Raw genomic sequence first — 288,358 nt, forward strand, 5'->3', positions numbered from 1 at the left:
GTGGTCCTGCTTGTAGCCAATTATATGAAGACACATTTTAAACTTCCCCATGAGAACCTATTTACCCAAATTCATCACGATGTAAATGCAATGTATCTAATATTTAACCCTGGAAGAAAAAAATAAAATGCCTTAATAGGAGCAATAAATCAGTGAAATGTAAATAAAGTGTAGACTGACGTAGTAGTAGTGTGCCAAAGTTGACTTCTTAGTCATGATGTCGTTTCATGGCATTGTAGGATGTTGTCATTTGAGGAGACTGAATGAGGACTATATTGGAACTCTGTACTATCTTTACAACTTTTCAGTAAGTCTAAAATTATTCCAATATACAATGTTTATTAAAAATCCCAATACTTCAATAATATATTTCTATACCACTGTTGTGGAAATTGCAGTTATTCATGTTGATACACTTTCCTTGATTTTTATAATTTGTAGTATATATAACACTAATTCCAATTAAAATCAATTTGTCATGTTTTATCCAAAAAATTGTTTAAAAATAAGGGTTTATATTCTTGTCCTGCTAAATTGTGCCATTTTGGTGATAGAAATGTAGATGAGCTTGCTAGTTATAAGGAGCCATTTTTATACTTTCATTTGTTTAGCAGATAGTATTTTCTATTTAATGTATTTTAGAATATTTTGAATCCACAATACAGCAATCCATTACAAGGTAATAAAGGGGAAAATGTTCTACTGAAAACAGGCTATTCCATATCTCAGATTCTAGAATGAGGATAATCACTTTCGATACATCACAGCTACATAAAGTATCACAAAGATCATTTGACTCACATAATGAAAATAATTTATGGTAGTTTTTCGTTTTAGATCAAATATTGCTACCACAGAATGGTATATGTACCACTTCCACCCACCAAACAAATAAAAAATTAGCAATATTTGTCATAGATAATATGCTCTCTTTACCAGATGTTAAATAATTAAATTCATCATATGGATTCTGAATTGATTATAGCCATCATGCTTTAAACCCATTGACTGGCAGGAAATAGATAAAGAGTTAAATGTTCAGTGAATCTGCAGCCAGAACTCTTAAGGGACACATTAACTTTTACTGACTGTATTTCCAAATGTAAAGGATAGCTGCCTGATACTTACTTAAGATCAGGACCGGAAGACATCAGATATGAGCTGAAAGTTTAAGGAACTGGGACATTATTATGAGTATTTAAACTGCCATGCCAAAGAATGGTGATAGCATAGTGAGGTCACCAACAAAAGCAGAAAGAACTTTGGGATGGGAGGGCAAAGACTAAGCTGAGCACAGCTTGAGATCAGTCAGGGCCAGGTCAAAGCAGAGGAGATAAGAAAAACATACCTCTGTCCCCACTGTATAATAAAAACTGGGCCTATTAAATTATTATAATACAGGTCAAATATTCCTTATCTGAAGTGCTTGGACCCAGAAGTGTTTTTGATTTCAATGCTTTTCTTTTTATTTGATTTTGGAATATTTTCCTCTAAATAATGAGATACCTTGGAGGTAGAACACAAATCCAAACATGAAATTCATTTACATTTTAGATATACTTCATACACATAGTATGAAGGTAATTTTGTATAATATATTAGCAATGTAGTGTGTGAAATAAAGTTTGTGTACACTGAGCCACCAGAAAGGAACGTATCACTATCTCAGCCACCTATGTAGACGTCTGTGGTTGTTTGGCATCACTGTTATTCCTAACTCTGAATTTAGATACTACCGATAAGCAGTCATCTTCTCATACTTATTTACACATAAGTAGTTAACAGTAAAGAATATGTCGTACCTGCCAGGTGTGGGGGCTCATTCCTGTAATCCCATCACTTTGGGAGGCCAAGGTGGGCAGATCACCTGAGGTAAGGAGTTTAAGACCAGCCTGGCCAATGTGGTGAAACCCTGTCTCTATTAAAAATACAAATTTAGCTGAGCGTGGTGGTGGGCCCCTGCAATCCCAGCTACTCAGGAGGCTGAGGAAGGAGAATCACTTGAACCCGGGAGGTGTAGGTTGCAGTGAGCCGAGATGACACCATTGCACTCCAGCCTAGGTGACAAAGCAAGACCCCATCTCAAAAAAAAAAAAATACATAAATAAATAAAAAGAAAAAAGTCATAACATTAAAACAGCGAGAATAATGAGTTCAGGGTAACTTGGCAGCATAGTAGCATCACCGGAACACCAGGATCAGGTGCTAGACAAGAGCAACAACAAACAATGCAGGCTTCCGGTCTCCGCCTACAATGCTGTTATAATTAAAAGGCTGCTGTGTATGGTGTTTTTAATTTATTAATTAATTATTGATTGATTTAGGGGAGAAGAAAACTGGGAAGCAGTTGAGGGACCGAGAAGTGGGTCCTCTAGGGATGAGGAGGCGTTCTGCTGGATGGATTTTTGAAATGTTTTTTCCAGTCATCTGCCTCATTGGCAGTGTATTTTGTCTTAGGAGTCTCTCTTCAATTTTCTAATCAGACATGATTCCTTGTTCTGTTCCAAATACATTCTTCTGTAGTCCTTCAATACACCTATCGCATATCATGGTGTCGTCTACAGGCACTTTTTCTGCAGCGTTAATGCCATCGTCATCATCACTATTATCATACTCTCCTTGATTCAGAACTGTTTGTTAAAGAATTAACAACTGGAGCCTCATTATTGATGTTAACAACTTCTTCAATAGCTGCTTCTTTCAGCTTATAGATGAACTCTGAAGGTATGTTCTTGCATATGTAAGAAGATAAAGCATTTTTTTTTCCTCACTTGACATCCAGAATTCTTCAGAGTCACCACCTAGTTCACCATCTGCACTGAACACAGTTGCAGGCCAGAGGTTGTGCCAGGCATCCACAACTGTGTCTTCAGTCACTGTGTTCCAAGCATTGACAACAGCATATATAGCATCCTTCATGCTAAACTCCTTTGGGAACCTTCCACACTCACACCTCTGCTTACTGCTGCTAGCATGCTGTTCAAGAAAGTGTTTTAATATTTATGGATCTAAGGATACTCTGGTCACATGGCTGAATAATGAAGCCACATTTGGGGAACAGCACCTGGCATAAACATTATTTTTGATGAGCTATTCCGCTGAAGGATGAGCAGAACAGTTGTCAAGGAATAACAAAATCTGGAAATCTGGCAGTCTTCCAGTCCTGCTTCCCTGCAGTAAGCATGAGCCACTGGTATAAAGTGTTTGTAAAACCAATCCTAAAATATTTCTCTGGTGATCCATGCCTTTTTGTTAGCATAACACAGTAATGGACTGGTAAGAAATTTACTTCTTACAGTCAGCAAGGAGGCAAACTTTTGCCTGTCACAGCAAATTTATACACTTATGTGTGCCTGCTGCATTAGCACATTCCCACAGAGTTATTCTGTTTTTGACGTCCTTAATGCTTGTAGCATTTTCTCATCCGCAGTAGCCAGTGTTTGGGACACTAACACCAAAACAAGGATGTTTGATCTACATTATAGACTTGTCCTGGTGTCAGATTTTTTATCAGTGATGACATTGGCAAAGCTGTTAATGATTTTCTCCACTGCTTTGTGAAGAACAGATGCTTTATCACCACAAATCATTAAACATTTAATGCTATGTCATTTCTTAAATTTCAGCAACCATCCTGTTGAATATTCAGTTTCCTTTCATTTTCAGTTCATCGTGATAGATCTTTGCTTGTTTCATGATCAGCAAAGCACTAAGTGGTCTGTGTTCACTTCAATGCTAATGGATCAATTTTTTTTCAATAAATTATCAAAGTCTTCATTTTAACTTTTATGTAGTGTTTTGGTTTTTTTTTTTCTGTTTTTCTTTCACTTCTGTTCATCGGTTTGAACATAGAACTTCAACAGTTTATCCTTCTGTTTCTTCAGGTCCTGTACGGTGGCTGTTCTAACACCATACTCTTCTGTAACTTGTTTCACACACCCTGTTGTCCAGTTTCGCCAACAGTTTGACTCTCCGTGGTATAGATCAACATAAATGCTTCTCCCTTGTTATATCACTGCTCCCCACAGGGATATCTTCAGGCCTCTTTGATATTTTCCACAATATCATTACACTGCAGGGCAGAAAATAGGCAGAAATCCACAGTGAGTATTGTGGCAGGTCTTGGCTTCATGGGGCATCATGGGGAACCTGCCATCAACCATCCTGCCTGCATATGTGCCAGTATGTGTTGATTGATTGGATGAGGTGCATGAGGGACATAAACTGAGGGTTACAGCCAAGTGTTTATTTGACCAACTGAAAAGGGAATTTCCATTTGCTCTGACGGCAAAGACAAGTGGAAGGGGAGAGCAGGTTTGGGTCTGTCAAATAGGCAATTTGGAAATCAGAGGAGAGGTGTGGGCTGTAAGTTAAATGAGAGAGTAATAGTATGTAAAGCCATGAGTGTTAATCTGGGTACTCTAGCAACAGAGAAGAGTTAAAGATGATGCACTAGTACTTTTTATTTCAAAGGTGAGACCCCAGGGCGGCAAAAGGAAGAAAAAAAGTGAGGAGTGAGACAGGGAAGGGTGGGGAGCATTGCCATGAGAAAGCACACAGACAGTGTGTGCCCCATCCTGGGACTCCTGACAGAGAAGAGAGCTTGAGGAAGTACAGCCTCTTCTCTGTAAAGCTCATATGGTGGAGAAAGAACATGCAAAGAAAACTCCACAAGAACAGCCAGCCAGAGAAGAGCCAGGAGGAAGCGTTGTCCCATAAGAACGAAGGATACTGTGGCCAGGTCAAGTGCAATGGAGATAAAGAGAATGGGAGGAAAATAAGAAACAATGACAAAGAGCAGAAAGGAACAAAGAGCTTTTCAAAGAAACATTATCACTCTAAGGTAACCCACTGTTTTCCTTCTTAAACAACAACTTTATTTATCAGAAGCATAAATCTTGCTAATTTGCAGTTTATTCAAAGCAGTTTTTTTAAAATTATAAGTTGTTTTCTAAATATGTGAATGCTAATTTATCACAAACATGCAAGGACCATTCAAACAGTTGAAGTGCAGTCTATATAACAGTTATAGTCAAGTTTACCTGGGAATCTAAGAAGAAATTGGTTGTTCACAATTGGAATCACCTAACTTCCTAAACTCATAGAAATATTCAATTGTTAAAAGCATACACTGACACAGGAAAATGTATGAAAGACTTTACATGGTAACCATAAAACAATAGTACACAATTAAACTTGGCTTTGAAATATCAGTATATAAGATATCCAGATGTAAAAATAAGTATATAAGAAATTAAATCTTCATCTTCTAATAATCTCGGTTAAAATACAACTGGATTTCTTTTGTGTTTTTGAGCATATTCTGCATTTTAGAATTTAAAATTGATCAGAAATGGACAGTTCTTTTAGACCTGAACCTTCAAAAATCTTTTAGACATGGACCTTCAAAAATCACAGAAAGTTGTGAATTAGTGTGGAGGTGGGAAAGATTCCTAATTAATACATTCATGTCAGCTTGTGTATCTTTTTTCTTTTTGAAATCAACTGAAAGTAGATGCTAAATATAAATACTAATTGATATGCCTCTCTATTAGTTTCTTGAAGCTGCCATAGCAAAGTGCCACAAACTTTTTGGGTTAAAACAATAGAAATTTTTTCTTTCACAGTTCAAGAGCCCAAAAGAGCAAAATCAAGGTATTGGCAGAGCTGATTCCTTCTGGAAGTGCTGAGGGAAAATCTATTCCCTGCCCCGCTCCTAGCTTCAGTGGCTGCTGACGTACCTGGTGTTCCTTAGCTTGGGTCTGCCCTCCTGTCTCTGCCTCATTTTCCTATGGCCTTCCTCTCTGTGTCTCCTTTACTGGCTTCTCTAGGGACATTCGTCGCTGGGTTGAGGGTCCACTCTGCTCCAGGATGATCTCATCTCAAACCTTTAATTACCTCTGCAAAGACCCTTACTTTAAATGAGGTCACATTGTGTGGTTCCCGGTGGATTGGAATCTTGCAGGGGACATTATTCGACCCACTACAGCTCCCATCGATATACATTTCTTAGTTTGTGGTAAATGTTGGTAGCTTCTTTTGCTCCCTTAATAATTGCCTACACTTCTTTCCTAACCCTCCTTGACTAGTGTTATTTATACTTGGGGCTTATTAGGTGGATGGATTTAAAACAATAATATGCCTTTGTGACTCTTATGACCAGGAGAACCCTTAGCAAGTGTATAGTTAGTGAATAGCAATCCATTAGTATGTATAATGTTTTAATTAACACAGCATTTTATTATGAATTTCAGAAGCAATTATTTATTGTACTACTTCTCAATTTTGTTAACATAATATTTGATTTGTAGTAAAATAATAGATAAAACAGTGTGCTGTTTATTTTGAGTAATGTATGCAGAATGTGCTGAGTAAATTGAATTGCAATTAGTATGTCCAAGAGCACATTGTACACTTAAACATGAAAGTCTGAAATGGAAAAAGTGTGCACTTGAGTCTAGAATGAAAATCACTTAAAATCAAAATGTAACCTCATTTTAACATTAACAGTAAAATAATGCTAAATTTCATTCTGACCATTGATTATAAGTTTGCTTCTCTGGAATTAGGAACATTCCATCTTACTAAAAGTGTCTTCCACGTTGGAAAAAATTTACAGAATTTGCAGTTTCATAAGTTCACATCAGAAGCAAATGAATGTTTTCTATGTTAAGAAAAATGTCAATTCCTCTTTTTCAGATCAATGTCATAAAAGCTATTAAATACTAATATATCAGCACAATTCACAATAGCAAAGCTATGGAATCAACCTAAGTGTTCATAAATGGATGATTGGATAAAGAAAATGTATGACATACACACACTGAAATAGTATTCAGCTATAAAGAAGAATGAAATCATGTCTTTTGTAAAAGCAACATGGATGGAAATGGAGACAATTATCTTAATTGAAACAACTCAGAAACAGAAAGTCGAACGTCACATGATCTCACTTATAAGTGGGAGCTAAATAATGTGTACACTTGGACTAGAATGTGGAATGATCAACATTGGCGAATCAGAAGGTGGGAGGGTGGGGGAAGGTAAGGGATGATAAGTGGTGTAATAGATGCAATGTACATTATTAGGGTGATGGTAATGGTTATGCTAAAAGCCCTGACTTCAGCACTACACAATATATCACTGTAACAAAACTGTAATTATATCCATTAAGTTTACACAAATAAGAAAAATACTTGATGTTTCATGTTATTTACTTGGGGGAAATATAGTCTATGATACGTAAATATTCTGAAAGTTTCCATTGATACCCCTTGAAATGTTCAATTCATTCAAAACAATGTAAGCTCAGGTAATTTAATTGGAAGATTGCCCTGTAGGCTACTGAAAGTCCTCCTCTTAAGGGAAGTAGCTATAAGATATGCTTGATACATTTTTAAATATTTAAAATACATTAATTTCACTAATTCTTAGTTTCAGGCAAAATTTGCATTATAATCTTAATAATTAATGTCAATGTCCCATGTACCATATGGTATATTACTATAAAGGAGATTTATAAGTAATCTCTAAGAAGATTACTGAATGTAATTATCAATATTTATATAGTGGCATTTCGACAAAAGCTCAGAGAGTTGTAAAGTGGCTATCACGTTTAAAGATAAATAACATAACATAGATTTGACGCATATTATGATAAGACTTATTATTGTTTTTATAAGCCTATACTGTTTCCTTAGATACAGCATGAAGCTCGCAATTACCTCTTTAGCTATAATATGCTAAAGGATAACTATAATACTTCTGACAAAGTAAAACTTTTTATGAATAAACTCTCATATAAGTACAATTTTTTTTTTTTAGATCGAGTCTTGGGTTTTTTTTTTTTAGATTGACTCTGTTGTGTCACCCAGACTAAAGTGCAGTGACGTGATTTCAGCTCACCGCAACCTCAGCCTCCCGGATTCAAGCCATTCTCCTTCATCAGCCTCCCAGGTAGCTGGGACTACAGACGTATGCCACTACGCCTGGCTAATATTTGTGTATTTTTAGCAGAGTTGGGGTTTCACGATGCTGGTCAGGCTGCTCTCCCTAATAATGCTTCGTGTTTTGGCACTAAATATTGATAATAAATCTTCATGTTCACAGGAGTTCTTATTAAAGCAAACTAAAGGAAAGAAAAAGAAATAAAATAATTTTAGCTTAATTATATCTTATGACAATTATGCAATTTCATTTTTATTTATGTTACTATAAGGCCACCCATTTATTTATTCAAATCAATGCTTGAATATTAGCGTACAATTTGTAGTCTCTTACGTCAACTGGGACCTATTGTGTCTTTAAAAGAGTGAACATTTGACAGAAGTTCTTTGAATGGCGGTCCTTTCTTTCCCTCCTCTCCCACAGCTCAAATCTCTGGGTAGAGTTGAAACATCCTCCACTCTAGCTTCATCATTTAATTCTACGTTTGTCATGATTAAGTCACTTCACTTTTCCAGTCTTAACTTTCCTCATTGAAAATGCAGGGGAGACAGAGAAAAGTGCTTGACCTCTCCCTAGCAAAGACATGAAAACGAAAAAAAAAAAATAGGATGTGGTGAGAAATAATGAAAATGCATCTACAAAGAATATCTTATGCTTTTCAAAATAATGATCATAGCATATATCAGGTTATTTTAATTAATTCTTCCATTCGAGAGGCATGAATAAAATAGCAAACAAAGGTAAAGAAACATTTTGGTCTAAAAACCAATTGCTGAGAATTTTTATGTTGAACTTTTTCATTCCCATTTTGCAGGTGCAGGTTCAGAATAAGATGAATACATTTGCAGCAATTAAAGGCTTTGTTGAATAACTGAATCAGCCAACTCTTCACAAACCATCTTCTACCTATGCCTGCCAGAAATTTTCTCACTGCTTTAGAGGCTAACGACTAATATACAGCAGTCATGTGTTGCACCGCAAAGCCCTATAAACAGATTCAATGTGATTGTTCTTTAATGAAAAAGAAATATGGTCTCTATATGCTGCTTTCATTCTCTTGGGGTAAAAAGATTTGTTCTCAATTTAAAACCAAATGCTATCATCAATATCCCTTGGAAATTCCACTTAATTAAAATGCTCTAGTCATAAAACCTGCCAAATAAAAACTTGGTTAAGTTTTCCAATTAACAGCATTTAATTAGAATTCTATAATATGGAGGGGATCTGCTTGTGTAACTTATCCTCATCAAAGAGGCTGTAGTTTGGTCAAAATAAAGAGAACACTTAAAACACAATGGATATCAGTAGGATAAAATGTTCTTCTTCCAAACTAATTCCTCATCTGGTTGACATGACAAGAGAGAAAATCTCACACTCATTTAATCTGTATGTCCTGGATGCATTCTCATGGCTCCAGCCTGCTGCAGTCAAATGCCTGCATGGCTGCAGCCACATGGTTATGGCTCAGAACACAGGGCAGCTTGGTTTCTGCATCCTTTTCAAACCCATTACTAGCTCATTCCTGTGGCACCTACCTGAAAAAGGAAAAGTTAAAAGAAATCAAAAATAAAATATTTTCCATGTAAGTCACATAGTGTATGAATTGTACTTCCTTCAGTTCAAAGAGGCAAAAAAAGACTCTATGAGCAATTAAATAACAAAGTAACAGCACACTGTCTCGTGTTTAAAAAGACATAAAAAGCTTATGCTATTTGGAAAATTATATGATCAAGGTCTGTCATTGCTCTTCTCTTGAATGTCAGGGTAATCATTTTCATGTACGCTGGCAATTCTGATGCCGGAACATTGTCCCCAGGTGAAAGCACACTGCTTTCTGTGCAAATAACACCTGTGAGAAAACATGGAAATGGAATGGCCAAGACATTTCACATTTTTAACCATAAACTAGAATTTATATATTTGCAAACTTTTTATGTTCATAAAAATCTTGATTTTTCTTTAGAGTGAGAGCATTGCTATTTCTTGTTCAAACGAAAGATAATGGGAAGAATAGGATTATATAATGTAGATGTGAAGGCTTCAAGGTTGTGTTTGATCTCACCATGGACAATCAGGTTAATTGGGAATTTGACAGGAAAAGGAAGCAACCTCACGTCTGGACCTAGGTCAAAGGGAGGACAAGTACAAACTCCTACAGCATAAAAGGTTCACTCCTGTGACTTAATACAAGTTGCTACTTTGACTTTTGAAAATGACAACCATTCTTAGCTCACTGGTCATCCAATAACAAGCCAGGGTCCCTTGGCTGTAGTCACTTTACCCCAATTTAGATCCTTAAAGTTGGTGCTAACTTCTGTCATCCCTACTGCCCCAATGCAGGATAGTTTTGATCCACTATCTTGACTTAACTTAAATATTTACCTATTTGCCTACTTTTAATTTCCTTATATTATTTCTTCAATTGAATTCAATATATTTTAGATTTTTCTATTAAAGTAATACTAATTGCTATATTATAAAATCAGAGCAGAAGTTTATGCATTACTCCAGTCCAACTGGTGACCGTTATAAGTTGGCTTTTTTGGAAGCAGAAACTGAGCTCCAGTGTGATGTGGGAGATATTTATTGCGGATCAACGACTACCAGTGCCAGAGAGAAGATGGTAAACCAGATTGCTCAGAGACAAAAGGCAAAGCACAATGCGAGTTCAACAAGCCTTGGGGCCAGCTGGAGCATAGCCAGCCAGACAGAGTTGTCCTGTGCAGGCTTGAAATGGCCAAGCCTTTATAACCTGGCTTGATTATTTATTGGATGTGGGCTACACCAGGAGAGGCAGCTCCCTGCTGCTGAGGCAAAATCCTGAATGAGGTATTAGCTGGATATTGTCTGCTGACAGTATCCTCTTTTCTGATGGAACAGGAACTAATATATTTGACCGATCAATGGTAGAATGGCATGTAACTGCGCTGTCTTTACTTGCTCTAGCCATTGGGGTTAATATTTAGCAGGGTCCACAGCAGTGCACTGTCACCCTCCAGGATCCACCATTTCTCTACAGGGAGCAGATGGTCAATTAAACAGAAATATATTGGGGTCCTGAATCATTTAAGTCAGGTCAGTAGAGTTATTTTTCTGTAAAGATAAATAAAAGAGTACATATTTTAGGTTCTGGGAACCATATATGGTCTCCGTTATATATTCTTTGTTTGTTGGTTTTTACAGTTCTTTAAAAGTGTAAACATCATTCTTCGCTTATCAGCCACACAATGACAGACCACAGACTCATAGCCATAGTTAGTTTTCCCAGGATTTAGATCCTGAAAGTCAGCGCTGACTTCGGCATCCCTGTGTCCACAATGCAGTATTATTTTATTTGCTCTCTTGGCTGAGAGTGGAGGGGAGTTTCTCAGACTTCTGCTTGGATCATCCTCAATAAAAGCCATTTGTTATCTGGCTCCCACATGCTTCCATTCTAACTGGGGCCATGATTAAGCTTGGGGTCTTCAGATGGCAATGTTGACATGGGCCCCAGATCCAGCACGCCTCACAATACTTGTTATCAGTTTTTTTTCCAGTATTAGGGGTTGAATTTTGGTCCTCCACGAAATTAATCTGTCAAAGTCCTAACCCCAGCACCGTAGATTTTGACCTTATTTAGAAACAGGGTCATTGCCGATGTAAAAAGTTTAGGTGAGTTCATACTGGCGTAGGGTGGACTGTTAAGCCAATATGACTGTGTATTTATAAAAAGTGGAAACTTGGACACAGTTACACACACCAAGATAACACAATGCGAAGATGAAGGCAGAGATGAGGGTGATGCTTCTGTTACACAAACCAAGGAGTACTAAAGATTGCAATGGCCACCGTAAGCAGAAAAGGGCCCTACCACGGATTCTCCTTTGCCGTCCTCAAGAGGAACTGACCCAGACACCTTGATTTCGGGACTTCTGGCCACCAGAACTGTGAGACAATACATTTCTGTGGCTTATTTTTTTTTCTCACCCATGGATTGGGGTGACTTACATTTCTGTGGTTTAAATCCTCTAGTTTGTGGTTCTTTGTTACAGCAAACCTTTGCAAATTAACATGCTGAGTACACATTCACCCAAGGAAATGGCTATGACCCCTAGGCAAGGCCTGGGGACTCCTCACCAAGCACACTGACTGTGAGGTGTGGTTCCTTCCCTCTGGGAACATGGCCTCCCCTGCGGTCAGTGGGTTCCAGGTCAGAAAACTGACTCAGATCCAGAAATCAAGCAAAGGGTGTTAACACTTTTGGGTGACTGCCTTCAGAATTTTGATCATATCTCCTTGATTTCTCCTGACTGTACGAGATCAGCGGCCCCCCGCTGGCTGGCTTTCTACCCATGCTGTTTTCAGGGTTGCTGTACTCTATTATCTCCACAACTTTCAGTGGATCAGATTTTTTGGCTACTGCCCTCCCAACCCATTATGGTCATTGTGACATTCTAATCACCTGGCCTCTATTGTTTTAGCGTCCCCTTGTTCCCACTACTATCAGTTTGCCTAATTCTGTAAAGACATTTCTTACCATCTGCCTTGGTGTGAAGAAGAGAGCCACAACCAAACATTCAGAGATGCTGGTGCTCTTGCCAGCAGTTCATTCCATGTAATATAGTTATCCTGCAGGCTTTCTGGTGGATCATAACCATCTGCAGCTCTTCCGTATTCACACAGTGTCCGCCCCAGCATTTTAGCTTTTCCATCCCTTCTTCCAATATCTGGTAGGCAATTCTGATGCTTCAACTTTACTTAGTGTCACAGATGCAAGGTACAAAGAGGAGTGGAACTTCATCAGAACTGAAAAGAGGATAATTAATTAAGTCTACACGTATGACTGTATGCTGTCATTCCCAATCTTCATGCACAAAATTTTGCATGCATCGTGTCTATCTCCTTCCCATTGCCCAGACATGATGAAATTTAAGGTTTCATCCCTGGAGAAATTAAACTCTCTTCTGCAAAAGCAATCCACAGTCTGAAATTTGGTTATTTCTCAGAATATTTGCATTTATCTTGCTTCCAATAATTCTAGAACAAATTTGACAACAGACACGCCTTATAAACGTACCCAGATGTCCTACTCTCTTTTTCTCACCTTAATATTAGAAATATAAAACAAACTATGGGTAAACAAATATATGAGGAAGTTTTCAACTTGGAAGTACACACGGAGATACTTTAGCTAGATGAAGAAAAACTAAAATGTAACAGAGCATTCTCATCACATTTCATGTAATCTGGAATATTGAGAGCATTTTGAACACTTCTAGAAATTTAAAAATATGCAATTACACAGAATAAAGTCTAATAATATTTTAACCTTAACTCTAAAGTCCCTTAACTCTAAATTCTTTAAAAATGTTGTGAGAAAATATTTTTAATTTAAAATTTTATACCTCACCAGATGATCAATGAAATTAATATCCACTAAAGGATTTTCCAGACATGGAAGAACTCAGAAAATTTCTCCCCTTGCAAGCTTTTCCCAGGAAATTACATGATATTTGTTCCAGATAAAGAGCAAATTAAACCAAAAAATATTAAATCACATGTATCAATTAGGTCACTTTTAACTCTAAATTACTCTAAACCAAATACAAACTAGCATATGCAGTTCATTATAATCATCAATATCATCAAAATGGCATGGAAATTTTTCATGCATTTGTGTAGTTTTGTTTTTGTTTTTCGAGATGGACTTTTGTTCTGTTGTCCAGGCTGGAGTACAGAGGCATGATCTTGACTCCCCGCAACCTCCACCTCCCAAGTTCAAGTGACTCTCCTGCCTCAGCCTCCCAAGTAGCTGGCATTACAGGTGTCTGCCACCATGCCTGGCTAATTTTTGTATTTTTAGTAGAGATGGGGTTTCACTATGTTGGTCAGGCTGGTCTCAAACTCCTGACCTCAAATGATATGCCGGCCTCGGCCTCCCAAAGTGCTGAGATTATAGATGTGAGCCAGTGTGCCCGGTCTATTTGTACAGTGTTGGTGTTTAGGGGAAATTTGGTCTGAATTTGAAGCAATTCCATCTACAATTGATTCTTTCCATCTTTTGGCTCACTCTCTTCTCATTCACTTCTTGATTCGATTCTGTCTCTTTTAATCTTTCGACTACAAGTGAACGCAACAGACACAACACAACATCTTCTTAGCCCCATGTTCATGAAAGGCAAGAGCTTCTTTCCCAAATCAAAACAGTAGTCTAAAGTCTGACTTTTTATTTTCCTGTCCAAACCTAGTAACTTAGACAAAAAAAAGAAGGTGAATTAGCTAGAATAAATAATTTTAACTATCCAGATTCCTCTTCTTGTTAGGAGGTTTGGCACAGTTCCATAGAAATTACATTATGTTAAAGTGAGATAAAAGAGTTTGTTGGGGAAAAAAAAAAAAAAAAAAAAAACCAGCATGGATAGAGCTAGGGAGGAGAAAGAGGCTGGGAGAACAGCTAATGCCAAATGTGCAGTACACACAAGAAACAGGGAAGACGGGGTCCTTTTAAAAAACAAATAGGTGAATGAAAAGCTCAGGGCGTACAGCCCAGAGGACAGGTCGATCAGTCCAGAGCTGGGAAATAAAACATTCAGGAGAGAGATTATCAAAAGTAAAAGGTGTCCTTTAGAACACCTGCTACATCAAGCTACTTAAAAAACAATTTTATGAAAAGAGAATATTACAATGAGAAACACAATGTCAGTGTATTAGTCTGTTCTCATGCTGATAATAAAGGCATAGCCGAGACTGGGTAATTTATAAAGGAAAGAGGTTTAATGGAGTTATAGCTCCACATGGCTGGGGAGGTCTTACAATCATGGCAGAAGGCGAAGGGGAAGAAAGACGTGTCTTATATGGCAGCAGTCAAGATAATGTGTGCAGGGGAACTCCCCTTTATAAAATCATCAGATCTCATGAGACTTACTATCACCAGAACAGCTGGGGAAAGTCCCTCTGCCGTGATTCAATTACCTCCCACCAGGTGCCAACCAGGACCTGTTGGAATTATGGGAGCTACAATTCGAGATGAGATTTGGGTGGGGACACAGCCGAACCATACCAGTTAGAAACTCTAGTGAAAAGCAAAACTTTTAAGTGAAAGAAATGTAATCATGAGGTAGTATTTGACTTTTCAGTGAACACTATTTACACGATCATATTGTTTTAAATACTAAATATTCATTGCTTGTTTAACTGAATATACTCTCTATCTCACTGAAGGATGAAGCAGGGGAGGCGGTGTGTGGTGAGCAGTAGCTAAATTCTTGTCCTTCATAACAAGAAGCAAATAGGTAGTGTCAAAACTTGAGAAATCAATATACAGTAATCTGTTTAACTTTAAAGGTATGTAACTACCAAAAGAAAACCTAAAGGATGACAAATTCATTGACTCAAAGGGAAAGAAACATAGGGAAAAAGTAGACGGGGATATTTTAAAAGTCTTTCGAGATTAATTTATTTTTTTTTAATTTTATTTTTGAGACATGATCTTGTTCTGTCCACTAGACTACAGTGTAGTGATATGGTCATGGTTCACTGTGGTCTTGACCTCCTGGGCTCAGGTGATCCTCCCACCTCAGTCTCCCAAGTAGTTGGGAATACAGTCACATGCCACAACACCAGGCTTTTTTTTTTTTTTTTTGTAGAGACTGAGGTTTCACCATGTTCTCCAGGCTTGTCTTGAACTCCTGGGCTCAAGTGATCCTCCTGCCTGGGCCTCCCATAGTCCTGTGTTTCTCCTGAACACCCGTATGTGAAGGCCTCAGCCTGTTTGAGTCCTGACTGGCGGGTTCCACCTCCTTCACCTCCTTCTCCTCCACCTGCTGTGCCTCTTCAGACACCTGGTCCCTCTTCCAGCAAGTCTTTGCAACATGCAACCTTCAGCAGTGACTGTATTTATAACAATATTTTTACCATTGGAAATTCTTGAAATGGATGTTTTTTAAAAAGGGAAGGGGATAAGGCTGATGTGACCTCTGGTATTACTAGCTGCAATGAATGTACTGATGTTTTATTTCTCTAATGCATAACTCACTTTTTTATGGGTTTCATGGGTTAGTTCCTTAAGGCACCTGTGAGTCTGAAGTGTTTTTTTCATCACCAAAGGTTCTATTAATTGAATATTTGAAGAGATAAATATCACTTCTGAGTCTTGTATTTTATCATAATCTCAGTACTCTTCATTCATTTAACCATTAATTCATGCGTGCATCAATACAGTCATTTATTTATTTAATTAAACAAGTGATAAGATTGTGGAAAGGCAACGTGATCTAATATTTAAATATATTAATTCTACAGCAAGATCACTTTTGTCTGAATCTGCTTCTTGGTATATCAGTCACACCTCACTGTGCCCAAGTGTTTTCATCTGGAAAATTTGAATAAAACACACATGCCTCACAGGGTTATCACTTTTATATGTTAAGATACGTGAGTTGCTTAGAAGAGTTCATGGTTTCTAATAATTACTAAATGATTTTAATACAAACAAATAAATATATGTTATTCAAAAGAAAGGTACTGTTTTCATAAATGCTGTATGTAGTTATTCCTGTATCATTTAAAAGCACAGGAAATAAAAGAAAAATAGAAAAGTGTGACTGCACAAACTGAAAAGCTTCTGTGCAACAAAGGAAACAATCGACAGAGTGGAAAGGCAACCTGTGGATTGGGAGAAAATATTTGCAAACCAAAAATATCTGATAAGGGGCTAATATCTAAAATATATAATTTAGATATTAAATTTGTACAATGCAACAGCAGAAAAAACCTACAAATAACCCAATTAAAAATGGACAGCATGGGAAACACCTGCCCCCATGATTCAATTACCTCCCACAGGGTCCCTCCCACAATAAGTGGGAGTTCAAGATGAAAAGAAAACCATAACATTATTGTTGGAACACAGTTGAAATAGTATAAGATTCACATAATAATAGTTATGAAAGAGAAAGTAAAATCTCTTTCTAGTTTCTGTTTAAGATCAAGGCAGACTTTTCCTAGAAAAATTACAATCATGTCCAGAGCAAACATTGGCAGCAGTTAAAGCATTATCATCATCAATTTTAATATTGTTTGTGCTGAAATTCTAAGCAAAGAAATAAATACCTTAAAAAAATTGGGGTTGAATTAGCACCTACAAAGTGAGCAATTAATGACTACAGAGTAACTATCAATGCCTATTTCCACCTCTCTTTAGATATTGATACGGTTTGGGTGTGTCACCACCCATATCTCATCTTGAACTCCCACTTATTGTGGGAGGGACCCTGTGGGAGGTAATTGAATCATGGGGGCAGGTCTTTCCCATGCTGTTCTCATGATAGTGAGTAAGTCTCACGAGATCTGATGGTTTTATAAGGGGGAGTTTCCCTGTACAATCTCTCTTCTCTTTGCCTGCTGCCATCCATGTAAGACATGACTTGCTCCTCCTTGCCTTCCATTATGATTGTGAGACTTCCCCAGCCATGTGGAACTGTAAGTCCATTAAATCTGTTTCTTTTGTAAAGTGCCCAGTCTTGGGTATGTCTTTATCAGCAGCGTAAAAACAGAGTAATATAGATATACAACATCCACTCATACCTTTCATCCTATACATAGATTAAAATACATGTTTACAATAAATGCACTCATCCCACACAAAATACCCATGTTTTCACCCTTTTACTGCTCCAGTTTCAAGTTCGAGATCTCATGGCTGTGTATAGTTTGCTCCATCAAATTCCAAATTATTGGTTATACTTTGCTTTCCGTAAGGGAAACAAGACAAATTATCCATTCTCAACACACCCAGGATGCAACGGCAGGGAAGAATAGGGTAACTAAGTAGAAACTAACATTCATTAAGTGGGAAATGTGCAACACACATGGTAATGACTGGACGCTCACCTACATCAGCTCCTGTCCTAAACAAAGAGAGAAAAACTCCTGGCCAGAGAGGAAATGGATCTGATTTTTCAGCCACTCATCTTGATTCTTCTCCTCTGACTAGGGACTAATTTAGGTAGGAGCATGTGACTCAGTGATTGCCAAGGAAAGGTGAGGAGGAGCTCACCTCTGTGCTGAGAAGCTTATGTCAATACTTTTCCTCACTGATTCAAAACAGACTATGGGGAGAAAGAGAAACGTCTGACACTTTTTGGGGGTTGAAATGCCATGCCTACAACTGCTAAAGACATACATGAACAGATTTCTTTTTATATAAATTACATTTCACTTACTATCATCACAATTAATATGCTAATTGTAGAACACTTTGAAAGTACACATAGGCAAAAACAAGATTCATAACATAAATTAATCTGAGGATATATCTTCCCAAAAGTCAGGAGTTTTCAGATTAAAAGATGTTGAGGAATTGCATTCTGAAAAAAATTGAGAAAGGCTTTAAAGTCACCACAGGGAAAAGAAATAGGTACTAAGCTTCAGGAATCAGCATGAAATATTAGTAATAATTGAGATCTGGACTACAATGAAAAAGTCAAATTTCTACACAATTATAGTGTAGAATTATATATTTAGTCCAAATATTACTTGAAAGTTGAGTAGATACATTATTTTTAAAAAGTTATTGAAAATATACCCATCCCTTGCATGTTTAATCAGAAATCTGTTAGACACTTAATTCTGCAATTTAGAATAAAACCAACATATGAATTTATCTATAATTTAATGAAAACAAAAGTTTTTTATTTAAAGGGCACAGACCAGCACCTTTTGGGACAATTTATCAAGAATTGTATTCACCCACTTAGGATAGATTATTAAGCTATTCTGATCACTTAAAACATCTTCCTGTTTTACTTTGTTATCTTTAACTAACTGTACCCATATGTTTAAAGTGGGGTAGGTGTATCTACCAGTTATGGAATTTATAAATTTTTGAAAGTTACAGAAACATGTAATAAAATATCGTGATCCTTGAAAACTGGCATCCCCATAGACTCCCTTCTAAGAAAAGCATTTCCCTGTGTTCTCTACCCTAAGTCTCTCTTGGGATGTGTCATGATCCATTTGTTTTATGTCAAGATGAGTCTAAATGAGAAAAATAATTTGATGAGTTTGACTTCTATTGATTTCATGTTTTATTCTATTGATAAATTTAGTAAGCTTTGTTGTGTGTCAATGGGTATGTCTTAGCTTTCTTTATCAAATGGAGTTATCTACAACAAAGAACAGCTAAATCAGATTTCATGCTATCTATTTCTCTCTGATGTACTCTTAAGACTTATTTAAAAAGATGACCTGAGAGAGTTGCTAACAAATTCTTACCTCACAGAGTAATCAGGCAACTGGAAATTCTCTCTCCACCTAAGCATGGATGACAATAAATAAACTAACTGACTTCAGAAGCACAGTCAGACTTATGCTGAGTTATACTGAGGATCATAATTGTAAGAAGAATTGATAAATTTCATAAATTCAGATATCCCTAGAACGTATAGCATAGAAAGGCTAATTAAATAACTACTACAGAGGACAAGAGTTGAATGAGTTTTGGTGTTTCTATTAAGGAGATCCCCTTAGGGAAGCACAGTTTTGTATATAATTTGCATTACATAAATGGGAGTTTCACTATAATAAAACCAAAATGATGCAGAAGACATTTTCAAGATGATTCACATTAGTTTATCCAAATAAAACAAAATTCAGTATAAATCAAAGACGTTTTTATTGCTTAAGCAAAGTACAGGCTCATTATATTTTAACAATGATTTTAAAAACTATATTGCATCTTTTATTTGTTTTCTCCAAATTCTGCTTGTAGTGACTTTAATTTTGCATTTGGTATTCCAGAAGAGCAGATTTTCTGTTCATGCACTTCTATCCATGTATATGTAGTTATGAATCCTGAGTCGTATGCCTAAAAGAATATGAGTCAAAAGTATATATTAAGAATACATAATAAAAAATTCTTATTGCAGAGGGTAACAAGAACAATGCATTTTATCTTTAAAGTAATGTAAGCTGGGCATAGTGGTACACACCTGTAGTCTCAGCTATTAGGAAGGCAGAAGCGGTGAGCTATGATCACATCACTACACTCCAGCCTAGGTGAAAGAGTAAGAACATGTTTCTTTTTTTTTAAAGTAATACATAAGTTTCCTAAGTAAAGTTAAAACCTTTATTTCATAAACATGGATAGGACGGTACTTAGTAAATGCTAGACAAATAAGGTATTAAATTCCAACATATGATTATTTACTAGCTCTTTGTCTATCCACATCTATCATCTATCAGTTATTTATCTTCACATCTATATTTTCATTTATTTGATCCTTTTTCCTGTTTTACAGACCTAAATTATCAGAAAACTATACTTTTTTTAAAAAAAGTAATGTTTACTATTAGTATTCCTATTTAAGTTGGCCTTGGTTGTGCAAAACATATTCAGTGACTGTATAAGAAGTGTATTTTTGTACAGCACACGGACTCTACATGAGTTAACCCAACTGTATAAGTTCATTTTCACACTGCTATAAAGAATACCAGAGACTGGTTAATTTATAAAGAAAAGAGGTTTAATTGACTCAGTTCTGCATGGCTTGGGAGGCCTCAGGAAATGCATAATCATGGCGGAATGTGAAGGGGAAGCAAGGCACGCCTAATATACTAGCAGGAAGGAGACCTCAGGGTAAACTGCCATGCTTAAACCATCAGAACTTGTGAGAACTCCCTCACTATCACGAGAACAGCATCAAGGAAATGGATTCCATGAGCCAATCACCTCCCACCAGGATTCTTCCTCGACATGTGCATGGCGTTTACAATTTGAGCTGAGATTTGAGTGGGGACACAGAGCCAAACCATATCACCAACATTCTCTCATTTCCTTACAAATTTACTCTCTGTTTATTCAATACAGAATTGTATTGAAAAGACATAAAAAAAAATCCTTGATATATGAGCTTTGTTCTTCCCTGGATGACTCTGTCACTTGAAAAATAATTTAGGAGAAATAATAGCAAATAGATATAATAACAAAAGGTAAATATCTACTCACCAAGGTGAGTGTTATGACCAAAGATTTCCATAAATAATGTGTTGGGCATTAGTTTGACCATCACCCAGAATTCTTGAGTCTTCTCTAACATGTACTATAAACTTCTATAGCTGTAATATGTTACAAATATTTTCCCATTTTTAAAGTGGAGACAATTTTCAGATTGTATATAAGGTTTCAAGTGGAATTGCCATGCTGGCTATCTAAATTTTATGAGGAATGCCTCATTGAACTTTGAACATTGTTTTGTGGGGCAAAGGGAGAAAACTGTGTGTGAATATAATAAACTATGTGTTCAGTGTGAGAAAGTATGACTAGTTATATTTTCTTATTTCTGAACTCAACTTGATAGTAACAGAATTACTATTAATAGCAAAACCTAGATATAAAGGCAGTTACCAGACTGGGATACAGGGGTGGTGGGGACAAAATATAGGTATCAGTAAGATATTTTTGATGTTGGAGAACTTGCTTGTGACTCAGGATTGAATGTGGCAAGGACAAAGTACATAAGCACTAACAATAAACTACTATTAAACTACTGGAAGGTTTCTTTGAAACTTCAAGAAAATAATGGCTCTCAGTGAATCTCCTGGAGATGCTGGTTTTGAAGGCATATAGCACCCACAAGATCCATTCTCAGTTCTGCTAATAATCTTTATTTTTTCCCTAGACAGAAACAGAATTTCCCCAGTGAGGACATGCTGAGACTTGAACCTCGTAATTGGTTTAGAATCAATGAAGAGAGGTAAGGTCAGATCTTGAGGACAGCAAGTATATATTATCCTGTATCGCTTTTGCCTTGAGGAGGGGAATTACCGAGTTTGAGAGGAGAGGAGGCTGCTATTCTCTAGCAGGTGTAGATGAGACACTTGTGCTGATCCAAAGGGCTTAGGGGAACCTGAATGTTCAACATTCTCAAGCACAGCCACCCTGGAGTCTCCACCCCAGGTCTTAACGTCCTACTTCTTCCCTATCAGAGTCTGACTTTAATATAGAAACACCAGAGATAAGACATAAACCAGGGCACACTGTTCTATTTTCTATCCCAGTTTTCCACAGGCAAAAGCCTTAGCAATTGTGATGGGATGACATGCCAGGGGCCAGGGCACTGCTGTTCCAATAATCCCCGTTCATAGAATGCCTGCTGTTTACAGGCGGGGAGATGTCCACATCCAGCATCCAGGCAGGGAATCTCCATCCTGGGAACACTTTGGGTACCAATTACCTTTTCCAAGAAAAAAAAAAACAGAAAAACAATGACAAAAACCCCGGGATAAGAATGTAAGTATAGTTATTTCAGAGGTTCTTCCAGAGTATACTAGTAGAGTATCGGGAACTGAGACCAGGACAGGAAGACAGCCATGTAACTCTTTGTTATCAAGCACATCACTACTGCGCAAAACTAGTCCGTCACCCTGCTGGGAACTCTGGAGGCCTGCACTTCATGATGGCACTACGTGATGGGTAAGGGAGACAAAACCCCAGCAGTCATTGTTTGAAGGTTGTTGGCACTTCTCCCTGCGGTGAGGCTGAGCAAAGCGGGCGCCAGCAGCCAGAAGAAGCCCTTAGAAAATGTCTGCAGTTGCAAGTCATTGGAGATCGGGTCAATGGGCCTTGACATAGGCCCAGGAGGGTAATAATGCTGGACACAACACCAGAGTTCAGTGCATTTCATTTTGATTCCAAGGCTATACGAGCTTCTTGAAACAAATGTTATAGTTTTTTCTCTTTTTACAAAATTTTCTGGAACACCTTGCAGGCAAAGTGGATTATCACCTCCTTAGAGGTACAACGTGTCATAAACTTTAGATGTAATATCTTTTTAGATGTAATTTTTTTTTTTTTTTTTTGCCCAGAGACTAATTCATTTGTGTGTTCATCCATTCAGTCAGCCTGCAATCACTCATTTAGGTATTTATTTTGGTGGAGTGAGAGGTAGTGAGCAGAATCAGCAATTCCATTTATTTATGGTTATGGATATATCAATAAACTCTTTTTTTCTTCAGAAATGTTTGCACTCTATAGTTTTTCTAAAAATAATTTTATCCATTTCATCCTGGTTTTCACATTGGTTTACATGCAGGTGCTCATATTCTCTACTCTGTTTTTATCTCTATTTTCTCTGCATTTCATTCTTTGTGTTGTTGGTAGGACTTCTATTTTTTTATTGCTCCTGATCATCTGGATAGAAGTTTATCTGGCTAATTTTTTTTTCAAATAACTGGAATTTACTTTTAATAAATATTCTGTTAGTCTGATTAATTGATTTCTACTAATTTATGCATTTTTCCTTTTTCTTGAGTTGACTATGTTGTTTTATACCAAGTATTAGGCTGTTCTATTAAAAACTGAAAGTTTTCTTCTAAACATTACTTTATAACACGCCACAGATTTAGACATCTGTTGATCATAGATTTAGATATTTGTTATATATGTCATTAAACTACACATAGTAAACTTTCATAATTTCTTATTTGATCTAAGAACCATGTATTAAATAACTGTATTATTGTTGTAAGCATTGTTTAATTTTCAGACATGTGACATTAAGCTGTACTTCGGATATCAGTTTTTAATATTATATCTCATGGGACATATCTGTATGTTAACTCTTTGAACTTATATTTTTTGCCAATAATATATTTATTTTAAATAAATGTTTTATAGGAGTTTAAAATGTGTTTATTTTTGTTGACTTTAAATTCATACTTGTCTAAAATAAACTTTTATTCATAAGTTCTTAATATCTAATTTTAAAATGTTTTAATCAGTCAGTTTCTGAGAAGATTGTGTTAAAAATTTCCAACTACAATTATTACTTAACATAATGTTTGTTATTTTTCACTCTAAAAATAATTTGAGGCTAAACTTTAGCCGTGTATGTATTTGGGACAATTATATCAATTTGACTATTTTTTTTCCCTAATAGTGTACAACGAAATTTTTTTCTTATAGTTGTCTTGCTTTGATGCTATTTGCCTAGTATATAACTGTCATCCCAGTATACTTATTTGACTTGGAAATCTTTTCCCAGTCATATATTTTCAATAAACCTATAAATTGTGTTAAATATATCCTTTACACACATGTTCATGAATTTTATTTTAGTTAATATCTAATCAGAAATATTCTCTTCTCACTGAAACCTTTAACCCATACAGTTTTATGATTATTTCTATCATTTTTTCATGTTTTCTGCCACCATACTTTTATTATTTTTAATTTTATTTTGCTTTTGTGCTTCATTTATTATTATTATCATTATTATTACTGGCATATTCCATTGGACAGGTTGTTTTCTTTAGCCAACATGAACACGTAATATTCTGTTTTATTCTTATAGCAGTTACCTAACTTACATACAGCTATACTAACACTCTTTTTCAATATCTAGTGATATTGAATATCTACCATTTTTATCCAAGCAAGAAAAGAAATTTACAACACATCTCCCTATTTTCTTCCCATCTTACTCCTCATAATATATATCAGTTATTTAGACAATGAATTTTCACAAGACTTTACTCATCTTTACTTCGATATTGCAATATCCTCCTGAAGTCATCATTCTTCTTGCTATAATACATCATCTAAGTATTTTTAAAAATTGAGTATGTTAAAATATCTTTATTTTAAACTTTAAGCAATAGTTTACAGGCATATAAATAAATATTAGGTTAAAAAGTTTTTCTTGCCGGGCGCGGTGGCTCACGCCTGTAATCCCAGCACTTTGGGAGGCCGAGGCGGGCGGATCACAAGGTCAGGAGATCGAGACCACGGTGAAACCCCGTCTCTACTAAAAATACAAAAAATTAGCCGGGCGCGGTTGTGGGCGCCTGTAGTCCCAGCTACTCGGGAGGCTGAGGCAGGAGAATGGCGTGAACCCGGGAGGCGGAGCTTGCAGTGAGCCGAGATCGCGCCACTGCACTCCAGCCTGGGCGACAGAGCGAGACTCCGTCTCAAAAAAAAAAAAAAAAAAAAAAAAAAAAAAAAAAAAAGTTTTTCTTTAACACTTTGACAGTACAGTTCCATTCACTCCGTGCCCAATGTCATTTTTCCAAGACTGCTGTCAGTCTAATTCTTGCTCTTTCCTGAAATAATCTGTTTTTTGCTATTACCATCTTCTTTCTCTCCATAATCTTGAAGAATTTTTCTCTGTCTTCAATTTTATTAAATGTTATTATCGTGATTCTAGTTGTGTATTTTTTGTTCAAAATAGTCTATTTAGTCCTCTATACCTGTTTTTGTTTTGAGGTCTTATGATATTGTATAATTATATTATGAAATATCATTAAGTTGAAATATTCCTTTTCCTTTTTCGTTATTGCTTTACCCTTCTCACTCTGAGATGGCATTATTACAGAACTATCTCACAGAACGTCCCCACTTATAGCCCTTAGCCTTCTCCAGTTTCCTCCACCAACAACATGAATCTTCTGTATCCTACAGAGATTTTCACATTTTTTTGTATTGGTTATTGAGCTTGGCTTTGACACATATGAATCTTTCTTGACTTAGGTTTCTATAAGCATTGCTATATTAAACTATAAAAGACATACGCTTGGTGATGCAGATAGAGACATAAATATAAATATAGGTGTAGACATAGATATCGAAGTAGGTATAGGTACCTGCATAGCTCTAGGTACACTTATAGATATGGGTATTAGCCATCTCTAGGCTTGCATGGAACAGCTTCCATATGCTGCTGTTCACAATAACAAGCAGTACTGACAGTGTTAACAAAACATTGAAATATTTATTTATATATGCTGCCACTGTGCTCAGTGCTTTTGATGTCTTCCCATTTAAACTCTTAAATAGTCCTATGTGTTATTAGGACTGTCTTACAGAGGAGAGCGCATAGGCTGAGAAAGTTTAAGTAATTATTATACACCTTGTAATTGATAGACCTGGTATTCAAACAAAATGTTCTTGACTTCAATGCTTTTAACTTCTACACATCATGGTTTAACATTGTAAAAATCATATTAAGGAACTGTCGCTTTTCTAGGAGGTTATTATTATTCAGCTAGGATATTATATTCCCTTTCTACCCACCTGCTCTCTCTTTATACTGCATGTGTGTCTATAAATGTGTGTGATTCCAGTAAGTCTTTGCAATAACTTGATAATCTCTGCTCTCTCTCATTTTTACCTTCTGCATGCCATGGGATTTCTGATCCCTGTGCAGTTCCCTACAATGAATTTGCTTTATTTTTCCCTGATAATTGCCTTTTTTATATATTATTTTCTTTTTGTTTTGGGATCAACCCTCATAGGGCTTATTACATTTGGCAGTGGCCTCAAGGCACTCACGCTCTGGCTAGAAGTGAGTGACTGGTAACATGCAGAAAGAATGACGGCTTTCCCTTGAACTCAGGTGAAACAATCTAAGCAGTTCCCCCTCCCCCCCATACACACCCCAATAAGGTAGAAAGTCCTGGATGCTGTCCGTTATGCAGTTATCAAAAAAAGTGGCATTACAGAAATCGCTGCACTTCTTTTGGCCTCATTTTCTTCATTTAAAGAATGATAAGATACAGTAAGATCAAGGATTGCAACTGAAATACATACAGAGGCGGGGCAAGTAAGACCTAACAAATCACAACTATATCCTGTGTCCTATTTAGTAAAAACTGGTGTCTTAAGAATGCTGATAGAGATGCAAAACTTCATATTCATGCAAATGAAATGGAAAGTAGTGTGGATATTTCCTTTTTTTTTTTTTTTTTCTTCCTGAGACGAGTCTCACTCTGTTGCCCACGCTGCATTATCTCGGCTCACTGCAACCTCTACCTCCCAGGTTTAAGCGATTTGCCCGCCACAGCCTTCCAAGTAGCTGGGACTACAGGCATGCACCACCACACCCAGCTAATTTTTGTATTTTTAGTAGAGACAGGGTTTTACCATGTTAGCCAGGCTGGTCTTGAACTCCTGACCTCAGGTGATCCACCCACCTCGGCCTCCCAAAGTGCTGGGATTACAGACATGAGCCATTGTGCCTAGCCGGATATTTTCTACATAGTGTCGGGGAGTAGGTGAGGGTGTTGGAAATTGTGGTGAATTAGCGATTGCCTGTGGCTCACACCTGTAATCCCAGCACTTTGGGAAGCCGAGGCAGGTGGATCACCTGAGATCAGGAGTTCAAGACCAGCCTGACCATATGGTGAAACCCCATTTTTTCTAAAAATACAAAAAGTAGTCAGGTGTGGTGGTGCGTGCCAGCTACTTGGGAGGCTGAGGCAGGAGAATCACTGGAACCCGGGAGGTGGAGGTTGCAGTGAGCTGAGATCATGCTGCTGCACTCCAGCCTGGGTTGACAGAGCAAGACTCTGTCTCGAAAAAAAAAAAAAGAAAAAAGATATATATATATATATATATATATATATACCAAAAATTGACTGCACATATCAATTATAAAACTATTTTAGAGAATATTTTAAATAATAATTTACTAAAAAGTAAAAATATATTTTGCCTTAATTTTTGAAAATTATTGTAACTATAACTATTTGGCAAAAATTCTGCTGCTATATATATTACTACTTTCTGAAAATATATTATTTGTAAATTTATCTAATCTAAAACTGAGAACAAAATTATTTTATGTTTCATTTCTTGTCTTGCAAATGTAAATGGAAACATGGTAGGACATTTCCTTGTACCATATTAATTATAACAGAGAATGGACACTCAAAGGAAGAATAGGTAAATCAGGTAGTTAGTATTTTAAAAAAGGAAGATTTTCATTTAACATTTCCCTTTATGCACAAAAGCTTGGTACTCTCCTCAAAATGTATTTAAGTCAGATAAATCCTGGATGTTAAGTCCTACCTTAACATCCAGGTTACTTTCACCAAGCAAATCATGGCTTTTGTTAGTTTCCAAATCCACATAATAAAAAATCATAATAAGATTAAAGTATGTGCTAAACAGTGAAAGCTATTAAGTTCATGTGATGCTATTAACTTATATAATTATGAAAAAAGGCTGGGCGCTGTGGTTCACATCTGTAATCTCAGCACTTTGGGAGGCCAAGGGGGGCTGATCACCTGATGGCAGGAGTTTGAGACCAGCATGGCCAACATGGTAAAACCCTGTTTCTACTAAAAACATAAAAAAAATTAGGCAGGCGTGGAGGCACACACCTATAATCCCAGCTACTCTGGAGGCTGAGGCAGGCTTGAACCCAGGGGGCTGAGGCTGCAGTGAGCTGAGATCGTGCCACCTCATTCCAGCCTGAGCAACAGGGCGAGACTTCAAAACACACACACACACAGTATGTCTAACTCATAAGAGACTTTCACATATCTGATTTAGCACACTGAAATAACATTTTGTTTGTACTTATTAATGGTTATTTTGACATGGAATATGTAGATTTACCCTTTAGTTTAGCTTTCTGTTTTCCAAATATGCCGTCCTCCAGGAATGGAAACTTGTTTTTTTCCCTGAAATAGCAGTGAGTGGACTTTGTGGTACAATACTTATAGTACAAAGGTGGCTTCTGTACGGAGCCTTTACACTTTTAATCTTGGGGTATATCTTCATAAATGTTCCTGAAGTTTATATTGATTTATAGAGGATGATCTTATAATCAGTCAAGTGATTATAAAAATTATTTATATACACTGCAAAGTAAACGTCACTTCGAAGTAAATATCATACACTGCGAAGTAAATATCAATCAAAATGAAAATAATTTTTTTCTGAAATTTTGATACGGACTGATGGATCATGTATGTGAAAGTGCTATTAAATAACTGGTTAAGGAAGTGCTATGAAAGTTCTTTCCCACAAGAGGCTAATATTCTTGTGCTGTCTAAGAATACAACATATTTGTACTTCTAACAAAACCATATTTTATTTGTCCCTAGTGGTGATCATAAAATGTCCTGCTTGGTTTAAATGTAAGATTTCAGAGATTTTGACATGCCTTCTATTTCATGGAGACTTTCTTTTTTTCTTTCTTTTTTTTTTTTTTTTGAGACGGAGTCTTGCTCTGTGGCCCAGGCTGGAGTGCAGTGGCGCGATCTTGGTTTACTGTAAGCTCCGCCTCCCGGGTTCACGCCATTCTCCTGCCTCAGCCTCCCGAGTAACTGGGACTACAGGGGCCGCCACCACGCCCGGCAGATTTTTCGTATTTTTTTAGTAGAGACGGGGTTTCACCGTGTTAGCCAGGATGGTCTCGATCTCCTGACTTTGTGATCCACCCGCCTCGGCCTCCCCAAGTGCTGGGATTACAGGCGTGAGCCACCGCGCCCGGCCGGAGACTTTCTATGTGTTAGGATACACCTATAGATTGCTGAAGAGCTTCTTCAATATTGCTTAAAACCAGCTTCATGTAAGAGTATTTCAGATAATTTTCAAAAAACATTCCTATAATTACCAGCAAATTACTTGTTTTTGAGAAACTATATTATGACATATATTTTTAAATACAAAAACCTTTACACTTCATAATCATGTAGTTATGCAAAAATCAAAAAATATTATTATAATATGGATGTGTCAGTAGCACTACTATATTTGAGTTATTTTTTGTAGCATCACCTCTTTCACTGATAGACAACTTTTAAGATATGCTAGTACTGGAGCTTAATTAACAAAGGAGCCCTGGTAGACCTGTAGTTTTATTTTTTTCTATAGAGAAGTACACATATGTAGACAAATACTATGTGCATTTGAATTGGAATGGCATGTATCCTACACTAATTCTTTTTAGGATTTTGGAAGTCCTTCTAATCTTTCATTGTTAGGAAGGTGCAAGCTAAAAAATAAAACCAACTTACTAATGACACCTTCTTTGGGTTCAAGTGGCTTTAATTCTGCACCATCTTCTATAGTAGTCACTATTTCAATGTTAACCTTGGGGAACTGCGACAAAGCACCGTCTTCCAGGACGGCGCACTCAACTCACAAAAGCTATCAGTTTATATGCTCTCCCTTTCAAAATAACGACATCTTGTAATTTGACCATATGTGTGCACAACCTTTTCTTGGAGAAACTGAACTTTTCCCATATGTTGGTTTTTCTCAGAAAGAAAAATCTTATGGGTCCCTATTAGGGAGGTAGCATTACTCAGCAAGTGCGGATTCTGGAACTTAAAAATGAGAAGGCAGCTTGCCAAGTAAACAGGATGTGGTGGATGGCGAAGAGTGTGTATGGGTGTGTATGAAGAAAAATGAATGGAATCATCAATAACAGTGCTGCACCTGCAGCCTGGGAGGAGTAGGGTAGTGCAGCAAGGGCCGCAGCATCTGTTTTGGCCCAGTCTCTTGGTTGATTATCAGAGCACCTGAGCCGGCCAGGCCTCTTGCCTGTCCTAGGTCCAGAATGTGCACACTCACTCCCTCAGCACTGAGGTTTCAGCAAAATTTCATGCCTCAGCCCCAGGCATTGCCCAAGAAAGCACTGGACATTAAAAAGATCAGCGGGAAGCCAGAGGATCCCTTTTGGCCAGGAAAACAGCCTGGGTAACATGGCTAGACCCCCTCTCTAAAAAATATATAAAATAAAATAATTAGCCAGGCATGATGGCCTGGGCATGTAGTCCCAGTTACTTCAGAGGCTGAGGTGGGAAGCTCAGTTGAGCCCAGGAAGTTGAGGCTGCAGCAAGCTGTGATCCAGCCACTGCGCTCCAGCCTTTAATTCAAAAGAAAAAAAAGAAAGAAAATAGAGGCCACTTCAAATACACGCGTGGAGAAAAGGTTAGGACACTTTCACCTTCCCTATGATTTCCTTCTAATTTCCTGTCTCCTGATAAAAGGACTACCTGTCTAGCAAGGTAGCCACTTCCTTGGCAGGTTACAAAATCTGTGTCCTGGGAAACTGATATGGGCAAAGAGAGCAGAGGAGGGTAGGTGAATGAGTGCATTTATCGTAAAACCAAGTTTTTTTTTTTTTTGTCTGCCTTCAAACTGTGATTGAGAAATGCAGTAACTCTCTCTAAATAATTTTAAATGTTGCCACTTCGTAGAACTGCGTCATTTTCACGAATAACGCATATTTTGGATGTAAAGAAAGTACTATCCAACCATAAGGAAGATTCCAATATTCAACTGTCAACTCTTGTGACTGGTCCTTTTGCAAGACCCCCACCCTCTCCTCTACAGAGGTGCATTTTCCAGGCATTCTGTCATCTGCATATCCCTCTGTGAAGCGGCCTCACTGATCTTTGAACGCTTTTGCTTCCTTAAGGCTGGAGAATTTCTTCCTCAAGTCCAGGACCAACATTGCCCACCACCTCACCCCGCGCTGGCACGAGCACCTCACGTGGGTCACAGGACTGCCGCGGGACCTTCTGCTGTTTCCCCTAGATCCTTTTACAAGTAGGTGCGTGAGCGGATACTCCCCAATCTCCCTTTATCCGCTCACCTCTCGCCCTTTGCTCAAGCTTGCAGCTTCCCTCACAGGCCTCCAACTCTGCTGGACTTGGCGTATTCAGAGGCGCGCAGCCTCTGTCCTCTTCCCTCTCTCCCCCATTTCTTCTGTCCCCCCCACCTTCTCTCTTTTCTCCTCTCCCCACTCTCTTCTGTCCCCTCCTTCTCTCTCCTGTCTCTTTTCTCTCCCTGCTCTTTTCCCTTTCCTCTCTCTCCTTTCTTTCTCTCTCCCTTCTCCCTCTGTCCTCTCTTCCCCTTTCTCTATCTCTTACTCGGTCCATGTCTTCCCCCTTCTCTCACCTCTCTCTCTTCATGTCTCCATCTCGCTCCACTCCCGGGTTGACCCATGACCCACCTTTCATTAAACGGATGCACAACACACGCGCGCGCTTATATGCGCGCGCACACACAAACACACCAACCCCTCTGCTCACTTTACCCCACCCTGGAAATCGAGGAACCAGCAGCTCGGTGTGGTGGTAGGAGGCCTGGGGGCGCGTATGAATCTCTGAATCCCTTCCAGACTTGGGGGTCACCTCATCGTCCCTCATCCCAACTTACTGGCAAGAGACCTGCACCCGCTCACAGCCGCTGCGCTAGGCGTGGGCAGGACCGCGACGAGCACCCCACGTCCCGCGCGCACGTGGGCGCCCCAGCAGCAGGTGCCGGGAAGCCGAGGCCGGGCCAGAGCAGGGAGGCAGCGCCCCAGCCTCGAGCGCTCACCGGACTCTTCTCGTGGCCCTTTCTCCTTTTCTCGGCCTTTCGGGGCCACCCTAGTCTTCACAGCTCAGCGTCTGCTACTGACCCCCCGCCCCCCGGCGACCCCGCCATTGCCATTAGCTCTTCCTACCACGGCTTCTTCCCGCCACAGTCCTCAACCCGAGCCCCAGCCGCGGCGCGGGTGTGCGTGACCGGACGGGATGGCCTCCGTAGTCCCGGGGTCCGGCGAGCTCGGCTGTGGTCTGCGTGGGCCGCGTCCGCAGAGGCCGAGGAAGGAGGGCGGGACGGAGCCGGGAAAGGGAGGAGGTGCCGTTGCGGCGCCCAGGGAGGGACTCCCCGCACCCCCGCACGCTCCAGCCCTTCCCGGAGCTGCCTGGCGGTTGCAGTTATTTCGTATTCATTGATTCGCATTGTACAAGCCCGGGCTCTTCCGGTGCTGTTTCCTCGCAACTCTTGTCTCTCAGACTTCAACGCGCCGCGCGCGCCTGCAGGGGGAAGTGGCGCGAGGGAACGGGGGTCCGTGTGTGCCTTGGGGTGGTTTTAAACACCTCGAGGTGGGGGGGTTAATTGCAAGAAACACGCGTCTTTGCAGGAGCAATTTGGTGGGGGGCACTCGGCATCAGGCCCGGTGCTCAGCCGCGAAACTTTTACCGCCGCCTTTCCCTGGGGCGCGCCCCTGCCGTGTCTCCCAAGCTGAGCGCGGAGTCCGCGGCGAAACCTGCGTCCGGGGGAGAGAAGGAGGAGGGGGGCGCCCAGTTCCTTTACGCGGAGGGAAAACAAGGGGTGGGAGGCACAGAGCCCGCAAGGTCTAACCTTTAAAAAGTGAAACACCAAACCCCACAAGGGATTTTCACACGAAGGCCTCTCCAGCTTCCACGCCTTCCGTCCGGCACGAGGATCCGGCTCGGGATTTGCGGCTGCATCCTCTCTCTGCGCCCTGGCGGGCCGAGCCGCGGATCCCAGCCGGGTCCTCACCCCCTCCCCGCCCCTCCCCCAGATCCGCGCGGTTGGGATGTCCTTGCTGCCGCCGCCGCGGCCCCATTCCGCCGCGCACCAGCCCCGGGGCGCCGGCTGCGCGCAGCGTCGCTATCCCACCCAGACTCCGGGCTTCCAGGAGGGTCTCGGAGCCCCAAGCCATGACTAAGGCGCCCATTTGGTAACTCTGCCCTCTTCCGGCTCCTTCCTCCTCCCTCCCTTCCCCGCCCCCCCTCCCCGCCACCCCGCTCCCCTGCACCGCCCTCCAGCCCGCCTCCCAGACGCCCACCCGCCCGCTCCTCTTTCCGCAAGATCGCAGAGGTGGCGCGCAGCCCGGCGAGCAGATGACGGACCCCTTCCTCCTGCCTTCAATGCCTCAGCGGAAGATCCCCAAGGGCTGGAGCGAGGAGCGCTGCCGCTGGACATCCTCCCGGGGAGGCTGCTCCGACCTGCTGCGCGGCGCGTCTGAGACTGGGGACTGAGCCATCCCTGCCGCCGCCGCCGCCCGCTCCGTCGCTGCCGTCGGTCTGGACTGGCCCCCACCTCGCTGCGCCCGCTCCCCGGCACCGGCTCGGGGGCGTCCCGGGGCTCGCCCCGCGCTCGCCGCCTGCCTCGCGCCGCGTCCTCCCGACCCTGCGGCGGCGACGATGCCCGGGAGGAGGGTCCTGACGGCGGCGGCGCGGATGGTGGCGGCCGGCGCCCGGGTGTGATGCGAGCGTCACGGTGGGGATGCTGCTGGCTGCGCGGCGCTGAGGGCCAGCGAGAGCGAGAGCCCGCCCGGGGCGGAGGACGGACTCATCCGGATCTGGCTGCAGCGTGGGCTCCGAGCTCCCCCTTCCTTTTGGTCTCCCTCTCGGGCCCCCTTTATTTCGTTCTTGCTTTGCGTCTTTAACACCTCTCGACCCTGTCCTCCCCCCGCCACTGGAAGTCTTCCCGTCTCTAAATGGAATTAGTGGAGCCCGGAGCCTCTGGTGTAACGCACAGACATGATCCATGGGCGCAGCGTGCTTCACAGTGAGTACCCTGCCCGCCGCGCCCGTGCGCTCCCGGAGCCAGCCCTCCCGCCCCTTTCCAGCGGCCGAACGCGCAGGAAAAGCCTCTGCGCTGCGCTCCGGCGGACCCTGCAGTCCCGCGCGGGTTGGGGCCGACGTAAACTTTCTGTATTGCAGCATCGTGGAACCGGGCGTGGGGGCGGCGCGCGGTCAGCCGTCGCGCGATCCCACAACCTGCCGGGGAGAACGGGCTTTCGGTGCGCAGGAACCCCCCGGGGGTGGAGAATAGCGTGCAGTTCAGGGATGGACACGTGCGGCAGAGATTGGCCCAAGCGAGGGCGCAGGTGGAAAGCGGGAGAGCGCGGACGATACCTAGTGGGGTGAAAGGAGTCTTCCTCTTCCAGGGGCTCCCGGAGCTCGGAGGGCCCCTGTTCGCAGTCCGGGAGGTAGCAGAAGGCACACCTGAAGCCGGCGCTGGAGGGAAGGGCCAGGGTCAGCCTCCACCCCTTTCCGCCCGGAGACCGCTGATGTCGCTTTATGGGTGTGTGGTAACGCGGGCAGTGTAGGGGTGGGAAGGAATGAGAGGAAAATAGTACCACCAGTCATCGAGTAAAAGGCAGTATAAGAAAATGTGTGGTGGAAATTTATCATTACTAAGCAAAGATGAGAGTGTTGATCGCGAGCCACGCAGTTAAGAGAGGGCTTTGCTGATGAGTTAAACACAGTACATGGTCTGTAATGTGATTTCACCGAAACAGGAAGAGCGGAGTAAACAAATACATATCCTGATGCCGAAGGATGTGTCCCTGTGTGTTCTGGGTGTGAGCAGAAGCACGACAAATTAAATTGATTTTTTTCCCCTGTGGAAACACACAGTAACAGCAGCAGCCAGTGCCTTAATTTCAAATGCAAATGAACTGACTAGAGCATAAAGTAACACACAGTTTCTAATATTTTAAATATTAATATCAAGACCTAGATACCTTTCTTATAATAATGTTTAAGTATAAATGTATAAGCCTGTGATGAGCTTTAATTCAGGAAATATTTGTGAATTGTGCTCTCCCCCCAATTCATTTTAAGTGAAAATATGAAAACATATACCTTTTATGTCATTGGACAACAAAATGAATAAGAAAAATAAAATAGAAAAATCAAATTATGAAGACTAGCTTACTTACTATTTTGCTAGTGTTTCATCTTGTAAAAATGTTGATTAGATCAAGAATATGGAAGTAAAACAAGTTTAGATTATAACGGCATTGCAGATTCACTGTTAAGTTACAGATCAGAGTCTCTTTGACACTGGAAACCTGACTCAATATAATGCTTTTGAAAATCACCTTTCTCAAATTAATAATCAATTTCTATAGATTGATTTGGTATTAAATCAAGTTAAAGTTAGAAGAGATTAATTTCACAGCTTAGAAAGTGCTGAGGGATGGGGTTACTTGGAGGTTCAGAACATTTTTGTAGGCAACATTCTAGTAATGCTGCTTAATGCCCACAATCCACATTAATCTGTTTCTTGCTTGTTCCCCTCCCCCCCAGCCTGTAGGATTTGTCTAAGTATTTATTTTCTAAAATACAGCCACACTGCAGTGTGTCAGGAACAGTCATGGAGCTGTTCTCATCGTTTGCCTCTCCTTTTCCTCCTTTTTACCTTCTGGCCCCTCTCTTCCTTCAGAGATGCTAGCAGAGCCATTCCCTAAGGGCAGTTTAGATACAGTCTGACTCCTGAAGTCCCACTGTACTGTGTGTGACATGAATAAATTGTCATGTTGCCTTTAGAGTGAATGATGTATTTGCCTTAGGAGTTTGGGTCTCATCCATTCTTAACTTGCATTACTTCCTTAAGGGAGTCCCAAGGTTTCCTGATTTGTACATTTCAAATTGGTTTTTGCAAGTTCTGAATCAACTTCTAACAGTTAACAATGATACAGTTAATCAGCTTTGATATTTTGTCGTGAAATTATGTTAAGTTTTTATGGGATTTGATCATTTCAGTGTATTTTAACTCCAATTTTTCTTTTCTGTTTCAGTTGTAGCAAGTTTAATCATCCTCCATTTGTCTGGGGCAACCAAGAAAGGAACAGGTGTGTTTACTTAGAAAAATCTAGTGGAAGACCTCGAATTATTTTGTATTTTCCTATTATCCTTCTACTCTTAATATTCCAGAATATCTGAACCTGCTATAATGTGTATAATTGATTGGTTTGGCTAAGACAACATGTAAAAATTAATTTACTAATGGATATTATAAGAATGTCCTCTCTATTTTTAGTATAATAGAAAAATTGGATGATGGCTCTTTTAAAAACATTTTTTTTTAAAACAGAAAAGCAAACCACCTCAGAAACACAGAAGTCAGTGCAGTGTGGAACTTGGACAAAACATGCAGAGGGAGGTATCTTTACCTCTCCCAACTATCCCAGCAAGTATCCCCCTGACCGGGAATGCATCTACATCATAGAAGGTAAGGGGAGGCAGTGCCAGAGTTAAGAGAGCACTAAGCCAAAACCTGGCCATCTCTCTGCTTTGGATGAAGAATATGCGTATAGGCATTACAAAATTGATTTGGAGATCATGCGCAAAAATATCTCTGAGTGAATCAAATAACTGTAAAATCTGGAATCAGGCTAATTATTGAAATTCTTAGTAATGGGTTATGAACAAGCAAATTCGGTGCAATAAAAACAAATGAACAACTTAAGAGTTTATTTTGCAGTTGGCTTAATTGATTTAGAGTTCTAATGCCATAGAATAGATGCATAGTTGGCACAATATTAACTAATGTGTAAGTTTGAGAAACTAGTATTTTTTTTAGCTCAACAATTAGTAGAATAACCTGCATGTTACATTTTCTTTAATATTATAAAGTACAAAAATCATATTAATGTCAAAGATCAATCTATAATCACATTTTCTAAACACCGGTCTGAAAGATAGTTACCTTATTTATGTTAACAAGTAACATCTCATTTTAAAGTCAAGGTCGGGATTGTAAATTATGACACTTTCTTTCGTGACTTTTTTCCAACATGAAAGATAAAAGGTGTTGGAAAGAGACTCCTCTTTGAACATTTCCCATTTACACTAACCTTGTAAACATCTTTTTTTTTTTTTTTTTTTTTTGAGACGGAGCGAGAGTCTCCTGATTTCCAGCGATTCTCCTGCCTCAGCCTCCTGAGTAGCTGGGATTACAGGCATACGCCACCATGCCTGGCTAATTTTTGCATTTTTGGCAGAAAGGGTGTTTTACCATGTTGGCCAGGCTGATCTTGAACTCTTGACCTCAAGTGACCTACCCACCTTGGCCTCCCAAAGTGCTGGGATTACAGGTGTGAACCGTGGCTCCCTGCCAACACCTCTCTCTGAAGTACAGCTTTTAAAATGTAGAAGCATTTCATCTGGTGATGGAAGTTTTCAGTATTCCAACTGTTAGTACCTAATAGCCTAAAACTTGGAAGCACCCCCCTCCACACACACACACACACACACACACACACACACACACACACACGCACAGGCCAAACTGTCTTAATGTAAAGATATATGCTCTATTATAAATGGGGACACATTCATTTGATAGAGTTTTCAAAGGAGCAGACTTTCTGTTTACCTAATTTTAAGAATCTCTATTTAGAAATGATTATTTTTGTTGGTAATTATTGGGCCAAAGACCTTCCCCCACCCTTAGTACTTGAAGTTGAACTTTCAGGAAATAGAAACCACACTGTAAGAAAGTAAAACAATAAGCTCTGCTATTAAAAGGATAACACTGAAAACCTAAGGTCTGGCAGTGCAAATTCCTTTTACGACTGATAGAAAAGGTACTTGCTACTTGTCTCATAGGACCTAACAATATTCTCTGGGGACTATGTCCGTTTCCCTAAACAATCTGTAGGGGCCCCAGGATTAGCACAAAATAGTTACAACAGGGAAGCCAAAGAGAAGAAAACCGGGAAGAAGAGATGCTCACCTTGGTTTCTGAAGAAATTCCAGGGAAGGCATCATTCTCTATATAGAGTAGCGTGTGCGGAAATTCAGAGCTGTGATATGGTTGGGGACCTGCGTGGTGTATCCTAGGGCTTCAGTAGAATCTGAGGAAAATACAGCGGGAGGGTGAAGAGGGAGACAGTCTCAGACAAAGGGGTACCTGGAGTATTCCTTCTGTCCCCACTGGATAAAATCTTGGACATTGTGTTGGAGACAGTGAGGTAATTTAATACAGTGAAGTAATTTAAGTTGAGGAATAATGTGAGATTTTGATGAAGAAGTAACTGAAGGAAAAGAACATAAACTAAGAAACAATTGGAAAGTCCAAGTAAATCATAGTAAATGCTTATACTAAAGAAGTGGCATCAGTGATGGAGTACATGAAAGAACTGAGAGGTACTTAAGAAACTGGATCGGCCAGATGCGGTGGCTCAGGCCTGTAATCCCAGCACTTTCGGAGAACGACGAGGGCGGGTCACGAGGTCAGGTGACAGGAGACCATCCTGGCCAATATGGTGAAACCCCATCTCTACTAAAAATACCAAAAAAATTAGCCAGGCGTGGTGGCGGCGCCTGTAGTCCCAGCTACTCGGGAGGCTGAGGCAGGAGAATGGCGTGAGCCCGGGAGGCGGAGCTTGCAGTGAGCTGAGATCTGGCCACTGCACTCCAGCCTGGGCGACAGAGCGAGACTCCGTCTCAAAAACAAAAAAAGAAAGAAAAAAAACTGGATCATGAGTGGCTGGATCAAGGGATTACAGAATATGGTATCCTGGGACTGTTCTAATGTTTGTTGCTCGATGACTTGTTAGATAGACGGAATTGCCATCCCAGAAAAAAAATGTAGACGGAAAAAATTGGTTTAAAGGAAAAATAATATGTTTAGTTTGTGCTTGTGGAGATATTCCACAAAAAAATTGGGTACATGTAGCTCTAGCTCAGTGGAGAGATAGATGTGTGCTGAAAATGTATTTGTATATGTCAGAAATATAGATATTGTTGTTGAGGTTGTTAATATGAATAAAATTATCCAAGAGAGTATTTGGAGAACTATTTTTCAACTGCTTTTAAAAATGCAGCTTCCTGGGCCTTTCCCCAGGAATTCTGATTTAATTGACCTTAGATAGAGCCCCAGGCATCATTATATTGTAGTAACATTCCATTGGAATGCCCGTGGCAACCTGATGTCTTCATCTAAAATGAGAGAAAATAAGATGTAGAATACATTCTCCGGAAAATAACATGTAAGAGATGGACAGAGTATGGGAAAAAAGTAATAGAATGAGTAGGAGAAGCCAGAGAGTTAAGCAGGAGAGTCAGGTGCCCAATGCCACAGCAGCCAGAGCGGACAGGGTCTTGAGAAGCAGGGAGTAGTCAAAGTGCCGGTTGTCACTGCAAAGAAAAATAGGTGAAAAACAGAAATGCATGTGCTACGTGAAGCAGTTAAGAGTTTGTTAGTAACAGTGATGAGCACTCCCATTGGCATAGTGGAGACGGGTGTTTTTTTCTCTTTTAAAGGGGGCCAATTGCACATATTTAATTCTAAAATGAATATTCTGTAGAGAAAGGTAAATTTAAAACAGAAGAGAAAGAGGGATACATAATTAGTCAGATTTCTAGAGGTATGACCGATTGGGATGAAGAATACAGGTGAGGTCTCAGTCACGAACGAGAGGATTCCTTTATGAATGTCAGGTGGCCAAAAATTCCCTCAAAATGGAGGAAATATTCTGTAGATACGTGCACTCTCCAGGTGAAAGTACTCATAGTTCTCAGTGCGTCTGAAGATTCTCAGAGTGGTTGAGACCTCTCTTGAACTAACCTCAGTGTTAGATCAAACATAACTTACAGAAACGTTAAAAGGAAAGGCAGCTGTGAAAAAAATTCTTGAAGGTGAAGCAAATAGAAGTTGAGAGAGTTAGACTTAGATAGCTTCAAATCGTTTCTGTGTGCCATAATCAACTCATTTTTAAATCTATCACAGTAAGTACGTGGCAAACTTAGTTTTAAAAAGTGATTTCACTGCCTTCTAAAATTCAGCTATGTAGGTTTCATTTCCGGGTGTGTGTCATTAACTTCAACATGCTGGCCCAAAAGAAAATAAATTGTCCACATATAATGTTGCCTGCCAAAAGCATAATGGCAGAATGTTTCCTGAGGAACATTGAGAGGTTGACTCAGCCACAGAACTTACAAAATAACAAGAATGAAGGTATGGATAAGTGAATTCGTGTTAGATGGCCGTTATTTCTTAGTAGGGGAAATTGGTGAGTGCGTGTTGACAGATGACAGAGTTCTAAGTAAATTAGCTAAGGACTGTCTTCATTGCTCTATCTTTCCCTAGCCATACATTATTTAAATTAACCTACAATCTGAAGTAGTTTGTTTCATCATAAAACTTGTTATACTGATTTATTGTGAAATAAACTGGTAGATACATACTACAGGATGATAATGGATGCAAGTGCTATACTTAGTACTGATACGTAGATGGGTCTAACTTTCAGTATTTGCCTTTTTGTTTTAAGGCTAACACTTTAAGCATAAAACACGGTTAGTCATTTCTTTGGGTACTTTCAAATTTAAAAAAACAAAACAAAAAAACACGTCATTGAAACTCCCTCAAATCTGTCATTATCATGGTTACTCATTTGTTGACTTTTTTGATACATTTTAGTGATGGATAAAATATTTTTCTTGCAGGAGTTATACATGTCTCTTTTCAATGTGGGAGTCTGAAACTTTTTTAGAAATTAAAGATTATTCATAAAATAATTCATTTTAAAAATGAATTGTCCTTAAACTGTTGATCGTTAATTTTATACCTGGGGAGCATCAGAGTTACATTTTATTCTGTAGGTCTCCAATTTCCAACTTATATCATTGTCTCAATATTAGATAAATTTTTGAAAACCGTACATACCAGAGTTCACTTTTTAGGTCATCATGGATGATGTTCAGTGTATATTTAAGAAGCAGTGGGGTGTGGACAGCCACTATTTGGCATGGTTGCTGACTGTAGAGGGAGCAGGCCCCGCTGTGCTAAGTCTTAACTTTCAAGTATCTAGAGGGGCTTAGTGCCTGAAAAGGGCCAAGTAGCAGGGAAGCACTCAGAGGGCTTCAGGCAACAGCTGTGTACTAACCAGGATACATACATGCTGATGTTTCAGCAAACTTTATGGCCATTCTGGAGTATCCTGGCTGAATGTAAGTCTGAGATGCCAGAATTTTGGACTGTTTTGGACATATCAGGGGAAGAATGAAAGAACATTAGCAAAAACATTCATGTGGTGCTGTGTAGAGTTGCCAACCCTGTAAAGCTTTCCCCGACTCTTTAGAGAGCTGTAAAAACATTTATGAATCTACGCTTATTTATAATTCACTCAAAGATGTTTTTATGGGAAATTTTCGATGACAAGTACTATGCTAAGCGCTGAGAAAGAAGGTGAGTGAGATACGGTTCTTGTCTTTCAAGATCAGATTTAGAGAGGAGGCTTCTTTAAAGTAAGTCTTTCCTGTGGAAAGAGAAGATAATAGTGGGTATGTAGATATTCAAGAACGTAAGAAAATCCATGAAAGTGTGAAGGAGCATACTTTCCTGGAAGACAAGACGTGTTTGAAGTGGTCTGAGCTCAGGCTCTCTGTGAGGGGATAGGGTCCTGGAAGCAGGATATTCTTAACAGATTATGCTTGTCGAATGCATTGATCATGGTCCAGCTGCTGAGGTTTAAACCTGAGAGGGATGTGATCAGGTTTGTGTTGTAGAAAAATTACTCTTAATATCTTTGTACATGCACCTGGATCTGATCTGGACACATGACTGGGATTATTTGAATGATTATATTTAATGTAAGTCTATGCCAAACAATTTCTCAAGTGATTTGTGACCTTAAACCTGAGTATTCCCGGAAATACGAGAAAAGAGACAGAAAAGTGTCCCCTGACCTTCTAGCTCCGAGTTAACAGCCTTTCATAAAAATAGTGTGCTTTGTGAGTCCTGCACAAAACATCAAAATGGTCGTCTCGTATCGGAATATTTTATGCAACAACATCGGTTTTAAGGTTCACTCCTTAGACAATTTTTTGAAAATTGTATCCCGTAGAATAGTATCCTATGCTTTCTTTATATTTCCATGCATATCATCCATAAGGTTTGAGAGAAGATGTATAGATAACATCTGAAATAGAATCAGAAAATAGCAACCTGAAGATATAAGAAATGGCCTCCCAGAAACAATCTTTCTTCTTTACAGCTGCTCCAAGACAGTGCATTGAACTTTACTTTGATGAAAAGTACTCTATTGAACCATCTTGGGAGTGCAAATTTGATCATATTGAAGTTCGTGATGGACCTTTTGGCTTTTCTCCAATAATTGGACGTTTCTGTGGACAACAAAATCCACCTGTAATAAAATCCAGTGGAAGATTTCTATGGATTAAATTTTTTGCTGATGGAGAGCTGGAATCTATGGGATTTTCAGCTCGATACAATTTCACACCTGGTAAGTAAGTACTTTAAAAAAAACTGTTTCTTTTTCTTCCTCATTTTTCTGTCTTCATAGTACAAAATCTTTTGTAAGACAACATTATACTTTTTCAAAGAATGTTCCAGTTCTATTTAAAACCAAACCTACAGTGCTTTTTCTTTTCACTACATAAATTCTGAAAGAAAAAGATGTTTTCCTTAAAACAGCCTATACTAGAGGTAAAGAGTAGTGACTCAAGACTCTAAATGGGCATCAGCAACCCCAGCAAATGGATGGGCTTTGTTATGATGGAATGTGTAATTGGAGAGACAGTCTGTGATAAGGAAACTCATTATACATAGGAGCTCAATAAGCTTGAAAAGGCAATTGTCGTATTAGAAAATATATCCACCAAAATGATCTTTGGGGAACCTGAATCAGAAGTTCATTTGTTCTGAAGATTACCATGTTTCAGTTAAATCGATCATACTTTACCAAGTAGTCTACTCTCTTTTCAGAAAAGCAAATTCTTAAGAGTTTTGATGAAAGGAAAACTCAGACCTGTAGCAGCCGAATACTCATTTACAAGGTCTTGCAGAAATTGTGTGCAATTATCAAATTATGCAATCTATCTCAGTTTTCCTTTTAACTTGCTGGAATTAAAAAGGGGGCTGTGATATTGACTGGCTCACTTAAGAGTTATCATTCATTACAATAAAAATTGGTTATCACATTTTTTCACTGCAAGAGCACTACATGCATTAATTTAAATGGAAAAATGATTCAAACTACATAAAGCCCATTTTTTATTTAATGTTTTTTCATTTTGTATGTATTGTTTTATTTAAGTTAGGCAATAGGATAATTTGAAATATATGTAAAGTTTGTTGAAGTTTGTATTCCGTGTTAAAGAAGTAACACCTAAATAGGGCTTTGATACTCAGTTAAAAAACTAAAATTTTAAAAATTATTAATATAAGTTTAATGATGACTTTCATTATGACATTATGGTGTATGTTAAATCAAGTATTAACTGTGGTGTATATATCAGCTTTAAGCATTAGGAATGTTTTTAATAGTGTCACTAAAGGATTGTGGTTTTAATTATGCTTTGCTGATAATGGATTACTCACAGAAATCATGGGTATTTCATGTGTAAAATCGAACTAATCTGAAGTATTCCCAAAAGGTACAAATGTTAGCTTAATTTGTTTGTCACATTATTAATGCTAGAGTTGTAAATGGAAAGGTAGGTATTTTTTTCTTAACTGATCATTTTGAATATAACCTGTACCTAGAGACAGTGACACATGGCGTGGTATAGGTTTCGTAAGTTGTATTTTCATTTTGGATTTGGTGATCATGAAAATAATGTCTTGGATTTAAAACTGTGGTTTCATGAAGAATGTAGTGTCAACTGTTATGCTTTATCAACATAAGCGATGCTATCCATGTTTCTGGCTCTATTTGAGATGACATAAATGATGGCACTCAATCTGTTCTTCTAGGTTTTAAAGCCTTTTTGTTCCCTGTGCTTTGTTCTTTGCTTTTTGTTTCTTTAGAGCCACCATACTGCATTTACAGAATGAGATTTCATTGCTGTGAACAACTGAATCAGAATGGAGCTCTTGGAGATTTTTCCATGAAGTAGGACAGGTTAAGGATGGGCTGAGGCTTCTGTTTTTACTCAGATCAACTAGAGCAAAACTTCTGGGGAAACCTACATTTGGAATATGAAGGAAAGCTGGGACCATAAAAAGCAGACTTGGAAAGCTTACATGACAGCAAAAATTGACATTGTGTGACCCAAGGCCATTGCCTGAGTGACGTAACTAACCCTCTTCTAGAAAGAGGCAGTATTAAGGAAGCCAATTACTTATTGAAATAGGAAGCGGGAAGGGATTAGTAATAATTTAGATAGCATTTAGTGAATCTGAAGCCAGGCAGGCTGTAGTTGTCATTTTGGCTGAATTTTTATTGAGTGGTGTCATTCAACTGGTGACCTGGGGAAATTGAAGGCGGAAGAATTTCTCAAGTCAGCTTAATGATTTATGTTATAAAGCATTGCGAGAATTGCCAGGGCTCTGCAGTGGACTGACACTGGAGATGAAATTCCGCCTACCAAGTCATCTTAGATAGAGAGATGATGGTCTCCAGGACAGCTGTGAGGAGCACTGACTTTGAAATCAGATCTGACTTCAGTTCTGGCTTTTCTTTTCTTTGCATCATGTCAACTTTGAACATAGTCCTTTATATTCTCGCTCTCAATATTTTTAGCTATAAAATAAAAATAATACCAAGTAACTCATAGAATTGTTTGAAAGACAATTACCAAATGCATATTTATGAATTTTTTGAGTGTTTATAAGATCTCAACTATCGAAAGCTGTTGTTTTTATTAGTTTGATCATGTGCTCTTTAAAAACAAAGCATGCTTGGTATACGTTATTGGGAAAACAAGTGTCTCAGACTTAAAAACAATTCCCTGAAGTTTTTAGGTGGGTGCACAAAATTCCTGCCTATACTATGTCACTTTTTTCAGTTGATGAAATTTAGTGACTTTAGATGAGCCCAGACTTCCAAGTGGGGGTTGTAGTTATTTCTAATGTCAGTCATAGAAAATGTCAAGGCAGTAATAGCAGCAGAAAGGCCTGGTGGTCTCTATCACTTTAATGAATTTATCACAACCTGCAATCTAGATATAATCTCACAGTCTCAGAAACTTTATATAAACACATTGAGAGTGTACCCATCTCTTAGAAATGAATCACATTTGCCAAGCTAACAGGAATGAATATACATATATACATAATATTTATACATACATATGCATACTAAATACACATATACATTTTCATTAAGAATTCTGAGAATTACACAACCCATTTCTTCCTGCCAGCAAACACACCTGGGTGGGCAGGTTATAATCAAAACATTGCATAGTAGTATGGAATCCAGATATTGAAGTTTAGATGTATAGCATGCATATTTAATAAATATTGAACCAAATGTTTGATAATTCATCTTCCTAAACACAGATTGTTTCTTCCAGTGGTGGTTTAGCCTCCACACTGCCATGGGTTCCAGTGTCCAGTCTCCTGGTTCCATCTTGCCTGACTGGCAAACTAATTTGTGTAGGCTTTTATCTCCAATTCTTTTTCCATTTCCTTTTATCTGAGTCTATGACTTTCTTTTCTACTGAACTTAAAATAATAGCCTTTCAATCCGAAGCTCTTGCTGTTCATAGTAGCTGTGCTTCTAAATTCCCATTTGTACATGGGAACAGCCCAACTGGAGGTCTTGTATGGATATGGAGGATAGGGAGGCAGAGCAAGAAAGAATACCATAGAAATGGGCTTAAAGGAGGCCCTTCTCTTTCTCCTGGCACATTTTGATGAATCCTCACTTTTTGGTTTACTGACTGTTATTTTTAGAGACTGTGTCATTACCCAGGTCCACAGTGCAGCGATGAATCACCTAGGATTCTAGTCTAGCATGCATAAGAAGGATTGTGAGCTTGAGCAATAGTCAAGGAGAAATCAGCTGGTCAAATAATGGGGTCTGCAAAGGACAAGAGTGAGGCTTGTAGAAGGGCCAGGGGGCGCAGAGCCTTGCGAGCACCTCGTGGACGATGCCCTGAAGAGCTCTTCTTTCTGTGTGCTGAGCCTCTCCTCTGCAGTATGCTATCCCAGTTCAGAAAGAGAAGTAAGTGCAGAATCACCCAGAATGTTAAAAGTTACACCACGGAATATTTGATAACTCAGACAATTTAATAAAAAATAGAAGACATGTCAAAAGTGTTTATTGTAATAGAATTATATTGTTTTCTCACTTAAAAAGAGCCTTTAAACAAGTTTTAAATCAAGTTTGTTATATAAAATCAAATGACTAGAAAATATGCTGTGTAACAAGCAGTTTGAAACAGTAACAGTTACCTCAGATAAGGGGTAGCAGGAAGAGGGGAATGAGGAGGATTTTAGGGGCCAAGGTGGAGTAAAAATGGACTCAACGTTATTGATAATGCTTTAATTTTAAAAGAATAAGATATTTTGGTATTACTTGTATAAATAAATTATTTAACATCAGAAAAGAAAAAAATAGAAAAGACTTGGTAATTCTTAATGAATTTTTAGAAGGGGGAATACCATTTTCCATATTTCATATACTTTTTTACTGAAACTAAGAATGCCTTTTGAGCAGAATATAACACTTCCCTGGAGCCAGCTGCCTTCTTACCTAAATTTTCTTTGCACTTGAAAATATAAGGAAGAAAATGTAACCATATCTACTGTAGTCCTCCTTCCACTGGCATGACCCAGGCGCTGCCATTCAGATGCTCTGCTCCTGGAGAAGGTAGCCCTTCCAGTCTCTTTAATGACAGGTGTCTTTTGTTGGTCTTATAGTTTACCTCCTAGTGGGGAGATGTTCTGTCCTTGATAGACATAGCATGAGATGCTTATGGACTTTTCTTTTTTCGATGATAGTTTTCCTGTACTAGTTTTAAGGAACAGAGTTACACACATCCCACTGGAGAAACTGAAATTAAGGAATAGACCTCAAAGTACCAAATAGATGAGGGTTGAGTTGGGCATTGACATTGAAGTGAGTGTAGGTATTAAATGTATTGAAATTATTACGATACTTTGTACTTAAGTAGCACCTTTCATCTGGGGAGCTCAAAGTGTTCTAGGGACTTTCTGTGCAACTCCTAGCCACCTCTCAAGCTGCGGGCTTGATGGACTTCAAAGGCAAAGGGAGAAATACACTGCACTGCAGTAGTGTTTTAAAAGGATTTCTATGCATATTGAATGAAATATATTATTAAAATATTGTCATGGATTTAATGTTATTTGAAATGTTCGGTGCAGTGGTTTTCCTCTTTGGATCAGAAATGTGAATATATGTGTGTTAACCATTTGGAAAGTTTCTGAATTTTCTTAGCTAGATAATCAGAGTTCTGATAAGTGCTCTGGTAAGAAAGAAAAAAAAAATCTGTGTATTATTTATTCAACAACTAAAATTTCATTTGAATTTTGCACAAAAATATGAAAAAATAGAAAGTTTTAGAGGCTAAGATTAAAAGAAGACTTTTTATTTTTTGAGACATCTCGCTCTGTTGCTCAGGCTAGCATGCAGTGGTGTGATCTTGGCTCATTACAACCTCTGCCTCCGGGTTTAAGTGATTCTCTGTGCCTCAGTCTCCCGAGTAGCTGGGATTCAAGGCATGCGCCTCCACATCTGGCTGATTTTTGTATTTTTGGTGGAGATGGGATTTCACCATGTTGGCCAGACTAGTCTTGAACTCCTGGCCTCAAGTGATCCGCCCACCCTAGCCTCCCAAATGCTAGGATTACAGGCGTGAGCCACCAAACCCGGCTAAGAGAAGGACTTTGATTTTTTTTTTCCACATAAAAATAAAAGATTGAAAACATTTAGGTCAGTATGTATTGTCTTTTTAACTATGACTTGGTGCAAAAGTACTTGTGGATTTGCCATTACCTTTACCTTTAATGGCAAAACTGCAGTTACTTTTGCACCAACCTAAATGTTATATTTACACTGCTGACACAAAATATTCTCATTTCTGTCCTAGCAGAGGCTCTTAAATGGAAAAGGTAAGGAGCACAATCACATTTATTCTTGAGGCATGTTTTTCAAGAAATGAATTTAAAAACTTGAGAATCACAGCACTGAGAAAATTACCAATGTGTGGCAAGGTGCGGTGGCTGATGCTTGTAATCCAAGCACTTTGGGAGGCTGAGGCCTGTGGATCACCTTAGGTCAGGAGTTCGAGACCAACCTGGCCAACATGGTGAAACCCCGTCTCTACTAAAAATACAAAAAAAATTAGCTAGGTGTGGTGGCAGGCGCCTGTAATCCCAGCTACTGTGGAGACTGAGGTAGGAGAATCACTTGTGTCCAGGAGGTAGAGGTTGCAGTGAGCTGAGATCATGCCACTGCACTCCAGCCTGTGCAATAGAGCAAGACCCTGTCTCAAAAAAAAAAAAAAAAGAAAAAGAAAAAAAGAAAAGAAAAAGAAAATTATCAATATATTGATATTTTTGAATAATCAAGATATTCATGCGAAGGTGATTCCTTCATCTCTCAGTTTTTCAGACAGCCCATGACTTGGCTGATCTTATCTGTATAATAGTGGGCTCAGGAGGAGGGATGAGGAATGAAGAGAGAGACAGAAATCTTGTTTGGTCTAGGTGGGTGTTCAGGAGAAAAGCTGAGAGTGGGAGAGAGAATTTCCAGGATTAGCTCCCATCTGTGCAGAGAATATTGAAAGCAGTGGCAAAGGAAAAGGAAGATTTTTAAGAAGTTTCCCATAGAGAAAGAGTGTCTTCCGGCCTGCGCGGTGGCTCACGCCTATAATCCCGGCACTTTGGGAGGTTGAAGCGGGCAGATCGTTAGGTCAGGAGGTGGAGACCATCCTGGCTAACACAGTAAAACCCTGTCTCTACCAAACAAAAAATTAGCTGGTCGTGGTGGCATGTGCCTGTAGTCCCAACTATTCAGGAGGCTGAGGCAGGAGAATCGCTTGAACCTGGGAGGTGGAGGTTGCAGCGAGCCAAGATCGCACCACTGCACTCCAGCCGGGGCAACAGAGCGAGACCCCGTCTCAAAAACAAACAAACAAACAAACAAACAAAAGTGACTTCCTCATCCTGTTTCCTGGAGAGGTGGAGAAGAGTGCTTAGGTGTGTTTATATTTATTTGTTGGCTAATCATGGGACTATGTTTTAAATAGGGTACCTCTGAGATTGGAACACATGGGGTCCCAGATAGATTTCCGTTATTGATACATGTTTTCCTTAGATTAAAAAAGACCTTGTAGTTTATTTCCTTCGACCTTTCTACTTAGAAAGCAAGAAACCAGAGGGCTAGAGAAAATGTGTAGCCTGGATTCATGTACTCTGTAAATATTAACTTATTGCTTGTGTATCAGTTATATAAGCATGGTGCTGATACACCTTCTACAAAGTGTTGAGATTATAACTTTAATTAAATCACATATTGCAAGTAATTTTAGTACAGTTATATTAAGAAATTTAATTAAGGGATAATACTATGTCACCCGCGTTTCACCATTCATTAGTGTATGAATTTAAAATTCACCTTTTCCGTGTCGTTTGAAATGTTTTTCCACTCGCAATGTCCAAAGAAACAGTGGTTTTTCATCTCTCCTTCTACCTCTATTGTAAAATTCTGCCTTCTCAACCCATCTGAGCCTGAAGTACGTGATTCATTTCCTTTTCTTCTCAAATACCTATTATTACTGACATAGTCTTCTGTGTGTACCATGCTCTCATTAGTTGAAACTTGTGGCTCACATGGTAAATACTTAAGGGGAAAGCTTTAGTTTATTTCTCCTAGATCTCCCATGAATTTTCGTGCTCCCTAACACCCAGTTCTCTTTGGCTTTTTCCCGTGATGCCAGTTCCTTTCACTCACCTCCCATCCCATCCCTCTATTCAGGGCTGCTGATCCCAGGAGTACACAGGAAAGACACTTAGTTGAGGCAGAGAAATGAGCTCGTCCCATGGACATTCAGATTCCCCAGAGCAGGGCTCCGTCCAGAAGTGGGACTGTTGACCAATCTACAAAAAGTTGTTTGATGCACTGGTAGAGGCCTTGCTTGGGTCAGTCGTAAGATTACCTCTATGTCGAATCCCATCATCAAATAACCAGCACCCACACCCTTCACTAAATTTCCCTAAAGATAAATCATATCATTTGACAAGAGAAAAACTCAAGAAACCTGACAAAAACAAAACAAAGAAATAATTGATATACTCAGTCTCCAGTTTGAACTCTCATGTGACTCAATGTCTTTAGTTACTGGGCTTCTTGGTAAAATCTTCTGAAATCTCTAACATTTAACTCATTATTATGTATTCAAGAAACATCCTTTTCATTATTATGTATTCAAGAAACATGCTTTTCAAATTCCTAATGCCCTGTATATTTTTCCTAAGAAAACATTGAGAAGTCTATTCTCCTAAACACTTTCATAACATTTTGCAGACAATTTGAGGCATGTATTTATTTAATTATTTGAAAACTAAACCAAGGAATTATAAACAACCCATAGTGTTCTTTGTCTTAACCAAAATATTTTTCCTATTATATTTTATGGTTTGTATGCCATTACAACTACTTAAGTATAACTCATGTTAACATTCTTAACGTGAATGCACAGAAGACCTTGATTTCTACTAGGTGATATTAGCCACTTAACACTTATTTAACAACTGTTTGTGGATCCACTGTGCTAACACTGTAGAAATACAGTATCTACAAGACCCTAGCTTTCATACAACGAGTTCATAGTCTGTTAAAAACTAGAAGTCATATACAGTAGACAGATAATGTACCCTTCCCCCAAGATGTCTACGTCCTAATTTCTGGAATCTTTGAATACGTCAAGTTCTATGGCAAAGAGACGTGAAGGTGAAAAATTGTATCAATAATGCTAATAAGGTGACTTTAATAGAGGGAGATTATCTTGGATTATCTGGGAGGACCCAGGTCACTGGGTTCCACACTGAGAAAGAGACAAGGCTTTCTCAATGTGGAACGAGGAGGCAGTAGGGTCAGGATCGGGTGATGTGATGTAAGAAAGACTCCAGCTGCTACCGTGGGCTTTCAAGATGGATGAAGGGGCAGCAAGCCAAAGAATGTGGACAGCTTCTAGAACGGAAAAGGTTAGGCATGACTTTTCCCCTAGAGCCTCCATGAAAAGGAACACAGCCCTGCAAACGCCTTGATGTTTAGGCCAGTGAGACCCATTCAGATTTCTGACATCAGAACCTGAGATAAATTCCTGTTGTTTATTAAGGTTCTAAGTTGTGGTAATTGTTAAAGCAACAAATAAGAAACAAATACTGATTTTATTTCCTAAAAGTGAAGTGCTGCTGTAAAATAAATAAATAAAAACCTTCAAATTCAGAAATAGTTTTGGAATTGGGCAGTTGACAAAAGCTGGAAGAATTTTGAGAAGCATGTTAGAAAAATGTCTATATTACCTTAAAGTTACTGTTAGTAGAAATATGAATGCTACTGACTCTGGCACAAGGATACAGAAGGAAGTGAGAAGCATGGTAGAGAAAACATGCATGTCTTAAAGAATACCTAAATCTTCATAAACAGACTATTTGTGGAAGTATGAAGTTTATAGGTGCTGATGACGATAGCTCAACAGAAAATGAGATACGTGTTTGGAAACTGATGGAAAGGGTATATCTGTTATGATGAATCAGAAAGCTTAGTAGAATTATATCCTTGAGATATATGGATAACTAAAAAAGCAGAACATTTATGCAATTAACTTGGATATTTAACTTTAAGGAATTTATTGTCAATTACAATCTAAGCCCTCCTTGGATGAGATTGGAAAAGCCTGCCCTAGAGAAAAAACTGAGCTGGACAACTTTTTGCTGATCCCCTCGAAAGATCAAAAGATCAGAGAATTCAGTCTCACAAAAGGCTTTTTGAAATGATTAGGAGTGTGACTCATGAAGCTCTTCAGTCAGTCATTTCAGCAGAAGCCAAAAATAGGATGAGATTATCTAGAAAAAAAATTCTATGAAGAAAATCTTTGGCTAATGGAGTGAATCCGAGGACATACACAGGAGACACACATGGTTCTTGAGAATGTTACATCAGCATAAACATTGCCATCTTGACCTGAAGGAGACAGATAAAGATTGAAATGGAAAAAGGGTGTCAGAACTTTCAAATGCCTACAAGCAAGAAACATGCTGACGTAACTACTCAGCTGCAGGTGCGCTACTGTGTCAGTAGGCTGACTCAGAAGGCAGAACCTCAAGTCCACAGGGTGGAGAGTTAAGCCCCGAAGGCAGAGCTCAAATGGCAGAGTATAATCTCAGCCCTTGAAATCAACCGGAACTTGGCAACTGTATTTCAAAACTGCCTGGAACTGGTGAATTTCTTTCTTTTTTAAATTCTACTTTTTCTTATTTTGAGCAGGAATGTCTGTAGATGTTACTGTTTGCCTGCCCCACCATTGTGTTTTTGGATCAAGTAACGTGTTTCTTGAATTTTGTGGTTCAATGATGGAGAGAAATTGTGTCTCAGAGTGGATCACGCCCAGAGCCTCACTCATACCTGATTTTGATGATGTAGATGATGTGATGTGGGTCTTTTGAGCTGATGAAATTTGGGCTTTGAGTTGATGCTGTTGAGACTTTTGGGCAACATGGGTTAATTTATTTCATCTGTGGGGTTGATATGAATCTTGGTGGCCAGATTTAGGATTGGTAGGAAGAAAAACGGCCCATAATGGTGTCTGCATTTTAAGTCTGGAGCCTGTGAATATGTTATGTTACACGGCAAAAGGAAATTAATGTTGCCGTCAAGTTGACTTGATGATAGGGACATTATCCTGGCTTTTCTGGGAGGGCGTGGAATAATATAGGCAGCCTTCAATGTGGAACGAGGAATCAGGAGTGTCAGTGCCAGAACGCACAGTGTGAGAAAGACTCAAATGATCTCCGTTGGTTGGTTTTGAATATGGAAGGGCCCATTAGCCATGGAATGTGGCAAGTCTCTTGCTGCTGAAAAAGGCAATGGAAGCATTCTCCCCTAGGGCCTTAGTAAGGAACACAGGGAACACAGCTCTGCTAAAACTGTGATTTTATTTCAGTGAGATAGATTTCAGCCTTCTTATCTCCAGCACTATATGATAATAAATTTGTATGGTTTAAAGCCATTACATTTCCAGAGTTCATTACAGAAGCAAAATAAAAATAATTACAGCATGCAAGTAAAATTCTTAAACATATAGTAAAATTTGAGGAGTGATACAGAATGTAAATAAACAACGTAAGGTTTTACTGGTGGGATGGATGGAGAACATAATAATTTGGGTCTACCATTCTGAACTCTGAAATTACCTTGGTTCCAAATACACCAAATCCTGGATACACCGTTCTCCCCTCTGGACTTTCCTACACTTAAATTAAAAATCTGTATCTAGATAACTGTATGTGTATATCTTTTTATATAATTTGATTTTATATGAATGCCATTTGTATGCATAAATATGGCTACAACCCCAACAGAATAACTTGCAATCCTTCTCAAAGATGTGCATGGGACAGTGGCATTTTTGTTTGTGGCAATAATAGCTATTTGTAGAACCTGGCACTCTTTAAGGCTCTGCCTCTTCATGGCATATTTGCCTGATGCCTTTGCTTCAAAAGAGCTATGCTGTCTGTTCTCGCTTGCTCAGCTGGCTAGCGTCCCACCATGCCACAGCTCTGCTGACTAGCTGGAAATTCTGCTTCAGTGTGTCTTCATGGCATTTTCCCTCTCCAGCTACTTTCAGACGCCTCGCTTCCACTCTACTACCCCAAGAATCACAGAGTGATTACAATAAAGTATGACTGTTCACAATCAGCAGGGCATATGCCCACGAAAGAACTATAGCTGACTTTTTTAAAGCAGGAGGATATGTTAGTCATAAATATGTCACTTCTCTTCTATTTTCTATTCATCATACCCAAAATCAGAAGACTGTTCTATTCCCTGGGAAGTTTTCTTCAGAAATTTGCACTTCAAAGTCCCAAGAGTTTTCTGTAAGTAATTCAGAGAGAAATGCACTTTTACAGGGGTGATACAAAAATCAGTGCCACCTTAAAACATTCTCCGACCTCTGTTTTGCTTTCCCATGCAGTCTGAAAGGAATGCGTACTTCCTTTGGCAGATTTGGCGGGCAAACAAAGTAGAATTTGTGGAATGCTCAGTGGCTATCCTGATGAAATAGGAAGGCACAGATGAGGGTTGCCATGGCAATGATAAGTAAGATCTGAAACAGGATTTCCACGGGCATAAAATGAACTGGCCTTTCAGATATCTGCTGTTGTAAATAATAGGTTAACTGGTGGAAAAATTATTTCTAGCTTTTTTGCATGTGCACATGACTGTCTCCTAATAATTACCGTCAAGTAATATTTGCATCTCAATTTTAAATAAAAAAGATTATTAAAAATAATACAAATATGCTTATTTTCTGTTTAGAAGTGTTTTACCTTTGACATTATTTCAATTTTGTCCATTTTATTCTTTCTTTCACTTACGTAAGCAGGGGCTATGCATTTTTTTCTTTTTTTTTTGAGATGAAGTCTCATTCTGTTGCCCAGGCTGGAGTGCAGTGGCGTGATCTCGGCTCACTGCAACCTCCTCCTCCCTGGTTCAAACGATTCTCCTGCCTCAGCCTCCCCAGTAGCTGGGACTACAGGAGCACACCACCAAGCCCAGCTAATTTTTGTATTTTTTTTTAGTAGAGACGGGGTTTCGCCATATTAGCCAGGCTGGTCTTGAACTCCTGACCTTGTGATCCACCCAGCTTAGCCTCCCAAAGTGCTGGGATTACAGGTGTGAGCCACGGCGCCCAGCCGCATCTCTTTTATTGACAACTCCTAGGCTGTGGCTGTCCTATGGTCTCCTGCTTGCTCCTTTTCTTGGCTCTTAATCAACATTGTATCTTTTGACCCAATCAGCCCCAATCTCTCTATTTTTGGTTTGCTCTCACATTTTCTGGAAAAAAGTCAAGATACAATTTCGATCTGAACTATTTATGAGCCTTCAGCATAGGGGACAATGTAGTGATTATATGAATAAACGGGGTATTTAGTTTCCTGTTAAACATGCTGGCACTGACATTCATGTTCATTGTGCTAGACTTTTCAGTCTCTAGCTTGAATCGGAAATAGCTTTCTATTCTAACAACAATGTGTATATTCTCTTCTAGACTGCAGAGTAATACGCCATACGGGCCAACTCTTAATTTAAGATAAAAATGGTTATAAAAATGTGATTTGCTCTGTTATTTGCAGTATCCCACATTTAGTGTATGGTTTGGATGAAATATTCTTTTATACCTTGTTCTAGAACAGTTTCTCAATGGTTTTAAGTTATTTTCACTGTAACCTATACTTCCCTAGAAGGGAAAAATATTACTAATCCTTTGGGGCCATACTTCACTATACACACTTCACTAAAAAGAATTTATTTTGAGTTTTGCCATTAAAATATGTTACATGATGCTCTGTTGTTTTGAGACATATTGGCCAGATGCCAAATCATTGTTGTGGTCTATTTGTGTAGGTCTTCGGTTTTTCATATTTGTATAAACTTATATTTTTAGTTTCATATAATATTAAATGTCAGTATCATATACCATTTATTTTTCTGTATTGTATATGTTAAATATACAATAGTTTCATGAAACGTAGTTAAACAATGACTGCACTGTTAGGTTGTCTGAGGCGGAATTCTGGCTCAGTCACTTTCTGGCTATGACTTTGAGAAGCAGCAATTGACTTAATCTCTCAGAGCTCCAGATTTCTCGTGGGATCAGCACTTGACAGAGAGCATTATGGATTTTGCTACCTAACGATGCAGTCAGGCTACTGATATTACTTCACAGGTGGTCACATGAGATCACATTGAAGCCTCTGCTTCATCGTTTCATAGATTCATTCAACAACAAGTTGCTGACCCATAATTGGTCATTAAATTATTACCATACACGAAATGTTGAGATGTTAGAATGGTTGAGATGCAGCATCTGCCCTTGAGTTTACAGTGTGTTTATACACAGTTTGGTGAGCGCCATGGCGTGTGTGTAATGTGGGGTGCACCTGGAGGAGAAGCAGGCAACACTGGATGTCATATAAGACCTGCACTTCAGTGGTGCTTCCCACAGAGCCCTCACCGTGTCCTCAGGATGGATGAGGTGTGTGGCGTGCTCATGTAGCTGCAGCTCCAGCACACCCTTGTGAAATGTGCTGCAACCAAACATTCTTCCTCTGTGTGGACACCAAGCTTCCTGAAAACAAAAAACAAACAATTAAAACTCAACAACTTCAGTTTACATCTTTAAATTTCCAGTGCCGCATCAGTGTTTAGCCACAACTGATGCTTAATGAAATTTACCTGAATGACTACCTAAATGAGTCAATGAATAAATAAATGAATAAAATGAAATAAAACATGTAGAATGAGAGAGATGCCCGATACGAAAAAATCTGTTGATGCATATCTGGTAGTGAAGACCATTTGAAAAGTAGGTGTGTAACTTTGAAAAGAGAGGAGGTTAAGGTAAGACTGAAGTCTGATTCAGATTATGAGCAACTCTGGAAATCATGCCAGTGATTCAAACATAATTTTAGAAAGTGTGGGAAGTATATTAATGTTTTAAATTGAATAGTGATGTTTGAGGCCTCTATTGTAAGAGTGCGATTTATCAGCATGTGGATGATGAATTGAGTAGAGAGACAATAAAGGAACAGAGAAAATAAGACGATTATAATACAATTGAAAATGATGCAAGTAAGAAATTGTTAGAAGTAGTGTTAACAGTAGTGTCTGTGACAATGTCGTGAAAAAAGAAACTTGCTATCAATAAAATTTAGTGAGATTAAGTCTGTGTGTTGAGGAAGAGAAGTAGAAATGACTGTGGCTGCTGTTCTTAGTAATTTGGTGATTGGTTAATGTCATATATTTTGCAGGAAAAATAAAAGAATGAAAAATGTTCTGTTCACTTTTAAAGATGTTTCAAGAGACGGAACAATGAGATACCTTTGTGAGCATGTCAGATATTTAGAACTGAAACAGAGAACAGTGGCCAGGGAAGGTGGAGAGGGGAGCTTATTGGAGAACTAAGTACAAAATTCCAACTAATAAGATATCCACATATTAAAATAGAACATTGCAAAAATCACAAGCATTCTTATACACCAGTAACAGACAAACAGAGAGCCAAATCAGGGATGAACTTCCATTCACAATTGCTTCAAAGAGAATACAATACCTAGGAATCCAACTTACAAGGGATGTAAAGGACCTCTTCAAGGAGAACTACAAACCACTGCTCAGTGAAATAAAAGAGGACACAAACAAATGGAAGAACATACCATGCTCATGGATAGGAAGAATCAATATCGTGAAAATGGCCATACTGCCCAAGGTAATTTATAGATTCAATGCCATCCCCATCAAGCTACCAATGAGTTTCTTCACAGAATTGGAAAAAACTGCTTTAAAGTTCATATGGAACCAAAAAAGAGCCCGCATCTCCAAGACAATCCTAAGTCAAAAGAACAAAGCTGGAGGCATCACGCTACCTGACTTCAAACTATACTACAAGGCTACAGTAACCAAAACAGCATGGTACTGGTACCAAAACAGAGATATAGACCAATGGAACAGAACAGAGTCCTCAGAAATAATACCACACATCTACAGCCATCTGATCTTTGACAAACCTGAGAGAAACAAGAAATGGGGAAAGGATTCCCTATTTAATAAATGGTGCTGGGAAAATTGGCTAGCCATAAGTAGAAAGCTGAAACTGGATCCTTTCCTTACTCCTTATACGAAAATTAATTCAAGATGGATTAGAGACTTAAATGTTAGACCTAATACCATAAAAATCCTAGAGGAAAACCTAGGTAGTACCATTCAGGACATAGGCATGGGCAAAGACTTCATGTCTAAAACACCAAAAGCAACGGCAGCAAAAGCCAAAATTGACAAATGGGATCTCATTAAACTAAAGAGCTTCTGCACAGCAAAAGAAACTACCATCAGAGTGAACAGGCAACCTACAGAATGGGAGAAAATTTTTGCAATCTACTCATCTGACAAAGGGCTAATATCCAGAACCTACAAAGAACTCAAACAAATTTACAAGAAAAAAACAAACAACCCCATCAAAAAGTGGGCAAAGGATATGAACAGACATTTCTCAAAAGAAGACATCCATACAGCCAACAGACACATGAAAAAATGCTCATCATCACTGGCCATCAGAGAAATGCAAATCAAAACCACAATGAGATACCATCTCACACCAGTTAGAATGGCGATCATTAAAAAGTCAGGAAACAACAGGTGCTGGAGAGGATGTGGAGAAATAGGAACGCTTTTACACTGTTGGTGGGATTGTAAACTAGTTCAACCATTATGGAAAACAGTATGGTGATTCCTCAAGGATCTAGAACTAGATGTACCATATGACCCAGCCATCCCATTACTGGGTGGGTACCCAAAGGATTATAAATTATGCTGCTATAAAGACACATGCACACGTATGTTTATTGCAGCACTATTCACAATAGCAAAGACTTGGAATCAACCCAAATGTCCATCAGTGACAGATTGGATTAAGAAAATGTGGCACATATACACCATGGAATACTATGCAGCCATAAAAAAGGATGAGTTTGTGTCCTTTGTAGGGACATGGATGCAGCTGGAAACCATCATTCTTAGCAAACTATCACAAGAACAGAAAACCAAACACCGCATGTTCTCACTCATAGGTGGGAACTGAACAATGAGATCACTTGGACTCAGGAAGGGGAACATCACACACCGGGGCCTATCATGGGGAGGGGGGAGGGGGGAGGGGGGAGGGATTGCATTGGGAGTTATACCTGATGTAAATGACGAGTTGATGGGTGCAGCACACCAACATGGCACAAGTATACATATGTAACAAACCTGCACGTTATGCACATGTACCCTACAACTTAAAGTATAATAATAATAAATTAATTAAAAAAAAAGAAAAAATAATAAATAAAATAAAATAAAATAGAACATTATGTGAGTTCAAGCTAATACTCTTATCTAAGCAAATTAGAACACAATGTCATGTATTTTGGAATTTTACATTTTATTCAGTCCTAGCCTCTTATCTTACAAACAATATTTTGGAATTTTACGTTTTATTCAGTCCTAGCCTCTCATCTTACAAACAATCTTAGCAAGTTAGCAATTGGCATCAGTTTTTTTTGGGGGGATGGGTAGACTGACCCTAAAAGTACGTTTTATATTTTAACGTAAGGGAAGAGTTTTTCCTTTGTCCCATGCTTGCAACCTTCTCCTACAGAGGGACTTTTTTTTTTTTTTTCTCTAAATTATGGCAGTAACTACTTTCCCGAGGCTGGTTACCAAAAAAGGAGATTTCTTGGTCTGTGTTGGAAAGGCACAAGGGTACACATGAGCTACACTGCATTTGAAATGACCAAATCTTACAGTAATATTTGGATTAGTAGTTCATTTTTTTTCCTTTATAACTTTGTCATGCTTCCTTTTAGGAATGGCCTCATTTATTTCTACCTACTTTTGAAAATATCATAGTATCTGTATTATCAGGATGATTTCAGTTATCCTGCAAGATTTGTGGAAATATATTTGGTTCAGGTGTTAAAAAGGAGGGTGGTAGAGAAAAGAGTCACTTTTTTTCTATTCATTATTTCCTTGTCATTTAGACAATATTTGCTTTACTCCTTTATCTGTTGTTTGATTCTGTTAGGATTTACACTAATTGCAATTGCAAACCATAGCACTGTAAAGTTAGCAATATTAATGAGCATTGACTACAATTTAAATGATTGGCATAAGAACGGGTAAAATATTTTGGAAAGTATTTTTGATACATATATCCTACATATTTACAAAAATAACTTCTTTCTGATCAAAAATGTTTGGTTTTCTTTATTAGATTAAAACACCCTCTCCCAGATTTACCCATAAAATTGTCCAGCAGAATAATATGTGATAAATTAGGCACTCAAAATTAATTCAAATGAAATAATGGTATAATTAGGCAGTGATTTTTGCTTTCTAAAAATCCCATTATAAGAAATTCATCTTAATAAAAATAATGAATTATTGAGGTCTTATTATATGCCAAGTATTGTTCAGAGCACTTGGTATGCATTGTTTCGTTTTATTTTACAGCGTACCTATGAGGTATTATTGCCATCTTTATTTGGGATTAAAAGACTTAAAATGTTTAAATGATGGAGCCAGATTCATCTCTCTAGCAAAGCTGAGATTTGAACACAGAAGTGCATATTTTCACGCATTGAGCTATCCCATTGTCCACAAGTAAATGCCTATTGGCTTCAGGCTTAACTTCTCAAAGACACCGATTTGTTCAATCTTTGTGATTTTATTGGGGGGATTTCAGTTGTTCTCAGTGATTCTAAAATTTATCTTTGCTTTATGCTCTTAACATCTTTGATACAACATTAATAATTGTCCCTATATCATGATTTAAGTCAAAATTTCCCCCTGGATTTAAAAAACCTTAATTATGGTATTATTGACTTCATCATTGGTGGCATCATCATCATCATCATCATCATCACCATCACCATATTAGCCATCAAAAATAATAATATTAGCAATAACAGTGCTTATAAATTATATTCCACGAGTTTATTCGAAACTCATAACAATAATATTCTTTGTTGTCACATATATGTATACATATAATATATAATATTTATGGTAGGCAAATAATTCTCTCAATCCATATGTTGTCAACTAGTGGAAAAAAATGAATAACAGTGTCAAATACTGAGGTAATAAATGACTTCAGCCTTCTTTATTTTGAACATTTCCCCACACAGGCACTACTCTGCATTTTTGTGTACCTTAAAACAATTCATTTAAAAATAATATTAAACTGACAGAAAAGTTGCAAATATGGTGCAGATATCTTCCCTCCCTCTCGGGAAACTTCTGTATACATTTTACTTGTTTGTTTTACTAAGTGGAAAAATAGCATCATTCAGCTTTACCTAGTCATTAAATTTCAGAAAGAGCTAAATGTCTTTTTTCTTAGTCACATTTCCTTGACTATGAATTTCGAAGTGGCACAAGCTCCTGGTGTAGTTGTTGCTGGCAGGTGGCAGAGCATGTGACACAGTAAAACAAACACAGCAGATAAAGGAAAGCAGATTTGGAAAGTAAGATGGATTTTACCGGTGATTGGGCCATTTCAGGCATGCTCCATCAGTGAGAATAAGGTGACTTTTTTTTTTTTTTTGAGATAGAGTCTCACTCTGTTACCCAGGCTGGAGTGCAGTGGCACAATCTCAGCTCACTGCAACCTCCGCCTTCAGGGCTCAAGCAATTCTCTTGCCTCAGCCTCCTGAGTAGCTGGGACTACAGGTGCCCACCACTACACCCAACTGATTATTGCATTTTTAGTAGAGAGTGGGGGTTTCACCATATTGGCCAGGCTGGTCTCAAATTCCTGACCTCAGGTGATCCACCTGCCTCAGCTGGGGTTGCAGCGCTGGGGTTGCAGACATGAGCCGCCGCACCTGGCCAAAATGGCCTTTCTGAGCTTGATTTCTCATCTGCCAATTGCTTGTTATACTGCTTGATCGAGTTTCTCAAGGATTAAATAAGATTCTGTAAGTGTAACCTGTTCGAAAGGATCCCATGCAGCTTCTTCTCTCGCTGTGGACCTGTTGATAGACTGGTCTCAAAAGCCATTTCATCCTGCCATCTCAGAAAACACAAATATAATAGCAAAGTCATTGATCCAATGCAAATTTTGCTCAAGTTTCTCAAGAACCTGGGTTAGGTAATTATTTCAAATACCAAAAAACACATTTCCTATATATATATATTTTAAACACAGTCTGGCCAGCAGCCTGGCTTCAGCTTCCTCCTCTCCATTCCCCTGAAGACCAAAACAATAGCTGGAAGAAGAGCTATCACCAAAACAGAAACCTGGCAGTTAAATAAACACCTGTGGTTCTTCAGGCTTATACTGCTAATAGGGGCAAAGAAAGAACTCCCTCTTTTGAAAAGTACATAGTAGAGCGCCCAAGACTACATGGATTAGTGGCACTCTGCAAACGGTAGTTGACAGCCTTACTTTTAACTATTTGATCCTTGCCATTCCCCTGTTCTGCTTAGTGTGTACTAAGATTTTCTTTACTGTACTATTGTGATCATTTCTAATGTCAGTCACTCTACCTGAATCCCTAAAACAAATACTGACTGGTCTCACTAGGGAATTTACCCTACTTCACCTTACTTTAAACTTCAGCCACAATCTTTTATCTGAATGGTTGGTTAAGTCTAAGAATACAATTTCCAAGAAGTTCTTTTTTTTTTTTTTTTTAATCTCTGAATTTCCTGTTGGAGCAAATTCAAATTTCCTGTTGGGTTATATAATGCATATTTTGTGGAAAATTTCTCTAGGCTACTAACAGGCTTTTTAAGATCTTTATAAATCATCCTCAGTAATTGCTGTCCTGTCGCTCATATCGTTGGAAGGATGGTCCTTGAAATGTGAGATACCTGACTGGCAGTCAGCGATTTGTTTGTTGCAATGTTTGTTTGCCTTTAATTAGTGCTCTGATAATGTGGATGATGGCTTCTGATGTAGGTCACGTAACTGCCCGCATGTAGCAAATGGAAAGGAGGAATTGTGGTGAGCCCGTGGGAAGCTTCCATTTCTGCACTCTCTCACTTGTCTGCCAGGCTTTCCTTATCCTCAGTTCTCACCTCAGAATCTTATCTGGTGTCTCAATCATGCAGATATTATTCTGAGCTAGTGTCCTCACTGGAGAATGTCCCTGTCAACCAATCCTTACTGATGAGGAATTTTACATAATGAGGACTTTTATTCACTCCAGCTAGGGCAATCTGCATTTTAAATGAGGATTTGCAAAGAGTGAAAACTGTACTGGTTTCGAAGGAATTAAATGTGGAGGATATACTTCTAGACTATAAGACAAGCTACAGAGAGGCAGAAGCAACTGACCGACATCATCACAGTGTTCTTTAGCTCCTATAGTACATGCATTCATTCACTGGATCTTCATTGAGGACCTACTGTATATTAGGCACTGGAAGCAATGGATACAAAGTCTGCCCCTGTTCTCCAGGAGCAGCAGACAAACAGAAAATATAATTATGGTAAATACAAATGGCTGTGGTTAAATTTAAGACAAAAAACTTGTAACATGTCTTAAACATGCTTGAAAATTTGGATCACAGGACAAGTTTGCCTCTTCCCATTTTTCTGTTCCTTTCATGTAGATATTACTCTACACTCTATACCTTAGGGAGGGTGTCCGCACCTTTCATGTGACAAGAGTTAAAAGAAATAGGCATTTTACAGGCAAACGAAGAGTTTTACTGAAATATGAGAAAGTTATCTCACCTTCAAAACTCATGTACTGACAGGCCCTGGATCAAGAACTTGTTCATGTGACCTTAGGAGTCCTTTAGCCACTTAGACCTCTGTTTATCGAAGAGGTGCATAGAACTTTCTGTCATCCAAGAGTGTTGCAGCTTCAATATTTTAAGATTATAGAATCGTTCACTATTCCATTAAAACTGCTTTTAGGAACATTTATTCCTTGATTTTTCAAAACAAAATTGTATCGTTTTTCCTGTGTTCCTGTTTTGTAGATGAATCATTCAAATTTTGGAGTAGTTAAGTGGCTTATGCACATTGATACAACTAATATCCAAACCCACTCTTTACAACTTTGAATTGTGCGTTGCTTCTTTTTGCTCATACAGGGATTCAGATTCTTCATTTCATACTCAGTAGAATTTCTCCTTGATACCCAGTTCTTAACAACAGCCCTGGGATAAAAATAAGAATTGATCATTTATTTTAGTGACTTTCTTTTGACATTAAGCGACAGTTTAGATTTACTAAAGGTCATGTGCTTGTGAATGCTTAGTGGTACGGTAGGAAAATAATACAACAGGCAAAATCTTTTTAGATCATTTAGGCTTTATCTCTTTTAGCTTCTAAAACAATCCTGAAAGATGAATAATTATTATGGGTATAGCAGAATTTAATTTTCCCTGTTGCTTCAAAATTTTAATGAAAACTTTACAGTTGAGAGAAATAGGAAAAAATAAAAAATAAAAAACGACTTCCTAAAATTCTAAAGACCACTTTTGGATAAAATTTAAGTGAATGAGTTTGTGCTTCAAATTTTACTTTTAACTTTCCAGCAGCCTTTATTAAATGGAAAAACTGAAATTTACGAAGTCTTAGAGTCAAAGCATTTTTATCCTGGCTAGGGATTCTCTAAGAGAACCAGTAGCACCAAGATGCACTGGAACAATGCAGCAAGAGAGTTCATACCTTAGAGTTTAGAAGCATACAAAGAAAGGGAATGATGCCCACTTCTCACTAGAAAAGTTTCACAGGCTGGAGTCTGGGCAGAGGAGCTTGGGATGGCAGTAGAAGTGTGCAGGAAGCACTAAGTCAAGCCTGTACTACCACCTCTTGGTTTAACAGTAATGCGTAAGTTAAACCATCTTGAAAGAATCTGCCCATCCAGGTGGCGTATCAGGAAGATGAAACCTAAAGGTGTCACAAGACTTATCTTAAGATTATCAAAGAGAATTGGTCAGGAAGGAGTCCAAAGTGCTCACAAAACTATGTCCTCTGAGTGAGAACCGTTATGTAAATACCTGCCACTCACAATGTATTCATCTAAAGACTAGAGTTAACCACAAATATCACCAGCTAAAGGTACAAACTTCTTCTCCTTGGTCTTTAACCTCTTTCTTAGCCAGGGAGTTGCAGAAGATGAGAGGGGTGAGGGAAGCAGGAAGGAGGAGGACAAGCTTGTCTCCTTTATCTTTCCATAGGTCTCTCATGGAGATCTCTGTCATAGGGGATGGTGATGGGGGAGGGACAATGTTTGGTGTGGCTTTTGGCTCTTAGGCAGCTTTACTATCAGAAAGTGAGTCTTAAAAGGTTTTTGTTGGTGGTGGTGGTGGTTTGTTTTTTAGGAATTGAAAACCTATAGGATCCCCCCAAGCTCTCATTCAAGGACAAGGAAAAGGAAATTCTACATTACCCAAAGCCTATAGTTGTAAATAAAGTAATATTATTATTCTTTGAATACCGTAGAGATAAGTTCAGTAAATCATTTACATATAACTATACTCCTATGTTATAAATAAGAACATAGGAGCTTGGGAAAGCTAAGAAAGTTTGACCTCAAATCAGCCACTTTAAAAATTGCAGCCTAAAAATTTCAGTCTTGTGCAATCTGACTGTAAACCGTTGCTGTTAACTTCTGTGCCGTTCTTCCGATGAAAATCAAAACGATCAATTAGGTTTAGTCACAGTTATTGTCACAGTAAGGAAGAATAATACTTTGACTCAGTTTTTATTTTACTGACCAATGCAATGATTACTTATATCCAGACCACTTGGCATTCACTTATTTTTCTCACTGCATTTTCTATGGAAGTTCAATTCAGAATTCAGAGCTATGTACCAGGAATTCCCTAGATGTACCCTGCACATGTTTATGATGTCCAAACTTAAACTCATTGGCCCCAGGTCCCCAAATGAATGCCACATTCTGAAAAATACCCCAAGCACAAGTTTTTTTTCCTGTTTATTGAACAATAGCACAGTATTCTCTTGCGAACAACAGAATATTATTATTCTGTTGAACAATAATACATCTTGATTTATTGAACATTAGCACAATATTTACACAGAAATTCAAGTCCACATCATATGAAACATATTTGACTTTTCCTTCTATCTTCAGTCAATCATGGACTCCTGGGGGATCTGCATTCTAAAACTTCTCATGTGCTTTTCCTTTTCTCCATTCCTACAGGCATTACATTTGTTTTCGTACCCAGTATCTCATCTGGTCAAATTTAATAGCTATCTCCTTTCTTTCAAACATCTTTTGTATTGATGCAGCAGAGTTAGATCAGAGATACAGGAAACAAAAATCTGATTGTATTCATCCCTGGATTAAAATATCTCAGTAGCTTAGTATACCATTTCTTACCATGACAATCAAGGGCTTTAACACTCTGGTCCCTGTCTGTACAACCAGCCTTCCTTCAGTATCCTCCCTCTAAAACAAGTCCTCCATTCATGCAAAACGATTTGCAATATAAATATTCTGTGCTTTGGTTTATGTTTACCCTGCCTGGGATGTCTTTCTTAACTCATTCATTTATTTATACATTTATTAATCAGATAAATATTTTATACTTGTTCTATGTAAGGTTCTACTGTACTGGGTACTGGGAACACGATGAATATCTAGACCAAGAATATCTAGACCAATGTGGACCTCAGTCTTAAGGACCTTAGTTAGAAATGTTAAGTCACATATTTAAGTCATTAATTAAGGTTACAATAAGTGGGCTAAAGGAGAAGAAGAAAATGTGTAAAGAGAGCATGATAAGTGTACCTGGACTAATTGATGAGATAAGGGTAAGACTTACCTGAAAAAGAGACTTCAAGTCGAGGTTGATAGGTCGATGGAAGTCAACCATGCAGAAGAATGGTGGATCATGGGCTGGCAGAGGAAGGGGGAGCACCCTGGACAGTGGAAACAGCCTGTGCAAAAGCTCAGAGGTGAGAAGCAGCAGGGCACGTCTGGGCTGTAAAAGAAGGCGGTGTGTCTAGAGCATGCCCTGTGCTCAAATACAAGTACTGGAAAGTGGCCTACTTGAGAAATTCCTTCTTTTAGGAATTTTCCCTGAATACTGCTCCTTGAGTCCTTCCGTTCCTTTTACCCCTTCCCTCTTCCTCTGTCCAGGCCAAGAAGCTGCCCCGTCTCAGTGTTCTCACTGTAACAGGTATGCATGTTTCTGGTTGCCCTCTCACATCGAGTTGTAATTATCTCTTTACATATTTATTTGTTTTCCTCTCATGACCTTGTGGGATTTCTAAGGAAGTAACCATAAGTCATATGTGTTTTCCAAACATTAGTTATAATGTTGACATGTGGAAGAATACACATCAAGTGTTATTTTCTTCTCACCCATTTATTTCTCAAGTTACTGCAGTTTTTACATGCATGTCCCATTTCTTCCTCAAATTGAAGAATATCACTATTTTTGTAAGATTCTGCATTTATCTTTGGAGCAATGGTTCTGCCAATGGGTCCACCAAACAATGAGCTGTAGAAATGCCCATCATTCTTCCTTCTTATTTCACCTCTACATCCTTCAGAAAGGCTTTCTAATTCCTTGAATCTGTGTCTTAGCTTTCTACCTCAGCACTAATTCAGGCTTTCCTAATTTCATACCTGGGTTACTAGAATAGAATAAACAGGAGTTTTAACTTGGATTCCTACTTTGGATTTGTCCCTCCTGTATTACCCAAACAGCTATTAAAGTGGACTTCCTGCAGTTCACTTCCCTGATCATATACTGGTCTAATTAGACGACTTTAATTACCTCTTTGCCTCCAGAATAAAAGGCAAACTCCTTAGCAGGATCTACAGAGTGTTTCATGATCTCTCCTTCTCCATCATCCCATCTCTGGATGCCGTGGTGTCCAGAACGTTGATCTAACACCATCTTGAAGCACACATGCTGACCTCCGGGTGCACCATGAGTTGTGCCCTTGAAAATACTGTTTGCTCAATCTTTCTGGAGAAAGCTTGCCACATATTCCGACTTAGTAAATTCGAACTCCTACCTTGAAACTCAGATGAAGGTTTAATCTTCCCCAGGATTCCTTTCCTCACTATTCTTCTATGTGAGCGACTTCTTGTGTTATAATCTTTTTATATATTATATTATATCATTTTATATAATATTATATTAAATTATATTATTTTATGTATTAAAAGATTATAATTATATAATATTTTATATAATTGATTCTTGTATTATAGTCTTTTTATTGTAATAGTCTCCTCCCTCCACAAAATATTGTGAATTATTCAGCTGAGAAGTTTTGCTTTAGTTTCTTATCGCCACTGACTGGGAATTAACATATATTTAACACATTTTGCTCAAACAATCAAACAGTAAAAGCTGAAGATAGCGTATTATTATTCTCCCATTCCGTGAGAAAGCTGAAGATGACCGAAGAACTAAAAATACATTAATGAATCAACTAATTTTAAACATAAATTTCCTGTAGCTCCAACATGACTAGGATCTGAGTAATAGCATTGTGAAATAGATTACTGCATGATTTTCATTGCTTTTATATTATATATAGTAATTAATATTCAGAATAGTTGATTAATGTTTTTAAGTGTCACATAATTTAAAAATGAAATTTGTGTTTGGCCCCAGATATATTTTTTCTGTGTTCTTTTAAAATTTCAGTGAGATTTTCTTATACTCCCTTCATTAAATTTATTATCTAGTTTCTAAACCTTTTCCTATTTAATGTCTCTTTTCCTTTTTTCTAAAAAGTAACTGGTTAAACAATAGTTTTGTCATTTATGAAATTTTGTCTGTTAATCTTATTATTGTAGGGATAGTTAATATTATCATTTTAAGGATAGTTAAACCTTATTTTGCAATTAATATATATTTTACAGTACACTAATATGTATACATGTTGTATTTTATTAAAATATTAAAATGCTTTATAAATCAGAAGATTGTTAGAAGCTCTAAATACCAGAGTATTGATTTTTAACAGTCTGCCAAGACAATAATACAAGTAATACAACTAAGCCTTTCTTTAAATAATAAAACAAGTATCTGTAGTGAAAATATATCTGCCTCTTGAAGATTGGGTGTTAAAATGTTGTATTCACTTTGGACTTGCTAATTTTACCATAGGAGTGTTAAAGAGGTAGAAGTCGTAAGTGTGAAAATCCATATTTTTAAAAAAGAAATTGAATCGGTTAATGAGATATATAATAATGTTTTGAGTGGGGATGCTGCAACAGCTGTTTAGTGCAGGGACGTTTTGTGTCTTCAGTTGTACACAGTTGTTTTTAAATGAAGATTATTTTAGTAGGCCCCCAAAGAAGGCATTAATTTTTCAGCTTTTGAAAGTCAGCAGATACACGCATGGCAAAAATTCCATGCCGTCAGTGAGTCATATCCTCTTCTGGTTCTCACCCCATTCCTGAGAACCCGAGATGACAGGAGAGTCTGAGCAACGTGGCGGGCCTGTGCTTGGGGTCAGGGATCTCGTGAGAGTCAGGAAAGCACTGAGCATCAGAGAGTTGGTGAGAGACAGTAATGGAGTCAGAATTCGTTTATTAAACCAATTTTCCTTCAGAAGTATTAAGGTGCAAGCATGGTTCAAAATAGGGCAAATTAGAATGAAGAAGACAGAGCTTGTAATTTAGTGGCAAATGCAACCTTAAGGTAGAATAAAACATTTGGGGTCATGATGGAGAAAGTAGGATGACATCAGAGAATACAGCAAAAGAACTTAATGGTCTAGAGGTCAGAGAAAGTCTTCTTGAAATGTGAGCATTCAAGTACAGATCTAAAGTAGGAGGATTTAACCAGGTGAAGTGCTTAAATGTCAGAAATATCTATGACTCAAACAGCTTGGCAGTGAAAAACGGTAAATTCATATTTTGGGAAAGCTATTTTATATGGATGTATCAATATCAGATGCGTCAAAGTTTCCTCCAGTTCTACTGATGATTACAGAGAATTTAAATAACATACATACGTAGTTAAGTTGAGTTCACAAAAGTAATAGGTTAGAGCTGTATGGAGACTACAGTTCGTCTCCTGAATTTATGACCCATTTTTCAATTGAGTGTTGAGAATATGAAGAGCATTAGAGGAGACACTTACATAGCCTTCTAAAAATGTCATGAATTTTGGAAACAGAAGCCTGAATTATAGACTATATAAATTATGAGACAATTTTTATAAGGTGTATCTGTTCAGAAAACATGATTATGATTAATTTGTGTATAAATCTGTATGTTTATTACACTGCTCTACTATACATGTGAAAATATGCATATAAACCTCAACACTATAAAGTTTGGTACTAAAAGGTGCATTGTAATCAACCACATTTCAGCCTATCCATTAATAGCAGCCTGTATAAATGAGAGCAGCAGGCAGAATAAATTAGGTTAGTCTAGTCACACATCAATCCCTTGGATGACACTAAGAAGCCAGAAAATGTTGTGTAACAGGACTTAGATACATCAACTACCAGATGTTACCTAGAAGCTCAAGAGACAGAGTCCTAAGATCTGCTTATTGCAATATATGGGTTAACAAAATCTAAAGAGGACTACATGGCTACTTTTTAATTCTTTTGCAGTATTATTCAGAAGTGGTTCCTCCTGAGAGATAAATGTAGGTAAATAAAATCTGAAGTGTTTATATCACCTAGGGGGGAAAATACTTGATTTACATGAGTGTAATGCACATTTCTCTAATTTCAGACCTGCGATTTACTAACTGTTACAAGTAATAATGTTTTTCCCAAAATATTTTGAGTCATATTAAATTTTTTAAAGTGCTGTTGTGGAATTTTTAAATAAATTTTAGGGTGATTTTTTATTATACTTTTTAAGAATTACAAAGTATTTTGTGTGGCCTCAAATTTTAAGAATTAGGAAATTGGAAAATTAGCAGGAATTTTGAATATATCATCCAATTCATCTATCAATTATTCATTTGCTAATGCGCTAAGCAGTAGAGGTAACAAATAATTGAAAATCAGACTCTGTTTACATCCTACTTAGGGGGATAGGGAGTACCATGTGATTTTGTCATAATAAAGATAAGTACATCACTTTAAGGAAGTAAGGGCCTTTAACTCAAACTATGCTACAATATAGAATCACACTTTCAAGAGACAACACCAACGCTTATATTGAAGCACTTAGAAGAGTTATCTAGGAAGAAGGCATGAAAGGGAACTTCTAAACTCTATGACTGCAATACCTAAAGGCAAATATTGGTATTGCTTTTTCACCTGAAAAATTGCAAGGGATTTAGTTTGCGTGAAATAAAAGCTTTGCACAGAAGCATAATGAGGAATATGTTTGGAAAAGTTATACAAGATGTATGTGAGTGTTTTGTATGCTAATCTAATTGAGTTGAGTCTTGAAACAATGAAACCGCCAAAATATTTTACATATGAAAATTATCACATTTGAGACATAGAATTACCATTGGATCACAAGATAAAACGTATATTGGGAGAGAGTGGAATTGTTGATGAGTTGGGAAGCTATAAAAGATGTCCAGGTGAGTTAAAGTACTAGTGGTAGCATTGAATATGCACAGGGAGATACAGCTTCAGAATTATAGAGATGTTAAAATTTGTAACATATGCTGTCTGATTGTCTGAAGGAACAGACAGTGAGTTACATGACTACCTCTTTCATTTGAGTTACCTTTGAGATATGGAAGTGGAGTTAACCCAGTGTCTTTTATCTGACACACCAGACTGTAATTCTATGAAGAAATAGATCATTTTCATTCATTGCTGTGGCTTCAGTTGTTGAATAGGATTTTACATTGTAAGAGGATGTGGTCTGTGGAATCAGATGTGTTAGTCACTAGCGTGGAGGTGGTGGTAGAAATCATGGATGTGGATGGTATTGCTCAGCGAAGAAATATCGAGAAGGATGAAGACAGAACATCTGAGTAGGTTTGCTGGCAAGGGAATAGATGGGCTGTTGTTTGAGGAGCCAGAAATAAATACTGAAATGGCTGGCCAGCAGGGCATAGTGAAATATAAGGTAGTGGGGTTGGGGGGTCTTGAAAACCAAGAGGAAGAGACATATTTAAATCAAAGTCCTTTGTGATGTGTAGAATAGAGCACCTCATCAAGAAGATTTTGCAGGCAGAAGGCGTAATTGATAACCCTATCAAGTACAGTTTGTCCTGTAGTGGTAAATGAAAACTCAACATTCAGAGAAGAAAATAGGGGATAAAAACCGAACAACTGGAACCCATAAGTGTAGCATCATCTTTCGGAAACCTTTTCTGTGAAAGGAATCTTGTGATGGAAGGATTAAGAAAGAAGAGATGGTAAATTTGAGGGAAAATGCCGTCAAAGTGGGGGTGTTTAAAATTCATCTTTTGTTGCTTTATGCAAGACTCAGTTCTACTAGGAATCAGCCTTAAGACAGATTTTCATATGCTTCGTCTGTACCTGGAGAAATCCATCCCCTCCCCACCACATCCTACCTCCATACCAAAGGCTGCTCCTAAAAAATTCTGGCAGTCTTCTGTAATACATCTGTTCATTGAGGAATTGTACGCCAGCCCTCAGACCTTATGATCATTGTTATTTTTGTCATTTGTACGTGTTTTGTGGACTCCTTGTTTAGATGCCCTGGTCCCTTTCACCGCCCAGCAAAGGTGAGCTCACAAATTTTTTCTGAAAACACATGTGGCGCTAGTGATGTGTCTGAAGTTCTGGCCGCCCTGCCAACCCGTCTCTGGGGTTTGGACGCTGTCCAGGGTTCTGAGTGTGTGGCTGCAGCCTCAAGTGCTTTTGCCAATTTTGTTAGCACCATGCCCACTCCCGCAAGTCGGCACCAAGATAGCACTGCTGTTCCCGTCTCCTGGGAGGACTGCTTCCTTCCCTGTGCCGCCGCTTCCTCTATGCTGTGGACGGCTTATATGCATGATCCTATATGATGATAAAGCCATAGGTTTTTTTAGTACTTCCTTCGTATTTCAGCCACATGGGTAGGTGTGGGCGCCTGAATTGGGGCAATCACAGACACACACTATGATCCACTCCAGATCCCTTTATCTTGAACCTTTATTTGTATAATCAAGAGTCTGCGTCTCTTTTCATGAGTGAAGTTTATTATTTTCCCCCATGGAAACACTGCGAATATATTCAGAAGTGTGCCAACCTACTTGAGTCAGTTCTAGGGTAATGCAGTTTTGTCTGAAGCCAGAGCAAGACATTATTCACACCTATATGTGGTGTGTTGCCTTTAGAGATGCACTGATATGATAGAACAGGAAAGAAAGAGCAGCTCTGTCTCACACACCCAGCTTAGAGCACCAGTGTGAACGGTGTCCTCCCTCCATTTAAGAGGTGCCCCCAAAATATTATTTTGTTACTTAGAGTTTTTATTCTGTTCTTATTATTCCATATTCTTTCAGTTTATTTTTTTGGCAAAAGAGCAAGTAATTAGCTTGTATTCTAAAATTTAAACATGTATTTGGGGTAAACCAAGCATAGAACTATTTTAACAGCTACTGTAGAACCTAATGTGATATACATTTAAATATACATTTGAATTTCACAGTGTTCAGAAAATGCCAGGGGTGTCCAGGTAAAGTTGTTAAGATAGTAAAACTGCTATCATAGCAGTAATGACAATAATGATACATAATACCATAATAAGATTGAATAACTGATTGGAGTATATTAGATATTTTTGTCTGTTTATTCATCCTCAAAACAGTTGAGAATTAACTTCTTAAGTTTCTTTAAGAAAATAAAGATTGAGATTTTGGTTGGTCTATAGATCAGCTTGAGGAAAGTGCATTTTTAATGTTTTGAAACTTAAATTTCATGAACAAGGTAGATGGTATGATTATTCTCTTATTTAGATCTTATCTAGTGCCTTGCGCTACCATTTAATTCTAAGTCTTTAAAAATATCTTCTTCAATCCATTCTTTCTTTGTAATGATTGTGTTTTTCAATTTCTAAGTGAAATTACTTTTGTTTATAATTTATAATGTAAGTTATGTAGTAATAAGAGAATTGTGGCGTGTTCCTTTTTCCCATTTCATTTAGTCACTCGAATGAATGGTCTTTCTTGCATTTGAGACTGTTCAGGGATAATTTTCTTTCTTAAGATTTTCTTTTAGAACAGTTCTCCTGGAGATTAAATTCTCCAGTGTTTGCTTATTGTCTAAATATCTTCATTTCCCCTTCAACTGTAAGAAATAATTTTGCCGACTGACAATTCTAGGTTGACAAGTGTTTTCTCCCAGATCTTAGTAGACATTATTTGACTGTCTGTTGACTTTCGTTTTCACTGTTGAAATATATGCAGTCATCCTGTCATTTCCTTTAATTGACATGGCTTTTCTTTCTGTGGCTTTAAGATTTTATCTTCATCTTCTGTGTGTAGCAATTCCATTGCCATGTGTCTAGGTTTGGATTTCCTTTTGTTTATTTCTTTTGTGGAATATATTATACTTTCTAGAACAGTGACTTCAAATTTTTAATCACTTGTCGAAAATGTAACTAATATTTTTTTAAATATTGCCAATTTTCAATTATAGTTGGAAACATTTTATTGAAAGTTTCACTTTGAATTTCTTTGTTTCTGTAGTTTCTTATTGTATCACATTTTTGCAAATGTTTCTTTTTAAAACAGTGCACATATATCTACAGAAAGTATTCTGTGTTTGATGATTGCAAACTCCAAGACTTATTGTATGTTGTTTCTGCTAGCTCTTATGTGTGATGATGTTGCTTCTCTGTTTTGTGAGCTCCTGATTTGCTTTTTTGTTTTTTGTTTTTTTGTTGTTGTTGTTTTGAGACGCAGTCTTGCTCTGTTGCCCAGACTAGAGTGCAATGGTGCAATCTTGGCTCACTGAAACCTCTGCCTCCGAGTAAAAGTGATTATCCCGTCAGCCTCCCGAGTAGCTAAGATTACAGGCATGCGCCACCACAACTGGCTAATTTATGTATTTTTAGTAGAGACTGGGTTTCGCTGTGTTGGCCTGGCTGGTCTCGAACTCCTGAGCTCAGGTGATCCACCGACCTTGGCCTTCCAAAGTGTTGGGATTACAGGCCTGAGCCACCATGCCTGGCTGCATTTTTTATTTGTTGCTGTTATGTGGACTAATTTTGGAAAATTTTCTCCAAATATGGCTTGTTGTGTTTCTGCAAGTAGCAAAAGATAACATCTGACCAAAACCACTTCAACATACCTCACAAGTTTTGATGCAGAAAAGAGCCCCAAGCCCAGCTTCCCTTTGGAGTTCTTTTCCGAAGTTCAGAATTCTCACAAAAATGTTGCTATAGGAGTCATACGTCAGAGCAGCTGTCCCTTTCAACACGCCCAAACAAGGACAATTTCCTGCAATCTTTTTCCTTTTTTTCCTTTTTGATTTTCTTTTTCTCTCTCTCTCTCTTTCTTTCTTTCTCTTTCTTTCTTTCTTTCTTTCTTTTTTCTTTCTTTTTCTTTCTTTCTTTCTTTTTCTTTCTTTTTCTTTCTTTCTTTCTTTTTCTTTCTCTTTCTTTTCTTTCCTTTCTTTCTTTCTTTCTTTCTTTCTTTCTTTCTTTCTTTCTTTCTTTCTTTCTTTCTTTCTTTCTTTCTTTCTTTCTTTCTTTCTCCTTTCTCTCTCTTTCCCTCCCTCCCTCCCTCCTTCCCTCCCTCCCTCCCTTCCTTCCTTCCTTCCCTCTCTCTCTCTCTCTTTCTTTTTTTTTTTAGAGTCTCACTTTGGTTGCCCAGGCTGGAGTGCAGTGGCATGATTCCAGTTCACTGCAATCTCAACCTCTGAATCTCAGCTGATTCTCCCCACTCAGCCTTCCAAATAGCTGGGACTATAGGCGGACATCACCATGCCCAGCTAATTTTTTTGTATTTTCAGTAGAGAGGAGATTTTGCCATGTTGCCCTGGACAGTTTCTTGCAATCTTGTTTCTAAAATTTTCTCCTGCTTTGGGCCTGGCCCCATGCTATGGGTCCCAGATACTGTACTGCAGGTCCCTCCAACCCAGGCTACAACCCTGTGGAGGGGCTGCACGTATGGCCATGTGGTTGTTTGGGGCTAGAGGGTCATTCTGCAGCTGCTGAGTGCATGGAAGCCTGGACTGTCAAGAGACTACAGAAGGGGCAACGTGTGTCTTTTGCTTCTCAGATTCATAGTCACTCACGTTGCGAAAAGTCCTCATTGTTTTTAAGTAATTGTTTTACTGTGAATATATTAAACATGCAGAATAAATATAGGGAATAAACATATAATTTGGCAAACCCGCTACTGAGCCTTTAAAAATATTAGAAGGTTGGTATTAAACCAGGTAACTTACAAATTTGAAAAAAAAAAAAAGAAAAGAAAGAAAAAGAAAACATTGAATATGTCTGGACAGTTCTTTGGGGAGCCTTGGGCAGACCCAGGTTGCCCCGATTTCTCACTGTAGTTTTCAAGAATAACTGTAGAAGGCGGTGGGAGTGCAGCATCCTGAGATAAGGGAGACTAGCCAGAACAGCCGGGGCACTGTTCCAGCTCCCCCTAGAAATGGGTTGATCTTCAGTGCTTTAGCTCAGTGTGTTATGCTTCACCCACGATGGATGTACAAGCCCAGGCTCAGTGGCTTCCCAGGGTTCGTCAGCTGTAGCACAATAGGGCCCATTGCAAATAAGATTCTGTTCCTCTCAGGCAGTTTCTTGAGCCGTGGGGGAACACTCACCCCAGGCTTCTGTTGTCCCTTCAGACCTGTGTGTTCCTAATCAACTCTTTTCATGTAACTTGTTGTTTCTGAAACTGTCACCAGCACACAGTGAACCTGCCTCACGGAAACAGAAATACAGTCCATAGTTTCCAAGCCATCAGAGAATTAAAAGGAAATACAGAAATCTTTATCAATCAAATAGAAAGCAACAAAGGGAAAAAAGGAACTGTGAAAAAGAAAAGAGTGGTATAAGAAAAACACAGAAGATGAGGGTGAAAATAACTAACAAATATAAACAGACTAAATCTACCCATTTAAAAAACAGGAGAAAAGAATGACATTGAGGAAAAAATCCCAGCAAGATAGTGCTAATAAGAAACATTTGAAATTAAAACATGCAGACACACATGTAGGAAGGTTGAAACTTTTAAATATCAAAAGATAAGTGTTAAGTAAAAGAAAGCTACTTAAAAGCTAATACCAGACCAATTATAATTTAGGATAAAAATCACTAATAATAATGAAGGGAGTACCTGAGTCATGGTGATAAGAAAATGCTCGAATAAAATAACAAGCTGTAAGTTACCAAAAATGGACCCTTAAAATATATTAATTAAAAACATGTTTAAAACAGGAAACTAGCAAACCACAATAATTGGGGAACACTTTTCATTTCTCTAAGTTTACTCATTGTTTTACACTAATACAAGTTAGTTATATGAAAGACTGCAAAAGGATAATGAATATATTTGATCTAATAAATGTATTTACAGCTCTGTACTCAATAAAGGAAGTATATATGATATTTAAGAATACACGAATTATATAAGAAATTTCACCATATATGTCACAAAGAAAATTTCAACACTTACTAAAAAAACTAGTGTTTTAAATCACGTTATTTATGAAACAGAATAAATGAAAAGATTTTTTAACATTCTAAGTGATTGAAAACTCAAAATTTCACTTTTAAAGATCACATGGTTACAAGGAGAAAGCAAGATGAACATGACAAAATAGAGTTTTGTGCTAATTCAAGTATTAAAGATTTGTGTAACACAAATTAATGAAATAAAACAAAGAAACTAAAAAATAATAATAAAGGGAAAATATGGTATTTTGAAAAGAATTAACAAATAATGATCCAAAAATAAAGAAGGTAAAAATAAATGATATTAATGAAATTACAATATTTGAGTACAGTTAGATTAGAAAAGGTAAAGGGTTACCAACATTTTTTGCCACTATATTTGAAAAGTTTAAAAAGGCCAATGTTTAGGAACACAGAATTCTCAAAATCACTTCAGAAGAAGTAGAAAATCCGCATCGGCTATCATTTGACAAAGTAGAAATCAGTACTATTTCAGGTGATGCGGAGAGCCCCAGGTTAGGGCTCTGAGACGTGCCATTCTAGTCTTTGAGTTTTCGCTGATTGTTTTTCTTTACGAAGTCACTTCCTTGTCTTCCTCAGGACTAACTCTTGCTCGCCGTGTATTATAACATCATATCCTGAATTGCGACAGTTTATCTCCTCTGTTTAGGATTTGTCTTCTTTGTCTATTGTGGTTGACTTATGAGTCCATGGTTGTAGATTTCTTATGTTACTTTACCTTCTACAAGAATAGTTTATAACTTTTCTTGTTCTATAACTCTAAAACCAAGAGAAACTTTTATATTTAACCCCAAATCTCTTTATTTTTTTAATTTTTGTTATTTTTTGTTCATTTGAGACCGAGTCTCACTCTGTCGCCCAGTCTGGAGTGCAGTGCAGTGATCTCGGCTCACTACAGCCTCCACCTCCCAGGTTCAAGCAATTCTGGTGCCTTCGCCTTCTGAGTAGCTGGGACTACGGGCATGCACCACCATGAATGACTAATTTGTTTTTGTATTTTAAGTAGGGACAGGGTTTCGCCATGTTGGCCAGGCTGTTCTTGAACTCCTGACCTTAGGTGATCTGCCCGCCTCTGCCTCCCAAAGTGTTGGGATTACAGGTGTTAGCCACCACGCTGGGCCCCCAAATCTCTTTTATGGCAATTCAACTTGCTCTTCTAGTCTCAAGAAATGAAATAAATGTTTGAGAACTATTCTCATGTGATGATAGTCTCAACAGTTAATGAGTATTTCACAGAACACTTTCTGTTGTTCAAAAGGGACTTTTAATTCTACCGTACTGTGTATGCAGAGCCAGATAATTAGACATTCAATGTGGGATCATAATTCTAAGATAGAAACTCACAAATGTATTACAAGAAGAGACACACAATAATAGAATGCCATGGAAAGGAGACTAGAAATGAAGTTACTTGCAGCCAAATTCCAGCAAAAGATTTGAGTGTAGTAGTTCTTTAGTAATTATTCAATAAGTACCCACTAAATTTAGGTATTCTGAGAGCTGTATTTACTGACATCAAAACAAACCAACAAAAACCTTGCTTATTCTCAAAGTGTGTAACTAGTCTATTAGAAGTTGTGGATGAGTAAACGTTATTACGTTAGTACAAAATGCTGCAACATAGACATGCAGTTGTACAATAAGTCGAGTTCTTGTTCCCAACACTTTTCCACATAGCAGCCAGAGCAATGTTTGAAAAATGCAAGTCAGACCAAGTCACTTCTTTACAAGCCCCTCCAGTGGCTTTTAATTTTGTCCTGTTTGTCTAGGACATTGTGCATCGGGGCTGGCAAGCTTCTCCTCTGTTTAGGGGCAGAGAGTAGGTACTTGAGCTTCTGTGGCCACATGTCTCTGTGGCGACTACTGGACTCCATCTTTGTGGCAGGGAGGCAGAAGTGAGTGCCTGTGGATGTGTTCCAGAGAAACTCGATGGACACAAACGTGAATTTTATATTCGTTTCTCATGTCACCAAATATCCTTCTCTGACTATTTTTAAAAATCTATTGAAAAATATAAAGAATGTTTTTAACTCATTAGATGATGCAGAATCAGGGAGTGGGTGGAATTTTCTGACCCTGGCTCTGTACCACCTGCCCTCCTCCACACCTCCATCCTTTTAACTCCCGTCTTCTCACACTGCCTCGGCCACTCAGGGCTCCCTGATGTCCCTTTGTTGAGTGAGCCTTGAGGTCTTGAAACATTCTCTTCCCTCTACCTGGCAAGCTCTTCCCCTTGTTCTCAGGCTGGTTCTCCCTCTACCCTTAGGTCCCTCACTTGATCTCAGAGGCCTTCTCTGCCCTCTCTGCCTTCCCCTGCTCTGCTCATATAAGAGTTACCTCTTTCACACCTCACCTACCTACTACCTACCTACCACCCAGTGACTCCTTAATTCCAGTTAATTTTCCCAAAGCACTCGTTGCTTATCACTGCATGACATTTTTATACTGTCTCTCACTACCAGACTATTGATGCCATGAGGTTAGGAATTTTTTTGTTTTAAATATTGCATCCTCAGTATCTAGCATACTGTCTGGAATACAGAAAATAGTCAATAAATATTTATTAAGTAATAAAAGGATGGGAAGGACATGAAAGGAGTCAGAAGACTGTGAGATACGTGGGAGCCTTTTTGGATATGTGTACCTTGTAAAAGTAATGTAAGCTCTTAAGAAGTCAAGACATCCAGAGATGCTTGAAGGAAAACGTTAAATCTCCCAAACTCCTTGTACTCCCACTCATTTGAGACATTGTAACAATTTGGTAGGTAAATACGCACACTGTTCTTTGTGCTCAACAGATATAAGTACAATATAAATATACATACACACGTATATGCCTCTCCCCATACTCTCTCTTGTTTTTTGTTTTAGAGAATTTATTGCTATTGCTTCTGCTGTTCTTGTGGGGGAAATATGATTATAGGGACAAACTTAACAATTTATAAACGAGATTACAGAACAGTGTCTACCACAAGTGAAGGCTTCAGCTTTTATTCCTATGACAATCCACTTGTTTTTGAAAACAGCAGCACAATTGACATATGTTTTACAATTACAGCATGCACAAAAACGCAGAATACAAAAATGTTATTTTCTTTTATATCTAAAATACATTTCTTGACTCTGAGCTCACGGTTTTGCTTGGCAGTAGGAAAGTTAAACTTATGTAGCGAATTCTCTCCTTTTTCAAAATCAGATTTAAGCTTTGGTGAGTTGGATTCTTTGAAACTGCCCCTGCAAATGACTCCCGCTCCCTACTTCGCCTCCCCACGTCCTGCTGGGGGACGGGACGGTGGCTGTGTTCCTGACCTGTCCTCCTTGCTATCTGTTCTTGTCTGACCTGTGGCATGGTGCCGCCCAGTGCCCGCTCTCCCAGGCAGCACGTTGGACAGTCTGCAGCATCCTGGCTTGGGAGCCTGTGTAGAGTCAGTCTTCTCACCCAGGCCACCTGCCTACCTTGTTGGCAGCTGTTCCTCTGAGTCCATCCTTTCCCAGCCCCTCCAGCCTCTGAGACTTGAGCCCTAGTTAAGCACTCAGACAATTTCTGCCATTCTTTCTGTATGTGTGGGTCACACACAAATTCCCCTACAGCTGTGAGGAAAAGTCAGGGCTGATACAAGACCTTCATTCCTCATTGTTCGCAGAAGCCTCCATGACTATGTTGAGTCCCAGGCAACTGTGGCAACAGAGCTGTCTAGGAAAAAATGCCCCTCAACCATCACACCCCAGAAATGTCAGCTTCTCTGCTCCTCGGTGACCCCACTCCCACTTCCATAGGGCAGTTTTTGAAAATTAACAAAAAACCAAGTATGTAACCCAGTTGAGTGGTGAGGAAGACATGCCATGAATGCCCCAAACTTTACCTGTTATGATTCTTTTATGTTAAATACTAGAAACTGAGATTTTAATAGGTCAGATTATGGCCGTTGGGATAAGATTACCTGTATTCATACTCTAACTTTGCCACCTGCTTGCTGTGTGACCTTTACCAGTATTATCAGTCACCCCAATTTCTCACGTTCTTCCACTCTAAAAACTGAGATGATAGCCACCCTATGCATTGAGTGTTGTTTTGAGATTAATGAGATAATCAGTCAGTGTTACATTTCTGACAGACGGCATGGCGTACTTGCTAAGTAGTACATGATTCTTCTGGAGAGGATTCTTATTTATTTATTTATTTATTTATTTATTTATTGAGACTGAGTTTCACCCTTGTTACACGGGCTAGACTGCAATGGCGCAAGCGATCTCGGCTCACCACAACCTCCACCTCCTGGGTTCAAGAGATTCTCCTGCCTCAGCCTCTTGAGTAGTTGGATTACAGGCATGTGCCACCACGCCTGGTTAATTTTTTGTTGTTGTTGTTTTTTAGTAGAGAAGAGGTTTCTCCATGTTGGTCAGGCTGGTCTTGAACTCCCAACCTCAGGTGATCCGCCCGCCTCGGCCTCCCAATGTGCTGGGATTACAGGCCTGAGCCACTGCACCTGGCCCCGTTTTTTTTTTGTTTTTTTTTTGTTTTTTTGTTTTAATATGAGGAAGATAATGCTTAGAAGAAAAAAAACTGTTTCAGGAGACAGAAAACAGGGCTAAGGAGAGGACAGGATGTAATTTGTCAGCCAGGGGAGGCTGTTCCAAGATTACGAAGCTGAAAGAGCTGTTTCCCAGGCAAGAAATGGGCAGAAGAGGTACGTAGGAGTAGATCATGAAGGCCTTTGTGCCTTCTGTATATTCAGGGTTCTGATTAGGGGATTTTCTATCTGTCTATTTGTCTATTTATTCACCCGTCTATCTATCTATCTATCTATCTATCTATCTATCTATCTCCTATCATCAGTCTATCTATCTGTCTATCTGTCTCTGTCTATGTATCTATCTGTCTATCGATTTATTATGAGGAATTGGTTCACACAATTGCAGAAATTGAAAAGACCCAAGAGTTTCAGTTGACAAGCTGGAGGCCCAGAAGTGTAGCTCCACTCCAAAAATTCCCTACTCAAGACCCAAGAAGAGCCAGTTTTTCAGTTTGAGTCTGAAGGCATGACCAGACCCATATCCTTGCTCAGGCCAGGAGGGAGGAGGAGTCCTCGCTTAGTCATTTTGTTCTATCCAGGTCTTCAGTTGAATGGATGCTGCTCATCCCCATTAGAGAGGGCCACTTGATTCACTGGGCCCACTAACTCTCATGTTAATCTCATCCAGACACATCCAGAGTAATGTCTGGGTACAGGTCCAGCCACCCTCCGGCCAAGTGGCCCCGTCAAGGTGATACCTTTTACCGTCCTGTAAGTTTTCAAAGCTGGAGTAAAGTAGTCTGATGGCTGTTGAACGAACAGCTCCAATAGCAGGGGATTGAATGGGGTGGAGAAGGGACGAGTTAGTTGTGTAGTATAGTTATGTAAAAATAACAAAGGAGAATGCGCACGTGTATATTCCGTCATTGATTTTGCTTCCCAATCTGAATGGTTTCCAACAGGTGAATCTCTTTGCTCAATTGCTCTAAATCAGCGTACATTGTAATCATTGGAAACTTTAGAAACATGTGCTTATAAATTTTATCTGCTTACATTTATTGGTGGCCTTACCTAAAAGTAAAAATTATTTATCCTTCTCTCATTGTCTATATATAAATTAAGTGAACATTAAGGGACTATCCATATGTCCAAAGACCATTTAAAAAATTTTTAGAGTACCTTATGAATTTGAAATTTCTAGTTGTATAGCTTTCATACAAAATATATTCTTCATTTCTTTCTGGTACAAAAGCAAAATAGAAAGAATTCTATCCTTCTGGTGCCAGATGAGTGCCATTTACATGTTTGATTTTTCATTGCATGCATCTCTCACCAACAAAATAAATTTTGAAACACATTGCAAATTATTTAATAAAATGAGCTAACAGAAATCAGGTCTTAATATAATGTCCAAATGTAATAAATATCCTGAAATTAGAGTTTCTTTTCCGTTCCAAATATAAATTAACATTATTTTATGCATTTAAAAGGTATATATTTTTTCACTTTTGGTAAATTTTACTTAGAACTGTCTCTACATTTAGTGTTTCTTTTTGTGTTTAATATTATTTTTTGGTATTTTTCTCTCACTATGTGGAAATTTTAGAAACAGTTTCCAATAAGAAATTTCAGGAGAAGAATTAAATTACAATTATATTAAAAGTTTTTATGCTATTCAGTATTTCAAATCAAAGTTTTTAAAATCCAGATTTCTTTACATATTTTAGTGTTGGCATTATTATAATTAATCAGATGCTTGATGACTAGGGCAAAGCTTGGGAATGTTATGAAGCTATCTCATTTTGAAATAAATCCAGTATCAATATCAAATTTTTTTGAAATCATAGAATTATCTGATTATAAAACACTAATCAGTTCTCAGAATTTCAGCAATTACAGAGCTCTTTAGAAGCCCATCCTTTTTTGTAGCACAAGGAAAGGCAAATATATGTAAAGGTTTGTTATCTATATATATACTATTCCAATGAAATGTGGTAGTTTCCTGAATAATTAAGTAGGTGGCAGCACTCCCTTATCCAGAACATGATGCCACAAAACAGTCAGAGGTCGTGGGCTTCCACCTAAACTCAGGTGGAAAGAAGTTTGAGAGAGGGAGAGGGAAAGAGAAAAACAGTAAGACAGTAAGACAGACAGAAGGTGGGAAGGGAGGAGGGATAAAAGGGAAGAAGACATGGACTTAGATTCACCATGGCTTTGTAAGTTAATGTTAGATTAAAAATATAAATGAAAGGACAGCTCTATAGAGCTTCTTATGCAAAAACATTTTCATCTGAAATTTGTGGAAAATATAATTCATTATAAATATGTGTGTGTTTTAGGTGGAGAATACACACATACACCTAACTATATTTCCATTTTTATATAATTAGCTAATTTTTAATTTTTTGTGTTGTTAAAATTGGAATATTATACATATAATTGCAGTGACTATTGTGAGAGTTTTAAAAGAGCATATTGCTTGCTTCTGTAATTTAATAGATACATGAAAAATATTTATATGAAGTTATAATAAGCATCGTATTTTATGAGATATGTTTTTCCCCAAGAAAGATTACATTTCAAATATTTTTATTATGAAGCCAATCATAACATCTCAATAAGCAGTGGATTTTCTGGGATGAAAATATCTCATGCTTGACTTTAAAATCTGAAAAAATAAGGTTGCATACAATCTTATTTTCTAAAGAATAGTCGTGAAAATGGTAAAGGGAATATTTTGTTCTAAAAATGAAATCTCATGTGTTAATTTTGAGGAAGAAGCATATGCCAGGCTTCTACACCTTTCCCACTGTGCTAGTGTGACACGAGGTTAGAATACTCCGTAGTGAAATGTCCTCAGCTGCTCCCTGTGCCTTGTAGCATTTCTTAAATGTAGGAAAGCCTGTTGCCGTAGGCAGAATCTGTTGTCTGTGATACTGTCAATATTTTTCTTAATATTTTGAAATTGCAAGAGTAAAGCACACAAGAGAATTTGGAATATTTCCACTTGCAAATGTTATTACTTTAGGATTCTTCTGACAGTGAATAGACAGCATGGTCAGATTCATTTTATTTAGTAGACTTGCAATTTAAAATTATCGCTATGTGTGTAAGTATCCTTGTAGTTTTGTTTTTACTCATTGTATGCATTTTTGATTAATAGTAACTAACTACTGAAAGTCAAGCAGTGCAAAGGTAACAAAAGCGAATCTTATTTAACACCAAAAGAAAAAAAAAGATGGATGATTTCATGTGCAAGATTTTTGTCAGCCCGAGTTGCAGTCATCTCAAGGCCCACCTGGATGAGGATCCACTTTCCAGCTCATCCACATGGTTATAGCAGGTTCAGTGCTCGGTGGCCATTGATCAGAAGCAATATTTCCATTCTACAAGGATGTCTTCACTGGGTGGTTTACAGTGTATGAACCGACGTCTTTTAGAGCATGAGCATGTTGGGGTGGGAAGGAAAAAGGTCTGACGGACAGACAGAGACACACAGAGAAAGAACAAGACAGAAGTCACAATTTTTCCAAATCTTGGAAGTGACATCTAAACAGTTTTTTTTAGTTTCACTGGAAGTGAAGCACTATTTGTTAGAAACGAGTCACTAGGCCTAGCTCACGCTAAGAGGTGATTAGGCATTAGGTATTAATACTTGGAAGTGGGGAAACTAAGCGCTACCTTCCAGACTCCTTGCTATCGGGCGGTTTCTGTCTCCATATGTAGGTTTTTGAATATCAGCAATTGTTTGGTATTTGTACCGAATCTTTACTTTGTTGGTTTAAAAAAAAACATCTCTAACATTTAGTGCTTACATGGTGACAATGCATTATTATCACATCTCTGTTGGCTGACTAGTTGGTTCTTCTCCATTTGATGACAGCCTGAGCACTGGAATGGCTGTGGGGCCGATGCTCTGACTCCCGTGGTGGGCTGCTGTTCTTGGCCATAGCTGGAAAGTAAGCTGAGGCTGTGGCCTGGGAGACTTAATTCTTTTCCATCTGGCTTCTGCATGTGGTTGATGAAATTTTCTTCACAGTATGTTTGCTGGGCTATGAGAGGCAGCATATCAACAGTGAGTGTTTCAGAAAGTAGCAGCCAGTACTGCCATGTCTCGTGTCAGAGGCTCAGCGTGTTGCTCCATTCTGTTGGTGAAAGAAGTCACAGGGTAAACTCAGGTTCCAAGAGAAAGGAAATAAATTCTACCTCTTGATGGGAAACTGTCCTTCCTATAAAGGGAGAGGAGGAATTGCTGGAGAGCATCTTTGAATATAGACCTATTGGAGGGTGCCCCCTGGCTGTAATAATCCATATGCCTCCCACAAGCTGCATGTTCACCCCCTTCCAGGACTCTCACAGGTGTCTTCTCATCACGACATCAGCTTAGTCTTGTAGCCATCGTCCTTACTGGGTCCAAGTGTAAATGGACTCCTTGGCAGCAGCCAGTTGGTGCAGCTAGCCCTTCAATTGTGGTTTTCTGAATGCAGACTTGAGAACTAAAAAGGCAAGTTACGCACCCCCACCCAGCCTGCAATGGGAAGGTGATGGTGATGGGAAGTCACTCCGATCAGGAAGAGTTAAAATAGGCACACAGTGGGGTGGGGACCCACGGTGGTGATTCTAAAATCCATCCAGGCACGGTTGCCTTTCCCTCTGACGCTGGCAGCAGGAAATTCTCCTTGCTGCTGCCTGGAGAGGTTCTCCATTGCCATTGGCGCTTTGCCCTGAGTACTTGGCTCTGCTGTCTGATTCACCCTTCCTCCCTCTCCCCACTCCCAAATGGCCCCTGTTGCAGGTCAGGAGCTTTCCCAGCCTTCTTCCTGACTGTAGGAAGTGGAACACTAGGGGCTTCTTTTCATTTTGAATGATCTCTGTCCCTTTGAATAAAACCTGGCGTAACAGCCTTTGAAATTTTGTGGTTTTACCAAACAAAAACAAAGCAGTCCACTTCATCAGGCGTTTTCCAGCGTGCTTTGGGATAGCGTTAAGATTCTTCAAGCCTAGTTGAGAAGTTGCATGAGTGCTTCTTTTTTACACCTTTTTGCAGTTGTAACAAAGTATTTTACAGCTGTACCTTTGAATTGTTTGATTTGATCTTCCCCTTAAGGCCAACTCAACTCACTCTCAGCACTCTGAAATTCATCTTGGTCCCCAATTCCAGGCTGGAGAGATAGAGAATTGGAGAGAAACAGAGAGAGGTGAGGGGGGCGGGGGGAGGGAAGCACAGGAGACGGGGGAGAGAGGGAGAGAGAAGGGGACAGAGGGAGAGGGAGGGAAGGAGAGAGAGGGAGAGAGAGTAAGAGAAAGAGAGAGAGAGATTTGGAAAGTTTCTCTTAATTCTGATTGAAAATTCTTGTTAGGTTGATCTCTGTGTGTACCTTACCTCTATCTGTACCTATCTGCACCTAAGAGAAGACATTTGACACTTTGAACATTCTGTTTAGTAATCTCATTGGTAAACTGTATAAGTTTATTGTGGATATTTCCTATATTCTACCCAGGCAATAGTGTTGCCAGACTTTCTGCCACTAAGTAACACAGCTGCCTGTGTTATATCCAGTAGGATTTTCTTACCTGTTCTTCCAGCCACAATTGATAGTTTTCTCAGGAGTCTTTGAAACCCTACTGAGTCCCAAAGCTATGCCAAAATTCGTTCTGCATATGGTTACAATAACTTCCGCTACTATCAGCAGTGGCCAGGAGTTTTCATTGTTCCACATACACATGAAACTCGGTGTCGTCAATCTTATGTTCTTTTCTGTTTTGTTGGCTGCTTAATAGGATCACACATTGTTATTTTAATTGCATTTTGTTTATTGTTAATAAGATTAAATGACTTTTATTAAATTTTTTAGCGGCTCAAATTTCTTCTTGTGTGAAACACCTGGCCAGGACTTTTGCCTGTCTTATGTCGTGTTGTCTTTCTATTGTATACTGATTTATGGTAGGTCTGTATATATTCTAGATATTGGTGATTTGAAGGCTATAAGTGTTGATAAGCTCTTGCAGTGCGTGACTTACTTTTTTACACTCATTATGGTGTCATGTGGAGATTGAAAATTCTTAATTTTAATTTATTACTTTTATTTTTCATATTGTGACTTAATTCATCTTCCCTTATTGAAATCATAAAGTGATTCTTTTTTGTCTTCTAAATACTGTATTTGTTTACTTTTCAGATTTTGATTTTTAGTTTGTGGTGTGAAGCAGACATTGAGTTCCATTCTTTAAACATATGAATGCTTGGTTATATCAACATGAGTAATTAAAAATAGGTCACCGAGATAGATGCTGGCCAATATAGTAGGTTTTTTGCCTTTTAGCATAGGGATTTAAAACTATAAATATCCCTGTAAGTTCTGCTTTAGCAACATCAAACAAGTTGTTTCTGTAGTATTTTTATAATAATTGTTTTACTAGATAATAATACTTTTAAAGTTTTTTTTTTTTATAAACTCTGTCCCTATGGTGGTAGCTTTTTATTTCTCTTTGAATTCTGGAAATATTTCATTGATGCAATGATAACATTGTACCTATGTTATTAGGTATATATACATTTAAAATGATTATATGTCTCAGAGAGTTGAACCTTTTGGAGTTCAAAAATAACTCAATTTGTATGTAGTAATGCTTTTTTCCCTGAAGTTTTTCTTTATTCCTATAATTGCCATATCAGATCTCTTTGGATTTGAATTTGCATTATTCTTTTCCTAACACTTTAAGCAATTATGTTTCCCTAAATTACAGATGTTTCTTAGGAGCAACACATTATTAGATTTGTGTCCTAATCCAGTTTTCTGGTCTTTGTTATTTAATATTGTGTTTAGTTCATGTATCTGGGTTTAGATCAGTCCTACATTTTATGCTTTCTATTTGTTCTTCGTTTGTTTTATTTATTTTTTCTTTTTTAGCTTCTACTTTTCTTCTTCTTATGATTTCCTCATGCAGCTTGTCTGCCTTTATTTATTTCTCTAATTAAGTTACTTTTTTTTCCCTGTCCTATTAGTGGTTTACTCAAGAAACTACAACATATACATTCTCTTCTCAAAATCTGTGGTCATTATTCCCTTGGAAAACACAGAATCTTAAGATGTTATCTTTCATTACTAACTCATGATTTATCTGTTATTTTTACCTTACTCTTATTATTGGATTCAGTGAGTGCCCATCTGTTTACCCACACATTTCTTATTCTTTATTCCTTTTTGCATCTAAAATTGGGGACCTAATATCACTTACCTTCTGCTTGAACTGGAGACTTCAGACGTTCCCTTAGTGAAAACAGATTTTTGGCAGATAATTCTAGTTTTCACTTCAGCTTCATTCTTGGATGTTGAAGTCTGGATGAGCATTTTTTTTTTCAGATTGCTGAGTACATCATTCCAGTCTCCTGGATGCCACTGAAATCATGTATCAACCTAATTACAGCTCCTTTCATGAGTGTGTTATGCTTTTTCTCTGGATAGTGTAAAGATTTTTTTCTTTTTCACAGTTTTGAAAACTCTCAATAATTATCTCTTTAAATATTTCATGCCCTTCATTTTCTTCTCCCTTTCTAGAAACCTGACAAGATTAGTGTCTCACTGTGTCTTCTCTTTTAACTTCTCTTATATTTTCTCACTCTTCATCTCTGTGCAATGCACTAGAGATTTCTTCTGGTATCTTTGAGTGCATCCTTTATATTCTGTTATTAAATCTGTCTATTGAGTTTTTTATTTCAATTATTGTGATTTTCATTTCTACATTTATTTAGTTATTTTTCAAAAACACTGCGGTTTTTTGATAGTTTCCTGTTCCCTGCAGATATTTTCAGTCTGGTTTGTAATGTCTTAAAACATGATAAACATTGTTCCTTTATGGTCTGTGCATGGTAGTTCTATTATTTGGAATCTTTCGAGATTCACTTCTTCTCTTTGTTTTCACTGTTCGTCCCTCAGGTCTTATGCTCCTGTGATTAACTTTTTGCTGTAAGCAACTCATTTCTTTTGGAAAAATATTTGTGGGAATTGTTTGGGGCCTAGAATGAAGTTATATTTCTGCAGAAAGTAGTTGTATTTATTGCAGCCCATGCATATCCTTGTAATATGCATATCCTTGTCAGTTAAATGTATGGTTTAAGATATTTGAATAATCCAGGTCTTAGGTATTTGAACTGCAGTTCTCCTGTAATGACAAGTGTTGATTGAAACTTCTCATGCACATTGTCATGCCTCACTCTGCTCAACAGCAAGGCATAGTCCCTCTTATTATTTTCCACGGCCCCTTCAGGGGAGAAGGAGCTGGACAATCTCTCATTCATCTCACGTAAGTGGTGGTGGATCTCCTGGTTTCCGCTTCATGGAGAGTGGTTCTCTCATCAGGTTCCCAGCCTCGGTTAGACATCTGAGGTCCTAAAAACAATTATTACAAAAGTACTATATGATCAGTATCTTTTATTTTATTACTTTAAATCCTCAAAAATTGAATTGGTAGTTATACACATTTTACGTGTCATCGGGAATATGTTATGGTGATGAGAGGTAGTTTGTTCTGACAGGGCTGTTGACTCCAAGAGAAAATTTAGGAGATGGATCTTGAATTAATGTTAGGAAATGTATCTAGAATTTCAAGCTTTATGAGTTATTTATAGGAGAAACTGAATATTTCGGAGGAAGTTGGCAGCATCAGAGGTACATTCTAGAGAGACTGGATTGAAAAATGTTAAGACTGAAATTAGGAGGACTAGGTGAAACAAATGATTTGCTCTAAGCATTAATAAAAAAATATACTGGGAATTGAGAATTAAAAAGTAATAAAGGTGAAGACCTAAGAAAGGAATTGACATGATGTTGGTCATTTTGAGGTAGATGCACGGAACTGTTAAGAGTGAAGAAGAAACCAAAAAGTTACTAGAATCTAAAGCCTGGATCACTTAAAAGTAATTGATGACATTGGCCAAAATCATAGGGAAAAAGTGGAAGAAAGATGACAATGTACATTTTGGACTTGTTCGTCCTGAAGTGGTAAATAAATGTTTAGGCACAAATGTCGAGACAAACTAGCAGTGAAGCTGCTGCCTATTTTGGAGCTTTGTTAGGTGCAGGGTCACAGCTGTGAACAACTGTGCAGTCAGACAGACTGCGTTCCAGTACTGACTCTCCACTGACTAAATAATGCCTTTGAGTCACTTTATAATCTTCCATAAACTTCTGTTTCTCCTGCCTTCAATGAGAATAATTGTACTTATTTCATATAGTGTGGTGATTTTACCATTTAAACACCATACAGTGAATCTAGGGAAGTTTTACCCACAGTTGTTCCTCAATGAAGATGTTAGCATCACACTTACAATTGTGGTTTTAAGGCTGCGGTCACTGTGGGAACCCCAGATCTCTTAATGATATGTGTGCGCTCAGAGCTGCTTGCTTAATTCCCACACACTGTTGAACTAGGAGTCCTCTCCCTGGTACTGAAAGCATGGGTGTAAACGAGAGAGAGAGCCAAGAGAAAGGTCTCCAAGAATCAAAAGAAGGTTTCAGAACCCCAAATCCATGGATTCATTAATGAGTTACCTTTTTGATTTCTTTCTTTCAGACAGGGTCTCACTCTGTCACCCAGGCTGGATTAAGGTGGTGTGATCACAGCTTTCTGCAGCCTCAAACAGTTGGCCTCAAACCATCCTCCTGCCTCAGCTTCCCAAGTAGCTGGGACTACAGGTGCATGCCACCACACCTGGCTCATTTTACTTTGCTTTGTAGAGATGTGGGTCTCAATGTGTTGCTTAGGCTGGTCTCAAACTGCTGACTCAAGAGACCCTCCTTTTTGGGTCTCCCAGAGAGGTGGGATGACAAGCGTGAGCCACCCCATTTGGCCCTACTTTTTGAAATAGTCTGTAAAAATTTGTAATCATTTAATTTGTAGCAGTGTGACTAATTGAAATTACTGAGATCAATGAAAGGTAGTTGGTATTCCAAAACATCCAGAAGAAAGCTCAGTAAAGAAAGAGAACAGTGAGATTATTCGAGCCAGCAGCGCAGCTGATGGGAGTTCCTTTTGGAATATGGAAGCTGGAGTTTCTAAGTAGAGGGGAGGCTGTCTGTGGAAAATTGAACCGTAAAGACAATAAAGAGAATCGTTGGTAGAATGAGAATGAGGAAATGAGTCATGGGTTTCGCATTACAGAGCAGGTGGTGCCGTTAGGGTGAGTGGGCACAGAGTGAGACACTCAGATCTGGACGTCAGAAAAGTGAGTGCCAAAGACTGTAGGATGGACGGGAAAAGGCATGTAGATGGTGAGGACTGTGAAGCTTGAGGGTGAGGAAGGGCGTGACAAAGAACACTGTGGCGGATATGGAAAGGGAAGGAGGTAGTAGAGCTTTTACAAAGAATAATTGCAAGCTCTTAGTATCTTTCTGATGAAGGGAAAGTGTGAGGAAGTAGTCAAATTTATTTTGTTTTTGCAGTTTCCACCTTAGGTTAATGATAGATCAAAATGAAACGTCTAAAAGCAATAAAGCAGAAGGCATCCCATAAATCTTCCTCTCTAACTAAATAAGATAAACCCATTCTTTCCTTCTAACATAACAGAACCTAAAAAATATGATATTGATTTATGTTGCTGTAGATCATTACTCTGGGAAAGCCTCAGATTATTTTTCTCACCTCTTAATGAAATCACCTTCCATGCTCTTGTTCTTGAATGACAGAAAAATGAGCGAGGAACTACAGATTTAGCAGGTGTCTCATAAACAGCTGTGTCTTAAGCTGAATTCTAGGAGCAGGTGAACCATTTCACAGTGCTTTTATAATGCAGTGCCATTTTCAAAATTACAGATTTTCTAATGCCAGTGGAAAGAAGTGGTATAACACTGTTAAGAATTCTAAGACTTCCATTTTAGCGCTATTTACAGTTTTATTTGATATAGGCTATAAAAGGTCTCCATTCTTACAGTGCTTGAGAGATGATAGGTTTGCATGCCAAATGGATCCTGGCAGTTAGGTCCAGGAATAATCATTCTTCCCATTTCCCAAGACGGAGACCTCAGTTTCTAGAAATAATTTTTCTTTCAGAGGCACAGTGTGATTCCAGACTAGCCACCTGACATGATTACTTCCATTTTCAAGTGGAGCGCCCATTAAAATTACTGGTTTCAGGTGCCCATTCAAACCTAAATTACTGCAATAATTGGGAACACAAGTACAAAGGAGACAAATACAAGAAATAGAGATGGGAAGATTGTGATTTTTTGGTAATCATGTACTTACTCTGTATTTAAAATGGACCAAGATTACTTGATATTGTAGAATGCAACTAAACACTTTAAGCTCTCAGATAGTTGTACACTTCCTGGAGATGACCTCCTAAATTGCAAATGGTGACATTAGACACAATGTTTTTTTAAAAAAATGTTTCATACATATTTAGATTAGCTTGGTTTTACCATTATTTACACTGAAGGTATTATTTTCAAGCTATCCTTTATGTCTACGTAGCATATATTAAGGGAAAGTGGCTATCTTGGCATGTAGCAAGTATCTATCATCACTTTGATATTTGCAATATGCAGAAAAAAACCGTTAGGAAAATTTCTGAGGGTATTTTCCTACTGATCTCAGGCATTTGAAGATATACAGTTAACTTCTCTTTTGTCTCAACATTAAATGGTATCTAATAAAAACAAGTGCAGTGTGCAGAATGGCCAGTGAGACAACAACAGTATATGATTTGTAAATAAATTTTATAGAGCAGTAATCATATTAGAGATATTCTTTGAATTAAGATAATTTTTATTCATGCATCACAAGGAAGTTCAAAATATAAATTGTACGTGTATGGGATAATTTATATTTGCATAACATTTTATACTTTAGCAAATCCATATCCCCTCCATTAACTACTTGATACGTGCAACTACTGCTGCTTTGTACCAAGCCTGGTGGATATTTTTACCCCAGTCTTTTAGAAGCGAGGCAATTAATGCCTTAGAAGGTAGAATTCTGTCAATAAGTGTTAGTTACATTCAGGTTCAGCATATTAATTTTTTCTTATCAGTTGCTCTTTAAGAAATTAAGTGTTTGACATACTTTTTGATTATTTTCATTTGGGTTTTGAGTCTATTTTGTTTAACATAATATTACAAAAGCTTTTTATCATTTATTTATTGCTTGTCTGGCATGCTTTTTTTTTTTTGCCTTTTTAATTTCAACCTTTCTACGTCAGTATATACCTTATGTGTGGCTTTTATAAAAAGTGGGTGGCTGAGATTTCTGGATGTGACGAGCAGAGTGATGGCTAGAACTCTAAGAGTCTGATCTTGGTAAAGGGATGAGAATCATGACTTAAAAGGACACATTTGCTTTTACAGAATATGGTAACTTTACCTCTTTTCCAGACTGGCAGAAATTGATGCAGTTCAAACAGCTTCTCCCTGATTGACCAAGAGGTGCCTCATGCATGCATCCATGCCAGGCTCCTCACAAGGCACCAGTTGGCATTTTACATTTGCTCTCTTGGTCCCGTGATGGCTCCTCCACTTTCCATGTATCCCACTGCTGCCTGGCATAAAAAATCCAGCGTCCTTGCCAAGGGCACCAACAGAGAACACTGCTAAAGTTTCCAATAAGAGGCTGCTCCAACTCTATTTAGAAGGGTCTAATGTTCATCAAATTCACTGGAAGCACAAAAGGTCTTGTCTTGAAGCTCCATTAGCTTGACTCGTACAGTTTTATTGTGTCCTTAACATATTTATGTGGCTGTAACACACAAGACTTTGTCATGATGCTTAAACGTACATCTTTAAATAATTTTGAGAAAGCATAACTTTTCTTGTAAAATATCTTGCTTCTTGATTTTAATTGACACAATTTATTTAGTTTACAGTGGCATAACTGGGATGGAAGAGGACAACGTGAGATTAATGCCATCTCTTCACCACACACACACTCAAACTCACACACACACACACATCTGCAGTGCCACCACTGCTTCCAACCTGGGTGTATCAGAGACAGCATTTTCCTTCTCTGCAAACTGTGTCACGCTTGTAAGCCTGGGTCCCAAAGACTGCAGTTGGTTATTCCTAGACACTCAAGTAGCTCTTAGGAGAAGTTATGTCTTCTCACCTTTCTGGGCATAAAAGTTCAGCCCTAGTCCAGTATCATCTGCCTTGGCATCAGCTCCAGAACCTTCTGTAGCCTGCAGTTCCTCCCTCCTCCTGATTAATCGCCAGTGCTTTCTGTACTTATCAATAAGCTGGAATTGATATTGGGAAAACAGTGAATGTGCCGTAATTGAGAAAAGAGGATGATGATGATGGAGGTGTTTTATTTGCTAATAGCACTGGCACCACATTTCTGCCAACAAGAAATGCCCTATTAAACCAGTCTAGTGAAAAAGATGACTCAGGAGATGGGCTCATGTATTCTTTGTGTCACTTAGGATGAGCAAATAAGGACATTCTGAGAGTATTAAGGGGCAGGGATATTGCTAATAACCAATCAAGAGCTTCCCTGGTTGCCCTTGGACAGAAACAACAGCAACAACAACAACAATAAGAACAACAAAACGTATTCTATGACAGCTAATTCAAATGTGCAAACTCCAGTATTTGGACAATATAGGGGTGTGTGTGTGTGTGTATTTTGTTTTTGTCTTCATTGTTCTGTTTCTGTCATTTTTGATCTTCTGAAGATTTCTTCACTCTATCCCACACATCTTTTTTGATTATGTTTAGGAAATGCATATTTTCTCTGCAGAACAGTAGTATTGCCTTGTTACTATCTATCAAAAGTAAACATTGTAAAAGCCTACCTAATGTGAACACAAACAAAATCCAGCTTCTGTGTACTCGTGTTTTAAGAGTTATGTTTTCTCAATTTGCTTAAAAATGTGAATATAAGCACTATGAGGAAACTTCCTATTACAGCTAAATAAATAAAATAAGGGAACAAAAAAACTGTACAAGCCATGCACATATTAATAATATTTTAAAGGGCTCAAACATTTTCTTCCTGTAAATCTTGTAAGTTTTGATTTCTTAAATTTATATGAGTAAAATTTATGTTAAACTAGAAAAGAGTCAGGATATATATACTCTGTGCCCACATGAAAGCCATTATAATTGTAGACAAACTCAAAATGAGAAGCTATAATTGCCAACCCCATACTTAGAGAAAACAGTGTACCTTTAAAAGAAGTTTAAAACGTGGTGATATGAATTTTATACTAGAGCAATGCTGCTTCTAGACACGAGGGAATTAAATCAGAGTATTAAAATAATATGATTATGCAAGCTATTTTATACTGTGCTGTTAAGTTTTTTTTTTTTTTTTTTGCCATTGATTTTTAAAATGGCCCTTAAAGTTTGTTCAAATGATTTGAAAAACTACAAGCACTCTAGTTTTCATCCCTGAGTAAAAGACAAGGAGTCCAACACCTGTTGCAGACATGTGGAAGGATGGAAATAAGAATGTCGCCATTGAAGGGTGTGGTTAGTTTCAAATCAAACATTGTTTCAATCAAGATGTATACACAAACATGATGGAACTTTCAGAAGTGAGTAGGAGATGTGGATGTGCGGATTGATTATGGATCTCAGGTCTAAGGAATGGAAGTCAGTCATCTGGGAATTGAATGAGAACAGGAAAGAAGGAGTGGACAGTGGGAAGGAAGGTGAAGGAGGAGTTTGCAGTGTGTTATTAGCTAAGAAGGGACTTGAGCAGATTTACTGTCTGAAAGAATGTAGATAATAGAAGGTAGGTTAAAAATTGGAGGAAGATAATTGATGTGGTAACTACTATGAGTAGGAGTGATTTAAAAATCCAGAAGAGAGGTGGAAAATTAGATTTAGAAAAATTTTTCAGAACTGGAGGAAGATAATTGATGTGCCAACTACTATGAGTAGGAGTGATTAGAAAATCCATACGTTAGGTGGAGAATTAGATTTAGAGAGAGAAATTGTTCTGAGACAGATGGTAGCTAGGTAGTAATGACAGTAAATCTAGATGAGTTTATAGGTTGAGAGTGGGAAGTTTAATAACTTCCTAGCTCGTGGAGTCTTTGTTGATGGAAATGAGAAAAGTAAACATTGTCCCTGATTGTTTTCTCCTTTACTTCCCATGCCCAATCCATCAGTAAACCTAAAATAAAGTGATTGGTCATTGAATGTTAACTGTAGGGTTTGTAAATTTGATCAACTTGCTTGAACCCAAATATAATCATATGCTTAGAAGAACTAATCACAGAATAACTGGGCTTCAGGGTGAAAAGGACATCATAAGTAATGCCATCTGCCACCCCACCCACGACGAAACATACACGAATACTTGTTTCCTATGGCAGCATTTAGCACTTCTCATCATTAGCTTTCAACACATCGCTCTAATTTATTCCTCTGTAGGACAAATGAAAAAGATTTACTTACATGGATCTTGATCTTTGAAATTTACTTTTGAAACCTTTTAAACATATTTGTGTTTTTAACCATAGCTCCAACATCATACTCAAACATATTTTTCCCATGCAAAAAAATTGTATTTTACCTGTTTTATATATAAAATTGCTTTAGGTTACGTCACTCCCAATTCAAGAGAGAAGTCTTGAAGAACAGCCACATGGAGAGTCCAGACAGGCCCAGTAGACCAGACGACATTCTTAGCATTTACAAGTCTGGAATGAATTCAAATAGAAAATGACAGTATGGGAATCTGGAGGTCGACTGCCTAATTCTGATTTCAAGCCCTACCACTTACAGCTGTATTCTTAGGCTAGTTACTTAATGTATCTGTGTTGTCTGTTTTCCTCAGCTATGAAACAAGCATAGCACTGTTATGTACCTCATATAATGTTAAGGAAGAAAGGATTTACTATATTTAAAGTAATTAGAATAATATCTAGTACATGTTAATTACTGCAGTGGTATTTGCTATTTTCATGGATCTAACTAAATGAAAATAAATTAAGAATTAAAATGAGACAACAGAAAAAACTTAGTCATGTAGATATATCTCAAACTTGTATTCTTACTTTTCATTTGTGTAGACTATTTTAGAACTCTGGGTCTCATAAAAATTTGATTGACTTGTATTTTAGTTTGTATTATAGGAAAATTCTTGAAGATTATAGTGCAGTGCTTAAAAATATAAATTGATTCCAAAGTCAGCATTCTTTTTTGTAGCATAAGTACTAATTTCTATCAAAATACTGGATTTATTTTTCTACGGCCAATTAATAAATGGTTTGCAGTTAAAGATTGGCGCTGCATATTAGCTCATTAGATTTGAGGATAATTATGAAAAACACTGTAACACGACTTTAGTTTTTCCACATTTTATTTGTCATTTATTTGATAAAAGTGTAACAGTCAAGACAATTTAAAAATTCTGATGAGTTATTCAAAGCCAATGCAAATAATAGAGATTGTTAGGTAACTTAGAAAACTAGTATAGATTTTATTTGATACCACTTTCAGTGTGTACTTGTCAGTAAGAGGGAGAACGATAAGGATGAATGACACAATTCAAGATATCTGAGATTGTGGAAATTTGAGGAAAAGTATTGTTCTCTAAGACTATCCTGTTAGGTAGTTGAGCTGTGCATTGAAAATATCACAGTATCAAAGCTGATTTTATAATCAGAAGGTTTGTAAACATAGTTGTGTCACCTGGTCAGGAAATGACATATATTCATGACCTATTCTGGGAATACCACTGTATTCTGTGATATACTTGGCATACCTGAGTTGTAAAAACCTAAACAAACAACATTCTTATCTCAGTTAAGGAAAATAAAACTCAGAAATATGAAATGATTGGTTCAAAGTTCTAGAGTCAGCACTGAAGCTGTTTAGGTCTTAAATCAAAACAAGTTGCATTTTTCTAAAGTTGTCAATTCCCTATTTCTTTCATTTATAAAATGAAGAGGCCTCTGATATGATTCAGTTATAATCTAATCAGTTAACAGTGGTTTCCAGAAAGTTCATCTGCAATGTGGCTAGCAGTATGAAATGTCATTGGATTATGAAATAAATGCATTGTGCAAGCCTGAGCTATTAAATTGTAATTTAGAGTTCTACTGGAAAAAGGTACCCATGATACAAACATGAGATTGGTTGGGCCAGATGTTCTGCAGCTTTTTAGTCTCAAAACTCCTTTCCTCTCCTAAGAATTATTGAAGACCTCAAAGTGCTTGGCTTATTGGCTGTATCATTCAATATTTATTATATTAGCCATTTAAACTGAGAATATTTTAAATAGCTATTTATTAAGTAATGTACAAATTATGCCAATAAACCAATAAAGTGGTAAGATAAATAGCATATCATATTAAAATAAATATGAAGACATTAATGCATACTAAAATATTAATTGGAGGAATGGCATTAATTTATATTTTTTGCAAATCTAGTGTCAGGTTGACTATGCTGGATTATCACCCCTGCTTATGCATTAAAGCTGTTATGAGGTGTTGTTATGGTAGAAGTAGATGAAGAGAACCCAGTCTAACAGAGAGATGTAGTTGGAACAGGAAACAGTATCTTTTTTCTTTTTTCTTTTTTCTTTTTTTTTTTTTTTTTTTGAGATGGTGTTTCGCTCTGGTTGGCCAGGCTTGAGTGCAATGGCATGATCTCAGCTGACTGCAACCTCCGCCTCCTAGGTTCAAGCAGTTGTCCTGTCTCAGCCTCCCGAGTAGCTGGGATTACAGGTATATGCCCCCACACCTAATTTTGTATTTTTAGTAGAGATGAGGTGTCTCCAGTTCGTCAGGCTGGTCTTGAACTCCCAACCTCAGGTGATCTGCCTGCCTTGGCCTCCCAGAATGCTGGAATTAAAGACATGAGCCACTGCTCCCAGCCAGGAAAGAGTGTCTTAATAGGCTTTTCAGATACTGGTGATTATTCTTTTATACTGCACCAAAGCTCAAGTGATAGCTTCTTAAAGATTAGTTGCAACAGGGAATATGCAACTGTGTTAATGAATTTCTTTGTATTCTGTTATATTAACATCTATTAGTGTATTTTCCTCTTAAAAGGGCTCTGTTCCACATGGATGCTTGTTTAACTTTGTGCATTATTTATTTGGCAGTTATTGGATTACTATTATGCAGAACTGCTAAATGTTGACACAAACCAAAAATCACATTTGTTCACATCAACAACAATCTCATTTAAAAAATTCTCTCAGTGCTGGGAAGCTGTCAAGTGCACTGTGGCAAATTCATCTCCTTCCCTTGAAGCTTGAATTTTATCACTGGCAACAAATATTGTCAGTTGTTTTTCTTAAAATCAACAGACTCGTTTTGTTCATTTTCAACAAAATGTCTGCCCAACATCCAAATCTAAATAACTGTAATATGTTTTTCAAGCAAAAATGATGCTCCACGAAAAAAAAATGGGTAGCTCACACAATTTGAATAACTACAAGGTGCTTTTTCTTGAGAAAAACAGGAAACAGTTCAGGCTGCAGCAAAAATACCTTATCCATGCTTAATGATTCCTCTTACAGAATATTAAAACATTTACTCTAGACTTCAGAATTTAAAACCATTGTTTTTAGTGCTTCATCATGATGATTCTAAGTAAACTTCCTTTTTGTTTTCCTACTGTGCAGTTGCATGACAGTGAATTATGCAGTGAATACTAGCTGCTAAGATTTGGTACCACAGTCCTGATTCACTGCTAAGACACCAGCAGTTTTATCCACCACTGTTTTTGTGCCATCAATGCACATGTCAACCCAGATGTCCTACCATAAACCGCAGGATTTGAAAGTTATCCAAAAATTTGAATATTTCAGCACTACCTCCATTTGTTGTCAAGCATTCACATAAAAGATGATCCTTGATCATTGGCCCATGCTGACATTGGGCGAGTTCAAGCAAAATAAGGAAGCCCAGCCAAGTCTGTATATCCGTTATTTTCTAGACAGCAGTGAAGTTCTCCAGACAAGGCATTAACTCTGTCTTCTTGTCTAAGCTGAAACTTTAATCAGCACGTTACTGTATGTTGGGAAAGTGGCAGTGTCTTGGTTTCTTTTACTGACTTTTCATCCAGTAGTCATTCAGCAGTGGCAGGTGTAAATGGCTTTATTAGCCTCCTGTGAGCTTCTTGACCAAGGCCTCACAATAACTGCGAGACATGTCAATGAGTTCACTATGTTGAGTTTACATTTCAATGAGTTCACTATGTTGAGTTTGAAAAGTGATATTTGGCTTTTAAAGAACGAACGATGTCTATATTTAAAATACACTTTTTAAAATAATTCTTATTTGTCTCAATGCTTCCATCACATATTCAGAATAAAACCACTCAAAAATGCCTGTTTTTCTAAGTCCTAATAAAGTAAATTATTAACATCTATAAAGTGGATGAAAAGATAGATTTTCTCATATTTTCATTTTTATTTACAGGTTTGTTTGATTTTATTTGGAATAGAGTCTTCCCTTCCATAAGAAACCTGTTTGAAATGTCAGTTTCACCTTTTTTCATAATTTAGAAATAGATGGTGTGACCGTGATGGAGAGAGTGAGTCTTTTAATCTCCCCTTTCTAAGACAAATTTCCATCCTTCACCATAAGAAAAATATGGTATAACTATATTTTATTTAAGAGGAAATATAATTAAGCCATGTATTGTTATATCTCTAGATAAAGTTTATTTGTAAAAGGTTTCAAATTAGATAGATAAGTAAATAGATTTACAAAATAAAGCAGCAAACGTACTTAATTCTTGCTGTGCTTCCATGTAACCTTAATAAACATTTTGAAGTTTAAAAATAACATCATATTGGACAAAAATCAGGTTACTGGGATTGTATTAAGAACTGAAAATAACCAGTAAGTGTCCAGTAAAATCACTGAGAACAAACTAAGCTAATCTCTGAAAATGTGCGTTATTTACACCCTAATCTTAGAATATTTGAAAATACAAGCACATACTTCATTAGTCATAGTAGTGTTAACGCCATGTCATGTAATATCTGGAAAACTCTTCCATATATTTTTGAGAAAATGATACTGCAAAAAGACAAATAGAATTTTAGTATTATTATGAAAATAGTGACCTTTGGATCTCAATAACGGAACGCTCCTGAGCTCATAGAATAATAGTTGCAATAACATTTTAAAAACTTCAGTAATTTCACATAATTGAAGTATATTACTTACTGAGGAAACGTCAAATTGGAGTCCAGGAAAGTGCTGTCTGTGCTCCACATACTCACTTATAAAGTGAAGCTGATGGAGTTTCACATTTCCAGTGCATGGAAGAAAGGCAGACCCTGTAGGAATATTTTAAAGACGACTGTAAGCACCCAGCCTGTGGGTAAAGTTCACTTTTGTCTGCATTTATTGGCCGAGCTCACTTCCATGGCCACGTACAACTGCAAGGGAGGTTGGAAAACAGAGTCTAGATGTGAGCCTAGAAACAAAAAGGGAGAGGTTTGTTCAACATGAGGCTGCTTTCTAATAGAGTGTCTAATGTGATGTATTTACTGTGAGAACCTGCGGATTGGAAAAGTGTTAAGTGTAAAGTCTTGCAATTACATCAACATATAATAAAATCAAGTTGGGGTAAAGTAACTGTATTATTTATAGGAAGAGACGTGTTAAATTCAGTACTGAGTATGATCACCTAGTATGCCCAAGCACTGTTCTAGGTCCTGGATAGAGAGCGTCAAGAGATACAAAGTCCCTTATAGCACATTTTTAGCACCAGGGACCAGTTTTGTGGAAGACAGTTTTTCCATTTTCTGGGGTAGGGTATGGTTTCCAGATGATTCAAGTGCATTACATTTATTGTGCTCTTTTTCCATTATTATTACATAGTAATATATAATGAAATAATTATACAACTCACCATAATGTAGAATCATTGGGAGCCCTGAGCCTGTTTTCTGCAACTAGATGGTTCCATCTGGGGGTCATGGGACATAGTGGTATTAGAAGTGTGTTGCTTATGTCCAGTCTACTCCATGATCTTGTTTCAGTTGCTGTCACTGCAGAAAACCTTGCTTCACAAAGATAGGATGTAGGAAATGGGAGGAGGCTTTTCAGTGTGTTCTGTGACAATCTCAGGCTCTTCTGCCTTGACTTTAATCCAGAACGTATGGAGATTTGAAGTTGTCTCAAACACACTTTTAAGGCCACCGTCATTGGCAGTATCAGGCATTTGATCCTCTTCTAGCATGGCTAAAGTCCATTCACCTGGCTTATTTGCAAATGGGTCATGGATCTATTCCTTCCCAGTTCCGGGGACTTTTTTGGTTGGGAAATAACACTCAAGCTCTTCCGAAAGCAGAGATGGGTGCTCACGCACCAGCTGGGAGAAAGAAGGCCCTGACTCCGTGTCTCTCAGAATTTCTGCTGACGTTTGAAAGATGTCAGAAATTCCATTGTTCACTCGTCACCCCCATAATTCCAGTTTGGCTTGGAATGCAGTCACTTTATTTGCTGACTTGAACACAGTTGTTGTTCTCCCCTGAAGTGACAGATTGAGTTCGTTGAGCAGGTTGAATATGTCACACAAGTAAGCAAGTTTTGCAGCTCAATCTGTGTTACTGAAATGGGTTGCCAGGGATGACTATTTGTCTACAAGAAATCTCTGGAGTGGCTGTCTTAACTAAAAAACCTCTGGCCAGTGATCTACATTGGGAAAGCCATCTCACTTCTGTGTATAAGAGAAGACGTGTGCTCAGCGTCCGTCTCCTCAGAGCTGCACAAACATATGTGAGTTAAGGGCATGTACTTTGATGTGGTTGATAATTTTAATCACATTCTGAAAAATATAAGTACACGTGACATTTTTTGTCTAGCAAGCACAGCATTTCTGTGTGGATGACACAGTGCATAGACTCACATTCCCTACCTTTCACTGAGGTAGGGAAACCAGAAAACTGTCCCGTCATGGCAGCCACTCCATTCGTGTGTATCCGGACCCAAAATGACTAATTCAGTTTTCCTAATATATAATCATTCAAAGACTTGAATAGTTCTCCAGCTGTGATGTTTGGCAATAAAAGTGCACATAACATATCCTCATGCACATCCTCCTGCAAATATACCATACGGAAGCAGATACTGTTGCCTCGTTGTCAGTATTGGTAGACTTGTCATCCCAGATTGCGTATCACGGTGACTCATTAATCCTAACAATTGTGCATCAGTATCTTCTGCCATTTCATCAGTTCATCTAGTTATGGTGCTAGCTGAAAGGAGCCATCTTTTGAACTGCAGCCTCTCCTGAGTTCATGACAGATGTCCTCAGCAGCAGGCAGGATCAACTCTTCACCAATAATAAAGGGATTCTTAGCTTTAGCAATGAAGCGAGCCACTAAGAATGATGCTCTCAGTGCAGACACATTTGTTGAAGTGATAGTTTTCAACAATTGCTACTGTTCATTATGTTTACGTTTTTTTCTTTTAAAAAACTAATGAAGGGTGCTTGGTCACTATGTGGCAAAGCAGTTTTGAAGGTTTAATGGCTTCCTTGGATAACTGGTCGCCACACATTGTACAGAGAGGTCTTGGAGAATGTGAACCATCTGTTGCAGTGAACCTGTAATTTAAGTAGGACTCTTGGTATTCTCTTTAAGTGCAGCTTTCTTTTTGTTGGCAATCTTAGGGTCTTCTGCGGTCTAATCATTGGGTCTTTAACCCTTTTCAAAGAAGCTCTCTGATGACATTTATTTTTAACTCATTTTGGCTAGGCTTAGCTTGTGGGCTTACCAAAACTGTGACAGAGACAAGTGTGCAGTGTGGGAAAGAGGCATGGATGGAAGTATTAAATAAAATAATGTGTGTCATGTGTGTGCCACATGCAGACTAAAATAAGTGGCAGATTTTGACTTAAAGCCTGCCCCCAGATGCAGCTGTACAACTGAAGTACATCAACTCACTTGCTACTATAAAGCCTGCCACCAGATGCTGCTTGTTACTTGCCACTCAGTGATAGGGTTTTGATATGTGTCTGGAAGTGATTGAATTATTATGGTGCAGTCAAACTTCTTTGCTAATGAATTTGCTACTGTTAATTTGTTAATTTGCTAATGTTAATTTGTATTTCCGGCTGCTCCCAGTGCTACCGTCACCGCCCCAGATCATCAGGCATTAGATTCTCATAGGGAGCATGCACCCTAGATCCCTCGCACGCACAGTTCACAATAGGGTTGAAACTCCTATGAGAATCTAATGCTGCCGCTGACCTGTCAGGAGGAGGAGCTCAGGTGGTGACATGAGCAATGGGAAGCTGCTGTAAATACAGTTGATGCTTCCTTTGCTATCCTGCCTCTGCTCATCTCCTGCTGTGCGTACCGCAGCTGGATGGGGAACCCTTCCTTACAGAGCTTCTTGATTATGGAGCAGTGGAAGTAGACAGTTAGTAAAAAATTAAACAGACAAATAGTTAAATAATTGTAAATTGTAATAATGTGAGGGAAGCAAAATTAGGGACAGTGCTGTTTTAGAGAGGATTGTCAAGGAAGGCGTTTCTGAGAACATAATATTTGAGCCCAAAACCAAAGAATGAGAAAGATTCAATTCTCCAAAGCCAGGAGAAAGGTATTGCAGAGAGACAAAAGAACAAGTTCCTGATACAGAGGATAGGAACAGCCTGGGGTGTTTGAGAAACAGGTGAATGTGATCAGAAAGAAGAGAGTGGAACCAGCAGCATGGAGCCAGGGACCAAGGGCAAGAACTTACAGGGTGTTAAGATGCATTATAAAGATTGATGGTCTTACTCTAAGGAAAGTGGAAAATCAGGAGAGTTCCATGTGTAATAGTTTATTTGATTTACATGTGTAATAGTTTATTTAGGTTGCTAAGTAGAGAACAGACTTGAGGGATAGATCCAGAGTAGAAGACTAGTTACCAAGTCCAACTTTGTCGTGCATCTGCCTAATAATTCTTGTCCTCGCCCACAAACAACCTTGGCCAATCAGTCTTTATAATCTTAAGTTGAATTTAGGCTGTTTAAAAAAAAGAGTATTGTTTATTGGGTTGTTTTTGCAGGTCATATGGCCCATCTATTATTGTGATATTAATATAAATGGAATTGCAAAAACAGTTTTTTCTAAAGTTTTGTTTTTTAAACTATCAGTGCTATCACTGTTCATACAAAGACAAAAATAAATTTTCAGTTCCCAGAACTGGCATTTCTCTCAACATTGCCTGGAATGAGTTATAAAAATGACAAATGTTAGCCTTCAAACTAGAAAACAGAGTATCAACTACATTCCACAAAAATTGTAGAAACAGGCACGTAAGGCTGAAATATTCTAATCAAGGAGGAGATAATGAGTGTTAATTATGAATATAATTAAGCATTATTCTTAATAAGAAGGATACAATGAATAACAAAAAGTCTGGATAACAGGTCATCAAGGTTGATGGAAAAATAAGGAAGATACGGGGGACCTTATCAATACCAATGAAACTGCTTGATGGAAACAACCAATTTTAGCAGTGTTATGCAAAACATAGCTTTTATTGCACAGTAGGTGTTAAATACATATTTATTGAAATAATAGCTATATATCTGTTGAGTTAGATGAAGAAACAAATTTCTACCAGGAAGTGTCTTGGTCCAAATGATCTGTGATGTCCTTATTTTTTAAATGGAAATTGCTTACAGTTTCTTTTTTTCCTTTTTTTCTAAAAAGATTTTTTAAATCTGTTTTCAAAACAGCTTTGCAAAGGAATCTGTAACTTGTTTCAAAATTTATTAACACTTTCTAATAGTGTCTGTAATAAAATAAGTCTAAATAGCTCATGCGATCAGATTGTGTAGTATGGCCAATCCAGGCCTTTCAGTTTCAACAGATCAGTTCACATAACTGTTTGACAAAGCAAGAAACAACAACAAAAACAAAACGTTTAATAACGATAACTAAACTAACAATCAGCCTGTAGTTACAGGTTTTGCATGTCCAGGCACACAGACATACAAAGAAATGCACTTAAATACACACATGCATATTAGCACACATAGTCTTAATATCCAGAACTAACCTCTTACAGAAAGAATGCTGCTTTTTATATTGCAGTCCTGAATTGTTGTTGAGCAATGTCTCATCAAATATTTCTAACTCTGAAAGATTTAAACTTAGAGCTGATGCCATGGTAGTATAAGAACAAATACATTTCCCAATCATCTTTTAATTGTATGCCACGTTCCTTTAACATATAGTCATCGATGCCTTCACTCACTCATAAGTCAAAGAAACCTCAACTCAAAGTGACAAGGGCTACAAGGGCGTGTATTATTTCAAAAAGCGAAAAGCCCAATTTCAGGTAGTCAGGAAGAATAATAAGTTCAAGAGATCACCATGGTAGCTGTAATTAATAACAATATATCCTGTAATCTACTGTAAAATTGCTAGAATGTAGACTTTAAGTGTTCTCACTATGCAAGAAAATGATAGATACATGAGGTAAGACATGTGAATTATCTTTATTTAGCCATTCGACAATGTACACACATACCAGAACATCACATACCAAAATATCACATTGTACACCATAAATGTAAACAATTTTTACTTGTCAAATGGAAAAAAACAGTATAAATCTTGGAGAAATGCAACTCCAGAATAAGTTACTCTATAAATATATACAATGACTATGCACTTGTAATAATTAAAAATTTAACATTTTTTAAAAATAGGAATTTATGTGTATCAAATAAGGTAATACAGTGTCTCAGTGACATCATTAATGATTCATGGTTCTACACACTTTCATTGTGCTCATCATCACAATTAGCCTTTTCTTATATTAACACCTTCAACATTGAAAGTTGGCTAGTGCGTGATTCCACGACGTCCGATACAAGCATGACTGCAGTAAGAGCCAGAACAATGGTATACACCTTGTCTCTATTACGAGGAAGACTTTCTCAGAAGCTTTCTAAAAGGCTCGTCTTGATATTTCATTGACTGTATACCTGCCTCAAAATCAGTTCCAGAAATGAGAATGAGACCACCAGTTTGCCTTTTTACCGTTAGAAAACGTCTTAGACTCATGAAACAGCGGGCCTTCCCTGAAATACGTAAATAAGCAGAGGACAGGTGGCTGAGCCTGGGCTTGACTGCGAGGAAGATGAGGAGAGTGGGTGTCAAGTTGACAAACCAGAATACTGAGGAATGCTTTGAAAGTTAGCGTAGTATGAAATGTTGCAGAGAAAGATTTGACGAAAACAGGATTGTTCAGTCAGCCAAAGGAGAGGAGTTCTAGATTTTACATCTTAATTTGTGCTTCAGATATTCTAGTTAAAAACTGTGTTACTACACTTTACAGAATGTTTTGAATCAGCAAAGAGGATAGTATCTAGAACACAGGGAAATTGCCCCAAACCTTGAATTACTGATGGATACCTTTTACAAGAACATCTATTCTCCTGTTATGAAGGATAGATCATATAATTAATTTAATCATTCCACCTATGGAGTTATAGGTAATGAGTAAGATTTTTGTCTGATAATTAGAGGCAGGAGTGGCATTAGAAAAACAAATTTTAATTGTGTTTTTTGTATTGAGAAAAAAACCTTGTAGTAATACTAAATTAACATTTCAGTCCCAACATCATTATGCACTTTTTATTTAATCATTTACTCTCCCCTAATGTGTTTTTAAAGGCAGATTTCTGGATAATTTAATGATGTATAACTTAAAATCAATGTTAAGTAATAAATGTAGAATGGGACTAATTGTCTTTTTCTCAATTTTTAAGATCCTGACTTTAAGGACCTTGGAGCTTTGAAACCATTACCAGGTTGGTAAAATAGATATTTCATACTGTTCAGAAGACTTTGCTTTCTGCTATGAAATACACTTTTGGTTTATTATTCAAGATCCATTTTTGTGTGTTTGTTTGGCATTTTGTTATTTAGCGTGTGAGTTTGAGATGGGCGGTTCCGAAGGAATTGTGGAGTCTGTACAAATTATGAAGGAAGGCAAAGCTACTGCTAGCGAGGCTGTTGATTGCAAGTGGTACATCCGAGCGCCTCCACGGTCCAAGGTCAGTCTTAAGATGAAACCCACACTTGACAGCTGACGTGAGAAGTGTCTATAACGTGCATTGCTTTGAAACAACTGGACATGTCTAATACATTTCAGAGTGCAGTCATCATAGGTTATGATTTCATTTTGATTTTTGAGATGTAACTTGTCTTCTCTTGACCAATCTAAATTTGATGTCATAAATAGCAGTCTAGAGAGTGAGTTGAATAAATTATTTGATAACCTAGACAAGAGACTTTAAGGTAAGTCAGCCTCTGAAACGCAGATTGAAATGGTATGCAAGAACCATGGTTCTAACTATAATCACACTTATGCTCTTATTGTCAACATCTGCAGTTGGTTGATTTCGTAAACGAAAATTATATCTGTAGAGGTTTTTCTGGGGCCTACAAAATCATTAATATCTGGCATGTAAAATACAAGTGTGGCAAGGGCTGGCAGCAATGGTAACAGGGCCTGGGAGATCCTGTGCCCATTTGAAGGAGACAGGCATGACTTAGCTGCCTGTGAAGCTCCGTGTGGTGCTGTTATGAGAAAATGTGGGTCCAGCATTATCAAGCCCTGCATTGTTTCTCATAACTTGCCAGAAATCTAGGTTTTATGTTAATCACCCTGATTTTTGAGGGTTGGCAATACATTGCAAAAATTAAAAGTGTAACATGTATTAAGCTAAGTCTATTGTGGGTTAGATTTTGACTCAAACCCCAATTTTGGAAACATTTCCATGGAGCAACTATGTTGATTCTGTTTATGGAAACATTTTCCAAAATACAGAGGATGAATCATTTTGTGCCAGCAGGTGTCATAGGACTAAGGTGTTATTTGTTCATTCTCCTGCTTTTGTTTTTATTCCTCAGTTACAAAGTTGTAAGAAAAAATATTGACTTACTAGATTTGTAGTCATTTATTTATTGAGGCTGAAACTGTGTGTTATTTAATTAATTGATTTTGTGACTCAATAAATTCTCAAGCCCTCTGCTGGAGACATGAAAAAGCATGCCAGGCCCTGTTCTCAGGTGTTTCTGTTTAGTTCTTAGACAAATATGTAACAGAATAATCTAAGCAGTAAGGTTAGATCATTGGGGTATTTGTAAGGTATAACAGAGAGAGAAAAAAGACCCCTTACACCAGGTAGGGTAAGTCAGTGGTAGACTCGCACAGCTGTCAGTATCCTGGTGAATCTTCATGAGAAGTATTGTGTCCGGTAGAGTGAGAAGGCTGTCCAGGCAGAGGGAATAACATCTATAAAGTCATGGAATCATAAAAGAGAAGAGAGTATGCTTTTTCAGGATTTAATGTAATTGCACGTGACCAAATGAAAGCGTGGATAGGGAGGTGGTATGGATTTTTCAAGCTAAAGTGTTCTCCAGGCCTCTCTAAAGAACTCAGCCTTCATCCTGAGTGCTTCAGTGACATGGAAAAACAAAGCAGAAAAGTGATATGACCGGCTTTGCATGTTAGGAAAATTGGTTTTTCCTGCAACGAAGCACTGCAAGCGGAAGACCAAGTGGGAAGCTGTGGCGGTGATCCCAGTGTTGGAAATTAGGCCACGGTGGTCCAACGTGAGGGAAATGTTAGAGAGAGATAAGATAGAATTTGGTGACTGGATATTTAGGCTGAGGGGAAAAGAAGAGCCACTTTTTTTGTTTGTTTGCTTTTGTTTTTGTTTTGTTTTTGAGACGGAGTCTCATTCTGTCTCCCAGGCTGGAGTGCAGTGGTGCGATCTCGGCTCACTGCCACCTCTACCTCCCACCTCAAGCAATTCTCTTGCTTCAGGAATTACAGGCGTGCACCACCACACCTGGCTAATTTTTTTTTTTTATATGTTTATTAGAGACAGGGTTTCGCCATGTTGACCAGGCTGGTCTCGAACTCTTGATCTTAGGTGATGTGCCTGCCTTGGCCTCCCAAAGTGCTAGGAGTGAGTCACTGCACCCAGCGAAGAACCTCTTTTGAGGGCACTGGTATTTCTTCACTTGATTTTTTCTTGCATATGTCTCTAGGGTTCGCATATAAAATGGAAATGTGGCACCTTTCCCCCAACTTTCGTTTTTCTGCTTCGTTTTTCCGTATGTCACTGAAGCACTCAGGATGAAGGCTGAGTTCTTTAGAGAGGCCTGGAGAACACTTTAGCTTAAAGAATCGACACCACCTCCCTATCCACACTTTCATTTGGTCACGTGCAATTGCATTAAATCCTGAAAAAGCACACTCTCTTCTCTTTTATGATTCTACGACTTTATAGATGTTATTCCCTCTGCCTGGAGAGCCTTCTCACCTTGTCTACCAGACACAATATTTCTCATGAAGATTCACCAGGATACTGACAGCTGTGCGAGTCTACCATTGATTTACCCTGAATGTAAGGAGATTCAGAGATCATGCTCCAGCTTCCAGCTTTGATGCTTGCATTTCTCTTTGCCTCTGAACAAATCTTAGAGAAAGTTAATTGCATTGTGAAGAAAGACAGTTATTTTTCTTCTATTTTTTAAGTCCAAAGCTTTTGCTCACATAAAACCATAAAAACCCACTACCTATATTACCAGAGAGCTAGGTTGCAGCTTATTATGCTTTTTTCATAAGACGTGGATTGACGTGCAAGGGCTATTTGTTTTTCTTAAACTCTACGAATGGAAAATTTTTAAAGACTTTTTAAAAAACAGGATTATATGTGCCCCCAGCTTACTGTCATAACCAGGACGTTTGTCACTACGGTCTTAAGGAGAAGGTTTTCATGACAGTGTAAATGCACACCCTTTTTTTCCAGCTGGTAAATAGACTGTCTTTTGTACAATTCCAGAGCAACAATAACCGATGTACCTGTCTGTTACAGAATGTGGCATTCTGTGACCCAAAGGGAAAGCTGCCTGCAGAGCTGGACAAAGATGGCTCTATTGTAACAGGCTTTCTCTGTTAAATTAAAGGTTAGAGGATGGGAAGTGGCTTTGAATACTGTGGAGAAAAGCAAGGACTGGAGATTACTGCCTATGTGGACTTTCTATTTTTATAGAGTTCCTAGCAGCTTATGAGAATAGACTATCAAAGCGCAAGTTAAACTTGAAATGGCTTGTGGTGAATATTTGAATGACACCTGGTGACTGAACCATATTGCACAAGGAAAGTGCTGAATAGCTTACTTGACTGTATTAAAATGTATACACATTACGACTTTTCCAGCTTTTGACAAACAGAAAATATAATATCTGATGTCTCCTTTACTAAAGAATATTAATCTAGATGGTCCCGTTTAATTAGAATGTGATTAATCTAGATTTCTTAGAATTTGGAAAACCAGAGGCAGAAAGAACCTTGTTACTGACTACGTCATTTAAAAGATGAATAAACTGAGTCAGATAATGAAATTCAATGTGAGTTGACAAAGGAGTGTAGACATACGCCTCTCTGAGCAAATACTATGGCCTCCAATTCAGAATCTGGTCTGGAAAATAGCCACCAGAATGAAATGATGGGAGACCAAATCATGGTAACTATTAATTTCATGAAGCCTGGACCGTATTTATCTCCAGATACCCAATGCCAAGCACAATGTCTGTGATTCAGTTAAAACTCATGGAATAAATAAACTGATTATTTCTTTTTTTAAGAAAGGATATGGTACCAATCTTCAAACATTTGAAGGACTGTCACATGAAACAGGAATAAAACTTAATCTGCAGGAGTAAGACTTTTAAGTACCGCCATTTATTTGAAAGTTTGAAACTAAAGAAATAGCTTTTAATGTAACACAGAGAAGCCTTTTATTTTAATAACAGACATTGAATGAGATTTCACCAGAGGAATCCAAGCAGAGGCTGGCAGAGATTTTGAATAATAGTTAAAAGTCAAGTAATATTTTGGCACAGATAACATGAAAGTCATCTGAAAACCAAATTTAATGAATCTATGATAAGTGACTTGCCCAAATATTTGGCTAGTTAGCAACAGAGCTGGAGCAAGGTTAACATCTCCCAATTCCTGGCCTAGTTTGCTCTCACAAAACCACATTCTTTGAGGAAATGATCAGGTTTTTAAAAATTAATTTTATTTTTTTTTTTATTTATTTTTTTTTTTTGAGACGGAGTCTTACGCTGTTGCCCAGGCTGGAGTGCAGTGGCGCGATCTCGGCTCACTGCAAGCTCCGCCTCCCGGGTTCCCGCCATTCTCCTGCCTCAGCCTCCTGAGTAGCTGGGACTACAGGCGCCCGCCACCGCGCCCGGCTAATTTTTTGTATTTTTAGTAGAGACGGGGTTTCACTGTGGTCTCGATCTCCTGACCTTGTGATCCGCCCGCCTCGGCCTCCCAAAGTGCTGGGATTACAGGCTTGAGCCACCGCGCCCGGCAAAAATTAATTTTAAACTATTTTTAAAATTTATTTTTAATTGACAAATAATGCTTGTTTATATTTATGGGCTATGGTGTGATGTTTCCATCATGGAATGATTAAATCAAGCTAATTAACCAATCTGTCTTCATATTCTTATCATTTGCTAGGACAGGATAAGGGACAGAGTCAAAATATGTATAAAATACATAAATGAAGGTAATTTAATGTTTAATGTTTTGGATAATAAAACTCTAGCTTATACAGTTTACTCATTATTTCATATTTAAAGTTGACTCAGTTTGTTGTTAACTAATTCAAAAATATTTTCAGTCAAATTAAAATAAAATATATAAACACTTGACAAATACAGTAAGTATCTTACACTAAAATTGTGATAAAGGTGTTAAAGTTACTTATCTAATGAACATAAATTTCCAGCTCCAGTTCCTGGGATTGTGAATATGATAAATTTGCCTTTGTGATTAAGGTTACCAGTCAGGTGACTTTGGGTTAATCAAAAGGTTGATTATCCAGGTGAGCGTAATCTAACCACACGAGCCCTTTAAAAGTGGAGCAGATTCTTTGGATGTGAATGAAAGGGGAAGTAAGAGAATCAAGGGACTGAGAAATGTGTTCTAGGAGTGAGGGTGACCCCAGTAAGCATTCCTCAAAAAAATAGAGAACTTGGTCCCAGAACTGTGAGAAACTGGATTTTCACCCTCAACTGCCCTCGCCAAAGAACCCAGTACTTCTTACCTATAGAACTATTAATAGTAGATAGTAAATGGGTGTTATTTAAAGCTGCTAAAATTGTGGTGATTTGTTATGGAGCAATAGCATATTAATACAATAAACCAAGTGTAGTAACTGTAATTGATAAAAAGATAGGCATTAAGAGTTCTGAAGACTGAGCCTGCTTTTACCTCCAAAATGTGAGAATAAAATTTGGCAAACAAAGTAAAAATTTTAAATAGGAAGGTAAATACCACAAAAATTGTACAGTTCAAGTTTTTTAAAATAAAATGTCATTTTTATACTCTCATCTTTCGACAGCTACTCAGGTGGACTTTAAGTATTTTGGTACTTGTTCATATATGCCAGAAAATTATTTTTATTGTTATATCAGGAATTGTTGTGCTGTGCACGTATGTGTGTGTGTGCTTGTGTGTTAATATTTTATAAAGCATTAAGATGTTTTGGTTCCTTATCCAAAAATAAAGGGAGTACTGATGCCCTCCAATTGGAATATTCTGCATAAGTTTATAAACCTGACATGTCTGGGCAATAATAAAACAGAAAATGCAGAAATCCTGGGCTGCATGCTTTGTAGAATATGATTTTATTTATAAAAGTGTCTAGTAGTATTGAAACCATGTACGGCGTTTCTCAGACTGTGACATTTAATTTTTACTTATTATGGAGAAAACTGTTCTGGCAAGTCATAAATAATTGCCTCAAATAATGTCTATTTTCTGTATATCATTTTGATATGAGGGGAGGGACCTGGTTGAGCAGTTGGTATTAAATTCTGTTTGTGAATATATTACTTAGTAAATTGTTAGCGAGATTTATTTGCTTTGCATATAAAAAGGGGTTCTGCTTTCCATGTGACTTGAAAAACAGATATTACTAGAAATTATGTATATGTTGTGAAGTTTTCCGTGTCCTGGTCAATAAATTATCTTGTCAGCTCCAACTCTTTATGATTGATTTAAAAGAATGCATCAAAATGATTCACTGAGAAGAGATGATAATCTGTTTTACTAGTGTTATATATTACTCTGTTTATCATTTTCTCTTTTTTTTTCAGTAAGTGACTAACGTACTTTCTGTAGTTTGCTACATTAAATAATTCTTTCTGTTAGCATTATTATGGTACAAGATTTAAGCTAATGAGATAGTCATTCAAATCACAATATATAGAGAGATTTTATATGGCATATGCTAGTGTTAGCATGGGAAAGCGTGATCACTTCCTCTGGCTAATGGAATTTGGCTTTTGTACTGACAGCTCTGGACCCAGTAAAGTATATTCTCTTTTTCTATATGATAAAAAAATCGTTGCTGTCACTAGATCTTAGGTAAGCACTATTGAATGCTTCAGAAGTGATTACCTGGAATCTAGAGACTGCAATGATTCATTTACTCTAATTAGTGTTCTATTTAATAAGAAGGTCCTTTAAATATAGAAGATACTTAGGTAGCAGTGATTGCACTTCATGTACAAATGCAAGACCATCACCTCATATGGAAAATATAGAACTGTCAAATGAAAAAAATATAAGGCTCATATGCAAACTGACTTTCTGACTATAGCAATATTCTTATTAAAATATTTCTATTTTTAAAGAATTTAAAACAGCCATTTGAGGGACACATTTATTTTCTATACATTTTATTTATAACTTGATAGTCAACATCTTTTCTAGCTCATTAGGAAACGTGAATAGTTTTGATTTGCTTTCTTATTTGTTTTATTACTCATTTTATTTTAGCTTGTTTTCTTTAAAAATATAACTTTCTTTCTGGGCTCTAAGTCTGTGAGCATTTAAAAACATTACATAAGGCTGCACAGTGTGATGAGTGTCCAACTGTTAGGCAGATCTGACTTCAGTACCAGTCCGTTACTTAAGTGACATTACTGTGTCACTCTGAGAAAGTTACTTAATTTTTGTAAACTTCAGTTCTCTTCATCTTAATAACAAGTATCTATTGTTATTAAGTTATCTTAATAACAAGTTATCTATTATTGAGAGATTTGAAATGATGCATTAGCAGTGTCTTAAGCTATCGTCAATATAACACACAAACTTTCTTTTCCTAACAATGAAATAGTATTTTAAGGTGTGTTTCTACATGACATGCAGTGTTAGAAATTTTAAGTAATTGTTGAAACGCGTTGAGCCACTGAAACATTTCAACTTGAAAACATCAGGTGGTCTAATAGCTTTTTTGTGTTAGCCAAGCAATTATTTAAAGATTTTTCCTCCTGTGGGCTTAGTACTTGGTTTTTATAACTTTGTAAGGCTATTGGGAGAGACGCGTCATTTCGTATTACACTTCAAAGGAGTGGAAAGCACTCTTTATTTACCCTAATCTGTGTTCTCCTGCTTATGACAATGTTTACTTCCAATTATAATTGCATCTTTTTTAAGAGCTGATAAACTTGTTGAATTTATTGCATAGTATTTTAGAGTATAAGTACATACTTGAATTTTTGTTCCATTTAACCATTTTGTATAATACCTAGATTTTACTTTTTATTTTTACAGTGTTTTCAGTTTCTTTCCTTTTAGTCAGAACGGGGCAATGTGACCTGATGAAAAGAACCTTAAAACCAGAGTTGGAAATTTTAATCTTCTTTAAGGTTTCCACATTAATTCACTTATGGTCCTGAAGCAAGTTATTTTTTTTCTTCTTTGCTTCAGCTTTCTAATAAAGGTCATCTGGAAAAAAAAAAATCTTTTTTTAAGTCATGTTAACATTTAAAAAACAAACGAGTTAGTATAAACTTGGAAGTCTCACATTTTTAGATGCATATATACCTTCTTAAACTGGATATTTCTGAAATTCTTGAATAATTTTAGAAATGAAATATGTGTTGGGAGGAGAAATCACAGATGGACTGCATGAGTAATATCTGAGTTTTAGATAAAATAAAACAAAGGAATAACCTGGGCATACCGAAAAGAAGGCCTCATTGGGGCATGTGTCTCTTATAAGGCTGTGGCAATGGCCCGTAATTTAAATCAGCATCAAAGTATTTGGAAATTTTAGAATAACTTCCAACTTCAATGCGACAAATTGCTCATATATGAAAATCGTCCTGCCTTGCAAAGCATAATACAACTCAGGTGCTTTCCGCTGTTGTTCCGTTTGATTCATTTGTCCACATTTCTCTGATTTTGTTCTTTCTCATCAAATTGTGTCTGGATTTCCTCATTTAGAACTTCACATTCTATTTTCAGAGTCTTACAAGTCTGCGACATTCTGTCTTATCCTTTTATGTCATAATTTAGATCTATATTATACCTTGTTTTGAGAATGATTGCGTATCATTTCCACTGTATATAATAAAATAAGACTACACTATGTCATTATCATTATTTATAATACTTAAATGTCTGTCATATAGGCGCATAATAAATATGAATGCTGAACAAAGGAATTCAATAAAGAAAATGAAACTTCCAGTTAATCATTCAGAAACATTTCTGGAGTGTTTACTATGTGTAAAATATGTATTAATGCTTAGAATACAAAAATGTATACCACTGCTTCAGCTTTTCAGGAACACAAGTTTATTAGAAGGGACCTGTAACCTAGAACTATGGCTTTAAATATGTTCAAAATCACATAGAGGCTACAGAGGTTATGTCTGCTGTGACTGGGGAGTGGGAGCAGTGAAAACCTTTCCTTGGATGTGCAACCGTTGAACTAACTCTTGACAAATCAGGAAGAGGTTCCTAGACAGAAGATGGAGAATGACAACTTCATGTGAAGCTAATGTCATGTTCATAAAGGGTGTCTTTTTTGAGAATGGTTACAATGTTAGAGATAAGAAGGATGTAAATTTGCTAGTTGATGTTTTTAGACTTTTTAAAAATTATGCACAAGTTACAAATTTTAGCTAAAAGACTGTGATTATTAGATTTGTTTGTTAGAAATATAACTTTGGCTAGAGTAAACTAGTTTTATTAGAGTAAACTTTGGGGTTGTAAGGAGAATCTGCATCTTGCAACCATCCAGGCTGGTCAGGAGAGTGTTGAAATATTATAGAAGTGTGAATGGAAATGGAAAACAAGTAGTTTAAAGGGGAAATTGACAGGAACTGGTGCCCTGTTGAGTAAGAACATTGAGGACAAGAGCTACATTTTCACTAATTTAAATAAGTGGAATTATAAAATTTGGGCCGGACATACTGGATCTGGAAGAAATTGTCTTATGAGTTTCAGATTTTACAAAATAATAAAAAAATACGTAGAGAGTGATGAAAGAGATAGATGTTTGATCGAATGCCATGTCTTTAGTTTATATCCATGCTAAATTAAGAAAAATGCATTTAAGAGGAAATAGCATGTAGGCATTCATATTAAAATAAAATGTAAAACATTTAGGAGATACCTGTATGAAAGATGTGTCTATTAGGAAACCATTCTAGGTATCCCTTTCACAGTGCATGGGTCTTTTGGCTTTATATAATTTCCATTCTTTGACATTGTATCTTATTGTCATGGTTTAATTGACACACATTTTCAGCACTGGCCCTTATTCTTTTGTTCACCGTGATATCCACAATGCCTTGAATAGTGTCTGCAACAATCATAGGCGAAACTGTGGATGCCACTGAATCGATGGATGCATGAACAAATTATTTCTTTATAGACGTGTATTTGGTTGAATGAATTCCTTGTGATTTTGAATGCACATTAGTAAAGAGTCAAATAATGCCTGTTGATTGAAAAGCAGTACACCTAAGGCAGCGTAACGTTGTGAAAAGTGTTATGGACCAGGAAGTGAGGATGCTCACGTCTAATTTTCAGTTTATACCATCTGAGTCTGAGCTTCTTCATCTGAATATGACAATAAAATGGGCCACTTTATAGAGTTGTTGGAAGTATTACAAAATAACATATAAAGCAAGTTGCACAGTACATTTTACTCATAATTTTTATTTATGTAGCTTAGCTAAACAGCCTCTCTGTATATGCCATGAGTGGTCAGAGACTAGCTTGGCCTTTTTATAAAACATTATACTTCGCCTCAGAAATGAAGCAGTGTATTTATGTCAAATAACTTAATTAAACAAACCAGAGACTGTCTTTCAGTATCATTTCTGTTTTTCTTTGGTATTAATAAAAATCGCATATTTTTTGTACATTTTTGGAAGTAAAAGGAAGCCATGGAACTGAAACACGAATGTATCAGGAATACTTCAAATACATTTTGCTAATCAAAGTAAAACAGTGTGTAAGTATGCAAAACTAATAACTGATTTCCAGTAAGTTATGAGAAGACATAAAGTGAATTTGGGTAAATACACTCAGCTCTAGAAAATGGTGCATTTAAGTAAAGAAAGGATAATAGCATTTGAAAAAAGTATTAAACACAATTTGTTCTTATTGTACATCTTCCTTCTATTCACAAGGGAAAATAGTAAGATTGATTGCAATCAGGATTGTCTTGTGAGACTGAAAAAAAGAAATTCTGGTACTTACTGATGTACATTCATATTTTGATATGTGGAAATTATTTTATTTTTGTTTTATAGATTTACTTGCGCTTCTTGGACTATGAGATGCAGAATTCAAATGAATGCAAGAGGAATTTTGTGGCTGTATATGATGGAAGCAGTTCCGTGGAGGATTTGAAAGCTAAGTTCTGTAGCACTGTGGCTAATGATGTGATGCTACGCACGGGTCTTGGGGTGATCCGCATGTGGGCAGATGAGGGCAGCCGAAACAGCCGATTTCAGATGCTCTTCACATCCTTTCAAGAACGTAAGATTCTCTGCACTTGACTGTTTTTCCTTCATATATGCCATATGATGCCAGTTTTGTAAGCTGTTAACGGTGTTTTCTTCACACAGTTTGAGCACAGCAGGCTATTTTCTAATACGTCGTTTAAACCACTAACGTCCCCCTTTTTTCATTTTGATCCGTGACAGGAAAGAGTTACATATTACATTTTGCTTTCTTATTTCAACATAGGCATCATAGCCTTTCCTAAGACAGTTCACACTATTCAACTGGGAAATGATGAATTTCATTTGTCTTTGGTTTAGCTCTTAGGAAGCCTATGGAACTGATGCAGCAGCTTCTGATGAAGTTTGGGTTTAAATTTTTAAAAACCTGCATAAAAATATTTGGTAGGTTCTTTTTAGTAAGCTTCTCTTGCAGGCCCATTTATTTCAAATATATTTGTGACCTCAGAGTTCCAATTAAAGTAGGTAAGGAGAGAGAATTGCTTGGGTAGATAATAAACGGGAAAAGTTTCAGAAAATATTTAAAACAGCACAATGGGTGCTATCCAGAGTCAAGGGCAAATCAAATAAACTTTAGAAAGTTATGTTCTAATAAATAATGAGTCATACTAATAGATATATTCTGAATATTTGTCAGAAACCCTGAATATTTCATGTGTTACAAATTTATGGAAGTGAAAAAGAATTCTGAGAAATTTAGCTTTAAGAAATAAGTACCTGGTGACATTTAAGAAATAAGTACCTTCTTGAAAAGAAGAACGGACACTTTGAAAAGAACATTCATGTGGCCAACAAGCATATAAAAATGTTCAACATCACTAATTATTAGAGAAACCCAAGTCAAAACCACAGTGAGATACCATCTCACACCAGTCAGAATAGCTGTTATTTTATTTATTTATTATTGTTTTTTGAGATGGAGTTTTGCTCTTTTTGCTCAGGCTGGAGTGCAATGGTGCGATCTCGGCTCACAGCAACCTTCGCCTCCCGAAGCTATTCTCCTGCCTCAGCCTCCAGAGTAGCTGGGATTACAGGCATGCACCACCACGCACAGCTGATTTTGTATTATTGGTAGAGACGGGGTTTCTCCATGTTGGTCAAGCTGGTTTCAAACTCCTGACCTCAGGTGATCCGCCCGCCTCGACCTCCCAAAGTGCTGGGATTTGAGGCATGAGCCACTTTCCTGGCCTCAGAATAGCTGTTATAAAAGTCAAACAGTAACAGATGCTAGTGACGTTGTGGAAAAAAAGGGAACACTTATGCACCGCTGGTGGGAATGTAAACTAGTTCAGCCACTGTGGAAGGCAGTTTGGCAGTTTCTCAGAGAACTTAAAACAGATCCACCATTTGACCCAACAATCCCAATACTGAGTATAAATCGTTCTGTCATAAAGACACATGCATGTGTGTGTTCATCACGGAACTGTCCCCAGACTATTCCCGTGACAAAGGCATGGAATCAAATGAGATGCCTATCCATGTTAGACTGCATAAAGAAAATGTGGTAAGCTTCTCTTGCAGGCCCATTTATTTTTAATAGGTTTGTGACCTCAGAGTTCCAGTTAAAGTAGGTAAGGAGAGAGAGTTGCTTGGGTAGATAGTAAATGGGAAAAGTTTCAGAAAATATTTAAAACATAAAATATAAAAACGGATGATATCCAGAGTCAAGGGCAAATCACAGAAACTTTGTATTGTGGAATACTATGTAGCCATAAAAAAGAATGATACCATGTACTTTGCAACAACGTGGATGGAGCTGGAGGCCATTGTCCTTAGAAGTCTAATATAGTAACAGAAAAGCAAATACCACATGTTCTCACCTATAAGTGAGAGCTAAACATTGAGTCCATATGAACAGAAAGAAGGGAACAACAGACTCCAGAACCTACTTGAGGGTGGAAGTTGGGAAAAGGGTGGGGATCATAGTACCCCTATTGGGTACTATGCTTATTACGTGGGTGATGGAATAATTTGTACACCAAACTCCCCTGACACACATTTTACCTGTATAATAAACCTGCACATGTGCACCTGAATCTGAAACAAAAGTTGAAAAAAAGAACTGTAAATGAAAAGAAATAAGCACCTTGTATTTCACAACTATGTATTTTTGTATTATTAGAAAAGGCAATACAATATTTTTGAAATTTCAATGATTTCTCTTATTGTCAGAAGCGGAGCAGCCAATACTGTTTTAAATTCGTAAATGTTAAGTGTGTTAGACAGTTATTTTGTATAACGAATAAATAGTTTGGGCTTTAAATTCCCTTTTAATTACCCAGTTGGGGAATTTTAGGACACCAGAAATACTGAATGTCACTCAGTCTTTCAAGTCTTGACACCATCATGTAGTGTGTCAAACATCTCTCCCAGCTTTATGTCAGATTAAAACAGTATGCTGTGATGTATTTGGTTCAGTAGTTGATTAAAATGTTAGAGGTAGTGCATTTTTATCTCAGCAAAATATTTGAGGAAAATATTTTCATTTTATTGACAAGCATATGTAACTCAGGCTACAAGACAACACCTTTGGTGGCTCACTGCTGATTGATCTACCAAATTCAATGAATTATTCCTTCAGTGAGGGAATTTCAGGGTTCTATACTTATTCAGTATTCTTAGTCTTCAGGAATAACATACCAAGAACTCGTATTTAATTTAAATGATAAAAATATGAAAGGGCAAGCTAATATATTAAATGATACAGTCAAGATTTTCATAAATAACAAAAATCTGTAATTTTTATCCAAAGTATGCCATAAAATATAATAGAGATATATGATAAAAGCATTATATTTCAGAAATCAATAACATAGAGGAACCCTGATGCCCAGGACGCTCCTGTGGTCTTATTTCATTCAAACTTAATGTGAGTCAATACTTTGATTATGGCTGATAAAAATAATCCTATAAACGATATTAGCCTATATTAACATTAGTGGAGAAACAATGCAAAAAAAAAAAAGATTTTAGTATTTTGGGAAGCTGCACCAATCAAAATGCAAAAGGCACAGTCTGTTCTTTCCTGACTATTATTAGTGAGGAGAGTAATCACCTAGAAGAGGCTGACAAAGATGTAATTCCAAATAGGAAGAAACGTTTACTTTAGGATTTGTTATTGTTCAAAATGTGATAACTACCTCAGACCTATATCTCATGGGTCTCAAAAGTAAGATTTATGTTTGAAAGTTACAGAGAAACTTTTGAGTACAACTTAGGGGGAAAAATGTTTGTCGTGTGAGTCGTGATATTCAAAATTTGAAAGAATGCCTATGAAGGACATGAAATATGGTTAGATGGGTGATTGGATCTGAAAATGGATTATTATCTGGTATGAATGGTATAGGGGAGTCATCTATGTAGGAATAGCTTGAAAGACTGGCTAACATCAAAGATCCCTTTCAACTCTGAAAATAGATTAAGTTCTATGAGTCTTTAAAAATCTGCATAGATAAGAAATGGTGAACTGTATGTATGGTGCATATATTATTATAAATATGTCTATTTGAGATTATAAAAAATAGAGTTTCAATGCATGTGATTAAATTATGTCTGGAAGTCATTGAAGTGGGCTGACTTTTCAATGACTTGAAAAGACACAGGGTGTTCTTCCTACAGAGGCACCCATCCCAATATGTTCTTTCACAGTGGACAAATAATCACTCTCTTCAAATGATGAGTTTTACAACAGCATTCTCTGTGATCATCTCATAAATGTACAGTAAGTTTCCACTGAAACAGGTTTATCCTTTATGTCATGTTACCATCTGTGTTGGTCTGAATGGTTCTGTGGCACCCCTTCAAAACGTCGTATGTTCAAAATCCAGTTGCCAAGGTAAGGGTATAAGGAAGTGAGGCATTTGAGAGGTGATCAGCTCATAAGTACAGCTCTCGTCATAGGCATTAGTCCTCTAATAATAAGGAGGCCCAGAGAGCAGCCTTGCCCTTTCCACCATGTGAGGACATAGCTAGAAGGTTTCATCTGTGAACCAGGAGATGGATTGTAAACACAGCAAATCTGCCAGCACTTTGATCTTGGACTTCCAAGATCATCCAGAACCTTCCAACATCCAGAACAATGAGAAACAAAATCCTGTTTGCTATAAGCCACCTAATTTATTGTAGTTTGCTGTAGTAACCCAAACAGACTAAGATGTTGCCTGTGTATATTTGTCATGATGTTCTACTTTTTACTGCATTGACTAAAATTGTGCAGAATTCTATCATTATTTATACCTAAGATCAAAGTTATCCTGTGATGAAGTACATGGGTATAGAGTGTCTTTATTCATTGAAGTGAAAGTATTCCACGTAAGAGATGAAAACTTCAAAACAATAGAAAGTGGACTTCAATCAGTGCTACTACTTGTCAATGGGTGGGCAGGAATCATTCTAAGGGTACTTAAGAGGAAGCAAAGAGACTTTGTTTAGGGAGTTCAAGTTCCTCGATGGTATTGCTTTATTCAATATTAGTGGCTGAGAGAGAATTTTGACCTAACCTTTTTGTAGTGGCTGATGACTTTGGTTCTTGTAGATGGTGATAGTTATACAAACTATTCATATATTTTTCTATATGGCTAATATATACAATTACATTAATGTATGTTAGTGTATATATAATCTAATATATAATTATACTTTTAATATGTAACTATATATGCCTAACATGTAATTATACACATCCAATATATGCCTTATATATGTATATATAGTTACATGTATTATCTAACATTTACTCCATTCACACACCCATGCAGTAAAAGTTGGAGGTAGAAAATCAGTGATCTGCCTTCGTCTTATTCAGGTAATAAGAAAGTACCTGGATATTTTTCCTGGTGCCTACACATTTATAAAATAGTATCCCCAGTTCAGTGGTGAAGTGCTTAGAGCGTGCTGGTGCCTGAATGTTATGTCCCTTCAAAACTAAGAGGCTGGAATTTTTAATGTTGTTTACAAGCCATCTAGTCTATGGTATTTTGTTCTAGCAGGCAAGTGGGCATACACAGAAAATTTACACTGATATGTGGGCATGTTGCTGTAACAAATACCTCAAAATATGTGGCAATGGCTTTGGAACTGAGTAATGAGTAGAGGCTGGAGGAGTTTTGAGGTCCTTGCTAGAAAATATTTACGTTGCCATGAACAGACCATTAAGGCTGATCCTGGTCTGGGTTCAGTAGGAGAGGAGGAGAATCTTGTTAGAGAAGTCCTAAGTTATTCTGAACAGAATGTTTATAGAAATATAAATAGTAAGGGTCGTTTTGATGAGCTTTCAAATGGAAATGAGGAATATGTTTCTAGACAGTGGAGGAAAGGTCATCCTTATTACAAATTGGCAAAGAATTTGGCAGAATTGTGTTTGTGCTCTCATGTTTTGTGGAAGGTATTGCTTGTAAGGGATGAAATTGGGTATTTTGCTGAGAAAATGTCTAGGCAAAGTGTTAAAGAACGTTTGGCTCCTGACTGCCTGTCATAAAATCCAAGAAGAAAGAAAAGATTTAGAGATGGAATTACTAATCAAAATAGAAGCAGAAATTAAAGATTTGGAAATTCTCGGTCTATTCATATTGTAAAGAATGAGAAAACATGCTTACAAGGAAACCCCAAAGGTGTGGCCAAGCAGGCGTCTGATAAGATGAATGTGGATTGACCAACTCGGTGGAAATCAGGACCTATTGCTGAAGTCAGTGGAAGGTTGACACTGAAGGCATATCAGAGATCACTGCGCTTGGCCTCTCAGCTCAGCTCCAGAGGGCCGGTGTCTAGGGGAACAGAGTGAGTTGAAGGAGAAAAACCACTGTCCACCCCTACCTCGTATCTCAAATTATCTCAAACTTTTATCCCGGCGCTTTCTGGCAGCAGTCTTCCTCACTGCACCAAGTGGAGCGTGCACATTTTTATCAGCAAAGTTGTGGGGGCATGGCTGCCTTCACCTACATTTCAAAGGATACTTGGAACCCGGGCAAAGAATCTTTGCAATGGGACGCACTGCAGAGAGCCCTCACTAACAATGGCAAACCGAATCATGGGGTGGGGCCACCCCCGGTCAAGACCTTTAGAGACAAGGACATGTGACTTCAATCTATGAAGGCTGTGTCTGTTCCCAGAAAAGCAGTTGGGTAGACCTCTACCCCAGTGTGTTTAAAGGATAGAACACTAGGATAGAACACTAAGATAAAATTTTTTTTTTTTTAAGATGGAGTTTTGCTCTTGTTGCCCAGGCTGGAGTGCAGTGGTGCAATTTCAGCTCACTGCAACCTCCCCCTACCGGGTTCAAGCGATTCTCCTGCCTCAGCCTCCCAAGGAGCTGAGATTTCAGGCATGCACCACTACACTAGGCTAATTATTTTGTATTTAGTAGAGACTGGGTTTCACCATGTTGGTCAGCCTGGTTGCGAACTCCAGACCTCAAGTGATCCACATGCCTCGGCCTCCCAAAATGCTGGGATTACAGGCGTGAGCCACTGTGCCTGGCCAAGAAGATGATTCCTGAGTCTCAAGGTTATGGGCTTGCTGGGGACCTGCTACTTCTGTCTTATGTCTCCCTTTTGGACTGGGCATGACTGTCCTATGCCTGTCTCATCATGTATTTTGGAAGGTTCATAACACATTTTAATTCATAGATTTACAGCTTAAGAGTGATTTGCCTCAGAATGTATGCCTCACTCGTATCTGCTTTAGATGAGATTTTGGACTTAAGAGTTTTAAATTGACACTGAAACAAGACTTTTAGGGCTATTGGGATAAAATGAATATATTTTGCATGTGAGAAGGTCAGGGATTTTGGGGAAGAAGTTAGGGTTAGGGTTAGTCTGAAGGTGACTTCACCTCCAAATATATATGGTGAGATCTGCATCTACCCAAGGTGATGATATTGGGAGGTTCGACCTTTGTGAAGTGATTACATTATGGAGCAGAGCCCTCGTAAGTGAGATTAGTGCCTTTATAAAAGAGGCCTGAGAGAAAACCTTCACCTCTTCTGCCAGTGAGAGTCCAAGATAGTTTGTCCATGAGGAAGCAAACCCTCAGCAGACTCCACATCTGATGGTGCCTTAATCATGAACTTTCCAGTCTCCAGAACAGTGAGAAGTAAGTTTCTGTCGGTCATAAGCTGCTCCCTTTATGGCATTTTTAGAGCATGCTATGGTTTGGTTTCCTTGTCTCCACCAAAACTCCTGTTGAAATTTGATCCCCAGTGTGGTGATATTGAGAGGGGTAGCCTTGTGGGATGTATTTAGGTGATTGGGACATATACCTAACAGCTTGATGTTGTTCTGGTAACCAGTGAGTTCTCACTCGCAAAAGACTGAATCTGTCTTCTCAGGAATGGATTCGTTTCTACGAGTATGGGTTATGAGAGAGCCAGGACGTCCCTCAGGTTTTTCAGCTCTTGTTTGCACATGGCCACTTCCCCCTGGAAACTCTCCACTGTGCTGCAATACAGCATGAAATCCCTCACCCAAAGCCGGGGCCATGTCCTTGAACTTCTCAGCCTGTAGAACTCTGAGCTAAATACATCTTTTTTTTTTTTTTTTTTTAAATAAACTACCCCAGTATACTTTTATAGCAGCACAAATTGAAACAAGACAGAGCGTATTTGATAATATCCTAATATCTGTGAGAATTTCTTGTGTGGGGACCATAGGATATTTTTAGGGGTTAGAAGAGAATTTAGAGATCATCTATTTCAATTTTTCACATTTTCTGAATTCAAATAGAAAAAAAGGGTTCATTGAAGTTAATTGACTTTCCCCACACATCCTTAACCCCATGCTTAATGATTTGTTGACAGAACTGAGGCAAGAATTAAAGACCTGACTCCTAATCCCATGATTTTTCTTGTGAATATCTTTGCTACTTTGGAGACACTTCTGAGACAGAACTCGAATATTCTAAAGAGGATGATGATAATGATCATTAAAACATGTAACAGTTATTCTCATATGTCAGCATTGTTTCAAGTGATTACAGACTGAATTTTGATTCTTCTGTCCTATCCACTGCATTTTATGCCTACATACTCTGCTTTCACACTGTAACCATATAGCATGCCACGCTTACATGGCTTTCAAGTATTAGACAAAAGTGTACTATAACGAGGGGTTTCTATTCTGAAATATGCTCATTTGGGTACCATATGAATACATTTTTAGCCATCATAGTTTTACATTTGTATCTGAATAAATTATAGGAAAAGGAAATAATCAGTGTATCAAGGAGGTATGAAATTCTTACTAAAAAATTCATCAGACTTTTACCATGCAAGTGCACATTAGAAGCATTTTATAAAGCCTGTGTTAAATGCCAATATTTCTAACGAAATTAGTCTAACACCAGTAATGGGGAGAGCATAAGGGCACTGAAAAGGGTAAGTATTTACTTGCAACTAGGCTTGAGAAGCACCACCTCTGCAGCTTGCTCCCACAGGCATAATACTGCTGCATCGACTGACTTTGCTCACTCTTCACTTCTGCCTCTTACAGTTTTGTCAAAGATTTTGCTGCCCTGATTTATGGCGCCACAAGGCTGTTGTCTGCCCAGCTGAACTTTTCTTTTCTTTCTTTTTTTTTTTTTTTTTTTTGCTTCAGAAAAATCATATACAGACTTCATCCTCTAAAGCAATTTTGAAACCCAGGGACAAGACAAAAAAAAAAATCAATATTATCACCGAAAGAGAACTCTCTTCTTGACTAGGTGGTAGCCTTAGTAATAAGCTAAATGGCATTTCTCACTTGAATCACACAAAATGTGTAGTCTACAGTTTACCTGGTGAAGAAGAGCACATGCATGAGTAATCCAAAAAAGAAGACAAAACATTTAAGTATTATCTTTAGCATATATTCTTTAAGAAAGAGTATTTAACATTTAAATGTGTTTTGAGGTTAACAGTAAAAACAATTAATTAATCAGTAATTTAGTCTCATAGATGAAGAAGCCACAAATATCAAGAAACATATTTGCAGATTAAGAATTCATCCAATTTGAGATATGCCATACCTTGGATAATTCTTTCATTGATTATTGAAGGTGTGCTGTATTTTACTTTGTGATTTCTTATATTGTTACATTATATATATTCTTATATTTCTTACCTTCATATTTACATATAATATAATTTTATATATAATTGTTACATATCATATTTATATATTTATGTTAATATAGTATATACTTATGTAAATATATATTTATATATACATATAATATATACAATATATAATATATATTATATGTAATATATTATATATTATATAAATATATGTAATCTATGACTTTTCTTATATTATTTAAGATTTCTTATATTATTACAGCTTTACACCTTGGCATCTTTTTTGAAAATTCATTGACCCTAAAGAATACTGATTTTAAAGTAATTATTGTATTTAGAATAATTTTAATTTTGAATACACTTACAGATAGTTCATAACCAATTGTAAGACTGTATATTTGAATAACTGTCCAATAGGAAAAAATAGAGACCTTAGTGGAATATGTCCATTTAAATAAATCACATGCTAAGTTTTCTGAGCCAATCTTATTCTGTGTTTAGAATATGAATTTGCAGTAACTGGAATGGATGAATGAGTTAAAACTAGTTTTGACTTCTGAAGTTCTGCATTTAGCTGTTCTTCTGCTCTTCTTTACAACTTTTGCAGCGTAAAATATGCATCACTTAACATTTGATTGATGAACAGCATATTTCTGTTAAAAACAAACATATAAAGTAGAGGAGATGGAAAAACAAATTGTCTACATTATGGTTGCATGGAAATTGTTTACAATAATTTGCTAAAATGAGATAATGCATTTAGTTTTATGTTAACTTGTGACAAAAGACTATCAAGTCTAAGCTATAGATTTATTTAGAATAAAGAAATATACATACAGGAACATTTAAGTTCCAAGAACTGAGTTGAAATGTTCTGTGGAAGGCAGATTCTGAGATGAACCAAGACATTCTCACCTTGTATTAGTTTGTTCTTATGCTGCTATGAAGAAATACCCAAGACTGGGTAATTTATAAAGAAAAGAGGTTAAATTGACTCACAGCTCCACATGGCTGGGGAGGCCTCAGAAAACTGGGGAGGCCTCAGAAAACTTACAATCATGGTGGAAGGCACCTCTTCACAGGGCAGCAGGAGAGAGAATGCATGCCAGTAGAGTAAATGTGAGACGCCTATAAAACCATCAAATCTCCTGAGAACTCACTATCGCGAGAACAGTATAGGGGAAACTGACCCCATGATTCATTTACCTCCACCTGTTCCTGCCCTTGACACCTAGGGATTATTAGAATTCAGGGTGAAATTTGGGTAGGGACAGGGAATCATACAATATCACAACTCTTGGTGTAGAATGCTTATATAATCCCGTGCTCTTGAGACAGTCAGAATGTGTGAATAGCCTGGGATATTATTTGGTTATTGACTTACATTCTTTCTCTGTGAAAAGTTATTTTGCAGATATATATAAAGGCTATGAAAGCTTGATTGAGTTTGATTTAATCAAAAGAAAGGAGATTATCTTAGGTGGACCTGACCTAATCAGGTGAGCTGTCTAAAATTGAAGAACTTGAGAGAAAAATGCCCAAGCTTCCTTGGACAGGTGGTTAGTAGAAATCTGGATTTGGAGGACTACAGATGATGATGACTCAGATGCAAGTGAGGATGAATATGTTATTAAGAACTGGGAGAGGGGAAAATCCCTGTTTTGTAGTAGCAGAAAGCCTAGCACAATTATGTTCTGCAGGTATGTGGCAAGCAGAATTTCTAAGTTACAAATATAGGCTAAATATAGGCTATGTAGCTAAGTAGATTACTGAGCTAAATGTTAAAGGTGTAGGCTAATTTTCTCAGCAGAAATACTGTCAGCTTGGACAGAGAGAGACAGAGAGAGTACCCAGTAAAACAGTTGGAATGCCAAAATTCTAATAGCATGATCAATCTGATAAAACATATATATGTGTGTATGTGTGTACGTATGATATATATATGTGTGTATATATACGTATATGTGTAATATGTGTGTATGTGTGTATATATACGTGTATATATACATATATATATATATGCGCCACTTTCCATGAGAAACAAAGGCTGTCTCAGAGAACAGAACCAAAGGCAACAGAACAGTCAAGAAAAATTTGACTTTACCTTGATGGACTTCAGAATTATTATGGATTCAATACTCCTATTTGTTATCCATTCTTCCTTATTTGAACTAGAATCCTATGCCTCTCCCACCACTGTGTTGGGAATGTTGGAGCCAGACGGCTTGTTTTTAGTTTCATGAACCCATACACAGAGAGAAACCGTACCCCCAGGATCTGCACCAGGTTTAGATGATTTAAACAAGGAGACTCTGGACTTTGAACCAATGAGATTTAGATGAGATTTGAACTTTATGTCATGAGGTCATGGGGGTATATTCTTGGGATCCTTGTAATCACCGTCCCTAATCAGTTCACTTTGAGTTAATTAAAAAGGAAACTATCCTACTGGGTCTGACCTAACTAAGTAAATATCTAATGGTTAGGGATGAAAGAAGTCAGAGATTTTTAACTGTAGTGAACACTCCACCTGGCCATAAAGAAGCAGCCTGCCATATTACACAGAGAACTACGTGGCGGGGAATTTTGAGCAATCTTTAGAATCTGAGAATGTCCTCAGGTTGCCAGTCAGCAAGAAAGTGAGAACCTACTATTCCAGCGTACTGAAACATCCCAACAACCTGAACAAACTTGGAAGAGGCCTCCACATTTTTCATGAGAACCCAATCCAGACAGACTTCTTGATTTTAGCCTTCAGAGACCCTAAGGAAAGAACCCAATTGAGCCCTGCCTGGACTTCTGACATACAGAACTATGAGATCATAAAAAGGTATTGTTTTAAGCTGGTGGGCAAATTTGTGATAATTTGTGACTCAGCAATAGAAAATAATACATAGTATTCCTATTGCGATGATGTGGGCTTTTTTTAATGTAATGGATGATCCAAATATCAATTTTAACATATTACTTAAAAACATTTGTAATAGATTGCTGTTTATTAATATAGTGCTAGTCCTAGTTTTGATAGTTCAGGAGATGTGGCAAGATATACTGTAATTGTAGGAAACAATCACTCCAGCATCAGATTGACACTAAAAGTTGAGGTTCCACTAGCCTAATCATTAATAACTTTTCTTTTTGATACATTTTTATATTCCTGCTTTCATTCTTTTATTCCTTCACTAAACTTTCCAGGCATGGATGGTTCAAAGATGAATATGATGGTTGCTTCTCTGAAGGCACCGCACTTCCACACTAACTCAGATTCAACTCAAGTGTGTGACTCACTTCAGATGTTCATTTATATCTGGTATTCTGTGCCACACTCCCACCACATACTCCCTCATTTATTTTAGTAAATTACCCACGGAAGGTTGTACTCTAAGAAGCCTAATTCTCTTTGTGTGTAGTTTTTCTCTGCAGCGTTTGTTTATGCTAGCTGGATATTTGCTCTACTGACACAGTGATTGATTTTATTTCACTGTTCAGTTTTATTATCTTTTCCTGTCTAGAAAAAGATATAGCCTGCCTCTTGTTCACACAGTTTGCATTCTGCCTTGGATAATGCAAATTCTTAATTTTGTAATAACTAAGTAAAATTGTCATATAATCTCAGTAACTAAATTTAATGGCTCCTAAGGGAAAAAAATATAGATTATAACTCAGTAACACTCTGAGATTATACACCAAAGTATCTTCAAATTAACCAACTTACTTTAATCCTTTTTAACTTCTTTCAGATTTAAATGGGATGACTTTAAATAACTTTGTTAGTTATGGAAAAATGAATTAACACATTTTCTAATTTAGAATTATTTTAAAGAAAGCGAAGAGGGAGTCAAAAATGTAAATCCTCTCACTTAATATTTCACAACAGTGTTTCATTTTTCCTCTAGAATAAGCAAGGCCAAACACCATTTACAAGTTTGGCGTAAATACTAAGATCAAAAGACATTGTATTCACTATATATTTCCCCACGAAAAGAAAATGTTATGTACTGGAGAAAGCAGTGTTACCAATCATACCTTGGGCCAAAGTGTAAATTGAAGTCTTACTATAAATCTTAATGCCACCACCTTGTGAATTGATGTGTATTAAAAAGATTAAGACCACTTTACTAATATAGAAAATATTTATGTATGTATGTCATATAGTAGCATAAATACCAGATCGTACAGATTTAAATATAAACAATGCACAACATATGCTGAAAAAATTGCTGAATGTGTGTCATATATTGGCAGGTCTTCCTAAAATAAAGCACACTATGGATAAAAAAATCACCATATTCAAACATACATAAATTTCAAATATTTATTAATATAGAAACATCATAATCAAAATAAATATGGAAGAGTTGACCTGGAGAATAATTGGTAAGATAAACAACAGGCAGTAGGTACATACTTGTATCTTATAAAAAATAATGATTATATTCAAAAATAAGAAGAAGATAAGCATTCTAATAGAAAATGGGGCCAAAATGTGTATAACTAATTCATAAGAGAAGCATAAATGTCCTGTAAGCATAAGAAGCAAACATGTAAACATATTAGTAAACAAATATATAAATTTAAAATTTAATGAGACATCATTTTCATCTATCAAAATGTTAAAAACATGAAGTCATGTTAGAGATGGAATCTTGAAATAAAAGCATATGCACTGCTTATAGGAAACAAAATGTTTCCTAAAGGACAATTTAGCACTATATGTCAGAATTCCAAAATAGGGAACAAAGATAGAATATCACCTTGGAATCAGAAATATTAACCTCTAGGAATACATACTGCTGATGAGTGCATATTTATAAGCGTGGAAAAATGCTTAAGTAGATTGGTCAAATGGTTCTGGGAATGTCCTCTTTATTAAGATGTGGTAGATTGATACTGACGTACTATGTTAAGAAGCAAGATGTTAGAAGCAAGTAGCGAACACTTGTACATTACATTTATACTCTTGTAACTACATGGGATAAACATTTAATACATGTCATTTATTATATATGTAATACATATATGTAAAAGACAATGGGATTAAGATATTAATGGTTGTATTTGGGTGGTGACATTTTTTGCCTGTATTTTCTAATTTTTCTAAAATATATATGTATTGGTTTGGTAAACACTTTTTTTTTTTTTTTTTTTTTTGAGACGGAGTCTCACTCTGTCGTCCAGGCTGGAGTGCAGTGGCCGGATCTCGGCTCACTGCAAGCTCCGCCTCCCGGGTTTACGCCATTCTCCTGCCTCAGCCTCCCGAGTAGCTGGGACTACAGGCGCCCACCACCTCGCCCCGCTAGTTTTTTGTATTTTTTAGTAGAGACGGGGTTTCACCGTGTTAGCCAGGATGGTCTCGATCTCCTGACCTCGTGATCCGCCCGTCTCGGCCTCCCAAAGTGCTGGGATTACAGGCTTGAGCCACCGCGCCCGGCCGGTAAACACTTTTTTACAAAGTTATTAGTTAGTTTTCAGACTAAATAATAACTCTGCTCTGTAATAGAATTTCTCCACCGTTTATCTTCTGAGAGACATTCAACTGATGACTGACTGACTGCATGACAGATCCTGATGATAAACCTGCAATTTTGCAGGATCTTAGAACACCAGATATAGTATTGACCCTTTTCTCCCCTCGATATGAGTGCATACACCCTTGAATTCACTTTAATAACTTAAAGACAGATGATAATTAGAAAAATGCAGCCTTAGATTCATCCCAGGACTAATTATGATACGAGTTGTCAGGGTATCCTGGCTGGAAACCGCCACTCTCCGTCAGCGGTCTCATCTTTACTTTTCTCATCACTGCCCTCTCCTGTCCCTGGTTGCTGTGCTGTGCAGCGACGGCCACTTTGGCAGAAGGCTGGTTAGTCGAAGTCAAATGCCTGAGAAATCTGCTACGTGGTCTAGATGGGCATATTAGTTTCCCATTGCTGCTGTAACCAATTAACGTACGTTTAGAAGCATCAGATAACACAGCTCTATTATCTTACACTTCTGGAGGTCAGATTCCTAAAACAGGTTTTACTAGGCTGAGACCAGGATGTCAGCAAGGCTGCTGCCCAGTAAGAGGCTCCATTGTAAAATACATTTCCTTCCTTTTCCCGTTTCTAGAGCAGGATTTCTTGGCTCCTAGCACTTCTCCTTTGTCAGAGCCACTGGTGTAGCATCTTCATGTGCCTTTACGATTTGCTGTTACATCATCTCTGTTCCTTCAGTCTCTACCTGTCTTTAGTTGTTACTGCATTGGGCTCAACTGGATAATCCAGAATAATTCCTCATTTTGAAATCCTTAATCACACCTGCGAAATCCCTTTTTCCATATAAAGTAACATTCACAGGATGTGGGACTAAGATGTGGACAACTTGGAGAGCCATTATTTATTTGACCGCAATAAGAATTTGTATTTCTGTGGTTTTTTTGCTTGTTTATATTAAGCTGATGGAGTCTTTAACTGAAATTCTGAAAGCAGTAATTAAGTTGACTTTAAAACCAAAGGTATACAATATCAACTGATATATCAAAAGATATATCTTAACACAAGTCTGCCTTCACACCTTGCTATTGCGTAAGTATTCTTTTATATAAAGAATTTATTTTTAAATTAAATATTTTATTACTATAAAAAAACTTAAAAAGTTAATGTATCCTAAAGATATGAATATAACTTTGGGCAAGTATAGATGGGTTTGAAATTTTAAAATAAATGATAAACATTTTTAGAAACAGAATCACAAATTAGCCATTTCAGAAAATTATTTTGCTTTTGGAAAAGATCTGAGATGGAATTACAGTGTGTAAGAGCACGTCTTCAGTGTCCGTCAGTTCTGCCACTTTCTTATGTGTGATGCCTGGACTTTAATCCTCAGTTTCCTTTCTGTAAAACAGAGAAAATACCACAGGGCAGCTGAAAGTTCTCAGTGTATGTCTGGAAAATAGCAAATGGTCGGCAGAAGGTGACTAGTATTGTATCTGTTAGTGAAGTAACAACGTACTGAAACTTGGGTAGTTAACACTTTCAAATACAGTGAGGCTATTGAGCAAAGGAAAATGAAATAAAATTGTGTAATCTGCCAGAAGCCAACTCTCCTTTCCTCCCTCATTTCTTTCCTTTCCTTTCCTTTCCCTTCCTTCCTCCCTTCCTTCCTTCTTTCCTTCCTTCCTCCCTCCCTCCCTCCCTCCTCCCTCCCTCCCTCCCTCCCTTCCTTTCTTACCTCCTCTTACCTCCCTTCCTTCCTGTTTTTTTTAAAGCTTTTGATTGAGTTTGATTGTACCATAAAGAAAACACTGTCAAAAGTATTCTAATATTTGAAATGAATTATTGATGGACTTTTATTACCGATATGGTTACTTAAATCATTGAAAAAGTATTATGTGTATAGACACGTAGTTTGATGAAATACTTAAAATTTAAAGTTAATTTTCTTAAGTAATTTGACTAAAACAAGTATCTTAAATAATTTTGCTTCTTTGCCTATTCAGAAAATACTGCAGAACTTTCATTGAACCAGTTAGAATAATTTTTTTAAATAAAGTGTGTGGGTCTACAAGGAATCACTTGGACAAGAATAAAGGCAGGAAATTTCCTGTAATTTTTAATAGAATCCTTGGAAATAATATATATTAATCTCTCTGATTCTAGCTTTACAACTATTATAGTTTATGTCTGCCCCTGAAAATACACAGGATATGTTTGTTATATGGAAATAGAAAATTATTACTTTTAATTGATAGCCTCTGAACGAGCAGATTTTTAAGTTTGAGTCATGGTGATGTGTTTAGGTATGGTTCTCATCTTCGTTTATTGCAGGCCCCTTTTTTGGGACTTGGCATGTTCAATGAGAGCAAGTATTGTACCTTTATAAAAGAATAGTGTGTCTAAACTAGCCAACTGCTACTGACATGTATGTATCATGAAAACCAACTCTAGCCCACATGTGCAAGGCCTAATAGTAATCAGCATGCAGACGCCAAAGAAATGTAATGCCTTCCTTATCGTAATTGTAATGCCTAACTACACACATTGAAGAGATCACTGTGAGGCCGAATCAAGGCAGACATAATGGAAGTATAAAAATATTATGTAATAATGTCTAGGGATGATAAAATAATGGATAAATTATGATGTGGTTCACCCCACATAAAAGGAAAGAGTTTGTATATATGGAATGTAAGTTTCCAATGAAGATGTGTTTCTTAATATAATATCTTTCAGAACAGTAAGAATATGTAATTTTAGCACAAAGATTGGGGAGGAATCTCATAAATATGTGTGAGATCGAATTGAAATTTATGAACAGAATTTCTTGTACAAAAACAGATTAATATATGTACATCTTCATAATACTGGATATTTTCAAAGTATAACTTAGTCATATTGGAACAGAGAGTTTTGAAAACAGATATTGATTTTTCAAAATAACTATGAAGATGATAAAGGACATGAAAAAAAGATACACAAATCTATTTCTGGCCTCAAGTCTGGTCACCATTTTTCAAGTAAAATGTCATTTCCTCTAATTGCATAGCCTATGGGCCATTTTAAGTTTCAATGTGGTGACAAGGGAAATTTTTCCATTTGTTTTGGAAAAAAAAAATTGTTTTGTGGGAAGTTCTGATGGCCAAATATATTTTATATATTTTTAATATTTCTGTTTGTGTAATTAACCACAATTAAAAATGATAATTAGTAGCAAGCTACACACACACACACACACACACACACACACACATACATATATATATATATATATATATTTTTTTTTTTTTTTTTTTTTTTTCTTCTGAGACTGAGTCTCACTGTGTCACCCAGGCTGAAGGGCAGTGGCACAATCTCTGCTCACTGCAACCTCCACCTCCTGAGTTCAAGCAATTCTCCCACCTCAGCCTCCTGAGTAGCTGGGATTACAGACATGCACCACCACGCCCAGCTAATTTTTGTTTTTAATCGAGTTGGGATCTCACTGTGTTGGCCAAGCTGGTCTTGAACTCCTGACCTCAAATGACCCACCCACCTCAGCCTCCTGAAGTGCTGGTATTGCAGGTGTTAGCCACTGTGCCCAGCCAAGCTATATATTTTTAATGACATTTTTGAAGGTTTTCAAAATTTGCATCTTCAGTTGATTACTCATAATTGATATCTCTAGTTTTATTTTCTTTCAAGTTTATTTTTTAAAGTTTTGCTGTTATTTAAAAATTAAAATCATTGTCAGACATTAATGAGAAGATGGCATTTAATATTCATTGTGTTGCTTAAATAGTTTTTATTCTGTCCGGGCGCTGTGGCTTACTTCTGTAATCTCAGCACTTTGGGAGGCCAAGGTGGGTGGATCATGAGGCCGGAAGTTCAAGACCAGCCTAAGCAAGATGATGAAACCCCAGCTCTACTGAAAATACAAAAATTAGCCAGGCACAGTGACAGGCGCCTGTAATCCCAGCTACTCAGGAGACCGAGACAGAAGAATTGCTTGAACCCAGGCAGCAGGGTTTGCAGTGAGCTGAGATTGTGCCACTTCACTCCGGCCTGGGTGACAGAGGAGACTTTATCTCCAATTAAAAAAAAAAAAGAATTTTTATTCTGATATATAGTCTGTCACCAAGTATTTATGAAGCATCTACAAAGTGGTACATCTGGTTGCCAGACTTTTAAGAGGAAGCAACAAGGCACAGGTGAGTTAACTCAAAGGGATTAGCCCACACCCTAGTATCTATTGTGAGAAAACAAACATGGGTGATGTGGTGGGAAGGATGAGGACATGGTGACCTGCTAGTTATGGTGGGTGACATCTGAGTGGAGGAGGAATTTTATAAATGTTTAGGGTGAGCAGAGGCTGTGAGAATATAAATCACTTGCTGTGTACTAGGGCACAAGGAGCCTGGACATTAGTCTAGCGTTATTGGAAAGTGTTTTGGGGTGTCTTCAACAAAGTGAAATGCGGCCTGATTTACACTTTCAAATGGCCAAGGTCCCCATGGCTTCTGTGTCCCTGAACCCCATGTAAGATTGCTGTCAGTGAATGGGGGCCTGGCTCCTTCACAGCAGTGGAGACCTGAATGAGAGCTTTGTATTGAGACAGAGTCACCCAAGAGATGGCCACTGGCTCAACGGTATCCGGGGGAGAAATGACCCAAGGATGGTCTTGAGTCTTTAGCCTGAACACCTGAGGGGATGGTCGTGCCGTTTGTCAATGCCAGGAAGGTGTGAGAGGTGAGAATTAAAGGGGAAAATGTGGATAAGAGGAGTAAGGTGATAATCGTTTTGCTTAAGCCCGTCAGCCATATTCTGTTTGGGATGGTAATTACAGTTCCAAATGGAGATGTTAAGTAGGAATTTCAATGTTCAGAGTAAGTCTGGATCTCACATAGTAGTCAGAGGTAGGGGTTAAGCCCCCTCCTTAGTGTGGGCTCTGCGTCTGATGAAAATCGCCCAGAGAGACGGCAGAGGAAATGAGGGACCTGTGACAGCCTCAGGGGGCTCAGTTACAGGGGTCTGTAAGGCACTAGCATAGTGGCCTGAGAAGGTGGGGGGAAAATCACCTTGGTTAGCTGAACTGATAAACATTAGTAACAAAAGTAAGTATGCTAGATTTTGCTCTTCAGTGTGAATTCATGACCTAACTATAGAATGTTGATATGTGTCATATTTACATATTCACATTAGTGTTAAGCTTTGCCTCCATCCCTCACGAAACAGAGTAATAGATTCTAGACCATCCTGAGGGTCAGAAGTTTTAATTTTAAAAAGTAAGTTTTAGCAAATCTTCAAGGCTGACAAAAGTTGAACCTGAGAAATAAAGCAAGAAGATGTAAATATACTCTGATATGGTTTGGCTCTGTGTCCCCATCCAAATCTCACCTTGAATGTTAATAAGCCCCACGTGTCAAGGGCTGGACCAGGTGGAGATAATTGAATCATGGAGACAGTTTCCCTCCATGCTGTTCACCTGATAGTGAGTTCTCATGAGATCTGGTGGTTTTATAAAGGGCTTCCCCCTTCGCTGATTGTCACTTCTCTCTCCTGCCACCATGTAAGAAGTGCCTGTTTTGCCTTCCAACATGAAGGCATTGTAAGTTTCCTGAGGCCTCCCTAGTCATGTGGAACTGTGAGTCAATTAAACCCTTTTCTTTATAAATTACCTAGTCTTGGGTATTCATAGCAGCCTGAAAACGGACTAATACATACTCCAAGCTGTTTCCTCCCCCAGCTGCTTTTCCACACGTCTGAGCATTTCCATTCAAACTAAAGATCAGGGAATGATGAAGAATTAATAAAGAGTAGAAGTAAAAGACCCAGAGGTGTGACTGTGGCTGTGTGGTGTGAGTGTGTGTTTGAGTGGTATGTGTGTGTCTGTGAGTGCTGTCTGTGTTCGAGTGTGTGTGGTATATGAGTTTGTGTGACTCTGTGTGTGAGAGAGACTGTGGCTATGCCTACACAGGCCAGCATAGAGCTGGGTGAGCTTTAGACAAAGCTCAAAATTAAAGACGTTAAAATAATTTGAGGAAATCAAGCAGCAAGAATGTCTGAAGAGAACAAGATGAGTGGACTGTGGAGGGGAGGTGAAGAGAACCAGACCCTAAGTCCAAGAAACATGGGGTCCAGTGGTGTAATGAGTCTTTAGGGGAATATGATTAAGGATCATTTTGTTTTCCCATTTTTCATGATGTAATATGATGACTTATTTGACGTTGAACAAATTACCAATGATAGTTTTATTAACCATAAAACATGGATAGTTGAAATATCACTGTTTCAAAGAAATCTGCCTGTTTTTATTTCAATTAGTTTTAATATTTCTTGAATAGTATTTAGTGGATTTCTGGATTTCAAAAAGAAAAAAAAAAACGAAATAAACAATTCTAATAGAATAAGCTTAGTGACTTCTACACTAAAGTAGCTATTATAAATTAAAAACCTTTAAGTTACAAAATTTAAGCAGTGTTTATCCACATGAGATAAACATTAAAATCGGAGGTACATCTATGACTAGACCTTTCACATTAAAAATATGTGTTCTATGCTTCTTTATTAAATACATTATGTAAAACTTCGTTTATTTTGAGTGTTGTGGCTGTATTTTATCTTCTCCTACATGACTCAAATATGTAAGAGACTTGTTGTCCCCTGCTAAATAATTTGTTTATTTAAAGAATTAGTAATGTATAGGTTTAGGTGTCATTCCTGGTGCTTTCATGGTTTATTTTAGTCATCCCCATGAGGGAGTAAAATGGTCTTTAACTAAAGTCTGATGTAAGTTCGCCACCTTGTGGTAACAATGGGAATAGATGAGGGTTTAAAAAGAAGAGTAATGAAGCAATATAGCAAAGATGTTTAAACTATTTTCCTGATATAAAAATCTGAAAGAGAAAATTGACTTTTTTTGATTAACATTTTGTATTTTTCATGCAAACTTATGATTTTCCAAATATACTTTTTATACATTTTAAGTTTTTTGTTTTGTTTCATTTGCTTTTGTTTTGGTAACTGTGGTAGTTCAAGAACAGGTAGCATTCTTTTATCATACACCATATGACAGTATCTGTTATGGTTTTTAAAGATCTATCACATTTAATTCTTACAACTTTATGTAATAGTTATAATTCTCCCCATTATATAGATGTAAACAGAAACTGAAAAAGTTAGTGAATTTGCTCAAGATCACATAACTCACTTTGGAAAATCAGACATATTGACTCCACAGCCTCTGTGCAATACTCTCCTTAAACGCTTTACAATTCCATCTTGTAATGTTTTCATCCATGCCGCTGACACTATACTGCATTCTGTGCATAATTAAATCACTCGGGTAAGTAATTGTCTTTATCCCCACTTTACAGATGTGGTAACTGAGCAACTTACAGGTTAATCAGCTCAAAGGCAAAGAGTGTGAAAGAGGCAACCCTGGGAGTCAGAGACCAGGTGGCCAGGCTGCAAGGGACTCTTCTCTAAACCTGCTTTTGCTCAGGGAGGAAGCAATCTGTCCTTAAGGATTATCACTCCTGACAGCCCAAATCACAGCTGGGCCCTCTGTCCTGTTAGCAGGACTCTTCAATCCCAGGCTGATGTGTCTGGAGAAGTTCTAAGTTTTGTTTAATCTACAGTCTGTTGCACAGCCAAAAATGAATGCTCTGCGCAAATGCATAGGTATTGGTGTATGTGGGAGGAGGAAACAGTGAAGAAAGATTCATTTTGAAGTGTTGTAGTGTCTCCTTTCTATGTGAATGTTTTACATCAAGAGCAATGATATGCTTATACATATGACATTATTCTGGCTGACTAGAATATTTTACTACTTTAACAGAAATCAGTTTCCATCTTTGGATTGTTAGATCTGAATGATGAAATGATGATGTCAATAAACCCAATAAAGTGAAATCAAATTAGTTGGAAGGTCTCATGTCTAAATACACTTTCAAATAGTTCAGTGACAAAAAGCAATAGCAAATTGTTCCATCTATGTTCATAGTGTTTTAACATCAATATGAAGCTCTATTTGCTATTCTGATAGAAACAAATATAAAGTTGTGTGTCCACTCTTGTGACCCTGGAAATTGTGTGAGGTACTTGGCATTTGGAGTGTTACTTCTTTGGCTGCCGCTTTATTATAAATAAATATTGAGTTTCCTTTAAATCACTAGGGAATAAAGCAGCTGGTTTATGAGAGACAACAGCTTAAATGATGAGTATTGAACCTCGTAAGTAGAATAAGTCTTCTGTAAATTGGTCGAGGAATATGTGCTTTGTCAGAAATAGTAAAAGAAGCAAAGATATGATGCTGAGTTAAATTTCTGAGAATACATGCTGCCTGTAATCACTACATGCTGCATTGGAAGACTATGGCCTTGACTGGAAGACTGTGGCCTTGATCAGAAGACCCTGACCTTCATCAGAAGACCGTGGCCATGATTGGAAGACCGTGGCCTTGACTGGAAGACTGTGGCCTTGATTGGAAGACCATGGCCTTGACTGGAAGACCGTGGCCTTGACTGGAAGACTGTGGCCTTGACTGGAAGACGTTGGCCTTGATTGGAAGACCGTGGCCTTGAAGATTAGTTCTCAACCAATAAACACATTTGTTAGAGTCTTCTGCTCTCTGGAATATACTAAGGTATGCAGCCCAGTCAGAGTTAACCTTTTGCTAAGTAATATTAATCAGTTAAAACATCTATTATTTACTACAAGCCTAGTAAACTTAAGCCATTATGAGAGATTAAACATAAATGTTAATTTAAAAAAAAAAAGCATGGTCACAAGCCTCAAATATATACAAAAAAGATGATAAAATACACTCTTAAAACTTTTAAAAATTACATGTGAAATAGGACTTAAGGAACAGCTAAATTTTCTGATAGATTGGAATAATATTTTAAGACTATAGATCATAGGGTTCTGATGTGATTTGGATGGCAGAGTGGAGAAGGGGTATCTGGGGCAGGTAAACGAAGGGAGTGCTGTGTGGACATGGTGCCGGATGTGTCAGGAGTGTGCTGGGAGCAAGGGGCTACACGTGTTGGTGGACCGAGTGCACACAAGTCTTTGAAAGAGCAATGAGAATGTAGGCTTGATTTGGTCTATTGGTGCTATTGTAGTTCTTAACCAGGAGAGAAATGAGAGTCTTTAATGCATCATTGCATTTACGCATTGCTGAGAGAAATATTCAGCGTCAGTAAGTGCTGGGGTTACAGGCGTGAGCCACCATGCCCAGCCTCTACATTGCTTCTTAACCGTATCAGGATTTGCTTACTTGTTTTTATTTTTCATTGCACAGCAATTCTGTAACTATTAGCAAAAGTAAGGAAGAAAATACATGGAGAAATACCTAGGATAACAAAAAAGAAAAGAAAAGAAAAGAAAAAAATACACCACAAACAAAAGGGAGGCTAACTCCCAATTAACTGGCATATTTGCATAATTATTTAATGCATAAAAGCATGTTAAAATGTGATTTATTGACATTCCTGGATTACCTATTGCATTCTCGGTAAAACCGCTAATATTTAATAACTGATCCTGGAACATTGAAAGTTTCACAACTACTAAGCAGCAGAAACAAACACAATCCCATTTGGATTATTTGGAATTCAAATTTCAGTGCCCTTAACAACATACTAATGCACTTCACTCGATTACCAGAATGCAATGTTATTTTTATTTGTATGTTTAAATTTTTAAACTAACCCATCCTATTTAATAATTATTATAATAATTTTTCCAACTAATAGGTCAGTAAATATGTAATTTTTAAAGGTATTTCTTACTTGATGGGTATTCTTTCAAAATGTATACTACAATTTGTTAGATAATAAGTATTCTACTCATTTTTACAAAAGCAGTTTGCAGCCATTCTAATATAAAATTTTCCAAAATCTCCTTTATACACTGTGTACAAATTTTGGCAACATTGACTATCTAATTAACAGAACTTACCAATTCTGCAGAAGCCATTATAGTTGGCTACAGAAATTCAAATTTAGTTGCTTACTAAAGAGCAGGTCTTTACAATAATACACTGGATTGTTAAATTTTACATTATGAAAGGTTTATACAGAACAGTACTTAACACATCATTAGCAAAATAAAGTGTTAAGCCTGATACTTTATTTTACAAAATGACTACTACCTATTTTCTACTCTAATTTTCGTTTTCCAAAATTACTGTTACATGCTTTTTACTCTTTAACCGGGAACATGAAGTCAAAATGAACAGAGAGGTAACTGTTTTGGGTTGTGGGAGGAGGTAGGGGATGAAGAACCAGGAAGTATCCCATTGCTTGAATTAGCTATTTCTTTGCCTTGCTTTTGGTTTTCAGAATTTGAGTGGTTTTGTTTTGTTTTGTTTTGTTTTTTAAGGATTTCTGGGAGTATTAAAATATAGTAAGTTGCCTTATGTATATTAAATTGCAAAATATTGTTTTGACAGTTGTGATTAGCGTAGCAAACGTAGTAAAGAAGCTAACTCTAAAACTTACGTAATATGCAGTTTTGAAAGTGAAAAGCTCATTATAACATGACTTCAGTGTCTAAATAGTACTGATCATTAATGTATCTTCATTTATTAATCATTGGAAATTAATGTGTTTTGTGTGCAATAGATATTGCTAGAATGTCAATTCTACAATCCTTAAAAGGATTGTAGAGCCTTTATTGAAAAAAGAAACACTAAAATTGCATTTTGTCTGATACGTGGAGTGAATACAAAGGTAAAATCAAAAGTTAGCTTTTAAAAGCACTTTCTGTAAGCAAACATCCACAATGCAATATTACTGTAAAGACTGAGCACACTTAAAATATTCTGTCACTCTAATAATGAAATAAATGTATTTTTCCTCATGTTGAAATCATATCTAACATTTTACATTGCTATATTCAACTCCTGTTTTCTCATCATTATTTAGCCGTATTTTGTACCTGCTTGAAGTTCATATTTTACCTCCCAGTTCCTTCAGTGTGCGTTGTAATCTGGAGATAATGATCATTGTATATCGAATCACTAGAATGTATAAAATACGTGCATAGTAAGCTAATTTTATCACCATGTATATTAAATGTAATAAGCATAATATATGTTTTGTGTTGTTCAGGATTAATTTGTTCATGATTCTGAATTTCCATGGCATTTTGTTTTTTTCATATTCTTAAGTAATGTTACAGGGTTTGCTTTAGTATATTTTATTCATTAGTACTTGGTAAGTATATATTTTTCAAAATTATTTAAAAATTTCTATTAGGTGTTTTTGCACAGTAAAACTAGATTTATACATTCTTAATTTAGTATAAAGTATAATTTATGCACATGGTAGATGCTTCAGGTTTGCTAAATAAATATGCCTACTTAAAAAAATGTGGATAATGTACTTCATTTTAATGATGGAAAATACCCTATGGCATTTTTATAAGCTGAGCCTCTCTAGAGGATTGCCAGCACTGTTAGTAACACAAGAAATAATTAACATTACGGCACCATTTCTGAACATCTCATGGCAGATCATTTATCTCAGTTCGTGGTAAATTATTCTAATCTTTTTATTTTTGGATTTGTAATATGAGTGATTTACCACTGAATATCAGTTATAACTTTCTTCCTTTGTCTTGTTCGTCTTGTTTTTAGCTCCTTGTGAAGGCAATACATTCTTCTGCCATAGTAACATGTGTATTAATAACACTTTGGTCTGCAATGGACTCCAGAACTGTGTGTATCCTTGGGATGAAAATCACTGTAAAGGTAATGATTAGTCCCTGAAATCTGAAAAAATTTCCTCCCTGTGGAGTGGGGTAGAAGTTTATATATATCAGTCAGACAGTCTTTAAAATAAGAGTATATAGTGCCTTTTATGAGCACTGCATGTCTTACAGTCGATTTGTAAGCATTTTTCTTACCCTTTACTCATACCGTGTCCAGATGTTTCGTTATTCAGTAGCGCACAGTGGACTATCCTTAGCACTTGAATTCTAATTAAAGACATCACCTCATTAGACCCTGCAGAGCTCTGAAAACGGGAGGTTTCAGGGGAGCACACTACTTTCCTATCATGTGTGATACCGTCTGCTTGTGGCCACACCTGTCATTCATTCTAGTTTGTCTTGATTGGACTTTGTGTACGTACTCAAGAGATAAAATATATTGAACTAGCATTTGTACTTTCAGTTACTTCCAGCTACTTCACTTCAGTTTTGCTATGAAAATGCTTTTCTTCCTTTCCCATGAACATAGCTCCCAATGCCCTTGCCTCCTTCCCTTGTCTGTACACAAAGGATTACGGATGTTGCACATTTTAGTTAAGATGAAACGATGAAACTGCCATATAAAGTGTTTTACTGAGATCCAGTATTAAACAATTGACAAAAGAAGATATGCAAATAACTCTTTCATGCTTGAAGTCCAGTATTATCTACGAAATGCCTTCTGTTCATAGAAGTAAAGAAGTAATACCACAGTATTCATTGCTTCATACAGTCAGTAGGAAAGGCGGTTACACTATCAACACTTTTGCTGTTGATTACTTTCCTGTCTACTTTTGAATGGATTAGAAATTTATTTATTTTTTTGACGGAGTCTGGCTCTGTCACCCAGGCTGGAGTGCAGTGGCGTCATCTGGGCTCACTGCAAGCTCTGCCTCCCGGGTTCATGCCATTCTGCTGCCTCAGCCTCCCGAGTAGCTGGGACTACAGGTGCCCGCCACCATGCCCGGCTAATTTTTTGCATTTTTGGTAGAGACATGGTTTCACCGTGTTAGCCAGGATGGTCTCGATCTCCTGACCTCGTGATCCACCCGCCTCAGCCTCCCAAAGTGTTGGGATTACAGGTGTGAGCCACCGCGCCCGGCCAGAAATTTACTTTCTAAGTGATCTTACTGCAGACCTGTTAATAATTCGTAGTCACCATTGGCTTTGTTTGGCCTATGTAAATGTGGTCCCATGTATGTAAGAAATATTTCACATGAGATGGCAATCAACACATGTGAATGGATGTGCATTATGAAAGTCCATATTTATTTTTTTCAGAAAGAAAAATGATTCGTTTAACCTTTAATTCATTCTCTTGTGATAGGAGAAAAACTTTTTGTAATTGCAGTCATTTCTAATTTATGGAGGTTACGCCGATGGCAAGAATGTTGTGTAGCCTAAAGTTTGTCCCATGTGCCCTTGAAAAGAATATCTATTTGCTGTTGTTGAGTGAAATGTTGTATAGATGCCTGTTATGTCTGGTAGGCTTACAGCATTGTTCAAGTCTTCTGTTTGCCTTTGATTTTCTGCTGTGTTTTGTCCATTATTGTAAGTGGGTGTTAAATTCTTCAGCTATCATAGTTGAATTATCTACTTCTCTCTTCACTTCTGTAAAATTTTCTCTCATGTAATTTGAAGCTTGGTTGCTAACCTCATGTATGTGTGTAATTGTTGTATCTTCCTCATCACCCTTTTATCACTACAAAACAATCTTCTAGAGTTTAGTACAGTTTTTTTGTCTTGAGTTATATTTTGTCTGACATTAGTATAGCCACTACATCTTTCTTATGGTTTGGTTTCCATTCTTCTTTTCCACGTTTTTACTTTCAGTCTGTCTGCATGTTTGAATATAAAGTGTTTCTTTTGTAGACAGTCTATATTTATATCTTATTTTTTATCCAGTCTGAGAATCTTTGCCTTTTCATTGGGTTGTTTAATCCATTCACATTTAGTACTGTCATTGATATAGTTGGACTTCATGTATTCCATTATACTTTTTGTTTCTAAATGTCTCATTTTTTTTCTTTTCCTTCTTTTATTGCTTTCTTCTGCTGCATTAAGTTAGTGTATTCTAGTGCAACATTTTAATTATTTTAGAGTTTTTAATGCATTTTTTTCCTTTCTTAGTTGCTTTAGGACTTAAAACATACAACTTAGCTTCCCAGAATGTATTTTAGATTATACTAAATTATAGTGAGACATAGAAACGTTCTTCCTATATTCTCTCTTCCCTTTTCCAATTATATTTGTACATATTACATTTTTAAACGTTCTAATTATATTTGTACATATTACATTTTAAACATTACAAACCCAACAATACATTGCACTAATTATTACTTTATATAACTGTATGTCTTTTAAAGTGGTTGGGAGAAGAAAGGACAGCAAGTATATTAGTGTAACTTTTTATATAATCCTTCTGATGTACTATTTCTGGTTCTCTTCATTTGTTTTTCTAGATATGCGTTACCCTGGTGTCATTTCCTTACCCAATAACATTTTAGCTCCCACCTTTTTTACACTGTATTGTCACCAAATATATTGCATTTATGTAAGTTATAGTTCAGCATTACGATTATATACATAGAACATTGCTTTTTTAAAAAGTTAAGTGAAGACTGCAGAAGAAATATGCCACTCTACTATCCTTTGCAATTATTTACATAATCACTGTTATAGACCTTATTTACTTACCTGTTTATTATCTGTTCAATTTTTTCGTGTGGATTTGAGTTACTGTCTGAACTCACTTGTTTTCAACATGAACTGTCTTCAATATTTATTTTAAGGAAGCTCTTTTATCATTGAATTATCTTCATTTTTGCCAGTCTTACAATGTCTTTCATTTGTGAAGGTAGGTTTGCTGGATAATGGGTTTTTGGTTGACAGGTTTCTGTTGAGGTTTTGTTGTTGTTGTTGTTTGGTTTTGTTTTGTGTTGCTGTTGCTTGCAGCACTGCATGTGTCATCATGTTGCCTTCTGGCCTCCACTGATGATGACTCAGCTGTTAATTTGATGGAGGCTCCTTTCTGTGATGAGGTTTTCTTTCTCTATTGCTTTCAAGATGTTTTATTTTTTTTTAATGTTTTCATAGTCATATGTCTTTGCGTGGATCTCTGCGTTTATCCTATTTGAAGTTTGTTGAACTTGGATGTGGGTTTTCTAATTAAGTTTGGGAAGTTTTAACTCCTCTAGGTTTTTTGTTGTTGTTCTTTTTCCTGTTACTTTCCATCTCTCCTTTGTTTCTTATACACCCATTACATTACGTTAGTGTGCTTGTTGATTTGCCACACTTTTTTTTTTCTCCTGAGGCTGTTATTTTTCTGCCTTCTTGTTTTGAAACTCATATTCCTATTGCACTATTCTCATGCCTCTGTCTTTATAAAGTTAGCTGATACTTTCTTTTTCCAGCTGAAATGTACTGTTGAGGCTTCAGGAAATTATCATGTTAGTAATTGCGCTGTTCAATTCCAGACCTTCCCTTTTTGTATGATTTATATGTCTTTATTAATATTCTCTATTTGATGAGCATTGTCCTCATTTTCTTGAGCTTCTTCAATCTTAGTTTGCTTTAGTTCCTCAGATATACTGATTATAGCTGCTTTGAAATCTTTGTCAACTCTGATATCTGGCTCCCCAAAGGGTCCTTTTGTTGCCTGCTTTTTCTTTTTTCCTATATATACGCTTTGCTTTACTGTTTCTTTACATGCCTTACACCATTGTGTTGAAAATCACATGTTAGTAGCATCTCTGAATACTAACTTCTTCCTCCCAGGACTTGTAGTTTTCTTGTTTGTTTCTAAATGGAGACTTGGCCAGACCATTTTAGTGAAGCCTCTGATGCTGCCCCACAGAGGCCACTGCCTTGGGCTTCGCACCAGCAGCCTTGGGCAGCACGGTTTTAGCAGGGCTCTCTGTGCCTCTCTCATTTCCTGTTCTCTCTATTTAGCTATCACCTCTGTTTGTATAGCAGCCAGTTGTTAGTCTCCACCGATTGTCGACTGATTGCTCTACTGCTTTCGACAGTGCCCAAGATCATAAACTGTTCAACAGTCTGGTCAATTAAATTTAATTAATTGCAAAGGTAGTCCTTGAGTCTTGCTTTTGTGAGTTGTTATAACCCAGGAGGACTCTCGTTAGCTGTTACTCTCTTAGCTTGTTCTGTTAAACTTATCGATGTCCCAAGGTTCGTGTTATTGCTCTTAAGACACTAATGGTCTCTTAATTGCATACTGCCTCTTAAGTGCATAAAGCGCCAGATATTCCCAGGTGGTCTCCCATCCAAGTATCAACCAGGCCCTCTTAAAACACTAAGAGGCAGTTAGTGTCTTTAGAGCAATAAGACAAACCTTAGAATGTCTAGAAGCCTGTGCATATCACAAAATCTCCATAGTTTTTGAAATTACCGTTAGGCTTCAGTTTCTCCACACACCATTTCAAATAAACTAACTTTATTTAGGGGAAGCTATAATCCTTTCTGTACTTGTAGCCTTGCTCTCTTTCTGGGCACAACTTCTCCACCAGTGCTCTGGATGGGGGCAGGAACAGTGGCGCAGGTCTCTTTATGCACAGAGTACTTGGGTGAGGTTGCTAACATGTGGTGTTGTCAACTTGCCACTCCAGGCAGCTCTCCTGTGTCAGCAAACTTGGGTAAGCATGATCCAGGCTTGGCATTCTCCACTGGAGACACCTTGTGTTGAGCTCCTGACCTCCAAGTTGAGGCTCAGAGGAGGAACCTCCGGAGCCCCAGACATCTCAGCCACTCAGGCCAGAAAAGAAGCATGTCCAACATGGACCTGGTTGAGAAATGCTGGTAGCTTTCCCCTCCTAAGGAGATGCCATAACTCACTTAACTGGGAGCTGCAGGGAGAGGGTGCCCTGCGTTCTTTTCCACACCTCCCTGAGGAGGGCTCCCATCATGGTGAATCAAGAATGAAGGAAGCAAGTCATGGCTCAAATGCCACAGACTCTCACTGTTCCTAAGGACATTTAGTAGACTGGTTTATATAAATACCTCTCCACTTGATGTACACCGTTAGGACAATTTCTGGAGTTTCATTAAACCAGGCTTTGATTGGTTGAGTTTTTAAAATAATTTTCTAACAGTTGTGATTATTTCGTTTGGGAAAGAGTCCATGCCATCATTCCATGAGTGTGTGTCTTCGGATTGAATTGAATTTTTCTGTGGTATCAGAATATTATTGTTACTTTATAGATAGGGGTGTGTGTGTGTGTGTGTGTGTGTGTGTGTTTTAAGCTGCGATGCTGGACAATGGGGAGGAGGGCTATTTTTAAGACTGGTCAGTGTGTTTTTTGTGAAAAATGAGACCTTGTATTTATTTTTAAATACTTTCCTAAGCTACGATAGAGAGAGAGAGAGAGTAGTAGAGGATAGAGAGAGTGTGTGTTTGTGTTAGTGTCTGTGTATGTGTTTGTATTAGTGTCTGTGTGTGTGTATTTTAAGCTGAGATGCTGGGCAATGGGGAGGGAGGGCCATTTTTAAGGCTGCTCAGTAGTTTTCTTGTGAAAAACGAGACCTTGTATTTATTTTTAAATATTTTCCTAAGCTACGATAGATAGATAGATAGATAGATAGATAGATAGATAGATAGATAGATAGTAGAGGATAGAGAGAGTGTGTGTGTGTTTGTGTTAGTGTCTGTGTGTGTGTTTGTATTAGTGTCTGTGTGTGTGTATTTTAAGCTGAGACGCTGGGCAATGGGGAGGGAGGGCTATTTTTAAGGCTGCTCAGTGGTTTTCTTGTGAAAAACGAGACCTTGTATTTATTTTTAAATATTTTCTTAAGCTACTACAAGCCTGTCAAAATTCTGTGCTCAGCCTGCTTTATTTAAGTTTTAATGCACATTTTGACTATAATATTAATTTTTGCCGTGTTGCTTCTCGTTTTGTCCGTTTGTTGTTTTCACTCTCTCCAACCCGTAGAGAAGAGGAAGACCAGCCTGCTGGACCAGCTGACCAACACCAGTGGGACTGTCATTGGCGTGACTTCCTGCATCGTGATCATCCTCATTATCATCTCTGTCATCGTACAGATCAAACAGCCTCGTAAAAAGTATGTCCAAAGGAAATCAGACTTTGACCAGACAGTTTTCCAGGAAGTATTTGAACCTCCTCATTATGAGTTATGCACTCTCAGAGGGACAGGAGCTACAGCTGACTTTGCAGATGTGGCAGATGACTTTGAAAATTACCATAAACTGCGGAGGTCATCTTCCAAATGCATTCATGACCATCACTGTGGATCACAGCTGTCCAGCACTAAAGGCAGCCGCAGTAACCTCAGCACAAGAGATGCTTCTATCTTGACAGAGATGCCCACGCAGCCAGGAAAACCCCTCATCCCACCCATGAACAGAAGAAATATCCTTGTCATGAAACACAACTACTCGCAAGATGCTGCAGATGCCTGTGACATAGACGAAATCGAAGAGGTGCCGACCACCAGTCACAGGCTGTCCAGACACGATAAAGCCGTCCAGCGGTCAGTATCAATAGATTTTTTGATGACAACTATAACCTGAGGACTGAAATACTTCCAGAGTATTGTCTTCTATTTTGTCTTCATATTTCAGTTTCCCTTTAATTAATGATTTAGACCCTAGTTTTCCAATAGTTCCCCTCTTCTTTTTCCTTTTCACTGCTATCCGTATTCCTCCTAAACCTCATACATGTGCAGGATATGTATATGTGTGTGAACACACATGCACACAGAGACCAAAGATACGTTATTTATTTCTAAACATATACACATATTTATTTTATAAAATTATGGCTTTTAATATATAATAGATTTATAATGCAAACTTGCTTCCATGTGACCATTGCTCCCATCAGTATTTATATATTTTGATACAAAATGATATTTGAAAACGATTGCCTTACCAAGATGGCTCACCCATCTTGATGGACAATTTTAATCCTGAAGTAACATATTTTTCAATATAATGTATTTATTTTTGGTAGGAACACAAAAATACTTGTCTTTCACATATTACATAATGTTTATATTAGAAATTGCATAGGATAGTGCAGTGTATTCATCATTTACACTTAAATGTTGTTAGAAACAGTAGAAACATTTGATTTATTTTCCTTTAACTATAAATACAATATTATCTGTGTTGTATTATTAGCCTTAAAATGAGTAAAATTTTTGAGAAAAATACTTAAATTTAGGAAAAATTATTTTAAATTCTGAAATCTTGTCAACTTATACTTCGTTTTGCATGTTTACTAGCATTCCATTTATTTTATACATTGTGACATACTTTCTTCATTCATGATACAGTCTCAAAACCTAAAATACTTTAGTTGGTTTGATATGTTTTGCATGCTGACATAAGTCTATTTCCACAGTTTTCTGAATTTTAAAAATGCTTTTGAGTAGATATTTGTATACATATATTTTTTGTGCAAATAGTACTTTGTTGAATGAAATAGCCGTAACATTCCAGGTTCTGCCTCATTGGGTCTCTAAGCAAACATGAATCTGAATACAACACAACTAGGGTCTAAAAAGAAAATTCAAGGTAAGCAGATGCCCTTGGTTCCTTTTCCTACTTTGTCGTATTCTGTTTTGTTGCAACTGTCTTGTAGTTTTTTAGGGAATGTGCTATTTATCCATTATTTCTTGAGATATGTGTTTCATGACATTTCATGATTAGAAATACAATGGGTTCAGTGTTTATAGGAGAGATGGTTCTCAGGATACGTCCCTTTAAAACAAATCTTAGTATTCTTACCATCAAGAATTGTACTAAAATGTAATTTAGAAGGACATCAAATTAATCATCTCAATTTTACATGTTTTAAGGTACAGATAATAAAATTAATGAACTTTCTCCAAAGAAATACTAGAAAAAACCCAAGGTTTTCAAACTAAGAAAATAGAATATTCAGTCTCAGTGTAGCTGAAGTTAATATTTAAAACTGGTAACTACTTTATGTAATTTGGCAACATTCTACTCAAAATTCATACACTAAATATTTTTGGTACTTACACAATTTATAAACTCTTATTTTTGCATGAATATGTAGCTCATCTCATCAAAATTAGATGTAGCATGCCGTGTCAAATTTTATACTATAAAATTTGAATGCAAAAGGTTTCATTAATCCCAGTTGTCCTTGTGTACATCGATTTTGTCATCGGGTATCACAATGGCTTTAGTTTTTGCTCTTGATTGTCTATATCTATATTAGCCTAATTTGTCTCCAGTTGAATTTGCTTGACAGCTAATCTCTTCTAAACTTCTCAAGCCTATCAACTATTCTTGAACTAGGTGAATGCATTAATAAATTGGTGTATTTGTATGCATTTTTCATTGGGAGAAAATGTTTTAACTGTTTTTTATTTTCAGAGAAGAACTATTTATACAAACATGGGGACTGAAAAGAAAATTCTGTAGTGAATTGTGAAAAGTGGACATATTTCTAAATTCATTCCACTGCCTTTATCCAAACTTAAGAATTACAGACATTTGTTATTCCTTCGGCAAGACATCCCCGCTGCACAATGATATGTTCATTTCGTAATTTGGTTGCTGGCCACCAAGTGCTCCTTAGTTTTTAAATACATTTTGAGATTAACTGGAAACTTGAAGAAGAAATTAGTTCCCGATTAAGACTATCCCAACTTTATTTTTATTGTCAGTTTCACTTTTGTTTCTATGTTGTTTTATGTCTTTGTTATATAATTGTACATTGTGTGATATGTGAAAAAAAACACGAATTCAGATGAACTTTGTGTTACATGTACATTGTTTTCATTATATAGACTGCTTGAGAATAGTGCGTTCCTGAATGATTTTGAACATGCTACAGTGAAAAGTGACAGTGTGGACCATGGAATCACCAGCTAGAGGTTATGGACTATACACACCTATTATTATGTTCTGATTAAATAACAGGAAAAAGTAACAAGTAAAATTACTAGATTGCAATAAAAAATTTCATTTTTTGGTCTTTCCTATATACCCCTGATTTCCTTTTTGTTTTATATCAAAGAAAGTACTGAGTTTCAGAAATCCTTTTTGAAGTCAGGTATTTTACCATTCATACTCTACAGTAGAAATGTTTTTGATTAAGCACTCAGCAATATGACCAAATTGCCAGTTTGAGAAAATACCCTGCATGTCAGTCCTGGATATTTGAGTTGGGAAAATATCCTTTTTGTTAGACACATTGTAAAAAGCATGCATTGTCAAAGACTGTTGTTATTCTTCCATTTCTTTATGTCATATGCTTGCTACTTATGACTTTTTATATAAATATATATAAAATGTATAATAATTTCCTAATTTGAGTTAAGAGAAATGTTTTCTTCCATTAGAGTGATTAAAAAACTGACTTACATAAATACACATTTTATATCAACTCTTTCCACCTTTTAGCATACAGGATGTCCTTCAGTATTGAGGTTTACTTCCCAAAATATTTGGCTTCTGGAAGTTTAGGGGAATATTTTCTTCTTTTAGAATAGGGAACTCTTTTTTAAACTGCTTTAAAATCACAAGCCCTTTTATTAACTAAACTACACCATTATGAATTATTCTTATTCTCAGGCACACATAATACACCTGAAAGCTCAGTGATTATGATGTGTTTAACATAAAGTAAAATCCCAAAATATATTTTATTGTTATTAAGTTATATACACACTCTGTAAAGTTTGATTTGGTGAGTGGCTTTTTTTAAAATATTCAGTGTGTAATCTGACAAAATAAATTTTTAAAATAAGAGTTACTATCAGTATATATGCTTCCCAACATTTTCAAAACTACTGAATTCTCCAGGTTGAAAGAACACTGTCCTTCCACTAGCAGAGCAGTCTGGCCTAGTAAAATTTGGACTTTGCAATTCAAGCAGGCTTTGCAAACTAAATAGATGAATTACTGTTATACTTCCCTACTAGGAATTCAATGTCATATATGTTAAAAAATAAATAGAAAATAAAATAAAATTTTATAATAGAAAAGTCAGAGAGTTATCATAGCCATTATAAAAACTCTATCTTGAAAAGATGTCAAGCTACAGAATCACTTCAATGAATTTGATAAACTAGGGAATACAGAAAAGGTATTGAACATGACAAATAAAGATTATTTTCCATTGTTATGCTACATAGTTTTATACACATTGCTTATGATAAAATGTACCGTTTTTATTTGGCTTGACTGGTTTATTTTTTACCATGGTTCCTTTTTTGCCCTTTAATTCAAAGTTAATACACCAAAGATTTTTTTAAAGAATTAATCATATTTTCTATTGTTTTCTCTATTTAAAAATCTTCAGAGGACTCCTTTCCCTTTGAATGATAATGTCAAAAGTATGATATAACTGTCAAGATGTTTTTATTTGTAACAGCAACAAAAATAGTGAAATAGGTGAACACTTTACTATTAATTTGTTCTGTAACTGTCCGGAATGTCCGTCCCCTCCATTTTCTCCTAAATATACAGAATGCTGATTCCCTGATTAAAAGGTATTTTCACCAGAAATCCACTCGTGGAGACTTAAAAAAAAAAAAACACGAAACGAAGTATAATAATAAGAATGGATAGCTCACATATATTTAACACACAGCAGCTTCATGGGAAAACAAATATATTTTAAATGAAGAACAGGCCTCCTCAGTGATAACTCTAAAATTTCTCAACAACGTACAGACACAGACTAATCATAAAAGAAGACAATGACGATGCCTGGGCAGTGTCTGGAGGTCTCCTTTTCTCCTGGCATTCACTCTAGATGCTGAAACTTGGGAGTGCAGGGCTCCGGCAGAGCTAGGAGATGTTCTCTGGAGGGCTCTGGTGGTGCTTATTGATCAGTCAGTATGGAGATTTGTCAATATATTAAAAACTATTTAGTAGCTATGTCAGATCTTATCACCTGAATGCAACCTTTGGCCCACATTCTAAAGGTGGTGACACACATAGATAAGGAATGAGATGTTTCAAGACTTTTAAGTCATGTTATTTTAATAAATGATTATATTTTTTGATAAAGTGAATTCAAATATTACCAACCCAAGTGCTTTACTGATTTAAGAAGATGATTTCAAATAATGTATTAAGTTAGCCTCTGTGTTAATTTGATAAAGCTATTGTTTTTCATTTTATTTTTTCAAGTTTTAATTCACTTTTCAAAACCATGGCCGCATATAATCACATGCAATGCGATGAAGCCCCATATTAATTTTCGAACTTCTGTCCAAATGTATTGCAGTTCCCTAATTTCAAGGTTCTAATTGGGAAATATGATTTCTTTTGTATCTGTTTTTATATACATATCAATTTTAAGCATTAGCTTGCAAAATAGACATATGTTGTGTTTGATTTGCCATAACGAACTCGAATTTGATTTTGTAACTAAAATGTGGCTATCCACATAATTGGCGATCAGTGTCTTTGGGCATTTAATGGAGAACAAATCACATTGTGATGCTGGTTTTTCTTTTTCACATTTACTTTTGCTCTAGAAGTATTTCCATGAGTCTGATGACTCCATCAGTTATGATCCTCAGCGTTTAGTAACTTAGACCGTTGGCATAACTTTAATATTCACTTAAGCTTCTGTATCATTGTTTTTCTGTATTTTTCCCTTAGGAATTTAATTCGGGTCTCAAATTTTATAGCTTTAAAAAAAATTCCGTGAATGGGTTTTCCTCAGCCTCAGAATATCATGATAAATTACAACGGCCGGGCGTGGTGGCTCACTCCTGTAATCCCACGACTTTGGGAGGCCGAGGCAGGCGGATCACAAGGTCAGGAGATCCAAGAGAGCGAGACCATCCTGGCTAACATGGTGAAACCCCGTCTCTGCTAAAAAATACAAAAAATTATCCGAGCGTGGTGGGGGGCACCTGTAGTCCCAGGTACTCGGGAGGCTGAGGCAGGAGAATGGCGTGAACCCGGGAGGCAGAGCTTGCAGTGAGCCGATTTCGTGCCACCGCACTCCAGCCTGGGCGACAGAGGGAGACTCCGTCTCAAAAAAACGTAACAACCAAATAAAAAATAAATTAAATAAATAAATTACAAGATATGACCCTGGTTCCTATTACCTTGATTAAAGTGATGGCAATTAATTTACTGATGTTTTGTCAGTGAAATAAATAATAACATCTCATGAAATTTGTGTGTCTTTGTGATGAAAATGAGTCATGTCACATTCCCTCTGAAGGGAAGTTAAATAAACAACATTTTTAAAATTCTCTGAATTCTATATAAATATGCTTTGAAAAGTGAGTTAGGGCTTTGTCTAATTGCATTAGGCGAGTTAGCTTCGGTGCCATTTTTCTTTGTGCACTTTTTCCTCCATGGATTCGTTTCTATCTATCGCAGTCTAGCACAAATGACCCAGCCGAGAAATCGTAAAATAGATTCACCAACAAAAGAAACAGGTCTTGAGTTAATTATCAATCTCTATGCATTTAATTAATATTTCCCAAGCCCATCTTAAGGGTGTAATAAAGTAGAAAAATAAAAATATATCGTTAAAATAGCCAGAAATGTTTTTATAAATAATCCTGTTAAATAAATCTGAGGCCCTTTGTTAATTTACAATTATCATGATTCATTTTATTAATAAACTTGTTTGAATTGTACTGCAAATTTATCTAACTGAATTGTATCATCAAAATAAATCAAACAGGGTAATAAAAATAACAATTATAGGTGAGTGATGTCAGACACTCATAAAAACTCATCATTTTCTTATAGCCTCTGGTTCTGTACTTTCTTGTGTATTATTAAAGAGGTAAATGCTCTCTTCACATGCCTCTAGTTCCTCAGAGGTAGGAAAAATAAACTCCACCTGCTTTGGACTTGTGTATTGGCTTGGGTTGGTTTTCAGAATGTCCTTATTCCTGAAACAGTGTGATCATGTAGTAAAACTACTCCTTTATATCTATAACTCCTGTGCAGCCCACATGTTCTTTTTTGTCCCCACCTTCTGCCATCTTTCCAACCTCTGAGGCATGCTATTTTATAGTGGTTTGCTCTTCGAAAAATTGTTTTTGTGCCCTCTTAATAGTCACAGATACTGACACAAAACTTAAAAATGACCAGAAAACATAATGTATACATTATTTAAAATAAAACATTCTTTTTATATCACATTATCAAATTTGTACTCTTTATTCAGTTTCCCACAAAGTGCGATACCAGTAGAGCCAGGCTGTTTGGAGCTTGCACAGTCTGTCTACCAAGCTTCTTCCTAAGTACTTCGAGGGTAAAATGAAGAAGGCAGTCTAGGAAGGGACACAATTACAGAGCCTTGTAGAAGGCAGGCTGCTCACAGGAGCTGTATAAGGAAAATTAAGGCCAACATTATGTGCTGTGTTGGCCATCTTGGAAAGCTGATTGCATAACCCTGGTTACCTCTTCCATCATCTTCCGTGGAAGATAAAAATTCAAATGTTAATCCAATAGACATGCTATTTTATCATGAAGAAGCTTGTAGCAAAAACCTGAGAATATAGGTATCTTCTTAAGAAGATCAAGAGAGGCTTTGTGAATAGCTGACCTTCTAAGCAGGTCTCGAGGGATAGAGACAATGGTCAAATAGTAGTGCAGGGAGAAATTTCCACCTAGAGTAATTTCAGCAGATGTAGCGTCAGAAGATCATTTAATTGAGCTGGTTGGAGCATAGACAGTAGGAGTAATACTAAGTATATTTGACAGAGTAGGTTTGAGTTTGCCTCATGATTTCTGAGTGCATGGAATACTATCCAAAGGAATTTACATTTTATTCAAGGGAGAATATTTTAAGATCTCAGCAGAGTGGGACTTAAGATTTCTACTTTCAGTAGAAGCCTCTGACAGGGGTATGTTTGCTGAATTGAATGGGCGTGAAATGCAGTAGAGTCAAAACTGTAGAAACAAGACATGAGAAAGAGTAACTGGCAGATTGCTAGATATCCAGGAATACTTTTGTCTGGTTTTTTACTTCTATATTGTTTCAAGGTTGTGGTTGACTAGCGAACATACTGAGTGTCACATGACAAAACACCATTTTGAGTGTTTTACATGTAATTTTTTTCCTTGGTCATCTTAGCAATTCTATGACTAATTAATAATAATATTTGTTATTTATTGTACAGATGAGGAAACTGAAGAGAGTTTTAGTAACTTTTTAAGATTACACAATAAACAATGATGAATCAAGCTTTGAAGTCAACTTCACCAACCACAAGATCAACCAACATTCTTCACCAATGTGTAATATAACCACGTTAATATTCAACATAGTACGTACTGCTGAAGGAAGTTGATACTTATTCATATTAACCCCATAGTTTTGTGTTTCCTCATCTGTAAACGTATGTATTATAACACCTTCTCTCCACCTTACAGCGTGTGAGGATCAAATGACCATTCATTGGAAGATATTTTTTATATCCTATAATGCATTATAAAAATAAATCTTTTTCCTAAATCTTGTGTAAACTTCATTTTATGATCGACATGGAACAAAAGTATCATCTATAAAGAGCAGCAATGTAGAGTAACCTCCCTCTGAACTTGTGCACAGTAAAAATGACTTTCCCAACCCAGTGACTCTGTCTGGATGATATTTCCTCCAGTGCTATTTTGTTGCATCATCGTATCAAAGTGCTATTGTTCATTATCTGTCATTCAATATTGAATGCCAGAGGTCCTAAGTAACCCCCAAAGCACTCATCATGAAGTATACATAGAAATAGCAACACTGGAAAGCAAATGTTGTATTTCAGTCACAGATAATTGTTTGGCTTAAATTCATGTAATAGCATCCTGGTGGATAAGCAAGGAAGCAGACAGTTGTATAGGTAAATGCAGTTTCATAAGCAATGTTACAATATAAAAAAGTGGTATACTGCAGTGAAAATCAAATTTAGTTTTATTTCATACTATTTATGTGCTCTTTAAAAATCTATTTGAATCCTCTGAGTTTCACTTTCTTCTTTCTTTTCTTTTTTCTTTCTTCTTCTTTCTTTTTTTTTCCTCTTTCATTTTTGAGACAGCATCTCACTGTGACGCCCAGGCTGGAGTACAGTGGTAATATCTCGGCTCACTGCAACCTCTGCCTCCTAGGCTCAAGCGATTCTCATGCCTCAGCCTCCCAAGTAGCTGGGATTACAAGTCTGCACCACCACCCCTGGCTAATTTTTGTATTTTTAGTAGAGATGGGATTTTGCCATGTTGCCCAACTCCTAGCCTCAAGTGATTTGCCCACCTCAGCCTCCCAAAATGTCGGGATTACAGGCATGAGCCATGGTGTCTGGCCCTCACCTTCTTCACTTGTAAAATTGAGAAGGCTACACCTAGTGAAGAAGGTTTCTGTTAACATTAGAACTGGGCCAGACATCGTGGCTCACACTTGTAATCCCAGCATGTTGGGAGGCTGAGGCTGGTGGATCATCTGAGATGAGGAGTTCAAGACCAGCCTGGCCAACATAGTGAAACCCCATCAGTACCAAAAATACACACAAAAAATTAGCTGGGCATGGTGGCAGGTGCCTGTAATCCCAGCTACTTGGGAGGCAGAGGCAGAAGAATCGCTTGAACCCAGGAGGCTGAGGTTGCAGTGAGCTGAGACTGCACCATTGCACTCCAGCCTGGGCCACGGAGTGAGACTCCGCCTCAGACGAAAACAACAACAACAAAAAACGAAAAGTGCTGACGTGCACACACAGGCAATATGAGATCAGTGGGACCACGGTGGAGGCCATGGCACCTACACTGCTGTTCTAGCAGTTTGCTGTCCGGAGCAGGAAAAATGCCTCATGTGTTACAGTTTTCTGTACCTGTAGCTCAGGCATTCCCAACAAAAAATGATTGCCCTGTCTCAGTGATTCCAGTAGCACTACATAGTTCAGGAACAGACTTCACCTTTCAAAGATACAAAATCAGTGAATATCAGTTTCTGAAGGATTATTAAGACACGACTACATGGGAAAAAACATGTAGGGGCTAGTAAGGTGGGAAGGAACCAGAATCAGACACTGCCTAGTAGCTTTTAGTGTGCCACCATACACTGTAAGAGAGAAGATAATCATACTGGAAGAGGCGCCAACACAGACTATCAGTAATGGGTAATTGAGAATTGCTCATTTCTAGAATATGTGCTCGGAGACAGGCATCAGAACAGACCAAGCTACGTATTCTTCAAAATAACAAGGTGCATTTATATAATTGGTAATCAATATGTGTTGCTACATGAGCGCAAATGAGTGGAAAAATTACATTCGTTAAATTTCTTTATTCCTCACAGAAGCTTATCCCTGACACCAAGGCCTATCCATGTATAAACTATTACAATTATAGAGAAGACCAATTCTTTGTCATGAGAACACATGGACATACAGAGGGGAACCACACAGCACTGGGGCCTCTCCGATGGAAGAGGGTGGGAGGAGGGAGAAGGTCACGAAAAATGACGAATGCGTGCCAGGCTTAATACCTGGGTGATGAACTAATCTGTAAAACAAACACCCAAGACAACAAACCTGCACATTTACCCTGAACTTAAAAGTTTTTTAAAAAGGAAATAGTGGCCAGAGTTGTAATTCCAGTTGCCTTTTCTCTTCTGTCTACACTCATTCAATATTTTTATAAATGTATATTTTCATTTTCATGAATTGCCATAAGAGGGAAAAAGATGGTATTTCATGGAGATAGTTTAGCCAAAGCCTACGTATAAAGTTATAAAAAAGCTTTGAAATTGCCAAAAGTTTTGTAATTTTAGTTGGTATTCACATTTGCAATAATTTCTTTTCCACTTCTGTAAGTTAATGGATTAGAAGTCTTCAAAGACACGTATTTTCTGTCTTTCTTATGAATCTGTATTTTGAAAACAGAATCTGCAAAGCACAGTATTAAATCACTATTAATTTAGAAAAACATAGAAGGGACCCATGTAAAAAATTAAGCGGGTTACTCTTGTCATTTTATATTAAAATACAAGCCACAAAATACATAATTCCTAAAATATGAATATCTCAATTATTTCCTAGGGTTTTTTTATTTTTTCTAGACATATGACAATAACATCTTTAGCTCTCAAAATGAATGTGGTTTTATTGTTCATCAAGTTGGAAAAAATCATTTTTCTAAATATATGTAATCATAAATATAATTCAAAATCAAAGTTAAAATATTAATTGAGGCCGGGCGCGGTGGCTCACGCCTGTAATCCCAGCACTTTGGGAGGCCGAGACGGGTGGATCACGAGGTCAGGAGATCGAGACCATCCTGGCTAACACGGTGAAACCCCATCTCTACTAAAAAATACAAAAAACTAGCCGGGCGAGGTGGCGGGCGCCTGTAGTCCCAGCTACTCCGGAGGCTGAGGCAGGAGAATGGCGTGAACCCGGGAGGCGGAGCTTGCAGTGAGCTGAGATCCGGCCACTGCACTCCAGCCTGGGCGACAGAGCGAGACTCCGTCTCAAAAAAAAAAAAAAAAAAAAATTAATTGAATAACAAAGGATGTACAAGATTTTTGTTTATTTAAGCACAGAAAAGATGCATTACCACTAACAGTTTCCTTTCTCATCAGCATTATTACTCTAAGCAATTAATGATACAATTACATTTCCCTAAAATATCTATAATTTGGGAAGCTCCATCAGCTAGAATGCTATTCACAAATTACATATTAACATTATAATATAATTATTATTTTTACTTATACTGTGGTCATACTGTTTCTTAGTCAATAGGGTGTTCAAATCATAGAGACGTGCTAATTTTAATGTAAAAGTTTCTGAGAACCCACCTAAGCAGCTTTTTTAGCCATATGCACAATGATAGGTGGTAAGCAAACTCCGAAATAGCAGGGAATTTTAACAGAGAATTGGAAATTGCAATTTTCAAACATCTTTTGCATTCTCACTCAAAATGAAAATGATAATCGATTTATATACATTATATTCTCATCAGCCTGATAATCTGGCTTTAATCAATTTCAAATATACTTTATTCATAATTTATTTATTTGCTATTTATTTTTATTAAAAATAAAAGAACAATATTTTAAGAAACTCTACCCCAAAATATTATGAATTCATTTAATCTCTAGTACTCTGTATTGTTCCTCCATAAGTTTTTTTTTTTTATATAAATACCATTGAAAACAGCATTTAAATAATGGGGGGAGGGGAAGGAAGTTCAGGATGTTCCCAATTATTTATTAATATCAAAATTGTCTTTAATAATATAACTCTTTATAACTCTAAAATTCCAGTTGTAAAGGCAAAACACATCTTGGGACAATTAAAATTGTTCTTACATCATCGTAACAAAATAAGAATATTGAATTTGTGCTAAACATAGTAGATACACACATAGAGTTTGGGAAATCACAAGCCATAATCACTAGCTACTGGAGGATAAATAAGAAAAATGTTTCTTGTCTAATTGAAGTTGAATGAAAATTAAACCACTTAATATATAAATCGCTATTGGTTCAAAATATTTTATTAAGAAAACAAAGTTCATCATTGCTTATCTGTATTTTCCACTGGATTTTGTATTACAGCAGACTACTTTGTGATGTGCTTTGCCACATTTAGGTTACAATAATAATGTTCAACTGAAGATAAGAAAACTCTCTCTTTCTCTCCTTCCCCCACTTCCTCCTTTCCTCATTTATTCCCTTCCTGACTCCCCTTTCATTTATTTTTAGTCCTTTAAAATAACAATTGCCTGTGGGGGTTTTTTTTTTTTTTTTTTTGCTTGCTTTAATTTGCATGGCTATGTCAATTATTTTTTCATATCAAGAAATATTCATGATTTTATCGTATTCCTGACTCTCTACACTGATCCACAGCAGACGCATTTTTGTTTGGCTAATTTGTAACTATTTTGAGTCCTGAGGCGTAAAGATTACTCTTGCCATCTGTTTTCAATGTAACCTTTTCATATGTCTTTAATGATTCAGTGACTTGGTAGGGAGGGAAGATAATCATGGGCTTATTCTGTCATCTGAAAGGTAATTAAAATGACTAACTAAATCATTCATTTTAGCATATATCTTTCCTACCAGAGTACCAGTTCATTGAAAAAAAGTAGAGATCTTTCTCATTTTTATATCTCCAGAATATAGCATCATTCCTGGGATATACTGGATGCACAGTGAATACTTTTCTACTGAATGAAAAAGTATTTCATAATAAAGAATCATTATGGGGCAAATTGAATGTTAAGGTGCTAAGAGAGTCAAAGTGAGTGACTATATATATATATGATCCACACTGAGAGCAACTATCAACATGAAATGATTAGAATTTGAGACAGTTAGTGAAGGATGTATTGGGCATAAGGGCTGGTGTGATGAGCATAAAAATGTATAAGAAATGGGAATTAAAACAAACAAAAACCACTGTATATATGGCACAGCCAGGCTTCAAACAGCTGCAAGACCTTTCTAATATATCATTTCATTCTTTCTATTTTTAAAAAATAAAACAGGGAAATATTTCAACTATTCACAATGGAATTAAAGGGAAAAAGAGGTTAGAGATTTATATTTTCCTCAAAGTTTGTCGAGTAAAATTGAATTTATATTTTTTTCAGATGTCATTACATTTCTTAGTGCAATACTTTGTCAAATCGTAAATTGACAGTTCAATCTTTTTACAAGTTTGGAAAAAATACATCTAAAAACCATCCAAGAAAATATTTTGAAAACTTATTAAAAACCAACAATGCAATCACAACAAATCCCTTTTAAAATCTAACTCGCTGCCATTGTTTTTTAGAGACCATTCTTACTATACCTGACTGTCAGGTAGGTAGCATAGCGTAGAAGCTGGAGCTCTGAAGCAGCTCAGCCACAGCAAATGCAAACAGGTCGTGCATCTGTTAGGAGGACTAGGTGTTCAGCAATAGACACCTCAGATCTGTAATGTCTAGAAGTAAGCATGCATGGTGAAAATGACAAGTTGCTACAAAGTAACCTAAGTTTAACTATGGACAAGAACCTTGGGCGCATATTGGTTTGTTTAATTATATCCTGACTATAATTTTAGAGGAAGGTATTATTACATAGGCAATTTTACAACTAAGTAAACTGAGTGTCAAAGAAGTCTGCTGATTCATTCAGTCCACAGAGTCAACTGGGGATGCAGTCGCTTGGTTTCCTAATGACAAACTCATTTTCCAACAAAAGGATGACTTCATGTACAGAGCACCTGAAATGTGCTTGTGTGTGTTATACATTACCTCATTCAATCAACCACATTATAAAGTGGATAAAAATAGCCCATGATTTTCCAAGGGAATTGAAGCTCAGCGACATTGTATGACTAACTGTAAAATGGATCTTTATGAGTTCCCCAGAACAGCATCAATAGGAGATACATAGATACATAAGAGAGGAGTTATTAGGGAAACTCACTTACACAATGATGGAGGCTGAGAAATCCCACGATAGGCTGACTGGAAGCTGGAGAAACGGAAGCCAGTGGCGTGGCTCCATCCAGGACCAAAGGCATGAGGACCGGGGGACCAGATGGTGCACATCTCAACCTCAGGCTGGAGGCCTACGAACTTGAGGTGCTGCTGATACAAATTCCCGAGTCCAAAGAGGCCAGAGAGCCTGGAGTTCTGATGTCCAAGGGCACGAGAAGATTGGTGTCACTGCTCCAGAAGAAAGAGATAATTCGTCCCTCCTCTACCTTTTTGTCCACTCCAGGATTAACGGTAAACATCCACATGGGATGAGGGACGGTCTTCCTTACTCAGTCTACTGATTCAAATGCCAGTCTCTTCTGGACAACTCCTGAAAGACACCCAGAACCAATGCTTTACCAGCTACCTGGGTATTCCATAACCTAGTCAAGTTGACGCCTAAAATTAACCAGCACAGGATGCAAAATCATTTAAATGGGCAAATAAATTTATAATACACATGTGTCTTCATCTCTATGAAAATGATTTTCCTTGTTAGTACTCCATTATTTATTGGGCTTCTCTTTATAAGTATTGTGTTGCAGTGTTTTTTTATTTTATTTTATTTTATTTTTTATTTATTTTATTTTATTTTATTTTATTTTTTTAAATAAAAAAGCTCTGCCAACACTCTTCTAGGACTGGAAAGTCCTTTCCACAGTTTGACTTCCCTCTCTGGCTATGAGTGAGAGCTTGTCAATGAAAAGAACTCACATAGGATGTGAAGGAGAATTGGGGTGGAAGTCATCTTTCTCAGAGAGCCTTGGTAACAAGATGCAGCAGCTTCCTAGACACGTCTGCAAACTTCTGTCTTTGTTTGTTTGTTTGTTTTTTTATTTTTTTTTAAGACTCACTCTGTCACCCGGGCTGGAGTGCAGTGGCGCAATCTCAGCCCATTGCAGCCTCTGCCTCCCAGGTTCAAGCAATTCTCCTGCCTCAGCCTCCTGAGTAGCTGGGATTACAGGTGCCCACAACCACACCCAGCTAATTTTTTTTTTTTTTTTTTAGTAGAGACAGGGTTTCACCTTGTTGGCCAAGCTGGTCTCTCACTCCTGACCTCAGGTGATCCTCCTGCCTTGGCCTCCCAAAGCACTGGGATTACAGGCATGAGCCACCACCTGGCCCCAAACTTCTGGTTTTTAATTGCAGTGACTAGAAGTGGAGGCTCCAGCCTCTCAGAGAGCTCTGGCTTTGTCCTAGTCGCAATACTTACTGACCATTTATCTTATCCTTCAGCTGCCACCTTCCAGACCTTTGGTGACCCCTCTCCTCCCATATCTGCAGAAGCCCTAGTTCCTACATTAAATTTCTTATTCTTATAATGCTAAGAAAATTCTGTTTTCCTCACTAAACCAAGACTAACAAAGGTAGTAGATTTGTCCTGTGGTGTAATCCAAACTCTGATATTATCAATATAGGTACAGTGATTCTTTTCTAAAAGAAAGAGAATGGTCACTGGGCAAAACAATATATATATAATATATAATACATATATTATATATATTATAAATGGTAATATGTATTACCATTTATATATTTTATATATTTTAATAACAATTACCATATAACAAATGTTATATGTATTTATATAACAATTACCATATAACAAATGTTATATGTATTTATATAACAATTTACCATTATAAAACATATATATATGTTTTAATGCATACTTATTACATAGCAATAAGTAAACTTAATTCCACCCAGTTGATTGTGGATAAATAATAGTAAAAGGCATCAGAGAAATAATTAACATGTACAAAGAAGCCTGTAAAAATAATAAGGGGAATGCTCTAACCAAATTACTTTTACTGGTCAAGTAGTGCTTTTGGGAAACATAATTACATGCATTGGTTTTGATATGAGGTGGATTATACAATCATATGCAAAAGGATTTTTACATTATAAAAATAGAAATAGTAACAATATTTTTTATCAATATATAGGAATGAGTGTAAGGATTCAAATACATTGATGATATTGGCTATATTAATTATTTATTTTGAAAAATCTGTACTCTAACGTATGTACTTTACTGTTTATTAATATGGCTACTATTTATTGAGTGTATAAAAAGTTTGAGACCACTGAATTTATAAGACGTTATATTTTTTGCAATAGGCATTTGGTGCAAAAAACATAAAAATAACACATTCAGGTAAATACATATTTTAAAAGCCTGGATTTTTTAAAATAATAAATTGCGAAGATAAAATTTTGTCAGGTATTAAGTGACAGCATGTAAAACTATATATGTGACAAAAATATAGCTTCTGTGTGCAGACTATACAACCTAAACATATAAAATAATAGTAATGTCACCAACGCAGTTATAACGATGAATGCAAAGGAAGTCCTTTGAAAACAAAACTTGCTATTAAATGCTTTATTCAATTACCATTATAAAATTCAGTCCCATTTATTAGTATTCACTAAATAAAGATTAACAGCTTTCTCTGTATTATGGATATTACTTATTCTTAGTCTATCAATGTCTCTGGCAAATAAAAGAATATTTATGCCTAATACTGCTGGGAATATATTATTGAACAGAATTAATTATCAATGTATGCACAAATATATTATTGGGCTCATGATAATCTGATAAAAACAGTTACATATAACCCTGTGAATGAAATAGTTGTAAATAATGCTTCTCTACACGTGAGTAAATAATGATGTGTGAAATTAAAATGCAATGCATTGCATTTAATGATTTTAATAATAGGATGAAAAATAGTTCTATAATATGGTAAATGTTTAGTGAACCTTTCCTGAAAAATGTCATAAAGAGTGTATCTGGATCCCATTCCCAACTAAAAACGTACAGTGATAAGAAAGCCACTTCTTTCTGCCTCTACAACTGGAAATGCTGAATCTGTTGCAATGCTCACAATGATTGATGATGAATGTCACCAACTCTTCAGGGGAAATCCACCCGATAGTGTTTCCTTTCACATATGTATGAGATGATAAGGCTAAGTTTTAATGTAGAAAACTAAATAATAAAACAATTGCCTCTGTAAAAAAACATTATTGTATTTTTGGGAGTGTTCTGTCTGGGTTAATTTTACAGTTTCTATAAGATCCAGTTTTCCTGCTGATCCTTGTTGCTTAACTTTAATTTTGGCAAAAACTTTATCTGTCACTGATCCTCGGTCAACTCTTATTCGAATGAACAGTAACTGCATTACTAGTTCGGGTGACCCTTGAACAACATGAGTTTGAACCACACGGGCCACTCATAAGCCAAATGTTTTCAACCAAATGCAGATTGAAATGTAGTATTTGCGGGATTGGAAACCATCGTACATGGAGGGCCAACTTCTCATGTAAGTGAGTTCAGCTGGAATGACTGAATATGAACGAATTTTGTTATATGTGGAGGTCCTAGAACCAATCTCCCGCTTAACCCAAGAAATGACTGCATATCTATTGGGTAATGCTTACTCCTCCGGCTCTTCAATCCACCTCCCCACTACTTCAATGTAGGTATGACCACTACGTCATCAAAGTAAGATGACCACTACTTCAATGTACCAACAGATAGTATAAAAATACTTATCCCTCTAGAGTGCAAACTCCATGTAAGGAAGACACTATGTATTGTATGTCTTAATAACCACTCTTGTATAGTGTCTAAAACAGGTCCAGGTACATAGCAGAGTAGTAACATATATTTGATGAATGAATGATATAGATATGTATGATATAGAATGTATTATATAGATAAAAGATTTTGAAAAATCATAATTTATATTTAGTTTTTAGTATCAAGGAGTAAATAGGCATTTCGAATATTCTAAAATGACATCAATGATTATTAACTTTAGCCTTGTGCTTTCAATCACCAAGACTGATAACTTGGCAATGCTAAGATTGGACCCATGAACTCAATGGCTTGTGCAAACAAGCATTGATCCTCACTGTCCTTACATATCAGAGGCTGCAGATCTACGCCTGTGGCTCTCCCTCCACATTCCTCATCTGAATCTAGTCTGAAAGAGGAGCCTTTATTAAAGACACACACACACACACACACACACACACACATTCTCATCTGAGAAGGAAAGAGAGTTGGAGGAAATGGCAGTGATGTGTCTGAAACTTCGGCTGGCTCTTGGCTTATATCACATTTGCTCATCTTCCATTGGCCACACAGGTAACACGGCCAAACCCAGAATCAGTGGGGAGGGGTGGAAAATCATCTCATAAAGGAGAAGGGAGCAAATAGTTGAGATGATAATATAAATTGACCTCACCTCTTTATAAAATTGATCCTGTGAAGCAGGTATGTTTTATAAAAATATATCCATTTTAAGTATGGATTTCAAGGACCAGAATTAGTTATTTAAAGTGATTACAAAAATTATAAAATAAGAAAGGTCTTTGCCATTGAACACACTAAATTTGAGATTTTGCAACGAAAATAGTTGTGACTTCTGTAACTTTCATGATATTCTGGCCTTTCTGAATCTTAACGTTAGTACGGGAAAAAATTAAACTAAAATACCTACCTTATAGGACTTTTGTGCAAATTATACAATGATAGAATGTGAAAATAGTTCCCAGGATAGTTTCAGGTTTGCAGTGGAGCATAGACTCTTTCTCTCTCTCATTTTCTCTAAAATATCTCTCTTTTGGAATAAACATTTTGTTTTATTGCTTTGTTCAGTGACCTTTGGCTTTCTCAGATCTTTTTTCTCTTAGCAATTTTAACAAGGAAAAAAAAAACTTAGCTAACTTATCACCAACTGGATTTGATACCTAATGCTGGAGATTTGTCATCTACCTGTAGGTTTTGAGGCTTCAGGTTACTTTCTGTAACTTCCCTCAGGTAGTATAACCTCCCAACCTAAAGCATTAGATATAATTTAAAGAGTTGTTTTGTTTTCCCCATTTTAACTCTAGAGATCTACCAGGTCACTGTCATTCCTTGAGTCTTTTCCTGTGTCCTTCTTCATAAGAAAAGGGTTGAAAGACTTGCATGAGAGCATAGTTACCAGCAGCAAGAAATCTCAACTTCTCAATTCCATTCTTAAAGAAGAACCTCTCTTTTCTCCCACCCATGGTCTTTCAGAACATCTCACACTAAAGTGACTGTCTGCACAATCTTAGATTTCTCCTGAAATAAATCTAAACTTAAAACATAAACTATAAAATTCACAAATATATGTCATATTGCACATATAAATTTAACCTAGTTTCATGACAATTTGGCACTTTGTGGCACTGCTTCTTAGGCTTTTAGTAAAAAATTGAAATTGTTTATTGGTTTGACATTTGACTTATAGTAGCAGAAAACAAATATAATCATGGTAAACATTTAAAGTGTTTTGGTGTATATAGTTATATGTGTACATATTATATATATAATGAAGTTTTATAATATATTACTTTGATTGTGCCCATGTAAAAGCATTCTCTCTCTCTCTTTTTTTTTTTTTTTTTTTTGAGATGGAGTTTTGCTCTTGTTGCCCAGGCTGGAGTGCAATGGCGCAATCTTGGCTCACCGCAACCTCTGCCTCCCAGGTTCAAGCAATTCTCCCGTCTCAGCCTCCTGAATAGCTGGAATTACAGGCATGTGCCACTACACCCAGCTAATTTTGTATTTTTAGTAGAGATAGGGTTTCTCCATGTTGGTCAGGCTGGTCTCGAACTACCGACCTCAGGTGATCCGCCCACCTTGGCCTCCCAAAGTGCTGGGATTACAGGTGTCAGCCACCGCATCCAACAGCATTCTCATTTTTATATTTCAAAAATATTTACAGGGTATCCAGTTTATCCTTCAATCATAGCTTCCTACATTAAATAGTTATGAGTGGTTGAGACACCTATGTTGGGATAAAGGAATGTAAATATTAACTTTCATGATCTCATAGGAGCATATTAAATAGATAATTACAGTAGATTCAAGCTGTACTGAAAGATAAATACACTTGTATTTATATCTCATTCTGTAAGTACAAAATGAATATTGCAAAAGCAGAGAATTCTCCTTAAGAAAATCAAGAAGATATTTTCATACATGTCTGCTATTGGACTAAATTACATGCAGTGTCTTTTTCTAATGTCATTAACACAACTATCTTCTCTATTTAGAAATGGAAAATACAGGCTCAGGTGAGAAGCTGCGTGCACATGATCCCACAGCCTGGAGGTGTCAGAGGCAGAATTCAAGTGCAGTTTACCTGGGTACAAAGCCTGTCCTATTTCCATGACTCTTAAACTGAGAGTCAAAGAAAAAAAATAGAAGATTTTTCCAGGCAAGGAAGCTTACTGAGGGTCTTCCAAGTGGGAAGATGGCTGCTGCTTGTTGTAAAAAGGAATAGGGAATTCTAGATGCTCTGCCTAGGAGGTGACACAGGACAGCGAGTAGAGGCCAGGCTATTTCACTTCAATCATGATGGTCTTGCTTAAGCGATCCTCTTGTAAATTGATATATTCACTAAACATTCACTGCCTCAGTTCAGACTTTGCCATGCACATGGTAGAGAGACAATTGTAAACAAAAGAAGAATTCTTCTCTGACTTTGAGAAGGTTATGGTCTAGAGACTAGTGGAAGAGAAGTCCTCCACTACTCACACAAACCAACGCAAGAGTGTAGAGAGAACACACATTCGGATTCTATGTGTTTGGGTATCTCTGGATTTTGGCTTGAATGTTTTTAAGACATTGAAAATGAGATGTAGATAGGTGGATGGATACAAAGGGTCTCTGGAGCCAGAGGAAAGTTGAGCTGGAAATAGAAATTTGTAATTCATAAGTCACTGCTGAATGCAAAGATTTGGATGTCCCCCCTTTTTAGAGGCCACAGAACAGAGGAGAAGGCCAAAGTGTAGGACTCAGTTTTGAGGAACCATATTTACCAACCAGGTCACTTCTCTCACCTGGCCTCTCAGCTGGGATGCTTAGCTTGTGAGGTGATGGGGAGGGGGCCTCCTTAGGGTTTAGCCTCCAGTCCAGTTTGGCATCCCATGGAGGCAGGTGCAGGAGTAAGCTAGGAGGAGTAAGTAAGTGAGAAGAATGTGAGGTGAATGGAGGGGAATGTGTGGGAGCAGGCTCTTAGAACTGGAGCTCAAATTTGATAATAGTATGACTTTTTTCCCCAGAGCCAAAATGATAAATGAGAAATCAATGAAAAATCAAAAGCCTCAAAAAACAAAAAAACACTCACAAATGTATAAATCAATTTCCTCCCTCTCCAAACTATAAAGATGTATAAGCATCTCAACAATACATGGGACATTCAAGTTAAAATTCAAGTGAAACACTATATTGATAGGCTATGTTTAAACACCTCATATTGATTCATGGTAATAATCCTATGTATAAATAAAACATTTTTTAAAAAAAGCAAGAGAATGATATGCCCAAAAGCATGACAGTAGTTACCTTTGGGAGTAAGAGAGCTGTTACTGGAGTCTCAGTAATAGAAATGGTATATTTCTTCTTTTGAGTGAGTAGATACCTAACCATTTATTTTATTGCAGTTTTACAACTCAAGTATATTATGAATTTGTATTTTAACATTCTACTAAAAAATTTTTTAAATAAAAAACCACTTCTTTCAAAAAAGAATAACAATTTATTAGCAGTTTATGAATTAGAGGAATCATAGAGCCATCTCATTTAAGACAAAGGAATTAAAATGGCCTTGCTTAAAAACACATTTAAAAAATCAATGATTTAAACAAAAATTGTTTTAAATTGTTTAAAGCATGGCTTCATAGACAGGAAACAAAACTTATTTTGGAAATGAAGAAACTCATACGTGGTAAGATACTGTGTGTGAGCTCAAACTCAGGTGTGTACTCCATCCAAAAATAGGCCCTAATTGGTGATTTTAATATTCTAATTGGAGCAAAATATGTTGTCTTGAATCTGTAAAATGTGAAAAACTGGAACTGAGGCCCCAATATAAAGCTAGGACTATGAATGTACTGATAGGCACCATTATTAGGTTATTAGGATGTTAGGTTAGAAATATTTCACCTACCAGCACACACACAAAAGCAGCCAGTTAGATGGGTTCATCACTTGCCTTTTAGGGCTCTTTAAAAAAAAAAGTCTGCTTTGAAAAATCTAAACCCAAGAATTATGCCATTCACAGGTATGAAATGAAAGTGTGTGATTACTATATAGTGTGAAATCTTAATAGATGTTAACGAAAAACATTTGTCCCAAATGTGTGAAACCCCTTGTTTACAAGGAAGAAGAAAATACATTACCTCTCAGGAGAACACTTTCATAAAAAGGTAAATGGGATGTGCTACTGCAAGTCGGGGAAAAACACCTAGAAAAGAAAGCACAAACAACTGTAAAATTAATGAAACGTTCATTACATAAGGACTGGTGAAGAGACACAATTAATAAAAAGGTAAAGGACATAAGAAAAGAACAATTGGAGAGGAAATTAAAAATAAATGTATAAACAATCAACAGGAATCACAATAAGGCCAAGTAACTTTAAATAATAATAATACATTTAAAAAATATATGTGTTTTGGTTGTGTTAAATATTTTCTGCAGAATACATGTATTAACTGAATAATAGATCTGAAGAAATTTACTAGAATTTGGCTTAGGGAGAAAAGAGGTGGGATGAAAAGGAGAAAGAAATGAGAAAAATATTAAAAAGGAGTAAAAAGACATGAAGGACACAGGAAACTGCCCAAATACTTATATTAAGAGGTAAAGACAGAAAAAATAAATGATGCAGAAACAAAAACATTAGATGATCTAATTGTGGAGAAATTTCTAGAAAATTCATAATGAATAGATTGAAGCAACAGAAAGTTCTATGCAGGATAAGTAAAAATAAATACATATCTAGATATGTTTCAGATTTTCAAAAACAAAAATTTTAAAAGGAGCTAGAGAGAAAAACAAACAAAACAAACACAAAAACAAATTATTTCCAAAAGATAAGCAAGTAAATTGCCAGTAGTAAAGTTTTTATACCCAAAGCCCCCGGAGCCAGGTTCCCTTATCAGTCAGTTATGAGCTGTGTCCCCTTCTAATTTCCATTGAATGAGGGGTAAGCAGTCTCTGTATATTCTTCACTGTGTGATGTGTATTAAATAAGTTAATAAGGTGGGGCCCAGTGGCTCATGCCTGACTCAGATAGGGCTGTTATACTCACAGTGGTGGCTGAATACAAATTAATATCATCAGCAAAGGGAAAAGGCACGCGGGACTGGGAAAGTTGTCAGAATCAAAATGCCTGACAAATAGAGCCAGGGAAGGCCATAAAGGGAGAGTTCACATATACCAATGACGGATGATAACAACTGTCAGAAAAGAGCCTTGTTCGTGATATTGCCAGAGTTGGTTTTCTTGTTCCTTCTCACTTGAGTAGGGGCTATCAGAGAGAAGGTCTAAGGCTGAAGGCTGTTGTTCAGATTCTGTTGTCCCATGGGGTGTTTCTTTGATGTAGTACTCTCCCCCTTTTCCTGTGGATGTGGCTTCCTGAGAGCTGAGCTGTAGTGATTGTTATTTGTTTTATGGGTCTAGCCACCCAGGAAGTCTACCAGGCTCTTGGCTGGCACAGGAGGTTGTCTACATAGAGTCCTGTGATGTGAACCATCTTTGGGTCTCAGATGTGGATACCAGCACCTGTTTCTGTGGAGATGGCAGGGATGTGAAATGGACTCTGTGAGTGTTCTTGGCTTTGGTGGTTTAATATTCTATTTTTGTGTTGGTTTTCCTCCTGCCAGGAGGTGGTGCTTTCCGGAGACATCAGCTGTGGTCGTATGGAGAAGAGCTGGTGGTGGGTGGGGCCCTAGACTTACCAAGAGTATATGCCCTTTGCCTTCAGCTACCAGGGTGGGTAGGGAAGAACCATCAGATTGGGCAGGGCTAGGCGTGTCTGAGCTCAGACTCTCCTTGGGCAGGTCTTTCTGCAGCTGCTATAGGGGATGGAGGTGAGGTTCTCAGGTCAATGGGGCTGTGAACCTAGGAGGATTATGGCGACCTCTGCTGAGTCATGCAGGTGGTCAGGGAAGTAGGGAAAAGCCGGCAGTCACCGGCCTTTTTGTCCCACACAATCTGAAGAGCTGTTCTCACTCACATCGTGACCCTACCGATAGCACCAAGTCTGTTTCCAGGCAGTGGGCAAGCATAGCTGAGAGCTTGCCCCAGGCTACCCGCCTCTCAGCAGCAGGAGAAAGGGGCTTTAGTTCTTCTGCCACCTGTGCAGTCTGCAAGCCAGATTCGTGCCCTCCCCCCAAGTTCTGGACAGGAGGCTTCTTGACCAGTTCAAATTGTTACAAAGTTCAGCTAGAGACTTCCTACTCCAGGTGGTGTTTTTCCCACGCCTCTGGCTGCCCTCCTGAAAAATCCCTGTGATGTCAGGCAGGAATGGCCTGCTTGGGGACCCAGCAAGCTCCCAGGGCCTTTCCCGCTGCTTCCTCTACCCCTGTATTTCTCTCGGCTCTTTAAATTAACTCAGCTCCAGTTAAGGTTGGAATCTTCTCTCACAAACTAGAACTTCAGTTTGCCAGTGGGGGTGTGTGGTCTATTATTTTTCTGTCATAAGTATTCCAAGAATGAGATGGATGTGATGAGGTGTTTATCTCTTTTGGGACCTGGACATTGAAGCAATAGCTGTCAGCAAGAATAGCAGAGTGAATTTAAATTAAACATACTTCTCTAAATTACTAAATTGCTAACTAATGTCAATACTAGTAATAATAATATTCCTTTATTTAAAGGTGATTAGGATATACTAGGCAATAATAAAAATATGTGATTTTCTAAAATCACAAGAGACATGATATAGCAAATAAGCAAAACTTTAATGTGAAAGTCAACCCATTTAAGTCACATTCTTCTAATAAATATTTTTTTCAATTATCTGGGTTATTAACACGATTCGTTTTTAGTTTTCTGTGGGAATTTATTCTTGGAACAAATGGAACAGTGATAGATTCAAAGCATATTTTGAATTTATTTCAGAAAGAAAGGCAGTGATTATGCTTTTAATTAATTTACCTTCTAAACATAGTGCACTTTATTGATCATTTATTATCATATATTTTCAATAATTTTGTATTTCTACTCCATCACTGCTACCCACTGTTCGCCTCTCCAATCCTATACTCCAGGCACCCCCTTGCTACCTCATCAGGGTTACCACATTTATTGTTGCAAATATTTTCTATGTAAAATTACGTTTATAAGGCATTTTTATACAGTGTACTTTTTGTCCCTTATCAGAAAGAAGTATTTATTGTTTATATACATGTATAGGTATTTGGGGTGATTTAATTGCTAAAATTGAAAACTGTCAGTGAGTGACTCTAATTAATTACCATCAAGGTCTTACTGAGTGAGAATCAAGTCCAGGCGTAAGCCAACATTTCCACATTACTTTTGATTTTAGGCTATTGCCGAGATATCACTGCCTTCTCAGTCTTCTTTGGGAATGACTGGAAGTGAAGGTGAACATAATTTTGCTTTCTAATGAAAAGAAAATATAACAAATCATCTACATAGCACAATGTGGGGGTTTTTTTGTTTTTGTTTTTTTTCTGAGATGGAGTCTTGCTCTATCGCCAGGCTGGAGTGCAGTGGCGCGATCTCAGCTCACCACAGCCTCTGCTTCCTGGGCTCAAGTGGTTCCCCTGACTGAGCCTCCCAAGTAGCTGGAATTACAGGCATGCGCCATGCTTGGCTAAATTTTTTTGTATTTTAGTAGAGACAGGGTTTCACTATATTGGCCAAGATGGTCTTGATCTCCTGACCTCGTGATCCGCCTGCCTCGGCCTCCCAAAGTGCTAGGATTACAGGCGTGGGCCACCGCACCTGGCCAATGTGGGCATTTTTAAAAGACTATTGAAGAATGTATAATGAAGCTCTTACCGAATGGAGGAGAGTGTGTGCTAACTGAGGTAATCTCAGAGTCATCTATTCCAAACTGCTGGTTTTATAAATAAAAAATTGAAAGCCAGAAAAGTTAAACTACTTCCCCAAAGTCTCTAAATAGATCACAGAATACAATTTCATTCTTCTAATTGTTAGACTGGTGCTGCTTGCATAATTCCCCAAATAGTCTAAAACGTCAGCTGTATCAGGAAAAGCAATATAGATCACAGTGGATCTGCAAAGTCGACTTCAGTTTCAAGATGATATTCTTTAAGGCTATCAAAATCTAAAAGGGGAAAACATTGCCTCTTGATTGAAAAGAAAATACTAGGTCTCTTTAGTCACCATGTTATGGAATGTAATGATTTTTTGAAACATGCCGGAGGTATACAGACTTGGAGAGCCCAGAGGAAAGGGACGGCCATGTTAGCGTTCTAATGTGATGGTTGACACAAATCCCTAGGTATTGCCATTGTCACAGCAGATGAAACACATCCTCTGGCTTGTGGAGATTCTAATTAATGTGGTGGCTGTATGCAAGCCTTCTTCTGGTTATGCCTAACTGGCAGCCTTGGATCCATTTGGGATTTCCTTAATGAGTCTAATACAGAAAACTACCATTTACATTAACTCTATGGTAGGACTAGCATGAGCATTTAGAGGGTTGTTAAAGTTTAGGAGAGTTATCTGCAGCTTTGGGCTCTTCAAAATTAAGAATTGTTTTTTAAAAGAGAAATGATATCCCAGGTTTCGTTTAGAGTCTCCCAGCCTTTAGACTGGTACTGTTTCACCATTTTAAGGATAGAATCTCAATTTTGTTCAGAGTGTCAGTGTGTCTCCTTAGGTGTTCACCTGCCCAGCCTGGCACAGACACGTGAACGAGTTCCAGTCAACGACGTGTGAGGAAAAGTCAGCGGAGGGGGGATCCTGGGAATGCCATTGTTTTTGACCTAAAACAATAGGACTCGCTGGCTCATAATTCTTGCCTTATATTCCTACTTGCACTATAGACATGGGGCCTAAAATGGGAGTCATTATTTTGATTTCATAAAAGCAAAGTCCACTGATAAGGATGGCAGAGCAGAGAATCGGACAGAGCCTGAGACGGGACAGCCTCCTGCATCTGTGGACCCCTCTTGGCCATCCAGCATAACTGACTCAGAGTTACTCTGAGTTACACTGAGTTATACTGGGTTAGTTCTGCTGGATGGCCCAGAGGGGTACACGGCTTCGCAGCTCCTCACTGACATTCCAAGATCTAAGTGTATCTAAGGCCTTCCCTGGAATATTTTTGTCTGTTTTGTCAACAAAGCCTTGTTTTATCGGTCGCCTTTGCTTACCCGTGAAACCATTTGCCACTGTCGTGAAATTACAGTTGAAAAACTCGAGGCTCTTGTGTTCCCCTCAGTATGCCCAGTCTACCCTCCACAGCGCATTTTTCAGTGAGGGAGATTAAGGAACGACAGAAGATCACAGGAACGGCTTCATGTTATTGCAGCCAACACATGTTCAGAATCACACAACAGAGACGTTTAATTTTGTTTGTTCTTGGGCCCCAAGAGATGGTGATTTTCTCATCAATTTTCCCATCAATTTTCCAGACAACAAATAGGGTCCAACCCCCCCCCGGATCTTCTCTCTTCCCCTCATTCTCACTCCTATTCTGACGTAACTGCTCTTTGCAAGCTGCAAAGCAAACGCTTCTCTGTCTCCTGAGGAACAGTTTGACTATTTCTTTTTTGTAACAACAACAACAACAAAATGCCATTGAAACAATATAAAGTCTGGCTTTCTACCTCAACTATGTATTAAGGCCTTTTTAGCTTATTTTGTTTATTTTTAAAATTTTATTATTGTTTTGCTAAGAAGAATATCAGTTACTAAGACATAAATGTTAATTTTAAGTAAAGGAACAATTTATACATATTAATATGTATTTATTTGTAGGAAGCATCTGGCTACATGGGCCTTAGTAATCATATTTGTACTTCAAAGGGCTGCTGCATTCTTTATATATAATGGCTTATAAAATATCAACGGAATCTCAGAAGACTTTGAAGAGTCAGTAAAGCGTTGCACAGTGGGAAAATCAGACAGCCAGAGACCACCATTCGCCTATTGTGCAATCACTTTATAGTGCTGAATCTCATGATTTTGCATCTCCTGAACAGAAATAACACTGTGGCTTTGAAGATTCATGAGACTATACGTTACTGGAGACCACCTGAGATCACAGAGAAATACTGGAAATTATAAATTTATTGTTGATGATGATTTTCTATTGCAAAAGATGACATGTGTTAGTTTATAAATTTGCAGGCTTTATATTTTCTTTTCTTTTTTTCTGAGATAGAGTCTCACTCTGTTGCCCAGACTGGAGTGCAGTGGCACAATCTCGCAACACTGCAACCTCCGCCTCCCGGGTTCAAGTGATTCCCCTGCCTCAGCCTCCCTAGTAGCTGGGATTACAGGCGTGTGCCACTCGCCCAGCTAATTTTTGTATTTTTAGTAGAGACAGTGTTTTGCCATGTTGGCCAGGCTGGTCTCAAACTCCTGACCTCTGGTGATCCACCCGCCTTGGCCTCCCAAAATGCTGGGATTACAGGCGTGAGTCACCACACCTGGCCCTATCGAGTATTAATTCAGGAAATAAGCTTGTTATCCCAGATAGTGGTACATTATGCCATTAACATTATGCCATTAACTAGCGTGTTACTGCATTATCATGACAGCTACAACATAACACAAATGGCAACAATTACTCTTTAACAAATATCCCAAGAGGTGTTTTTATATGGCAAACTCCTCACTATCACCAGCGCCCATCTGTACTTCATGATGACTCACTTTAAGGTACTCCTTTCTTTCTACAAGAGAAATCAGCTGTGAGAGATAACAAATGCAAAGAGGTTGTTAGTGAGTATAGAATACAGCTGATATCATTAATCTAAATTAGCACTCGCCAGTGGTTAGTGCGTATAGAATACAGCTGATGTCATTAATCTAAATTAGCACTCGCCAGTACGCAGACACCAAGCAGAATAAAACCGGGAGGGTTTATTTATGTTTTAGAGTATATACGATCTTGTGGTATGAATACCTACTAACTGATCCCTCTCGAAGGGCTGAACTTTTGTAGTTTAGTATTAGTGTCAACATTCTATTTGTTTTCCTAAGTAGAGAAATGGATTTGATTTATTTTGTTTAGTTTCAGAAAGAACAGGCAACTAAATTAATAGATAAAATTTGATAAACTTTCCTCAAGCTTGTTCATTTGTGCAAGAAAGAAAACTTGAATTTCATCTTGAAATTTTTATATATTTATTTCATGAGGTAAGTTAACATTTTCCCTTTTTTAAATTATATATTTAAAGTATTCTTAATATAAAATATATTTAGAATATAAAATTATATTAAGAACACTTAATATAAATATGTATTTATATTTTCTTTTCTTTTCTCAATTTGTGCAAGAAAGAAAACTTGAATTTCACTGTGAAATATATTTACTGGATAAGGTAAGTTAACTTTTTCCCTTTTTCAAAGTTATTTTGGCATGAGTTATGAAGTTTTTTTATATTTGAGGGGTGCATATTGTTTTAGGAAACAATTTTGGATTTAAAGTGTTCTTAATATAAACAACATATATCTCCATTATCATATCAGTATTCTCCTCATCATTCAGAATGTGTCTTTCTCATTCCAATAACAATTGCTGAAATGAAATATAGCCAAAAATAGCTTGAAATAGGAAAGCCATTTACTATTTTATAACTTATTTCTTAAAAGGTATAGTTTATGGTGAAATACTATGTGAAAACATATTTCAACATTGTAAAGATTATTACCAACCTTTTATTGAAGAAGGAATTCCTTATGAAAACTGTCCTAAAAATACTTGTATAGTATATAAAATCTATGTTGTATGAAACCATAAATTTAAAAAATACACTGAAAGACTTTATTGATCTCTTTAAAGAATTAGGTATAAGACATTTAATCATAGATCTTAAAAACAGCCGTGTTTTAAAGAGGGTTGAAATTGAAACTAATGTGTTTTTTACTTAAATGTACAATGTAGTGAAAATATTTAATTGTTTTCTAAATAGATACTATTTATTTGGTGCTTATTATATGCAGGAGATTCTGATACTATTTATTTGGTGCTTATTATATGCAGGAGATTCTGATCAACAAGTTACAGGCAAAATTTAACACCCACAACAACCCTATGAAATATTTTTTGCCCGTTTTAAAGATAAGCGTTCTGAGGGTAGAATGATTGCCAACGTTTGCTAAGGGTTATTCAGCTGTGATTAGACCCATATCTGTTAAAAAGCTCATATTTTAACGACATTGATGCTCCCTGAAATAACCTGATAGTTTTTTTTTAATAAGAAACTTTTTTCTGTGCTTCTGACTAATACAATTCTTTATGCTTTTCAAAATGTTTTCTGAAATTTATAGGAAAAGAACATGACATTTTAAAGTACTTCTTGATTAAAATAATGAAATCCTAACAGAGACAGGCCAACGAAAACAGTCAAACTCTGTAAAATACTTGAAGAGATTTATTCTGACCCAAATATAAGTGACCATGGCCCATGACACAGCCCTCAGGAGGTCCTGAAAACATATGCCCAAGGTGGTTGAGGTGCAGCTTGGTTTTATATATCTTAGGGAGGCATGAGACATCAATCAAATACATTTAGGAAGTATATTGGTTTGGTCCCGAAAGGTAGGACAACTCAAAGTGGGGACTTCCAGGCTACAGGTAAATTTAAACATTTTCTGTTTGACAGTTGGTTGAGTTTGTCTAGAGACCTGGGATCTGCAGAAAGGAAATGTCTGGGTTAAGATAAGAGGTTGTGGAGACAGACCAAATAGTTTGTAAAATGTTTCTTACTAGACTTAAAGTCTGTGTTGATGTTAATGCTGGAGGGGTATAATGAGACATGACTGACCCCCACTTCCCATCACGGCCTGAACCAGTCTTTCAGGTTATTTAAGAAAGCCCTGGCTGAAGAGGGGTTCCATTCAGATGGTTCTGTGGGCCTTAGAATTTAATTTTTGGTTTACATGAGGTTCTGGCTTTTCTGCCCTAAATCCATGCATATCCATCTGGTTGAACAGAAAATCCCATGATGCAGAGTCTGTGGATTGTAACTCTTCTCTTCTGACTTATAAGCCATTAGTGCCTTTGTGCATATGGGACATGTGGTTTTTATGTCTATTCCAATTGGTGGCTTGGGATTTTTCAGTCTAATAATTTATCACAAACTTAGTCAGCCTAAAATTTAAGCTAGGCTTGAAAACAACTTCCTTAGGAGACTTTCACTTGAATACTGACTCAAGATCTCTGCCTGGAGATGGAAATTGTAATACTTAGATATACCACAGTAGGATGTTGTAAATGATCAATTATAAAGAGACTGGCGGGGCACAGTGGCTCACACCTGTAATCCCAGTACTTTGGGTGGCTGAGGCGGGTGAATCACTTGAGGTCATGAGTTCAAGACCAGCCTGATCAACATGGTGAAACACCGTCTCTACTAAAAATACAAAAAAAAAAAAAAATTAGCCAAGCTTTGTGGCACATTCCTGTAATCCCAGCTACATGGGAGGCTGAAGCAGGAGAACTGCTTGAACCCAGGAGGTGGAGGTTGCAGTGAGCTGGGGTTGTGCCTTTGTACTCTCGCCTGGGCAACAAGACTGAAACTCATCTCAAAAAAAAAAAAAAAAAAAAAAAAAGGGCATTGCACCTAGAGATAATAACTAGGGATCATTTTAACCTCTGCTTTTCATTGCTAGAGGGATGGAGGCAATGAGCTAATGGGTCTCTTTCATTCTAAGCACATGAGATTTAAAGAGTTTGAACATCAGCACTAGAAAGTAACTGTTCATAGAAATCAAGAAGAATGAAACATGTTATAAAACTGTAAAAGTATGGTTGGTTCAAAACAGGCCATTGACTATTGAATATCATTTATTTCTATTATGTCATCATGACCATAGCCCCTACACGATCTTTACCAGATTATTGTCACCCCATGTCTCACGTACTCCTCTTCCATCTTCAGCCAGGAAGGGCTCCTTATGTTACTCAAACAGCAAAACAATTTTTTTTAATTTAATTTAATTTAATTTTTTCACCTGGCCTTCCCCTTCCCACATTACCCTTATAATTGACTCCTGTCTTCAGGGTCCCTCTCAGTTGTTACCCTAACAGAGAAGAATTCCATCATCTCTCTACCTAAATGAGCAGCATTCCATCCTCTTCTGCCCCCGACCATCACTTTTTAGCCCTTTTAATTTCATAGGCAACGAGATCCCTTAGCACATTATATTTGGTTGTTTTTAATCTATCTTAACAATCTATAAAGGTAAGCTCTCTGAGACCAGGGAATGTTTTGCTCATTGCTGTATTCTCAACATCAAAATGGTGCTTACCGTATTATAGGTATTTGCCAAATACATGTTGAATAAATAGATAAATAAGTGAAATATATTTCCTCATGACACATCCTTCAGTCTCTATTTCTCAAGTTGCCTATCATTTTGTTATTACATAGAAGAGGTCTTTTGTTTATAGAAAATATATTATAATGTTTGAAGTGATGAGCAACATGTTGAAAACTTTTTCTGAAGTGGTTTGGGGGAAAGACGTTCTTTATGCTGTACTTGCCATTTTTTTATAAGTTAGATTGTTTCCAAAAAAAAAAAACTTCTAAAAATTTGAAAATGTTTCTACATGCTAGAGAAAGTCATTATAGGATATAAGTTATATATCAATGTAGTTAGGTTCTCATCTTTGAAAAGTCAATTTGACTGCTCTGTGGAGAATATATTTGTGGGGTGGGAGAGTGGAAGGATCGTACCACTCCTGGAACCCACTGGAAATAATTGCAATTAGGGTCCGCTCTGGGATGGTGAATTATAAAATGGCAGCCCATCCTCCAAGTTGGCACTGATCTGGGTCACGTTCTCAAAGTAAATGACCATACATAGGGAGTCTCTGGGAAGCAGAGACCAGATAGAAAGCTATAGCAGCTGTCTACAAACTAAGTCATGAAAGACTTAAAAGACGTTGACTTCCGGATATGTTTTTGAGATAGAACGGACAGAATGAGTTGAAAAATTTCATGTGGAGAGTGAGGAAAAGAGAGAATTCAGGAATGACTCACAAGATTTTAACTTTTAACTTGAGCAATAGTTTAGTGACATCACTTATATGGAGAAGGTGCTGAGAATTTGGGGAGCAAAAATCCAGAATTCTCATTTCATTATGAATAGGCAATTTGTTAAATTAAAAATTCTGCAGTCAGTAAGCATGGATTTAATATTCAACTTCACTAGTATTCAAAATATAAGTAAAACATTAAGACAATGTTTATTAATAGCTATCAGATAAAACCTGTTTCTTTCAATTTTGATGTCTTCTATTGATGTTTTGTGTACAGAAACAGCTTCTTTTTAGACTAATGATAAACACATAAATTGGGAATGTCTTTTGGGAGAGAAAATATAGATATAATATGCATCAATAATTTATACTTATTGAAAAAAGAGTTCTACTTTTGTAAAGCTGCCTAAATGAAACTACTAAAGGTGTGAACAAATATTTAGCTGCAGAGATGTTTATCTAATATATATATATATATGAATACTAAATATCCAATAAATTATTCTAAATATTGAAATCATGGAAAATTAATCTGCAATTAGCAGGTGGAGCTGTTCCTTTGTCCTGGAGTTTCCAGAGTGTTAATGTAAAATCTGGCTCTGAGATCACTACCCCTCACCATATGCCTTCCCCTAACCGAGGATGAGGTACTGAAAGGGAACCACCAAGTGTATTAGTTGCTTTTTTCTTTTTTTTAAGATAGTTATTACCTAATGAAGGATCGCAATGAACGTTAAAGTCACCTAATAATCTGGGCAGGGAGGGTGAAGAGGGAGATTCCTTCTCTCTACTTCTCCAAGTCAAGTAAACCACACATAGACATGAAAATTTCTGCAAAAACAAACAACAACAACAACAAACCCGAAACAAATGTAGATAGAAGGAATAAATTCTAGTGTTTGAAAGCACAGCAGGGAAATTATAGTTCAAAATAATTTAGTGTAGATTTCAGAATATCTAGAAGAGAAGAATTATGATGCACTAACACAAAAGATCAATATTTTAGTTGATGATATCCCAATTAACCTGATGTGATCATTACACTTCGTATAGAAGTATCAAAATATCACATGTACTCCCAAAATATAGGATCTATCAATTAAAAATACAAAAACACAGATTAAACATTCTGCCCCCAGTAAGATATTTACTGAGCTGCAGGAAATCATTCTTGTCAAGTGACCCACACACTAGAGCTTGCTGTGCAAAGTTGGTCAATATGGATCAAGTAGATCCTACAGAGTTGGTCAATATGGATCAAGTAGATCCTACAGAGTTGGTCGATATGGATCAAGTAGATCCTACAGAGTTGGTCGATATGGATCAAGTAGATCCTACAGAGTTGGTCGATGTGGATCAAGTAGATCCTACAGAGTTGGTCGATGTGGATCAAGTAGATCCTACAGAGTTGGTCGGTGTGGATCAAGTAGATCCTACAGAGTTGGTCGATGTGGATCAAGTAGATCCTACAGAGTTGGTCGATATGGATCAAGCAGATCCTACAGAGTTGGTCGATATGGATCAAGCAGATCCTACAGAGTTGGTCAATATGGATCAAGCAGATCCTACAGAAGGTATTATCTTGAAAGTTCCTAGTGATGGGGTAGGCTGTGGTGTTTTGGGGGAAAAATGTAAAAATGCCACATGAAGAAGATAACTCCCCCAAAAATTAAAGAAGAAAGAAAAAGAAAATAAGTATTTGGGCATCAGTGAAGACAAATTATATTTGCTTTTCAAAAGTTAAATGATCAGGCAAGCAGTTGGCCTTTCACCCTTCGACTTTTTTTGTGTGTGTGGTGGTGGGAGTAAGATGACTCCTCTAACAGACACTTCCAGTCTCACTGGCATAACACTCTCAGTCTTGTGCAGGTCTAAGGGAAGGCACTCCGCTCAAAACATTCATTCATGATCCAAGTTCCTTCCATCTTGTGCTTTGTCCATCTTTTAGGATCTAGAGATCTTTCCTGGATTTTTTGCTTCCAGGTTGGAGGGCCTAGTGGAAGGCAGGCATAACTTCTGCTTGCACCCCATTGGATGCCCTCAATCACGTGGTCCCATCTGCTTGGCAGGTATCACGTCTACTCCCACTCCATTGGCTGCCTGAGTCACATGGTTGACCTCTATGAGGGCTAGTAAAGCCATCTAGAAAGATGCCATGAAACCCCATCTCTACTAAAAATACAAAAAATTAGCCAGGTGTGGCGGCGGGCACTTGTAGTCCCAGCTACTCGGGAGGCTGAGGCAGGAGAATGGCGTTAACCCGGGAGGCGGAGCTTGCAGTGAGCTGAGATCCGGCCGCTGCACTCTAGCCTGGGCGACAGAGCGAGACTCCGTCTCAAAAAAAAAAAAAAGCACATGGGTGTTGGTGAACCACTAAGCAGTCTCTGCCACCACCTTGTCCTCCCCCTCTAGCTGACCCGCTGGGACCTAGAAGACCCAGAATCAGTATGGGAAGCTAGGGATGAGGAAAGAAACAAAAATAAGGATAATAACAGTTCCTCTTCTTCCTCCGTTGGACATGAGTTTGGAGCAGAGATGAGGGGCAGGTTTTGAACTGAGTGACAGTTGGAATTGTCTATTATAATTGGGCTGAAGTTTAAAAAATAACTGAAAGCACAATAGTTCTAAAATGGCAATTAAATAAAAAGTTAGGGTGTCTTCTTTTAGTGAATAGGGAAAGGAGAGCAGACATTGTGAAGGCAGTGGGTAAAAAACAAAGGTTTCCTCTTTTAAGGCATTAATTCCAAATCAATTAATTAATTTTCTAATTGTTACTTCCATATATTGAAATAGAGTGCTGTCAATAAAAGTTATGACACGTTTGTATTTACATGAAAAGATATTCTCGTTGCGTTGTCAGAAAATGAGTTATAGTAGAAGATCATGCTTTTGTTAAATAAGTGTATATAATTTACCTTATATGTGTAACGATTTTCGTGTATATGTGTGTGTGTGTGTGTGTGAGAAACTGAATAGGCAAAAAAGGGGGGATATATAAACCAAATGTTAAGACCGGTCGTCTCTGGGTGGTGACCCTTATAGGGATAAAATATTTTCCTTTTTGAAATACGTGAGATTTATATTTTACTTACATGTCATGACTTACAAAAGGAGAGGAAACATAAGGATAATATTATAAATATTATAAATGAATGTAAAATAAACATTAAGAAGTAAAATTATAAAACTGTAATTTATATCTACCTAATATGTCATATTTCTATCTTTTAAGTGTTATCTATAGTTTAAGAATTATTTAGTCTTAATAAATAATAAGTTAAGCCTGGGTACCATGGCTCATACCTGTAATATCAGCACTTTGGGAAGCCAAGACAGGAGGATTGTTTGAGGCCAGAAGGTGGAGGCTAGCCTGGGCAACATAGTGAGACCCTATCTCTACAAAATTTAAAAAAAATAGCCAGGTGTGGTGGTGTGTGCCTGTAGTCCTGGCTACTTAGGAGGCTGAGATGGGAGGATTCCTTAAGCCCAGGAGTTCAAGACTACAGCCATGATCGTGCCACTGCACACCCCCATAGGAAACAGAGCCTGTTTCAAAAGAAAATAATTAATAATAACAATAAGAAGTTAAAAGCAATAACGGTATATACCATTAGATGAATTATTTTTCTGTAAATTTTTTGTCACAGAGCCCATCTCATATCACTTTCATTTTTCATGTTCTCTATTACTATAGCCAATATAAAATAAAAATTGCAAAGCATATTTAATAGCCAATGTTTCTGAGGTTGGAGAAAATAATGCACCTGATATGGTTTGGCTCTGTCCCCACCCAAATCTCATCTTGAATCCCCATATGTCATGGGAGGGACTAGGTGGGAGGAAATTAAATCATTGGGACAGGTCTTTCCTGTGCTCTTCTCATGATAGTGAATAAGTCTCATGAGATCTGATGTTTCTATAAAGGGGAGTTTTCCTGCCCTCTTTGCCTCTCTCTTTGCCTGCCACCATCCACGTAAGACATGACTTGCTTCTCCTTGCCTCCCGCCATGATTGTGAGGCCTCCCCAGCCATGTGGAACTGCAAGTCCATTAAACCTCTCTTTCATCCCAGTCTCAGATATGTCTTTATCAGCTGTGTGAAAATGGACTAATAGAGCACCTTACAATTTAGTGTGGAAAATTTGCAACATTGGTTGCAGACACCCTTTCCAGCATGTAGGTAGCATTAACATCCTTGTCTTGCAGCAGTAATAACCCACCTAACTTCATTGTCTTGGACAGCTGAGAGGCAGTCAGCTTACCATACACATCAGACACTTCAGTCATTAATTTTCAAGAATCACACATTCCTCAGCAAATGCACACTCCCTAAAGTGGTGTTTCTTCGTGCTCAGTAATACTCTCATAGCTATTCTAAGTATGGCTAGCCATTCACTGGTTTGTTCTTGATATATTCAATATATTTTCTATTTTCCTGGTGGCCTAGTCTGCTTTTGTTTGTGTGCAACTGCCTTGCATATTGCACAAGTTGAGAGATTCTAGTGGATATTTAAGAAAGCTGTATTGGTATTGTATATTATAACTCAGTCTATAAATACAGTGTGCTATTGTTATTGCAGGTGCTAATTGATTAATTAAGTAATTATTGACTCCCAATGGGCATGGAGAAGTTCTGCCTTTACCACATAAAACACCAACTAACCATAAATAATAGTGTATATAGGGTGTGCTAGACTGTCTAGGCCTTTGAATTTTCCCTAGAATGATACTGTACACTGAAGACATTGTGATATGTCTATATATCTATCAATCTATCATTTATCTATCTGTATTCTTTATTACCAATAAAATCTGGAGCCAGTTTCCCAGGTATGTTTACTATTTTATTTTGTTCTTTAAGTACAAGTGTTACTACAATATTTAAGAGAATGAATGATATATCTTAACTTAGTTGAATTACCCACAAAGAAAAATAAGACATTCCTCTGTCTCCCTGATCAGGTTTTAAAAGAAAACTATACTAAACTTTTGGGAAAATGTAATTTTTCCCTGAAACATCAACTTACTATGACCACTCTAGTTTCTGAGAACTTTAATTCTGCCAGCTCTCACAACTGAGCCCTTCTTTCAAAATAATTAAATCAAGAGTCTGTACCTTGATTTATACAACGCCATGCCCCTGAAATATTCAGTGTATATCAAATAGTATTTTGAAGGTACTCAGGGAAATCACCGTTTGCAAGAACTAAATGATGAACTTTCTTTTAATGTGACTAACAGCTCTCTAAGTTATGTCCTCTCTTGAATTAAAATTGCGTTAAATCTTGAGTTTCCTGTCAGAGTAACTCAAAAGAATCCATGATATTATTATGGAAGCTGGTTGTTTCCAGCCCCCAAATATAGTCAATACAATACTACTGTATTAAAAAAACGATGCTAGTATGCAAATATACTACCTAGTGTATGTGTGTGTGTGTATATGTGTGTGTGTGTATATATATATATATATTTATTAAAATAAATGATGAAAAGTCACTTAAATGACAAAATTATTTTCAAATGAGGCACCAAATGTTACCCTGGTGCTCCTACATCAATGTTCAGTGTTGCCAGTGCAGTGAGGCCAAGTAAAGCTTCACGAGGCTGTGTTTGAGTCAGCACTTAGGGAGCTGGAGGGTTTCTGCAGGTGAACAGAGAAGGAAAGGGTGATCTGATCAGCGGGATGCACAGAAAGGTGATAAGGTGAAGGCTTTATTCAGGCCACTGTACCTGGAACATGCTGTGCATGGGCCAGACTGGGAAGGGTCTCCACAGCCATGGCAGGAGACTTAGACTTTATGTGTAGGCAACTAGAAGGGAGGAAGCATGGTGCCAGAGAAGTAGTAGGAACAGGAGATCAGAGAATCAGGGCTATTATTTAAGAGGATTTTTCTGCAAAATATGTGTAATACTGCTTTGAACTGGATGTGTGGATGTGTCGATGAGCCTGGATGTGTGGGAAACAATTAGAAAGTGCCATGAGAATAACACCAGCTCTGTATTTTTCATGCTTAATTGCGTATATATTTTCACATGTTATAAAGTTAAATTCTTGCAGCACTTTACCACTGAGAAAACAGAGGGCCAGAAGTTTTAAAACACTTGTAAGAGGCCGCAGGGATAGTAATCAACTGTGCTGGGATTAGAATATAGGCCTGAGAATCAGAGCACCGACTTATACTCCGTAGTTTGATTTTTTGCCAGATTATTGTTGTTAAGGTGAGGGCACCCTAAACCCTGTTGAGCACTTCCATTTGTTTAATGGCTGAATTTAGAAACAAAATTGTAAAGAGTTTATTGAAGCTAAAGAGAAGCAGTTCTGAACTACCCTAATTCGCAAGAACTGAGCTGTCCATTAAAAATCCAACATTCTATTGAGCTTCTCTAGTTAGAACTTCATGTGTCTGTGTGCATATGACATACACATGTGTAGATACTATCAATTCTGTAATGCAGTCACAAACTAGTGCACTCCGGCTCACCCTTCCTCAAGCCTGTAATACTGATGGCTCACTTTGTAATAATGAAATAGCCGTGTGTATCATAATGGAGATTCATCCTTTTCAAAATCTTTCTTACATTTATTTTTCATTGTTTTATTTATTAGTTCAAAAATGTTTTTCACCAGTCTAATTTACTATTGTTGGTATAAAAAACAAATTGAGGCAAAGAGTCACTTTTTCTCAATATTATACTTCTTGAATTAGATTGCTAAGGCTGTTGGAACAACATACCACAAACTAGGCACCTTAAAAAATAGCAGAGTTTCAGAGTTCTGGACAAGGGGAGTCCACGACCAAGCTGTCAGCAGGGTGAGTTTCTTCTGAGGGCTGTGACGGAAGAATCTATCCCTTTGGTAAGGACAACAGTTGTATTGGACTAGGGCCCACTCTAATGAGTTTATCTTAACTGCATTATATCTATAAAGACCGTATTTCCAAATACCGGCACATTCTGTGATATTGAAGGTTACAATTTCCACATGAGTTTTGGGGGATACAATTTAACCCATACCACCTATATTAGTCCATTCTCACACTGCTATAAAGAGATACCTGAGACTGGGTAACTTATGGGGAAAAGAGGTTTACTTGACTCACAGTTCCACAGGCTGTATGGAACGCATGGCTGGGGAGGCCTCAGTAAACTTACAATCATGGCAGAAGACAAAGGGAAGTAGGCGCAATCTTCACATAGCAGCAGGAGAGACAACGAAGGGGGAAGTGCTACACACTTTTAAAGAAGACCTCGTGAGAACTCACTTTCACAAAAACAGCAAGGGGAAAATCTGCCCCCAACATCCCATCACCTCCCACGAGGTCCCTCCCCCAGTGGGAATTACAGTTTGACTCAAGATTTGGGTGGGGACACAGAGCCAAACCATATCATCACCTATTTGCAAATATTGAAATATCAAATATATAGATATTATGTTTTATATTGAATATTGGCAATAATTATAATTGCACAGGTTAAACTTCTTTTGACATGTATGTTCAGCCTGCCTGGGAATTTCTTACCCCTGATCTCTGTCCTATTGAAAGCTCAGCTCAAATGTTTCCTTTGCAGAGAAAACTCTGTTAACCATGTTTCCCAGACTCCATCTAGAGCATCTGTTTTTCACAGCATTTTTACTGCCTGGAATTGGCTTGTTTGTTGACGTGCTTTGTAACTCTCACTGTAATAGAACATGAGCACCTTTTCAGTAGGGACATTACCTGTCTGTCCCCTGCTCTGTCTCCAGTAGAAAGGACAGCACCTGGTACATGGTAGGCTCTCAAAAAACTAATTGTTGAATAAATTGACAGATACGTCACATCCAACATGCTAAGTTTTACTCTGGATATGAACAGAGTGCATTAAGAGGGCATCATGAGGTCCTTGCTGTGTGCCACTGGAAAACCCGCATGAATGACATGGGGTTCATGTTCTCCGTGGAGGCTGCATGTTTTTTTTCTTTTTATTACTGTCCGTCATTGCTCTATTCTATCAGATACTTTCTATGCAGTATGTCATTATTTCACATCCGTAGCTCTATAAAAGTAAATTATACCCTGATTTCACAGATTTAGGAATCAGTCATGAAAACAGAAGCACATATAATCAATCTTCTCATTTTAAGGGCTAAGAAACAGACTGTAAGTGGTGAAATAACTTGACTAACAAATTACTGACCATACCAAGTCTACGACTTACATCTCATGGGATTCACAGTATGTGCAGAAAAGAAATGAAACCAAAAAGTTGTTTGTTGAGATTTTAGTGCCTACGTACTTCCTCGTCTCCTTGTCATGCCTACTGAAAACCAAAGGCCCCATGCACATTCTGTCTCCAACACAGCAATGCATTTTTCCCATGGACAAGCAGACTCTGCAGGTCTCTATGGTCAGGGACACTAGTGCTCATCTCCTCATGGGCAGATTGACAGCTTCCATGTCTCAGAATGTCATGAACCCATCACAACGCTGGCTTGGGTGTCAACTCTAGAAAGTATGGTCCTGTACCTGAAATTTTAAAAAATATCTGAGTTCTGTTTGACAGTAGCAATTTGGGAAGAGGGATAAATAGTCTGATCACAAATAGAAGCAGGTACTATTATCAGCTCTGCTACTGACTTGCCATGACCTTGAGTAAATCACTTAATTTTGTGATTTCCCCAAGGGCAAAATATTAAGTTTATATTTCAAATTGAAAATATCTGCCTAAACGTGTTAATATATTGTTTGGTTTTCCAATAACTACTTTCCAATAAATGAACTGCCTAAGGTAACAGCTTAGATAATAGTCTCTCATTTTATATTCATGATATACTAATTATTATCGTATTAATGATATACTAATGATATACTAATTATTCTATATGTTGCACTGACTTCTGTCACATAGCTCAAAATCATTCTCCCCTTGCCCCATATTCTCAACTGAATTCAGGTGAGCTTTCGCCTGCGCACTGTGGACATAGGTGAGGGAAACAGGGTCATTGATTGGCCTCTCTTGTGGTAGGACATGGCACTTGTCCTGTCTACATGGAACAGCTGGCTGGTGAGAGCCACACATTTTGTTGATTGATCCCACACGTAATTTGAAGTGTGTTTAGATCTGTCAGTAAGCAGTTTTATAACACCTCCCTTACATTTTACATCAACAGCATTAGCTAGAGCTCATGGTGTTCATTTACCATTAGGAATAACAGATGGCATGTTATTGTATCTTTTTCTCATATAACAATTTCTAGCTGGATTTTAAGGTACCCATCACACTAACTGACAAATGACAATGGGTCAGGATGGTAATTCACAGCACATCACCACATCAATTTGCCAGAAGTTTGTTTGTATAAGGAAACAACCTCATAACTGTTCCCTCGGATACTACATGCCAAAAAGACACCTATAAATCCTTCTCGACATGTTAACTCAGTGTTTTAAAATGTTTTAAAATGTTTTGCCAGATGTTTAGAAAGTACATCAACAGCCTTTGTTTCTTCTATGAAGTTAAATTGTCCTTATTGTAATCAGAGATAGGGAATTAAATCTCTGTTGTTTCTCTAAAGAATAAATCCTTTAACAAAACAAAGCCATTTCTGACGTTAGATAAATGTAAGTACCTGTTGGGTTATGGCTTAGTTACCTACATTGCCAAACAGAGACTTATCTGTTGAAGGACTTCTCTCAAGTACAGTCATGTTTTGGTGACTTTCCATTTAAAGTCTTTGTGCAAATTTTATATATATATATATATATATATATATATATATATATATATATATATAAAAATGTAAACCAGGATTGTAAACTAGTTCAACCATTATGGAAAACAGTATGGCGATTCCTCAAGGATCTAGAACTAGAAGTACCATATGACCCAGCCATCCCATTACTGGGTATATACCCAAAGGATTATAAATCATGCTGCTATAAAGACACATGCACACGTATGTTTATTGCGGCACTATTCACAATAGCAAAGACTTGGAATCAATCCAAATGTCCATCAGTGACAGACTGGATTAAGAAAATGTGGCACATATACACCATGGAATACTATGCAGCCATAAAAAAGGATGAGTTTGTGTCCTTTGTAGGGACATGGATGCAGCTGGAAACCATCATTGTCAGCAAACTATTGCAAGAACAGAAAACCAAACACCGCATGTTCTCACTCATAGGTGGGAACTGAACAATGAGAACACTTGGACTCGGGAAGGGGAACATCACACACCGGGGCCTATCACGGGGAGGGGGGAGGGGGGAGGGATTGCACTGGGAGTTATATCTGATGTAAATGACGAGTTGATGGGTGCTGACGAGTTGATGGGTGTAGCACACCAACATGGCACAATTATACATATGTAGCAAACCTGCACGTTATGCACATGTACCCTAGAACTTAAAGTATAATAAAAAAAAAAAATTAAAAAAATAAAATAAGTTCACTCTATTAAAAAAAAAAATGTAAACCACAACATACGCAACACCCAATGGCAATTTTTATTACAAATGACTGAAAAAAAGTAATTTAAAATATTGGATAATCACATTTTTTTAGGTTGGTGCAAAAGTAATTGCAGTGTTGCCATTACTTTCAATGGCAAAAACCACAAGGACAATTACACCAACCTAATAATTGTAAGAAACTGATATTCTATGATACAAATATTGATCCAGCCTTAATTTACTGTTATAAATCTTGGTTTGTTGCCCTTTTTAAAATCTTCTAGGAACCATTCTGTAAATTCATATAAAACTATTTAGTTCAATGAAGTTTTACTTGATTCAATTTTTTCTTTTGTTTCCTTTGAGATACTTTCAAGAGATTATTTAGAAGTATATTGTTTAGTTTCCAAGTGTTTTGAAAATTTTCAGTTATCTTTCTGCTACTGATTTCCAGTTCGAGTCCACTGTGATCAAGGAACATATTCTGTGTAATTTCGGTTGTTTTGAATTTATCAAGGTTTATTTCATGGCCTAGAATTTGGACTATTTTGGTAAGTCTGCCATGAGCACTTAAAAAACGCATAACTTGGCTCTTGTTTGAAATGTTCTGTGATTATTGATTAGAATCTGTTGGTTGGTAGTGTTGCTGAGTTCCTCTATATCCTTGCTGATTTTCTGTCTAGTTGTTTGACTACTTGTAGAGGAAGGGCTATTGAAGTCTCCAGCTATAATGATGAATTTATCTATTTCTCCTTCCATTTCTATCCATTTTTGTTTCACATGTGTTTTGCAGATCTCTAGTTTGGCACTTACACATTTAGGATTGAGGTGAGTGCTTCCTGGTGGATCACAATGTGTTGACCATCTTCGTACATGGTATTTTTCTTTGCTTTAAAGTCCACTCTAACTAATTTTAACAAGCTGCTTCTGCTTTCTTTTGATTAACATTTGCATGCTAGATCTTTTCCATCCTTTTATTTTCAACCTATTCATTATATTTGAAGTGAGTTTCTTTTATAAGTGGCTTAAAGTTAGGTTGAGTTTTGTTTTATTTTTGTCCATTCTACAGATCTCTGAGTTTTCATTGGCGTCTTTAGACCCTTTAACTATAATGTAGTTATTGATGTTAGGGTTTAAGTCTGCTATTTTTTAAATTTTATTTTATTTTTTATATTCTGTTCTTCATTCCTTTGCCTCCCTGTGGGTTACTTTAAGTTTTGTTTTAGTTTATTTTTATTTATCTGTAAAGTTTCAAGTGGACTTCCATGATTCCTGGAATCGGTGGATCTCCTGATTTTCTGTCTAGTAGTTCCCTTGTCTCTTTTAGTGATTACTTTAAGATTATATAGACCTCATATTACAGTTTACTGGTGCCAACATTTTACCAGCTTCAGTGAAATGTAGATATTTTACATACTTTTACATAACCTTACCTTTCTCTCTTTATGTCTTAAATTTTTCATTTACCTGCACTGAAACCCAGAACAGTGTTACATTTTTGTTGTACCATCAAGTATAGATAAAACTCGGAGAAGAAAAAAACTATTGTATTTGCCCACATTTTTCCTTATTGTGTTCTTCCTCTCTTTATGATATTCCAAGCTCCTTCCTTTATGTCTTCCGTTCTGTTTAGAGAAATTCCTTTAGCATTCCTTTGAGTAGGTGTGACAGAAACGTAATCTTAAATTTCCTCCATCTGAGAATGCCGTGACTCTCCCTTCATTACTGAGGGATTTTTTTTGCTGAACATAGAATTGAAGATTGATAGTCCTTTTCCTTTAGCACTTTAAAAAAAAGAAAAACAAACAACAACAACAACAACAACTCTGTGACACTTCCTCTGGCCTCATGATTTTTGATGAGAAATCCCCTGTCATTAGAACGGTTATTTTCCCAAAAGGTAAGGTATTGTTCCCTGCTTTCTTTTTTTCCTCTATTCAAGGCTTTCATAAATTTGACTATGAGCTATCTTATAGATTTCCTTGGGTTTATACAGTTTTGAGTTTACACCGCTTCTTGAATCCGTATGTTTATGTCTTTCCGCTGAATTTGGGAACTATTTAACCATTAATTTTCCAACTATGTTTTCAATCCTGCCTTCTTTCTTCTCTCCATCTAGGATGGAGATGATACATATTTTACATCTTGGGTTGAAATCACACAGGCTCCTGTTGCTCTATGCAATTGTTTTTCATCAACTTCTCTAATTTTTATGTGCTGTGTAATATTTATTCCTCTATCTTCAAGTTTACAGATTATTTTGATTCTCCAATCTACAATTCAGCCCATCCACTGAGTTTTTTGTTCTAGTTTGATTTTACAGTTCTAAATGTGGTCCTCCAATTCTCAATTGGTTCTCTTTTGTATCTTTTATTTCTTTCCTGAGAAATAAATACCTTCTTTATTTGTTTCAAGTGTGCTCACAACATTGAAGCATTTTATTGTGGCCTCTTTAAGCTCCTCATTAGACAATTCTAGTATCTGTGTCTTCTTGGTCTGTGCAGTCTGTTGGTTCACTTTTTCTTAAATGAGAAAAATTGTGTGTTTCCTGCTTCATGGCATGACAAGTGGCTTTCAACTGAAACCAGGACATAATATGACCCTCTGGATTGTATTTAGTTTTCTGATTCAGCGGGCTACCTCTCACACTTTTCAGACAGGAGGAGGAGGCAGCACCTTATTACTGTCAGGTGTAGTTGGAGGTCCAGTTCTCCCACTCGGTCTACGTTGACAGGAAAGGAGGGGATGAAGGCTGTTCCTTGCTGTTGGTGGGGTGAGAATTCGGCCCCTCAGTTGGCCTCAACTAACACTGCCCTGGCTTGGAGGAGTAGGGGGGCTTGTATGGCTCCCCAGTCGACCTGCACTGACAGTGAGGGAGGGGGCTTGACTACTGCAGGCAGTTGGCTACTAGTGAATGTCTTGAATCTGTCCTAGCCCCCTCTCCAGCAGGGGTGTCTCATTACTGCTGAGTGGAAATGAAGTCCAGGCTCCCCACATGGTCTGTACTGGCACTGCAGTGTGGCGATGTCTTGTTACTGCTCAGCCAGGATGGCACCTTCCTTGCTCCAGTCTAGCAAAGGTAGAAATCTAAGCTCCCTACTCCCTTTGATGGCGGTGGTGGGGATAGGGCCTCATTTGCTCCTGTGCTGTTTGCTGAAGTAGAGAACGTATTGTCTGATATGTTCCGTTTTCCTATGTTGCACCTTTTCTGATGCTTTAGTCGGAGAAAGCAGGCTTTTGTTGGGACTTATTTTGACTGTGTCCATTGATGTTTCCAGGTTGCTGGCAGAATTCTTCAGTTTCAAGTCTGGGATATATAAAGCCAAAGAAATCCCAGGAACTCATCATTTATTCCTGTCTTGGGTTCCATGTTTGCTACCTGGTCTGTTTCCTTCTGACCACATTTCAGAGTCTTTGTATGTTTACTTTGTAGGTAATGTTCAGGGTTTTGTTAGTGCTTAGCAGAAGGAAAAGGGGAAAAGTACTTCTACTTCGTGTTGACCACCAGCAGAAGTCTTTTGTATTTTTTTTTTAATCTTTAAGGTGTAGTATTCCTATTAATTTATTAGAATTAGTAAGGCCACAATGTCCTATTTATTGACCAATTGAAACAAATCATGAAGTCATTCTTCTCACAGCCAATAGTAGAGAAGGAGTATTAAACCTCTCCAGAACCTGGCATGGTATTGTTGCTAAGTAATAGGTTTTCAAATAATAACAAGAGTTTACAGGGATCACATCACAAAGGAATTGAGTTAACAGTTTGCATGTAGAGTAATAACTCATGTTGCCTGTACAAATTCCCCCACGCTAATATTTTATGAAGTCATATGTGACCGAAGTAAAAATTCAGAAGTATGAACAGAAGATAATACATTTTTGGCCAAGACATTTTTATCATTATTACTATGAATTTTTCTCACCTATCTCTGAAATTATTTCTTATAACTTAAATATCAGCACCAAAGAAAATATCATCTATATATGACCCATTCAATGTTTACAATTTAATTTAACAATTTAAAACATGTTGTTTCATACTTTAAAGCAGATTTGCACAATTTGTTAGGCATAACAATTTTATGTCATTTCCTTTACTGAAGAAAATTGAATATAATTTGGAACAATCAACATTAAAATAAGTACCTGATACGGTTTGGTCATTTGTTCCCTCCAAATCTCATGTTGAAATGTAATCCCCAGTGTTAGAGGTGGGGTCTGGTCAGAGGTATTGGGGTCAAGGAGGTCAATCCTTCATGAATGTTTTAGTGTCCTCCTCTTGTTAATGAGTGAGTTCCAGCTGTGAGTTCATTTGAGATTCAGTTGTTTAGAAGTGCACGGCACCTCCCCACTGCCCTTGCTCTCTCTTGCCGTGTGATGCACCTGCTCTTGCTTCTCCTTCCACCATGATTATAAGCTTCCTGAGGCCCGCACCAGAAGCCAAACAGATGCAGTTGCCGCACTTGTACAACCCTCACAACCATAAGCCAATAAATCATTTTTCTTTATAAATTACCCAGTCTCAGGTATTTCTTTACCATGTTGCAAGAACAGACTAATATAGTACCCTCAATATTATTATATATTAGGGGGATGTTTGTTTCATGAATAGTAGTTGCACATTTGGCTTTTATGTATTAATGTTCAATACCCATTATCTAGAAGCTTCACTGGTTCTTGTTCCTTTTCATTACTGTGTATAAAGGCATTTCAATAAGCAGAACTGGCAGTTAAAGAAGACTTTCAAAGAAATGTTACCTGACTTATCTAACTTGAAAAGACATATGGTAACTCAAACTATACTTTTTTAATGTTTAAGAATTGAAATAAATTTATGGGGCTTAAATTATGAAATATGACCTTTTTATTTTTATATTTACTTACATTACTTATACTGATATTAACAATATTACTTATATTAATATTGACATAATTTTACTTATATTGGTTCATAAATGTGGCAGTTTAAAAAAAGGGTTATTAAGTTAAAAGTAAATAAATTTAAGTGATTCTCATACAGAACCCATGTATATGTGATGAATACCAATGCTAAAAGTGACTCAAATATGCCAACCAGTCATACATTTGGGTTTATGAGTAGACAATTTTTGTAGTGGAAATAGTTTGACTTCGGAGTGATACAGACTCAATTTTGGGTATCCAGTTTTAGATGTTTGATTTTGGTTTTCTCACTTGACTGCCATCAAATACGTTGCATAGTTTATAAAATGGTGGAGGGGTGGGTTGTGAATTTTTGAGACTTAGGTGGATTATGAATAATCTTTCTTTGAGAAAGAGTATCTGAAAGCATTTTAAAAAGTCTCACACAACATCCAGTGAAAACAAATGTAAACAAACAAACAACAACAACAACAAAAATAGTATCTAACAATCTCCTACCTGTTCTCAAAGCACACCTGACCCGATTAAAGGAGGCTCCCAGCTGTAGTCCTACGGCCGCTGCCAGGTGCCTTCTATCGAGCGTAGCACCCTCCAAAGTGAAACTAAGATCTGATAGTCGGAGGCTTGATGCAGGAATGGACAGTGTGGTTTGCATGCATTTCCAGAATCCTGATGGATTTATCCTCTTCCTTTTAAATGAAGTGGAAATAGAGACTGCAAATATCTGAGCATGTGGAACATCACTTTCCTAAGTTGTTGGTCAGCATCAATATCAGAAAGCTCCTCCAGTGGTTGTAATTGTTAGACTCAGTTTCTAATTTTATTTAAAGTCATGCGTTAACAGTAGAAAATATTTCTCTAATGATGACATAACTTGAAACACAAAACTAAGAGAGTGAAATGTATCACTAAACATCTACAGAAAATTAAAAAAAAAAAAAATGCCTAATGTAGTTTCTAGATTCTTAAGGAAGTATGAGGGTGACACCTGGTGGGGAGAACAGAACATGCCTTGCTATGAATTTTCAGTTTCAGGGCAACAACACAACTCCATTTTCATTGCTCTAACATTTGAAATCATATACCTCAGAGATGAGTATATTTTCATAAAAATGTGTGAACAGCATATGGTCAATTGTCAGGAGAAGGCTAAGTACAATTTAAAAACTAAATCATACAAGTGTTGCTTATCTAAATGATACAAAATAAAAGTGCAGCTAGCATAAACAGCTGATAGCTGAGTAGTTTCCAGAAAATAACTTCTAGGTCTTGCCCCCCCACCAACTGGAACAGCTGTGGTTGGATAATTCCAAGTGATATTTGAGAACCACATAAAATTTACTGTAAGCTCAGCTGCACCAATACAACTAAGCCTTACCTATATAAATAAATGCAACAAGTCCTACTTTATATAAATAAACTTGAAATAATTCATCATGTAGCTGAGCCCGGATATGAGCTGAGGACATTGTGTCAGTTTTACAGATATACAAAATGCAAGGGTATTACAACACATTCAGGGATGCAGATATGACCTTTATTCTTTGCTGTCAATCACCTCACTAACAAACATGATTCACATGTACTCTGAACAGTAATATATAGAACTAGAAAAAATTTCATTTGGACAAACATGTGGGACAATGTTAATTGATCCTATTTTCTGGAGAGAGATATATATTTATATATGTGTGTGTGTGTGTGTGTGTGTATGTATATATATATAGAGAGAGAGAGAGAGTTTTATTCTTGTTGCCCAGGCTAGAGTGCAATGACACAATCTCAGCTCACTGCAATCTCCACCTCCTGGGGTTCAAGCGATTCTCCTCCTGCCTCAGCCTCCCAAGTAGCTGGGATTATAGGCATGTACCACCATGCCTGGCTAATTTTTTATTTTTAATAGAGACTGGGGTTTCACCATGTTGGTCAGGCTGGTCTCGAACTCCTGACCTCAGGTGATCCACCAACCTTAGCCTCCCAAAGTGCTGGGATTACAGGTGTGAGTCACCATACCCCACTTATTTTCCAGATTTTTAAAATGAAAATTACAAAAATACTGAGTGTAGGTGATAATCTTGGGATGATAAAGCATGTGATTTCCTTATACTCATTGGCCTTACTAAAATATTTTCACTCGTTTTTAATAGACATTTTAATTTAGATAATTGTAGAATTAAATGTAATGATAAATAATACAGACTGATTTCTATTATATTTTGCTTGGCTTCCCAAATGGTAACATTTTATAAAACTATATATAATATCACAATCAGGATATTGACATTTATGTAATTCAGTAATCATATTCAAAGTTTTCCAGTTATATGTGTCATCACTTACATTGTGAATTAAGTCCTGCACAATTTTTTCTATGCAGTTTCACATATCCATCATTTTTATTAATTTTTGAGGCCAAACAGAGCCATCATAGAGAACACATATATTGATTTGCCATTTTCAAATATCCGTTAAGCATCAACTTTTTATTCATCTTGACACACAGCAAGTATTTTTATTTTTATTTTTATTTTTTGAGATGGAGTCTGGCTCTGTTGCTCAGGCTGGAGTGCAGTGGAGCGATCTCAGCTGACTGCAACATCTGCCCTCAGGGTTCAAGCAATTTTCCTGCCTCAGCCTCCAGAGTAGCTGGAATTACAGGTGCCCGCCACCACACCCGGCTATTTTTTTGTACTTTTAGTAGAGATGGAGTTTCACCATGTTAGCCAGGCTAGTCTCAAACTCCCGACCTCAAGTGATCCACCCACCTCGGCCTCCCAAAGTGCTGGGATTACAGGCATGAGCCACAGTGCCCAGCCTACAAACAGTATGTTTAAAATATGATACTGATTAAGATTTAAAAAAAAAAAAAAAAAGAATGGTAAAGGAGGCCTTACGCATTTGAAATAGCAGGAAGTCCATGTAGAATTTAATTAATTTAAATAAAATTGATTTCCATCTTTGACAAGTTTACTAGAATGTTTGATGATTAAATGATATGAGTGTTACGTTCAAAATATGACGGATCTGAGATGTTACTCGCAAGTCAAATAACTGCACTGGGATGAATGGATAGACAGATACGTAGATATATGTTAAAAAATATGAGACCTTTGTATCGAGGAACGCATTTTTTATTTTCTCACAGAGAATCTTGTGTCAGTTTTCCATGGCCCGATTATCTGTGAGACAATGAGAGCAAGATATCACCTGTGTCTGCCATGGGATTTGTACTACAGAAGAGGAACCCTGAAATTATGACTCTAGGAGGTTTTATAGGATCATTGGCACATCTGCCGCTTCTTGCCTCCAGAGACACAGGGGCAAGAGCTAAAGCAAGAAGGAGACCTTGCTCTGATATATAAACGAATCCTTTCTGGGGAGAGAAAAAGATCTCTGTTTTTTTTTTCCTTTATCGTCCTAGAACATAAAGAAATGGCTTCAAGGGAAAGATTTTACATCTATTCAGAGAAATGCACTATCTTTAACTTATAAGATATGTTTTCTACTAAGCCATTCTTTTCCTGAGGTTTTTAGTAATCTTTGCTCAGTAAGTCCCAACTTTGCGGAAATGTGAAAATATTTATTGAACGTGTTTCCCACAAAGAGGGCACTCGCACCTCTGAGTAGGATAAGTAGCTTGAATCAGGACAATGCTACCTGTGAGAATTGGAAAAGTTGTGCAAGCAGGGGGGATTTAAAAGCATAAAATTCCAGAAGACAGAGAAACTTACAGGGCTGCTATGGTAGTATTAGAGAAATAAGTGAGATTTCAGTGTTTGCAGAGGGATTCAGTGGCACAATTGGACATTTGATAGACTTCAGTCATACAGCTGATCTTTTTCTCAGAAACGCTGACACATTATGAATCATTGATGTGAATTGTGAGGCTAGAGACAGAAGCCAAAACCTCAGAGAAGCAGAGTGAAAATTCTCTTCAGCAAACCATGCTGGGAAAATTGGTTATCTACATACAAACAAATTAGCTTTAACCCTTAACACATGCTATTGCAGGACTTTTCCTTAGTTCAGCTACAGACGGGGTCCTGGTCACAGGGTCATGAAAATGTAGGCTTGCAGACCATTTGAAGAGTGAGGAATGCATGGTTTTATTGTGTGAAAAGGAAGAAATGGGGAAACAACGACCTTCTGCAAAGCCAGGATCCCTGCTGGTGCACTTCCTGCTTCGCAGTTTGAATCCCAAGTTCCACACAGGAAGAGGAGGGGCCAGGCTCCTCACCACCGCAAATGGTGCAAACTTCCTGAGGCTCCACTCCAGTGTGCAGGCTGGTGGAGTTTTCCCGAGGACCCCTCCCACCTGGCGGTCTCATTCCTGCCTCTAAAGAAGTCTAACTAACTGCCCTGAGAGTAAGGATAAAGACAAGCCCGATATTTATTTGTTTGTTTGTTTGTTTATTTATTTTTTGAGAGAGGGTCTTGCTCTGTCACCCAGGCTGGAGTGTAGTGGCACGATCTCGGCTCAGCGCAATCTCCGCCTCCCAGGTTCAAGTGACTCTCCTACCTCAGCCCCCATAGTAGCTGGGATTACAGGCATGTGCCACCATGCCTGGCTAGCCTGGCTAATTTTTGTATTTTTAGTAGAGACAGAGTTTTGCCATGTTGGCCCGGCTGGTCTCAGACTCCTGACCTCAAGTGATCCACCCACCTTGGCCTCCCAAAGTGATGGGATTACAGGTGTCAGCCACCAAGTGGGCCTGAAGATTGATCCTAACCGCTTTCCACTGACAGGGTATGCTGTTTGGGGGAAACCGAAGTCAGAGCTCCCTCTGAGGCCTAAGGGTTGCCAGCAGAAGGGGCCATCGTCAGAGGCTCTGGTTCCGTCACTGCTTGGAGTTTGGTTACCTGCAGGCAAGAAGAGACAAACAGGGTTATTAGAAAACATGTATCAAAATGAAACAAGGGCAGGGTAAGGTCAGCTCAAAAATTCCAAGGGCTTTTACCAGTTTGCACAGGGAGAGGGAGGCCAAAAGCCCAAATGGTTAAATAAACTTCACCGTTTTGCCAACATGTTGGGCTTCTGGCTCCCTTCCCCCGAGCCTAATCTTAAGCCAACCAGTTTAAGGTTTGGGAAATTAACTTTTCCCAGTTTGGATGATGCATCTGAGGGGAGTCTTCCATAGTACGGAGTCACAATTACCTATCAGCGAAGATAGGACAGAGGAGGAGAAAGGAAAAAAGACGGCATTTTTTCAAAGGAGTCCGAGGAATTGAGGATGCGTTCGAAAGTAGTACGGACTGAAGATGAATGGCTGGCTACCCATCTAGAAAGAGGAGAGCGGTGTCCCTGGTTCCTTTCTCTTCCTAGCAGGTATCGGGGGTATGTGAGGGATAGAGGGAAAGAAATCTTCCTTCCTTGTATCCCTGAGTACTGGCAACCTTGGCAGCTGCCACCATGGGTGTTAAAACAGTCTGCACCCGTGAAGCAAGGAGGGCCTAGAGAGTAGGAATTATTGACTCTCACCTATGTCTCTTTCCCACTTGCTCTCAGTAGTCTTGGATTCCCTAGACCTCATTCATGCCATGGACACTAATGCAACCTTCATCCATGAAACGAGAAGCTCAGTTTAATTGGCAGGAATCAGCCACTGCCACCTGCACTGTGCCTTTTAACTTCTGTTATCATTTGCCTCTGGATCCCTCAGATCCAGTTTTCCTTCGTAGGGCTTTGAGCCAAAGCTTGGAATTGAGTTTGGCACAAAAATGTGTCTTGGGAAGGTTGCATGGACTCATTATCATAAGTCAAATGCTAAGGTAAAACTGTGGAGTTCAGTCCTTCTCCAACAAGTGAGAGAAAAGGACGCCCTGTGTCACACCCAGATAACTGGTGGCTACATAACGCTTGCTAGGATTTGGGTGCACAGTACTTGGCTTTGGTTAGCTTCCTTGGTCTTACTTTCCCAAAAGGAAACCTCTGAGTGATGGGCATCCTACTTATTCCCATCACCTGGCAAGATTTTTTGCAGGATAATTGTTCAAAACTAGAATACTGATCCAGATTTTTTTTTCTTTTTTTGAGACGGAGTCTCGCTCTGTTGCCCAGGCTGGAGTGCAATGGTGCGATCTCTGCTCACTGCAAGCTCCACCTCCCGGATCACGCTATTCTCCAGCCTCAGCCTACCAAATAGCTGGGACTACAGGCATCTAATTTTTTATAGTTTTAGTAGAGATGGGGTTTCACCATGTTAGCCAGGATGGTCTCCATCTCCTGACCTCGTGATCCACCCACCTTGGCCTGGCAAAGAGCTGGGATTACAGGCGTGAGCCACAGTGCCTGCCTTGATTCAGATGTTTACATTACCCATCCCTCTTGGTCTTTCTGAGCTGTGGCTGGAGATTGCTGCTACGTTCACAGGAAAAAAACAGAGTTAGTCCAAAATATAGGCAAAAACTTAAAAACAACTAATGCATTTAGAATTTAATGATAAATGTATGATAAGTTTTGGAACATAATTCCTCTCTCTCCCATCCTTATTTTTGTTTAAAAAAAAAAAAATCATAGGACTGAGTGGTTTGCAAAAAAAAAAAAAACTCTAGTCTCATATTTGGTCTGATAATTTGCCAAAAGTGCAGCAAGAATAATCATTTCTACATAGGCCTTTTGGATTGGCTCCGATGGAATTCTGTCCCCCAAGGAATCTCAGATAAGACTTTTTAAAGCTGATCCCAGTAATGAGTTTGCATCCTCAAATATCCGTGAGTTGGGTGATCCTCAACTCTTAAGGTCCCAAGACAAATTTGGAGCTTCTGGGCCTGTTAGAAACTGACATTATTTACTGACCACAGGTCAGGAACCCTCGGCAGGGACTGCATAGTCAAGGGTATGAGGCCAATTTCCCCATTGGGTTTTATTGGCTCTGAAAGTCTAGATTGACTCCTTAAAGGGAAACATACCTTTCCAGTCAAAGTCATGGTAAAATAACCACGTTTTCCAATTGCGTCCTGTTGCAAAAGAAAAATGGATTCTTACTGCACTTACGGAAACCACTATATTGCCATAAGTTAAAAATACTCACAGATAGTTTCCAAACTCTAGAGGAACCAGGCAGAGAGAAACATGTTCCAAATTTTGTTCATAGGAGTATACTATACTCAATTATTAAAGGCTGTAAATATTTCAAAACAAGTTTTGTTGATTCCGAAAAACAAAACAAGGATTAGAAATATTCTGAGCAAAGTTAAAAAAGTTGCTTCAGTTTCTGAGTTCAGTCCATTTAGTTAACTCTTGTTTTGCTTGATATTTGTGAACATTTTACCTCTTCATAAGTCCTGCACATTTTCCTTTATTCCAATATTACAATCTCCAAAATTATCAGAAATCTGTATTTGAGAGCACCTGTCAAAGTTCCATAGCTTATTATAAACCATCTTTTGAAAAGGATTAAAACAAGACAACAATTCTCTGTGAATAGCAAAGTGTCCAGGGTAGTTATGGTTAGAAACACCATTGAAAAAGAAGTTTGGTTATCTCTGTGGTTTATAATAACTTCACACAACAACCTTAATTATGATTGATAGCATACACTTATACATTAGAATTCTAGAAATTCCATATAATTTTGGAACACATAATAGCATTATTCACAAAAATGTAACCTAAACACCATTTTGGCAATCCTATGTACCTAAACATGTCAAATAATCTTGTTTACCTCTCTTTTCTGGACACTCCAGCGGCCCTCTGAAGTATCCAAAAAGCCAAGTGTCAGAAAAGACAATTTTGAAACTGAAATTTGATTTTGTGAAGCCGGATAAATATGTACAAAGTTCAAAGCACTTGATATTATGAAATATAATTCCAGAATACCGTAATTTATTTTGCCAAAATGATGACTCAGAAATTTTAAAGAAGCAAAAACCTTGTATAACCCCTTACAAATTTTGCCAAAGAGCAGATTAGCACCTTAAGAATACCTTCTTGTGCTTTTATTTTAATGTCCAATTTACAGAAAATCCATATAATACATTTTTTTGAATGTAGTCTATGTTCACACACAGAATTTCTTCTGCAAGATTAATTTCCACAATCCTTCCACCACTTGTTTGAACCTTCAGCTTTATCCTATCTAATTTAAAACAATCCTTTAACCCTAGGCAAAAATTGACATTTCCATGCCTTCCTATAATCTTTTACTAAAAAACACATTTTATTGTTCTTACACACCTGGTATGTAAATCTAATTCCAGTAGTCTTAATTACATGTTATAATAGTAACTCTTAGCAACTTTTAACTGTAATGTAAAACCTGATAAGTTGTTTAAGTTTATTTATTATTTATTTATTTATTTATTTATTTATTTAAGACGGCATTTGCTCTTGTTGCCCAGGCTGGAGCACAGTGGTGCGATCTCGGCTCACTGCAACATCCGCCTCTGGGGTTCAAGCAATTTTTCTGCCTCAGCCTCCCAAGTAGCTGGCATTACAGGTGTGTACCACCACACCTGGCTAATTTTATGTTTTTAGATGAGATGGGGTTTCACCATGTTGGTCAGCCTGAAATCTAACTACTGACCTCAAGTGATCCACCCATCTCGGCCTCCCAAAGAGCTGGGATAACAGGGGTGAGCCATCCCACCCGGCGGGTAAATTGATTTAATTGTGTGCTAGGTGTAGCCAAGGTTTGACTTTTTTCAGCATAATTAAGGGTGTGGTTAGTTCCATATGTCCCTAGGCCTTACCAATTGTGAAGCTGGCAAGTCAAATAATTCTCAAAACCCAAAAAGAAGTTTGTAACCTTAAATCACTTAGCCAACTTTGCATCTGACCTGCATAATTTAGTTCACCTATTTACATTTTAATGACATCTGCTTTTTATCAATAATCTTTAAGGCTGTTTTAATTTCTCAAAGATTAAGTCATGTGAACCAAAAGGTACCACAGCTTCTATCTTCCCTTTAAAATTATTTGATCCAAATGCTTGGCTTTCTTTAGGCCAAATTACTTAGAGCTCTTTTTACAGATAACACACACACACACGCACACACACACACACACACACACACACACACACACCCCTATACAGACAGGCAGGAGAAAACCCAGTTCCCACAGGATCCTTTTTCACAACTAAAACTTTTAGGAGAATATAAACAGTGATAGTTGGGTTGGGGGCTGGCCTAGTAAAATGTCTTCTAACAGAAAAACACGAAAACCAAAAAACAAAAAACTTGCTTAAAAGTTAACTGCTGACAGAGTAGAGAAGAGGAAAGAAAGAAGTTTAAAAATGCCTGGGGAAGAAGCTCTTATTCCTATGCAAGTGGTTCCTCCACCAGGGAGACAAGTTGAATTGCTGTGGGTTGGAGTTGGCCTCCCTGGCCCAGGGATGGGGAGACTCTGTGGGCATGTGGCAGAAAATGCCAGCCAGCTGCCTGGGGTGCCTTGTACCATGCGTCCCAGCCCCGGAGGGGAGGGGAGGGTGGCTGGGAGCCACTGCTCGCCAGTCTGTACGGAGAAAGGAAGGAAAAGGGAAAAGGCCCCGCACCCCGGCAGCAATGGGGTGGGGGCATGGTTTCCCTACCCTCGGAAGACTGAGGATGAAAAGGCCTAGAAAGGACAGTGAGAGGTTTTGAGTCCCCATTTTGTTCACTGCTTCTTGAGCCCCCACATTGTGTGCCAAAAAATTTGCAGGACCTTTCCTTAGTTCAGCTAAAGATGGGGTCCTTGTTACACGGCCGTGAAAATTTAGGATTGTAGACAATTTGAAGGGCGAGTAAGGCAGGATTTTATTGGATGGAAAGGAAGCAAAGAGGAAACAGAGACACTCCACAAAGCCAGAGTCACTGCCTCACAGTTTGAATCTCAGGTTCCACACAGGAATAGGAGGAGCCAGACTCCTCCCGGCTGCAGAGGGCATGAATTTCTGTGGCTTCACCCCAGTGCACACTCCTCCCCGTATGCAGGCCGGTGGGAATTTTGCCAGGAAGACCTTGCCACCCGGCTGTCTCAATGCCATATACAAAATTATCTCAAAAGGAATCAGACTACTAACTGTAAAACCTAACATCATAACACTTCTGAAAAAACACAGAAAGGTTTTATGACCTTAAGCCACAAAAACAATAATTAAAAAAAAGATAAATTAGAGTTAATCCAAAGTAAAACCGTCTAGTTTTTCTTTAAGACAGCATTGTGAAAATGGAAAGACATTCCACAGACATGAAAACAATGCCAAACATATACGTAGGAGGAACTTACCTGTAGTAAATGTAGAGAACTATTTACAACTCAATGATAATGACCACCAATCCAATTTGTTGATTACATTCAAACATTACAGATATGGATTATAAATAAATACATGAAAAAGAAGATGAAAATCATCAGTCATTAGGGAAATTCGACAGAAAGCTACAATAAGATACCATTACATTCCTACCAGAATGGCTTTTTAAAAAATAAGACAATACAAAGTATTGGCATGGCAGTAGAATGACTGAAACTCATATACTCCTGGTGATAATGCATAATGGAATAGCCACCTCAGCAAAGAGTTTGGAAGTTTCTCATAAAGTTAAGTGTACACTTACCACATGTATCAGTTGTCATGCTGCTAGATATTTATTTATACAAGGAAAATGCAAACATATGGAAACAAAACAGGCAAGTTGCAAGTAACCTCTGTATGAGGCAGCAGTATGCTGATACTTCAATAATATCCAATGCAGCCTTAAACTAAACAAATAGAAGACTAGACTCAGGAAGGAGAGTCGCACCAACGTTGGTATTGTCCATTCCAGTCATGTCACATCTGGAGCACTTTATGCCATATTGTAAGGCAGGTAGATAAGCTGAGGAATGTTCAAAATGGGAGTGATAGGGCACAGCTAAACCCCGTGCCATACAGAGAATGCAGAAGCATACCGGGCATTTAGCCTGAAGGACAGAAAACATGGGGATATAGAATGGCTAACACATAGGTATAGATGCTTATTTTGTATGTGAATAAGAATAGACATTGTGGAATATATAGGGTAAATAATTCAAGTTTAAAATAAAGTGTTATCTTAAAACGTTACCCAGAAAAAAGGTTTTTTTCCCCCACTTGCAAGATACCATTTATTCAATAAATGTTTCTTACATGTCTACTATTACATAAAAATTCTTATAGATTAAAGTATGTCACTTCACAATAAGCCCAATTCAGGCTGGTTTTGGGGGCAGATTTGAGACAGGTTTCTGTGTGATCAGTAGAACACAAGTAAATAAAAACGAACATTCACTGAGCTCAAGTGTTTGCTTTTTGCAGGTGCTTTCTAAATGCTCTACATGTATTTAACCAATTAATCCACACACCTCTAACACCAGTGTTTTCCTGCTTCCTTCTGCTTCTATTTTTCCAGCACCCTGCCAGTCTCTCTTTACCTGCTTTAAAAGCAATGATGTTACCCTCAGAAATCCTGAATCTAATTGTGTGCATTTCCCTAGGATGTAAACGCCTTTGTGCCTTAAACAAAGCAACATTTTCAAATATTGGATTAGGTATTGAAAAAGTGAGTGGCTTAATGACTAAGTAACAAATTATTTTACAGCTCAAATGGGTTCTAAATATATGGTTTCACAATATTGAATGGGGCCTGTTAAAGAATATTTATTAAGGATATGTAAGATCATGGTTCTCATGTCATTAGAAAATGAATGCATGTCAAACATTTTTTAAAAGTAAATGGTTAAAACTGACTCAAAAGATCATTCAAAGACAAACACATATGTACACAGTTAGAAATGCTGAGAGTAATTGCTAAGTGCTGCCAAATTTGTCAATATTCACAGAGCATAAACTGTAATATTCAGAATATTTCTTCCATGAAGTAGAAATCAATTGAATCTCCACCAGATGAAATTTGCATCTCTATAGACAAAAATCACTGGTATTTACAACCAGTTTTTCTTCAACTTTGAGAGTTATGAAAATAGATAGTTCTACAGGGTCTGCTAATTAACAACCCAAGTTCCATTTTAAAGATACCCAGTAGAAATTGTGCCCATTTAAAGTTATTTACTGACAGTATTTCCCATCCTTGTGCTTGTCAAAAGACCCGGAAATTAGATTTTTTTTTATCACAAACCAAAAAATGTTGGATTTCTTAGGTTTGTTCTAATTATTAATTGCTGTGTAAGAAATTATCCAAAACCTAGTTGATTCAAAAAACACACATTAATTTTGTTACAGTTTCTCAGGCCCAGGGATTTCTCTGGCTCAGGACCCTGAGCTCCCACTCTGCAGCATCAGTCATCTGAAGGCTCTGACTGGGGAAGAATCTGATTTTGTGCTCAGATATTTGTAGTAGTTATAATTCAGTACTTCAAGGCTTGTTGAACAGAAGACCTCTAGCTACCTGTTGGCTCAAGGTTGCCCACGTTTCCTTGCCATGCTAAAGTGTCTGCTAAGTAACAACTAGAATTCCTTCCTTCCTCTCCAACATGCACCTTGCTTCAGTAAAGTGTGCATTCTAAGATGGCTGAAGAGAGAGGATCTGCCCCGTAACACAGATGTTGCTAACATCTGCCACCTACTAGTCATCAGAATGACAACTCATGAGCTTTGCCACATTCTGTGGGTTAGGAGCAATTGGGAATTCAGCCCACCAGGAGGTAGGCATCCTTAGGGTTCATCTTACTGTCTATCCACCAGAAGGTTAGATTTATACGGGTGCTGCAAGAGTGTTAATTATGCTGGACTCTTTGAGTTTGCTTTGCAAATAAAGAGCCATGCAATACTGAGCGTCTAAAGTCACAGAATTAACTTCGGTGTGGCTATTTTCATAAGGAATCTCACAATGGACTTTTAAAAACCTCTGTTACTTGCTATCCTCAGGGGGAATAATTAAAGCCAAGCCTCTGTCAATTATATTTAACCTGCAGTTCCTATAAATTTGAGTAAATTCCTCTTTTCTTATGGTACCTCCAACTTTTCTAAGTTAACTTCTTAGCCTGGAAGCAAGGACCCGGTCACTATCCTGGGAGAATTTTCCAGCACTGGATTTACATATAAAGTGGAATGTCATATATGATTTAATGAGAACATTTCCAAATGTGACATTCTGAGTAAGGCTTTTGTTGTACAATTGATTTGTTCCAATTATGTCTAGATGTGGATGAGAATAGCTTTTATGGAACCTATGTAAGTAATGATATATCACTATCAAAAATACAGAGACTCAGTAAGTGTTTTTACATTCTGAGGTTTAATGAAATGTTTATTTCAGTTTATAAAAGCAGAATCTAATAAAAGGTTTGATTATTAGAGATAAGAAAAAAGAAAAATGAATTTCTATAAAAAGGGAAAAGGACAACATCAATAATATTGAAAGTAAATAGCTATAAATAAATCTCCGTATCAGCTAATTCTCTGCTGTGTAATTCATTCTTGTTCCACCAAACCTAGGGTCAAATATCTGATTTCATGAAGAATGTTTTCTTCTTAACTAAAAAGACTCCTGGAAATCTTGATTTGGTTCACTGGTCTGGTCCAAATGCTGCCTTGATGTAGTCAGCTCAGAAGCCTGTAACTTCTTTGAGTATCTATGGTTTAAAGCACCAGATACACATTTTCCACGAGGCTGCACTCTTTCTTTATTAAATACACAGAATATGACAAGTAGCCTATAGATGCTTAGGTGAGCATCAGAAAATAGGTAACAACTACTTATATGGCTTTATTTATTTATTTATTTAGAGACAGAGTTACGCTCTGTCACCCAGGCTGGAGTGCAATGGCGTGATCTCGGTTCACTGCAATCTCTGCCTGCAAGGTTCAAATGATTCTCCTACCTCCGCCTTCCAAGCAGCTGGGATTACAGGTGCACGCCACCATGCCCAGCTGATTTTTGTATTTGTGGTAGAGATGGGGTTTCACAATGTTGGCCAGGCTGGTCTTGAATTCCTGACCTCAGGTGATCCACCTGCCTTGGCTTCCAAAAGTGCTGGGATTACAGGCATGAGCCACCGTGCCCAGTCCTTAATGGCTGTATTTTTAATGTATTTCTGTGGCCAGTAAAACTCAAATAGGGTAAAGTAGAATTATCTGCTGAGTGACCATATGTAACTATTTCATAAGAGTTTTTATCTCTCTTGGGGCAAGAACATGCTCAGGGCCTTCTCATAAAATATACAGTTTCTGAAATCTTCATGTTGATTACATCTTATCTGAACAAACCTAGCCTAGGGAAAGTGCAGTGTTCCTTCTGATTTGACATTTCTTTACATGTATCTCTTGGACTCATAGAACTAAATAAAAATAATGAAATACATGAAACTTAAATATCTCTAATATTTTTTTTTCCTAACCTGAAACAACAAAACTTAGTGTTTTTCCAGGGATCTTTCGAATTTTCAAAGTTGTTTTTTAGCATTAGAGGTATTTTAGTTTTGACTAAATTTAGTATTCTATTTTGAAAAGGCAAACATCAAAACAGTTGTCAGAGGAGATTGGGACATTCAAAAAGATAGAGTCATGTGTGTCTGAGAGACAACGCTTGGTTACCTATTTATCAAAGTGACAATAAAATAGTTTAAAATAAGCATACCGAGAAAGTAACACAGCTGCAAAAAATCTTAACTCTTTTGCCATCAAGGGCATGACAAAGTCAGCACAAAGCAGATAAAATTTGGGAGATGAGATAGGGAATGTCTGATATCTGGGCGGCCTCTATAGAAGGTATTATCCATAGTTTAAACCAAACTAAATACTCTGTTACCAATATATCATTTTAGCAGAGGGAATACTACATTTTAGCTTTTCATTATTATAATATTTAGGAGTAAAGGATCCATGAGCTCCCTTTTAAAACTGTCTAGTGAATAAACCCATCAACACTGAGCAAACTCTTAAAAATATTAACACATTCCATTGCTTCTTTTGGGATCCATCATTTGAAGTTATAAAATGAGCTGGATACATTTACTTTCAGCAAATATTCTATGACTTTCTATACCTATTCAAGGTTTGTGTTGTACTCTCTTCTTTCATTTTCTAGACTGACTAGTCAAACAAAAAATTAATCTATCACGTCGCTCCCAGACCTAGAATTCTTTCCTTACTGCTCCTAGTGCAATACTAATTACCTACGTAAACTATACATTTTGACAAAAATACCTAACTTTACAGAGCAAATTGGGAATATGAATTAATAAATGTGTGCCATCTACAAATATTTGTAGAAAATGAGGAAGCCGGCCGGGAGCAGTGGTTCATGCTTGTAATGGCAGCACTTTGGGAAGCCGAGGAGGGCAGATCACTTGAGGTTGGAAGTTCAAGACGAGCCTGACTAACATGGAGAAAACCTGTCCCTACTAAAAATACAAAAAAATTAGCCGGGCGTGGTGGCGGGTGCCTGTAGTCCCAGCTACTCAGGAGGCTGAGGCAGGAGAATGGTGTGAACCCGGGAGGCGGAGCTTGCAGTGAGCCAAGTTCGTGCCACTGCACTCTGTCTCAAAAAAAAAAAAGAAAAGTAAAGAAAGAAAGAAAAAGAGAAAGTCTCATGAATACACATGCTTTGGATACTAAAATTAGCAAAAGTTAACATGTTCCTTAGCATGTCTCTCTACAGCAATTAAAACTATATCGGCTGTATCAACTAAATACATTGCATCACATATCAACTAAATATGTGCTTAGAAGTCCATGTTTTAATTTCTTAGTTTAGTTGGAAATTATGTAAGTATTTAAGAATTGTTCATTAATTAGCTCCATTTAACATTAGACTAAGGTTTTAGTACCTACAGATATTGGGAAATGTGTTGAAACTGATACAATTCAAAATATAGTTACTGTTAGTATAAAATATTTATGAGAAAAGTGATTCGTTTTAGTTGAACACAAGTTGCATTTGCATAATCTTAAACCTTATATTTTAGTAATATTTTTTCCTTGATCAGTAATTTGTGTTAGATTAGTAAATTCGGATTACTCTCTACATGAGAAAATAAATCCAAGTGAAATACAATGTACGCTTGTACTATCTAGGATACTGATAAGCTAGAAAAGCATATAGCTCGCTTTAAAAATCATAAAATTTTAAAAATAATCTGATTTGTCAAGGCTAATTTTGTGAGCTTGAATTTTTAAAATGTGTCTGAGCTAGCAAATTCTTAGATGTTTAATGGCCTCCTTTCTGGAATTTTAGGAATATTAAATTGATATAACCATTTATTTATCACTTCAAATACATTAGAACAGAGCTCCTTTAACTTAAGAGAGTTAAAATCAAATTTGTTAATACTATATAGATACAGGAACACATATTAACTTCACACAATTTCTCACGTGTAGACACATAGACACATAGAGAGTATATAGCTTTAGTCCCAGAACTTCAACTAAAGGTCAAAAATAAACACAGAAAGAAAAACGCCAACAAAAATTACCAGTGCTGATGTCAAAAGAGATGTCCTTTCCACTGGGCTCAAAATTCTTATTGTTTTGAGCTCAAAATAGCAAATCCACAAACAACAACAAAAATACTAAGAAAGTGGATTCTCTGTTCTCTCTTATTCAAGAGAATAGATTTCACTCATTCATTTTCAGATATCTGAAAGGGTCAAAGAATAAAACCAAATCCCCAGTTGTTGTTGCTACAAAAACAAACAAATAAATACAGAAACAAATTCTTGTTCATGTGCAAACCAGAAACGAGAACACAAAGGCAAAGGAAAGAGTGAACTTGTGAATCTAACAGAGACATGGAGTTCACTCATCAGGCTCATTAGCCCCAAAACCTCTTTAAATTTATTAATCGCCAAGAAAGGTGAGTGGATCTGCAGATGTTCCTCTCTCTAGGCATTCTCAATAGAGTATATTTTGTTAGCATTTCTGTTTTTTAAGGTACCTCTGATTATTTCAAGTCTTCTCATTACATTATCCTTCACCTTCTTCATCCCAGAACAATCTTCAAAATGCAGTCAGAGCAATTAAGAAAAAAAATGAAGATCTGATGCAATTCCTTTCCTTTAGTTTTCCTCGTGCTCTTGGCCTGAAAATGACCAGATTCACCTGCTAACTCAGCAACTAGCAACCTCCTGCACCACTCCATTTTTCTCTCCCTCCTCCTTAATTCTAGTTTATACCCATCCTAGTTAATTTTGTGTATCAACTTGAGTGGATCATGGGATGCTCAGATACCTGGCTAAAGATCATCTCTGAATATGTCTGTGCGGGTGTTTTTGGAAGAGATTGCCACTTGATTTGGTGAACTGGGTAAAGAGATGGCCTTCCCCAGTGTAGGTAGGCATCATCCAATGTGTTGACCTAAATAGAATAAAAAAGGTGAAGGATGGAAGGAGTCATATTTTCTCTCTCTCTCTCTCTCTCTGTCCCTCTTCTCTCTTCCCACTGACTTCTTGAACTCAGACATCCATCTTCTCCTGCTCTCATCACTCCTGTTTCTTAGTCCTTCCCACTCAGATTAGAGTTTATACCATCAGCCCTCCAGCTCTCAGGCTTTCAAACTACACTACCCACTTTCCTGTGTCTCCAGCTTACAGACGGCAGATTGAGGGACCTTGCAGTTTCCATAATTACATGACCCAATGCCATATAGATACAAATAGATAGTAATAGGACATTACTATCTACCTATCTAATATATTGTACACACACGCACGCACACACACACACACACACAAGAGTTGTATTAGGTTTCTAATATGTATAAACCATAATACAAAAGTATTAGGGTTCTCCAGAGAAACAGAAGTAATAGGATATATGTATATAGGATATATATCCTGTCTGTGTATCTATCTATCTATCTATCTATCTATCTATCTATCTATCTATCTATCCATCCATCCATTCATCTATCATATCTCATCAGCTTAGGTAATTAAGGTCAAATATCATCAGCTTAGGCAATTCTTAAGAATAGCTTCCCCTATTTTACCTTTGTACCACAGTTAATATTTAGCTACAGAGCACTTTTCAATGTTTGCCATTATAAATGTATGTGTGGGATTATTTGATTAACCCTCCTACTACCCTATAAATCCCATCGGTGAGGATCATATGTATTTATCTATCATGTTATGCCAGAACCTACTCTGTGGACTGGAATCCAGTGACTTTTCAACATGTTTATAAAGTAAAACAAATGAATATTTTATCAGACATGATCTAAATAGGAGGAGAAATGGGAGAGAGGAAATGTTTGAAGTACAAAGTAGGATTTTTCCAAATTTTATGGCTTACATATACTTCTGTGGCAGGAATATGACCCAAAGAGGCAGAGCGAATGGTGCCAGATGCACAGAATGGGCGTCACAGATATGGCTACTAGGATAGTTTAAGATTGTGATCAGTTACTGTCCGTCTCTTGGTTTCCTCATTTGTATAATCACGATTAGATTGGATCTATATGAGATCTTCAAGTTCCACAGTCAGTAAAATAAGGGCTGTAAGCTTTTAAATGGATTTTTTGCCATTGTATAGCATATAAAAAATGACGGAATCAATGACAATTTGTAGTGGGCAGGATTGGAGAAGTCCTAGAAACTGGTAAACTAGACTGACAAAGCAACAGCAGAAATGGTATAGAGGAAATAGCAAAGGTTATGAAGATATGATAATAATTTTTCATTTAAAGAAAACATAATTGAAAGCAGGTAAGATAGGACAAGGGTTAGGCAAATTGTCCAAAACAGCTTTCATAACTATAAACAAAAGCAAACAACATAATACAAAAAAACAAGATAAAGTATTTAGAAATTCAACTTAAAAACAGTTCTGAATAAGATAGTAGTGCCTGGGAAGTGCTTTATTTTTCCTTTGTTCTAGTGGGATATTTTAGAGCTTAGACAGTAGATTATGGAATAATATTTAAATATTATTGTCTAAGAAGATCCAAATCCATACACGCAAACACGGATGTAATGGTCTGTCTGTTCCTGTACTTTTTGTCTGAAGTAAGTCTGACAACTTCCCTTGGGCCACCAGAACTGTGTATCACCATTTAATTACCATGGGCAGCCTCCAATAAGCAGATATGGTTTCTCAGGGGACTGAGTGGCAATTCCACTTGTACTGTAACTTCAAATTCCTCTCTGCAGTGTAATCTTCTACAATTTCACATGAGATAGGATATACTAATGAGTTAATGTTAGATTTAACACATTCACAAGTCATTTCTGGCCTAGCCTTAAATACAATTGTGAAGCCATTACTTAATCTGTTGTAACATTTGAGCCTGAAGGAAGCTGTCTTCTGTTTTGTCAATACCTTCCCTTCTAGAAGAAAAGGAAACAGTTATTTCAAAGATCAAGAACTTTCAAGGGTGGAAACAATCTTATTGGCATCTAGGGAGAATTTTTCAATATTTTTGCAGAAACTGGGTCACGACTGTCCTCTTTAGTGGATGTCATAGAAAGTAATAAGCTAAAATGTTTGACATTACCTTGTCTGATTGAACGGGACACAGCTAGCTGATGGCTGAAGGTTCTCTGTCCCCTCCAGCTTCATGATTCTGTTAAATTAATCAGAGAGGGGGTATTGTGTGTGAGCCTGGGAGTGATGGACGCTTATGTTTGTGTATGTGTGAATATCTGTAGGAGAGTGTAGATATTTGTGTATGTGCTTGCTTGTATGTTGCTTTCCCCCTTTTGCAAAGAGTTCTGTGAGAATTCTGTAAGTTAGTCTTGTAAGAGTGCTTTTGCATTTGTCAACTAAGAACCGGGCAATAATCACTGAGCGTGGTGGCTCACACCTGTAATCCCAGCGCTTTGGGAGACTGAGGCAGGTGGATCACCTGAGGTTAGGAGTTCAAGACTAGCCTGGCCAACATGGTGAAACCCTGTCTCTACTAAAAATACAAAAATTAGCCAAGTGTGATGGTGCATGCCTGTGACCCCAGCTACTCGGGAGGCTGAGGCAGAAGAATCGCTTAAGCCCAGGAGGCTGAGAGTGCAGTGAAGTGAGATCTTGCCGTTGCACTCCAGTGTGGGTGACAGAGTGAGACTCTGTCAAAAAAAAAAAAAAAAAATCATTTCCAGCTATGACAAAGCAATCAAGGCAGAGTCTTGTCACCTTCCCTTTGAGATATCTTGTCATGTAAATTACTCCCACTATTTGTCCAGTCTTTTTAAAAGCGTAGAAGATAGAGAAGGGATAAAGAATATTGACAACAAAAGAAAGTAAAGTCAAGGACATTTGGCTCTTTTGGTGGTTTCTTTACTTCCTCAGCTTCGAGCGACAGGTGAAACCAAGAATGCAGGCCTCATAGGACCTCAGAGAAAACCAGAGGACAGAGGTGCTGAGAGGAAGAGGAGTAAGAGAGGAGTGGGAGAAGAGGGGAGAGGGGAGGAGGGGAGAAGACGAAGACAGAGAGAGGAAGCGATTGAAGGAGTTAAATAAGGGTGAAGTGTGTCTTCCATCAGACTTTTGCTGATCTCAGTAGTCAGCTAGATAGTACCGTAGGTATCTTCATAGACTTTCTTCTTTTAGCGTCCTGACAGCAGCTAGTTTCCAATTAAATAAAGTTAGCTGTAGGCGATAAGATTTTAACTAACACATACCCGAGTCTTACCCTTAATTGAAATAATTTAGTCCCAAGCCAATTTTGCTCTACCACACTTTAGCTTCTTCAGTAAAACAGAAAACATATTGTATAGCAATAGTCTCTTTCGTGTCTCAGCCAGTCTTCAGCTTGGTCCGGAGTTGACATCCACCTCCTACCTCAAGCAGATCTAGGTGGGGTTCAATAATGTGTGGTCCTAACAAATGTCCACATGCTGCTGATGTTGCAGGTCTGGGAACCACATTTTGTAAACCACTGGTTTAGGTTCCTATAAAAGCAGTTCCCCCACACGCGCTCCACAAGGTAATATTAGAATAGTGCTAAGCAGAGCAGGATTATGCGAAGCAATATACTCAAAGACACTATACATAAATCAAGATGGAATTCGGCCATTTCATAAAATGTTGAACTCTGTCAACCAAACTCTGAAACGGATGCTCTCTCCCTATTCTACAGAATGGTAAGCCACACTTGTGGGGTGTTGTATGCCGGGCATTGTAACAAGTGCTTCATCCAGTTCTCATTTAGCCCTCACAACCACCCTTGAAATGGATAACTATCTCTCACTGGAGAGGCTGAGTTTCAGAAAAGGAAAAGCTGTCCAAAGTCACCCATCAGGTAAATAAATGAGGGACTCAGCATTTGAGCTGAAGTTATAAAACTCTAAAATTAAGATGTGTCTGTTTGTCTGTTAATCAGGTGCCCTTAGGGATCTAAGACAAGTTTACTGAATTGTGCCACATCCAGTTCTTTTCTGTTTTTCATCAACAATGTCTTCCACACTGACTTTGTCAAATGTCCCAGGTTTTCTGAGCCTTCCAAATCTCCTTAATTCCTTATGATGTAATTCTGCCATTTGAATATTTACTTTTGTTTGCTTTTAGTTTGCTTCCTCTGTTTCTTGTTCCTGTATTATTTCTCTTTTCCAGCCTTTCTGTGTTTCCTTAAATATTTTTAGAATTCTGTCTTGATTTATGTATAGTGTCTTTGAGTATATTGCTTCACATAGTTTCTTAATTAAGTATCACAGTGTATATATGTAGTTTATCCCAGTCTACTAGTATTTATATTTTACTGGTTCAGATGAGCTTTAGACATCTTGTACCCACTTGGTTCCCTTTATCCTCTCCACTTTTAAATGTAATTGTTTTAAATATTTTCTCTGTATACATTGAGTAGCTCATCAGATGATGTAATAATTTTTCTTTCAACCATTGAATATGATTTAAGAAATGAATGAGAATATTCTCTCCCTGTTTGTATTCATTCCAATACTTTTTTTGGAGGGGGGCAAGATCTCACTCTGTCACCCAGGCTGAAGTGCAATAGCATGATTATGGCTCACTGCTGCTTTGACTTTCCTGGTTCAGGTGATCTTCCCACCTTAGTCTCCTGAGTAGCTAGGACCACAGGCATGCACCACTACACCTGTGTTTTTATTGTTTACTTGTAGAGGCAGGGTCTCCCTATGTTGCCCAGGCTGGTCTCAAACTCCTGGACTCAAGTGATCCTCCTACCGTGGCTACCCAAAGTGCTAAGATTCAGGCATGAGCCACCATGCCTGGCCCTCATTCCAACATATATGTATTTTTTTCTTCTGAAGTTGTAGGCTACTTTATTGTCATTTCCTTTAGGTTTAATAAACTTCCTTTAGCCTTCTTTTTTTTTTTTTTTTTAATGTTTTTTTTTTTTAATTTATTTATTATTATTATACTTTAAGTTGTAGGGTACATGTGCATAACGTGCAGGTTTGTTACATATGTATACTTGTGCCATGTTGCTGTGCTGCACCCATCAACTCGTCATTTACATCAGGTATAACTCCCAATGCAATCCCTCCCCCCTCCCCCCTCCCCATGATAGGCCCCGGTGTGTGATGTTCCCCTTCCTGAGTCCGAGTGATCTCATTGTTCAGTTCCCACCTATGAGTGAGAACATGCGGTGTTTGGTTTTCTGTTCTTGTGATAGTTTGCTAAGAATGATGGATTCCAGCTGCATCCAAGTCCCTACAAAGGACTCAAACTCATCCTTTTTGATGGCTGCATAGTATTCCATGGTGTATATGTGCCACATTTTCTTAATCCAATCTGTCTCTGATGGACATTTGGGTTGATTCCAAGTCTTTGCTATTGTGAATAGTGCTGCAATAAACATACGTGTGCATGTGTCTTTATAGCAGCATAATTTATAATCCTTTGGGTATATACCCAGTAATGGGATGGCTGGGTCATATGGTACATCTAGTTCTAGATCCTTGAGGAATCGCCATACTGTTTTCCATAATGGTTGAACTACTTTACAATCCCACCAACAGTGTAAAAGTGTTCCTATTTCTCCACATCCTCTCCAGCACCTGTTGTTTCCTGACTTTTTAATGATTGCCATTCTAACTGGTGTGAGATGGTATCTCATTGTGGTTTTGATTTGCATTTCTCTGATGGCCAGTGATGATGAGCATTTTTTCATGTGTCTGTTGGCTGTATGAATGTCTTCTTTTGAGAAATGTCTGTTCATATCCTTTGCCCACTTTTTGATGGGGTTGTTTGTTTTTTTCTTGTAAATTTGGTTGAGTTCTTTGTAGGTTCTGGATATTAGCCCTTTGTCAGATGAGTAGATAGCAAAAATTTTCTCCCATTCTGTAGGTTGCCTGTTCACTCTGATGGTAGTTTCTTTTGCTGTGCAGAAGCTCTTTAGTTTAATGAGATCCCATTTGTCAATTTTGGCTTTTGCTGCCGTTGCTTTTGGTGTTTTAGACATGAAGTCTTTGCCCATGCCTATGTCCTGAATGGTACTACCTAGGTTTTCCTCTAGGATTTTTATGGTATTAGGTCTAACATTTAAGTCTCTAATCCATCTTGAATTAATTTTCGTATAAGGAGTAAGGAAAGGATCCAGTTTCAGCTTTCTACTTATGGCTAGCCAATTTTCCCAGCACCATTTATTAAATAGGGAATCCTTTCCCCATTTCTTGTTTCTCTCAGGTTTGTCAAAGATCAGATGGCTGTAGATGTGTGGTATTACTTCTGAGGACTCTGTTCTGTTCCATTGGTCTATATCTCTGTTTTGGTACCAGTACCATGCTGTTTTGGTTACTGTAGCCTTGTAGTATAGTTTGAAGTCAGGTAGCGTGATGCCTCCAGCTTTGTTCTTTTGACTGAGGATTGTCTTGGAGATACGGGCTCTTTTTTGGTTCCATATGAACTTTAAAGCAGTTTTTTCCAATTCTGTGAAGAAACTCATTGGTAGCTTGATGGGGATGGCATTGAATCTATAAATTACCTTGGGCAGTATGGCCATTTTCACGATATTGATTCTTCCTATCCATGAGCATGGTATGTTCTTCCATTTGTTTGTGTCCTCTTTGATTTCACTGAGCAGTGGTTTGTAGTTCTCCTTGAAGAGGTCCTTTACATCCCTTGTAAGTTGGATTCCTAGGTATTTGATTCTCTTTGAAGCAATTGTGAATGGAAGTTCATTCCTGATTTGGCTCTCTGTTTGTCTGTTACTGGTGTATAAGAATGCTTGTGATTTTTGCACATTAATTTTGTATCCTGAGACTTTGCTGAAGTTGCTTATCAGCTTAAGGAGATTTTGGGCTGAGACAATGGGGTTTTCTAAATATACAATCATGTCATCTGCAAACAGGGACAATTTGACTTCTTCTTTTCCTAACTGAATACCCTTGATTTCTTTCTCTTGCCTGATTGCCCTAGCCAGAACTTCCAACACTATGTTGAATAGGAGTGGTGAGAGAGGGCATCCCTGTCTTGTGCCAGTTTTCAAAGGGAATTTTTCCAGTTTTTGCCCATTCAGTATGATATTGGCTGTGGGTTTGTCATAAATAGCTCTTATTATCTTGAGGTACGTTCCATCAATACCGAATTTATTGAGCGTTTTTAGCATGAAGGGCTGTTGAATTTTGTCAAAAGCCTTTTCTGCATCTATTGAGATAATCATGTGGTTCTTGTCTTTGGTTCTGTTTATATGCTGGATTATGTTTATTGATTTGCGAATGTTGAACCAGCCTTGCATCCCAGGGATGAAGCCCACTTGATCATGGTGGATAAGCTTTTTGATGTGTTGCTGAATCCGGTTTGCCAGTATTTTATTGAGGATTTTTGCATCGATGTTCATCAGGGATATTGGTCTAAAATTCTCTTTTTTTGTTGTGTCTCTGCCAGGCTTTGGTATCAGGATGATGTTGGCCTCATAAAATGAGTTAGGGAGGATTCCCTCTTTTTCTATTGATTGGAATAGTTTCAGAAGGAATGGTACCAACTCCTCCTTGTACCTCTGGTAGAATTCAGCTGTGAATCCATCTGGTCCTGGACTTTTTTTGGTTGGTAGGCTATTAATTGTTGCCTCAATTTCAGAGCCTGCTATTGGTCTATTCAGGGATTCAACTTCTTCCTGGTTTAGTCTTGGAAGAGTGTAAGTGTCCAGGAAATTATCCATTTCTTCTAGATTTTCCAGTTTATTTGCGTAGAGGTGTTTATAGTATTCTCTGATGGTAGTTTGTATTTCTGTGGGGTCGGTGGTGATATCCCCTTTATCATTTTTTATTGCCTCGATTTGATTCTTCTCTCTTTTCTTCTTTATTAGTCTGGCTAGTGGTCTGTCAATTTTGTTGATCTTTTCAAAAAACCAACTCCTGGATTCATTGATTTTTTGGAGGGTTTTTTGTGTCTCTATCTCCTTCAGTTCTGCTCTGATCTTAGTTATTTCTTGCCTTCTGCTAGCTTTCGGATGTGTTTGCTCTTGCTTCTCTAGTTCTTTTAATTGCGATGTTAGAGTGTCAATTTTAGATCTTTCCTGCTTTCTCTTGTGGGCATTTAGTGCTATAAATTTCCCTCTACACACTGCTTTAAATGTGTCCCAGAGATTCTGGTATGTTGTATCTTTGTTCTCATTGGTTTCAAAGAACATCTTTATTTCTGCCTTCATTTCGTTATGTACCCAGTAGTCATTCAGGAGCAGGTTGTTCAGTTTCCATGTAGTTGAGCGGTTTTGATTGAGTTTCTTAGTCCTGAGTTCTAGTTTGATTGCACTGTGGTCTGAGAGACAGTTTGTTATAATTTCTGTTCTTGTACATTTGCTGAGGAGTGCTTTACTTCCAATTACGTGATCAATTTTGGAGTAAGTATGATGTGGTGCTGAGAAGAATGTATATTCTGTTGATTTGGGGTGGAGAGTTCTATAGATGTCTATTAGGTCTGCTTGCTGCAGAGATGAGTTCAATTCCTGGATATCCTTGTTAACTTTCTGTCTCGTTGATCTGTCTAATGTTGACAGTGGAGTGTTGAAGTCTCCCATTATTATTGTATGGGAGTCTAAGTCTCTTTGTAAGTCTCTAAGGACTTGCTTGATGAATCTGGGTGCTCCTGTATTGGGTGCATAGATATTTAGGATAGTTAGCTCTTCCTGTTGAATTGATCCCTTTACCATTATGTAATGGCCTTCTTTGTCTCTTTTGATCTTTGATGGTTTAAAGTCTGTTTTATCAGAGACTAGTATTGCAACCCCTGCTTTTTTTTGTTCTCCATTTGCTTGGTAAATCTTCCTCCATCCCTTTATTTTGAGCCTATGTATGTCTCTGCGTGTGAGATGGGTCTCCTGAATACAGCAGACTGATGGGTCTTGACTCTTTATCCAGTTTGCCAGTCTGTGTCTTTTAATTGGAGCATTTAGTCCATTTACATTTAAGGTTAATATTGTTATGTGTGAACTTGATCCTGCCATTATGATATTAACTGGTTATTTTGCTCGTTAGTTGATGCAGTTTCTTCCTAGCCTCGATGGTCTTTACATTTTGGCATGTTTTTGCAATGGCTGGTACCGGTTGTTCCTTTCCATGTTGAGTGCTTCCTTCAGGGTCTCTTGTAAGGCAGGCCTAGTGGTGACAAAATCTCTAAGCATTTGCTTATCTGTAAAGGATTTTATTTCTCCTTCACTTATGAAACTTAGTTTGGCTGGATATGAAATTCTGGGTTTAAAATTCTTTTCTTTAAGAATGTTGAATATTGGCCCCCACTCTCTTCTGGCTTGGAGAGTTTCTGCTGAGAGATCTGCTGTTAGTCTGATGGGCTTCCCTTTGTGGGTAACCCGACCTTTCTCTCTGGCTGCCCTTAAGATTTTTTCCTTCATTTCAACTTTGGTGAATCTGGCAATTATGTGTCTTGGAGTTGCTCTTCTCGAGGAGTATCTTTGTGGTGTTCTCTGTATTTCCTGGATTTGAATGTTGGCCTGCCCTACCAGGTTGGGGAAGTTCTCCTGGATGATATCCTGAAGAGTGTTTTCCAACTTGGTTCCATTTTCCCCCTCACTTTCAGGCACCCCAATCAGACGTAGATTTGGTCTTTTTACATAATCCCATACTTCTTGCAGGCTTTGTTCATTTCTTTTTCTTCTTTTTTCTTTTGGTTTCTCTTCTCGCTTCATTTCATTCATTTGATCCTCAATCGCTGATACTCTTTCTTCCAGTTGATCGAGTCGGTTACTGAAGCTTGTGCATTTGTCACGTATTTCTCGTGTCATGGTTTTCATCTCTTTCATTTCGTTTATGACCTTCTCTGCATTAATTACTCTAGCCATCAATTCTTCCACTTTTTTTTCAAGATTTTTAGTTTCTTTGCGCTGGGTACGTAATTCCTCCTTTAGTTCTGAGAAATTTGATGGACTGAAGCCTTCTTCTCTCATCTCGTCAAAGTCATTCTCCGTCCAGCTTTGATCCGTTGCTGGCGATGAGCTGCGCTCCTTTGCCGGGGGAGATGCGCTCTTATTTTTTGAATTTCCAGCTTTTCTGCCCTGCTTTTTCCCCATCTTTGTGGTTTTATCTGCCTCTGGTCTTTGATGATGGTGATGTACTGATGGGATTTTGGTGTAGGTGTCCTTCCTGTTTGATAGTTTTCCTTCTAACAGTCAGGACCCTCAGCTGTAGGTCTGTTGGAGATTGCTTGAGGTCCACTCCAGACCCTGTTTGCCTGGGTATCAGCAGCAGAGGCTGCAGAAGATAGAATATTTCTGAACAGCAAGTGTACCTGTCTGATTCTTGCTTTGGAAGCTTCCTCTCAGGGGTGTACTCCTCCCTGTGAGGTGTGGGGTGTCAGACTGCCCCTAGTGGGGGATGTCTCCCAGTTAGGCTACTCAGGGGTCAGGGACCCACTTGAGCAGGGAGTCTGTCCCTTCTCAGATCTCAACCTCCGTGTTGGGAGATCCACTGCTCTCTTCAAAGCTGTCAGACAGAGTTGTTTGCGTCTGCAGAGGTGTCTGCTGCGTTTGTTTAGTTTACTGTGCCCGGTCCCCAGAGGTGGAGTCTACAGAGACAGGCAGGTTTCCTTGAGCTGCTGTGAGCTCCACCCACTTCGAGCTTCCCAGCAGCTTTGTTTACCTACTTAAGCCTCAGCAATGGCTGGCGCCCCTCCCCCAGCCTCGCTGCTGCCTTGCCGGTAGATCACAGACTGCTGTGCTAGCAATGAGGGAGGCTCCGTGGGTGTGGGACCCTCCCGGCCAGGTGTGGGATATGATATCCTGGTGTGCCTGTTTGCTTAAAGCACAGTATTGGGGTGGGAGTTACCCGATTTTCCAGGTGTTGTGTGTCTCAGTTCCCCTGGCTAGGAAAAGGGACTCCCTTCCCCCTTGTGCTTCCCAGGTGAGGCAATGCCTCGCCCTGCTTCAGCTCTCGCTGGTCGGGCTGCAGCAGCTGACCAGCACCGATCGTCCGGCACTCCCCAGTGAGATGAACCCAGTACCTCAGTTGAAAATGCAGAAATCACCGGTCTTCTGTGTCGCTCGCGCTGGGAGTTGGAGACTGGAGCTGCTCCTATTCGGCCATCTTGCTCCGCCCCTTTAGCCTTCTTTAACATAGGTCTGCTAGTGACAAATTTATTTCATTTTTCTTTATCTGAGAATGCCTTTATTTCCGCTTCAGTCTTGTAGGATATTTTTTTCAGGAATAGAATTAGTGTTTAATAGTTCTTTTCTCACAGAAATTCACAAGTGTGCCATTTCCTCCTGGCCTCCCTGGTTTTAGATGAGAAATCCACTGCCACTGAAATTGGTGTGTCCCTGTGTGTGATATGTTGTTTCCTTCTGGATGTTTTCAAGATTATTTATCTAGCTTTCAGAAATTAATCATGATACATATTCTTGAAGATTTGAGTTTTTCTAGTTGATGTTCTTGCATCTATACACTTGTTTCTTTGGCGAAATTTGAACATTTTTCTGCCATTATTTTTTCAAACACTTTCTCTGTCTTTTTCTCCTTCTGGGTTTTTGATGAAATGAATATCAATTCATGTGTTATTTTCCCACCTGTCTCTGGAATTGTTCATCTGCTTTTCAGTCTATTTTGTTTTTGTTGTCCAAATTAGGTAAGTTATCTCAATCTCTCACTAAGTTCATTGATTCTATCCTCCGTCTGTTGAGCTCATTCTGTGAGATATTTTAGCCATTATATTTTTCAGTTCTATAATTTCCGTTTGGTTCTGCTTTATGATTTTTTCCTTTGCAGAGATTTCTTATTTTTTTATTTGTTTCAATGGAATTTGTAATTGTCTGTCTGAAGCACCTTTATGATGAATGTTTTAAAATCTTTGCTGAATAATTCTAATATCTGCATTATCTTGATGCTGGCATCTGTTGATTGTCAATCCAAAATGTGGACATTTTGGATAGCATTTTTATCAGACTCTGGATTCTACTTAATTTTCTTTCTAATCAAGCTCCCTGCCTGTCGAGGTGTGTTTGGAGGCCCAGGTGTGTGTTTCTGCTGTTTCTTGCTGGGCTCTGAAAGCACCACCGGCATATGTGGGATACTGACTCAGTCTGCTTCCATCATGGAGGAAGTGGACGTCCAGCTTTGCCCATGGCCCCACTGACGTTTTTACTTTGAGAGTGGTGCACTGACTTACACCACCTCCTTGCTTCTGAGTGGGATTGCACGCAAGCTCAGCCCCGCATGAGGTGCCCTGACACTGTGGGAGGAGCGGGGAGAAGCAAAGTGCCAACCAGTACCACCCCAATCACCTCATTCTACCTTGTTGGTGCTGGTTGAGTGGGCGCTCAGCTCCCAATCAATCCTCCTAATGTTTGCGGGGGATGTAGCCATGGAACTCTGATGATCCCCGCTTCACACTGGCTTGTCTGTAATCCCTGGGTGGAAGTGGAGCTGGAGCTCTGAGTTGGACCCTGATGACACTATCTTATTATGGGAATCTGAGGACCGCCCGATTCCATGATCTTCCATTGAACATTAGCTAAGTACTCAGCCACCAGCATCACTCCAGTGAAGCATTTAGCATGCTGGCCCCCACTCCAGTGGGGCAGGATGGTAGTGTGAGAGTTCAGCCTCCTCCTCACCCCGCTGAAACGTCAAGGACCGAGGTTATGTTTTTTCTGTTGGTGTTTGGCTGAAGTAGGGAGGTATTGCTAATATATATTTGTTTTGTTCTTAGATTGCCCTTTTCCTGGTCCTTTAGCCAGGGAATCACACATTTCTAGGAGTTGTATATGTTTTCCTCTGCTGGCCCTCGTGCGTTTGAGGCTTCTCCAGTGTCCTGTCTGGGATACATGGGAGGTTATTAAGGAAACCCAGAGAACTCAGCCTGTGCCATTCCTCACATCCTCAGGCATCTCAGCAGTTCTTTTCTTCTTTCATAGCCTCCTGTGGTATTGTATTCTGTTCAGGGTTTTTTAATTGTAAGAAGGAGAAACTGGGAGGAACGGACTTACTCTATTTTATTTATTTTTTTTAACGGAGTCTCACTCTGTCCCTCAGGCTGGAGTGCAGTGGTGCAATCTCTGCTCACTGCAACCTCTGCCTCCCGGGTTCATGAGATTCTTCTGCCTCAGCTTCTGGAGTAGCTGGGACTACAGGTGCCCGCCACTACACCCGGCTAATTGTTGTATTTTTAATAGAGATGGGGTTTCGCCATGTTGGCCAGGTTGTTCCCAAATCCCTGACCTCAGGTGATCGGCCCGCCTTAGCCTCCCAAAGTACCAGGATTCAGGTGTGAGCCACCACACCCGGCCGGGATTATTCTATTCTTGCCGAAATGTTTCAATATGCTTTTGAAATAAAAGTGTGCTACAATCTTGCCAATTAAGTAGAAGTTTTAATATGAAAAGTTTAGAATCAACAAGGGAGTAAATAATTTAATAAAAATGATTTATGAAATAGCATGGGCTACTGTAAACGACTCATAAAGCATCATGAATATATTTGCTTTGAAAGCAATTATGAGATCTCTTCAAAAGCTGACAAGGCCCACATCTGTGCTTTGTTGTTTTTGTTCATTTACTGGAAATCCTGTCTTTGAGACAAATCTTTAACTATATCTCCTTTTGAGGCTGAGTGGCTGTCAAACGGAGAAGATACAAGAGTGTCTGATAACAGGTAAAGGAAAACACAAACAAAACACATACACAAAGATTGAAGTCTTCCAGTGCAATAAGAGCACTCTTTTCTCTTGAGAGAATTCCTAATGACTTCTGGGAAGCTAAGAAGGGTCACAGAGTTTTCTATTGGTGAACCTCCAAGCTTTATTGGACGACACAGCTGCTGAAAGAGAACACTTCCGGCATGTTGCAGAACTAGAAACACAAATATTGCTCAGGGGTCCTTAGTCACTGCCTTGGATTACCTCCTTGGATGACAATACTGATACTGAACTAATTCAGAAACAGGAGAGCACAGTTCTCACATATTCAAAGACAGATATTACCGTAAGTTATTTTGGAACAGGAAAAAAATAGTCAGAGGTACAACACAATGGCAGCTCCTTTCCCGACTCTGATAGGACTCGATTGGTGTAGAAATGTCCTTGGTAGAAGTCGACCACTGGGGAGCAATCCACAGAAGAAAAGCTTCCCAGACAGACACAGAGTCTACAAACACCACCTTGCCGGGGTGTTTCAAGTAAATTTAGGAAGGAAACAATTGGCTACTTGAGTCCGGAATATGTGGTAGAGGTGGGAGGTAGAGTATAGGTGCATGGAGCCCTACGCAGTCCATAACTTGACCTGGAATACCACATTTCTATGAATATGTGGAGTGTTCTGTGTGTGTGTGTGGGTTTGTGTAAAATATATATAATTCCGTCTACATTGAACAGATATTTATTTCATATTGCAAATGTGCAACTAGGTTTGTGAGTAAAGAAGAAGGATAACATTGTGTTACACACAGCCCTTCCTCTAAAGTCATTTTCAGTATAGGCGTATGTGCATATATACGGGATGGAGTGTGTACAAGGCACAGAAAAAGTTATCTATGGGTCAAAATGATCATGTCCATGGTACCACAAGGCTTCATGTCATGTTTGGACCACATGCCTATGAAAGGCAGAATTCTAATGACGCCACCCCCACAAGACCCCCATCCCCGCTTATTCAATCAAACATGAAGCCAGATACTGCTGTGGAGGGACTTCGCAGATGCAATTTAGTTACCAATTATCCGACTTTAAGATAAAGTAATCATACCTGTGGGTTGGCCCAATGTAATCATATGAGCCCTCAAAACCAGGAAAACAGTCACACGCAGCAGGAAAGGGAGGTGGAAGAGAGAGGGAGGCCAAAGAAACCTGCAGAATAGAACCCAGTCCTCCAACACTGACTTGATAGAAGGCCCTGAGCAAGGAATGAGGGCAGCGTCTCCTGGCTTGATAGAAGGCCATGGTGAGGAATGTGGGCAGTGTCTCCAAACTGAGAATGGTGGCCAGTGAACAGTCAGTGAAGAATTAAGAACCTCAGTCGTGCAACCAGAATTTGCAGTGGAAGCAAATTCTGCCAACAAATGGAATGAGACTGAAAAAGATTCACCGTCAACACCTCCAGAAAGGAACATCACCCTCTTAACACCTTCATCTTCGCCTTCTGAAACTCTAAACACAGAACTAGCTGAGCCATTTCATACCCGAGCTTCTGCCCCGTGGAAGTATGAAAAAAAAAATGATTTTAAATTGTTACATTTGTGTTAATTCTCTATGGCAACAGTAGAAACTAATACAACAGCCTGCCCCGCGTTGTTTACGAGAATTCCAAACTGTTGTCTATTAATAACTTCTTGTTCCTCCTGCCTCTCCTTGAGCTGTGCAGGTAGGAAGCGGCTCTATTGAAAGTAGACACTTGCAATTTCATTCATAGAGAATTCCCCTGTTAGGTACAAATAACCAGGTTCTCATGTTCCACTGTGCTTGGTCATTGGCTGGAACTGCCCGGGGTTACACCATCCTCTCCTGTCTCCTGGGAGGCTGGGGCAGACCTGGGGGCGGCTGCGGCTGGAGCCTCCCTGCCAAGGCTCGCCTGTTGCTGAGGTGCACTCTTGTAGCAGATGTGAGCAACACACCTCCCGTGTGCCACACAGTCTGCAGTGCAGCCAGAGAGAGGATCCGCCTCCATTTCTACTGATTCGTAAACAGAAGAGGCCAGGAAAGAAGCTTCTGCTATTTCAGCTCCTTTCCACAGTCAGAGGTTTTTTTCCACAAGACTCATCATGTAGATATTCTTAAAGATGATCAATGACCAGGTCAGTCAGTCAGACAAAAATAGTGTCTCTACAACTTTAGTGAAATTCATTTTGGAAAGAATAAAGCGTCTCAAATAACCAGAAGTTTTACTCCAAAAAATGGACCAGAAGAAATACGTATTACCGCTGATCCAGAAAAAAGTACTCAGTGTGGATCAAGATTCTGTAAATAGAGAAAAGTATGTTTTCTCTGTCAAAGACCTCAAAACCAGACATGAAATTGCAAGTGTCTATTTTCAATAGAATATATAGACACACACACACACACACACACACACACACACACACACACACACAATGGAATGTTATTTAGTCTTAAAAATAAGAAATTTTTGCCATTTGCAACAATGCGGTTGAAGTTGGAGGACATTATGCTAAGTGAATTAAGCCAGGTGCGGAAAGCCAAATACTGCATGATCTCGTTTGTATGTGGAATATAAAATAATCAAACTCAGAAACAGAGAGTGAAAGCGTGGTTACCAGGACCTGGGGTGGGGTGGGAACATGCGGAGATATTGTTTGAAGGATGCAAACTTGAGTCATGTGGGATAAGTAAGTCCTGCAGATCTAATGTACAGCATTGTGACTGAAGTTAACACTGCTGTGTAGAATTCTTGAAATTTGTCAAGAAGGTGACACACACACACACGGATAACTATGTGAGGTCATGGATCTAATGATTAGCTTGGTGATTGTTTCACAACCCATTCCAACTCATCAAGTTGTGCCACTTAAATAAATATAAATTTTATTTGCCAATTATACCTCAATAAAGCTGAAAAATAGAAAAAGAGCCTTAAAGAATTACAAACCAAACACACTAGGTGAGGTTCGGGGCATTAGTGGAGAATTAAGGGTCTCCGTCGATGTTGCAAGAAAGCATCCAGGTAGGAGAAATGCATGCGGGCAGCGTCTCCCGGCTTGATAGAAGGCCCTGAGTGAGGAATGCGGGCAGTGTCTCCTGACTTGCTAGAAGGCCATGAGTGAGGAATGTGGGCAGTGTCTCCTGGTTGATAGAAGGCCATGGCGAGGAATGTGGGCAGTGTCTCCCGGCTTGATAGAAGTCTGTGAATGAGGAATGCAGGCAGCGTCTCCTGGCTTGATAGAAGGCCACGAGCGAGGAATGCAGGCAGTGTCTCCAAACTGAGAATGGTGGCCAGCCAACAGTCAGTGAAGAATTAAGAACCTCAGTCGTGCAACCAGAATTTGCAGTGGAAGCAAATTCTGCCAACAAATGGAATGAGACTGAAAAAGATTCACCGTCAACACCTCCAGAAAGGAACATCACCCTCTTAACACCTTCATCTTCGCCTTCTGAAACTCTAAACACAGAACTCTAAACTCCAAACAAAGATTTTGAGGGAGCCAGAGGGACCCTCAGAGCCCTAACCGGCTGGTTGGATGAGCACAGCCGCAGATGGGAGGAAGGAAGCAGAGTCCAGACAACTACAGTGACAGTGGCCCATCTCCACGAGGGAGAACCCTGGATCCCTGCTACCCTGTTCAGGGAGTCACCGGAAATCACTGAGGTTGGAACATGTAAGAAAGGTGAATTACTTCTGTATCTTAAACTGAAGTGGGCGTTCGACTGTGTAATCCTATATGTACACACATATATAGCTGACATGACAATTTCTTCAAATATTGAAAAATCCATATAAATTGCCTCCGAAAAAATTTCTTACGATGCTTTCACAGCTCTATTTTGATGGTGGTGTTTTAGTTCTGACCTTGTATTACTCAGAGAAACTTCTAAAGAGACGTGACACTAATTATAAAAATTCACAATTGCCTAACTATGTCGTTTCACTGCCTCTTTGTGTCCCTGCAAACACACTGTGTATTGTGTGCCCCTGAACGTGTCATTGGTGTAAGTCTGCACACCGAGCCTTCCACAAGCTCTCTTTCCTGGCTGTGTGTGCTTGTGTTCTTTCGGGGTAATAACCATGACATTCTCAATATTGTCAATCACCATGCATCACTGGCAAACTGAGAAGAATGAGGCCGCATGGGGCCTCGGGTTTGGTTAAAACTTGCCCTGGTGTCTTCATAATGTAGCATGTGAAGTGTGTATTTTTTATGCCCTTTCTCTCTGCAAGTGCTTGGGGGGACTTACGAAATCTTCTGCTTGACTGGGTAGGAACCAGCAAAGCAGGATTCCTTGTCTCACCATGTCAGGCTCTTCAGTTCAAAATTTTGAGATGGCCACTGACATATTCCTGCTTTTGTTTTAAGATTTGCCCAAGGTAAAAAAAAGATTTAGCCATCTTCTTCAACTAAAAACATGTAGCTATCAAATTTATTAGAGATTCAGGCAATTATCATTTTTATTAAAATTTGTATAAATATAAGTTGCTTATGACATTCTCAAATAAATTTCAGTTATGGAAACAAAAATATATTCTTGATTCTTTCTACAAAATGACTTCCTGAAAACCTAGAAACTTACTAAAATCCTTTGAAAACTGTGTGCTGGTAATATGTTCAAGAGGCCACCAGAGGGGGCTAATTAATTTCACATGGACCATTATCTCAGAAAAGATTAAGGACAGTTTATAAACCCGGAGGTTATAAAATCTGATTGCTGGATCTCATCCAGTGAACTCACATTTTAAAATGATGTATTGATTTTTATCAAAATGTGATTAAAGCCTTAAAATAAAATTATTTTTGCCAAAGCCTGCCCCTTCTCTTTTTCTGCTTCCAGAAGCAAGACGGTAGAGTAAGGATGGTACAGGTAGAAGGGAAATCACCCAGACATTTGCACATGCAAATAAATGCTTTCAGTTTCCACAGTCCACTCACACTCGCCTCCAGATATTGATCAGAAATAAAATAAAATGCAGCGTTAATTGCAAAACACATCTTAACATCCTGTTTTCAAATCAGATTAAAAATTTATGCTTAGCTTCTAGTTTGTTGATGCATTAACTTCTTGTTATTAGGAAAAATTCTATTAGCAATTGACTTGTCTTTTTGAGGGTAAGTGATTTAAAGAAGACCATTGAGGAGAGATTCTGAACTGTTTGTTTTATGTTCCTCTTTATGCGATCCTATGTTTATTGTTGTGCGGATGAGGGACACCCAGGAATGTGTATTTGTGTATGTATGAGAGGCGACGTCTACTTCCCTAGCTTTGGGGCCTCTGTTCCTGTGTGCATTTATATAGTAGGCATGGTCTTCGGAACGTGAGCTTAGTTTTGGCTTCTCGGAAGAGTTTAAGGCAATAATTATTTAAGAAGTTAACTGGAGTTAATGGAGATGTTCTCTAGATTGCTTCTTTTGTTTATTTATTTTGTCTCTTAGATATGGTGATACCAACCCACAGCCTAGTGCTGCTCCCGACTTACTGAATATTCTGTAATTTCTGCTTCTTAAGGCTAACTTGTATGTTTACCAAGACTTGGTGTTATTTCTTCAAAGTACCGTTTGTAATGACTGAGTTTATTATTTAAATTACATAATATAATCAAATATCATCTAAATAGATCAACTGTGAAGGCAAATCTAGAGGTAGTTGTTTTTATTCCTGTAAAGACTATGTGGAATGGATGTGAAAAACTGGATACGTGTAGGGAAAAAAATCACTGTTTACATAGAAGTAGAAATTTAAAAGATCTTTAAAAAAATGTAAAAATGTTAAATTCTGAATCTGAAATCAGACTGCTTCACAAGTCTTCAGATTCCTGCTCCCGCTAAATTAAATGAAGCCAGAAATCATAAAAGATGACGTAGGGCTGTAATTTACTCATGATAGATGAGATCAAACTTCAAGATCTAAACTCAAACTAGGAGAAGAATTCTGGCTCCATATCAAGAGATTAGCAAATGAATATCAATGTTTGCTTCATTGTCACATCTGATGTTTAACATACGTAAGTATCATTCTTTTTATTTCCCAATATAAATTGCTGTTTTGATTAACTGATCAATTCTCAGACCCTTTTGGACTAAAAGATCTAAAACCGTTGTCAATTTTATTTACTTCAAATTGCCTAAGAAGTGAATGTCAATAATTAACACAGACAAATGTCTCAAATAAAGCAAGCATTTGTTTGAGAAAACTGAAAAATACATAATGACTCGTGTTAAAAAAAAGTCTACTAACAATTCTATTGGAATAGACAATCAGTAGATTGGTCTAAAATAAATGTGGTGTACTTGTTCTTGTGGGATACACTGACCATCATGTTATCCAAAAGGGACATAACTGAATAATTCATTCCATTAATGACAGTTTTTTTGAACATGCCAAAATATTAACACAAATATAAAAATGCTTCTTCTTATAGAAACCAATGTAAAGTCCTCCCCAGCCAGCCATTTGGGTCTGTGTATTGCACCAACTATGTCCTCCTGCCTTTCCTTGGCCAGCCCCAGACCTGCCCCTCTTCCTGTCATCCTTTAATTTTGCTCAGATAGCAAGTCTTCAGGGTACTCACCCCTAAGTCACACCAGTCCTCGTCATATTGACTTTATTTAGCCTTTTTGGGCAGTCTCATCATTACCTATAAGTTTACACTTTATTTCCCCAAATTATTATATATGTTTCCATAACATTTTTTCCTGGGTTTGTGAATCCTCATTTTGGACCTTTAAAACAAAGGTATATATTTAATGTTAGTTTTAATTTACAAAACATAATTATATATACATTTATGGGGTACAACACAGTGTTTTGGTCTAGGTATACAAGGGAATGATTAAATCAAGCTAATTAATATGATCATCACCTTGCTTACCTGTCATTTTTTGTAGAGAGACATTTGAAATTCACCCTTAGTTATATTGAAGTATGCAATGCATTTTTATTGACTATATAGTCACTCTGCTGTGGAATAGATTGCAAAACTTATTCTTCCTGTCTTCCTGAAATGTTTTCTCCGTTGACCAACTCCTAATTCCTACCCTTCCCACCCCACCCTCTAGCCCCGGGTAACCACCATTCTACTCTCTGCTTCTAAGAGCTGGAGCTTGTTAGATTCTGTTCTCCATACAAGTGGGATCATATGGTATTTCTTTTTGTGTGCCTGGCTTATTTCATTTAACATAACAGGACAGAGTTATTGTAAAAAGAATTCTTCCTTCAGACTAACTTAAAAATGGGGGGAAAATCTACATTTACTTTATTTACTGAATCAATTCCGAGTAAACAAAAATCTTATTTTGGCAGTTAGGACTCACCCAATGCAACAGAATCATAAAAATAACATATGAGCAGAGAAACAAGTATTAACAGTGTGTGCCCCCTTGGATAAATTGAGAAGGAGAAGGCAGGTAGGCAGGAAGGGACAGGACTTAGAGGATTTAGGCTTCATTTCTTACCATGTTGAACTCTGGCTATGCTTACACGTATGCCTTGATTTCATGGTTTCTCGAAGTTAGGCAAATCACTGTAGTGTCTACCTCACAGCCTTAATGGGTGGATTGCATGGAATATTACCCAGCAAATCATTAGGATGGTGCTTGGCACACAGTAATCACTTGCCACATTTGATTGGTAATTATTAATTGTACATGTTAACAAGTGTTTGCTTATCTGTACATATAACTCGTGTTCATAGATGGACATATATAATTTGTTGCTACAAAGATACTGTATCTCAATTTTGGATGAACACAGCCTACCTCAAAACTATTAAACTGTGTGTGTGTCTGCAATCTGTAGTGTGTATATGTGTACATACAAGGGAATGATTAAATCAAGCTAATTGATATGGTCACCACCTTGCTTACCTGTCATTTTTTTTGGAGAGAGACATTTGAAATTCACCCTTAGTTATATTTAAGTAGGCAATGCATTTTTATTGACTATGTGTACATACACATATACACACACAGGTTGCAGACATATACGTATGTACATGCATATACATATATATACACACTACAGACTTCACATACTACATGAACGCCCCACACACGACTTATGTACCACATTTCTGGTTAGAACGTTAATTAAACAAAATACCTTTGTTTTAAAGTTCCAAAATAAGGATTCACATACCCAGGAAAAAAAATCTGGTTAGAACATTAATTACCACAAATTATTATGGGAGGTGCAGCTGTTATAACAAAATACTGTAGATTTGGTATCTTATAAACAACAGAAATGTCTTTCTCACATAGAAATGTGAGAGGCTCAGAAGTCCAAGATCAAGGTGCTGGTAGTCAGTGTGGTGATGGCCTGCTCATTGCTATGGATCACAGCTTCTCGCTGTTTCTTCACATGATAGAAAGGTTGAGGGAATTCTCTGGGATCTTTTTTATAAGGACATTAATCCCATCTTCAGGGCTCTGCACTCATGACCTAATTATTTCTCAAGAGCCCACCTCCAAACATCACATTGGGGATTAGGTTTTAACATGCGAGTTAATAGAAGGATGCAAACATTTAGTCCATAGCATTCCACACCTGGCCTCCCAAAACTTATGTCCTTTTTGCATGCCAAATGCACTCATTCAATCTCAACAACCCCAAAATGTTAACTTGTTCCAGCATCAACTCAAAAATCTGAAGTCCAAAGTTTCATCTAAATGTCATCTAAATCAGGTAATGGATAAGGCTCAATGTACAATTAATTCCAAGGATAATTCCTCTCCAGCTATGAGCCTGTGAACCAAAGCAATCGTGTGCTTTCAAAATACAGTGGTGGGACAGGCTTAGGACAGGCACATCCATTTCAAAAGGGAGAAAAGGAAAGAAAGGAGTTACGGGTCTCAAACAAGTCCAAAACCCGGCAGAACAAACAACAATAAACCTTAACACTCATGAATAATCTTTGACTTGATGCTCTGCTCCTTAGGCCCACTGGGGTGGAGGTCCTGCCTTCTGGACAGCCTGCCTGGGGTTCCACCTCCTGGACTCATGTGGTCAGGGGTCTTGCCTTCTCTGGAATCACTGGAATGATGATTCTGCCCCTGCAGCTTTGCTGAGCGTGGGTTGGGCCCCCATGGCTTTGGGGAGCTGCATCCTCACAATTTGGCTTACGGCAGCTCTGTGCCTGGGCCCCACGGCTCTCTGAGGCTGGGATATCAAGCCTACAGTTTTGTCCTTTGAAATCTTGGTGGATGCAGCTGTGCTCCCATGGCTCTGCTGGGGACCAGGGCCCATCAGAGTGGTACCTGGGGTAGCTGAGGAGTGCTGCACAGGAGTCAGGGATTACAGCCTTCTATGTGAGGCGCAGGTGGTCAGGAGATGCTAAAGTCCCACAGGCACAACTGGCCCTCATTTACGTTCTTCTGTTGTCTTAGACGATGTCTTAAACAATGGAAGAACTGAATGAGGGACCATTGGTGCCTGTGTGACTTAGCCTCTGACTTCTGCTGAGGTGGCTGACTAATCTTATCAAACTGTCTGTTGGTCACACCCTCTACCTGAACATCCTTTCTCAGTCTTTACAATATGAATAGGCTGAAAATATACCAAATCTTTTAAGTTCTGCTTCCCTCTCTCCTCACTTTTACTATAGGCGGTCAAGAGAAACTAGCCCACCCATTCAAGGCTTTGCTTAGGTCTTTCCTCAGCCAAATATCCCATTTCATCCTTCACGAGTTCTAGCTTCCACAAAACACTAGGACATGAACAGAGTACAGCCGAGGATATTTAGCCTCTCTCTATTATCCAGGAACATAGTCTTCATTTGCCCCGGATACTTCATCACAGCAGCTTTTCTCATTCATATTTCTAACAGCATTCTGTTCACAACCAGTTAGGTTTTCTTTAAGAAGACTGAGGCTTTCTCTGCAACTCTCTTTTCCTCTTCCGAGTCCTCACTAGAATCACGCTTAGTGGTTTGTTGGCAGCAGTGTAGGACTGTGAGTTTCCAAACTCTTCCAGCCTCTACCCAGTTCCACGGCCACTTCCACATTTGTAGGTATTTGTTATGACACCTTACTTGTCAGTACCAATTCTTATCAGTCTGTTTGATTCACTGGAATGGGATATTATAGGCTAGGTGACTTAATAACCACAGACAATTATTTCTCACAATTCTGGATGCTGGGACGGCCAAGATCAAGGTGCTGGCAGATTCAGCTTCTGGTGAGCTCCACTTCTTGGTTCATTGATGGCTCCTGCTTGCTGCATCCTCACATGGTAGACAGAGAGAGGTAGCCTTCTGGGGCCTCTCTCACAAGACACCCACTCAATTATAAAGTCTCTGCCCTCACGACTTAATCACATCTCCAAATCCCCACCTTCTAATTCTGTCACATGAGAGATTAGGTTTCAACATCTTTTGGGGAGAACAAACATTCAACCCAAAGCAAGAGGATAGCAGGATCACTCTGCTGCTAGTGCTCTTAGAGAGAAGACTGAATGAGGAACTGTGGGGTTTGGACCAAGTGATTAAGGAGCTGAGTTATGCAGATTGTCTCTCTCAAAGGGAGATTTAAGCGGAGGGTTGGAGTGAGGAATAGCATACTAAGGTGTCTCGTAAGAACAGGTTTTGAATCGGATGCCAAACCAAACTGGATTTCTATCTTAACTTCATCACTATCTCTTTTGTGACTTTGGAGATTGACTTGCCTCTTCTGAGCTTCAGTTTTACAATATATAAAATAAGAAGGAGTGAGATCCCATAGCTACAGAAAAGTAAGAACAACAACAACAACAAAAAATTAGCTGAGCATGGTGGCTTGTGCCTGTAGTCCCAGCTGCTCAGGGGGCGGATTTAGGAGGATTGCTTGAGCCTGGAAGGTTGAGGCTCTAGTGAGCCATGATCTTGCACTCCAGCCTGGGCAAGAGAGGGAGACCCTGTTTCAAAAAAATAAAATAAAATAAAATAAAATGAAAGAAAGAGAGAAAGAGAGAGAGAGAGAGAAAAAAAGAAAGGAAGGAAGGAAGGAATGAAGGAAGGAAGGAAGGAAGGAAAAAATGGAGAGAAGAATAATATATTTTAAAAAAGAATTTTAACATTAAAAAAACTCATATTGTTCCTGTGTCCCTGGCACATAATAGGTGCTTAATAATTTGCAGGTAGTAGCTGCCTGAAACTTTCCTGGAATCTGGGTCAAAAGGAGCTATGGCAAAACAAAAACAAAAACAAAAACAAACAAAAAAACAAAAAACAAAAGTCACCTTTTGTCTCATCCTCTTTGAAACTGCCCTAAATTTCTCGGAAGGGGTGACAAAAATATGTTATACATAAAACAAAGAATTCAAACTAGTCTGCAGGGGGAAGTAAAAGGAAATGCATTGAGGGATGATTGGACAAGCTCATGAATTGACAGCAGACGGAAAAGACAATGACAGACCTGAGTCCCAGGAAGATCCCGACATCATTCCCAGAGGACTCTTCTTCATACCTCTCTTCTGAATCTCTCCGTGTGATGTTTCTCATTGGGACTGCATTTCTTACACTGTGGAAAACACTACCAATAACTCCTAACGTCTACATCTTAGAGATTCGGCTCCCAGAGAGACTTTACCCATCTCTCCATGTACAAAGTAATGATAGTAGTAGTAATAATAATAATAATAAACCTCAAGAAAGGTTCCCAATGTCCAGCCTCTGCCAGTGGACCAGGAAGATGTGAATTACGGGTAATATAGCAACTGTTTGACAGCCATGTGAACTGGCAGTAGAGGTGGGGGCTCCTGGCAGAAAAAAATTGACAATATTCATAATTCTGGAAAGCAATAAAAGCAATATGACTCGAGAGCAGAAGCAGTGACTGATAAAAGCAAACACTGAATACATCATGCCTTAACCTCTCTACTTCACCCACCAGATGCTGATAATAAAGAGCAGCACTGACTTTTGCATTTCGCTACTGGAGAAGAAGACATCTGTGTGAGCCATATAGGTTAAGGATGTAGAAATACTTAATGTATTAGGACAACTATGGAGGAGGAAAATCATTAGTGTATATTGCATAAAGGGTTTATGGTTTAGTGAGGGTTTATTTGCTATGAGTTACCAAAAAAAAAAAAAAAGAGTAAACCCTTCTATATTTTAAAATACAATATCCCTCACTATAGTCCTAGAATATTTTTTCTTCAGTCTATTGAGAGTATAGAAGAAATCCTCCAAAAATTTCCAATAAATAGCTTTAGATTTGCATAGAAATATATATTGCACAGACCATTGTGCTGAAGCAAACAAGTGTATTCAGTGAGGATACACAATTTAAATGTAAGACTACAATGAGCGTAGGACATATGAATCATATGTGCTAGTATCCAGCAAATATCCATCCACATTGCTCTATGGGAAAAAACTATCAGACAAACCTATTGCATTTCCAATCTATGTTCCTTAAGATGCTCCTGAATGGAGTATTCATTTTCTGAACCCATCAATGGGAGAAAGTGAAATGGATTAGCTACGAATTTCCACATATAGAGGGAATGATCACCTACTACGTAACTAGTGATAAAAGTGGGCAGTCAAGGTGGGAACTTCCCACCAGGGCATGGGGTTGAACTTCAGAAAGAGTAATTTGCTGTGCTCATTTAACAGCAAACTTAGACATTACCTAATATCTGAGCATGCTGGGAAAACATTAACTCACATTTGGTAGGGCACCCATTACTTCATTACACTTAGTAGAATCCTCACCTCTACATACGGTTTGGTTGTGTCCCCACCCAAATCTCATCTTGAACTCTAGCTCCCATGATTCCCTTCTGTTTTGGAAGTGACCCAGTGGGAGATAATTGAATCATGGGGATGGTTTCCCCCATACTGTTCTTATGGTAGTGAATAAGACTCATGAGAGCTGATGGTTTCATAACAGGCTCCCCCTTACTCTTGCTCTCATTCTCTCTTGCCTACTGCCATGTAAGATGTGCCTTTTGCCTTCCACCATGATTGTGAGGCCTCCCCAGCCCTGTGGAACTGTGAGTCCATTAAACCTTTTTTTCTTTATAAATTACCCAGTCTCGGGTATATCTTTATCAGCAGCATGAAAACGAACTAATACACCACTTTTTCTTCATTTTTTTTTTCTCCTTGAAACCACTCACTACAGTTGCCATCTACACAGTATTAGCCAGAGAGGTTAGCTATGATAACCCTACCTAATGGTTGTATGAAGTTGAGGAAATGTATACTTACATTAGTGGTTTCTTTAAGGTCTTTCAATCAAGTGAGCAAACTATCCTTAAAAAGGAATTATTTTGTGCCTAGCCATGGAATTCAATAAATAGGCCTACAAAAATCAAAGCACCAAAAGTAATCTGCAAAAGAGTTTGTGATTTTCTAAGAACATTTCTGTCACCTGTGGGGAAAACAGCAAGATGAGAGCTAATGTTAATAATATCCCAGAGATAACTGAGGTGGTTTTCTTCTCTTTTAAGACTTGTGTATGGGAAAACAACAGCAACAACAACAACAACAACAACAACAAAGATTTCTCTTCTTTCTTCTTAAAGCAGAGGGCATAGTTTTTACTGAGAAAAGACAAAATTCTTCATGGGAGTTAGGGACAAAAAAGAGTTGTTTGTCTATTACTGCTCAGTGGGTTGAGTTTTCTAAAGATAGTTTGGAAGAATTCAGACTTGTGCAGGCTTGAGTGCTAAAAGAATTAAGTTCACAGACTTAATTGTGCTCATGTCACCCCTATTGACCTGCTGGTCAGAGGTACCAGCCAAATATCCTGGCATCTCAATATCAGACACCGCCAGACCCAGTGAGAAAAACAGTGCAGCCACCACTTCCTCAGTTCCTGTCCTTCCACCCCATGGACAGTCAGTATGCTTTCCACTTTTATGTGTCCACTTGATGGGTCACAGGGATCCCAGATATGCAATAAGCATTATTTTGTGTGTTTCCATGTGGGTGTTCATGGATGGTATTTTAAAATTTTGTTTTGTGTTGCATAGCACAGCATTGTATTATGTTGTGTTGTGTTGAATTTTTTTGAGACAGAGTCTCACTGTGTCACCCAGGCTGCAGTGCCGTGGTGCGATCTTGGCTCACTGCAACCTCCGCCTCCTGGGTTCGAGTGATTCTCCTGCCTCAGCCTCCCGAGGAGCTTGGATTACAGGCATGTACTCATGGATGATATTTACATTTAAACGAGTAGATGGAGTAAAGCAGGCTATCCTTCCCAATGTGAGTGGGCCTCATCCAATCAGTTAAAAGTCCAGATAGGACAAAAGTCTGACCCTCTGACAAACAAAAAGGAATTTCTCTTACCTGACTGACAAAAAACTGGTACATCGGTTATTTTCTGTTTTGTGACTGGAACTGATACACATTGGCTCACCTGGGTCTCCAACTTGCCAAATGCAGAGTGTGGGACTTTTCAGCCTCCATAATAAACGTATTTTTCTTTCTTTCTCTGTCTATGTCTTTCTGGTTCTGTTTCTCTAGAGAACTGTACCTAAGAGAGTGAACAAGTGACTCAAGGGACTGCTGTTCTTTTCTCTTCTCTTAGTTGCTTTATTTTAATTTTATATAAATTCCCTGCTTTGATTTAAATTTGTTGACTAGTGAATGAGCAATATAGACACCCTTCTCTTCTCATCAACTGACAAAAGGACTTAATTTTTGCATTGTCTCCGGAATAATAAATTGTCATTATTAGTAGCAAGGATATACATAACTTATCCTCATCATAGCTTAGCAATAGCTAAATTATTTTGTGTATTTCTTTTCTCTCCTTCCTTCCTTCCTTCCTTCCTTCCTTCCTTCCTTCCTTCCTTCCTTCCTTCCTTCCTTCCTTCCTTCCTTCCTTTTTTTTTTAGACGGATTCTCGTTCTGTCACCCAGGCTGGAGTGCAGTGGCGTGATCTCAGCTCACTGCAACCTCTGCCTCCTGGGTTCAAGCGATTCTCCTGCCTCAGCCTCCCAAGTAGCTAAGATCTTAGGATCTGGGACTACAGGCATGAGCCACCACGCCCGGCAAATTTTTTTGTATTTTTAATAGAGATGGGTTTTCACCGTGTTAGCCAGGATGGTCTCAATCTCCTGACATCATGATCCACCCGCCCCGGCTTTCCAAAATGCTGGGATTACAGGCCTGAACCCCCGCGTCCGGCCTATTTTGTGTATTTTTTAAACATAGTAATTCTATTTCAAATTGTTCTGTAGAACACTGTGGTGGGAATAAATGTCCCCCAACAGCTTAAAAGGCAACAGGAGGTGATTCTAGTTCTAGTTAAGGATGACTTTTCATTTTGCTCAAATTATCTCCATGCAGATGGACACGATTTTAGAAAGGAATGTGGGGAAGAGATTGGAGTTGGTGTGGTTACTGAACAGTCGAACAGTTGGAGAGAGGGAGAAAGAAGAAGGTGGTGTCTGCTGAGGGAGGAGAAATCCTAAGGGGGAAAAATTAAAGGGGGTATTTAGGAGAATTTGCCCATCAGTGGATGCTGTAAGTACCTTCTTCTGTGTCTCTAAGTAGGAATTTATAAAATTGAGGTATACTGTGTGTTGCATTTGGATTCAGACTTAATTTTCTCCTAAACATTATTTGAGAGATCTGAGAGCCACAGATAATCTTTAAATGAAGACAGAATCACTTGAACTAAATCCTGAAAATCATTAAAATATAACTGTAAAACAAGATTAGTTCCATTACTAAGAGAGGTAGAGCTGAGTATTGGCGCACCTATATTCCCAGCTACTCCAGAGGCGGAGGTAAGAGGATTCCCTTGTATCCAGGAGTTTGAGGACACTTTGAGCAATATGATATCCATCTGCCAAAAAAAAAAAAAAAAACAAAAAATAAAATAAGAGAGAACCCTTCACTTCCTGTTTAAAGTGATAATAATTCTACTCATGTCAAGGCCAAGACCTTGGCCTTCTCTGTTAAAAAAAAATCAATTATTGTTTACCATACACTAAAAAATAATATTCAGTCCTTTTATGTATCATCCGTCTTATCATCACATTGGTACTAGTCTCCTGGAAATGTTGCCACTAAAACCAGGTGAGGAGTTACTTATTCTTTAATTTTAGGTTTTCAAGTAGAGAACAAACTTTGTCTTTCCAATAAGTTCTTATTTTATTTTTGAAATATATTTCATGAACAGGCTTCTGGCAATTTAGAGACAAAAGTAGAAATACATGCCATCTAGATGCTCAAATTGTGTTAGCATTTTTTGTCTTATGAATTTGTTATCAGTTTGAAGAAGAAAGTGTATATGAAAATAATTTTCAGAAATTGGTTTTATATTTTATTAAAGTACAAGATTTCAAAATTATTTTTAAAAGTTTAGAAAAATTTCGTAGAAGTAATACAATACCTACAAATAATCATCAGCCACAAAAGTTATTGAAGATCTCCTAGATTTAGTGAAAAGCATGTATTCAATGTTAATTCAGCCTGACAGCATGTGGTAGTATGTTGCAGAGATACAGCAAGGCAAAGACCATTGAAGACAGTCATTTTGTTCAACAGTAATTGGACATGGGCTTGAAATCGGGTTTCAGTGCAGATACAGAATCATGAGACTGTCAGAGAAGCACTGATAGGTAGGTAGGTATTACTTTCAAAATATACACATAATATTTTAATGATTTTTTGTCTTTATTTTTAAAAGATGAAATTAGCTTCCTTGGAAGTTCCTACTTTTACAATATTGCAAAACATTTTTCACTTTATTATTATTATTATTTGAGAATTCATAGCCTGTTTCAAGTTACTTAGCCACTTTATGACTTAGGTTCAGGTAAGGAAAGTTTTAACTTTTCTGTCATGGCTTCTCTCCCCTCTCAGATTTCTCCCTTTCCCCTTTTCTCTCCTGAGGTGAATCTATGGGCAAGGCTAATCAAGCCTCTAGACATCAGGAGAAGGGCATCCGATATGGTTAGGCTTCGTGTCCCCACCGAAATCTCATCTTGAATTGTAATCCTCATAATCTCCATGTGTCAAGGGAGAGACCAGGTGGAAGTAATTCAATTATGGGGGCGGTTTCCTCCATTCTATTCTTGTGATAGGGAGTTCTCACAAGATCTGGTGGTTTTATAAGGGACTCTTACTCCTTCACTTGGTGCTTTTCCTTCCTGCTGCTTTGTGAGGAAGGTGCCTTGCTTCCTCCTTGCCTTCTGCCGTAATTGTAAGTTTCCTGAGGCTTCCCCAGCCATTCTGAACTGTGAGTCAATTATACATTTTTCCCTTATAAATTACTCAGTCTTGAGCAGTTCTTTACAGCAAGATGAAAATGGACTAACATAGCATCTTATTTGAGTCTCTCCAGGTACTTCAATTTGTGATCTCTTGGGACTATTACGCAGGAGCAGCTCATATTCAGACATGGAATTCATGATCAGCATTCACTGAGACTCAGTTACCTCCTACTCTATCCATCCCCGAGTGCTTTGGGCACTGCTCCACAGCCTCAGCTATGGGAAATCCTCATGTTTTACCTGGGTGAACCCCATGGGAGGCACACAGTGACTTTAATTCCTTCTCATCCTGATGCCCAACTGGAGTCATGATCATTAACAGATTATACAGGGTCCTAGAGACAGTGATGCATTTGCTGGAGGAAGATAGGAGTCTTATCTTAACTTCAATGCACAGATGCTAAGCTATGGTTTGTTTAGGATTGTAGGCCACCCTTTGTCACTTAATGTGGAACAGAGTATAGGACCTCCTGATCCGCCTGCCTTGGCCTCCCAAAGTGCTGGGATTACAGCTGTGAGCCACCGTGCCCAGCCAGCTGAACTCATTTTAATCATGACTCCACTCCGGAGAAAACTCACAGCCCTCATGGCCTAATCACCTCTTGAAAGCCCCGCCTCTTAATACTGTTGAATTAGTGATTAAGTTTCCCAACATATGAAATTTTGGGGGATACATTCCACATTCAAACAATAGCAGGCAGGAAGTTAGGGTTAGATTATACACTGAAGTATCCTAAACAATAACTTATGTTATGAAAATTATACCTTTAGATGCTCTCTCTCTGTCTCTCTCTCTCTCTGTACAGTTCTCTCTCTCTCTCTCTCTCTCTCTTCCATATACAATTCTCTCTACCCCTCCCAATAGAAGTACAGGTTTTGAATGGCTATCCTCTCTATTATAAATTTTGAAACACATCATTTGAAAGCCAAAGGTTAGTAGCAATAGATTCTTTAGGTAAGTGGCATTTACTTTTCCTTTAAAACAAGGCGTATCTCATCCTCAACAGGTGGAGAGAATAAAAACAACAATATACAAGGCAATTTAGAAATTCTGAAAAATAATTCAAAGAATTATTTTTGCCACATAAAAGTCAAGGATTGAAAAGGGAATATCTTGATAGTGACATGAAACCATAGGAAACAAAGAGAAGAAAAAATCAGTTGTGTTTTCATCTTTTTACTCTTCTGAGTTGGAAAAATGAGGCCAACGTGATAAGAACTAGGAAAAATGTAAGTCAAATCGCTCTTGATATTTGTGTTAGTGTGTGTGTGTGTATATATATAATATATATATCCTGTGGATAGATACACACACACAGTGTATATATATACACAGTATATATATAGTTTATTCAGTATATATATAGTATATATATAGTTTATATATAAAGGGGAGTTTATTGGGAGAATAAACGTGTGTGTGTGTGTGTGTATATATATATATATGTATATAAAGGGGAGTTTATTGGGAGAATAGACTCACATGATCACAAGGTAAAGTCCCGCAATAGGCCGCCTGCAAGTTGAAGAGCTAGGAAGCCAGTCCAAGTCCTAAAACCTCAAATGTAGGGAAGCCAACAGTGCAGCCTTCAGTTTGTGGCTGAAGGCCCAAGAGCCCCTGGGAAACCGCTGGTGTAAGTTCAAAAGCTGAAGAATTTGGAGTCCGATGTTGGACGGCAGGAAGCATCCAGCACGGGAGAAAGATGGAGGCCAGAAGACTCAGGTAGTCTAGCTTTCCACATTCGTCTGCCTGTTTTTATCCTAGCCACACTGGCAGCTGATTAGATGGTGCCCACCCAGATTGAGGCTGGGTCTGAGTCTCCCAGTTCACTGACTCAAATATTAATCTCCTTTGACAACACCCTCACAGACACACCCAGGAACAATACTTTGCATCCCCCAATCCGATCAAGTTGACACTCAAAGTTAACCATCACAATATTGCAAAATGGTTTTTGTTTGTTTTTACTTTCAAACTAAAGTGTTTTCGAGAAGAGAGGACAGAAGTTTCTCTCTCTAAAAGCAGGAGGCTGAGAGAAACAAAATAAGCCCAGAATTATGGATGCTTCATGGTAGTTTTGAGTTGTTCTGCTTATTCTGTGCTATGGTTTTTAGATCCATGTAAACATAGTCCTTTGGAAGTGAGTATTAATCAGGGGAGATTAAAAAAGGAGGGAGAAAGGGCCCTCACCTGATAGAGAGGGCTCCCATATAAATACTTGGCTTGACTTTCCTTTAAATTTCTTCCTTATGCCATTTTAATTTTCTAAAATTTTGGTGTTTGATTCATAGCATCTTGACAGTTTAGTAGTTCTTCTGCATTTCACACTGTGTAATTCATGTTCTTCTAGATATTGGGGGGTGCATATTCTAAAACAAAACAGAGATGCCATCCCTTGAGGATCTTACATTCTTACTCATCATAATAGTAATTATAATTAATGAGTAAATCACACAGTAATTCAGAGGCTGATCAATGTTTTGAAAAAGTCAAATGTAGAGCAAAGAGGATTTGAGGAGAGGGTTGCAATTTTCAAAATTGTAGGGAAAGCAGGCCTTATGAAGTTGTAGAAACTGGAAGGAATTGACCACTGGACACCGGAGGAGTGAGCATTTCATTCAGAGAAACAGAGGATGCTGAGGCCCTAGGGTGGGAATTTTCCTGTAGTTCTCTGTGAATTGCAAGAGTACTGTAGTGTAGGAGCCATGGGTGAGGACTGGAGTAGCCAGCAAGGCCAGAGCCAGGTTATGGACATTCTAATAGTGTATTAGTCCCTTTTCATGCTGCTGATAAAGAATGTACCTGAGACTGAACAATTTACAAAAGAGGTTTAATTGGACTTACAATTCCACATGGCTGGAAAAGTCTCATGGTGGAAGGCAGGGAGGAGCAAGTCATGTCTTACATGGATGGCAGCAGGCAAAGATATAGAGATTGTGCAGGGGAACTCCTCTTTTTAAAACCACCAGATCTCGTGAGACTTATTCAGTATCATGAGAAAAGCACCAGAAAGACTTTGCCACCATGATTCAATTACCTCTCACTGGGTCCCTCCCACAACATGTGGGAATTCAAGATGAGATTTGGGTGGGGACACAGCTAAACCATATCAAATAGCTCCCTGTAAAGAGCATGACTTTTGAATAGAGTCGGAGGCAATGATGTGACATAATGCAATATTTAAAAGGATTATTTTGACTATTATTTTAAGAATAGACAAAAGAGAGCAGAGGAACAGAGCTTCTAGAAGACTTTTGCAGTAATCTAAGCAGGCTATAATACTGGCTTGGAACAGTATACTACTTTGAGTGTAGCAAGAAATTATTGGACTCTGGATACATTTCAAAGAGCCAAAAGGAATTTCTACTTTTTAATGGGCAGAGCAACAATGTTGTCAGGATTTTCTAACCATTTCATTAGATATAAAGTATAAGAGAGTGAGGGCAGTAAAAGAAGCCTCCAAGGACTTTGGCTTGAGCAAATTAAAGCAAGAATTTGACATTAACAAAGTTGAGAAAGCCAATATAGAGCAGGTTTATTGAAACGTGTAGGGGCTAAGTGTGCATATGTTGTACTTGGAATATCTATTAGACATCAAAGGTGATATATCATGTTTTCAGTGGAAATATGAGTCTAGATTTTAGGAGAAGGACTGAGGCTTAAGATGCATTTAAATAAAATCCAGACATATACATGATATAAGCCCATGGGAAGATTGGTTCACCAAGGGAGTCAGTAAGGGTAGAGGAAAGAACCCAAAACTGAATTCTTGACCCTCGATTTTAAAAGATTGGGACAAAGGAGTAGAATCCACAAAAGAGTTTCTAAGAAGGAAAATCAGTGAAGGAGAAGGAAAACCAGAAGAAAACAGTGTCCTAGAAGCAAATCCAGAAAGTATGGCAAGGAGGAAGAAGAAAGCATCTCTGCCGAATATTGCTGATGGGTCACAGACATGAGGATGAAATCTTGCCCTGGAATTAGCAATGCGGGGAGTCACTGGGACTACAGAAGAGGCTAGAGCCCTGTCCAGTTTTTCATGTCTAATGCTATGAAATAAAAAACTTACTTTGGTGTTCTCACTTTGGAAAGGACGAGATGCTAATTTATTTCATATGGTGTTAATAAGTCTAGAAATCCCTGATCATCTTTCCAGCTGAGAGATGCATCTTTTTCATCCTTTAGGCTGTTTCCTTAACCAATTTTAGATTAGTTTATTTTGATTGTGGCATAAGAGCATCCTTGATTTCTTCAAATTGTTTGTTTTCCTCTAGTGAGGCAATCTGAGACTATATTCTCAAGGTAGATGGCTCCTTCTTGAATATTGCCTACACAGAGAGAGAAAGAACAGAAGAAGGATTAGAAGTGAAATAACCTCACTTTAATTCATCATAATATTTTAGTCATAATTATGCATCTACATTTTACAGTATGTTTGCTTTGACTAGGTATTTCTAGAAACGTAGTTTAGTATACCTGGACATGCCAGACAATGTGGCATATCATGGAGGAAAGAATCAGAGCGGCCGAGAGCGGTGGCTCATGCCTGTAATCCCGGCACTTTGGGAGGTGAAGGTGGGCAGATCACCTGAGGTTAGGAGTTCAAGACCAGCCTGGCCAACATGGTGAAACCCTGTCTCCACCATAAATACAAAAGTTAGTCGGGCATGGTGGTGCACGTTTGTAATCCCAGCTACTCGGGAGGCTGAGGCAGGAGAATCGTTTCAGCCCAGGAGATGGAGGTTGCAGTGAGCCAAGACTGCACCATTGCACTCCAGCCTGGGCAACAGAGCAAGACTCCATCAAAGAATCAGAGTGCTATAGAACAAACACTGGCATAAAGAGATACTCAGTGGATGATATTAGTAGAAATTTGTGTTGGAAATAATATTAAAATTTTCATTATTGTCCTTTTACTATAAACCTTAGGTAAATAGATAGCCAAAGTAACTGTGTTCTACTAGGATCTAACCCAAATCTTAGAGGGTTGAGATTAAACAGTTCCATTGTATTCAGTCATTCGAATGTCATAATTTCATTTGCTAAAGAAACAATCCTGTGGATAGATACTTCCTATCTATGTATATATCTGTAACACCAATCTCTGATAATTTGCTGTTTAGATAATGCATGCACTAACTTATTTCTTACTGTGAATGTTTTCTGGCTTTAGATATAAGTTATCCATGAATTCTAGAAAGAAACAGCAACAAAGAAAGAATAATATAGCCAGAGATGTTCAAAATCATAGAGTATGGATCTAACATCCCGTAATTTCTGACTCCAGCTGGCCTTTGTGCTCAACAGTATCTGTCAAACTGCTGCTGTTTGTGCATCCCTTAAAGTGGGAGATATTCTTCTTTGCTTCTCAATTTGCGTTGCATGCCTTCAGCATGATATGGGTGCTTATGGATTATGCAAACAGCAAGCCTATATTGCCTTAGGAAACACTGTATTAAATGTGCAAAAAAAATGTGTGTGTGCAGCTTTCAAAACCATTAGGCCTCTGACACTCACATGGTATCTTGGGACTTAGAGCTCACTGCAGGAGCCCTGTGGAGTGACAAAGACAAGACGCTTGTATGAGACTGATTGTCCTGTGCCTCTCTCAGCTTCGTCTCTTAAGTTCATTCCGAGGAAATGTTGATGCCAAATTATCCCAGGATCTAAGGGCCAGAAGAGAAAAACTTTAATTGTTTCCTCAAAGTGAGAAGCCACTTAAATGGCAAAATGAATTCCAAAGTAATTGCTGTTCCTCGGGTTCCCCCTTAAAGTTTATCCAGTGTTGAAAAAATACACAATCCTTGAACTTTAGGTGGAGCATGTGAATCGGAGTCCGGAGTCAAAACAATGCTGTATTCTCTAAGCAGCTGTAGGCTCTCTCCCTGGGAAAGCTGAGCTTCAAGTAGAAAAACAGAATTATTTTCATTTTTCACAGTTCATTCCAGTGTGTTTGTGTGGCGCTTTGCGTACTGTGTCATGCTGTTAGGGTAGAAGGAAAAAGATGGTGAGATAGACAGGAGAGGGTCATTTGAAATGTCATCTTCATGTTTGATTCTGAGTGAAATTAAGCCTTCATTTGCTTGACTGAGGTTTCCTGAGAATTTAAAACTAAATCAACGCGATGCATGATTACATGATTAAACTGCTATATGTTCACCAAAGCTCATTGTCATTTTCCAGAAACTTATAAAGAGCCAATGCTCAGCCAGAATTTAATGCAGACTTCAGAAACTTATAGAGAAAAGGAAGCAGTCACTTTATTTTGGTAATTTCTGTGCTCTTTCCCCATCCCTGCTAAGATAACTCTATGCAATCCCATTTCCCCACCTACCACCTCACACAATTGCAGAAGGCCATGAGGAGAAAGGTGGAGAGAGGGCGGAAAACAAATCCGTATTATTGCCAACAAATTTCATCTGACAAACTTCTTTAAAACCAAAACCATTTTCCTCACCCTATGGGCTGGGTCTCTTAATGTACAACAGGGACAGTAAAGGGCAGTCAACAGAAGGAAGAATAAGAGTGAAAATGGAAGGAAAGGGTAAAGGCGGTCCTTTCTGCTACCCATGCTACAGGAGCTCTTTCTTCCCTGAGACCTTGTTCTAATCGTCATTTCAGAGACCGTGCCCAGAGTCTTTTTGCTAAAACCTTTGGAACCTCTACCTTTACCCATCCTCCTGCAGCCTAGACCAGAGGAGCCTCGACGGGTGATCTATGTAGAAGTTCAGAGAGAATTTGGGAGGCCGAGGTCGGCGGATCACGAGGTCAGGAGATCGAGACCATCCTGCCTAACATGGTGAAACCCCGTCTCTACTAAAAATACAAAAAATTAGCCGGGCGTGGTGGCAGGTGCCTGTAGTCCCAGCTACTCGGGAGGCTGAGGCAGGAGAATGGTGGGAACCCGGGAGGCAGAGCTTGCAGTGAGCCGAGATCGCACCACTGCACTCCAGCCCGGGCGACAGAGCGAGACTCCGTCTCAAAAAAAAAAAAAAAAAAAAAAAAAAGTTCAGAGAGAAAGTGCAATACAAATTAAAATTATGCTTGTATGTGACTTAGTTTTTAATGCATTGGTGATGTGTGATTCTATATTAATACGTGGGAAAATTAAGTCGAATTTCAAGCCCTTGGTTCATTAGGACCCGCCAGCCTAGGCTATCTCATCATCCAAATCACTAACATCTTTTGTAACTTTTTTGTTCTAATCTGCCGTATATTGAAAAGAACTGCCTCTGTGATTATTATATGAGAACTAAATTTCCAGATCTTTTCATGATTAGTAAAGACCAGTTCTTCTATTTCATTGTTTTCTATTTCTTAGCAGTACTTGACAGTGTTGCTACTTCTCTTTCCTGAGGCTGTTACTTCTTCTTCTTCTTTTTGTTTTCTTGTGACATGGCACTGGCCTGGCATTTTTCCTTGCTCAATGGCTGCACCTCCTGAGTGTCTCTCCCTGATGTATTTCGTCTTCCGATCTCTGCATGCGGTGGAGTCCCAGGGCTCAGAGTCCATCTGTTCTCCTCTCCCCAGGTTAACACATCTTGTCCCTGGCTGTAGAGACCAGCAATGAAGTCCACAGTGCTTTCCAGGACTAGCCTCTCTCCCAAACCCCAGCATTGTATATCGCATAGCACACTGGACATTGCCACTTGGGTGGCTAAAGGGCACCTCAAACTTAAATTGCCCAAAACTGTACTGTAATTTGTTTTATGAACAAATGTTCACAGGTCCTGCTCCCTTATTTTCTGTAGGCAAATCCTTAATATCTTCAGGGAACCCTTCTCTCTATACCCTAGCTAAAAACCACACCTTTGTCACTGTCAAATTTCCTTTATTTACGTTTATTCAGAGACTATATCAGTACCTGCCACATAATATGTGTATCCATCTTTCTATTCATGACGTCTTTTCCTATAAAATATAAGTCCCATGAGGACAGGGGTTATGAGACCATATTCCCCTCTTGACTTCTAGGTCTGGAACAATGCCCACAACATAATTGGGATTGGTAAAATATTTTTGACTGAATGAATAAGTAGAGATATAAAGCAATGAATATATGTAAAAATGAACACATGAATCAATCAATGCAAGTTCTGAGATTATTTTTATCTTACTTATAATAATCATGGTCTTTCTAACTCATATCTATCTACACACACATAACTGTACAGTACTAGTTTGGGGGCACAGAGAATCATATCAAGAGGTGAGATATTTCTACACTTAATATACGCATTCTTGCCGGAGCTGGCTTCACCAGTGAAAATATCTCTCTACATCTTTTTTTCTTTTCTATGACATCTTCTTTTTCATGAAGCATTTCTGATTGTCAGACACGATCATCACTGTCTCAGTATCCAGTACAAAACTTGAATGTTGTACTTATCCCTAAATTACAATGATTTGTCGATATCTTTTATCTCTACAAAGAAAATTTAAGTATTTAAAGATACTTACTTATTTTTGGAAATTATGTTATTTACTTTTATCAGAAAGACTAGCAGAGTGCCTGTTATAAATGTCGAATTAGGCTCATTCTTCCAAGTCCCCGCATCCATAGTCTCCTAGGTGGGGAGGTTCATGCCAAGGATTGTGTAAAATCATACATCAGATTTGGGGAAAGTATTAGCACTTTTCTCAACATTTTGTTCCACCTCATCATTTTTACAATTTCCATTTTGTGTGTAGTCTTTCATATATAAATACATCACTACAGTAGTAGATGCATTTCATTCATGCTTCATAAATGCATTTTGTGAGTGGTTGCTTGATCTTTCTTTTCTGATAGGGGTGTGAACATGATCAAAGCGTTTGGAGGCTGTTAGTATAGGTTCTTGCAATGACTATGCACAGGCTTCATTTCACACATGTGAATATGGGATGGGGTCTTAATAAGTTCAATACCCAAACTGCATGAAATTGAGCTGTCTTTGGGGAGTGTGACTTAGCCACTCTTCTTCGCCTTTCAAAATGCTTCTCTTTTATTTTCCTGTGTGCCACTTGCTAAGGCCATCAGACACATCCATATGTTTACCCTATGCCTACTCACTGTCAGTAAAGATTTATCTTTCTTGCTCTGTTGCCCCTACGCTAGTGTTCTCTGAATATTGGGACCTACATTTTTTGCTCATGCTCATAGACTCCAGGAACTGTGCTAATATCCTTCTCACTAGAATGTCCAAAGGCCACAGTTCTCCAGGGAGTGAGATCAGTCCTGGGTGCTGTGTGGACATGGGGAGGCTGACCCTGGAGCAGAGACTGCCCAGCCTACATTCTCCATCACCTCCTTAACATCCTCTGGTTGTAAATGCGGGAAGCTTGGATAAGCTAAGGGACTGTGTTCCCCATTCTCTTGCAACTAGATGTGGACGCTTGACTAAGTTTTAGCTAATGTAATTATGTTAAAGCATAGTTTATGACATAAGAAAACACCTATTTAAGAGATGCCAAATCATTTGTGCTGCTTTCTGCCCAATACCTTTCTCATTTCTGGGGCTTGGAAAACAGATAAAACAGCTGGAAATCCAGCAGTCATGTTGTGCTATGAGCTGATCTGCGTGATGGAAACCAGTGTGGTGGTGGTTACACAGAACAATCACAGCCTGCTCCTTAATGACGTAGGGGAGTCTTCATACCAGCCAGGGACTGCTAACCTCTGGATTCATTTACATAGGAGGTAAACATATCTCTTGTGCTTGGCCACTTTATTCTATTTTATTTTTCTATTAAGTGCAGCAGAACTTCAACCTTATAGGTGCTGGCCATCTCCTCTATGTTTTGCGTACTGACTGTAAAAAGGATATACCGCTCTTAAGTATAAAAACATATACCACTCTTAAGTAACTCTTCATAAATCTAGCCCATTCAACTTTTTAATGTGTGTGTGTGTGTGTGTTTTTTTTTTGCAAGCCACCCCACCTGCTTCATCTTATTCACCACATCCCTACCAGAGATACCCAGGTCCACAAAAATGAGAAATAATTAGGGCTCAATTTTTATATTGCTCAGGGACAAAGTCTCTGGGAGCCAGCTCTGATGAAAAAAAAGGGAGAAAAGAAAATAAAAAGAAACATAGAACAACTTACTTTAACTGAATTAAATGGTGTGTGTGTGTGTTTGTGTGTGTGTGTTAAAATTTCCATCTCTAGTTAAAGAAAATGCTAGCAATCAAGAAACTTGAAAAGCAAAGCAAAGCAAACAAACAAAATACATAGTAGTGAGAGTTTTATTAGGTTCTCATTCTTTGGTTTTTGGTGTTGGTTTTGGTTTTTCATTTGGTTGGTTTGGTGCAAGTTTGTGTTGTAGGAGTTCCTCCTCATCAAGTTTCCTAAAGCTTACTGCAGAGTATTAGGCGGTCATTCTGCTATGATGTAACTCTGAGTACAGAGAAATTTCAGATTGTACTTGTTTTCCCCAAAAGGTAATGATAAAATTGAGGAGAGAAACAGATATTTTTAACTTCCACATCAGTGCTCTTTGTGTTAAATTTTACAAAATGTGTATTTTTATTCCATTGCATTATGAAGACTGAACTGGTAAAATGAATCCAGCCAGTGAATGAAGAAAAAACATGTTTTAGGGAAGAAATGGAAGTCCTTCCTTAGACAGTAAACGCCAGAGGGGCTTGAATGGCTGCCCCACCAACAAGCTGGGAAAGCTGCCCTGTTGGAGAGTAGAGAGATGTTTGCACTTCCAAAGTGTTAAAGCGAGAGTGGGTTTTATACATTTTTAACAGTGCATCTCTTTAAAATGCTGCAAGATGTAGCCAAAAAGTGGAACCTATCCAGATCCAACAACTGATGAATGAATTTAAAAATGTGGTATATCCATACAATGGTACTTTTCTTTTGCAATAAATTAAATGAAAAACGGATTCATCATACAGTTTAGGTGAACTGTGAAGACATTATGCTGAGAGAAGGATGCAAAGCAAAAGAGAGACTGAATAGGGTGTGATTCCATTGATCCGAAGTGTCCAAGATAGGCAGTCTTTGGAGACCAGGTGGAGGAGCTACAAGGTTGTGTAGGGCTGGGGGTTAGGAAACACGGGGAGTGATAGCCACTAGGTACAGGGTTTCATTATGGAGTAATGAAGATGTTTCAGACTTGGACTGTGATGAAGGTTGCACATTGTGGAGTATACTAAAGAACGTGGAATTGTATGTTGTTAAATGGGTGTATTTTATGGTATATGAGTTATTTCTCAATTAAGACATTAAAATTAGGAGAATGTAGACAGGAAATATTTTTAAACATTGCAAGACTAACTTTTTGTAATAAACATTTTTTTTCTTCCCATGTCAACAATGAATTGACTCTAATTTATTGTATGAAGCTTATGTAAGATGACTGTAAGGCAGTGATATTGTTGACCGCATTTAACCATAGATGTTATGCAAACTAGCTAAATGTGTGATCGCAAGATGACATGACAAATCTTTTCTTAAGGAATAACAAGTCCATTTTAAAATAACACATTTATGCTTAATTTGAGGGGTGTCTTTTTAAGGGTTAAGGACCAAAACTCAAGTTAGCCTAAATGTGCATGAGGTAACACAAATAGAAACATATTTATGTAAGCTATGTATGAATTATTCAGTGTTCAGACACCAATCTGATTTTGCATTAAATTACATTGATAGAGGCTACCCGATCCTGACACAAATTAAACATTTGCAGAGTTCGACCCTCTCTTCCTTCCCTGCCCTGAATGTGTATTGGGGAGTGACCTTCGTTATGCACAGACATTCTTTCAATTTTTCCAAAAACTGACAGGTACTAAACTCTGCCTGATGCTATTACTTTAAAGAAAATCAATGAAATATTATTATGTATATTTGTAAGACAGTTTTCTGGTCACTGTGGGGAATACAAACAAGTCAAAATCCCCTACTCTCAAAGACCTTAACTGCTGGTTGGAGAGAGGCTATTGACCAATAAGAAGTTAATAAAACTCTAATCAGGAGACAACCCCTTAGATGACAACCATGTTAATCTATAAGGCAGCTTGATGTTTATTATATTATTTGTTATATAATTTTACCTGAAAATATATAAAAGGGGTTAAGCTTGAGGATTCTGTAAGATAGGAAAACAATCAAATTATTCGCATATATAAAGGCGTTGACATTTGCAATTTAGCATGTCTGCTGTTTTTCCTGCTACATCTGTACATTTTTTTAAAAGTCTGTATGGCTTCTACCTAGAACCCAAACAATGGAAACAGCATTTTGGAGAATAATTTCCACTTTTCTTCAACTCTCCAATTCTTCCTGTCATTAGACTCCTTATCATGGCATTGATCTCAGAAACGATAATTTATAGGACACTGGTCAGATAGTCTAGCCTAAACTCGGATTTTAGCTCAAACGTCTATTAGCATAGAAGTTCCCACACCAGGGTATCCTATTCTCTCTCTCTCTCTTTTTTTCTCCTTCTGATCATAAACACAAACTTTCTAGTTGTTTCTCCTTGGGTCTCTGTTCACTTGTCCTCTTTTCTTATATCCTTTTTGGGGAGGGGAGTGTCCTCACTTTCTCAAGCCTTCTTCTTTATACAATTACCATTCCCATCAGACCGACCTAGGAGATGCTCCATATTTTCCTCTCTTCCTCCCTTCTCCCCGTCATAACAATCGATATTCTGTTATATCCATTTTGGTTTCAAAGATTATACAAAATTATCCACACATAAAAATCCTCCCTGATATTTATTGCAACTTTGAACACACACATCAAGTCAATTAGGTGAAGTCTGAGCTTATTAGCCATGTCAAAAATCCTGTAACGTCAAGGTAGCCCGGAAACCCAGTACTGTGAGGAATGAAATGCAAAAAGTCATTGTGATTTATAAATCAATATGGCAGAGCAAACAGGATGAAACCAGGATCATGGATTAAGTCTGGATGGTGTGGCTGGTGTGACCCCTACAGCCTCTGAAAAAGAATCAAAACCTCTCGACTAGGTGCACAATTCTTTCCTTTGCTTCAGAGGCTTGAGGATAACTCAAGCCCTAGCACAAAGAAGCTAGGGCTTCACTTGGACCAACACACATTGTGGTGTTGTCCAATGTGTGAATGTGTGAAGCTAGGGCTTCAGCACATTCAACCTTGTGAGTTTTGCTATTGGAAATCACTGATAGTGAACAAAAGTGGTAGAAACTTATCCGAATGGTCATTTTTGCCTGTTTTTCAAACCTCCATCAGCCTTTGACATTCTTGCCCCATTCAGCGACCAATAGGGTCCCTTTACCTGAAAATTAAGAGCAATCCTGTCTGATTTTTTTTTTTTAAAGGGAGAGGAGGGGTGTTTGGAACTGGTGACTAGATCCCTAAAAAGGAAAGGTCTATGATGTGAGGAGAGTAGTAATCTTGATAGTCTATGGACATAATATACACAGAGAGATAGGACTCTTCTTTGAGTTTAGAGAATGCTGAAAATATTTCCAGGCTTTTAGACACCAGGCCGGCTTCAGCACTGGAAAGGTGGTGTTACACTGATCAGTCCTAACTCAGTCTGTGATTAACATAAAATAAGATTAAGACTTCTTTAACGAGAGTAAAAAAGATATTAACAACTTTGAAGTTAAATCAGCTAGAATCCAGGCAGGTAACACTGGGAAACTCAGCCTTGCATTTGCAGCTGTGAGGACTTACGGCTCAGTGATCAAGGAAGCGAGGAGATGACAGCAAAAGCAAAGGAGCAGAGCTGGTGGGCAGGAGGCCGGGAGTCAGCTGCCAACAGCGGCAGCACCTGAACCTCCGAGCCATAGGGAGCGATAGCCCAGGGACGTTGCTCACCCATGCTCATTGCAGAGCATTTTCTCATGTGAAACTGAAAGGCTTGTCTGGTGCCCTATCTAAACGCTTCTTGGTGTTGATTACTCTTAAAACATATTTACCCTTGGAATATTCTGAAATTCTCTGCATTTGCAAAATCCTTTAAGGACCAACTTCATACATATGTATTGAATCTTGCCTGTATGCAAGACATTTATAGCATGTTGTCATGTAGATATAATCATACCAGTGTCAAAAGTCTACTTACATTAAGATGTACAAAGGAACTACAGTATACATTTTTATATTCTATATTTTATCACGTCTACGTCCCCATCCCACTGCATCCTAGGAAAATTAAGGCAGCTTCTCTGTCTCCTCTTGTTTTAACTGTTTCCTTTCCATAAATAATTCGCAACTGTTTGAAGCTTAGTTTCTGTCCCAAACTGACATAAGTCCTATGACCTGGTTGCTCAGGAAATCATCAGTCTTTGAGAGTGCTTTTTTCCTTCTCCTGAAAATGAGTCTGAGTAAAAACACGGGTGTTATTGGGTACTCATGATACTTTTTTTTTTTTATTATTATACTTTAAGTTCTAGGGTACATGTGTATAACGTGCGTGATACTTGTTGTTGCATCCCTGGGATGAGATTCACTGAGCGGTTCCTCTGAGACCTTAGTTCTGCAGGTGTCCTCTGGTGAAGACCAGAATGCAATCAGGATCTATTTGCACTGACCTTGTCAGGGCCTACTGGTCCTTCTTCTTGTCTTGTCCCCACCCTTATCTCTTACAGGTGAGGACGTGTGGTTACAGGTGTCATTTGATCTCTGGCCTGCGGGCAGCCTGGCAGCCCTTTCTTTCTTTCTCTTGGGCTACTTGCTGTATCAATGCAAGGCTGTGGAAACTTCAGAATCCTTTCTGTCCTGCATGGAACTGGATAGGGTTCAGGAGTGCTTTGTATCTGCCCAGCCAGCCTGCACTGTCATTTTTATGCAGATGCTGCTTCATCTTCATCTTCATCAGTGCAAATTCTACCTGGGATGGTGTCTCCTGTGAGGTTCCCACGTGGGCACTGGTCCAAGGGTGTTTCTCTATTTTCGCATTTTCATTCAAACTACATAACCTGTCGTGGTAGTTTTAAGGGAGATCCGCAGAATCTTTGACGCTCCTTCACAAACCATGGTGTCATACTTCCTCCCACTGAACATGACCTATCTCCAGTGTCTTGTTTCTAATGAGTTGATGAAGCCATGCCTTAATTTTCAGGCTAGCCAGGCCAAGAGGAAGCTGTTTTCATACAGTCTGTGTCTCTCATTTGGTCTCTAAGTAGTGAGCCACCATGTGAGAAGTGCAGCTACCTTGATTTATCAGCTTGAGGGACAAGGGGAAGAGGTCACACAGAGTTAGAGACATTCGTGAGGAGGCTCCCCTGCCCCTTCCCCAGATGGCAGAGGCGCCAATGTCTTCCCAGCATGGGTGCCAAGCCTGTGAGTGAATGAGTGAGGGAACCTTCTGATGATTTCAACTCCCGTTTACAGTAGCCCTGGGTGACAGTGTGCAGCAGCGCCTGCCCAGGCTACAGAGTCAAGCTCTTCTAAGGCACACATTATATTAAAAAGCCATAGTAACTGGAACACACCTTTTGCCTTCCCTCTAAGATGTGATCTGCAGAGGGGAGGGCAGGATCTCGGTGTTCCAATCCTGCTCCTTCTTGATGAGTTTGTCATTCTCAACCACCAAGGATCTGAAGTTCTAGGCTTTCCATCTCCTTCCCATGTCTGGTTGAAGTTTTTCCTTCTTAAGGTCTGTGATTAAGTTAGCATAACCTGCCTCTTGATATTTAAAAGGGAAGCTAAAGAACATGAGATCAATGGGTAGTTTCATCTCAGCAAAGCTGGGCTTTCGGGATTATTATTGGCTGCAGAATTCAAGGCAGTCCTCTTTGAGGTTCAAAGCTCATCTGGGTCTCATTCTTCTGGTCAGGGTCTGTGTTCTCTTTTCATATAATCTTCTGCCTCTTTGCTTAGCCAAGGAGAGAGAAGGCTGCAAGGAAAGGCAACCTAAGGTTGAAATGGCGATGTGTCATTTTGTCATACTTAAAATAGTTTCTTCATTATACAAGGAAGCGTAAAACATGTTCCTTGTCCTTGAGAAGCTATTTGTAGAGGCAAGAAACAAATACAAAGAACACACTGAAAACTCCCTGCATTGTTAGCTTCCAAATGAGTGATGCCAGCAGTGCTTGCATATTTCATGACATCATTTGGGATTAGAGCTATTAAAGACAACTTCGAGAGGGTGGTAGGACTTGGCATAGCCCTAATGACAGAGAGAGTAAAGAAGTAGGGAGGGTGTCTAGGTAGGAGGCTGTAATGGCAGAGAGAGTAAAGAAGTAGGGAGGGTGTCTAGGTAGGAGAAGTGGCATGGGCAGAGGCATGGCAACAGGAGAGCAAGGAGGATGTGCAGGAAGGTGCATGGCGCCAACTGCGACAAGCACTGTGTCCAAGGGGTGAAAAGAAGATGGGAGCAGTGAGGAGCAGTGGATCAAATTAGCACCTGGGCAATTTCAGCATTATCCTTTGGGGTGTAATTGGAATCCAGGAAAACATTTTTGGGCAGGGAGATGACACAATCAGAACAGTGGTTTAGTACTGCGATTCTGCCCATAGTACATATAAGGAGTTTGAGCTATCACAATGCAATGAGAATCCAGGGAAGGAGGCTATGTTGCAATACATATAAAGCTCTTAAGACATAGTGTGGCAGGTTGCCATTGTTCAATTATTATTAGTTCTCACTATGGATATCATTTTTATCCTGTCTGAGGGTGATGAAGAGAGAAGTTGTGTTCTTGAAGATAATGGCAATGAATATGGATTTAAAATAATAAGTAGAACTAGGTAAGTAGACATCTAGAGTTGAAATTCTAAAAATGGAATAACAAGAGAAAAATGGAAACAGGAAAGTGAAATGATTATTGAGAATCTATCTGTGGGTCAGTTAGGTGAAAACATCGATCAAGAGTTTGGAGACAAATTACCCTCAATATTCCGCTAAAGAATATATATATAATAGTAATAGCTTAATATGCTATGTGTACACTAAACTCTCATATTTGTTTTTCCAGTGTAATCCTCACAATCACCAAGGGACAAGTAACACTGTTACACCGGTATTACAGAGGAGGAAATCCAGTCCAGTCACACATTTAACAGGTGGCATTGTTTAGATAAAAACCCAGCTTGGTGTGATTGAGCCTGAGTTTTAATTATTCTCTTTATATGGCTTAGGTTTTAGTAAGTCCAAGGGGAGCCAGTAAAGGCTTCAGTGTAGGAGAGTAATATAAATAGGACTGTATTTTAGGATGATTCTGCTAGCTGTAGTGCATTGGATAGATTTATTAGAGATAATTAGAAACTGGAGCGCAATGAAGAGGTTATTACAAGTATTGGACATTTGAACCATGATGGATGTCCTGGGATTAGAAATATTTCCAAGGTAGATACACACAAGAGAGTGGATATTGAGTTAGTGAGAAATCAAAGACAATGGTGATATTTCAGAGCATGTAGGATATTGATATCAATATCTAATAGGAAATAAAGTAGGCAAATCTATATTGCTAAGGGCCTGGAAAGGAAGGGGTTGAGGGGACAGGGAGTGGTGATGAACTTCACCTTAAATGTGTCTTAAGGTTGTTAGTTATGAAAATGTAACAGAAATGTTCTACAAGTTTTGTTTTTTTTTTTTTTTTAAAAACTTGAACTAAAAAGACAGGAAAAAGCTAGAGAATATTATACATACAGCCTGTGAGAAATAAATGTCCAGCAGCATTTGAGGTAAAGTGAGAAAACATAACTTCAGACTAATAAAAATCAGCACAAGATGAATGATGTGAGCTACTTGCAGAATCGTTCCCAAAAATAACCCATTGTAAAAGTGATCACTGAGGGTTCTCGTGATAGAACTAGGTCGTTTTCTGCACCTGAGTGGAAAGTCAGAGGTCTCTTGTAACAGAAGTGCATCTCAAATCCAAATGTAACTAAAGTGACATAGGCGGTGGTGTTGATGACAAACCCAGCACAGGGAAGTATTATAATGATGGACATCTACCGGGTGGCTGTAGGAAACTCTGCATTAGGAGACTGGAGAGCGAGGTTGTCAGTGTCATTCTTGTACTGTCTGGCAGAGAGAATTCTCTGATGCTAATAACTACTCCTGATTATCCAGATAAAAATCACCATCAAAGAGAGGAATGCAATTCATCCAGCCACCATGGCTTGATCAAAATTTCATTGAGAAAATGTTTAACTCTTTTTTTCTTTTCTCTGACAACAACCTCCTGGTCATTATTTTGTTTCCAGCAGGAGGAAGGGGCCTTTGCCAGGCACTCGGCTCTCAAACATCTCATGAGCTCACAAGGAAGGTTTCTTTCTTGGGTTGTCTTTATCACTGAGAAGCAGATGAAAACAAGTTTAAGAAATACCAATACAGCAGAGAAGCTACTGGATTTACAGTGGCTACATCAAAAAGCAGATGTCCCTTAAGGAAAATCCTAAAAAGAAAATCTTTCTTTCTTCTTCTTATGGCTCTTCTTTAAACATAACAAAGATAGGATGGAGTTAAATTCCTGGAGTATGGGATTGCCAGGGGGGTGGGGTGGAAAGTATAAAGATAAGAGACAGAGACAGAGGCGGAGAGAAAGAGAGACAGAGAATGGAGTTTAAATGTGGAACCTTAGAAAATACTGGTAATGGAGTATTAAGAGGTGGAAATGGGAAAGGATGTGTTAAAGGGTAGAGAGAAGGAACAATCGTGGAGGGCAAGAAAACTACCACATCCTAGCAGCCAAGGAGAGAAATGGTTTGCCCAGAGGCCAGGCACGGTGGCTCCTGACTGTAATCCCAGTACTTTGGGAGGCTGAGTTGGGAGGATTGCTTGAGGCCAGGAGTTTGAGAACAGCCTGGACCACATAGCAAGACCCTGTCTCAATAAAAATAAAATAAAAATTATCCAGACATGATGACTCACACCTGTAGTTCTAGCTACTCAGAAGGCTGAGGCAGGAAGATCACTTGAGTTAGGAGTTCAAGATCCTGTCTCAAAAAAAAAAAAAAAAAAAAGAGTTTGGTGGGCAAATGCAGAAGATACTGTTAGATATGTGAAAATAAGTTCACTGAATTCAGTCAATAGACACCTGAGAAAGTCATATCGAATTGTTTGGGTGGGGGTCAGAGGCATAAGTCAGATTGGAAAGGCAAGTAGCGGGGCAAGGACATGAAGAATGGTGATGGTAGCCAGTTGTTTTTCAGAAGCTTGATGTTTAGACATAGATGAAAAATGAGACAGTGGCTTGTGGCTTGAGACAGTTTTATACGCTTTTGTAGGAGGGGGCTTTGTATGGTGGAGGTGCACACGTACACGCATATCTCAGCAGGACTGGCTTGGAAAGTACAGATTGAGTCTCTTCCCCAGGGTGGACGGCCACAGCGCTTTCCCAAACAGTAACTGTGCTTTCCAACGGAGGCTGTTAAAGGAGATGTCCTTATTCTGGGACAATGCTTCTTGAAATCGCATTTTTAACAGTAGATATCTATACCATGTCATGACAACTTTTTGAATCAGTGTCACATTGTGAACTTTCATAGCCAGTGTTCATATTTCCACACTCTTCCCAATGCCAGGATATTGTATATTAGCAAATTCTTCATTGTGGTGAGAGGAGTGATAAACGTCAGTTTCTTAGCTATATTAAATGAGATTTTCCCCATATCTCTGTTGTATTATAGATGATACCTGGAGTCATTAACTAGGGCTTATCAAGGAAGTACTGAATAATTTGAGTGGCAGGTGAGGGTTTTACAAATAGCAGATAAATTCAAGTGCCTTTTTTTCAATCTTTGTTTTTCTTGACAGCTCTGCATTATCTAATGCTCCTAATGGCTTTCTTCTTGAATGCCCTTGTCCCAGGAATTTTCCTTTCATACTGTGCTGACCTTATCTCTTTTTCCTGAATCAAATGCTCCTTTTTGTTTTTCTAAATTGTCTTTTCCCCTTTGCTTCCTCATTCATTTGGGTTTATGCCAACTTTCATCTTATTTCCTCTTTCCTCTCAAGGTAGTTTTTCTCAATATCTCATCCAGTCTTATATCTATCTCATTTACATAATTTGTCCTTTCGCTGTGTCAGCACTTTTTTTGGGTGCAGCTTTCCAAATTTAATTGCAAAGTCCATAGTCCTTTCAACGTGTACATGCATAAAACTCAAATGTGTTATCTTTCCTGGTTTAAAAAAGGAGAAGAAAAAAGTTGTTTGACCACATAAAAATATTAAAACATCTATGGTTCAATAATATCATAAGCAAATGAGAAATTAACATAAAATATTTTTATTAAAAATGACCAGGAAAAAAATTCATTCTAAAGAAGCTTTTATAAACTTTTTTTATTTTTTTTTTGAGATGGAGTCTCGCTCTGTTGCCCAGGCTGGAGTGCTGTGGCATGATCTCGGCTCACTACAACCTCCACCTCCTGGGTTCAAGCAATTCTCTGCCTCAGCCTCCTGAGTACCTGGGATTACAGGAACCTGCCACCATATCCAGCTATTTTTTAAATTATTTTTTTAGTAGACATGGGGTTTCACCATTTGACCTGGCTAATCTTGAACTCCTGACCTCATGATCCACCCAACTCGGCTTCCCAAAGTGCTGGGATTACAGGTGTGAGCCACTATGCCCAGCCTTATAAACATATTTTTTAACCAACAACCCAGTAAAAAGAATGGACATGAGTTTACAATTTATAAAAGAAAACTGTAAGTGGCATTACATGAATAAAAATTATCAATATTAATTTTCATTGGTAAAAAGTGCATAATTTAAATGTAATAAAAATATTTACTCCAAATAAGCAAGTATGAATAAGATAATACTTAATGTGACCAGAAATACAAAAGAACACTATTATTTAACATATATTAAAATTTGGGTAATTTTTTCCTAAAGAAAATAATTATCAAGAGACTTAAAAACACTGATAATTATTGACTCATTTTTTCTGTTTCTAGGTTTATATGTTTAAGTATAGTCACATATATGCATGAGGACATAGACACAATAATTCCCACTTCAATAATAATACATCAGTGTGAACCATCCCTCCGAAAACATTTGCCATGATCTTACCATAAATGCTAAGTGGCCAAGTCTCACCACCTGAACTGAGATTGACACTTTCATCATCCGTATGATACTCATATACCTCAATATTAAAATATCTTAGCATTGCTCCTATTAATTCCACAAGAGGCATAAACCTGGACAGTCCAAGGAGATGCGTGGTAACCCAACTAGTCCAAAGCGCTAAATTATGTGTGTGTTTGTACTGATTTGGGTGGATCCTCTACGTCTATCCTAATCCAAGAGGTAGCTGACCTTGGACAAAGACACTGTATGATCATGACAGATACAGCTAAAAGTGTCTAAATGGTCTAAAAATGAAGAAACGACAATGAAAGTATGTAAATGTCTGATTATTCCAGACTATTTTGTTTTGATGCCATGATTTTGAAATATCAAGTCTTGTGTAGAGTCAGTAAGAGTCTATTCAATGGGTTTCCATCCTGTATGATTAGCAGAAAGCTGGACTAGCAATGTCTTACTTGTTGATAGTCTTCAGCATACTTCATCCCGAATATGCCATTCTTGTCGCCTACCTATCTGAAGACATACTTTGTTATACATACACGCACACACACATGAACAAAATAAACTACAGATTAAAAAAGCACTCGTTTGGACCCAAAATAGTATTTTTCTAAATAAAACCACTCTACCTTAAGAAAAAAATTGTAAATTCATGATTTGCATACCATGATTCATTCCTGAAAACTTCAATTGCTTAAAACTAATTTGTTGACTACCCATTTCTGCAAAAAAAAAAAAAAAAAAAAGGAACTGTGCCTGAAACTGAACCTTCAAAATAAGATGAGGTCTCTGGAAATTCTTGCAGTCTGATCTGAGAGCTTGGCCTTTTTCTAAGTGGTCTGATACTGTGGTGTCGATGCACAGGAGACTCGATGTGGCCAGGAAGCGTCAATCAGACAGTCTCGTGTTGGGAAAAGTTGTCTGTTCTCTCTCAAATTCTCAAAATACAACTGGATTTTAGTTTCCGGCTCACAATACTGCTTGCTTTTGGGTAGTGTAATATCCCATTGCCAAATATTGCACTGGTAACTCTATTGATAGCAGTGGATGTAACTTTGACAGAGAAACTGCCCAGGATGTTCTGTTGTAGCGTGAGGAGCCATGTGGCATATGTCATTTGAAAAAAAGCACTGCTTGAACAATATATTTCATAACTGTTTTTCCCTTGGGAATTCTAAAATAGATATGTGGGAAATAGCAGATGAATCACGGGCAGCTTGAAATTTAGTCATAAGCATAAATGTTCTAAGAGTGTACAACAGGACTTTGCGTCCATCAGTGAGGATAACAAGTCTGTCATTGGATAGATCCTAAGTGAAATTAGATATAAAAGAGAAATACATTGAATTTACTGGACAACATTCTTCAGATCTGCTGGGACATATTTTCATTTTCTGTGAGTACTGGAATGGATTGGGACAAGGTGGGTGTCAAAACTTTAGGCTAGACAGAACGTAAGCATTTTATCCTAGCAAAGGTCAGCTCCCGAAGACTGTGGAATGAACAACAAGGAGACATGATAAATAATTAAGGAATAAATGCAATGCAAAGTATTTACTTCTGTTTTCGTGATAATAGGTATTCTTTTACAACTTACTGGAAGCCACAGGCTGTTTTGAAAACCAATTATTTCAGGGGCAGTTTCATTTTCTTACATGTATGATACATTCTGCAGGTAGAAATAGTAGGGCCCTCACTCTAAACCTGCGATTTCCACAACCCCTCCAAGCTTTCTTACCACAGTCTTGGGATGCTCACTTTCTTGGTGTTCGCATTCTGCTCCGTCGTATCCTTCAAGTCTCGTCGCTGCGGCTGGCTCCTCATCAGAGCTCCGCTGTCTTGTTCAACACCTGCCAGTGACTGCCTTCTTGCCCCGTTGATTGTTTGCATTATTCATACCACACACCACTCTTGGAAATTATCTTACTTATGGCTGTGATTTCTGCTTACTGCTTTTCTCCCCTGTTTCTCTCAGGGAATGAAAGACCTAGGAGAGGCGGGATGGGGGCTCCCCTGTCAATCTCTGGGTAATTGCGGTGTCTGTCAAGGGTAGACACTTAATAAATATATTTTGATTTCACTGAATGAAGTCTTTACTCATCAGGTACCAATTTCCCTCCAGGGGAAAATAGCACATAACTCGGGTGTTCACAGAGCCACCGTGATTGTGTTGACAAGAAAAGTCTTCCTGTCATGGTAGCTGTTCACTCACATGTGACATGGGGCACACTGCTGTCGCTTTCTATTCACACCAGTTTCTGTGCCCAGAAAAACCACCAGCTGCTGGGGTGTCAGGGCTGTGGCTCTGCTCAGAAAATGTAATCAGAGTCTTAGAGGCTTGCCTTTGCTGTCACCAAGCTGACTGCTTAACAATCTGATTCTTTGCAATTCATTCTTCAAGGACTGGTCACTGGTAACTAGTTCATACCATGTAGATATGTACGAGGGCCATTGTTTTACTTGTTCTATGGCACAATCGCCCAACTTTGAGCTGTCTACAAGTGTTTAAACTCATCAAAAATGATTTTTGTCTTTAATCAAATAGAAACATATGTGGAACATACAATACAATTGTTTCTCAGAGTGGCTAAGGTTCAAAATTCATGGAAGAGGAAAATAAAATTCTCCTTGCTTTCCATTGCCTACCTCATTGCTGCTTCAGCTGTTTTCTCATTGCAACTGGGGATTTTTGCAGTTTTGTTTTTAATAAACACTGATTATGATCATGATTGCTTGCCTAAATGGGATAAACATTTACGATTTTTTTCACGTGTATTGAGCTTCTGCATGACTGAAACTGAAATTTAAATGTGAAAATTCAAGGCCAATTTTGTTATCAATAGTCAGAATGACAAGAGCTATAAAATCTCAAGTCATGAATTTTTCATACCAGGGTGTCACAAATGTATCTTTACTCTTTACAACAACCATACCGAGGAGAAACAATTTCCATTCTACATGTGAAAAACCCAGACGCATGGTAGGACTGTGCCATGAAATTTCTTCTAAATCTGTTTTATTGTATATAATTTCTCAGTCTAAATATAAAACCAGAGTTGTGTGTTATCTTTTGCTTTTGAAGGGAATGAGAAGATAAGTCACCTAAAAATTTTACATGTACCACAGGAACGGGAGACTTCTGGGGGGTCAGTGCCATGTGCATATCCTTGTATTGTGGACGCTTAGAAAATACTTGTGCCCAGCTAGAGAAATGGCCCAAGTCTGATGAAGATACAACCATCCCTCACCCTGCACGCTTTTCATGCAGGGAAAGGTGTCCAGACCACTCTGCCATATAGAACAGAATCATCTGTTTGGCACTTAATAATTAATTTCATTTATCATTCTATTGGCTGTGTTACGTTAACTTCCGGTGTTGTAACTTGCCAAATAATTCCTTGTGCTGTGTTGTATAAGGTGTGCTGAGTGAGGAAAATAAATGCTTGCTTATGTGAAAATAAAATTAAATAAAAATGTGAGGTCATGTTCAAGAGCTATGTAACTAGTATTTGAATATTTTGAGTAAAGGGTTATTTAGATAACGTTCCATTTTAGAAAGAAAATTAAATTTGAATTTAGATAATGTAAATGTCCAAAGATTAACACTATAAATATCACTGGGTATTTTTGACATAGATCATTTATTTGGAAATTTCTAAAATAAAGAAAAGGGTGCTTTTTCTTTTTAACTGTGAACATCAAACTTTAAAAATAAATAACATATTTGATTCAGGGTAAATTGATGTATCTCCCTCTATATTTATACCTTAAAAGAATTTGCAGGTAGGCAGATGTTGCAATCCTTTATAGAAACATTTGTACTGTCTTTTATTTTTACTTCCCCATTGATGTGCATGAAGATAATGACATGTGATCCCTGACAGTTTATTTACCAATATGACAGAATTCAGTATGGTTTGAGAATTTCTCTTTTAAATGATAAGCTAGTGGATTCATTTTTCAATGAGCTTTTTTTTCTTTTCTTTTTTTTTTTTTTTTTGAGACGGAGTCTCGCTCTGTTGCCCAGGCTGGAGTGCAGTGGCCAGATCTAGGCTCACTGCAAGCTCCGCCTCCCGGGTTCCTGCCATTCTCCGGCCTCAGCCTCCCGAGTAGCTGGGACTACAGGTGCCGCCACCGCGCCCGGCTAATTTTTTTTTGTATTTTTTAGTAGAGACGGGGTTTCACCGTGGTCTCCATCTGCTGACCTTGTGATCCTCCCACCTCGGCCTCCCAAAGTGCTGGGATTACAGGCCTGAGCCACCGTGCCCGGCCTCAATGAGCTATTACTATGGCACCTAATTGGACTTTTAAAGATAAAAATCTGAATCTCTCTTGAGTTTTTAATAATTTTGGTGTTTTTGAACTCTCTAAATATTTTACTTGAATTTAAAATAACATATTTTCCTAAAAACTGATGCGTTTCTTAAAAGGTTAATGTATTTTCTAAAAATGTCTGCTCCACAGTCTTTTATAAAACATTATTATAAATCAGTTGACCTAAGGAAATAAGACAAAATACAATTATGGAAAAGAAAGCCAAAATGTGCTGAAGTCATAGATTTGCAATTTTACTTTGAAAGGCATTCTTCATAGCACTTAACACCCCCTAACATTCATTCTTGTGCTTGTTAACTCTAGCCTCCATCCCATAGAATATAAGAAAATAAAAACAAACTTTTGTGTCTTTTGTTCCATTTTGCATTCAGCACTTTGAACAATTAGAACATTTTAGATGCTCAGTAAATTGTCGAATAAATATTTGCTGACCAGAGTTAGGGACCTTGCTTTTTAAATACTAACAGTGAATAAACTGCATTAGGGAGGTTGAAACTGATTTTGTTTTGAGACTGAAATTAATGCTACTTGAGTCCGGTACTCAAGCAGCTTATTTAACTAATTTAATATTAATTGAGCTCAATTGAGGGTTTAACAGTTTTCCAAGTGGGAACTCTGTGCAGAAAAATGTGAGTCAAAGCATTGCCCAGACAACCCATGCCCTCAGAAAAGCACCAACACTAACAAATATAAGCCATGGAAAAAATGGGGGAACAGGAAGGAAACATGTCTTTGGTTAATTTGATCAAAGAAGAATGGGTTCATCTAGAAAACAAAAACTGCGTGGTTCATTTTGCTTGCTTGACTACATTGGGTTTTCCAAATCTCCAAAAGCAAATGTGCTTGCAGAAGAGAAGTGTTAAAGAAGAGTGTTTATCTGGATGACTTGTCACTATTCTTATGCTTCGGTACTTGCAAAATCTGTATAAATAAGCTGTAAAATTTTATTTGAGCATAACTAAAGAGTATTACTTTGTAGAAATATCTCCTGGCCACAGGAGGCCACTGTGGCAGCAATTATAAATCCCTGACACCAGCCTGCCATGCAGAATAGTGTAACTAATTTTTAATATGAATACCACTTGTCTAACACTTAGCATGTTATGTTATAGAATACTTATCTGCGTGTCCATCACATCCTTTGTATTGTAATACCCTCAGGCCCTATGTGTTCCTACATTCCCAGCAAAGATACACTTTATATTATAATTTTAATAATTATGAGGGTCTTATTCAGTTTATCTAGGTCAACTCAGTATCATATGTATCACATGGATTATTTTATAAGGAATAAACAATATTTAATTTAATTAAATTATAACATTGGCCATAATAGAAAGGTTAGTAAATAAATTGAAAAAGAAAGGAGAAATATTAAATCTCCTTTAACATATTTGAGTAGATTCATAGGCTCCTACAGTAACATCTTTCTACAAAATTACTGCTTACAGAACTTCTTAAAAACCCTTGTATATTCTGGAATGATGAACTTAAGGCATTTGTAAAATCATTTCTAAAATCACAAAGAGATAAATTTCGTTTATGTCCAAATCTTTATTGTGCATACCATATAAACATTTCCTTCTTTCAGATTATTAAATAATTGTTATTGTTTTAAAGATGAATTTTTAGTTTTTTTTATTTAACATAACTTAAAGAGAAGTTTGTATACTACAATAAATGAAAATTTCTCTAAAACAGGATTCATGAGTACTTACTCATGAATCCTGTTTTACTCTTTAATAGTTTTGTAATTACTCTTTAATAGTTTTATTTGTATTTTTGAGCAGTCTGGATTATTTATTTTACTCTCATCAAGATTCATAAACAGTAGAACTGTTGACTGATTTGATTGCTTTTATAATAGTTATTAATCAGTAAAGATTAATAAAGTAAAGAAGTAAAGAAGAGGCCAGATGCATGTTTATAAAATTCAATTTGCAATTTAAATCCACTTAATTAAAATGTTTCAGTACACAAGTTTAGAATATTTGGAAGTGTTCTGTGAAAGCTGAATCAACAAAACAGAGGATAAGGCACATTTAACATTGTTATCTTTACACAGTAACTGTTCTGATTACTTTTCAGTAGTTTATTATAGCCGAATGTTTAGAAATTATTTCAGTTGTGTATTCAGGAAAATACCTTTCTACCTACACATGTCCTTCTTTGCTCTGTGAGTTCTCCTGCTGCTCCAGCTCTTACAGATACAGTAATAAGCTGGTGATGTTTTAAGCTAGCTACTATCCTGTTACTATTGTGTTTTTGTATTCAACTAAAACGGAGTGTTTTAAGCTAGCTACTATCCTGTTACTATTGTGTTTTTGTATTCAACTAAAACGGAGCGTTTCTTATAAGTAACAAATGTAGCCTTGTGTTGGGAAAATGGTGAGTAACACAGGGCTCTGGTCCTAGGAACAGTCATAGCACAGTGGAACTGAAATCCTATAAACGTAGACATGAAACACAATGTGTTAAAAACTACATTAAAGGTATGCCCACAATGTTTTCACAACACAGATGCTGAGTGAAGTAAGTCTGCATTGCAAAATTCGAGCAACTCTTTGTAAAATGGGGTTGATTTCAGTAGATGGAGAGAAAAATTCTAAGGAGAGAAAAGGTGATAATGAAATATCAATGACAAAAGTAACAATAGCCATTGATTTTTTGAATACTTAGTACGTACCCAACTTTTTATACTATTACTCAAAGTTAGGTAATGAAACAATCGGAGCAACTTTTGCATTTAACGAACAAGGAAATTGAGCTATGGTTACACTAAGTGAATTATTAAAATCACATTGCATTCATTGGTTCATGTGTTCATTAATGTATTCAAAATTTATGTCAAGCACTGCATTAATTACCAGGGATGTGGGACCTGCCTGCAAGGAGCTTTCTGTCCTGTAGATCCAGCTATAAAACAGCAGAACCGCTCTTTGGGGGTTCTCTGGATACAGTCTATGCTTTTATTCTGCAAGGGCAAAGAGAGTTTGAAGTAACCTAGTGGTCAAGTGTAGCTGAATCTGAATACCGGTCTATAAATAATAGTGCCTAGAGGGTAACATTTGAAAGAGATATCTGAGCTAAGTTTATTTCTGTCATGTTAGGGAGTTTGAACTTCACCTGGTAATCTGATACTGTAAGAAAATCTAAAGCAGGTGTGTGACATTATCAGATGGCGTCCTAAGAAGACAGTCATGGCCACATTGTAAAAGAGTGATTAAATGGAGGAGAGCTGGGAGAAAAAGTTCATAGCATGAAGGCAGAAAATGAAAACATAATCACAGAGGATTAAGTTATTTGTAAAGCATATACATACACCCATCAGTGGAGTTTGAGGTATTTAACTTATTCCATGTTTGGAATGAAAGCTTGTTTGATTTATTTTTGACTTCAATTAAAAAATACTTTCAAATCACTGATTTTTTCCTGGGGCAGTCTTATATATTGAAAACAAACAAACAAGGTAAAACATTACCTTATCAAAAAACAGAGACCTCATTTAAAATTTTGAATCTGTCCTTTATAATTTGTATGAATGATGTTAAACCCTTAGGAGCTTCTCATATTGACTAATTACACAAACCTTACATATATAAATATTGAAAATGCTTAACCAAGAGTAAGCTCTAAATTATGATAGTTTTTGATCATTATTATTTTTCAACTATGAAAAATACCAATATAACTCTTGATTATTTTCATTTATAATATTAACTAAAAAATAGTTTCTAAATTAGAAATGGATTGAGATGAGAGAATAAGAAAAAAGCAAATAGCCTAAACTGGAGATAAGTCTAATTTTAATTCAAAAGGGCATATTTTAGTACTGTCAAAATCATCGATCAGATGATGATATTAAATTTCCTGTAAATTGCATATGTCAATGTTTGTAAGCTACTGATTCAGACGGCATCCCTGCTACATTGTGTAATGCCTAAATTTGTGCGTGTTTGAACTGTGTTTCCTGAGTGTATTTCAGATTAATTTTTGAAGCTCTAATGCTAGTGAGGTGTTTTGAGAAAATTTGGTGTAAGACAGGAGTGTCAAGCTTTATGAGGGTTGGGTTTTGGCAAACAATGGTCCTGAGTTCGAATTCCATGACGTCTCTCCCCAGATTTGCCTGAGTCAGTTGAGATGTGACACTGTTATTTTCCATTCGCTAATTCCTTTAGAAACACAGATGTGTCGGAGATAGTCACCCCATGTTTTCCAAGCACCCAAATCCAGAAAATGTTTTGTGGATTTGGAATAGATTTTAAAATGAATAATTTTATTAGTTGAGATTAAGCAAAATAGGGAAAGATTTTTTTTTTTAATACACACTAGCCTTTTCCATTTAATAACTATAGAGCACCTCTAGAATCAAGCTTCAATGTTGTAATTTGCAACCCCAAGAAAGTCAAATTGGGACCATATAATTTGAACCAACAGTAGGGATCAAAACAAAATGAAACAAGCTTTCCCGCTTGTCTTCTTTCCAGAGCTTAACTGCCATAAATAGCACCTGAGTTGATTTATTCCCATAAGAAGGCCAGTATAGATTGCTTTAGAACACTCCAGTTGCTAGGAGACAAAAATGCCCATTAAAAAGAAACGGAGCAGTCTCTTTACTAAAAAAGTTTGCAAAGCATCTAATCTCCTTGTTTGTATGTTTGTATCGCTGAGGTCCTCCACAGGAAAGTGCGTTCCACTGATTTTCTTAGAGAGAGAGAGACAAGTATCCTATTATTAGACAGGTAACAATTTTTCTTCATTACCATAAAGATTTTAGTTTTAAGGCAGAAACAATTTAATAATGGCTCTTACACTTCCATGCTTGAGAATTCAATAAGGCCTATTTTCACACAGCAGGCATATATGGCTTGTATTAATTTCAGAATAAGAATGGATCCATTATTATGTGTTTGAGTAAAGTAGCGAAAAAATTGTAGTGCAAGAATGTTGGTGTCCTTCAGTTCTACAGGAAGGGAAACAGCAAAGAATTCAGCAGATATTAAAATGATTGCAGAGGAAGAAAGAGTTAGTACCTATGAAAGGACGTTGGACTACAAATCAAGAGGTTTCATGTTATAATCATATCTGTCAACAGGCTAAGTGTCCTTGTATAAGTCAGTTAAACAGCTTGGATCTCAATTTTCTGGTCTAAATACAGAAAGTGTCTCTCTCTCTCTCTCTCTATCTCTCTCTCTCTCTGCATATGTGTGTGTGTGGGGGGTGTGAGTGTTGTGCAGGATGTGTGTGTGTGTGTGTGTGTGTGTGTGTGTGTGTGTGTGCTGGAGCAGTAGATATCACCAATTTAATTATCTCGTCTTTCCGTAATTATTCATTGACAGTTTACTTCATCACTGTGCTAGAGAGATTAAACAAATTCCTAACTTTAGGAAGTCTGCAGTGTAATGAAAAAGATAGACAAATAGCCTATCAAAAGACAATTATAATGCTAAAAGTAAGGACAGGACTAATTACAATATTTCACTTGGATTTTCATGTATGAATCCTTTCTATGACGCACTTAAGCTTCCTGTCTACCTTTATACCCCCAGTGCTGCTACCTAGATGTCGAATGATAATTCATTTTGTGGCAAAAAATGATACCATGCTAGTATACAGTCTTCCAGGGGATTGACAGTTTTATAGGTATAAAATCTATTGCCATGAAGCCGTGGTAATAGAAGTCATACATTTTCAGCTAGTGTAGTTAGATACTTCTACTATATCTAAAATTATATAACATAATATTTTGTTTTCCCTTTTTAAGCAATAACAATTTAGCTGCTAATTTTGTAACTTCCACTTTGGTATCTTTTGGTTAAGAGACAAGTGGGCTGGTTCAAATGGATTTCCAGTATCTCTGGAATATAAAAAATATAAATATAAAAATTGTGGTCTCAGAAATATTTAGAGATCTTTGGAATTGTTTATTTGAAATATTAAGAAGAATGAAAACATCTATACAATATTTTTTACATTGTCTGTTCTGTTCTTTAAATAAAGTTACCAGCCAGCATTTATGGAATCTTAAGGAAAAAGAAGTCAAGTTACTAGAGAAATACTGACATCTAGGCTTTCAGAGAGTCCAAACATTATATTTACAAATAATAAGATGTTTTGAGGGGCCTTCTATGTAAAAGAATTAGCAATAAACCCAGTCAATATAAATCATGAATTCAAATTAAAGTTAGATTTCTTCTTCTTGCCCTACCAAGCATCTCTGAAATGTTTTCATAAAACAGTTGTAATTTGTCTTCTTCCTCTTTCTACCTAGAAGTCACTAGGCCATTGCTTTTTTTTTTTTTTTTTTAAATTAATGAACTGCCTTTTTTTCATCTTCTTTATTTTCTTTATCTTCATTCCTTTACACTTACAAAGGATACTAATACTACACATAAGTTTGGGAGTTTTACTTTCTAGGACATGCGTTTACATTTTTGATTGTGTTTGTGTGCTTGTTCAATGTTCTCTCTGGCTTTATAAAGCAAACCAAAGTAGAAAAATTATCTTGCACTTCAAATTCTGTTATGTTGTTAGTGTAGTTGAAACATTTAAGCACTTGTTTTTTAATTAATCAGTAACAAAAATGGATTTCATTGTTCTTAAATGAAGACCAATGGACTCTTTAAAATTTGCTAGACTTTTTGAGCTCTACATGTAAATATAGCAGATGGTTGGGAAGCTCTCACTTCTTCGTCTGGGACTGGAACAGCTTAGTTTAGTAAGGCAAATGGGGTCATTTTGTTTGGTCTACAAGGCATATTTAATAGGGTCAAGGTCATAGATTCAATTCCACTTCAATTAGCTTTGCCCCTTTTCATTTCCACGGGCTGAATTTCTAAGTATAGACATCCATCCAACAAATAAATCCATGTGCCGGCCAAAGGGGAAATAATGAGAACATGGGGATGGATCCATAAAAACGTGTTGCAACTTAAGAAAAATAAAAACAGCTTAGAAGCCAGCAGCTAGGAAATGATTGAATAGTGACAAACTGGCTGATTCCTAATGCCAAGAGGATATTTGAAGATGACGCATAAGTACCTTCAAAAATCAAACATTTGTCCATAAATGTAGAAGACTGTAGGGGATGAAGAAATGTGTGGAACAGTTTCCCCTTCAATGAAGGACTATTGTCTGAGATGATTCAAGTGCTGTTGACACGTCCCTTCGGCTCGCAGCCCTTTCAGAGACTGCCTCACCCCTTTCTCTTGCAGGAGCAGCCAAAATCCTTTACCTGATTCCTGCGGGGGAAGGAGTATGAAGGCCAGGCCATCTCCGTCCAATGCTAGACAATTCAGACAGGCCAGTCTAGCTCTTGAGCTCCCTAAGGGGTCAGCTGGGGCTGTGGTTGGTCCTGAATGAGAGCTTAGTTTCTCCCTCTGTCAATTTTTTTTGTCCTTCCCATCCTTCCCACACATATGGATCCCAAAGGCCCTCCTTAATATAAACATCCCGTGTACTAAACTCCAGTGCAGAGCCTGCCTCCTGGAAAACCTGACTGTTGCAAATACTTTTTCAGTTTCTATTTAATGTCAGAACTGGCTTCATAATTTGCAGGTTCCAATGCAAAATGAACACACAGGGGATCTCTTAAAAAACTGTAAGACTCTAGATGGTGTTGCAGAAAATTAAACCAAGTGTGGAGTCTTCTACAGGCAGGACCAATGTGATGACACTGATTGCATGCCCACCCTATTTAGGCAGAAATCACTGTTGTCATTAAGAATTCAGAGACTATATAATCATATTTCTGATGATTTACCATGGGAGATAATACAAAGACAGGAGAAAATTCAAAGAATGGGACAGTTTTAGAGCCATGCGAATAAATTCCTGGTAATAAAATTTGGCCATAGGCAATTTTATTAAACACATTGACAAGAAACATAATTTTGTAAATTACTGCATGAAATTACAGCAATATCTGAAGCTATAAATATAAGAAATAGAACAACTTCTATTTAAAATTTTGAACTTTGAACACTTGTAGCACAAAAGACAGTGAAATTACTTAAAATTTTAGAAAGACTCTGATCTTATGTGAGCTAATGTCATGATCACTAGTATGTGCAAACACCATTCAAAAGGTTTTAGGATTGTGCTTGCACATATTTTGATCACTCACTCTTAATCTCTTGTTATAAATGCAGTGTCCTCAGTCAAATTATCCGCCCCTTGACCTCATGGCCCAGATGATTGTTACAAATAGTTATTGGGATTTGGTGAAGCACAACTGACTGTCTCGATCAAGATGCCAGTATTCAAAGCGGTAGACAGTATTCAGAGCAAGCAGAGCTCCCCATTTGAAGAGTATTTGAGCAAGGCATAGACCTGTTAAGCCCTGCCACGCAGCAACATCTTCTTACATAAATTATTATTATTATTATATTACTAACAAAAATAGCAATGCAATTATGAAGTCCTCATATGGATTTAAAATGTTTTCTGACACATTTCCTTTTTAAAGAAACTCCTCGAATAACATATGTTCTGTACTGTGTGCTATGCTACATTTGCTTAAGAAAAGCAAACAGTCAAAATAGCATCCCAATTATATTTATTTATCCATCTGCTATTGATTGGCATTTGGGTAAATTTTAGTTTGTGTCTGTTAGTGATGCAATGCATATTTCTCCAAGTGGATATTCAATGGATATGCAATAGATACTCAATATTTTTGAATATTCTGTGTTTTTACACATAGAATATCCACAACAGTAAAAATAAATCAACTCCAACCTTCTGCCACAATATGGATGTCTCACAAAAATAATGTTGAGTGGAAAAGCCAACATGAAAGAGTACACACTGCATGTGTCCATTTATACAAAGTTCAAACACAGGCAAACCTGCAGCATTAGAAACCACAATATTGAAATGAGGTGAAAAATCCTTGGATTCAGATTGAATCACATGAAAAGAGAGGCTGAGCAGAGGCTGGATGAAAGCCACAATTCAGTTTCAAGACTTCTTGCTTGAGCCAGTGGTCATGAAATCAGACAGGTACTCATTTGTTGCTTTGTCTTCCTTTTGACTCCTCCTGGGTCATGAACTGGACTTCTTTTTTTTGTTTTTCTTTTTTTGAGAGTTTCGCTCTGTCGCAGAGGCTGGAGTATAGTGGTGCAATCTTGACTCACTGCAACCTCCGTCTTCTGGATTCAAGCAATTCTCCTACCTCGGCCTCCCAAGTAGCTGGGACTACAGGCGCCTGCCACCACGCCCAGCTAATTTTTGCATTTTTAGTACAGACAGGGTTTTACCATGTTGGCCAGGCTGATCTCAAACTCCTGACCTCAGGTGATCTGCCTGCCTCGACTTCCCAAAGTGGACTTCTTTTTTACACCTCAAGGATTGGTGACTATTTTTTAGGTGAGTGTGTGGCTAAGGGAATACTTTTCATTGATGTCACTAAAAGAACTTCAAACTAACTTGACTCTTATTTGAAATTCTACTAATACCAATATTGTAAAGAGTTGGATTTTTTAAGACATTGTTCTCTACTGATTAAAAAAAAAATACTCCTAGGGAAAGTAATGAATTACAACTTCTTCTTTAAGACAGAGATCATTTCTTATTCTTCTTTGTAAACCCAATGCCTTGTACCAATTTTTGACAAAAAATAAAAATGAAAAGTGTTTGCCGAATGGGAGATAACTCTTCAGTCATTACATGCTGCCATGAATCAATCCCAGATTCTTTCCTCAGGGATATTTTCTGCTATGGAGACGTTGTTCTCACTGGACCACAAGGCTGGGGAGTGATGGTCAGCTGGGAAGCTGTGATAAATGACTGGAAATAAACACTGAAAATATGAAAACAAATTGTGCTTTCTGCACAACTTTGCCAAGGAGTAGCCTCAATCACAACACATCCAAAATAGTATAAGAAAATCTTCAGCATTTGGTCTAACAGACAAGAGTGTATGTGTGTGTGTGTGTATATATATACACACATACATATATATATATATATACACACTCTTCAGCATTTGGTCTAACAGACAAGAGTATATATACACATATATAGTAATACTATATATATAATAATTCTATAATAATTAATATAATAATATAATAATACTATAATAATAGAGTAACACTATATATAGAGTAATACTATATATAGATTATATATAGTAATATATAGTATATAGTTATATAGAGAGTAATATAAAGTAATATATAGATAATAATACTATATATATTACTATATATAGCATTATACAGTAATACTATATAATACTATATATAGTAGTAGTATATACTATATAGTAATATATAGAGAGTAACACTATATAGTAATGTATATAGTAATGTATATAGTATTACTCTCATATATATATAGTATTACTCTCAGATTCATTTACTTATACATTCATTCATTCATGTAACAAATAGTTGCTATGGTGTGTCATGCATTGTGTTGCTGCAACTGATACAAGAGTGAGCACAAAAAAAAATCATGGTTGATGCACTCCTAGAACTTAAAATCTAGGGATACAGATAAAATTTTAAAAATCACACCAATAACATAAAACTACAAGAGTGGTAAACATTAAGAAGGAACAAGGAGGGTCCCAATTTAGAGAGATGGGGAGGAGGAGGAGGAGAAAGGCTTGACTGTCCTCCTGAGTGTCTCCCACAGCCCGAGTTACTCTCAGAGTTAACTGGGCAGAGACGTGGAACTTAGCGTTAAATACCCAAAGTAGGTATGGCTCAGCCGGCTGTTATTTTTCAGATTCTCAATGTGCCTCTCACCCCCTTTGACATACAGACTCCTGGCTGTCATTTTCCAGAAGATTTTGAGGTAATCTCTCCATATGAGTTAGAAAATATGCTTTCCAAATCACCATATCCTTAACAAAGGGTGGTCAAAACCTACCTGACGATAAGACTTTATGGAGAGAGGTTCCCTAAAGCACCTTCACTTACTTGTAATAATGCTAAAGCTAGGAAAGCAATTTTGTTTTTTTCTTTACTTTTCCTAAATTTTTTATTTTTTCTAAAGCTGCTTCTAGTTATCATTTGCCCCATACATTGGTATAACAGGATTTAATACCAGCCTCCTTTAGTATTTGACAACTTTTAACAACTTTTTATTAAAGTTTTCTTCTCCCCATATTTTAATAGGATGTAATGTAAAAAGAAATTGCAAGGTGCATTGAGCACTAGTTGTCAGTTCAATACAGATATATATATATATATATGTCTGTATTGAATATTTGTATTATGTGTGTGTATATATATGTGTGTGTATATATATACACACACACACACACAATTATGTAAGGAAAACGTAAGCTATCTTACCAAAATTAAGCATTTTTAAATTATTATATGATGTGCCAAAGACAGGAATGAAAAAGATAATTAAGATGATAGGTTTTTGGTTTTCTTTTTGAGACAATCTCGCTCTGTCACCCAGGCTGGAGTGCAGTGGCATGATCTCGGCTCACTGCAAACTCTGCCTCCTGAGTTCAAGTGATTGTTGTGCCTCAGTCTCCTGAGTAGCTGGGATTACAGGCATGCACCACCACACCCAGATAATTTTTGTATTTTTAGTAAAGATGGGGTTTCACCACGTTTGCAAAGCTGGTCTTGAACTCCCGACCTTGAGTGATCTGCCCTCCTTGGCTTCCCAAAATGCTGGCATTACAGGAAGATAGTTTTAATTAGGGTAATTGCAATAGTAAGTGAAACATCTCAAAGAAGAGGGAAAAAGCTTGAGGTTTTACAAAGGAAGGGTGTTAAGAGGGCGGGTGGAGATGGGTCTGGAGTATGCAAGGGCACGATGGTCTTTTGTGGTAGCCATTTTCCTAAATTAAATTTAAAAAAAGAGGCATCTGGATTTCTTAATCCTCATTGATTTCTGAAAGTGCTAGACTTAGATAAATTCATCATTGTCAGTCCTCCTATGTGTCCACTGTGAGTCACTGAGCAATACTGAGCATGTCATAGACTTCCTAAATGAGATGAAGAGAGTTTAAGAAATCACTGAAAGGCTCTTGTTGAGGATGTTTCTAAAAAATTCAACTGGTTTGCAGAAACCTCTGGGGAAGATCCCAGGTGATTTAAGCTCCCAGAGAGCAAGTTATTTACATAAAGGAGGGATTCCTGAAATAAAAAGCAGAAGTATATATAAAAGCCATATTAAAGATCCAGGAGTTGAGCTCTGAGGCGATCAGTCCAGTGAATTCTAGAAGACTGGTGTAAGCAAATCCCTTGTCATGCCACAGCACTTCTTGAGTTTCTTGAAGCTCTCAAGCTGGGATGCTGATGCCCTCTGTAATGTTGTTCACAATCCAGGTCCCCTCTCGTATGAGGGCATGAATGTCCTGAGCATTTCTTCAAACTACGTTAGTAGTTTATAGACAAGCAGCTTGTCCAGGGCGAACTCAGGCCAGTGGTGGTCTGCAGCATGATGAGGTCTCTGAGGTTTATACAAAGTCATCAGGCTTCAGCTCTTGGGGCTTCTTCAGATCCAGAGACAGCTTCCAGGCCACCAAGAGACCCAGTAAGGGATCTGGACAGCTCGATTTTAGTCCTCAGTGACTTCCAATCAAGTAAAAACAAGAAAAACTGGAAAAGGTCATTTAGAGAATAGTGACCCGATATTAAAGAAAATAGAGGAAAAGGGAGAATTTCATAAGGATTATCAGTTTGGGAAAGGTAACATGTTCCAGCCCAATTTGCAGTTAAACACCAACTCTCTTTTTTTTCCACAGGGAGGGCAAAAGTCAGTTAAGTGTTCACCAGGTGATATGGTTTGGATTTGTGTCTCCACCCAAATCTCATGTCAAATTGTAATCCCCAGTGTTGAAGCAGGGGACTGGTGGGAGGTTATTGGATGATGGGGGTGAATTTCCCCCATGGTGTTCTCATGATAGCGTTTGAGTTCTTACTAGACGTGGTTGTTTAAAAGTATGTAGCACCTTCCCCTTCACTCTATTCCTCCTGCTCCTGTCATGTAAGACATGCCTCTGATCATGATTGTAAGTCTCCTGAGACTTCCTCAGCCATGCCTGTGTAGTCTGTGGAACTGTGAATCAATTCAATCTCTTTTCTTTATAAATTACCCAGTCCCAGGTAGTTTTTTATAGCAGTGCAAGAACAGACTAATACACCAGGCAAAATACAGTGTACATATCCATAAGTTATGTTTAATTTACAAAGAAGCAGAACACAGCTCAAAGACGATGAGCAGGGATAAAATCTGATAACACAAAGCAGTGTACGGCATGTGATACACGGTTTTCCATTGAGACCTGTCATTTTTCGCTACAGCATTTTGATCAAAAGTAACCTCAAAGAAAGCGCATTCTTAATCACAAAATAAGGCTGATCTCTTTAGATCTGGCCTGATTATGTACACAGGTACAGTAAGAATGGTAATTTACCACATAGGCATTCTTATGTTTGCTGTGCTGGAAATCTTTATAAGGGATCTCAGATTGGATATTTGGGAAGCCTAGGAATCCAAGGCAACAATTCAGCACTAGAAATTTGAGCAAATTTTTCTCCTTTCTGGTTTTCAAAATATCCTGATTTCTGGACCTGCCAGTAAGTCACTCTTCTTACTCACTCATAAGGCTGAGAATCTTGTAAGCTGAGTGTCAGGCCAGGTTTCTAAGAGGGCATTGTAAGCATTGGCCCCATAAAGTCAACCTTAGCTTAAAGTGTCTAGTTGCATCTGATTAAATGAGCATCATTCTCAAATATGACATTCCAAGCAAGATCTTGGTTGCATAAGCAATGTTTCTAATTGTGTTCTTTTGACAAGGACATGCAAATAACTGTATTATATAATGTGAATGTATGCACAGAACTATATTGCTATGAAAATAAGAACATTCAAGAGGTTCACAATTTTGAAAGAGTTGGGCAAAGAGAAAAATATTTCATTTAAAAATGTTTCAGTTTACAAAAGCAAAGTCTACTGCATTGTTTTGAGTTATAGATAAAGAGAAAAGGCTTCCTTATATATCTATAAAAATAGAAAATCAAAGCACCAATAATACCACAAACGAAACCCACAGCCATCTCTTTTCAGTATCTTCAGTCCGATGTAATTAATACGTGTTCCACTCGATCTTGGGTTGACAGTCTCATGAATATGAATCCACCGGTCTCTCAGCTGTTTTCTCAACTGAAAAACTGTTTTTTTCCATCAGTTTTGGAA

At 37.9% G+C, this 288,358-nt stretch overlaps 3 protein-coding genes and 1 long non-coding RNA gene across 14 annotated transcripts; 1 reads left to right on the forward strand and 3 right to left on the reverse strand.

The window, feature by feature from the left end:
* Positions 1–5,453: 5,453 nt before the first annotated feature.
* LOC135968201 (uncharacterized) lies at positions 5,454–34,269 on the reverse strand. The gene is made up of 4 exons (XM_074022505.1): positions 33,370–34,269; positions 12,464–12,732; positions 8,281–8,519; positions 5,454–8,128 (listed from the first exon to the last, which is right to left on the reverse strand). Exon 1 carries the CDS (start codon positions 34,186–34,188, stop codon positions 33,385–33,387), a length of 804 nt encoding a protein of 267 aa, XP_073878606.1. The 5' UTR covers positions 34,189–34,269; the 3' UTR covers positions 5,454–8,128; positions 8,281–8,519; positions 12,464–12,732; positions 33,370–33,384.
* Positions 19,582–33,205, reverse strand: NETO1-DT (NETO1 divergent transcript). Its single transcript, XM_074022506.1, has 3 exons — positions 32,855–33,205; positions 19,917–19,979; positions 19,582–19,792 (listed from the first exon to the last, which is right to left on the reverse strand). Exon 1 carries the CDS (start codon positions 33,192–33,194, stop codon positions 32,892–32,894), a length of 303 nt encoding a protein of 100 aa, XP_073878607.1. The 5' UTR covers positions 33,195–33,205; the 3' UTR covers positions 19,582–19,792; positions 19,917–19,979; positions 32,855–32,891.
* Positions 33,332–160,343, forward strand: NETO1 (neuropilin and tolloid like 1). Of its 11 annotated transcripts, none has more exons than XR_010582791.1 (12): positions 33,332–34,030; positions 36,051–36,104; positions 36,347–36,484; positions 42,258–42,506; positions 108,516–108,557; positions 108,637–108,803; positions 119,401–119,629; positions 145,769–145,882; positions 151,830–152,388; positions 153,362–153,436; positions 154,684–154,770; positions 160,009–160,343. XR_010582791.1 is itself a non-coding variant. In XM_005586457.4 (11 exons), the coding sequence occupies exons 1-10, from the start codon at positions 34,003–34,005 to the stop codon at positions 153,420–153,422; spliced, it is 1,641 nt and encodes a 546-aa protein (XP_005586514.1). In that variant the 5' UTR covers positions 33,332–34,002; the 3' UTR covers positions 153,423–153,436; positions 160,009–160,343. The 11 variants fall into 11 exon arrangements, 9 of the variants coding, with proteins under 9 accessions (XP_005586514.1, XP_005586516.1, XP_005586513.1 ...); XR_012427138.1 differs by having other exon boundaries at positions 108,676–108,803; XM_005586457.4 differs by lacking the exon at positions 154,684–154,770.
* A 92,586-nt stretch (positions 160,344–252,929) lies between these two features.
* LOC102140599 (uncharacterized) lies at positions 252,930–271,825 on the reverse strand. Its single transcript, XR_001486680.4, has 3 exons — positions 271,584–271,825; positions 254,378–254,526; positions 252,930–253,188 (listed from the first exon to the last, which is right to left on the reverse strand). It is a non-coding gene; the product is annotated as an uncharacterized lncRNA (long non-coding RNA).
* Between the last annotated feature and the right edge of the window lie 16,533 nt (positions 271,826–288,358).

The sequence above is a fragment of the Macaca fascicularis genome, chromosome 18 (genome assembly GCF_037993035.2).
Source record: "Macaca fascicularis isolate 582-1 chromosome 18, T2T-MFA8v1.1".
Classification (NCBI taxonomy): Eukaryota; Metazoa; Chordata; class Mammalia; order Primates; family Cercopithecidae; genus Macaca; species Macaca fascicularis.

Bases quoted from the DNA above. Each gene is read 5' to 3' on its own strand.
- NETO1 (XM_005586457.4), top strand. From the start codon at position 34,003: ATGATCCATGGGCGCAGCGTGCTTCACA. The intron at 36,105-36,346 runs GTGTGTTTACTT...TTTTTAAAACAG, and splicing joins GGCAACCAAGAAAGGAACAG to AAAAGCAAACCACCTCAGAA. The intron at 36,485-42,257 runs GTAAGGGGAGGC...TCTTCTTTACAG, and splicing joins ATGCATCTACATCATAGAAG to CTGCTCCAAGACAGTGCATT.
- LOC135968201 (XM_074022505.1), bottom strand. From the start codon at position 34,188: ATGCTGCAATACAGAAAGTTTACGTCGGCCCCAACCCGCGCGGGACTG.
- NETO1-DT (XM_074022506.1), bottom strand. From the start codon at position 33,194: ATGGGCGCCTTAGTCATGGCTTGGGGCTCCGAGACCCTCCTGGAAGCC.